The 288,358-nt window shown below is 39.4% G+C and overlaps 3 protein-coding genes and 1 long non-coding RNA gene across 12 annotated transcripts; 2 read left to right on the top strand and 2 right to left on the bottom strand.

Annotated features, from left to right (window-relative positions):
* Positions 1-25,263: 25,263 nt before the first annotated feature.
* LOC149748704 (uncharacterized) lies at positions 25,264-75,074 on the bottom strand. 3 transcript variants are annotated; one of them, XR_016393800.1, is made up of 4 exons: positions 74,639-75,061; positions 69,257-71,395; positions 56,449-61,264; positions 25,264-56,118 (listed from the first exon to the last, which is right to left on the bottom strand). It is a non-coding gene; the product is annotated as an uncharacterized LOC149748704 (long non-coding RNA). The 3 variants fall into 3 exon arrangements; XR_016393802.1 differs by lacking the exon at positions 25,264-56,118 and having other exon boundaries at positions 56,317-61,264; positions 69,257-69,351; positions 70,882-71,395; positions 74,639-75,074; XR_016393801.1 differs by lacking the exon at positions 25,264-56,118 and having other exon boundaries at positions 56,317-61,264; positions 69,257-69,730; positions 70,882-71,395; positions 74,639-75,072.
* A 37,630-nt stretch (positions 75,075-112,704) lies between these two features.
* On the top strand, positions 112,705-171,152 carry LOC149748703 (uncharacterized). Of its 5 annotated transcripts, XM_089914935.1 has the most exons (5): positions 112,705-113,585; positions 132,932-133,112; positions 137,799-137,987; positions 139,007-139,125; positions 139,856-171,144. In XM_089914935.1, exons 1-5 carry the CDS (start codon positions 113,553-113,555, stop codon positions 139,859-139,861), a joined length of 528 nt encoding a protein of 175 aa, XP_089771061.1. In that variant the 5' UTR covers positions 112,705-113,552; the 3' UTR covers positions 139,862-171,144. The 5 variants fall into 5 exon arrangements, 4 of the variants coding, with proteins under 4 accessions (XP_089771061.1, XP_089771063.1, XP_089771062.1 ...); XM_089914937.1 differs by lacking the exons at positions 137,799-137,987; positions 139,856-171,144 and having other exon boundaries at positions 112,706-113,585; positions 139,007-139,591; XM_089914936.1 differs by lacking the exons at positions 137,799-137,987; positions 139,856-171,144 and having other exon boundaries at positions 112,707-113,585; positions 132,932-133,151; positions 139,007-139,591.
* Positions 158,748-178,586, bottom strand: APIP (APAF1 interacting protein). The gene is made up of 7 exons (XM_022583653.2): positions 178,069-178,586; positions 170,960-171,060; positions 166,240-166,288; positions 164,937-165,054; positions 163,354-163,489; positions 160,038-160,205; positions 158,748-159,428 (listed from the first exon to the last, which is right to left on the bottom strand). Exons 1-7 carry the CDS (start codon positions 178,123-178,125, stop codon positions 159,329-159,331), a joined length of 729 nt encoding a protein of 242 aa, XP_022439361.1. The 5' UTR covers positions 178,126-178,586; the 3' UTR covers positions 158,748-159,328.
* On the top strand, positions 178,444-265,173 carry PDHX (pyruvate dehydrogenase complex component X). 3 transcript variants are annotated; one of them, XM_022583652.3, is made up of 13 exons: positions 178,444-178,648; positions 192,316-192,396; positions 215,568-215,668; positions 223,124-223,168; positions 223,345-223,544; positions 226,461-226,559; positions 233,482-233,656; positions 235,273-235,420; positions 245,064-245,122; positions 248,307-248,465; positions 250,872-250,936; positions 253,387-253,508; positions 255,512-265,173. In XM_022583652.3, exons 1-13 carry the CDS (start codon positions 178,495-178,497, stop codon positions 255,601-255,603), a joined length of 1,500 nt encoding a protein of 499 aa, XP_022439360.1. In that variant the 5' UTR covers positions 178,444-178,494; the 3' UTR covers positions 255,604-265,173. The 3 variants fall into 3 exon arrangements, with proteins under 3 accessions (XP_022439360.1, XP_022439358.1, XP_022439359.1); XM_022583650.3 differs by lacking the exon at positions 255,512-265,173 and having other exon boundaries at positions 253,387-254,400; XM_022583651.3 differs by lacking the exons at positions 223,124-223,168; positions 255,512-265,173 and having other exon boundaries at positions 178,445-178,648; positions 253,387-254,400.
* The last annotated feature ends 23,185 nt before the right edge of the window (positions 265,174-288,358 follow it).

Genomic DNA, 288,358 nt, shown 5'->3' with positions numbered 1-288,358 from the left:
TAAAGACATTAACCCTATAATCTTTTGGTAAAAGAAAATGAGGGTGTTGCGGTTGAAAGGCCCCTCTTTCCAAATCCCCTTTTCCCAAAATTGACCACCTAAAGTTCCACCTGGATTTTTTTTTTTTTGTCTTTAGCCTAAACTTTTGATCTACTGATCAAATATGTTAATAGTTAACATATAAATATCCCGGGGAGGAATAATACATGAGACCAAAGATAGGCTTTACCTGTTGTGCTATTTCAATTGGAAGGAAAGAGCTGGACTATTATATTAAGGATTGTAAATATCAGGTAGGATTCAGGGCCAGAATCACAGGAGGCTGTGACTAATTAGCAATGTCTCTCTCGGGCTAGAATGAGAAGTGATAGGATGGATTCTTTGTAGCCACATTTGAGGGTGCATTTGTTTACTCATTCAATGGTGGTACCCAAGTGTGAAAAAAACATCTAGGAGTAAATCATAAAAGCAATCAAATACTTTTTTCCACTAAATTAATATTACAGAGAAGTTAGGAAGTCAGAAAAATACGAAAAGAAAAACAATAATCTATAGTTTTAGCTTCCAAATGTATGTTATATGTGTTAACACATATGTGAACATTTTGGTATATTTCTTTGCAGTGTTTTTCCTATGCATTACTTTTGAAATATAATTGAGATTAAATTATAGTAATTTTGATTTGCATTTCTCTAATGATTAGTGATGTTGAGCATCCTTTCATGTGTTTGTTGGCAATCTGTATATCTTCTTTGGAGAAATGTCTATTTAGGTCTTCCGCCCATTCTTGGATTGGGTTGTTTGTTTTTTTGATATTGCGCTGCATGAGCTGCTTGTATATTTTGGAGATTAATCCTTTGTCAGTTGCTTCATTTGCAAATATTTTCTCCCATTCTGAGGGCTGTCTTTTCATCTTGTTTATGGTTTCCTTTGCTGTTCAAAAGCTTTTAAGTTTCACTAGGTCTCATTTGTTTTTATTTCCATTTCTCTAGGAGGTGGGTCAAAAAGGATCTTTCTGTGATTTATGTCATAGAGTGTTCTGCCTATGTTTTCCTCTAAGAGTTTTAGAGTGTCTGGCCTTACATTTAGGTCTTTAATCCATTTTGAGTTTATTTCTGTGTATGGTGTTAGGGAGTGTTCTAATTTCATTCTTTTACATGTAGCTGTCCAGTTTTCCCAGCACCACTTATTGAAGAGGCTGTCTTTTCTGCATTGTATATTCATGCCTCCTTTATCAAAGATAAGGTGACCATATGTGCGTGGGTTTATCTCTGGGCTTTCTATCTTGTTCCACTGATCTCTATTTCTGTTTTTGTGCCGGTACCATACTGTCTTGATTACTGTAAATAGATAGCTAGTGGGAAGCAGCCACATAGCACAGGGAGATCAGCTTGGTGCTTTGCAACCACTTAGAGGGGTGGGATAGGGAGGGTGGGAGGGAGTCGCAAGAGGGAGGGGATATGGGGATATATGTATATGTATAGCTGATTCACTTTGTTATACAGCAGCAACTAATAAAACAATGCAAAGCAAGTATATTCCAATAAAGATGTTAAAAAAATTATAGTAATTTGCGTCTTGCTTTTTCATTGCCATTATACTATGAGCACATTCCACATTATTACAAACTTTGCATTCATCCTAAAATTGCTTATATATTTTAAATATCAACCTCCAGTATGTGCTAGACAGCATGCTAAACATTGTGTTTCCTTCTCATTTAATCTCTACACAGACCCTACTTAGTGGGTCCTATTACTGTTTTCTTATTACAAATGCTGACACTGAGGCTTGGAGAGGTTAGTTCATGTGTTCACAGCCACACAGCTAGAAGTGGAAGGGTTGGTACATACACTCCAGCTTGCCAGGCTGCTGAACATGTAGTATTGTTTTTTTAAGGACACCATTTTGTCATAGTTAAATTGACAATGTTTTTCTTACTTAATGATTCATAAAATAATGGAGTATCTTACAATCAATGAACATAGGTGAAATTTAGTAGTATTATGTCAGGATTACTCATGATACCTCTACAAATTTCTATGGCCTCACTCAATCAATGTTGAAAAAATATTTTATTATATATATTTTTTCATGTGTGACCTGCCATTGTCAGCAGCAACCATTCTGAATGCCCAAAGGATTGGTAGAGGTGTGGAATTTGTTAAATTAAACCCTGCTTACAATGCAGATGAGACAAATCACCAGGGATTCCAGCCAGAAAGACTCAAGGGGAGAAACTGATCTCTGCTTGGGAATCTGTGTTTCTAGCCAAGAGGCATCATCTCCTCCTTAGTGCTCATTCTGCCTCTTCTTCTTAACATAATTTTCATGAGTCTATGATATTTTATCAAGTGGGAGACACCATTGGCTTGACTGTTCCCCTATTTTGGGGCATTTCTGTTATTTCAAAGTTTTTACCATATAAATAAGGTAGGAACAAGTATTAAAAGATGATGGGGGAGAAATTCTAGAGATGGGAGAGAAAAAGGTACAAGGGAAGTGTTCACTTTTTTGCGTGGTACTTTCTTTTTCTACAAGGTCATGGTAAAAATCTAAAAACATAGACAAATACACGTAATAAATGGTTTATTGACATTACATAAGATAGATAGGATCACATTTCTGTCCCTCATTATCCAAAGTGTTGATGCAAATTGCAGTGAACACAATGCATTTCTATCAATTCCCACACATGCATCTGTGATGCATTGCCTAAGACAATTTGTGCTTAGATTTTCATTGAATAAACGGTTCCATTAATATACCCCCAGAAGAAGAAACCTAGGACCTTTAGTCTGTAAAAAAAAATACATGTTGGTCACTCTATATTATGTTGTAATATATCCTATATGATGGCTTTTATTACAGTCTGCCTGGCCTAAATAGCATCTGTATGATGAATATCTCCTCTTTGCCTTAATACAATACATTCCTTAATACAATAAAATTTGACCACCTGAATTCCTTAATACAATACAATTTCTTTGACATTTTTAGTATCTTTTTCTCTATGAGAGTATGAGCACTTACAGGGCAGGGATATCTTCAGTTGCAGAGCTAATTACACTCTGCAGTTTATGGGGCATAATTATTACTGTGGCCGCTGAAGAGTTTCTTTTTTATTTGATTTATTAATTTATTGTCTTTTATTTTCATACCCACTTCTATGGACAACCATTCTATTCTATTTAATTTGTTTGTTATTGTAGTTCCTGTTTAGGTCTTTTTAAGAGTATGTGTTCTTCAAATATATATTTTTTATGTGCATTATTTCAATTTTATGTAAATTATATTTGATTTTATATCTCATTCTACTTTTTATTTTTTTACACTAGGTATAGCATTTTTCAAAAGTGTCTCCATACTACTATATTTACATCTAATCCCTTGCTTCTCATTGCTACATAATGCTCCAAGATAAGTGTCTCTCACAGTTTATCTCTCTCCTTTTCCACTGGCAAATATGCCAGTTGTCTTCAATGCTCAGCCACCACAGCAATAACCACAATAATAATAATAGTGAAATTTTTAGTACTTGATCTCTTATGGGACTGGGTAAAGAATTCACTTGTGATATACACCCAGGAGTGAAATTACTGGTTCTAAACTCCCACCCATAGTGCATGAAGGTTCTCATGGCTCTGTTCTCACCAAGACTTCCATTAGCCAGCTTTGGGAGTCTTGTTGGTATGGTAGGTATAAAGCGATATCTTGCTTTAAACTGCTTTCCTCTGGTTATTGATAATTTTGAGAGTCTTTTATATACTAAACCTTTTGTGTTTCTTTTTCTGTAGATTGCCTTTTTACTCCCTCTACCCATTTTTCTATTAAGGCTACTGTCTTTTATTGAATTTCCTTGAAAATTGTAGACATTGGTTTTAGAGGTCGCAAATATCTTCTCCTATTCTGCCACTCATCTATTACTTTTGTTCATGGCGTTCTTCAATGAACAAATATCCTTAATTTTATTATAGTCAAATCCATCTCTTTTATTGTCATAGCATTTGTTCTCTGGAAGTTTTATTAACCCCTCACTTTTCCAACTTCTAGGTCACAAAAATATTCTACAGTTTATTAATTTTAGAGTTTTACTGCTCACATTTAGGTCTTTAATCCATCTGAAATCTACCCTTGTTTATGGAGTTAGATAGGAATCTAGCTTCAATTTTCTTCCTATAATAGTTTTCTAGTTTTCCAACGTTATTTATTAAACAAGTGTCTCAATAAATCTTTGGGACTATCTATCTATCTATCTATCATCTATCATCTATCTATCATCTGTTTTGTTTTGTTTTGTTTGTTTGTTTTGTTTTGTTTTGTTTTGACTGTGCCTCACAGCTTGTGGGATCTTAGTTCCCTGACCAGGGATTGAACCCAGGCCCTAGGCAGTGAGAGCGTCTTAACCACTGGACTGCCAGGGAACTTCCCGTCAATCTGTCTTTATATGATACTAATTTCTTGTCTTCCATTGATTGATTTGCCTGTTTCTGAATGAATACCATACTGTTTTTATTATTGGTCTTCTAATACATCTTAAAATTAATGATGTCTTGATTAGTCATGAACCAATATAAGTGTTAGTTGATCAAGTTCCTGAAAAATAATCTAACTGGAATTTTATTGGGATTGCATTACTTTTACAGGTCTTCACCTGAAGACCAAGAGATTTTTTCAGCTGTTGGTGATCTTGTGACCGTGGGCAATGGGCCAGATGTGGTGCTAGGTATTAGGGGAAGGGTTGGTGATGGTAGCACATCTGGTGAAGCCGGCACTTCAAGGCACTCCTCAGGCTCCTGGAAATCCTCACCGAAAGGGATGACTCATGGTTTTATGAAAAGCTGCTGATCTCATTAGTTTGAGAAACGATTGCATGGCTGGACAGGGCCAGATAGATGCAATACTGACTGGGTGTCCCCAGAGCAACACCTCTCACTTCTCCTGAGATGCTGAAATAGCCAGAAACTGGTTTCCATCCAAACCCTGGAAACCATCATGGGTGGGGCCATTCCACACATGCCACAACCTTTGTGAGGTTATTAACTGCATGGTCCAGAAAAATCAGTTTTCCACCAAAACTTCTAGATAATTGATGGAGAAAAAAATTTCTCCAATTGTGTTGTCATTGTTACTATTAAAGAAATATGTGCTGTATCACCCATATGTACATGTATATACACATCCAAAATATCCAGATGGGAGAAAAGCCTAATTATTTTATATTCAGTTAAAAAAAAAAAGAAAAAAGAAAGAATTTCCTTCTCTGCACAACAAAAAAGGTGGAAAAAAAAGGGAAATCCTAAAACAACAACAAAATAAATTCACACACCGAGAGATGATCACTGTCAAATCCTTGATTTTGCTTTTCCTTCTGGATTTTTAAATAATTGTGAAATATTTCAAACATAAAGAAATGTATAGGGTTTTTTTTTTTCTTTTTGAGAAACAAAGGATTACAATGACAGATACAGATGGAATTCCCTGGGTTCCTAACCCCAGTTCCATTATTTTCTGTCTCTCTATGTATGCATCCCTAAGCTGTAAGTAGCAAGGTTTTGCACATTTATAAACTTTATATAGATGGCTTTACGCTGTCTTTATAATTCTGTAATCGATGTTTTATCAATATTGATACTTGCTACTCTCTCAGTTTCATTTTAAGTGCTGGATGGCATTCCATGATATAAATGTATCACAATTTATCCATCCTTCTACTGATAGATATTTAAAACATTTCCAAGTTTTCAATCCCATGAAAAAGCTTCAATAAACATTCTTGCGCATGTTTTCTTGCACTCATGTGTTAAAATTTCTCTAGAATGTTGTACTGGAGAGTATGTGTGTCTTCTGTGTTCCTAAAGGATGCTAAAATGTTTTCTAAAGCAGTGGTATCAATTTACCCTCCCACCAGCAGGCATGAGTGTTACCATTGTTCCATGTTCTCACCAACACTTGGCATTGCCATAATTTTGAATTTTCATGAATGTGAAGGATGTGAAACTGTATCTCATTATTGTTATGATTTGCATTCCACAAATGTTAATGAGGTTGAGCACGTTTTCATGTACTTATTATCGTTCAAGTTTTCTTTCCTGTGAATTCCCAGTTCGTTTACTTGACACATATTTCATTGCATTGATTATTTTTCTTATTGATTTGTAAGCTTTTAAAATATACTTTGAATAGGAACCATTTGGGCTATATACTTTGAAAGTATCTATAATCAGTACATGGTTTGCTTTTTGTAAAAAGACAATATTTTTAGAGCAGTTTTAGGTGCACAGCAAAATTGAGAGGGCAGTACAGAGATTTCCCATATACTTCCTGCCCCTACACGTGTATAGCCTCCCCCATTATTAACAACCCCCCCCCCACAGAGTGGTACACTTGTTACACTTGTTGAGCCTACACTGACACATCATAATCACTCAAAGTCCACCGTTTACCTTCAGGTTCATTCTTGGTGCTGTACATTCTGTGGGTTTGGACAAATGTATAATAACATATATCCATCATTATAATATCATAGAGTATTTTCACTGGCCTAAAAATCTCTTGTGCTCCTATTCATTCTGTTCCCTCACGCTAATCTTGGCCAACTATTGATCTTTTTATTGCCTCCATAGTTTTTCCTTTTCCAGAGTGTCATATAACTGAAATCATCCAGTATGTTGCCTTTTCAGATTGACTTCTATCACTCAGTAATATGCACTGAATGTTTTTCCATGTATTTTCATGGCTCGATAGCTCAGTTCTTTTTAGTTCTGGATGATATTCCATTCTCTGGATATGTCACAGTTTATTTATCCATTCACCTACTGAAGGACATTTTGGTTGCTTCCAAGTTTTGACAATTATGAATAAAGCTGTTATAAACATCCATGTGCATGTTTTGTGTGCACATCAGCTTTCAAACTCTTTGAGTAAATGCCAAGGTGTGTGATTGCTGGATCATATGCTAAGAGTATGTTTAGTTTGGTAAGAAATCGCCAAACTGTCTTCCAAAGTGACTGTAACATTGAAAATTCCCATCAACAAATTCCTGCTGCTCTACAGCCTCATCAGCATTTGGTGTTGTCAGTGTTCTGGATTTGGCCATTCCAGCAGGTGTGTAGTGGTATCTCGTTGTTTTCATTTGCATTTCCCTAATGTCATATTATGGAGAGCATCTTTTCTTATGTTTAGTTGCCATTTGTATATCTTCTTTGGTGAGGTGTTTGTTAAGGTCTTTGGCTCATTTTAAAATCAGGTTATTTGTTCTCTTATTGTTGTTTTAAGAGTTCTTTGTATATTTTGGATAACAGTCCTTTATCAGAAGTATCTTCTGCAAATATTTTCTCCCAGTGTGTGGCTTGTCTTTGCATTCTTCTGACATTGTTTATTTGTGGAGCAGAAGTTTTAAATTTTAATGATGTCCAACTTATCAGTTATTTCTTTCACAAATCATGTCTTTGATCTTGGGACTAAAAAGTCATTGCCATACCCAAGGTTGTCTAGGTTTTCCCCTATGTTATCTTCAAGGAGTTTTATAGTTTTGTGTTTACGTTTAGTTCTGCGATACACTTTGAGATAATTTTTGAGAAGGGTATTTATGTCAGTTAAATTTGAATTTCACATAACAATGAGTAATTTTTTAGTGTAAGCCTGTCACAGATATTGCATGGAACATATACTTAAAATTGTTTGTTGTTTGTTGTTTATCTGAAAATCAAATTTAACGGGATATCCTGCAATTTATCTGGCAATGCCAGTTTGAAAGCAGAAGGGAGGTCATGGAGTACACACTGGTTCTGAAAACTTCCACTTGGAAGTAATGTATATTATTTCCAAATATATTTCAATGACCAAAGAAGTCAAATGACCAAGCCTAATGTCAATAGTTCAGAGAGGTATTATTATTTTAAGGGAGGGCAGCCTCACAAGAAGCAAAAACTACGTTGAATAGAATTACAACTTGCCATATATACACAACCATAAATTTTTTCTAACAAAGTCCAAAGTTAATCAGTGCACTATATATGTGTCTACTTTTTCATACACAAGACTCAGAACTTAGCACATCTTAAATTAATCCACTGTATATTCCTCATCTTGTCTGTGTTGTCTGAAGTTTTATTTTTACCTTCTAAAATAAACAAAATACAATTTTAAAATAAAAGTTATCAGTTAATTAAATTTATTGGCATAGTTTATATAGTTTTGTGTTCGTCAATGCTCTCACATCTTCTTTATATGTGTTTACTTTTTGTCTTAATGAAACATATCCTTTAATAGTTCTTGGAGTCTGTGAGGTAGTTTCTTCTGGTACTTTTATGTCTAAAAATGCCTTAATTTTGCTTTCACTCTTAAATAATTGCTTAACTATTTATAAAATTTTAAAGTAACAGGTATTCTTCCTCATTAGTTTGAAGAGATTACCCTACTGTTTCTGGAAATCAATATTGCTAGCGAGAGTATTGCTGTAGACTGTTTTTTTTTTTTCAGTAGCTTCTAATATTTTTAGTTACCTTTAATGTTATGAAATTTTACCACATTTTGCCTGAGTAGATTTATCTTTATTTATCCTGCTTGATATTCACATTTCAAATGTGAATATTCAGTTTCTTCTCCAATTATAGAAAATTCTTAGCTTTAATTTTTTTCAAATATGGCTTCTCTATCATTACCTCTTTCTCTCTCCTTCTGGAATTCCTATTAGATGATCTTTGGCTTGACAATCCATCTTTCATGTCTTTTAGCTGCTCTCTTAATTTTTCAAATCTTTGCCTCTCTGTGCTCTGTTTTGGATGAGTTCCCCAGCACGTTATAATGAACTAGTATTCTCTTTGTGTTAGTTTAGAGCTGATTCTGTCTTTTGTATTTCTTTCCTTTATGACTGTATTTTTTATATTCAATATTTCTAACTACAGTTGATCCTGAACAGCTCAGGTGTTAGGAGTGCCAATCCCCTGCACAGTAGAAAATCCACTTTAACTTTACAGTTGACTCTCCTGTATCCTCAGATTCAACCAACCGTGAATCATGCAGTAGTGTGGTACATATCTATTGAAAAAAACCTGAGCATAAGTGGACCCGTGTTCAAACCTATGTTGTTCAAGGGTCAACCTTACTCCTTTTCATCCTTTTACATTTCTTGTTTCATTTCTTTTATTTGTTGTATAATTTTTTACTCTTCCTTGGAAGTTATCTTTTTATTTAATTATTTGAGGATCTTAAGAAGACATTTGAAAGTCTTTGTCAGATTACTGCATAATGTTAATTTCACTCGGAGTAAATCTGTGTCTTGATTTTGTTTGCTGTTTTAGCATTTGATTTCTTTTTGGTGGTGGAATTTTAGCATGAAGTCTCATTTTGTGTGAGTACTTTATTTTCATTTGTTCCCCAATACCCCAACCTCTGTGTTCACACTGTTTTGTGGTTGCTTCCACCTGGCTCTCCTGAGCCTCTCCATTCAGAGTCAAGTTCTATGTGGCATTTTGAAGCTCTTGCCCCTGCTGCAATTCAGGATCTCACAGATAGAATCACCTACTCTAGCAGATGCTGGGGTGCTCCACCCAGCTGTTCTGGGTATCGATGCTAACGGATAACACTTGCATCCTTCTCTGGCTGATTGCCTTAACTAACAGGAGCTCCATTTCTGAATGATTCACAGCTTCACTTTGGGAGTTGGCATGTGGCCATTGACTGATTGAAGCAGGAGTATAAGAGTTTATCTCTCTTCCTTCTGGGCAGGACAACCTTTGTGAGACTATTTACACTCTAGAGCTCCATGTGGGATCAGACTGAGACTAGGAGTTCTCTGAATGATAATCTGTGCCTCTCTTCTTCTTTTACACTACAGTGCTTTCCTCATGTCATTATAGGTTTCTCCTGAGAGAACTCTCTCAGTACGTCAATCAGCCCATCTAAGACTTTGTTTCTGGAGACCCCAACCCAAGATAACCCCAAGGTGGCTTGGTTTACCTCCAGATCACAAGTTTATGTCTGTTTTATTCCTGGGCCCACAGCTGCCTTAAACCATTGCCTCAAATGGTTAGCAGGAATTTTCTGCAGCCTCTTCTCATGGAGAGAGAAGTTTCTAGCCAGGCAATGATGCTGGCAATCCTATCTTACATGAAACATTTTTACTCTCTTTACCTCCCAGGAGCAGACTGTCAGCTGTTACCATGTGCTTCAGGACCCAGAGCCCAGTGTATCTTTGACCTTAACCACACTCATAACTACATTTGTTGTGTTTCCAGTACATCTTGCTCTTGAGCTCACCAAAGTCTTTCCAATTGTTACTTTTACACAAAGTCATTGTTCTGGTTTGGGATCAGATGGTTCCATCAAACTTATGGAAGTCACTGAGATCCTTTTTTATTTGCACACATTTATATATTTTCCCTTTAAAGAGATGCTCTTTGTGACCTGATATTTCCCCCCAATTTTTATTGCAAATGTATTTCTATGTCAATAGATGCATTTTCTGCAACATCATTTCTTTTCTGGAATAAATTGCATATAGTCATAACATACTATCCTCTTTATATATTGCTGAATTTAATCTGCTAGAATTTTGTTGAGGATTTTTGCATCTGTATTCAGGAGAAATATTCATCTGTTGCTTTTGCTTTCTTTTCCTTTTTGAAATATCTGTTTTTGGAATCAGGGTAATGCTGGCCTCATAAAATGAATTGAGAAGTAGTTTCTCCTCATTTGTTTACTGAAAGAGTGTTTATGGTTGATATAATTTCTTACTTAAATGTTAAAATATATCATTGAAACCATCTGGGCCTGGATCTTTTCTGTGGGTACAATTTTAAATTATAAATTAAATTTCTTTGATAGATAAAGGACTATAAAGATTTTAAAATTTCTTCTTGAGGTATTTTTGGTATTTTTTAATTTGTGTTAAAATTTATCATTATAAGTTGGTTATTATATGAACTTGTTATAATTTTAATGTCTGTAGGACTTGCAGTGATGCCCATCTTGCATGCCTGATATTGGTAATCTGAACCTTTTCTCTTTTGCCTTGATCAGTCCAGATTTGTCAAGTTTATTAATCTTTTCAAAGACTCAGATTTTACTTTAGTGATTTTCTCTATTGTTTATCATTTTTCTGTTTCATTGATTTCTGTCTTATCTGTATTATTTCCTTCTTTCATGTTATTTTGGGTTTAATTTACTCTTATTCTCTAGCTTCTTAATGTGAAAGCTTAGATAAATAGTTTTGGACCTTTCTCCTTTTTATATAAGCATTTAATAAATAAACTTCATTTTAAGCATTACTTTAACTGTATCCTATAAGTCTTAAAACATTGTGTTGTCATTCTTACTCAGTTAAATATTTTCTAATTGCTTTATGATATCTTATTTGACCCATGAATTATTTAGAAATATATTTTTAAATTTCCAAATGTTTTATTTATAAACTTGGCATTATCCATATATTTTTGTTATGATTTCCAGTTGAATTCCCTTTTGTTCAAAAAACAACCTCTGTATGATTTCAATGCTTTTAAATAACTGAGGCAGATTTCTGTCCAGGAATATGGTCTATCTTAGTGAATGTTTCATGAACAATAGAACAGAAAGTATATACTGCTGTTGTTTTGGGTAGTGTTCTGTAAATGTCAATTAGGTTAGTCTTGCTTGATAGCATTATTTAGGTCTTCTGTATCTTTACAGGTTTATCTAATTCTACTTTCACTGAGAGTATGCTAGTGCTTCCAGCTGTAACTGTGGATTTGTCTATTTCTTTTTATTTTTATTTATTTATTTATTTATTTATTTTTGCGGTATGCGGGCCTCTCACTGTTGTGGCCTCTCCCGTTGCGGAGCACAGTCTCCGGACGTGCAGGCTCAGTGGCCATGGCTCACGGGCCCAGCCGCTCCGCGGCATGTGGGATCTTCCCAGATCGGGGCACGAACCCGCATCCCCTGCATCGGCAGGCGGACTCCCAACCACTGTGCCACCAGGGAAGCCTCTGTCATTTCTTTTTAAAAAAATTTTATTCCAAATACCAGTGTTGTGTCCTATATTTGAAACTCTATTATTGGGTGCATACTCCAAAATTAGGATTGTTATATCCTTCTGACGAATTGATCTCCTTTATAAAATAATCCCTATTTTTGCCTGGTAATATTCCTTATTGTAAGTTCTCTTTCATTTGATAAAAATATAGCCATTCCAGATATCTTTTGCTTAGTGTTTTGTGATATACCTTTTTCTGTCCTTTTACTTTTAATTTACCTGTGTCCTTTTATTTAAACTAGGTTTCTTTAGACATTATATAGTTGTGTCTTACCTTCTTATCTATTTGGAAAGTCTCTGCCTTTTAAGGCAGGTGGTTAGACCAGTTACATTTATCTATTTGATATGTTTAAGTCTATTATCTTGTGATTTATTTTATATTTATACCATGTGTTCTTTGTTCTTTTTTTCTCTTTCTTTTTTTGTTCTTTTTTTCTCTTTTCTCTTGTCTTGCTTTATTTTGGGTTAAATGAATTTATTTTAGGATTTAACTTTATCATTAATATTGTCTTACTATTTTTACCTCTTTGTTTTATTTTTATTTTCCAGTTCTCTTCATTCCTTAATATAGCTCCAAGTTTTTTTCTAGTTTCAATGTCCTTCTACTTGGTGAAATTCCTGCATCAATTCTTATAGGACAGATGTGACGGCAATACATTTTCTCAGCTTTGGTTTGCATAGAGATGATATTGAAATTCATAAAACTGGACGAGATCATGTGAGGTATGAATGCAAATGTAGAAGATATTTTAAGATATACTGGTCATGGCTTTATTACCTTGAAGTGTTGGAAGCTGCCTTCCTCTTTGTTACCACGGTTTAGTACCTGGACCACAGTCACTTTCCATGGTACTGTCCTTAGATGCAAGTAAGAGGGGCTCCTGACCCAGGCCCCACCCTTTAGAAGACTCCACTCTGGCTTTTCTCTGGCTAGGACACCTGGTCCATGGGACCAAAGGAAGGAGCTCACCTGAAGCCCATACCCTTCCTTCAAGAGCATGCTTCTAGACCCAATAATTCCCTGTTTGAATGGTCTTGAACTTGCTTCTGGGGCTTGCCTACATTTCTTCCTCAGAACGGACTGTCCCTGAGGATGAACTGTGCCTCTGGGAGAGTTAGCCAATGGGCACCACTTTGTGAGGGGTATGGTGCCGCTTGGATGTGTGGGCTAGGATTTCTACATAGATATGTATGTAAGACACTCTTGGTACAGGATGGAGTCAAGGGTGGGAAGAGAAGGAGGAGATTTCCTGGAAAATGGCAGGGACTGGTTTTTCCTGAGCACCATGTTGCAAAGTGCTGGAGGATTCCAAACCGGAACCCAGTCTTCTATGTTGCTCTCAGGGTTTATTTGTCAAGGTAGGAGGATAGAACATATTTTAGTTAACTGTCTAGGATGTAATTTACAAATTTTAAATATTTAAAAATATGGTATGTGGGTCTTCGTTATAACTCTTGTCTTGAGTTCACCTGAGTGTCCTCCCACTCAAGATAACTTGTCCTCCAACCCAGCATGGTTTGAGGCAGATAACACTTGGAATCCATTCCTTGTGGAAGGAGCAGGGAAGAGGTTAACCATTCCACACTGACTCCTGCCTGCAGAGCTGGATACTTGGTGTTATCCAACATGGCCCTATCAAGTTATATACTTCAGGGCTTTTTATTTCATGCCAGATCAGTGGGTTAATTAGTGCTAAGGAAGCTTGAAAAGGTCCTGGTCTTGGCTACCTGTCCAAAACCCTGTGAACTTGTGGTTTGGCATGGTTGATTTTTCGAAAACTCTTCTCTTGGCAAACCAGTTTGAAGTTCTTTTCTGACGTTATTGCGGTTTCTCGTCTGGCACAATCTGGTTGTAACCTTGTCACAGAAGTAAACTGTGGCCAAATTGAGATTTTACAAAGCACAAACCTACCAAGCTGAATAAAACATATTGCTTGCCCTCATGTAGTTTGCATACATAGACAACTGAATTATAAGATAAATACCATAATTAGAGATACCAAGTGGGAACAAAGAGCAATAAAATCATTTCCAGACCAAGGGAGACTGCATGGACAAAACCTTTGGGAAAGGAGTGGATTCCTGATATGTTGATAGACAGAGGAGGAGGGGGATAAGTGAGTGATAAGGACAGATCAGACAGAAGGAACAAATTGAGCCCAGGTATCATTGTGGAGCTCTTCAGGGAACAATGATTGGTACTTTGCTGTTGAAAAGCGAATGAGAGGAAGGAGTGGGTACATTCACAAGGCTCTTTCTTGTTTCAGAGCCTTCCTATGAGCTATTCCATTTACCTGGGATGCTCTTCCCACATGCACATCACAACATTTTGCTGAGTATCTTGTAGGGCTTCTATCTCTCCTTCATAACACTCATCACAATGTAATTAAGTAATTATGTAATTACTTGTTAATATTTGCTCCCATTTGCTAACATACTCCACGAAGACAGAGATCATGGAGATATTCCCACTACTGTGCATGGAGTTTTGCACATAATAGGCACTCAAAAAATGAATAAATGTATGAATGAATGAGTTAATAGAGAACTGATACATTAATTAATAAAGTATTAACTGAATAATAAGGCTGGAAGCATGAGTTGCAGTTACATTGTGGAGGTAACTGAATGACATGCTAATGAGTTTGGACTTCATTTGGTAAATAATGATGTTTTATTTATTTCTTTATTCAAACTCAAATATCCATTTAAGTGTTTATTTTGTGTCTGGCACTGTGTTAAATACTGAATATAAAATGATAATTAAAACACTCTGCCAGGATCTTGCAGAACAGTAGGAGGAAGCAGATAAGCAAATCACTATAATAAAAAATGTGGGGGATCTTTAGAGGAGGTATGTTCCAAGTATTTGAGAACACAGACAATGGACTCGTTTATTTTGCTTTTGGAGCGGGAGAGAGTGGGACAGTGAATGTTCCCCAGAAGAGATGACATCTCAGTGAGAAATTTAAGGATAAACAAGGGCTTTCCAGGTGGGAAGGAAGGGGGAGAATGTTATGGGGATTTCTGTTTCCAGCAACATAGAGGACTGGATAGTGTAAAATCCTTCTGAAAAAAAAAAAAAAAGAAAGAAAGAAAAGAAAAGAAAAGGAAGGAGGGGAAAAATTAGAAATACTGGATAAAAGATAAAGTAAAAATCTTTTAAGCAACCTAGCTGAGTTTGCAAGAAAAGAACCCCTCAGAGGCTAAATCCAAAATTGGAATACAGTCCCAGAGAGAGGATTAAGCACTAAATCTGGCAGCTTCTCCAACAATTTGTAAGCTAAAGTGTTTTGCTTTGTTTTGTTTGTTTTTGACAGCTACACCTGTAACAAATGAAGATAGGGACAGGACTTGAGAATGCTCAAGGTAGGAGTCAGAACAGAGATTCCTATATAAAATTAGGACCCCAAGAGGGCTGGGGGTTCTCCCTCAGAGAAACAATGTCTAGGAAAACAAGATCCACCCAATAAACAGGTTGGCAAGGAAGGAGGTGTGTTTCAGCTTTGGCTCTGAGCAGAGGGAAAAGTTGCTTCCTCCAAGAGTTCCTATCCATAAGTAAGTTCTCATATGAACTTGGATTCAAATTCATACTACCTGTGTGGTATAAAACACTTCAAACCAAATATCAAAAGTAGTTCCTGAGTTAGTTCTCTCAAGTAACTGGCAGGAGCAAATACTAATCTTCTCTGGTGGATTGCCATTTAACCCAATAACAAAGAATGCCCATAGGTAATGTCTTATTAGGACGTAAATAAAACTTCCAATATACATGAGAAAATAAGCCACAATAAATGAGAAATAGACCCATAAAGAATGAAGATACTTGACTCGTACCAAATAAATATTAAAAACATGATGACTGGTACAGATGAACTTATTTGCAAAGCAGAAATAGAGTCACAGATATAGAAAACAAATTTATGGTTACCAAGACAAGAGTGCCCACCATCACCACTTCTACAAACCTTTTACTGGAGGTTCTTACAAGCACAGTAGGTCAGAAAAAACAAATAAAAAATATAAGTACTGAAAGACAGAAACACAAATATTATTATTAGTCAATGACGTGATTGTCCAGCAGAAAACCCAAAAGCATCTACTAATAAATTATTAAAATTAATGAGAACGTTCAAAAACATTGCTGTATTTAAGTACTTAAAAAATTTAAAGATAATATAGAAAAATATTATATAATTTCAGAGTAGCAGAGAATTTCTTCAATAAGACACAAAAAGCAAAACCCTTTATAATTGATTAATTCCATATATTAAAAATAAAATATGTTCACTAAAGGGCACTATAAAGTGAAAGTCCAGCCACAAAGCAAGAAAAAATATATGCTATACATATAATCCACAGAGAATTGGTATATAGAATATCTCATATATAAAGAACTTCCACGAATCAAGAAAAAAGATGATCCAACAGAAAAGTCAGAAGCTATGAATAGGTGTCTCACTGAAGAGGCAACACGAATGGCCAATAACCCATGAAAAGGTGCTCAATCTTATCAGTCATCATGAGAATACAGATTAAAACCACAGTGAGATACCATTTCACACTACTAGACTGGAAAAAAATTAAAACTTTCACAATGCTAAGTTTTGACTAAAAAGTAGAGTAAGCAATATTTCTCTCATTTTTCTCATACTCTCTCAGGTAGCTGTCTCAGTTGGTACTTTACCTAGTAAAGATGAAAATGTCGTTCACTAGAGGAAACAGAAATTCTGCTTCTAGATGTATAACAGAGAAACCCTTGCTCATAGGGCCCACTAAAACATGAATACAAGTATTTATGAGTAAAGGTGGATTCTAAGGGTTTAGCTTTCATATAAATGGGAATTTGAGAATAGCTAGTTTAAAAAAAAAGGGGGGGAAGATACCACTTGATAGCTTTTGTGTATTGATGACAATGCCTCTGAATATAGGCTTTAAAGACTGGCAGGCACCTAAATGACCTTCAGTAAGCTGTTTATACTCTGTAAGCCTTGGTCTTTGCCTCTATAGACTGAGGATATGAGACCTGTCTTAAAGATTGTTGTGAGAATTAGATATAAACATGCAAAACACCCAGTGCATAGTAATGTTCCATGGATGTCAACTATTATTATTCCTCCATTGAACAGATTGGACATGACCTACTAAGAAGGGAAAGGAGAAGAAAGGAGCCAGCTACTCACTGAGCATCCCCAACAACTCAGTCACTCTCTAAGAGAAGGAAAGATAAAATCTTTAGGGCTGGGCAAATTGAAATTAGAAAAGAGTATTCCCTCCAGTGTAAAATGTGAAGTGCAGGTATGAGGGTGCGGTGGAAAAGCACAGTCTTAGAGACTCAGGACCCGCATCTGAGTCCTGCCTCTACCACATGTTGGATCTGTACCTTTAGGTATGTCATGTAAGCTTCTAGGTTTCAGTTTATTCTATGTAAAAAGGAAATAATAACGCGCCAGGTTGCTGTGAGGATTAGGAGATAGAGTATGCACAAAAGCTCCAATCTAAAGGGTTATACAAAAGTCTTAAGAGCGTTAGTAATAATATGTTTCTGTTTTGCACTCTTGACAGAATTCCCCTCTCTGCACATTTTGGACACCCAACATTCTATTGTGGTTCTAAGGCTGCTGTTTCCTTGAGCTCTTCTTATTCACTAAAAGTTACCCACCCCAAGTCCCATATGTCAGGGTCATGGTGAAGAGCTGACTGATCTGATGAACCAATTTGTATTCATCTATCAGTAGATAATCATGGATTCTCCCATTTCTCTCCCATCTTGTCATGTTGGCTATTAAGTAGACATTTTAAAGATAGGCCTTCAGAAGGGGGAATCCTTTAATGAAAATACTGACAAGTGCTCAAAATTTTAAGTTCTCATGGCAGACAGTTGGGTGAGATTTACTGGATCAAGTGAGGCTTCTTCACACGACATCCCCGAGACGTCTTCTTCCCCATTCATTCATTGTGTCAATGAATTCTCGATCCCCAAGTAAAGTTTGAAAAAGATTCTGGGAGAAATATAATAGATACAGTTTCAGACCTTGATACTGAAGATGAGTTATAGAGATAGTATCCTGCAGGATACCATTTTATGCTGCAGGAAGAACTTTCATATCTGTTGTCTCATTTGGTTTTTACATCAATCCTTGGAGAAGGAAAGTGAGATAGGGTTTGTGACCCCATTTTGTAGATGAAGAAAATGAGGCCCAGAAGTTTAAGGAAATAATTTGCACAAGGTCACACACCTCTTTATTGGCTGAGTTTAACCACACCTTTCTTGGGCTCAACCTCCCTACCTGGTCTCTGGAGCACTTGGTCACACCTACCACCTGGGCCATCAAAAAAAGGATGGTAGGTGTGAGTTGCTACAAACCAGTTCCTCTTGCTAGTGCTTGGTATTCCCAATTCCTTGGTATTCCCAAGCTAATTGCCAGGGAGGATCATGGTGAAAAGACCAACAGCCAAGCCGGAAGACCAGAAAACCCATTGCAGACTGCTGGTCCTCACACATCCTAATACATACCAACATGGCACCATGGGCTGGTTACTCTAGAGGCAGAAAGACCAATTTTCCAGCACAGGCTGAGAGCAAGTGGTGAGAGCTACACCTGTATCCCTTCCACCTTCCCCATCCCATAGCCCTCTCAAAGTCCCCCCCGCCCCACCCCGTGGAGAGCAACAGGTGGTTGCCCCTTCCACCAGCAACTTTTGAAATAATAATTAGCCAGTCCTCCTAATGACTTAATAATCATGCCTTGCATGTCAAAGAACCTGGTGTTTTCAGGCCTCTTCACAGTCATTAATTAATTCTTCACTCAGCTGCTTGGAGCTATAGGTCACCTCAAACGCCTTCAGGGTGTAGCTGAGTCATGAAGCCAGACCAGGGATCCTGCCGAAGGTCACCCAGCAGTGTCTGCAGCTCAGTCAACCCACCAGCTAGTGGAAATCAAGGGTACAAAGTCAGCCCTCCTCTCACACCTTCCTCCCCAGGGTCCAATGCTCTCCTACCACCTACCTCCCCACTTCAGTTATCTTGGTAAAGCCTCTCGTCCAAACTTATGTGTCCTGGTTCCCTGAGGGCCATGTTAAATAATGAGGTCAACCAATTCAATAATTTACATGAATGCATTACTGGTTAATAAGCCTTAGTTTATTCCCCTACAGGTATGTGCATCTTAACAGATGGTCTTCTGGAGCTCCAAAGCTTTCATCCACAGGGATGAGGTTCTAATGGTAGAATTCCAGGCACTTGTCACCATCAGTAGACAAGCCACTTTAGCAATGGGGCTCTTTGGGCAGAAGTTCCTCACACAGCCCTGTAGGCGATGTGAACTTGAGGATCATGCTGGTGCGGCCCCAAGCCCCTTGTCTTGCTTGGACTTGGTCTTGGTCTATGAGAGGAGAACACACTTGGATGTGGGTGCAACACTTTAATTAAGAGCTGGAAACCAGTCCTCCCTTAATTAATTCCACCTGAATCTACAGCCCTCAGACAGCCAAGCTGTGTGCCAAGCCAGCGTTTACCCTGGTGAGATCTGGCCGGCCCCAGATTTCAGGATACTCAGACATGTGACTCACAGTGGCTCAGTGTGTGCATTTGAGCCTTTGGGTACGTGCATGTACCCGTGTGTGAGGCAGAGCAGCAAGGTGACCACCTACCCAAGCCATTCTAGCCGGTAGGCCTATGGGAACAAAATGAATGAATTCCAATAAAGTGCAGATGGATGACAATGATAGTTGAACTTCATTTAAGTTGGTTCTCAATTATGCGTTCTAACGAGGGGCTCAGGAAGCACAAGGGTGCAGTCGCTAATCCCAAAGCATTTACAAGGAGTTTAGGAGGAACCGACTGGTTGCTGGAAGATTTCTCATTTGTGCTTAAGCCATTATTATTAAAAAGGAATTGACCGTAATTGGAAATCAAGAGAACCAGGCAAAAACTGGAGGTGACTACAGTTTGGAAAAGCCATCTTGAATAGTTGTGGTTTTCTTGCAAATCCTTCTCTGAACAGAAGATTTGGAGCAATTAATCCGGGTGGAAACAGTTAGCTGCAAATCAGTTCGGCTGATGCACTGAGAAGATTCTGAAGCAAACTGTCTTATCCTAGGCTAACAAGTCTCCTGTGGAGTATTTGCTTTCTCTTCTTGCTCATCTTTTGGGGAAGCACTGAGACTGGGTTTTGAATCTAATAAATCTGAGTTTTTATAAGTTCACCCCTTACAAGTTACATAGGTTGATTACATGACAATTCTCTGAACCTCCATTTCTTCATCTGTAATAATTTGACAGTTTCTGTAATGACTAAGCAAGACAATAATAACTATGATTCTTGCTTATGTTCAATGTTAACATGTATTGACTCTGTTTACATTTATAGTACCAGTTTACAAATATCGTGTGAGATACAGAGCAGGAAACTAGGGTTCAGGGAGGTGACATACAGGTGCTTAATAAATAGTCATGTTCTCAAGATGGCATATGCAAAGTTGTTCCATTTTTGTTAAATTGAAAAGTATTTGTGTGGACATAAAAGGGAAAGGACGTTGTAAAATATTAATTGCGGTTTATCTAGGAGGTGGGTCAGCACGCAAATCTTTGTTTTTCTTATTTAGTAACCTGTATCTTCTGAAATGATTGCTTGTTAGGGTGAAAACAGTCACGGCTGGGGTGGAGGGTGTGGGTGGTGAGGATTAAAGGCATCGCTCCCACCTGCCGTCTGCCTCATCTGGGGCGGTTAGGGCTTGAAGTCCTGTCTGTTCATTTAGCAGGGCTTTTATGAGCTCTATAGCCCTGCAGAGAAAATTCAGAATTGGGCACTTACTGTTAATTCTGTGACATGTGTTTTCCCTCTTTTATTCGATTTCTAGCTTAGAATTACAAAGCATATCAAAATCAGTAATTCTGCAAAGCATATTTACTTTCTTTATGTACAGTTACACATATGTATACCTGTTTATGTCCTTCCCCACTTCTCTGAAGATGCGCTCTGAACATTTGACTGCAATTCAATTATCTGTGACATCCACGTCTGTGTTTAGGGCCCAGAATTTGTAGCCTGAGAAAGGAAGATCCGGACACACCAAGCTTGCTGTCTTGGATCATAGAAGAATGTGTTGGTAAAAGCATCTGGGGATTGAAGTGGTACCCAGCCCCCTTTGAGGACATGGGGACAGGATTTTGTTTGAGGACTGGTCTTGGTATCATCCCTTTGTCCATCATGGTTAACCACAGTGCCAGGGCAAGTTCAGGGTGGACAGAGGGAGAGCTTTTGTAGATGAAAGCAGGTGTCAAGGTACAAGGTGTCTGGTGTGTGGGAAACTCATCCACACAATCCATGGGGTTGGCATTGGAGATAGGAGAGGAGGCTAGGCAGAATTCTCCCACAGCCCACTTGTCTGGTTCTCCCAGACTCTGTCCCCTCAGTGCAGGTGACACAACCACAGCCCAGGAAGGACATGGCTGGTAATACTAACAACGGCACCCGTCATTAAATTTTAAACAGTTTAAATATTATCATAATCAAGGCTCCAAACAACCCTATAAAATAGGCACTATTGTTAGCAGCTTCGTTTCACAGTTCAGGAGTTGCGTGAGGTTCACAGAGGTTAAGTCACTTGCTCATCATCACACAGTGGCAGAGCTGAGTCTCAAACCCAGGTTTGTCTGATGTCACAGCCCCTATGCGCTCGTCTCCGGCAACTCAGCCTGTCAAGCCTGCCTCACCTTCCTGTCCTGCCTCATGTCTCCCACGGCTCCTCTCCCCTACAGCAGGCACCCACTTTCGGTTCCCTGAGCACAAAAGGCACAGACTCCCTGTGCTCTTTATGTGTGCTCGACCCTCAGCCTGGAATCCCTACCACTGCCTGTTTGAGTTAACTTCTTTGGGCCCAGCTTAAGTCTTCCCTTGTCTTTCTGTTTGGAATTAATCTTTCCCTCCTTGGCTTAATCACAATGAAAATTATATATAATTAAATATATATACAAGTATATATAGCATACACATGGATATATATACAATGTATATTTATGTACATATAGTTTTTAAAACTCCCTGTAGGAATGGATGGTCCCCCAAAAATATCCATTCCCTGGAACCTGGGAATAAGTTTCCTTACATAGCAAAAGGGACTTTGCAGATCTGGTTAAGATTAACGACTTTGAGATGGGCAGATTGTCCTGAGTTATCTGGGTGGTCTCCATCTGATCATTGTGTCTTTAAAAGTAGAAGAGAAAGTCAGGAAAGTAGATCAGAGAGATGTGAAATGAGAACTTTGAAGTTGGAGGAAGGGGGTTATGAGCCAAGGAACGTTGTAGCCTTTAGAAACTGGAAAGAGTCCTCAACTGACAACCAACAAAAGATGGGACTGCAGTCCTACAACCCCAAGAAACTGAATTCTGCCAACAAACTGACTAAGCAGGAAATGAAGAGCCTCCAGAAAGGAATGCATCCTGCCAACACCTTGGTTTTAGTTTAGCAAGACCTGTAGTAGAACTCTGACCTACAGAACTGTAAACTAATACACTGCTATTTTATGCTGCTAAATGTGTTGTTATTTTTTATAGCACCCATGGAAAATGAATACACTTTCATAGGGTGTTATAATTTTATTAGAGCATTTGTGTCACCATCCCCACTGTAATTGCTTAAGCATGTATATTTTCTCTCATTAACCTTTTATTTAAATGGGTTAAGTCTTCGACTCATTTTTATATTTTTTCCAGAGCCTGAATTCTATTGCATTGCATTGTCATCTGTATTACCTGAGTAACCACAATGTGCCCAGCATCATCCCAGGTGCAGAGACAGCTGAGTACTTCACCGATATCTGTACTTCAGCTCCTTTCAGACACACGGGAAGACTGCACTTCTCTTCCCACTTGAAGTTCAGTGTGGCCATGTGACTTGCTTTGGCCAAGGGCTACGAGCAAACACTTTGTCCCTCTCTCTTTTCCCTTCCACATGCTGCCTGGTGATGTTCGAGATGGTGGTGGTCTGGCAGCTTGCATCCCTTAGTGACTTTGGTATGTGGAGCCTACCGGACCCACAATGGACATGTAGCACAAAGGAGAAATAACCTCACTGTTTAAGCATCTGAGATTTTGAGATGGTTACCACTGCATAATTTAGCATCCTTATGGGGACAGTCAGTTTCTGCCTTTCAGATTCTTCCAATCTGGGGGAAGGGAAATAAAATATATGCACAAATAACTACTATACAGAATAGTCATGGTGGGATTAACTGTATGTGTTAGTAGTTTACCGTGTGTTCTTCCAGATTTTACACATACATTCACGCACAAAACACCCACAAATATGTAAGTCTACAAAGGAAATGCTTGTTTTATGAGAGTGTGTCCCCACTGTATCTGCTGCCTGGACTGTCTACATATTATTTTGTAATTTGACTCATTGGGATTTGTGAGAAAGGTCACTTCGCTCTCGTAACAACTTAGAAGGTGGGCATTGTCCCTTTTTAACAGATTAAGAAACAGCCTGAGAGGTTAAGCCAACTTTTTCAGGTCACTCTGCTGGCAAGTGATGGAATTGAAACTTGAACCCAGGTCTCTCTGGCTCCAAAGTCACTGAATAGCACAATACATTCCCTCCCTTCACAAAGCAGGACACACAAAATGCCTTATACGTAGGAGACGGCACTTGCTAAGTGACAAACCAGAACCATGACTGCACGTGTTCTAAGTGTTTTGAGTGAAGAGCTGGCTCTGATGCCCAGGGCAATGGAGAAAAGGCTTCACAGAGATGGTGGGGCTGGAGCGTGACCTCCGAGGAAGGGCAGGACTTAACTAGATGAAGGGGAGGGCATTCATTCACCCATTCATGAGGCATTCACTTACCCAATGACTATTTATATCTCCTCAGTGTCAGGTAGTCCAGGCAGCAGACATGGTGGGGACACAGCCTAAGACATGGGAATGTTCAGGAACAAAAGACAGCCCTGGCTAACTGGGCTTGAGGACTGAGGTGGAGAAACATGGGTGATAAAGCAGAGCAGGTGGGTTAGGAAACAGCCAGAGGATATCTTGGTGCCCTCCACCACCGCTGCCTAAGAATAACCTCAAGCATTGAAAGAATGTTGAATATTGCCATAGGCATTTAGGAACACAGCTCCTATTCCAAGATCAATAAGAGATGATGGGGCAGAGAGTGGAGGGACGTGGAAGATGGGAGAAGAGTTAAGATTTCACTAAACATGGTTTCACTAGCCCTGAACTTCAATTTCACTCATCCACAATGGTCTAGTACATTGCTGGGCACTCCGTGGGACCCAAAGGAAGGGAGACACAACTCCTGACACAGCTAAAAACAATAGGGTCCACCACAAGGCAGTATATTGTTGCTGCTAGTATGGGGGCTCCCCACATTCCACCCCTCAGAAAGGCAGAGGGGTGGAAAAGTAGCCCTATGGATGAGGAGTCCACAGACCTGGTTCAAATCCCGGCTCTGCTCCTTCATGGGAGGTGCCCAGCAAATCACTGAGTTCAGCTTTTTCCTTTGATAAACAGAAATAATAACATCTGACATGCAGAATAGTAAGAATTGGGAAATATTGTATATAGAAAGGCTAGCATGGGGTCTGGTGCAACAGCTGGCATTGATGATCAAGATCTTGTTCTGAGAATGAGCAGTTAGCTTTGGGCAGACAGTGCCATGTGCAAGGACATGAGCACAGCTGCACCTAAGCTATAAGCTAACTGGAAGGCAGATGAAATGCAGTTCAGAACCATGGGGTGGTTTCCAGAATCTGTCCTAAGGAAAGGCTTTGTCTACCAGATCAGCACCTTTTTAACGGCTTCTGATGGGAGATGACCCCTCTGTGACTTCTAGGCTTGATACTTAGATGCTCCTTGCAACGGCACAAAGCAAGCCCTGACTCACCAACCTTACATGGGTGGCTGGGACTCTTGTGGCCACAGCCAACACTTAATCTCTGAGCTACCTGCAGCCAGGTGTGCTCAAGCCTGCGCTACAGAAACCATAGGCTTCAGGAGTGAAGGGTGCAAAGAGGAGCGCTGGGAAATTTTGCCTCTGGGGGAGCCTCTTTCAAGATTTGTCCTTGGCTTACTGAAGCCCTTTCTCTCTTCTTTATCCCAGGCTTTCAAAATATCTTTTGGTGTTGCTTTTTTTTTTTTTAGTCCAAAGCAAAGTATTGTGGGAAATGGACATAAGCAACAAAAATTTTAAAAAAAGAAGAGAGAGAGAAAGAAAAAAGAAAAAAGCCAATCAATCCCTATTCCACCAACCTAGAGATAACCACCCTTAACTCTTGATATTTTCTTTATCAATCTTTTTTTGTATATTACACATACGTGTACATATACATATACATATACATGTACAAAAATAGTATATATTATAAATATCTTTCCACATCAAGGGACACATTTCTCTTACATAATTTTTAATGGCTAAATGGTATTCCACTGAATGAGGGTACTGCCCCAATTTTTAATCAGGGAGATAGGCTATTTTGATCAGTAGTAATTTTATAGCAGTATTTCAGTAAATATTGTTAAGATTCTATCGTTTCTCACATCTTTCATTATTATCATAATTTCTAGCAGTAATATTTCATATCATTCATTATTTCCTTGGGATAAATTCTAGAGTCATTTTGCTGGGTCAGAAAGGGAATACATTTTATAACAACCATAGCCCTTACTTTTGGTTGGATCATTTTCTTGTAATTTTACTTACTGATAATGAAAAACATCTCTGGGAACCAAAGCAGAAGTGAGTGTTATATCTTAATGTGACTGAGTCCCTAGCACAGGGCTAGCGTTCCATATAGCCACATGAAAGTGGTATTTCCCTTCTGGCTTCAATAACAAAATAATAACAACAAAAACTATCATTGTTGTTGTCATTGTTGCTATTGCTACCATCTTCTGTATGGTTTTCCTGCTCTGAGGCCCTCCAGTTGGGCTCATGAGAGAGGAATGGGCCATTTTCTGGGAGCTCCACTGACCTCTCTTGGAGCATAGCACAGAGGTTCTGGTACACTCTTTGTATGAGCAGGTGAGATAAACTTTTCCTGAGCCCTCAGAGTCCCTCAACTCTAGACAATAGGTCTTCTCTACTGTTTGCCCAGTGACACCTGCAAGAGTCTGGTGTTCACTGTTGTGCACTTCTCTTGGTAGGCTCATCTACTGAGTTTGGCTTCTGCTGACTAAAGTAAGGGAAGCTGACTGAGTTGAGGAGAGTAGCTTGAAAGAATAATCTTAGTGTTGTTATATGGCCTGAGGGCTCCATGTGAACCTGTCAAAATACATACACATGAATTAATCATCCCAAACCAAAACAAGTCCCAGCATTGAGCACAGTACATGGAATACAGTACAGGCACTTTTTCACAAGTGTTTGCTAAGTGAAAATAGATGAAGGACGGGGTTAATTATCTCTTGCCTTCTCTTGTAATAGATGGCATGTCATGCACCCAGAGTCAGATATTTATGTCTCCAGGAGTCTTTTCACAAGAGAGGTGGAAGATTATGCCTCATATGTGGCACATATTCTTCTTCAACTCCAGGGCAAAGAGCAAGATACATGGACCTAACAAGTACCATTAAGTTTATGTAAAGAAAATTATTGACCTGTCAACTATAAATTGTGTGAGCATATAATCAAAATATTTTCAGATACACATGGTCTCAAAGTCACTTCTCAAGCAGATTTTTGGGAAGTTACAGGAGGATGCGTTTCACTGAAAATGGATGAGTAAATCAAGACATGGAATCTGGGATCCAGGCATCCAGTCCAGGGGAGAGGCTCAGGGAATTCTTAGGATGGTGATGAAAGAAAGACCATAATACTATCACACAGCAGACTGACAATGCAACCAGCCTAGAAGGGAGGAGGACCAAGGGTCTCCAGAAGGGATGTATTCCCCACAAAAGAAGATCTTTTGACTACACGATGGGTTTGACTTTACTGGGAGAAGTTTTATAGCTCTATGTGAGAATTTGGGAGATGAATTAATGCTAGGTACACAAAACCACAAAGGAAAAATAAGGCAATTGTTAACTATAGGAAGAAATAATTGAAAAAAAAAGAAATACTTGAGAGAAAATGTAACCTTGGTATATTATGTGGCTCACCTGTGAACAATATTTTTTATAGATGTTATAGGTAAATAGTTAATATTAGATTAACAAAAAAATTGGTGTAGTTATATGTGAACGAATAGCAGAGGTGAAGTGTGTGTGCTGTGGAGGGACAAGGAAAAGAAAAGTGGTGTAAAGAGCTGAATTCTTATCCTTCATCACAGAAAGTCAAAAGATAAATGTCTAAGATTGAAAAATCAAGAACTAGCTGTATAAGCATGTCCTTTCAAGATAAAGAGGTAAATTCCAAAGAAATGGCTAAAAAGGTTGAAAGTTATTGCCTTTTGGGAGAACAACTCAAGGGTAAGAAGAATTAGAGTGGGAACTGCTGTTTTTCACTTTAAGACTGACTTTTAAAAAACTAGGTACATATATTATTTTTAAAAATTAAATTAATAAAAGTGCCAGATATGAGTAACTGAGGGAATTGATGCATACTTCTTCTCTTGGGGGCTTTTGACAGCTAAGCCTGTGGTTTTTGTTTTTTTTTTTAATCTATTTATTTATTTATTTATTTTTGGCTGTGTTGGGTCTTCATTTCTGTGCGAGGGCTTTCTCTAGTTGCGGCAAGCGGGGGCCACTCTTCATCGCGGTGCGCAGGCCTCTCACTGTCGCGGCCTCTCTTGTTGCGGAGCACAGACTCCAGACGTTGACTGAGCCAGGCAGGCTCAGTAGTTGTGGCACACAGGCCTAGTTGCTCTGCGGCATGTGGGATTCTCCCAGACCAGGGCTCGAAGCCGCGTCCCCTGCATTGGCAGGTAGATTCTCAACCACTGCACCACCAGGGAAGCCCTGTATTTTTTCTTTTTTTTTTTTTTAATTTTAAATCATATTCCCTACAGTTGCTTCAGGGACAGGCATGGAGAGAAAAGAGGGCGCTGAGAAGGTACAGCTCTTCAACACTTTTATTGGTTTAATGTATTGGTGTTTGTGGTGAGATTTCACTTGAATTAAAAGGTCAATTGCTTTAAAAAAAACATTTTTTTTTGAAGTTTGAAAGCACAGACCTAGACACAACTTTCCAGAGACTAGATTTCTCTTGATAGCCCCATGGGTCCATGTGCCAAGCCCAGGGACTCCCTGACAAGGTGCAGGAGGAGAACCCCTCTCTCACCATTAGAAAGATATAAACTTCCAAGACTGAACCAGGAAGAAACAGAAAATATAAACAAACCAATCATATGTAATGAAACTGAAACTGTGATTAAAAATCTTCCAACAAACGAAGTCCAGGACTAGATGGCTTCACAGGCGAATTCTTTCTTTTTTAATTAATCAATCAATTAATTAATTAATTTTTGGGGCTGCATTGGATTTTTGTTGCTGCACACAGGCTTTCTCTAGTTGCAGCGAGCAAGGGCTACTCTTTGTTGCGATGCACGGGCTTCTCATTGTGGTGGCTTCTCTTGTTGCAGAGCATGGGCTCTAGGCACGTGGGCTTCAGTAGTTGCAGCACGCAGGCTCAGTAGTTGTGGCTTGCAGGCTCTAGAGCACAGACTCAGTAGTTGTGGTGCACGGGCTTAGTTGCTCTGTAGCATCTTGCCGGACCAGGGATCGAACCTATGCCCCTGCATTAGCAGGCGGATTCTCAACGACTGCACCACCAGGGAGGTCCCTTCACAGGCGAATTCTATCAAACATTTAGAGAAGAGCTAACACCCATCCTTCTCAAACTCTTCCAAAATATTGCAGAGGAAGAAACACTCCTAAGCTCATTCTATGAGGCTGCTGTCACCCTGATACCAAAACTAGACAAAGATATCACAAGAAAAGAAAATTACTGACCAATATCACTGATGAATATAGACGCAAAAATCCTCAACAAAATACTAGCAAACAGAATCCAACAACCCATTGAAAAGATCATACACCATGATCAAGTGGGATTTATCCAGGGCTGCAAGGATTTTTCAATATATGCAAATCAATCAATGTGATACACCATATTAACAAACGTGAAGAATAAAAACCATATGATCAACTCAATAGATGCCAAAAAAGCTTTTGAAAAAATTCAACACATATCTATGGTAAAAACTCTCCAGAAAGTGGGCATAGAGGGAACCTATCTCAGTGTAATAAAGGCCATATATGACAAACCTACAGCAAACATCATTCCCAATGGTGAAAAACTAAAAGCATTTCCTCTAAGATCAGGAACAAGACAATGATGTCCACTCTCACCGCTATCATCCAATATAGTTTTGGAAGTCCTAGCCATGGCAATCAGAGAAGAAAAAGAAAGAAAAGGAATACAAATTGGAAAAGAAGAAGTAAAACTGTCACTGTCTGCAGATGACATGATAATATGATACATAACACAATACATAGATAATCCTTAAGGTGCCACCAGGAAACTACTAGAGCTAATCAATGAATTTGGTAAAGTTGCAGGATATAAAATTAATGCACAGAAATCTCTTGCATGCCTATACACTAACAACAAAAGATCAGAAAGAAAAATTAAGGAAACAATCCTACTCACCATTGCAACAAAAAGAATCAAATACCTAGGAATAAACCTACCTAAGGAGGTAAAAGACCTGTGCTCAGAAAACTACAAGACATTGATGAAAGAAATCAAAGATAACACAAACAGATGGAGAGATACACCATGCACTTGGATTGGAAGAATCAATATTGTGAAATGACTACACTACCCAAAGCAATCTACAGATTCAATGCAATCCCTATCAAATTACCACTGGCTTTTTTCACAGAACTAGAACAAAAAATCTAAAGATTTGTATGGAGACACAAAAGACCCCAAATAGCCAAAGGGATCTTGAGAAAGAAAAACAGAACTGGAGGAATCAGGCTCCCTGATTTCAGACTATACGACAAAGCTACATTAATCAAGACAGTATGGTACTGGCACAAAAACAGAAATACAGATCAATGGAACAGGATAGAAAGCCCAGAGATAAACCCATGAACCTATGGTCAACTAATCTATGACAAAAGAGGCAAGAATATACAATGGAGCAAAGACAGTCTCTTCAATAAGTGGTGCTGGGAGAACTGGACAGCTACATGTAGAAAAATGAAACTAGAACAGTCCCTAACACCATACACAAAAATAATCTCAAAATGGATTAAAGACCTAAATGTAAGACCAGACACTATAAAACTCTTAGAGGAAAACATAGGAAGAACATTCTTTGACATATATCACAGCAAGCTCTTTTTTGACACACCTCCTAGAGTAATGAAAATAAAAACAAACAAATGGGACCTAATGAATCTTAAAAGCTTTTGTACATCAAAGGAAACCTTAAACAAGATGAAAGGACAACCCTCCGGGGCTTCCCTGGTGGCACAGTGGTTGAGAGTCCGCCTGCCGATGCAGGGGGCACGGGTTCGTGCCCCGGTCCAGGAAGATCCCACATGCCGCGGAGCAGCTGGGCCCGTGAGCCATGGCTGCTGAGCCTGCGTGTCCGGAGCCTGTGCTCCGCAACGGGAGAGGCCACAACAGTGAGAGGCCCGTGTACAGCAAAAAAAAAAAAAAGACAACCCTCAGAATGGGAGGAAATATTTGCAAATGAAGCAATGGACAAGGGATTAATCTCCAAAATATACAAACAGCTCATGCAGCTTAATATCAAAAAAACAAGCAACCCAATCCAAAAATGGGGAAAAGACCTAAATAGACATTTCTCCAAAGAAGACATACAGATGGCCAAGAGGCACATGAAAAGATTCTGAACATCATTAATTATTAGAGAAATGCCAATCAAAACTACAATGAGGTATCACCTCACACTAGTCAGAATGGCCATCATCAAAAAATCTACAAACAATAACTGCTGGTGAGGGTGTGGAGAAAAGGGAACACTCTTACACTGTTGGTGGGAATGTAAATTGATACAGCCACTGTGGAGCACAGTATGAAAGTTCCTTAAAAAACTAAAAATAGAGTTACCATATGATCCAGCAAGCCCACTCCTGGGCATATATCCAAAAAAGATGAAAACTCTAATTCGAAAAGATATATGCATCCCATGTTCATAGCTGCACTATTTACAATATCCAGGTCATGGAAGCAACCTAAATGTCCATTGACAGATGAATGGATAAAGAAGATGTGTTACATATATACAGTGGAATATTACTCAGCCATACAAAGGAACGAAATTGGGTCATTTGTAGAGACGTGGATGGACCTAGAGACTGTCGTACAGAGTGAAGTAAGTCAGAAAGAGAAAAACAAATATCATATATTAATGCATATATGTGGAATCTAGAAAAATGGTACAGATGAACCTGTTTGCAAGGCAGAAATAGAGACACAGACATAGAGAACAAATGTATGGACACAAAGTGGGGAAGGGGATGAATTGGGAGATTGGGACTGACATATATACACTAATATGTATAAAGTAGATAACTAATGAGAACCTGCTGTATAGCACAGGGAACTCTACTTAATGCTCTGTGGTGACCTAAATGGGAAGGAAATCCAAAAAAGAAGGGATACATGTGTACATACAGCTGATTCACTTTGCTGTACAGTGAAAACTAACACAACATTGTAAAGCAAATATACCCCAATAAAGAAAAAAGAATTACCATATGATCCGACAAACAAACAAACAAAAATTTAAAATCATGTTCCCTGCAGTTGCTTCAGGGACAGTCATGGGGAGAAAAGGGGGAACTGAGAAGGTACAGCTCTTCAACACTTTTACTGGTTTAATGTGTTGGTGTGCCTGGTGAGAGTTCACTTGAATTAAAAGGTCAGTTGCTTTAAAAAACACTTCTTTTTTTCTTTTGAAGTTTGAAAGCACAGACCTAGACACAGTTTTCCAGGGACTAGATTTCTCTTGATAGCCTGGTGGGTCTGTGTGCCAAGCCCAGGGATACCCTGACAAGGTGCAGGAGAAGGATCCCTCTCTCACCACTAAGACCTTGAGCTTTTCTGTCCAGAGGAGAAATGGATTCATGATGCCCTGTCTGCATCTTTGTATTTATTCCCTTCAGGGACCAAAGACCTGTGTCTGTGAGATGCATGATTTGGGATTGAGAGTGTGGTATGATTCTATAAAGAGACTGTCAGACAGACACGAGACCCTGAGCTCACGGTCAGCCTCGATGTCCCACTGCTGTACCCAGCCGAGCCAAGCCACTGGGAGCTCAAACCCGGGAGTATACGAGTGATGCTCCTATGGCAATAAAGCAAGCAGTCATTGCCTCTTTGTACCTTGCTAGGCACTGCTCTGAGCACTTCACATTACTGACCCCTTTAATCATCACAACCACACTACTGTTGCTCTTCACATTTTACAGATGAGGAAACTGAGGCCTAATGATGATAAGTAGCAAGGGCCAGGGACAGGATTTGAACCCAGAGCTCATGCTGTCAGCAGCTTCACTCTCCTGTTCCTCTAATCCACACACTTTAATATTCCTTCTCCTTCCATGTACCCATATACCCTTTCATGGAGACTTTCAATGAGGACTTTTAATTCTCTCAATCTTCTGGTTTGTTTTTAGTTAAACTGGAGTTTCTGCAAACATCAGACTCACTTAAAACCAAAGCCGGCAGAGAAATCCTTCATTGACAAAAATGCCTGGCACTCACACACAGACCATCTGAAAGCAGCAGCAGCAATCGGATACCCGTGTTGTAATGGTTTGGAATTAAGAGTTTAAGTCTCACACCCAAGGGCTGACACCCAGAGAAATCACTCACTAATCTCTGTGCCTGGTGCTGGGGCAGGGAGGTGAGGGGCTGGTTTTCTCTTGGGGAAGCCATGTGGAGCTTTCAAAAGACCCCTCCTCACAGCAGAAATCACTCTCCAACCCAGCCCCAGATACACTTGAACTGGGTGGACCCAGGTACTGAGTAAGGGATAGGGCACTGTGGACGGGCCTGGTGGCTGGGGGGCAGGAAGGAGGCTGGAGGTGGGCCCTACCTCCATGACGTCTTGGCACACCTCCATGCCCCTGTCACTCATCCCAGCCTCAGCGAGACTTCCTTGTATTCCTCCAACCTGCCAGGCCTGTACCTGCCTCTGAGCCTCTGCTCTCCGTATTCCCTATGTTCCTCCCCTGCCTTTTTCTCCCCACATGGGTCTCATCTCAATGTTACCTCTTCAGAGAAGCCAACCCGTCTGCCTAAATTTAAAGTAGCCACATATTTCCCATGCTTGTTTATTTCCCATATACTCTTTTTAAGGGAAAAAAAAGACTTCATAGCACTTATCGCTGGCTGAATTTATGTTTTTATTTTACTTTACTTATATATTTATTTATCTTATGCCTTTTCTGCTGCCGTGAAAGCAGGGACTTTGTGTTGTGTAAATTTCATTACCCCCAGAGCCTTAGAACGCCGCTAATATACAGTAGAAATCTAATGACTATTTCTGGAATAAATGGATGAATGAATGAGTGAGTGAATGAATGAATGGGGTCCACAAGCTAGATGGGGGGAAGGTTGTCTTGAGGCTGTGTTGAAGATCTTGCTTCCATGCTCAGGGAGAGAGCATGAAACCTTCCTGTTGGGAACTCTATGACTCTTCTGGGGGATTTAGGCCAGGATTGCTTCAAGGCAAAAGGAAGTCTGAGTCCTTTTTAGCCTTATTGTTGAGAAGCATTTGGTAGGGGGTCAGTGGGGGGGAATGGGCATCCTTCATGGATGCCTCCCTAATCTCAGGCCTGTGACACATCTAACACCATGATAACCTGGCCTCTATCATTGATCTTGGGCTGTCCAGCCAGTGCCTTCCCAATGCCTGTTCCTCTCCTCGGAGGTCTTTGGCTAAGGGCACCTCTAAGCCGATGAGCAGTGCCAGGCATCTCTTGAACTAGGAGCTGTAACTTACTCATATCTGTAGATGTTCCTCTCCCTTTCTTTGTTCTGAGCCCCACAATGAGAATACTCATCCCTAAGACCTTCCTGTCTTGCCAGCATTACGGGGACCACCATAGTAGGGGAGTAAAACGCAGCTTCAGTGGGGCTTTCAGCTTAAGCCTTTTCACTCCCTCCCCTCAAGCCCCACCCCAGTGTGGTACAACCTTGTCCTAATGGGTCACCAGACTGGTGACACCTGAATAGCTGGAGGCCAAAAGCAGCACTTGATGACAAGAGGGTAGGGAGGAGAGAGAGTGAAGGGGGATCGGGGGCTTCCGAGGGGGGCCTGGGAGAGGCACTGGGACTATTTATTTTCAAATGGAGATGGATTTTATATTTCAACTTCATTGTTTTTATCATAGTGAAATCTTATGAGGTTGATGTGAACGGAGCCCTGTATGCATTGTTATGCTATTTGGTTTTGATAAAAAGTGGCATTGTACAAGATGTTCCCTGGCCACGTAAAACCTCGCTGCATAGGTAATGGTGGCACACAGCCATACCGCAAGTTGTGCAATGCCGTGGCAGCGAAAACAGAGCTGCTTCTCAGGGATTAAGGCTGGTATTTCAATTTGAACTTAAGAAAGAGACTGATGATACAGGAGCAACAGCAAGAAATAAAAAGAAAAGGAGAGAAAAAGAGGAATGAAGGGCAGGAATAATGGAAGACAAGAAAAAAGGAATCTAGGAAGGAGTGAAAGAACGAAGGCAAGAAAAAGAAAATGATACCATTTAATGGGGGAAGAAATTTTTTGTAAAATGGGAGAGAGCTGATAGGTTCTGAAAGAGATGAAATTTCTTTGCCCTTCTTGCTACTTTCCTTCCCGTCTACCTTTGTTCCAGAGCATTGCTGTAGCTGTAAGTATATTCTTTTCTCTCCTTCTTTCCACGAGAGAGTAGGAGTCAAAATGTCTGAGGTGCTTCTCTCAGTTCTGCAGGTTTAGAATAGTCCAGCAATGCTCTTTCATTAGCTCCAAGGCGCAGATGTTTTTCTTCACTTAAATCTCAGCCTGGGGCTGTGGGTGTCTCTCAGTGGCCTCATTGAGACGTAAGGAGAGGAGACCACTTTCTTCTCATCACTTTCCTTTTATTTTGGCTCCTTAGAAATCAAATGCTAAGACCTACCCAAGGCTCTTTGAGAAGATACTTTAGAGGCAAGGTGGTAGAGTGGGATGAGCATGACTTTTGGAGTTAGATGAATATCACACAGAGTGCTGACAAACTCAGAAAGCACTTAGCACATACTAGGTGTTTGATGACTTGGTTTCCTTATTGACAACTCATCTCATCTCACTAGAACATGGTGGGTCATTGTCTTGTAAGAAAACAAATCTATTTCTTAATCTGTAACTCCTAACCTTCCACTTGAGCAAGGAACTTGAAGACAGTAAAAAACCTGATCCCATTTCTAAGAAAAACTCCACCACAGGGTTGGAATTCAAACGAATGGCTTCCACCCGGTACTGGTTCTAATGACGATGACCTGATTTAGAAAGAAATCAATCCAGTTGGGGTTGAGTGCCTGGAAAACCCTGCAGAACCACATCCAGACTCATCACACACAACAGAGCTATGACCTGTCAAGGTCAGTGGTTGGCAGTTGAGTTGGGACATGGCTGAGTTCCTCTTCTGTTGTCACCAATTGTGTAGCATCTGATGTCCTCCCTTCCCCAACAGATCTGCATTTGCTTAAAGAAAACATGTCTAGGACTTCCAGCTCCTTCTCTCACTGGGTCTACCACACAGTACTCTCCAGTCCTACCACCCTAACCTCGGTGCAGTTTCTAGATTATGCAGGACTACTGCATGTACCTGGGCCTTTGCACGTGTGGCTCCTTCTGCAGGCAGTTCCCTTCTTTACCACTTCTATCTGGTGAACACCTACTCATCTTTTATGATTCGAGTCCACCCTCGACTTCTCTGTGCAAACTTCCTGACTCCCTCCCGCCCTACCCTGGAAGAACCTACACATCCTTCTGTGGACCTCTGATGTACCCTGAACAGACTTCTCTCATAGCCCCTGTGTCTCCTTCCATTTACCTGGAAGATTTTTGAGCTTAATGAAAATGTCTGATTCATTTCTGTATCCCTAATACCTAGCACTGTACCTGGCACATAGAGGGGATCAAAATTTGATCATTGAATGAATAAATGAAAGAGTGAAGTAAATGATAGGGATAAAGAAATCTTCAGACAATCTATTGAGATATCTAAAAAAGCAAGAGGTCGGTTTTAGCATTCTGAGCTATTTTACCTTTGTTATAATTGCAAATTTATTTAAACTTTCAAGTGCTCTAATGAATAACCAGATCTTTCACAGGGCAACAGTACTTGGCATGTGACATGACAAGTACACACGTTCAAGACCTTTCTGAATAAATGGAAAAGAATGTGAGTTTTTAAGATTCTATGGAAATCTATTATGCTAATGGAGAGGAAGGGAAAAAGAAAGCATAGAAGAAGAGAGGAAATAAGATTAAATCACTGGACCAGAAACTGTTAGATGCTTTTACACACATAATTTCATTTGCTCTTCACAAAGAGCCTGTGGAAGTGGGTATTATTATCCCATTTTATGCATAAGAAATTCTGGCCCAGAGAAATTTTATACCTGGTAGACATTGAAAGTTGACCAAAACATGTCTGCCTCCCCATTCCAGGGGTTGTAGAATTCTGAAGTTGGAGTGTGCAAAATTTAACAGATCATGTAGTCTTACTCCTTGAATTTACAGATGAGAAAACAAGCTCAGGGACATAGGAGTCTTGCCTCACGTCAGCAGTTGTTGGCAGAGGTGGGATTCAACCTCAGGACCCAAAAGCTCAACCTCTTGAGGCTATAGGACAATGGTTCAAGAACAGGGGAACACGGTCCAAGCCCATCCCACTATAGTGTCTGGGTCAGGTTTATGTGCCTGGAGTAGCTAATAACATCAGAGCTTTCAGATAAAAACAATTTCAGAAATTTCAGAAATCAAGCAACTTTAGGCTGACTCTGGGAAAAGGGAGACAGTAGCCTGCATATTTGACTGGCCTAAGTGTTTTTTTTCTCACCCTCTTAAAATAAATATTTACTTATGCACAGCCAGAAGATACTATAGATTAATTGCCATTACCCATCTCTATTTTTCACTTTGGTGATATGAGCTGGTCTTTTCATGGTGCATTAGAAGATTTGCAATTATTTCAGTGAATTTAATATTTCCTTTGTCATCTTCCATTAAATGATAATTATCAAAACTTAAGAATACATGAAGAAATTTTCAATTTTTTTTCATCCAACATTTTTCAGAATCCTTGTTGGCTTTTGGAGATGTACATGCTTGAATAAGCTGACTTGGTAAGAAGAGGAAATGCACACCTGGCTGACTGTCTCGTAGGTGCTGCTCCAAGTACCTTATAGGTATTATTTAATTTAATGGTGATAAGGACCCATAAGCTATTTACTTTTCTTAAGTCAGTTTTATAGAAATATAACTTAAATACAGTAGAATTCATACTTTTAGGAGCATAATTTGGTGAATTTCAACAAATACATAGACATAGCTACACCACAACCAAAATATCAAATATGTCCATTACTCCAAAGAGCATGCTTATGTCCCTTTGTAGTCAATCCTGTCCCCTCCCCCAAGGCATCCACTCATGTGTTTGTTTTATTTTTTGTTGTTTTTTTTTTTGCGGTTCGCGGGCCTCCCACTGTTGTGGCCTCTCCTGTTGCGGAGCACAGGCTCCGGACGCGCAGGCTCAGCGGCCATGGCTCACGGGCCCAGCCGCTCCGCGGCAAGTGGGATCTTCCCGGACCGGGGCATGAACCCGTGTCCCCTGCATCGGCAGGCAGACTCTCAACCACTGCGCCACCAGGGAAGCCCCACTCATCTGTTTTATGTCCTTTTCCAAAATGTCATATAAAAGGAAGCATACAATATGTAGCTTTTTGTTCTGGCTTCTTTTACTTATCATAATGCTTGTGAGATTCATCCATATTGTGAATTACTTACCTTTATTATCCCACCTTACATATGCGGAAACTAAATCCCAAGCTGATTTAATGATTCACTCAGGTTTATAAGTGGAGGCAGGACTCAAACACAGCCAGCCTGGTTCTAGTGCCTGTGCTCTTACTCACCTCTCTATACCTCTGCACCTAGGGTCAGGGCCCCTGGCCTTAGTCATAACACACAGAGTGGTCTTGGCTAAATGCTTCACTTGTTTGAGTTTTCCTCCACTGTATAATCCTAATGCTAGCTTTACACATGGACCCCCAGATGTTGTGCAAAGAACATGAGCTGCTGCTTCTTTTTTTTTTTTCTTTTTCATTTTTAGGCTTGAGCAGAAAATGTTCCCGTATAAAGCTACAGCAAAATACCTTGGTCAAGAAAAATGCACTGTTCACGTGCTCCCTAAGGAGGTGTCTTTGGTCCCTGCCCTCTGAATCTCTGAATCCCAGTTCTTAGCTCTGGCTGCCACACAGTTGGTATTGAATGAGTATTTACTGAGTGGTGAACACTATGCCTATTCCATCACTAGCTAGTTCAGCCACTTGCTAGCTGGGTGACCTTGTGCAAGTAACAGCCTCTTGGAGCCTCAGTCTCCTTACCTGTAATATGGGGCTCAAAGGCTGTGTTGAGTGTTAAGTGAAATCATGCTCATAAAACACAGTGTCAAAAGTCTGGCAATATCTCCATCAGCATTAGGCTCTTCTTATTTTCCTTCTGTCACAATTATCTCTAGAATTGAATTAAAGTTCAGGTGTGATAAAATGTGTAAAGAACTATGAAAATATAAGATTTAATAAATTCACTCAACAAACATTTATCAACCACATACAACGTGCTTGGCCCTGGACTAGGCTGGGGATACAGCAGTGAACAGACAGACTCATCCTAACAAGGGAGAAGATTATACTACTATCTTGAGTTACTCATGCCCCCAAAAGACGCCCAGCATATTAATTTTGTCAAGTATATGTCAATAATGAGGATCATAATTGCTAACATTTATCAAGTCCTTTCTGGGGGCCAAGTATGTTGTGAAAGCTTGTTACATATACGTTACTTTATTTAATCCTCCCAATGATCCTCAGAGGCGCCAAGATTCCTGTTTTCCAAGTGAGGATAAAGAAGCTCAAAGCGCTGAATGACGTTGCAGGTAAATGACTGAGCTGCATTTGAAACCAAAGCCTAAGTTTTAAATCGTTATATTCAATAGTTTTTAATTATCTCTTATTCACTAGAAATTGAACCGCAAGAGCTGCCAGCAGGGCTGCCATGATGCACAACACCCAGGACATACCATCGCCTTCACTGTCTGTGTGACTCATGTCTCCGGAGTGGTGCAGAGCATAGCGTGAACAGCCTATGGGACAGTCCCGGCTGCCAAGAGGAAGGCAAGGACTATCCTTGGCAAACTAGACTTCAGAAAGGATGTGCTTGACACCTGGTAGGTCCCTAATGAATAGCTGTTGAATTTTAAAAAATGAGCTTGGCTTTCTGCTGGTTCAAGTACTCACCGAAGAGTTCACAGTCTGAAATAAAGATATCTATGCTAGAGAGATGGAGAAGCACACAAGCATTGTAAGAGTGGAGGTCACCAGTACAACCTGAGCTCACCGGCTATCGCTCCTCCCCAGGCACAGAGCTCTTGTTCCCGAGCTTGAGAAAATAAGGAGGAAGATACAAAAGGATGAGACTTCCTCTTAGTCATGGGAGACTTCATGGAGGAGGTGTACTTCTCAGAGAACTGTGAGAATGGGAAAAGGGAGGCACCAATGAAGCTTGAAAACTTTTTAAACACAGAAACTTCAGCATAAGTTCGTGGTCACATAAACACACCGGCAAGTAATGTGACGGTTGTGATCTGGCATTTATAAAAAGGAAAATCTTCCAGGATTCCTTTGTAAAGAGGAGGACTCTCCTTTTTAAGAGGAAGAATAAAAGAGAATTCCTCTACCCTTCTTCAAATGACCTTCTCATTCCACTCTGCACAAGTAAGCCTACCTTTTTAATCATTTATTTCTCAAACAAGAGGTTCCCAAACTTTCCCAGTAAAGGTACCCTTAGAGTCTCAGTAAACTTCACAGTGTCTGAAGCCAAAAGAGAGAATTTGCAGTTATAATATTGATTAGGTCCGTACAACCTAATAAGCATTTGTCTGCTAACAACTTAGTAGCTGTTAGAAAGAATAATGCACATACATTGAAAGAAAAAAAATGTTTAATTCTTAAACAACCATAATTACTTACTAATGGGATGTATGTGCCTTTTAGGCACTACACAACTCCTCAAACTTTGGAATCGGCTTGGGTATTGCCACCCTAATTTTCTATTCCACAATGATTTTCACAAAACTGAGAGTATTACGCAATCTGAGGTCTTCCATGTGGAGGCGAAACCACAGAGATGGGGGAAAATAGGCTTGACCCAACATCCAGAGGACGGTGGTTGCCGGCATTGGTTCAGAATTTCAGTCATATCAAGACTGTCAAGGTGATTCTCTTGACCTTTTCCTCTTGTTTGCAACGTGGCTGCTACAAGTCCAAATATCAAGTGAAGGAAGCAGGAAGAAAGGAGGAAAAGGTGGCGCCAACCTCGTCTGATCCCTTTTAACAAGGAACCAAAAGCTACTTCAGAGATTTCCTCGCAGCCTAGAAGATGTTCTCTAGCAGATCTCATGGGCCAGAAACTGTGTCGTATGCCCATCACTGGCTGCAAGGAAAGCTGAGAAAGTCAGCATTTAGCTGGATACAAAGTGCTCCAAGTCAGGGCTTAGTAGCAAGAAAGGAGGGTGTGGATTTTGGGTGAACGAACAGCAGTATCTACTACAGAGCCACCTTTACTCATACAAAGATCAGCAGGACAAGGATTAATTCCTGCTTTCAGTAACCTCAGGTCTAACCTGGAAGCAAACAGACCTTCCCCCCAAATTCTGACTACTATAAAAAATGATAACTAGGTACCTATTGCTGTAGGAAGGTACTTAATTTGTCTAGGAGGGTCAGAGAAAGCTCTAGGAGGGAGCTGACCGCACTGTAACAGAAAGGCATTCAGAAAGAGGAACAGCAAGCACAGAGGCCCAGAGATATGAAGAAAAGAGTATTACATGATTTGAGTAGTACATGATCCAGTGTCTAGAGCACAGGATGGATGGCAGGAGGGTGGGGCTGGCAGGAGAAGACACATCAGGTCATGGAATCAGCTCTGGGAAGAATCGTGTAAGAAGGGCAGTCTATCACTTCTTTTTTCCTTTGGCCCGCATGACTTCCTTTGCGGAAATGTTCTTTTCATATTCTACGGGTCTGCCAGTTATGTAGGCTAACCTTCCGTTTTCTGCACGTGGTCCCCTGACCCAAACAGATCCAGAGTCCTTACAGGAATTGATATGGATGTTGAATGAGGGACTCCATCCTAAGGAAGACATAAACCTGGGGCTGCCGGTAGCCATATTTTCCTCCTTCAGAGAGAATGGGGGCGGGTAGGGGGTGGAGGGAGTGGGGAGAAGCTAAGGGGGAAATGGGGAGAGAGGGGCTGATGAAATAATTCTAACATCCTGGATCCAACTTAATTATATCCATCCAGAGTTTACTTCAGCTAATAACATTTCTGTTTTTACTCAAGCCAGTTTAAGCTAGTTTTTATTAAGCTGGTTTGAGTTGGGTTCCTATCATTTGTAGTTGGAAGGGTCTTGACAAACGGACTACAACCTGGAAGCAGGAAAACCCATCAGGAGGCTCTCACCACATTCTCTTCTCCTATCTGGCTACAGGCTGGGCCTTCATGGGCTTCAAGACGACCTGCCCTGGCTGCTGGGGAGAAAAGCATAACTTTTCTGGAGATTTCCATCGTCCCCACCTTAATCTCCAGGTGCAGTCTGAGAGAGACATTGATTCTCACCCAGCTGGCTGGATGGCACCCACTTCCTGTCCTGCGAATGTCAGCTGTCTTCCCGGGCTGTTATCCGACTCCACTATCAGCCAGTGGCATCCAGGAACACATTGGACTTCTAGGAAAAGTGATGTTCTACAAGAGCAAACACATGCGGCCAGACCTGACGGTAACTCTAGCAGCTGTGCGCACATTGAAGCCCTGGACATTGTTCATGGCCTCTGGCATTCAGGAGCCTGGCACCAGCTCCGCGTTCAGGAGCTGGCAAGATAAATAGCCCATTGACAGGCATTTCTGAGCTGGTAATGCAAATCCTTGGAGGCTGTAGGGCTGAGATAGGACTTATCATTGCTTCCAAGGAGTTTCACCTGCAGATTTTAGCGCATCTTACATTCAAAACCAGACATCTACTAGCTGGGTGAGCCTAAGGAAGTTACTTCACCTCTCTGAGTGTCTGCTTCCTCAATTTTAAGTAGGCATGATAACAGTATGTGCTAACGTGTACTGAGCGCCTACTATGTACCAGGCCTGCTAAGCACTGTACATGTAGTCACCTCCCTCTGCAGGGGCTGACACATTTTGAGATTTTAATCTGGGTTTGTCATTGCTATTATTATCTGTGGTACCATAAGAACCGTCAGTTTCAATTCGATTTTTTTTTTTTTTTTTTTTTTTTTGGGTACGCGGGCCTCTCACTGTTGTGGCCTCTCCTGCTGTGGAGCACAGGCTCCAGACGCGCAGGCTCAGCGGCCATGGCTCATGGACCCAGCCGCTCCGCGGCATGCGGGATCTTCCCGGACCGGGGCACAAACCCGTGTCCCCTGCATCGGCAGGCGGACACTCAACCACTGCGCCACCAGGGAAGCCCTCAACTCGATCTTTTAATGAATAAGAAAAGTGGCACCAGGAAGCAGTGAATGGATTGCCTAAATTCATATAGCATAATCAGTGACAGAGCAAAATCTAGAACCGAAGTCTCATCCAAATTAAGTTACCTGACCCAAAGCAACAAACATTATAGGGTATCTATAAATTAACCTAGAATATATATGACTTCTATGGAAAAAAAATTTAAATCCTAATGAAAAACATAAAACCTGATCTGAATAAGCAGCAGTTAGAGATATTCTATGCTCTTGAATGGGCATTTTCAGATTATAATGGTAACAATTATTCCCAGAATAATCCATGCATTAAATGTGATCAGATACCAGTTGGGCTTTTTGAGGACATTGGAAAATGGTTTTTAAAATGTCTTTGGAGGAAAAGAGATCCATCTAAGTCAACTTTAGAAAAGCAGAAGAGGAGAAAATTGCCTTACCAGTCATTGAGATGATCAAAAGGTTACGGTAGTTAAAAAATAGTTTGGTATTGTTGCAAGAACAGACAAACAGACCTATGAAACATCCAGAGAGGTGAGAGTCAGACCCATGTGTATATGGAGCCTAACATATGGTAAAGGAGGGCATCGCAGTTCTGTGAGGGAAAGGCCAGATTGCTTAGTAGATGGAGTACAGGAAACTGCTTCACTATTTGGAGAAAAATAAAACAGGATCCCTACCTAAGGAGGTTCCAGATGAATAAAACAGCTAAATGTGAAAGATAAAATATCAAATGTTAGGAAAAAAAAGTGAAACATCTTTGTGATCTAGGGGTAGGAAAAGATTTCATGAGCAATATAAGGATTTCTTTTCAGCAAAGGACATTATGGACAAAGTTACTCAACAAATGACAGGAAAGATAGATAAAAATTTTCTGATATCTAAAGTTGAAATGGTATTTATATATGGCTCAGAGATATTGCGGGTTTGGTTCCAGATCCCTGCAATAAAGTGAATATCCCAATAAAGCAAATCACATGAATTTTTTGCTTTTCTCAGAGCATGTAAAATTTTGTTTATACTGTACTGTAGTGTAGTAAGTGTGCAGTAGCATTATGTCTAAAAAAACAATATGTACCTTAATTAAAAAATACTTTATTGCTAAAAAATACTAACCATCATCTGACAACACCACAGAGTTGCCACAAACTTTCAATTTGTAATAAAAAAACCAATATCTACAAAGTGCAATAAAATGAAGAATAATACAACAAGGTATGCCTGTGTAGCATATGTGATATCTTCCTACTCAACCAGAAGAGAACAATCCTTGTGGGAAAATGGGAAAAGAGTGCCTTATGGATAATTACAGAAGAAGAAATCTTAAAAGTTAATAGATAAATGAAGAAATGCTCAATATCATTAATAGTCAATAAAATAAAAATTAAAGCAATAAGGCAGCTTTAAACCTATTAGATCGAAAAATTAGAAAGCTGTATAATGCAAGTGTTGGTTGGGTTTAGGGATAAAGAAACCCAGACTCACGAATCTACACTGATGAGACTGGATCTAGGTTATTTAATCTGGGTTATTTAGTGAAATTGTATGCACCCCCAATGGCCTAGCAATCCCACTCCTAGGCATAAATCCCAAAGAAATTCTTGCCAAGCTCTAAAAGGGATAGATTGTATTATTGTCCTCAATTATTTGCTCCCCTTTCCCAAGGAAAGGACTACACACCTCCATGTGATTTTCAGTGCCTGACTGTAGGAGACTGTCTTCTCTGCCCCAGTGTCAGTCTTAACCACGTGACTTGCTTTGGCCAATGAAACAGGAGTGGAAGTGATGTATGCCAACTGGAACAGAAGCTCCAAATGCTATTGCATGTTCTCTCCAGCCCTCTTGCTCTTTTTCTTCTGCCAGCAGTAGGGCTTGTTCCAAATAAGGGCTGTTCCTTCAGCCTGGATCCTGGAATGAAGACACACAGCACAGGGGGGAGCCTGTTGCCACCAGCTACAACATGTGGCGTGAACAAGAAAGGAAACTTTGTGGCTGTAAGCCACTGAGGTGTCCTCTTTGTCTTGTTTATTATAGCAGCAAACTAACCAATACAGGACACATAAAATAATTGTTCGTTGGAGTATTATTCATGATAGCAGGTAGTTGTGGGCAGCCTTAGTGTCCGTCACTGATAAAACATGGCACACACCGTAGGGTATTAAGAAATCACAATATACAAAAGATTACATGTTCGCATGAAAACGTGGATGAACCTCAAGAACAGTGTTTAGTGAAAATATTAAGAAATAAAATCATATATATAACCAATTAACACAAAACTACAACTATCTATTTTGCAATAGTATGTACCTATAAAAAGATTAAAACATTGGCATGATTGTCTAGGGAATGAGAGAAGAATGGGAGTGAGATATGGAGATAAATGAATTTTTAAATGTCCAGCCATTTAAAAATTTAAAGAGTAATTTGAAAAAAATGAAAGGAAAAGGGAGCTACAGCTCCTGATAACCTGTTTGGTGCTTTTTCTTCCATACCCCATTGATTCTTGTATTAGTCATACTCCCAGAATAATGATAATGCCTTATATCATAAATTGCCTCATATGTATTAACTACAATATTTCCTCTGATCACCAGAAGAACCTTGTAAAATAAGGAGGACAGATGTCATAATTCTCATTTAACACATTTTTAAATAGGGCTGTGGTGTCCACTGGTTTTGCTGGTAAGAGATTAATAGTTGCTTACCTTGACATAGTATGTAATATGTGACAGGCCCTATTCTGAGTATTTTATAGGTTTAACGCATTGAAATTTCTCAGTCCCAAGGGTAGGTCCTATTATTGTCATCTTCTCCATTTTACAGCAGAGGAAAGTGAGGCACGATGGAGTGACTTGCCATGAAAATAGTATGTAGTGGGTCTAGGATTTGAGTCTAGACATTCTGACTCTAGAGTTAGGGTGACCACATATTTTAAAGCCCCAATTGGGACAGTTTTAAGAATAAAAAGGGGTGCTAATAAGAATTAGTCTGGGGCTACATCCATAAACTAAGACGTCCTGGGAAAAACGGGACATGTGGCACGAGGTCAAATCCAAGCTTCCAGACGCTCTGTTGTGCTGCCTCTCAGAAGGAAGCCCAGGCCCCTGAGTCCATACGTCAGTGTTCTTTTCATCACAGCAGGACTTAAACAGTCCCAACTTAAAATTGGATCTTGCCAATTCCCTGCAAAAATAACAACAGAAATTGGCTCCATGAGTATTTAGAAAATGGAAATGGGAAAAGTGAGCTGGTTTCAGAGCTGAAAAGCAGCTGAGTTGGGCCCTCGGGGCCTTGGGTGGGGGCTTTCATTAGCAGGAGGATAAAGCCCCAGTCAAGTTTTGGCTCCACATCAAAGAAAAAAGGATAAAGAACCTGGAGACGTGAGCTCTCACTCCTGATCTGGGGCTAAATTGGCTGGTCGACAGAAATCATGTTCCTCTAACACAGGGCACTCCACCCCTGTAAAATGGAGATACTTCTGCTCCTTTCCCACCCAACCACCTCAGGAAGAATGAATGATTACACTGTAATAGCTATGCTAAACTGATGCTTACAAAGTGGCAGCATTCACTCACTGGCTTATATCCATGATCTCATTTATCACAATAACCTTGGAAGCAAGTATTATTATTTTGTTGCTGTTATTATGATATCCATTTTGCAGATGAGGAAACTGAGGCTAAAAGATGTTCAGTTGCTTGCTGAAGCTTACACATTTTGTAATAAATCCAGGTCTATCGGCCTTAGAGCCCATGCTGTAGAACATATATTTGCTCCCTATGAGAATTTAGTTTAGCAATTCTCCCCCATTGCTTGGAATAATGTCTGGTAGACAAAATGGGGACAACATTCTTCACTCTAACTCATCCATGGATAGAGATTAGTGGTGGTTCCAAAGATTAGCTTCATTTCCCCCTCAGTTTTAGGAGAATCTATATACTCCAGACTTGAAAAGAAATGTGTGTTGATTTGGAATGGAAACAAATATCAAGAGAACCTCTTGGACTAATTTTTTAATACAGAAAGAATTGGGGATGAATAAAGTTACAGAAAAGGAAAGTCTCCTCTTAGAAGGGAAGAAAAGCAGGTACCATGATGTAGAGAAATTGAGTCACCATAACTGGCATAACATCTATGCTCCATGCTGGTGTGAAAACTTTCCCTGCACAACACTTGAAGCTATTGACTCCAGCATCTCAGAGCCCCTTGGGCATGCTCATCTAATCATCCAAATTAAGAACAGCTTCTCATTAGCAGGCCCAAGGACCCCCACACAACTCCAGCTGATCTCTGAAGCTCAACAGTCTTTATTAACCTGCTTTAGCTTTCGAAGAAGGATAAAAATTAAAGGACTTGGTGTTGGTGCTTAAAGCACCTCAGGACAAATTATCCTAAAATTTATGTGGAACCACAAAAGACTCTGAATTGCCAAAGCAATCTTGAGAAAAAAGAACAAAGCTGGAAATATAACCCTCCCAGACTTCAGACTATACTACAAAGCTACAGTCATCAAAAGAGCATGGTACTGGCACAAAAACAGACACATAGATCAATAGAACACAATAGAGAGCCCAGAAATAAGCCCACACACCTATGGTCAATTAATCTATGACAAAGAAGGCAAGAATATACAATGGAGAAAAGACAGTCTCTTCAATAAGTGGTGCTGGGACAACTGGATACCTATGTGTAAAAAAATGGGGTTAGGACTTTTCCTCACACCATGTATAACAATAAACTCAAAATGGATTAAAGACTTAAATGTAAGACCTGAATCCTTAAAACTCCTAGAAGAGAACATAGGCAGAATGCTCTCTGACATAAATTGTAGTAATATTTTTTGGATCAGTCTCTGAAGGCAAATGAAATTAAAGCAAAAATAAACAATAGGACCTAATTAAAAGCTTTTGCATAGCAGAGGAAACCACTGACAATATGAAAAGACAGCCTACAGAATGGGAGAAAATATCTGCAAATGATGTGACAGATAAGGGGTTAACATCCAAAATATACAAAGAGCTCATACAACTCAATAACAAAAAAACATACAACCCAATCAAAAAATGGGCAGAAGACCTGATTAGACATTTTTCTAAAGAAGATATACAGATGGCCAACAGGCACATGAAAAGATGCTTCACATTGCTAATTATTAGAGAAATGCAAATCAAAACAATGAGATATCACCTCACACCTGTCAGACTGGCTATCATCAAAAAGTTTAAAAACCAGACAAAGATGTCACACGAAAAACTACAGGCCAATATCACTAATGACCATAGATGCAAAAATCCTCAACAAAATACTAGCAAACAGAATCCAACAGCACATTAAAAGGATCATACACCATGATCAACTGGGGTTTATCCCAGGAATGTAAGGATTCTTCAATATATGCAAATTAATCAATGTGATACAGCATATTAACAAATTGAAGGAGAAAAACCATCTGATCATCTCAATAGACGCAGAAAAAGCTGTCAACAAAATTCAACACCCATTTATTATAAAAACTCTCCAGAAGGTAGGCACAGAGGGAACCTACCTCAACATAATAAAGGCTATATATGACAAACCGACAGCCAACATCATTCTCAATGGTGAAAAACTGAAACCATTTTCTCTAAGATCAGGAACAAGACAAGGTTGCCCACTCTCACTACTATTATTCAACATAGTTTTGGAAGTTTTAGCCACAGCAATCAGAGAAGAAAAAGAAATAAAAGGAATCCAAATAGAAAAAGAAGAAGTAAAGTTGTCACTGTTTGCAGATGACATGATATTATACATAGAGAATCCTAAAGATGCTACCAGAAAACTACAAGAGCTAATCAATGAATCTGGTAAAGTAGAAGGACACAAAATTAATGCACAGAAATCTCTTGCATTCCTATACACTAATGATGAAAAGTCTGAAAGAGAAATTAAGGAAACACTCCCATTTACCATTGCAACAAAAGAATAAAATGTCTAGGAATAAACCTACCTAAGGAGCCAAAAAACCTGTATGCAGAAAATTATAAGACACTGATGAAAGAAATTAAAGATGATACAAACAGATGGAGATGGATTGGAAGAATCAACATTGTGGAAATGACAAAAATAAACAAATGGGACCTAATGAAACTTAAAACCTTTTGTACAGCGAAGGAAACCATAAACAAGACGAAAATACAACACTCAGAATGGGAGAAAATATCTGCAAATGAAGCAACTGACAAAGGAGTAACCTCCAAAATATACAAGCAGCTCATGCAGCTCAATATCAAAAACACAAACAACCCAATCCAAAAATGTGCAGAAGACATAAATAGACATTTCTCCAAAGAAGATATACAGATTGCCAATAAACACATGAAAGGATGCTCAACATCATTAATCATTAGAGAAATGCAAATCAAAACTACAATGAGGTATCACCTCATACCTGTCAGAATGGACATCATCAAAAAATCTGCAAACAATAAATGCTGGAGAGGGTGTGGAGAAAAGGGAACCCTCTTGCACTGTTGGTGGGAATGTAAATTGATACAGCCACTATGGAGAACAGTATGGAGGTTCCTTACAAAACTAAAAATAGAATTACCATATGACTCAGCAATCCCATTACTGGGCAAATACCCTGAGGAAACAATAATTAAAAAAGAGACAGGGCTTCCTTGGTGGCGCAGTGGTTGAGAGTCCGCCTGCCGATGCAGGGGACACAGGTTCGTGCCCCAGTCCGGGAAGATCCCACATGCCACGGAGCGGCTAGGCCCGTGAGCCATAGCCGCTGAGCCTGCACGTCCGGAGCCTGTGCTCCACAATGGGAGAGTCCACAACAGTGAGAGGCCCGTGTACCGCAAAAAAAAAAGAAAGAGTCATGTACCACTATGTTCACTGCAGCACTATTTACAATAGCCAGGACATGGAAGCAACCTAAGTGTCCATCGACAGATGAATGGATAAAGAAGATGTGGCACATATATACAATGGAATATTAGCCACAAAAAGAAATGAAACTGAGCTATTTGTAGTGAGGTGGATGGATCTAGAGAGAGAGCGAATTAAGTCAGAGAGAGAAAAACAAATACCGTATGCTAACACATATATATGGAATCTAAAAAAAAAAATGTGGTTCTGATGAACCAGGGGCAGGACAGGAATAAAGACACAGAAGTAGAGAATGGACTTGAGGACACAGGGAGCGGGAAGGGTAAGCTGGGACTAAGTGAGAGAGTGGCATGGACATATATACACTGCCAAATGTAAAATAGATAGCTAGTGGGAAGCAGCCGCATAGCACCGGGAGATCAGCTCGGTGCTTTGTGACCACCTAGAGGGGTGGGATAGGGAGGGTGGGAGGGAGACGCAAGAGGGAGGGGATATGGGAATGTATGTATACATATAGCTGAGTCACTTTGTTATACAGCAGAAACTAACACAACATTGTAAAACCATTATACTCCAATAAAGATGTTTAAAAAAGAAAAAGTCTACAAATAACAAATGTTGGAGAGGATGTGGAGAAACATGTACCCTTGTGCACTCTTGGTGGGAATGTAAATTGGTTCAGCTATTATGAAAAACAGTATGGAGGTTCCTTAAAAAACTAATAATAGAACTACCATATGATCCAGAAATTCCACTCTTGGATATATATATGGAAAAAACAAAAACACTAATTCAAAAAGATGCATTAGCCCTGCTGTTCAGAGCAGCACTATTTATAATAGCCAAGTAGACAAGACATGGAAGCAACCCACATGCTCATCAACAGACAATATGATTAAGATGTACATATATATGTACATATCTTCTTAATCATGAAGATATATGATATATATGAAGATATATATGACATATATGTCATAGAATATTACTCAGCTATAAAAAAGAATGAAATTCTGCCACTTGCAGCAATATGGATGAACCTGCTTAGTATCATCATGCTTAGTGAAATCACTTAGACAGAGGAAGACAAATATCTATGATATCACTTTTATGTGGAATCTGAAAAATAAAAAAAAAAACACCACCACCAAATGAATGTATACACAAAGCAGAAACAGACTCACGGATATGGAAAACAAACTCGTGATTACCAAATGGAAGAGGTAAGGGCGAGAGGAACAAATTAGGGGTATGGGATTAACAGATACATACTCCTATGTATCAAATAGGTAAGCAACAAGGATATACTATAAAGCACAGGGAATTATAGCCATTATCTTGTAATAACCTATAATGGAGTATAATTTGCACAAATACTGAATCACTATGTTGTATACCTGAAACTAGTATAAATTGTAAATCAACTCTACGTCAATTAAAAAAATTTAAAAATTTTAAAAGCACCTTAGGGGTAATTTTTCCAGTGTCAGGCAGTGATGGTCTCCTTCGTTCATCCAGGCTGCATCTAGGGTAATGCAAAGGGACCCTGTGCTCCCTCGCCTGTATATGACATATGGCAGCATCAGAAAATAACATTTACTCCTGTATGCTTTGCAGCTGAGATAGACCTCCCAATCTCAACTCTTCATTTACCTCATTATTTTTTTTTAACTTAAATTCAGGTCTTAAAGTCTGAGAGATGGAGAGAGCTACAGTGGATTCAGTTCTGTCCCCCTCATCAACTATAACTGAGTGATGTAACCTCTTTGGAATTTGTTTCCTTGTCTTGCTTCATAGGAGAAGGAAAAAAGAAAATTTTTTTTTAATTAAAAAAAATTCAGAGAAAATCACTTTGAGAATACTTTAGCTGCTTTGGGGTAAAAAAGATTAGCTTCCTAATAGCAATTTTTGGCACAGTTCCTCAGCCAACTTAACTAAACTGAATAAATAGCTCAATGATGTGGTAACGTGGGGATAAAGTCATGGTGGCTAGGAAAACTATTCGGCAGCTGCCAAGAAAAACACACAAATTTATAAAGGCAGTATTGACCCTAAACCTTATAGGTAGAGCAAAATTATTATTCCTTTTCATGCAGTTTAACTTCCATAACACCCTTCAATGTTGGGAGATTAGCTTGGCAAATGTCCAAGAGAACAGAAGAACAGAGCTAGCTTTTAAGACATTAATATTCCCAAAAGGCAGAGCAAACAAAGGATTAGATCCCAGGGGCAGAAATACCCCAGCAGAAATACTGCATCACTGATGCATTTACACCAAGACAAGAGAGTTTCTTCTCTCTGAATCACCTACTTAATGCCATCCTTCTGAAGAAACCGCTCGAAAGCAATTGGGATTCAATTGGCTAGGACTTTACTGACTGGAGGAACTTCCCTCAAGGCACAAGCATCCTATCTTCTATTTTCTTCCCCATTTGAATATTAATAAATCCAAAGCACGAGGGGTAAGAGGACTCTAAAAATCAAGTCTCAAATTCTATGGATGTAGCAAGATGATATTTTAAAATATACTGTGATATCTTATTTCTACTTGCTCAAGCAAAAGTCATCCACTGTCTGAAGAGGATTGGCCAAAAATGGCAGAAAGGGCAACAACTTATATTTACTGAGTCTTTCTTCACGGCCTGGCATTATTCTGACCACTTTATACCTACTATCTCATTTAATCTCCCCAGTAACCTTATGAGAAGAGCACTATTATCTCCATTTTACTGATGAGGGAACTGAGGTACACAAAGTTTTAATAAGTTATCCAAGATCAAAGAGCTAGGAAATTCAACGTTCAGCTTTTGCCTTCCAAACTAGGATTTTTATAGAGAACATGCTTATGAGAACAAAAACTTTTGATTTGCAAGTGCTTGGCTTAAGAAAAACAAAAAAACAAAAAAACCTTTGTTGCATTATAACATTCATATATACTAAAAAGTGTGCAAATCAATGAAGTTTCACAAAGTGAACAGTCTCGTTGTAATCAGTACCCAGATCAAGAAACAACATTGCCAGCACTCACAAAATCCTCCTTAAGCTTTCTTTCTATTTCTACCATGACTTCAAGAGTATTTTGACTTTTAAAAACAATTGATTTATTTTTGCACGTTTTTGAACTTCTTATATTTGGAATCATAACCTATGTACTTCTTGTGTGTGTTGGCTTCTTTCATTCGAATTTTAATTGTGAGATTTACTCATATTGTTGTGTTGTCTCAAAGATGTGTGCTAATCTATATGCATATACCAAAATGTGTTTATCCATTTTACTCTTGATTGACACTTGGATTGTTTCCAGTTTGGGTCTATGATGCATATAGTGTCACTATGACTATTCTTGGATATATCTTTTGTTGAACATAAACAAACATTTTGGGGGGTACATATCTAGGAATGGAAGTGCTGGGTTATATATTATACCTGTGTTCATTTTTTTAAAATTTAAAAAAAAATTTTAACATCTTTATTGGAGTATAATTGCTTTACAATGGTGTGTTAGTTTCTGCTTTATAACAAAGTGAATCAGTTATACATATACATGTGTTCCCATATCTCTTCCCTCTTGCGTCTCCCTCCCTCCCACCCTCCCTATCCCACCCCTCTAGGTGGTCACAAACCACTTAGCTGATCTCCCTGTGCTATGCGGCTGCTTCCCACTAGCTATCTATTCTACGTTTGGTAGTGTATATATGTCCATGCCACTCCCTCACTTTGTCACAGCTTACCCTTCCCCCTCCCCATATCCTCAAGTCCATGCTCTAGCAGGTCTGTGTCTTTATTTCCATCTTATCCCTAGGTTCTTCATGACCTCTTTTTTTTTTCTCTTAGATTCCATATATATGTGTTAGCATACGGTATTTGTTTTTCTCTTTCTGACTTACTTCACTCTGTATGACAGACACTAGGTCCATCCACCTCACTACAAAGTATAACTCAATTTCGTTTCCTTTTATGGCTGAGTAATATTCCATTGTATATATGTGCCACATCTTCTTTATCCATTCATCTGTCGATGGACACTTAGGTTGCTTCCATGTCCTGGGTATTGTAAATAGAGCTGCAATGAACATTTTGGTACATGACTCTTTTTGAATTATGGTTTTCTCAGAGTATATGCCCAGTAGTGGGATTGCTGGGTCGTATGGTAGTTCTATTTGTAGTTTTTTAAGGAACCTCCATACTGTTCTCCATAGTGGCTGTATCAATTTACGTTCCCACCAAGAGTGCAAGAGGGTTCCTTTTCTCCACACCCTCTCCAGCATTTATTGTTTCTAGATTTTTTGATGATGGCCATTCTGACTGGTGTGAGATGATATCTCATCGTAGTTTTGAGTTGCATTTCTCTAATGATTAGTGATGTTGAGCATTCTTTCATGTGTTTGTTGGCAGTCTGTATATCTTCTTTGGAGAAATGTCTATTTAGGTCTTCTGCCCATTTTTGGATTGGGTTGTTTGTTTTATTGTTATTGAGCTGCATGAGCTGCTTGTGAATTTTGGTGATTAATCCTTTGTCAGTTGCTTCATTTGCAAATATTTTTTCCCATTCTGAGAGTTGTCTTTTGGTCTTGTTTATGGTTTCCTTTGCTGTGCAAAAGCTTTGAAGTTTCATTAGGTCCCATTTGTTTATTTTTGTTTTTATTTCCATTTCTCTAGGAGGTGGGTCAAAAAGGATCTTGCTGTGATTTATGTCTGCATTCACTTTTATAGATATTGCTCAACTGTTTTCCAAAGTCGTTGAAGCACTTTATACACCTATTAGGAGTATATGAGCTTTCTAGTTACTCTACATTCTCCCCAACATTTTCTGTTGTCTGTCTCCATTTTAGCCATTAGAGAGGGCAAGACTGGCTATATAATTTGTAGAAACCAGTGAGAAATGGAAACGTGGAGCTCCTTATTTAAAATTATTAAGAATTTCAAGACAGTGACAGCAAAGCTTTAAGCCAAGTGCAAGATCCTTTCAAGAGTGAGCCCTGTGTGACTGCATGTCCACATGCTCATGAAGCCATCCCCAGAGGTGAGGATGTAGTCTTGTCACACTGTGATTTTCGTTACGTTTCTTTAATAAAATTGAATATAGTTTTGTGTTTATTAGCCATCTTGATATCTTCTTTTAAAAAATAACCTATTGGGGCTTCCCTGGTGGCGCAGTGGTTGAGAGTCCGCCTGCCGATGCAGGGGACACAGGTTCGTGCCCCGGTCTGGGAAGATCCCACATGCCGCGGAGCGGCTGGGCCCGTGAGCCATGGCCGCTGGGCCTGCGCGTCCGTAGCCTGTGCTCCGCAACGGGAGAGGCCACAACGGTGAGAGGCCTGCGTACCGCAAAAAAAACCCAAAAACCGATTCACTTACCTATTTGATTTTTAAAAATTTGCCTTTTGAAAATTAATTTGTAGAAATCTATCTTATTTCTGGATATCAGGTCTTCATTAGACCCAGGTATAAGGACTTGGCTATTTCCCAGATATGAGATCTTGTTGTATACATAAACATATGTATTTGTGTATGTGTGTGTATTAAATCCCTTCTCCCACTCTGCGGCTCCCAGTCTCTCCGTGGTGTCTTTTGTTGAACAAGTTATTAGTTTTAAGATATTTTAACTTGTGAAATTTTTATGATTAGCAGTTTTGTATATTACTTGAGAAATCTTCGCTTACCCCCAAACCATGAAAATATTATCTTCTGTTTTCTTCTGAAAGCTTTATTGTTTTACCTTTACACATTTTGATCTAAAAATTCATCTGGAACTGATTCTTGTGTATGGTTGAGGAAGGAGGATCAAGATTTATTTTTATCCATATACCTGGCGTCTAATTGACCCAGGACAATATTTTTTTAAAAGACCATCTTTTCCCTCTCTGCAGAGTAGTATCACCTCTGTCGTATTTGGGCACTGAGTGGGCAATAAGTGGGTCTATTTCTAGAGTCTCTACTCTCTTGCCTTGGTCTCTTTGCTATCCTACTAATGTTAATCTATCTTAACAGCAGTTCTTAATATTTGGTAGGGTAAATCTTCCATCTTTATTCTGCTTTAAGACTGCCTTGTCTATTCTTGGCTCATTGTATTTCTACATAAATTTCAGAAGCAGTTTGGTGTTTGATTTGGAATTATATTCAATCTATAGATCAATTTGAGAACTGACATCTCTATAATATTGCCTTTTCAGTTCATGAATAAGTTGTATCCCTTCATTTATTTATATTTTCTGTGATTTCTCTCAATAATGTTTTATAAGTTTTAGTGTAGAAGTCTTAGTACATCTGTCATTTGATTTACTTGAAGGTACTTAATTTTTTATGCTATTGTAAGTGGTAATTTTATTTTTTTCTTCCAGTGTTATTGAGATGTAATTGACATACAGCTCTGTATGAATTTAAGGTGTTCAGGGAACTCCCTGGTGGTCCAGTGGCTAGGACTTGGTGCTTTCACTGCTGGGGCCCAGTTTGATTCCTGGTGGGGGAGCTAAGATCCCACAGGCCTCCTGGCACTGCCAAAAAAATAAAATAAAAGTTTAAGGTGTACAGCAAAATTATTTGACTTACATACATCATGAAACAATCACCAACATAAGTTTAGTGAACACCTGTCATTTCATATAGATACAAAATAAAAGAAAAATTTTTTCTTGTGATGACAACCCTTAGGATTTACTCTTAACAATTTTCATATATAACATAAAGCAGTGTTAATTATATTCATCATGTTGTACCTTGCAGCCCTTGTACTTATTTATCTTTTTTTTTTTATTTATCTTATAATTGGTAGTTTGTACCTTTTGTCCATCTTCATCCAATTCCCCCGCCCCCTCTACCCCTACCTTGTAGGGGAGATGTCCTATGTTGCTCAGAAGTCCAATCCCTCCAGGCCACCACAGCCAGGTGTTCAAGGAGTGTCTCCTGTGTGGGCTGCGTGAGCCCTTTTTTGTAGAGGGTCCACTGGCTACAGCTGTCCTGCTCTGGTGGGCGGGGCTAGCCCCCAGGCTGCTTCTCAGTGGCTGCTGCATAATGCTGGTGGGCAGCCTTGTCGCTTAGAAGGCTGAGGCTCAGGGGAGGTGCTGGAGTGCGCAGGGCTTTCAGCAGGGCATGCGCACCGGTGCTAACCTGTGGAGAATTCCAAAATGGCACCTGCTATCCCGTGTCTTATGAAGGCAGCCTGAGTCTGCAAAAATGGCTCCTGCCATTTGGAATTGACACTGACTGTGTCAGTCCGCCCAGCGTCCCAGCTGGTCCCCGTCTCTCTGGCAGATGCTTCGAGATTAGTAAATGGATCCCCTTCACCTATGGTCCAGGCACTTTTTTCAATCTGCTGTTTTGAGCCAGATTTGGTGGCAAGTGAGTCTGCGCACAAGCACTGTAAAAGTGGGGTTTCCACTCCCTGCAGTTCTATAATTTTCCTCGGGTGTATTCCTTGTTCGTTTTCAAAGGCAGGTGTATGGGGGACTTGTCTCTCCTGTACAGGATCTAGGGGTTGAAGTGCCTGATAGGGAGCTTAAATTCCTCACTCCTTAGGGAAAAGATCCATACCTTTGTGGTAACTCCTGGTTGTGGATCACTGCAGCTGGGTGTGTTCTTTTTCTTTGGTGAAATTATATCTCTGCCTCTCCTACCCATCTCGATGCTGTCCTTTTACCCTTTGTTGTGGAGGTTCTATTTATCCAGTTTTCAGGTCCCTTTCCAAGGGAATTATTCCATATGTAGGTGTAGATTTGTTGTATCCATGGGAGAGGGTGAGTTCAGGATCTTCCGAAGTTGTAATCTTGAACCAAGTCTAAGAAAAAAATATTTTAAAATATCATATCCACAACAATACTATGAGGGAGTTACTATTAGTATCCCTATTTTATAGAGGAGGAAATGTGGCTCAGAGTTTAAGTGGTCTGCCCAAGTTCGCACAGCTGGTAAGTGAAGGAACTGGGTTTGGCGTCTGGGTTCAAACCCCGCTCCACCACTTACTAAGTGTCTTTGGGTTCTCCCAGAAGCAGACACTGAGACATGAATTTGAATTCAAGTAGTTCATTTAGGAAATGCGGGGAACATGGGTAGAGAGAGGGGGTGGTGATAAAGGGAAGGGTCAGTAGCCAACACAGGGCTATTCAGGTGATATGCAAACATATTCTATTCCTTTTGGATTTTCCCACAACGATTAACATGCTGCTTTGCACTCATATGGAGTCCAGGAAATGGGCAGACAGACATTAGTGCAAGGGAAGTTTCTGACACCGCAAGAATGTCAGTTGATCTATTGATAACAAACAAGTGAGTTCCCTATGGCTCTCTACTTTCTAACATCCATTTTGTTGGCTTGTTTGTTTTTTCTAACTTCTCTTAGATGTTCTTTTTTCTGTAATTTTCCTCCTTGTGGGTGAGGTTTATCATGGCTCTTATCTGTTGAAATATTTGCCCTACCTAGGAAAATAGCCAGATAAATAGCAGTGATCAGCAGTAATAAGACAGAAGAGGGCTTCCCTGGTGATGCAGTGGTTAAGAATCCGCCTGCCAATGCAGGAGACACGGGTTTGAGCCGTGGTCTGGGAAGATTCCCACATGCCGTGGAGCAACTGAGCCCGTGCGCCACAACTTCTTACCTTCTTGATGTATAAAATTCCACTCATAGAGTTAGAAATAAATCTTAAAATACAATTATCTTTAAGGGAAAGGGGAGCCTTCGATATTACACCTTCCAAAGCTGACTTGGCTTGGGCAGGGCAGTGAGGTGGTTTTGGAGGGGTGGGTAGCTGAGAGGCTTGGGGAAGGCATCTGGAAGAACTTGGAAAACAACAGCCTAGGTTTAAGCTGGACAGAATGGTAGAAGCAAAGTCATGAGTGGGTCACAGATTCAGGGGCTGAGACTCCCCAGAATCCTTGGAAGGCCTGGTCCATTTGTTCTTTTTTCACACACGGAGGGTCTGAGTATTAGCATCCAGCTCAATTCTGTCAATAAGAAATTCCATTACTGGGGAATCGGGCAATGAAAAAAAAAGAGAAAGGACTTCCCTGGTGGTTCAGTGGTTAAGAATCTGCCTGCCAGTGCAGGGGACACAGGTTCAAGCCCTGGTCCAGGAAGATCCCACATGCCGCAGAGCAACTAAGCCCGTGCACCACAACTACTGAGCCTGCGCTCTAGAGCCCGTGAGCCGCAACTACTGAGCCTGTGTGCCACAGCTACTGAAGCCCTCTCACCTAGAGCCCATGCTCCGCAACAAGAGAAGACACCACAATGAGAAGCCTGCACACTGCAATGAAAAGTAGCCCCTGCTTGCCACAACTAGAAAAAGCTTGCCCGCAACAACGAAGACCCAATGCAGCCAAATAAATAAATACATTTATTGAAAAAAAAAAAAGGAAAAGCATATTATGATCCATCTGGGGAAGAATGGTCTAGAGAAGACCCCTCCAGATGCCCATGATACCAACGTGTTCTCAGAAGCACACCTCTAGTTCCTCCAAGTAACATGGAAAATCAACAGCACTCAGATCCACCACAAAATGAGACCAGGGCCTATGTAGGTGACTGCATGCTTGGCTCGCTTGGTACCTGACCTTGGCTCAGTCATTTACAAAATGTAGAGTTTCATACAGATTTACTGGGGGCTTAGAGTGTTGGTCCAAGGTTTAGTAAACAAACAAACAAACAAAAAACCCAACAGCAACACTGTTAAATGTGAGATTATTAAATCTGAGATTTCCTTCCAGTCTTTGGCCAAATGACAGCTTCTCAGTGAGGCATTCACTAAATGCCTGATTGAAAATTGCAGTACCCCATACCCAACTCTCTCTACCCCTCTGCCTAGCTTTATTTTTTTCAGTAGCAGTGATTTCTGCCTTGTATCATACTATATAATCTGCATATTTATTTGCGTATTGACTTCCCCAGGGAGTGTAAGGTCCATGAAGGCATGGATTTTTGAAGGCTTTGTTTGTTGATATATGCCCAGAACCTAGAACAGTGCCTGGCCCCTAATCCATGGTCAAGAAGTATTTAATGAGTGAATGAAATTAATTTATTCATATAACGGATTTAGAAAACTATCCAGCACACAGTCAGCATTCAAGAATGTTAGCTTTTACTATTTTCTTTATAATGTTTAAATTTCAACAAAGTAGAAATATTTGTTATAAGTCCCTAATGTTAAAATAACAGAAAATGGGGAGTCTTTTTCATGATTAAAAAAAATAGGGTCAATGCTCTGTCCCTCATGTTCTCTGATGCTTATATCTTTAGTTCTTCTGGGTCCAGATCACTTTAATATTACATTGCCTTGATCTCTGCTGTATATTGTCATCAGGGAAGGAATGTTTCTATGTATGTAACTGAACAAAGAAATTCCATAAAGGCAATAATTTTTTTTTTGGTTATGAGGATTAAGGGCGTCAATCAATGAAGCAATAATGGATTTCAATAAGGGGAATGGCTTCAGATTTTGTTTGAAGCAAGCCCTGAGATGCTTGCTAACCTTAGGCATATTAGGAACCAGTTATTAAAATGGAACCATGAACTCTATGTTAAATGAACTTGACCCCTTCCTGCTTCTAAGCTTTCTCTTCACTCAGTGTCTTCCTGGTTGCTTAGTGGTTCTCAGGCTCCATGTGAATCCTGCTTCATATACCAAGGGGCTCTTTAGAGGCTTAAAGTGATGCTTTCTTTCACTGTGAACTCCTCCCTCAAAAGCAAACACAGTGAGAAATCAGGTTGTCAAAGCTTCGCCCTCACCCACCCCTTTTAAGAGTTAGCAAACTGATTCACAGATGTGGTCTTTGCCAGGTCGCTCAGAAGTAGGTGGGGACAGGAGGTGAGGTACTTAGGGAGGAGTCCAAAGGCTTTTAACATTGATGGAAAGAAGTTGCCTAACAGGCAATGGGACTATCTGGGAGAGGTTCCTAGTGTGGAGGAAGTGCCCAAGACTCAGGAATGGGGTGGAGAGTGTTTTGGCAGGTGACAGCCATTAAGAAGAAAGAACTACTTATCTGAAGCAGAACTGGGGAAGATGGTCCAGAATGGAGCTGGTGAACAGCATCATGGGTCTCCTTGGGACAGGAACCTTGCTGCCTCCCCACATGATCATTTCATATCAGGCTAATAGGAGTCTCAAGGGTGGAAATGAGGTCAGCCTCTATTTGTCTTGCACTTATTTGTCCTGTTTGGACCCCTGTCAATTTCCTGTAGGCATAGAAGACCTCCTCTGTGGAAACTAAGGCTTGGTCCAGGAATAAGAAGAGACTGTTTTCATCCTAGTGAGGATTACTTTGTAGAGCCAGTGTCCCATTGTGGAGGTAAGGAAGGTGAGAGAAGATGACTCAATTACTCATTCATTTATTTGCATATATTTGCAGGGCACTGGGCTAAGTGCTGGAGATAACAACAATAACAAAATAATGAGTATATGTGCTAGGACTATATAAAGTGCCTTCCTTGATTCGTTATTTAATTGTCACAACAATCCTACAAGGTAGGCACATTGTTCATATTACACAATAGAGAAAATTGAAGTTAGGAGAGGTAAAGTAACTAGCCCAAAGACACATGTCTAGTGAAGGTAGAAATAGGATTGAAATCCAAGTCTGTCTGACTTCAGATGCTCTGCTTTAACCACCATAAGGACTTGGGTGGATCTCAACACTCATGTGGTTCACAGCCTAGGGAGAAAGACAGACAAACATGTGAGAGATGTGGTAACTGCTGAAGTGTTAATTTCAGCCACAGTGCAGTAATTCCCATAGCACAGAAATTACTATCTGAAGCTCTGCATTATAACTAAATACCCTTTATGCCCTCTATAACAGAGGTTCTAAACCTCAGCACTATTGACATTTTGGGCCGGATAATTCTTTGTTGTAGGGGAGTGTCCTGTACACTGTAAGGTGTTTAGCAGAATCCCTGGCTTCTACCCACTAGATGCCAGTAGCACATGCCCCCAGCTGTGACAACCAAAAATGTCTCCAAACATTGCCAAATGTCCCTGGGGGATAAAATTGCCCAAAGCTGAGAATGACTGCTCAGCCAGATTTAAACTTTTAGAGGGCAATATTATGTCTTATTCATCCTTTTATTCCACCCCAACATGTACACATTTATAGAACACTCCACCCAATAGCAGTGGAGTACACATCCTTTTTAAGCACCCATGGGACATTCTGTAGGATAGACCATATTCTAAACTATTAAAAGAAGTCTCAGTAAATGTAAAAAAATTGAAATAACTACATGTATGTTTTCTGACCACAATGGAACTAAATTAAAAATCAACAACAGAAAGAAATATTGGAAATTTTCAACTATCTGAAGATTAACACATTCATAAATATCCCATGGTACAAGAAGAAATCACAAAGGAAATTAGGAAATTTCTTGAACTGAAAGAAAATGTAAACAACATATCAAAATTTGTAGTATGCAGCTAAAGCAGTGCTGAAAGGAAAGTTTGTAAACTTAAATGCTTATATTCTAAAGAAAAAAAATTAAAAATCAATAACCTGAGCTTCTATCCCAAGAAACAAAGGAAGGAGAGTAAATAAAATTTACAATAAATAGAAGGAAGAAAAAATAGAGATCAGATTGGAAATCAAAACAAAAAACAAAAGAATTTAATCACACTAAAAGTTAATAATTTGTAAAGATCAACAAAATTAATAAACCTTAAGCTAGGTTAATCAAGAAAAAAGGGACAACAGAAAGGAATAAAATCACGAATAAAATCACTATACTACAATCACTATTAAACCTACAGAAATTAAAATATTATAAGGAAGATTATGAAGAACTTTATGCCAATAAATTGAATAACTTAGAAGAAGTGGACAAATTCTTAGACATATATTATCAAAACTGACTCAAGAAGCAATACTAAAGCGAAATACTAGCAATGAACAATCCAGAAATAAGATTAAGAAAATAATTCAATACATAATAGCTTCAAAAAGGGGTAAAATACTTAGGAATAATTTAACATAAGCAGTGAAAGATACTCAAGCCAAAAAATATTTCTGAGAGAAATTAGAGATCTAAATAAACGAAAAGCCATACACTTTTCATACATTGGAGGATTCAGTATTGTTAGAATAGTAATTCTTCTCAAATTAATTTATTGATTCAAAACAAATCCTACAAATTCCCAGCAAGCTTGTATGTATAAATTGAGAAACACATCCAAAATTAATATGAAAATGTAAAGAACATAGAATAGCCAAAAGAGTTTTGAAAAAAAAGGACTACGTTAGGGGATTTATATTACTTGACTTGAAGACTTACTATAAACCTACAACAACCAAGACATTGCAGTATTGGCATAAGAGCAGACATATAAAACAGTGGAACAGAATAGAGAATCTAGAAATAAATTCATATATTTTTGTTCCATTGATTCTCAACAAAGATTCCAAAGTAATTCAATGGGGGAAAATATAGTCTTTTCAAAAAAAATGAAGTTGAAAAAATTGGATATCCATATGAAAAAAATGAACTTAGATTCTGCCTCACTTTACACATAAAATATTAATTAAAAATAGATCGTAGACCTAAACTTTAGAGCTCAAAGCATAAAATTTCTAGAAGAAAACATAGGAAAATATCTTTCTGACCTTGGGTTAGGCAAATAGTTCTTGGATGTGACGTCAAAACCACAATCTATAAAAAGTAAAAACATTTACTAACTGAACTACATCAAAATAAAAAAACTTTTGCATTTCAGAAGTCACCATTAAGAAAATAAAAAGACAATCCACAGACTGGAATAAAATTTTGCAAGTGATGTATCTTATAATGCAGATATGATCAAAATATATAAAGAACTTTTACACTCAATAATAAGATGACAAACAACCCAATTAAAAATGGCTGATATATTTGAAAGAGACACTTCATCGAAGAAGATATATGGACTACAATAAGCACAGGAAAAGGTGCTGAACATCATATATCATTAGGGAAAAACAATATCACAAGAAGATATTATTACTTATAGACTGGAATGATAAAAAATTTAAAAGACCAACAATACCAAGACCTGATGAGGAAATGGATCAACTGAAACTCTCATACATCACTGGTGACAATGCAAAATGATGTAGTCACTTTGGAAAGCAGTTTAACAATTTCTTAAAAAATTAAACATACGACCCAGCAATTACACTCCTAGGAATTGACCCAAGAGAAATGAAAAAAGAATGTTCACACAATGACTTGCACACAGATGTTTATAGCAGTATTTTTCTTTTCTTAACAAAAATTGTATATATTTAAGGTGTGCAACATGATGATTTGATAGACGTGCATAGTGAAACGTTTACTACAGTCAAGCTAATTAATGTATCATCTCCTCAGAGTTAATCTTTTTGCACAGTTAATCCTCATGTGTGTGTGATGAGAGAGCTTGAAATCTACTCTCTTATAAAATTTCCAGTATTTAAACAGTATTTTTAACTGTAGTCATCGTGTGCGTTAGATGTCTAGAGTTATTCATTCAGCACAACTGCAATTTTGTACCCTTTGACCACATCTCCCCACCTCCCCCACTTCTCCACTCCCGGTAACCACTGCTCTACTCTCTGCTTCTATGTTTTTGGCTTTTTTAGATTCCACATATAAGTGAGATCAAGCAGCATTTTATTGTAAGAGCAAAAAACTGGAAACATTTCAGTGCTCATCAACTGGTGCATTGATAAACAAATTGTGTTGTCTTCATACAGTGGAATTCTAAAAGCGTGATACATGCAACAACATGGATGTATCTCAAAAATATTAGCTAAGTGGAAGAAGCCAGATACAAAGACTACATATTATGAGTCCATTAATAGGAAATTTCTAGAAAAGGAAAAGTTATAGAGACAGGAAGTCAGTGGTTGCCTGGAGCTGGGGTTGGGAGCAGGGATTAAATGCAAATAAGTACAAGAGAACTTTTGGTCAATTGAAATATTTTAAACTGGATGTTGGTAGACAATTCTATAAATTTACTAAAATTCATTGGAACATCCACTTACAAAAAATACATTTTACAGTATGTAAATTCTATCTCGGTAAAGGTGTAAAAAAGGTTCAAATAAGTTCTAAATTAAACAAATTATAATATTTGAGTTTGGGGTTATTATTTTCTCTTTGCCCCCCTTCTGAAAATAAATGTTTTCCCTATTACACTAATTCTATGAGAGAACAGATAGGTCAGAGAACAAGTCTTTGTCATGTGTGTTCATGATTTCTGGCTCACCTTTTTACTGCTTATCATTAAGTGGCAAAAACTAAGGGACGTTTCCTTGAAGTTCAATAACTTGTGTTCTGAGTTTACTTTTAAATCATAAACATGGAAAAACTAATTAAATGATGATACGCTAACCAAATTATACATAATATAGATGATGTTCCAAGACTACCGAAGTGGCTTTGGACCTGTAAAAAAGTGTTTAAAATGTAACCTCCAATGCAAACAGACTCTGGTGCGAGGTTGCAGGGACCTGCCACTGAGTAGGTATGAGGCTTGAACAAAGGCCTTCATCTCTAGGTTGGTCTATTTCTAGGTGTATTTCAAAGTGTGATCCCTGGACCACCTGCATCAGAGTCACCTAAAGACCAACTCCAGTCTTTAAATCTGTCAATACAATACAGATTCCAGAGCTTCATGCCAGAAGTCATGAGTCAGCTATTAACTGATTTGTCATCTCTGTTAGGGGTTTAGGAGTAATATCCAGTATCTGCATTTGTAACAAGCTCCTTGGGTATTTTTAATGAACGTTAAATTTTAACAACTCTTGACCTAGGTCTTACTTTCATCATTTGTGAAATGAGGGAATTAAACTAGAATTATTTCTGAAATTGTTTTTAACTCTATGAATTTGCATCTTTTCCTTTTACCCATATATTTTACCTGTTTTTTTTCTTAAGCTCCTAATTTTCCTCTAATCAGATTTTTAAAGTTTCATACATTTACTTGTAAAGGACTATGAGTTCCTCACAATGCATTCATCCTTTATTCTGAGAAGCCCATTTTCTAATCATTGTCAATGCATCAGTCAATCAGTATGTGCTTTCAGCCTTTCTAGATGTCTCTCCTCTTATCCACCATTTGGGCAGAAGGATGAGCTTTGTGCTTAGCAATCGGTACTTCACCATCCAGCTCCCTCAGCCACCACTTGATGGCAATTCAAGGGGGCCCAGTGTAGGGGTAAAGACTGGCTGCTAGGGTGCCGAGCCCGGGTTCAAATCCTGGCTCCCCAAGTACTGGCTCAGACAAGCTCCTTGACTTTTCTATTGATGTTCCTCATCTCAGAAATGGAGATAAGAGTATCCTTACCTCATAGGATTGGATTAATACTTGTAAAACACTTAGAATTGTACCTGGCATACAGGAAGGACTATGTAATTGTTTGTTAAATAAACGTGCTAGTTTGAATTGGTTTCAGACATAAATTTCCCATGGGACAGTTCTGAGGTGTCAGGGCAGTGCTCTGGCACATGTGTCAGGTACAGGTATTTGCTTTGGGGTTTCAGTATTTGGGGGCCTTAACCCAGCCAAATAGGAGTCTCAAAGATACGTTCCAAGGAGATCCAGAATTCCATAGTGTGTGTACACGTGTGTGTGTATGTGTGTGTTTGGATGGGGAGGACAGATAGTAAACATGTAAGGTGCAATGAACAACACCTCTCAGACAGTGGTGTTAAGAAGCAAACAACACGGAGTAATATGATGACCAGGATAATTCTGGTCCTGCTGAGTTGTTCCCTTGTGACTGCCGCTGTCCCATCCTTCCCTGGTCCTACCTTACCCCAGCCTCCTACCCCACCCGTCCCAAGTTTGGACAGCCAGGGCCAAACAACTGACACGTGGAGTCCACATCAGCACACTGGATTTAGTCTACTCCTAAGGGTCAAATGGGCCAATTTCCCACATCCTGTGCTTCTCTTTATTTAAAAGCCCAAAATGACCATACCAGTGACAACCTTGTGAAAAATTTTCCATGAACTTTGGGCTAAAACCTTCCTTTATTTAATTTCACCTTAATTGCATCAGTTAGGCTGCTTTCATGTTTGCTCAACAAACTCTTTTGTTTATTTCACTCAGCTCTGAGCAACAGCTGCCAGATGGAGCCTTTGTTCCGAGGCCCTTTTCTAATAGTTTTCACACCAATCCTATTTGTTTTCCTCAGTGGCAGCTCCTACCCAGCCTGAAAAATGTGTGGCCATTAAACCTCTAAGGGCAAGCTCAGTTGCCAGCTGCCATTTACGCCCCATTCAGTTCCTGGAATGGAAAACTATGTCTTTCTTCTCTCATTTTGAAGGGAGCTATTTTTAGTTGTGTGGGGAAGGGTGTCAGAAGCCCTCAGATAACTTGAATTTTCGTCATAGTCTCACTGTATGACACCCATGCCCAACACCCAGCCTTTAGCCCTCCCACCTCCGAATCACTTTTGCTCTTTTTTTTTTTTTTTTTTTTTGGCGGTACGCGGACCTCTCACCGCTGTGGCCTCTCCCGTTGCGGAGCACAGGCTCCGGACGCGCAGGCTCAGCGGCCGTGGCTCACGGGCCTAGCTGCTCCGCGGCATGTGGGATCTTCCCGGACCGGGGCACGAACCCGTGTCCCCTGCATCGGCAGGCGGACTCTCAACCACTGCGCCACCAGGGAAGCCCAAAGATGCCATCTTGGAGGTGGACCGTCAGCCCCAGATGCCCCAGCTGATGCCAAATGAACAAGAGATGAACCATCCAGCCAAGCCCTTCCACATCCCTTACTGACAAAATTACAGTGGAAACAAAATGATTGGCTTATGCCACTAAGTTTGGGGGTAATTTGTTATATAGCAATGGACAACCAGAAAATTACTTCTTCAGACATCTCATTCAGACCTTTGTGAAGTCCATGCCAGGCTTTGATTCATATTCCTATTCACTGTCCTTGAACCTGCTATTTTCTCTATCTGAAATACCCTTCCCTCTCCTCTCTGCATGGCTCACTCTTGCTTTTTCCTTGAAAACCTAAGTAGCACTTTCTTTGACTAGACTTTTTTTAAACCTTCCTAGTCTGTGTAAAATTATTTCCCTCTAAGACCATTCAACAAGTGTTTATTAAGCTCCTCCTATGTGCCAGACACTGAGGATTCAATAGTGAAGCAGGATGTCAGGATGCTCTGTGCTTCCCTCTTATGTCAAGAACTCCGCGTTCTGTTTGAAATGGCTTCTACCTTTGTCTGACAATGAGCTCCCTCCAGGCAGAGGCACTATGTTTCTCTCTCCACATTCTGAGGATCTAGCACAGAGCCGGTATATAGCAGGTGCTCAATAGATCCCAACCAAACGAGCAAATGAATTGTGATCTTTAGTTGGCATTTGTATGAGCTTGACTTTAGGTTCGGCTGAGTCAGTTCAAGCTGATTTTTGCCAAGTCCAGCTTCCTCGAGTGGAAACATTATCAAAACGCTGAAATGACAGTGGTGGGAATAAAGCCTAGTAACAAATTTATCAAAACGCTGAAATGACAGTGGTGGGAATAAAGCCTAGTAGCGAATTTCCTGATATGGGTATCCTTCAAATGCAAGCCACAAATGCAACAACATTAAGAGCCCAATGATAGAAACTCTATAGAATGAGCTTTGAGAAATACTTGCCCAGAAATGCACAAGGAAATCTTCTATCCTGAAGGTGAGAGAGGGAAGATTCGGAAGACTAGTACCATTCCTGTCACTCTGCTTGGGAGGTATATCACCGAACCTCTGAACCCAGCCCCTCTGTCTCCTCTGCCCTAGGGTAACAAACAAATAGGAGGATGGGAAGAGCCTAAACTGAAAGGTTTTCTGTTTTGTTTGCTCTTGAATACACCAAGCAGCTGAGCAGGAGAACTAGCTCTGAAAGTCAAAGTCATGTGCTCTTGCCTGAGGGTGGATTCAAAGGAAGTATTTATCAGGATTGAAAAACAAGATCTGCTGTTACCTGGTTCTGTCTTTTTGTGCTGGTCACTGTTGTGTGCTAAAGAGCCTCCCAGATAGGGTGGGAGCTGTTTGTTAATACGGTGCAGAGGAAAGACAAGCAGTTTGCCCATTATCTCAACCAGGGGTGATTTTACCTTCTTCACCCCAGGACGTTTGGCAAGGACTGGAGACGTTTTTGGTTGTCCCATTGGATGAGGATGGGGGCTACTGGAATCTAGTGGTTGGAGGCCAGGGATGCTGCTAAACATCCTACCATGTACTGGACAGCCCCCTCTATAAAATCATCGAGCCCTAATTGTCAACAGTGCTGAGGCTGAGAAATGCTAGCACTAGCTTCACACTTTAGTGTACACCAGAATCACCCAGAAAGCTTGTTAAAATACAGGTTGCTGATTTGGTAGCTCTGAAGTAGGGCCTGAGAATTTCCATTTCTAACGAATTCCTAGGGGAGACTGATGCTGCTTTTGGGACCACACTTTAAGAATCATTGGCCCAAAACTTCTCTTCCCTGTGTGGCAGGAGCTCAGAGGGGGTGCACAATGGGAAAATCCAAGAAAGAAGCCTCCATGCGGGGGACCTCTCTGACCTCACCTTGGATTAGTGAGCTCCCTTCTAGCTCAGTCCAAACACCTACTTTGGGTTGGAACTGAACAAACAATACCTAACACAGCAAAAATAAACAAACAACAACAACAACATTCCTGAAAGAAAAAGAGCTACCTGAACAGAGGAAGGAGATCAGCCACAACTCGGGTCAAGTTTTTGGCACATTCTGCGGAAGGACTCGAGGAGCAGATAACAATAGCTCCAGTTCTCTGGAAGGGCAGCCAGACCAAAAAACGTTCAATTAGTAAGCCTTGGCAAATAAAGACAACAAACAGTTTGGCAATAATAAATTAAGGCCATGCTTGGCGGACACCCAGGCTCAATACTGTGTGCCTGCCAGGCTTTGGGAAAGGGTGGCTTTGAAGGCTTCTGAAAAGGGTCCATTTCTCAAACAATTCCAGCTTTTGTTTGTGGCCACCCTGTTCTTCTCTTCGCTCCTTTCTTCACTTATCGTGAAGGGCACAAACATGAGAGGTAGGCTTCTGCCCTCCCAAGAGTTTGCCAGTTCACTTCCTTTCTTCCCGAGATGGTGCCAGGAGTCCACTGCTCACCACTGCTGTCACCATGGAAGACACCCATGGATGGGACCTAAGGGATAGGAGACTCAAAGAAATGAGCTTTCTAGTTTAAAAACACCACTTCCAAGAAAACAGAAAACGAAGGCTGCTCTCACTTAGAAACACTGTTTCCGTTTTGAATCTGTGTTTAAAGGTGAGGAAATGAAATCATTTAGTGAACTTGGTAAACACCTTAAAGCCTTGAAGAATGTAGTGTGGGGTCCACATCCCTTAAGGTTATCTGCATCCTGTAAGATGCTGTTAATGACATTAATGATGATAATGACATTATCTAATATTTATTGAGCTTTTGTTGTGTGCCAGACATAATTCTAAGTGTTCTATATCTGTTTCATTTATTTTTTGAAAAACCTTTGAGATAGACATTTTATTATTCCCATTTTACAGATGAGCAAATAGAGACAAAGAAAAATTAAGTCATAGAGCTAGAAAGTGATTAGTGTCTCTGAGATGGGGATAAAGATTTTATTTCCCTTGTGGAAAACTGAAGTCTGACTCTTGCCGGTTTTGTAACTACGTGTGCTGGGTGGATATTCTATGCTCCTTGGAGGGCCCCGTAGCAACAGTGCACTCTCAAGCAGATATCTCTGCTCCAGGCAAATATGTTGCTGGACACCAACTCCTAGCACCATCAGGTGATGTCTTGCTGGCAGGACCTAGGTGTTCCAACTGTGCTCTGGCTGCTGGCATTGATTCTTTAGGGCAAGGAGTAAATTGATTGTTTAGGGCAAGGAGTTGGGTTGTACTTAGGGTGCAATGAATGCACAGGGAAGAGAACACAAAAGGGCAAAAGGGCCTGCCAACCAAAAAGAAACAGCAGACCTAGTTTACTAGTTAAAATCAAACCTAGTGACTTTAGGTTTGATTTTAGTGATCAACAAGGTCACCCCTCACCCCTCATCCCAGTGTCTCCAAAGGGGCAACAGAGGCTCAGGTGATGAACCTACCCAAGAATACACAGTGAATGGTAGAAGGAAGACTAGAACTTGGGACAACTGACTCTGATTCCTGAGCTCCTTCCATTATACCACTCAGCCCCCTACCATTGGTAGATCAGTGGGATGAACCATGTGGAATTTCTGGACCCAGTGGGTTTGGTAAAATTCACAGAGTCACAGAATCTTAGCATCCGGAGAAATTTCACCTGGTTTAATCTCTTACCTTCTATGAAGCTAGAGAGAAAGCAGTAGTGACATCGTAGGCATGTTCTTGGGTCTGTGGTTAGAGGTATGAGCGCCACACAAGGCAGCATTGACTAACCCATCCAGCAAGTGTGTTCCCGTCCACTGAGAGCCAGGATTGCCGTAGGTTAAGTAAGATGGTGCTGTCTAGGCAACCATCCTACAGGAACCTAAGATCAAGGCGGCTAGGTTGTCAGCTCCCAGAGAGCATCAGGAAGACACAGGAAATAAATATTGGGAAAGAAATTTGAGACTGAGTTGTGGGGAGTCTTGAATGCCTGGCGAGGCAGGCTTGACGTCACTCTGAAAACAATGGGGGACCACTGGAGCTTCCTGGGTAGATTTTTGACGTGGAGAGAGTTCTGCTTTAGGAAAAGGCATATATGGCTTAATGCCTGAATTTGAGAGCTGACAGCAGGTGGCAGGCATGGAAGCAAGGAGACGTTTGCAGCCATCCAGACAAAATCTAATGTAGAGACTCAGAAATTTTACACCTAGGATGTATCAGATAGAAATGAAAACATAGGTCCATTAAAAAACTGTACAGAAACATTCATAGTAATTTTATTCACAATGGCCCAAAATAGAAATAACCCAAATAAATGTCCACAACAGTAGAATGGATAAACAAACTTATTCATCCAATGGACATCAATATTTTAAAATGAAAAAAAAATGAACAAAACAACATGCAGGAATCTCACAGACGTTATCTTCAGTGGAAAAAAGCCAGACACAAATGAGGATAGAGTGTATGATTCCATTTTTAAGAATTTCTAGAACAGCCAAACTAATCTAAGATCAGAAAATCAGAACTGTGGTTGCTTTGGGGGAGGGGAGAGATTGGGCAGGGACACACAGAAACTGGGGGGTAGAAAATGTTCTACATCATAATGGAAGCCTGGGTTAAATGGATGTCTCCACTTGACAAATTTGTACAGCGAAGATTTGTGCTGTGTAAATTTTGCTTTAGAAAAAAAATTTTGCTTAAAACTAATTGTAGCATAATAATAATAATTGATTAGGGGATGGAAGATGGCATAATATTGGTAATTGTAGGAGCTGAGTGACAGTTACATAGATATTCATTACATTATCCTGTTTATTTTGTAGGCGTTTGAGATTTTCCATAATAAAGTGTTAAAAGTAAATAATGGGCAAAGATCAAGGCAGTGGAAAGAGAGAAGCCAGGAGGATGAGAGACATTGTAGGGGTGGACTCAAAGCATCTTGGAAACTACTTGGATGCAGGGGGCAGTTTTCAAAGGCGAATGTTGAAAATGATATTTCAGTGGCAGTACCTTTAATGAAGTGAGGAACAGGTTTCAGAGGGAGAGTGGTAGGTAGGTTCAGTGTGAGATGTAGTGATTCTGAAATGCTGGTGGGATGAGCAGATGAAGATGTAAAACGGAAAGGAAGGAAGGTGGTGTCCTGCCTTGAGTGTCCTGGTTATTATGTAAAAAGAGTGGTAATTTACTATACACATTAAAAAAAATAATGCGAAGGAGGGGAAAATAACTTACAACTAGGAGATTATAGAACAGTCCGTTCAATTTTACAGATAAGGAAAGCAAGTTTCAGAGAACTTGTGTCACCTGTTCAAGATTGCACAGCTCTTCAACAATTTCAATTGATTTCTTAGAATTCTGAGCTATTTGATCCCAACTCAGGTGTCATGAGCTGTGCTTCTTTATCTCTAGTTCAGTGCTATTTCTGTGGCAGCTCTCCAACTCTTCCATATTTACTGTGGATGGAAACACTTGCTTGTCCCCTGTGCCTGCTTATCCACCCACATCCATGTAATGAACTCTGGCTACAAGGTACTCAGAGTGGACAGAGGCCACGGCTCCCCTGAATGTGAGCCCAATGCAATACACTATGAAATTCAGCCTTGGAAAGATGGCACAAGTGACTTGCTCCTATTGGAAGCCAATCTTGACATTAATTAGACCCTTTACATTATCTCTGATTCGTGATTACACACATTTCAAAAACACAATTAGTTATGGGCCAGAGCTATGGAAGCCTTTGATTCATAATTGGCCGATTGTTTCCAGAAAATTAAACAAGGGAACAATAATACTGAGTTGGCTCTACAAGCCCCATCGAAAACACACACCCTAATTCCTGCAGCTGCCCAGGGTTAAAGGGCTTTTTTGTTGAGTGGCCCCCTACTCACCTCTCCAACCCTCAGTTTTTCAATATGTATATGGAGTTATGTCACTCCCTGGCTCAAAACCTCTCAGAAGTTCCCCCACTGTACTTGGGACAACGTCCCAACTCCTTGACATGACCATGAAGCTCTTCATGCTCTGGCCTCTGTCTCCAGCCTCACTGTTCCCTGGCAACCCTGGCCTTTCAGATTATTCTTATTCATTCATCTATTCTTTTGCTCATTCATTAGTTCATTCTGTGAATATTTCACATGACTTTATTAGGTGTCAGCCCCAGTGCTAGGTACTGGGGATTAAACGATGAACCGGGAAGTCAAGGAGCTTTCATTCTCGGAGGAAGACGTTAATCAAATCATCACACATCTACATGATGACGAATTGTGGACACACAAAGAGTCAGAGAAAGGACATTCCAGGCAAAGGGGCAGAGGAGGAGAAGAGCTTGGCAGGAAATGACAACGGCATCACAGTGAAGGAGGAGGAGGTTGGAGAAATAGCAAAGGGCCAAGTCATGCAGTGCCTTGTAATCCAAGGTAAGGAGTTTGAATTTTCTAAAGAAGGTAGGATTTTAAGTAGAAAGGATGACACAGTAACACATGATGTCAAGGGCTTTCTGTGGGCTACTGGGTGGAGAGAGAATTAAAGACAAGCACACAGGGGAAGTGGGAGACCTGTTAGGAGACTACTAGAGAAGACCAGGTCAGTTGAGAAGTCAAACATCCTGGTTTGCCTGCAACTGAGGGATTCCCTGGGGGTGGAACTTGCAGCACTAAAACCTGAAAAGTCTCAGACAAACCAGGAAAATTTAAGTCACCCTCCAGGTAAGACATGACGATGTCTTGAATTACAGGATGACACTAAGTGGAAGGATGTGAATGGTCTAGAAGTAGAGGACTTTTATTGATGAACAGGACAAAAGGGATAGAAAACAGAAGGACTCATGTTCTGGCTTTTGCAACCAGTTGGTAGAGCCTCCTATTGAGAAAGAAAAGACTATTTCCCATTTCTCTGTCTACCTCAGGGCTTTTTGAGCAGAAAGCAAGTTTACCTAGAAGAATAGCATGAAAGAAGCCACCTCCTCATTGTGTAGTAATTTCCAAAACTTCAGGCAAATAAATGATGTCTTGCACTAGGGTCAAAGCCATGGTCAGCTAGGAGCTTACTTTGTGTCTTGTTTTCAAAGAGGTCAAAGCAGTTTACAAACTTTTATGACAATCTTCATAAAATCCCATGCGGCACCAAATAAAATATAGGCAAGGAGACAAACAGAGGGAGATCAAACTATCATCATTATCGCTGGTAAAGCCAGCGTCTCGCTATGCTCACTGGATAACTGAAAGCAGTTGAAAATGCATCTTCTTGCAGAGAGCTGCTTCCTCCCTAAAGAGGGCTGTGTGGTGCAATGAGCACAAAATTTGGGCTCCAATCCTCCCTCAGTCACTTACCAGCTGTGTGACCTTGGGCAAGTTCCCTGACCCCGTGAGCCTCTATTTTCTTGCCTATAAAAGGAGAATAATTACCTACCTTGCAGGGTTATGACGAAAATTAGAGATAAGGTACGTACCTGCTGTGTAATAGGCTTTCCATAATGGCACCTTTCATCACCTCTGTGCCTCACTCCCCTCATCTGTAAAAGAAGGATGATCTCTCTTATATCTACTTTATAGGATTTTTATGAGCATTAAATGAGATTATCCACATTGAGTGCTTAACATGGCTCCTGGTACGCAGAGGGAACTAAGTATTATCAATGACTTGCTATTATTAATAGTGGGAAGAGTTGCTACTGGCCTCCTCACCCTCCATTCACTTCTACTCATGACCAATAGCATGCTGTGTGGAGCAAGGGCAGCCTCACCTTGCACAGAAGTCAGGTTCCAAAGGTAGTATGTAAGGTGAGACTCACAGGTATTCAAAATTCCCCTTGAAAATACTTTCGGGTCTCCCCAAAGTACTGTGTACTTGGTTTTGTGCTTACAACTCTATATCTTAATATGTATGTATAAATGTATAATGCATTCAGCAACTTACAGTACATAATAAAAATTATGTATGCAAAATTTGCCTTTACAATGTCACACAGTATTTTAATATTTTTGCCAAGCATCAGTAGTTGAATGCCTATGGGTTAAGTCATGTGTGATGTGATTCCACTGTGATCATCAAGAATAGGAGTTTTTGCAAAGCTAGTGCTTTTCTCTCCAAAACTAGAGACAATAGCTGTAGTATTTCCTAATGCTACCATAGTCACAATTAAAAATGTAAATAAGCACGTAATTCATTCAGCTAACTAAGTATGATAAAAAGCTATATCCATCAGTGTTTATTCAGCAACATTTATCGATATATAATAAATCAGCACGTAATACGTGCCAGACACTGTGCTAAATCCTTTACCTGTATTTGTGAGAAGCAGCATAGCCCTATGGTTGATGCTCTTGAATTAGTTACTTGGGTTCCAATCCTGGCTCCACTATTTACTAGCTGCGTGTGAGCAGGTGCTTATCCGATCTGAACCTCAATTTTCTAATCTGCAGTATGGAGATAATAAGGTATCTGATTCATCAGATTGTTTATAATGGATTAATAATTAGTGCAAAATGCCTTGAATAATGTTTAGTCTATAGGAAGCACTCAAATATTAGCTTCTGTTATCAGTACTTCATCTGTACCTTAAAACTATGAGGTAGGAACTATCCCTTTCACTATTTTATATGCAAGGCTGCTAAGACAGAAAGTTTATATAATAATGTTTAGTTAGTATTTACTACAAACCCAAGACATTCTTAGTGGTTTATATAGGTTCCCTCACTTACAGCAACCCCAGGATGTAGGTGCTGTATCAATCTCACTTTTCAGATGAAGATACCAAGGCTCAGAGGGATCATCAATGAAATCTAAGGAATGATTTGGAGAAATGCCCACTTGAATTTCTAAACGAGGAGCTAGAACCAGTGCTTATTCCATAAGTAGCCATTTTCAGTATATCTTCATTCTGGATCAAAATCGTTCTGTCCCCTCACCTCTTTTGTTCTTTGCCTGACTGTTATATGTGTATACTGTGGTGAAATCAGTGGTTTATTCACTCCTTCAACAAGTTTATTGCAAGCCTGCTATGTCAGCTGCTAGGGACACTGCCACCAAAGATCTGCTCCCCGTCTACACTTGCACCAGCACATTAGGAGACTGAGAGAGAACAATAATTTCCCACAAAGCATTTATCCACACATAATCTCTTGAGATGCCTGCTGGGAGAGGTTTCCGTGGTATTCATTACCCAGCCCCTAAGACGCTGACCACATGAGCTCCTCCTAACAGCTAACTGCTCAATGGGCTCTGATTAGCTCTCCAGCCAAGAGAGGCCTGTCTTAGATGATAGAACATTTCAACAAGGGAAAACACAGATAAGCATGATGTGTTAGAACTTGTGGTGGAGGCTTAATCATTTGATTTTTCTCTACTTCTGCAGAATGATTTTTTAATGTCTTCAGGTTAAACTGGTTCACCTGACATGCCCTGATCTGCATCTATGCTTCCAGTTTATTGACTAACAAACAAGTCAGGGCAGCAGTACAGGGTTCTGGTCAACCTGGAAGTGTCAGAAAAATATGAGTTTTTACATAAATGGTATTAGTATTTTCCCCAAAATTATACGTTGTGGTTACTAGAGCACCAAACCAGAAGTGTGGAGAGTTCAGCTGAAGTCTTGGTTTGCCTTAAAAAAATCACGTGGCCTTAAGTGGGCCATTGACCTCCAGCAGCCTCAGTTTGGTTTCTTCCCATTAGAGTTAACCAGCTGCTGGGTCCCTCTCGAGACTAATATTCTATGATTCTTGGATTTGATTTCTAAGAATGTCCTAGTCCCCTGGAAACCCCCACTATGGGGCTTAACTTCATATATTACTGACAGAATTAGACTTCTGTGCTCCAGTAGCTAGGAAGAGAAATATGGAAAGTACTCTAAAGCTAGGAAAACTACACATAAACTTCTCATTCGTTGGTAAGAAAGGAGATTTTGTTTTTTTCCTATACTGGTTACAATGGTGACTATTTTTATTTTCCTCATCATAAGATGTTCTGGGAATACCCTTGAGTCCAAACAACTAGAAAGGTGAAGGCATTTTTTAACACTGGCAACCCAACATACCACTGGGTGCCAGAGAACGCGGGCACTTTCTCTGACCGAGAGGTGTGAGACTAGCCAGGTAGCCAAGGCTACTCCCGCCAGGTTCTTCTTCCTCCCCTGCTTCACTCTTCCAAACGTAATCAGTGACCACAAGAACATGGCAAAGGTGTTAAGTAGGTATTTGGAGCCCAGGATTCTAAGAACTGTACCAAGCTTCTACCAGGATTGTTTTCAGAGCCAAACCAACAGGAAATGACTTTTTCTGTTCCCACTCCACCAGAAAAAAAGAAAAGAAAAATGGCTAAACCTGGTTTGGCATGTGACCACAGTAATGCCAAAGAAAAGAGGTGTGGCTGAAAGGAGAAGGCAATGAAACTGAAGCCACTACCCATAACCCTACCCCTACAATACACACACACACACACACACACACACACACACACACACAAACACTGCTGCTCCATTTCTTTCCCCAGTTTGCCCAATGGACAGTTATATCAGTATTAAGCTCAGCAAAGTAAAACTTTGAGAACTCAGAATTTCCCTCAGATGAGGACCTAAAGCTTAGGAAATAATTCCATTCATTGCCATTGAACTCTGGAAAAGGACTCTCTTAATTTCCGCCAAAGAAAACAACAAATCTCTTCTCTGCAACTCTCTTAATCTGCCAAATAAAACAGTCACTCTTTTTCCCAAACTCTAAACTCCAGTGTCAAACGTGTTTGTGAAGATGAGGTTAACAGTGTGTAAATTTGAATTTCAAGTGGGTTATTCATGAATCAATAGAAACAGAACTTGATAAATTGATTGTTCTGCTCTTAGATGACATTGAGTACCTTGGTCCTTGGGGGGGATCTTAGGATCTAAACAATACAGGGAATATTCATTAAGTGAAATTCAGATTATAACCATTTATTTTCCATTGTGTTTTTTCCCCCACAGATTATATATTTTTAAAATTAAAACAGCAATTATTGGCTCTAAATAAATGTCAACAGAAAAATCATTAAAAATTATCCTTGTGATGCCAACCTTTTTATAAGAAATATTAACTTGGGGATAGGAGGCAGTGCTAAATGGCTAAAAGACCAGAATATTCAAAATCTCAGTACAGAGCCAGCTCTGCAAAAATCAATTGTGTAACTTCAGCTAAAATATAACTTGTTTGGGCTTTCTTTGACCTTTATTCATCTGTAAATAAAATTTTTGGGCTGGATAGTTTCTAAGTTTATTTTAAAAATCTAAGTTTCAATGACTATTTCAATTATAATTGGTGTTTTTCTTGCTGCCTTTTACCATCAGTAACTGTCACTTAGGCTAATCCTGACCTTATACCAGACATTGATTAAAATTCTTTTTGCTAACACATCTTTTGGTATGTAATAACAATGAGATAAAGCTTTGGGACTTAGGCCAGCTTAGTATCAAAAGCCCTTCTCAATGATATCCCCTCAAGATCTGACAGTTTCTAACAGCTTCTGGGTAGGGTACTTTTATTTAAGCAGTCAGCCCTGTATCTGCTCTCCCACATGGGCTGTTACTGAAATGTGTGCAGAGGAGTTTCAGGTCCTTCGTGGCTCCTCCTTACCTCCAACTGCACAGCTGCAAGAGAGGCAGAGAGAGAGAGAGAGAAACAGGGACAGAGACAGAAAGAGAGACAGAGACAGAGAGACTGTCAACCGTACACGGGTACAGAGAAAGCAATAGACACATAGGAGGGATTGTTCTGCACTGCAAAACTCTGTGACAACATTTTCCAATCACAAGTGATAACTTGCTACTCCTTTTTAATAAATAATTACTGTCAGCTTTTCAATATGCCTTAAACTAGGAGCTGTTGGTCAGGTATTAAATGAAACAAATATATTAGGTGTCTCTTACACACCCAGTATATTTAATCTACCAGTTTTAAAAACTTTATGAGTAAGAGACTATTTCTCAGAAGCTACTCCTAGAAGGAAATTGCCCTTTCTGTGACAATACATTTAAATATAGTAAACAATTTCTTTTCTAATGTTAAAAGTAATTCGTGCTCATTATAGAAAATTCAAAAAATACAGAAAAGTCTGAATAAGGAAAACTAAAGCTACATGTACCCAGTATGGGATTAGTAGATACCCACCACTATATATACAATAGATAAACAATAAGGATTTACTGTATAGAACAGGGAACTATATTCAATATATTATAATGGCCTATAATGGAAAAGAATCTGAAAAAGAATATATTCTTTTTATATATATATATATATATATATATATATATGAATTACATGTGGCAGAATTCTGGGGTTTTTTTCCTTAACAATTTGGTGTGAATGCATGCAAATACCTGTATAGGTTATGTATGTTATATATTTACCTGTATTTTCATAGTTGAGATCATGCTGGGGCTATAGTTCTCAGTGATTCAATGATGACACATCCATCCATTTCCTTCAGAATGTCACATAAAGCAAGGCTTGCTGCTGACACATTAAGGCTGAGAGAGTGAGGGGCATTGTCCGGAGCTGGCTGTCCCTGGAGAATTTCCTTGTACCAGGTGCTTTGGTAATCTCACAGATTCCATTGATTATAGTTACCACATATCACAATTTTCCATGCTTCCAGGACAGGTATGATGTTACCCAGACCGCTTCAAAGAAACGTTCCTAAACAAAGACTACATTTATATCTGTTTAATACAACACGACTTTGCAAATGCTTTCAAATCTTCTCTGAAATAAATTCTTGATAACTTTGCAGGTACGATAGTATTAGAACGCCTCATGTTTAGCCAGCCAAAAAGATCTTTCCAATCCTTTTACTCAGTGTACATTCAAAATTATATAGGAATCTATATCACATGAAATAGTGATTAATTCCAACTTTGATGCAGCAGGTGGGGGAAGGTCTGTGTCTTCATTGAATTGAATTCCGTGTTTCCTTTCTGTGTCTTCATTGAGTTGAATTCCATGTTTCCTTATCACAAACTGTTAAAGGGCATGCACAGAGCCTGCCTGGTGATGGCATTCTCCTTAGCACCCAGCTCTATTCTTCAGAAAGGATAGTTGAATTGATTTCAATATGCTCACCAAGGAGAGAACTGTTAATGCTATCACCAGATATCCTACAGCCACTGTTTGATTCCGCCTTGGGAAACAGCCTCAAGGCAGGTGGAAGTACCAACACAGCATGAGATGGGTGAAGAAACCTGGAGCAGAAAGGACTTGCCTTAGAATCACAGCAGGAGGCTTAGAGTTCGAATTCAGAATTTGGAGTCAGTACTTGATCTCACCTAGTCACCATGTCCCTTGCTCTATTGAACTTTTTGGAACCATCCTGAAGAGTTCTGTTCGTTTTTCCATTTTGTTTATGAAACTTTTGAACTTGGTTATTCCATTAATGTCAGAAACATTTATTGAGGACCTAATATGTGCACAGTATATGAAAAGTAGTTCATATAGTCTGTAGCTTGACATATATACAATATAAGTTGGGCAGAACTGAATTCAAACCTCAGCTCTACTTTTTACTAATTTATTACTTTAGGCAAGAGAATTGGTCTCTCTGTGCCTCAGTTTCCTCATATGTAAAATGAGAATAGTAGCAGTCTATCTTCCTCAGCATTGTTACAAGAGTCTGTTGTTATTATCATTATTTTTTGTATCATAGTTTGTGCTAGACATCATGAATGGTACCAAAATATTCAGCTATCAATCCCAGAAGAGTAGACCCCTTATGAACTGAAAGAAATTAAAAACCAAATGGGGTGGTGTGTGCGGTATGGATTCAGAGAAAGGAGCATAAGTAAGGGCTCAGGTAATCAAAATAAGGTTTCATGGAGAAGAAGAAACTTCAGTTGTATTATAGAAAAGAAAGTATGTGATTTGGTTGAGAAAGTGAGCTCGGATGATGTAAGAGTGGCTATAGCAAGGAATAAGTTTGAAGCCAGAATGGGGAACGATTGACTACCCAACTAATGATTTTAGTTTTCCATTCATTCATTCACTTATTTGTTGCCTTGGTGATACAATTGTAAGCAAGGCATTGTCCATTTCTCTTTATAGTCTTATGGAAATAAACAAAGATCAAATGAAAAAAGTAAAGGCTATTTATCCTGAGCTTGCTAGAGCAAGGGAGTCAACTGCATTTTGGCAGAAACTCAAAGGCTGGTAGGGAAGTGGGAAAGCTTTCGAGTGGAAAGAAAGGAGGACTTCATGTATGGCCTGATTGGAGGCTGTTAGCATGGGGAAGCTATAGGCACACAAACCAGAAGCAGGGCATCCTATATAATTGGTTAGGGGTGCATATTTGGCTTCCTTTGATTAGTCCTATGTTAGAAGGGACTTAAAAATTAGAGAAGCTGGGGCTTCTCTGGTGGCACAGTGGTTAAGAATCTGCCTGCCAATGCAGGAGACACAGGTTCAAGCCCTGGTCCTGGAAGATCCCACATGTTGCAGAGCAGCTAAGGCTGTGCGCCACGCTAATGAGCCTGCACTCTAGAGCCTGCGAGCCACAGCTACAGAGCCCGTGTGCTGCAGCTACTGAAGCCCACGCTCCTAGCGCCTGTGCTCCGCAACAAGAGAAGCCACCACAATAAGAAGCCCGCACTCTGCAACGAAGAGTAGCCCCCGCTCGCCGCAACTAGAGAAAGCCTGCGTGCAGCAACGAAGACCCAATACAGCCAAAAAAAAAAAAAAAAAAATTAGAGAAGCTGTCAGTTATTAATCAATCAGCATTTGGGGCCCATTGTCACAGAAATATTGTTTAGCTCCCTGGATTGTCATTGGAAGTAGCAATCTGGCTTCCTGCAAGTCTGACTTAAAGCAGGCTGGTTTCCTGGGTTGTTTATTGTAGATAAGGGGGCTGGTTTACTGGGCAGGTTGCTGCAGCCTGTGAGTCAAAGTTCTATTTTTATGATGGTGTGGCTATTGTCCATTTGTATATTCAGTCTAGTGGAGAAATAAACTAAAAAAATTGTAGGAACAGGAGCAAAACACAAGAGATTAGACTATTATAAACACAATGAGAATTGGGTTAGGGAATGCCCTTTAAATAAAGTAGCCAGGGAAGACGTTTCTGTGGAGGTGGCAGCTATGCAGGGATCTTAAAAGATGAGAAAGAGCCAGCCATTTAAGGAGCAGATGGAGAAGCATTCCACACAAAGGGCCAGAGAAAATACTCGGAGCCAGAAAGAGCAGAAAGTGTGTGTGATGTTCAAAGAAATGAAAGGAGATCAGTGCAGCCAGACAAGAGTAAGCAAGGGGAGAGTGTATGACATGAGGTTTGAGAAATAGGCAAGATTCAGGTCAGATAGAATTTTGTATGCTATGATGAATAATAGATTCCATGCATGCAGGGAGCTTAAGCAGAGAGATAATTACGGAAGACATTGCAGTAATCCAAGTAAAAGATGGTGGTCATGGTCTTGATTAAGGTAATGGGAAATAGAGATGAGAAGGAGTCAGTCCCCTGAGATGTCTTGAAGAAAGGACAAAGAGGACTTCCTGATAGCCTGAAGATGGAAGCAACAGGGGGTGGAGATAAAGGGAGGAAACAGAAAATTCCAATGATTGTGGCACTTACTGAGGTGGGGATACTGGATAAAGAGAAAAAACAGGTTTTTAGGGGAGAGGGAAATCAAGTTTAATTTAGATGTTGAGGTACTGAGAAAGGCATTAGTGTAATAATTGCCGTCTAGAGAGACAGGATGCAGGATACGTAGGTTCAAAAGCCATGGGCTGAACTTCTGTTGATAATCCATGCCTCATTTTTGGTTTGTTTTTTTTTTTTGCGGTACGCGGGCCTCTCACTGTTGTGGCCTCTCCCGTTGCGGAGCACAGGCTCCGGACGCGCAGGCCTAGCGGCCATGGCTCACGGGCCCAGCTGCTCCACGGCATGTGGGATCTTCCCGGACCGGGGCACGAACCCGCGTCCCCTGCATCGGCAGGCGGACTCTCAACCACTGCGCCACCAGGGAAGCCCCATGCCTCATTTAGTTGAACAAATGATACCCAAATAAAGAACAGGGAAGAAAGAAAGACAAGAGATACAAAATTGAAGCTGGAGATAAACTCCAGCTGGAAATATCTGGCCCCAAAGTTTCTGGTCAGTTCAGTTAAAAAACTGAACAACAGAAAAGTGGAATTGCTTGGCATTGTGTGGTCCAATTACCTGGTCTGTTGGCTGCACTTGGAGTGTCATTTGGTGATACAGTCAAATGCAAGACATGGTCCATTCCTGCTTGTGGCCTAGTCAAGATGAGGAGAAGTAGCTGGGTTCAGGTGAGCTAGTAGTCATTAAGAGTGAAAAATCTCTCAGCTGATGACCTTGCTTTCTACTTCATGGAGAACACAAAAGCAATCAGAAGAAAATGTCCAGATGCCCACCACAGCATCTGCCAGCTGCTGGCATCTAGACCCGTATATTGTGCCCTCCCTCCTGTTATAAAGAATATCATCCATGCTCCATTCTGAAGCCAGTACCTCCAACTGTGTGCACAAATTCAGGGACACTGTTCCATTAATTCCTTTTCCTCATTATTGGACTATTCTCATCAATGAACAAACTCACTGCTCTTGCTTCCATCATCCAAAAATAGTTGCAAAGGGCTTCCCTGGTGGCGCAGTGGTTGAGAGTCCGCCTGCCGATGCAGGGGACACGGGTTCGTGCCCCGGTCCGGGAAGATCCCACATGCCGCGGAACGGCTAGGCCCGTGAGCCATGGCCGCTGAGCCTGCGCGTCCGGAGCCTGTGCTCCGCAACGGGAGAGGCCACAACAGTGAGAGGCTCGCGTACCGCAAAAAAAAAAAAAAAAAAAAAAATGTTGTAAGATAAAATTTAAAAGCTTCACTTCACTGTGATTTTACTTCCCCTGCCAGCAAATGTCCCATTTCATGCTCTCATTTTCAGCAAAACTCCTTGAGAGACTTGTCTCTTTTTCTGATGTCTACAATTCCTCTCTTACCATTCTCTTTATTTTTCCTTTGCTCAGGTATACTGAAATATAATTTACATACTGTAAAATTCACCCTTTAAAGTACACATTTCCATGAGTTTTGACAAATGTAAATAGTCACGTAGCCACCATCACAATCTAAAATACATAACATATCCATTACTTCAAAAGGTCTTTTGTGTCCCTTCACATTCAACCCCTTTTCCCCATCCTCAGCCTTAGTGACCACTGTTCTGATATTTGTCCCTATATTTTTGCCTTTTCCAGAATGTCATATAAATGGATTCCTACAGTCCTACAACCTTATGTGTACAGTGTTTCTCTTTGCACAATGCTTTTGAGATTTATCTGTTTTGCTGCATGTATCATTAGCTTGTTTCTTTACATTGCTGAGTAGGGTTTAAGTGTGCAGATGTACCAAAATTTGTTTATCCATTAACCAGTAAATGGACATTTGGATTGTTTCCTGTTTGGGGCAATTATGAAGAAAGCCTACACAAACATTTACATTTGCAGGTCTTTGCAAATATTCCTTCCAGTCGATGGCTTGCATTTTTATTAGCATTCTCTTTCAAAGAGAAAAACTTTTAATTTTTTCTTTTTATACATTTATTTATTTTATTTATTTATTTTTGGCTGCGTTGGGTCTTCGTTGCTGTACGCGGGCTTTCTCTAGTTGCAGTGAGCAGGGATTACTCTTCGTTGTGGTGCATGGGCTTCTCATTTCAGTGGCTTCCCTTGTTCCGGAGCACAGGCTCTAGATGCATGTGCTCAGTAGTTGTGGCTCGGGGTTCTAGAGTTCAGGCTCAGTAGTTGTGGCACACGGGCTTTGTTGCTCTGTGACATGTGGGATCTCCCCGGACCAGGGCTCGAACCCATGTCCCTTGCATTGGCAGGTGGATTCTTAACCACTGCACCACCAGGTAAGCCCGAAGCTTTTAATTTTGATTATAAAAAATTTATCAATTTTTTTATAATTTTTGTTTTTTGTGTCATATCTAAGAAATCTTTGTGTAACTCAGCATCACAAAAATATCTTACATTTTCTTCTAAAATTTTTATTATTATAACTCTGATATTTATGTCTCTGATCCACTCAAAATTAATTTTTTTGTAAATGATAAAATAAGAGTAGAAATTCAATGATTTTGCATATGGAGGTCCAATCGTTTCTGCACCATTGACTGAAAAGGCTATTCTTTCCTTACAAATTACTTTGGCATCTTTGTCAAAAATTAATTTTCCATACATATATGTCTATTTCTGTTCTTTTTTTCATGTTTATCTTTATGCCCAGAAGAAATTATTTTAATTACTATAGCTTAATAGTAAGTCTTGAAATTAGGTAATGTGAGTCCTCCAATTTGGTTCTTTATTCTAAAATTGTTTCAATAATTCTAGATCCTTTACTACTTATACAATTTAGAATCAGATTGTCATTTTGTATAAAAAATAGCCTCCTGGGATTCTGATTGGGATTACATTGAATCTATAGGTCAAATTAAAAGGAACTGATATTGTAATAATAATAAATCTTCTGATCCATGAACATGGTACAGCTCTGCCTTTATTTGAGATTGTGTTTAATTTTTCTCAGAAATGTTTTGTAATTTGCAGCATACAAATTTTGCATGTATTTTGTTTGATATATCTCTAAATATTTCATGCTCTTTGATGTTACCATAAATTGTATCATGCTTTAATTTCAATTTTCATTTGTTTTTGCTAGTACATAAAAATAAAATTGATTTTTAAATGTTGACCTTGCATCTTATGACCTTGTTAAACTCAGTTGTTAGCCTTACTGGCTTTTTTGTGGATTCTTTGGGATTTTTTACACACATAATTATGTTGTCTGCAAATAAAGATAGCTTTCTTTCTTTCCAATCTGCATATCATTTATATCTTTTTCACTGTTTTGGACCTCCAGTAAAATGTTAGCTAGAAGAGGTGAGAGTAAATATTTTTGCCATATTCCTATATCTATTAAATTTTTTGAAATAATTATTAAAAATCTTTCTACACACACAAAAACCCTCCATGCTTACTTGGTTTTGCTGTTGAAATTTACCTAACATTTAAGGAAGAAATGAAACCAATTTTACAGAAACTCTTAGTCATTCAAAATTAAGTTGTCTGAGAGTATTTAGTAGATACCTTTCATCAAACTGAGGAAATTTCCTTCTGTTAGTTTGCTGAGCTTTTTAAAATAATTTTATTAAATCATTTTTCTGTGTCTATTGGTATGATCACATGGTTTTTCATTTTCAGGTTATTAATTGATTGAGTCATTGATTTTTAAAAAAGAATGTTGAGCCAACCTTACATACCTGGGATAAACCCAATTTGATCATAATATATTATCTTTTTATATATTCTGGATTTGATTTGCTAAAATTTTCCTGAGGATTTTGTGTTGCCTTGGTCTGTAATATTCTTATAATATTTTTCTGGTTTTGGCTATCAGGGTAATTCTGACCTTAATAAATGACTTCAGACATGATCATTTCTCTTCTATTTTTTGAAGGTGTTTATGAATAATTGGTTTTATTTCTTCCTTAGGAGTTTAGGAGATTTTACCAATAAAACCATCTGATCTTAGAGTTTCTTTGGGAAAGGTTTTTAACAATGAATTTTGATTCCTTAATAGATATACCCCCTATACAGATTATATATTTCTTCTTAAGTAATCTATGGAAGTTTGTATCTTTTGAGTAATTTATGCATTTCATCTAACTTATCAAATTTATTGGCATCAAGGTCATAATATTATTATCCTCTTAATGTTTATAGGATATGTTGTGATAGCCTCTCTTTCAACCTTAATATGTTCTCTCTCAGTCAGACTGCAGGGTTATTTATTTTACTGATATTTTGAAAGAACAAGTTTTTGGTTTCTTTGATTTTCCCTATTGTTTTCCTGTTTTCTATTTCATTGATTTATGCTTTTATCTTTATTCTTTCTTTCCTTCTACATGCTTTGGGTTGATTTACTCTTTTTCTAGTTACTTAATGTATAGCCTGGAATATTGTTTTGAAACCTTTTTTTCCCCCTAGGAAGAGCATTTGATGCTATAAATTTCCCACTGAAATTTGCACTGATAGCTGCATATCGCAGATTTTGATATATTATTTAAAAATTTTTGTTCCATTCAAAATATATTCTGATTTCTCTTATGATTATTTTAATTTAACCCATGAGTTTTTAAAGAAGTATGTAATTTAATTTCTAAATATTAGGGTATTTTCCAAATATCATGTTATTTATTTCTAATATAATTCTCTATGGTGGAGAACATATTTTATTAATTTCAATCCCTTTACATTTGCTGAGATTTGTTTTATAATCTAGAATATGGACTGTCTTGGTGAATATCCTAGGTACACTTGAAAAATATGTATATTCTGCTACTATTTGGAGGAATGTTCTAGAAATGTTCATCATGTCAATTTGTTGTCCAACTCTTCAATATCTTTGCCGGTTCTTGTCTACTTATTCAACTAATTGCTATGAGAGGGTGTTAAAGTCCCCAAATATGATTGTATATTTGTCTATTTATCCTCTTAATTCTATCATTTTTTTTCTGTATATATTTGAAACTCTACTACTGAATTATATTAAGATTCTAATTTTAATTCTCAGGGCAACCACTAAGAAAATAACTGAAAAAATATATGTAGTAAAAAAATAACAAGGGGAGCTTCCCTGGTGGCGCAGTGGTTGAGAGTCCGCCTGCTGATGCAGGGGACGCGGGTTCGTGCCCCGGTCCGGGAAGATCCCACATACCGCGGAACGGCTAGGCCCGTGAGCCATGGCTGCTGAGCCTGCACGTCCGGAGCCTGTGCTCCACAATGGGAGAGGCCACAACAGTGAGAGGCCCACGTACTGCAAAAATAAAACATAAAAAACCAAGGGAAGGGGGGGACCTTGAAGATGGCGGAAGAGTAAGACGCGGAGATCGCCTTCCTCCCCACGGATACACCAGAAATACATCTACACGTGGAACAACTCCTACAGAACACCTACTGAAGGCTGGCAGAAGACCTCAGACCTCCCAAAAGGCAAGAAACTCCCCACGTACCTGGGTAGGGCAAAAGAAAAAACAGAGACAAAAGAATAAGGACGGCACCTGCGCCAGTGGCAGGGAGCTGTGAAGGAGGAAAAGTTTCCACACACTAGGAAGCCCCTCCGCGGGCGGAGACTGCGGGAGGCGGAGGGGGGGGGGGCTTCGGGACCGAGGAGTAGTGCACAGCGACGGGTGCGGAGGGCAAAGCGGGGAGATTCCCGCACAGAGGATCGGTGCCGACCGGCACTCACCAGCCCGAGAGGCTTGTCTGCTCACCCGCCGGGGCGGGCGGGGCTGCGAGCTGAAGCTCGGGTTTCGGTTTTGGACGGAGCGCAGGGAGAGGACTGGGGTTGGCGGCTTGAACATAGCCTGAAGGGGTTAGTGCACCACGACTAGCCGGGAGGGAGTTCGGGGAAAAGCCTGCACCTGCCGAAGAGGCAAGAGACTTTTTCTTCCCTCTTTGTTTCCTGGTGCGCGAGGAGAGGGGTTTAAGAGCGCTGCTTAAAGGAACTCCAGAGACGGGCGCGAGCCGCGGCTAAAAGCGCGAATCCCAGAGACGGGCGCGAGCCGCGGTTAAAAGCGCGAACCCCAGAGACGGGCGCGAGCCGCGGCTAAAAGCGCGGACCCCAGAGACGGGCGGGAGACGCTAAGGCTGCTGCTGCCGCCACCAAGGGGCCTGTGTGCGAGCACAGGTCACTCTCCACACCCCTCTTCTGCGGAGCCTGTGCAGCCCGCCACTGCCAGGTTCCCGGGAACCAGGGACAACTTCCCCGGGAGAACGCACGGCGGGCCTCAGGCTGGTGCAACGTCACGCCGGCCTCTGCCGCAACGTCACGCCGCCTCTGACGCCGCAGGCCCGCCCCGCACGCAGTGCCCCTCCTTCCCCCCCCTCACCCCCGGCCTGAGTGAGCCTGAGCCCCCGAATCAGCGGCCCCTTTAACCCTTTCCTGTCTGAGCAAAAAACAGACGCCCTCCAGCGACCTACACGCAGAGGCAGGGCCAAATCCAAAGCTGAGCTCCTGTGACCTGTGAGAACAAAGAAGAGAAAGGGAAATCTTTCCCAGCAGCCTCAGAAGCAGCGGATTAAAGCTCCACAATCAACTTGATATACCCTGCATCTGTGGAATACCTGAATAGACAAGGAATGATCCCAAATTGAAGAGGTGGAATTTAGGAGCGAGATCTATGATTTTTTTTCCCTTTTCCTCTTTTTGTGAATGTGTACGTGTATGCTTATGTGTGAGATCTTGTCTGTATACTCTTGCTTCCACCATTTGTCCTAGGGCTCTATCCGTCCATGGTTTTTAAAAAAAAATTTTTTTTCTCAATAATTAATTTTAATTGTAATAACTTTATTATACTTTACCGTCATTCCTTCTTTCTTTCTTTCTTTCTTTCCGTCCTTCCCTCCTTTAGACAACGAATCACCCCAAATTGAGGAGGTGGTCTCTGAGAGCAAGATTTATGATTTTTCCCCCTTTACCTCTTTTTGTGAAGGTGTATGTGTATGCTTCTGTATAAGATTTTCTCTGTATAGCTTTGCTTCCAACATTTGTCCTAAGGTTCTATCCGTCCCTCTTTTTTTTTTTTTTTTTTTCTAAATATTTTTTAATTCAATAACTATATTATACTTTATTTTATTTTTACTGTATCTTCTTTCTTTCTGTCTTTTTTCCTTCTTTCCCTCCTTCCTTCCTTCCTTCCTTCCTCCCTCCCTCCTTTCTTTCCTTCTTTGCTTCTTTCTTCCTTCCTTCCTTTCCTCCTTTCCTTCTTTCTTTCCTCATACTTCTACTAATTCTCTCTACTTTTTCTCCCTTTTATTCTGAGCCGTGTGGATGAAAGGCTCTTGGTGCTCCAGCCAGGAGTCAGGGCTCTGCCTCTGAGGTAGGAGAGCCAACTTCAGGACACTGGTCAACAAGAGACCTCCCAGCTCCACATAATATTAAACGGTGGAAATCTCCCAGTGACCTCCATCTTAACACCAGCACCCAGCTTCACTCAACGACCAGCAAGCCACAGTGCTAGACAACCTATGCCAAACAACTAGCAAAACAGGAACACAACCCCACCCATTAGCAGAGAGGCTGCCTAAAATCATAATAAGGCCACAGACACCCCAAAACACACCACCAGACGTGAACCTGCCCACTAGAGAGACAAGATCCAGCCTCATCCACCACAACACAGGCACTAGTCCCCTCCACCAGGAAGCCTACACAACCCACTGAAACAACCTTAGCCACTGGAGACAGACATCAAAAACAACGGGAACTACGAACGTGCAGCCTGCAAAAAGGAGACCCCCAAACACAGTAAGATAAGCAAAATGAGAAGGCAGAAAAACACACAGCAGATGAAGGAGCAAGATAAAAATGCACCAGACCTAACAAATGAAGAGGAAATAGGCAGTCTACCTGAAAAAGAATTCAGAATAATGATAGTAAGGACGATCCGAAATCTTGGAAGTAGAATGGACAAAATGCAAGAAGCAGTTAACAAGGACCTAGAAGAAATAAAGATGAAACAAGCAATGATGAACAACGCAATAAATGAAATTAAAAGTACTCTAGATGGGATCAATAACAGAATAACTGAGGCAGAAGAACGGATAAGTGACCTGGAAGATAAAATAGTGGAAATAACTACAGCAGAGCAGAATAAAGAAAAAAGAATGAAAAGAACTGAGGACAGTCTCAGAGACCTCTGGGACAACATTAAACGCACCAACATTCGAATTATAGGGGTTCCAGAAGAAGAAGAGAAAAAGAAAGGGACTGAGAAAATATTTGAAGAGATTATAGTTGAAAACTTCCCTAATATGGGAAAGGAAATAGTTAATCAAGTCCAGGAAGCACAGAGAGTCCCATACAGGATAAATACAAGGAGAAATACGCCAAGACACATATTAATCAAACTGTCAAAAATTAAATACAAAGAAAGCATATTAAAAGCAGCAAGGGAAAAACAGCAAATAACACACAAGGGAATCCCCATAAGGTTAACAGCTGACCTCTCAGCAGAAACCCTACAAGCCAGAAGGGAGTGGCAGGACATACTGAAAGTGATGACGGAGAAAAACCTGCAACCAAGGCTACTCTACCCAGCAAGGATCTCATTCAGATTTGATGGAGAAATTAAAACCTTTACAGACAAGCAAAAGCTGAGAGAGTTTAGCACCACCAAACCAGCTTTACAGCAAATGCTAAAGGAACTTCTCTAGACAAGGAACACAAGAGAAGGAAAAGACCTATAATAACGAACCCAAAACAATATAGAAAATGGGAATAGGAACATACATATCGATAATTACCTTAAATGTAAATGGACTAAATGCTCCCACCAAAAGACACAGATTGGCTGAATGGATACAAAAACAAGACCCTTATATATGCTGTCTACAAGAGACCCACTTCAGACCTAGAGACACATACAGACTGAAAATAAGGGGATGGAAAAAGATATTCCATGCAAATGGAAACCAAAAGAAAGCTGGAGTAGCAATTCTCATATCAGACAAAATAGACTTTAAAATAAAGACTAATACAAGAGACAAAGAAGGACACTACATAATGATCAAGGGATCAATCCAAGAAGAAGATATAACAATTGTAAATATTTATGCACCCAACATAGGAGCACCTCAATACATAAGGCAAATACTAACAGCCATAAAACAGGAGATTGACAGTAACACATTCATAGTAGGGGACTTTAACACCCCACTTTCACCCATGGACAGATCATCCAAAATGAAAATAAATAAGGAAACACAAGCTTTAAATGATACATTAAACAAGATGGACTTAATTGATATTTATAGGACACTCCATCCAAAAACAACAGAATACACATTTTTCTCAAGTGCTCATGGAACATTCTCCAGGATAGATCATATCTTGGGTCACAAATCAAGCCTTGGTAAATTTAAGAAAATTGAAATTGTATCAAGTATCTTTTCTGACCACAACGCCATGAGACTAGATATCAATTACAGGAAAAGATCTGTAAAAAATACAAACACATGGAAGCTAAACAATACACTACTTAATAATGAAGTGATCACTGAAGAAATCAAAGAGGAAATAAAAAAATACCTAGAAACAAATGACAATGGAGACACAACGACCCAAAACCTATGGGATGCAGCAAAAGCAGTTCTAAGGGGGAAGTTTATAGCAATACAAGCCCACCTTAAGAAGCAGGAAACATCTCGAATAAACAACCTAACCTTGCACCTCAAGCAATTAGAGAAAGAAGAACAAAAAAACCCCAAAGCTAGCAGAAGGAAAGAAATCATAAAAATCAGATCAGAAATAAATGAAAAAGAAATGAAGGAAACGATAGCAAAGATCAATAAAACTAAAAGCTGGTTCTTTGAGAAGATAAACAAAATAGATAAACCACTAGCCAGACTCATCAAGAAAAAAAGGGAGAAGACTCAAATCAATAGAATTAGAAATGAAAAAGGAGAAGTAACAACTGACACTGCAGAAATAAAAAAAATCATAAGAGATTACTACAAGCAACTCTATGCCAATAAAATGGACAATCTGGAAGAAATGGACAAATTCTTAGAAATGCACAACCTGCCAAGACTGAATCAGGAAGAAATAGAAAATATGAACAGACCAATCACAAGCACTGAAATTGAAACTGTCATTAAAAATCTTCCAACAAACAAAAGCCCAGGACCAGATGGCTTCACAGGTGAATTCTATCAAACGTTTAGAGAAGAGCTAACACCTATCCTTCTCAAACTCTTCCAAAATATAGCAGAGGGAGGAACACTCCCAAATTCCTTCTACGAGGCCACCATCACCTTGATACCAAAACCAGACAAGGATGTCACAAAGAAAGAAAACTACAGGCCAATATCACTGATGAACATAGATGCAAAAATCCTCAACAAAATACTAGCAAACAGAATCCAACAGCACATTAAAAGGATCATACACCATGATCAAGTGGGGTTTATTCCAGGAATGCAAGGATTCTTCAATATACGCAAATCTATCAATGTGATAAACCATATTAACAAATTGAAGGAGAAAAACCATATGATTATCTCAATAGATGCAGAGAAAGCTTTCGACAAAATTCAACACCCATTTATGCTAAAAACCCTGCAGAAAATAGGCCTAGAGGGAACTTTCCTCAACATAATAAAGGCCATATATGACAAGCCCACAGCAAACATCATCCTCAATGGTGAAAAACTGAAAGCATTTCCACTAAGATCAGGAACAAGACAAGGTTGCCCACTCTCACCACTCTTATTCAACATAGTTTTGGAAGTTTTAGCCACAGCAATCAGAGAAGAAAAGGAAATAAAAGGAATCCAAATCGGAAAAGAAGAAGTAAAGCTGTCACTGTTTGCAGATGACATGATACTATACATAGAGAATCCTAAAGATGCTACCAGAAAACTACTAGAGCTAATCAATGAATTTGGTAAAGTAGCAGGATACAAAGTTAATGCACAGAAATCTCTGGCATTCCTATATACTAATGATGAAAAATCTGAAAGTGAAATCAAGAAAACACTCCCATTTACCATTGCAACAAAAAGAATAAAATATCTAGGAATAAACCTACCTAAGGAGACGAAAGACCTGTATGCAGAAAATTATAAGACACTGATGAAAGAAATTAAAGATGATACAAATAGATGGAGAGATATACCATGTTCTTGGATGGGAAGAATCAACATTGTGAAAATGACTCTACTACCCAAAGCAATCTACAGATTCAATGCAATCCCTATCAAACTACCACTGGCATTTTTCACAGAACTAGAACAAAAACTTTCACAATTTGTATGGAAACACAAAAGACCCCGAATAGCCAAAGCAATCTTGAGAACGAAAAAAGGAGCTGGAGGAATCAGGCTCCCTGACTTCAGACTATACTACAAAGCTACAGTAATCAAGACAGTATGGTACTGGCACAAAAACAGAAATATAGATCAATGGAACAGGATAGAAAGCCCAGCGATAAACCCACGCACATATGGACACCTTATCTTTGATAAAGGTGGCAGGAATCTACAGTGGAGAAAGGACAGCCTCTTCAATAAATGGTGCTGGGAAAACTGGACAGGTACATGTAAAAGTATGAGATTAGATCACTCCCTAACACCATACACAAAAATAAGCTCAAAATGGATTAAAGAGCTAAATGTAAGGCCAGAAACTATCAAACTCTTAGAGGAAAACATAGGCAGAACACTCTATGACATAAATCACAGCAAGATCCTTTCTGACCCACCTCCTAGAGTAATGGAAATAAAAACAAAAATAAACAAATGGGACCTAATGAAACTTCAAAGCTTTTGCACAGCAAAGGAAACCATAATCAAGACCAAAAGACAACCCTCAGAATGGGAAAAAATATTTGCAAATGAAGCAACTGACAAAGGATTAATCTCCAAAATTTACAAGCAGCTCATGCAGCTCAATAACAAAAAAACAAACAACCCAATCCAAAAATGGGCAGAAGACCTAAATAGACATTTCTCCAAAGAAGATATACAGAATGCCAACAAACACATGAAAGAATGCTCAACATCATTAATCATTAGAGAAATGCAAATCAAAACTACAATGAGATATCATCTCACACCAGTCAGAATGGCCATCATCAAAAAATCTAGAAACAATAAATGCTGGAGAGGGTGTGGAGAAAAGGGAACACTCTTGCACTGCTGGTGGGAATGTGAATTGGTTCAGCCACTATGGAGAACAGTATGGAGGTTCCTTAAAAAACTACAAATAGAATTACCATATGACCCAGCAATCCCACTACTGGGCATATACCCTGAGAAAACCAAAATTCAAAAAGAGTCATGTACCAAAATGTTCATTGCAGCTCTATTTACAATTGCCCGGAGATGGAAACAACCTAAGCGCCCATCATCGGATGAATGGATAAAGAAGATGTGGCACATATATACAATGGAATATTACTCAGCCTTAAAAAGAAATGAAATTGAGCTATTTGTAATGAGATGGATAGACCTAGAGTCTGTCATACAGAGTGAAGTAAGTCAGAAAGAAAAAGACAAATACCGTATGCTAACGCATATATATGGAATTTAAGGGGAAAAAAAATGTCATGAAGAACCTAGGGGTAAGACAGGAATAAAGACGCAGACCTACTGGAGAACGGACTTGAGGATATGGGGAGGGGGAAGGGTGAGCTTTGACAGGGCGAGAGAGAGCCATGGACATATACACACTAACAAACGTAGTAAGGTAGATAGCTAGGGGGAAGCAGCCGCAAGGCACAGGGATATTAGCTCGGTGCTTTGTGACAGCCTGGAGGGGTGGGATAGGGAGAGTGGGAGGGGGGCAGACGCAAGAGGGAAGACATATGGGAACATATGTATATGTATAACTGATTCACTTTGTTATAAAGCAGAAACTAACACACAATTGTAAAGCAATTATACCCCAATAAAGATGTTTAAAAAAATAAAAAAAAAAAAAACCAAGGGAATTAAAATAATACACTAGTAAAAATTTATTTAACACAAAAAAAGGTGGTAATTGAGAACAGAAGAACAAAAAGGCATATGAAATATTAAAAAAATAGCAAAATGGCACAAATGACACAAAAATAGCAAAATTGCACTAAATGTAAATGGATTAAACACTCCAATCAATAGGCAGATATTGCAGAATACATTTAAAATGATATGACTGTATGCTGTCTGTAAAAGATCCACTTCAGATACAAAAACACAAATAGATTAAAAGTAAAAAGATTAAAGGGCTTCCTTGGTGGCACATTCATTGAGAGTCCGCCTGCCGATGCATGGGACACGGGTTTGTGCCCTGGTCTGGGAAGATCCCACATGCCACAGAGTGGCTAGGCCCATGAGCCATGGTCACTGAGCCTGCACGTCCAGAGCCTGTGCTCCACAATGGGAGAGGCCACAAAAGTGAGAGGCCCACATACCGCAAAAAAAAAAAAAGATTAAAAAGATGCACCATGCAAACAGTAAACAAAAGAGAGCTGGAGTGGCTATACTAATATCAGACAAAATGGACATTAAGACAAGAATTGCTACTAGAGGGGAGAAAAAGGACATCTTATAATGATAAAATTGTCAATAATAATAAAATTGTCAGTCTATCAAGAAGATAGATTGTGTTATGTAAGAATCTATTGTAATCATGTGTGTACCTAACAACAGAGTCCCAAAATACAGGAAGCAAAACCAGACAAAACTGAAAGGAGAAATAAACAATTCAACAATAACAGTTGAAAAAAATCTAATGCCCCACTTCAGTAACAGAACAAGTAGACAGAAGATCAATGAAGAAATAGAAGAGTTGAAAAACAATAAAACCAACTAGTTCTAACAGACATATATAGAATACTTCATCCAATGACAGCAGAAAACACATACTCCTCAAGTGTACATGAAGCATTCTCCAGGATAGACCATGTCTGAGACCATAAAACAAGTCTCAATAACTTCAAAAGAATTAAAATTATACAATGTATGTCCTCTATCCACACTGCAATGACTTTAGAAATAAACAACCAGAGGGAATTTGGGAAATTCACAAATATGTGGCCGTAAAGCAGCATTCTCTTAAATAAACAATAGATCAAAGAAAACTTACAAAGAAAATTAGAACGTACTTTGAGAGGAACGGAAATGAAACACATCATAAAACTCATGGGATTCAACTAAAGAAACACTTAGAGGGAAATGTATAGTTGCAAATGTCAATATTAAAAAGAAAAAGAAAAATCTCAAACCAATAAACTCTACCTGAAAGAAACTAGGAAAAGAAGAGAAAACTAAATTTAAACAAACAGAAGAAAAGAAACAATAAAGATTAAAGTGTAAGCAAATAAAATGGAGAATAGAAAAGCGATAGAGAAATCAACAAAACCAAAAGTTGTTTCTTTGAAAAGATCAACAAAATTGATAAACCTCTAACTTCACTGACCAGGAAAAAGAATGAGATAAGACTCAAATTATTAAAATCAGGAATGAAAGAGGAGATACTACTACTGAACTTATAGGGGGAAAAAGGATTATAAGAGGATACCGTAAGCAACCATATGTCAACCAATTAGATCACTTAGGTAAAATGGAAAAAAATCCTAGAAAGACATAAGCTATTGAAACTGAGTGGAGAAGAAATAGAAAATTTGAATAAGCCTGTTCACTTTGCTTCATAAGTGAATTCTACCAAACATTTAAACTCTTTCAAAAAATAGAAGAGGAGGGAACACTTTCCAACATTCCATGAGGACAGTATCACCCTGATAACAAAACCAGACAAAACTTCAAAAGGAAAAAAACCAAAAAACTTGGCACAAAAATCCCCAGGTTAATATTAGAACTGAACCCAGCAACATATAAAACCATGCTCAAATGGCATTTATCTCAGGACCACAGGTTTGTTTAACATCCAAATGTCAATGTATTAATAGAATAAAGGACAAAAATACCTACCATTTCAATAAATTCAGAAAAAGCATTTGACAAGATCCAACACTGCTTCATGATTAAAAACACTCAACAAACTAGGAATTTTCCTCAACTAGACAAAGAATACCTATGAAAAACCCACAGCTAACATCATACTTAATAGAAAATGACTGATGCTTTCTCCCTAAGATCAAGAACAAGACAAGGATATCTGCTCTTGTGACTTCTATTCAACATTGTACTGGAGGTTCTAGCCAAGGCAGTTAGTCAAGAAAAAGAAATTAAAGGTACCCGTATTGGAAAGGAAGAAGTAAAAATATTTCTATTTGCAGATTACATGATCCAGTACATAGAAAATCCTCAAGAATCCACTAAAAACTATTAGAATTAATAAACAGATTTAACAATGTGGCAGGATATACAAGCTCAATATACAAAATTCATTTGCATTGTTATACACTAGCAATGAACAATCCAAAAGTGAAATTAATAATCCCATTTACAACTGCAACTCTGAATCATCAGGCCTTTGACAGTCTATGCACATGTATTTCATTTAAAAAAAGTAGAAGGAAAAGAAATTCCATTTACAATAGCATCAAAAAGAAGAAAATACCTAGAAATAAATTTAACAAAAGTAGTTCAAGACTTTATTCTGAAAACTATAAAACATTGTGGAAAGAAATTTTTTAAAATGAAAAGACATTCTGTATTGATGAACTTTAAAATTTAATATGCTACAGATTCAATGCAATCCCTATCAAAATTTCAGCTGTCTTCTTTGCAGGAATAGACAAGCTAGTCTTAGAATCCGTATGGAAGCACAAGAGATCCAGGATAGCTAGGACAATCTTCAAAAAGAAGAACAGATTTGGGACTTCCCTGGTGGTCCAGTGGTTAAGACTCTGCACTTCCATTGCAGGGGGCATGGGTTCGATCCCTCGTCAGGGAAGTAAGATTCCACTTGCCACACAGTGTGGCAAAACAAAACAAAACAAAAAAACAAAAAAACAAAACCAAAAAAAGCCAAAAAAGAACAACGTTGAAGAACTCACACTGTCCAATTTCCAAACGTACTACAAAGCTACAGTAGTCAAGATAACGTGGTACTGGCATAAAGATAGACATAGAAATCAATGGAATACAACTTAGAGTCGAGAGATAGACTCACATTTATGGTCAATTGATTTTCAACAAGGGCAAAAAAATCAATGAAGAAAGAATAGGCTTTTCAACAAATAGTCCTAGAACAACTGGATATCCACCTGCAAAAGATAGAAAATTGAATGGTCCAAATGGATTCCTACTTTCCACCATACACAAAAATCAACTCAAAATGGATGATAGACCTAAATATAAGAGGTGTAAACTATACACCTTTAAAACTATAAAACTAGATAAAATATAAGAGTAAATCTTCATGACCTTGGGTTAGATGATAGTTTCGTAGAAATACCACCAAAAGTACAAGCAACAAAAGAAAAAAACAGATAAATTGGACTTCATCAGAATAAAAACGTTTGTACTTCAAAGGACACTGCCAAGAAAATGAAAAGACAACCTGTAGGGCTTCCCTGGTGGCTCAGTGGTTGAGAGTCCGCCTGCTGATGCAGGGGACATGGGTTCGTGTCCCGGTCTGGGGGGATCCAACATGCCACGGAGCGGCTGGGCCCGTGAGCCATGGCTGCTGGGCCTGAGCGTCCAGAGCCTGTGCTCCGCAACGGGAGAGGCCACAACAGTGAGAGGCCCGCATACCGCAAAAAAAAAAAAAAGACAACCTGTAGATGGAGAGAAAATATTTACAAAACATAAAGCTACCAAGGGACATGCATCTGAATATATAAATAACTCTTACAACTCAACAATAAAAAGACAACCCAATTAAGAAATGAACAGAGTGTGAATAGACATTTTTCCAAAGAAGACACACAAACGCCAATAAGCACACGAAAAGAGTTTCAACATGATTAGTCATTAGGGAAATTCAAATAAAAACTGCAATGAGATGTGGCTCACATCCACAGGATAGCTATAATTGTAACAAGTGTTGGTGAGGATGCAGAGAAATTGGAACCTTCATACGTTGCTGGTGGGAATGTAAAGTGTTGCAACCACTTTGGAAAACCGCCCAGTGGTTCCTCAATAGGTTAAACATAGAGTTTCCATATGAGGCTACCATATGAAACTCCTAGATATATACCCAGGAGAATCAAAAACATATGTTCGTACAAAAACTTGTGCACAAATGCTCATATCAGCATTTTTCATAGCCATAAATGAAAACAACCTGAAAGTCGATCAACTGATGAATGGATATGCAATATATGGCATATCCATACAATAAAATATGATTTGACAATAAAAAGGAATGAAGTACTGATACATGCTACAACTTGGGTGACCCTGGAAAACATTATGCTAAGTGAAAGAAGCCATTCACAAAAACCACATTTTGTATGATTCTGTTCATATGAAATATCTAGAATAGGCAAACGATAGAGGCATTAAAAAACAAACAAACAAAAAAAATTGGTTGCCAGGATCTGGAAGGATGAGGGTTCGGCAGGAACAGGGGATGACTACTAATGCGTTCAGGGTTTCTCTTTGATGGAAATGTTCGAAAATTAGATTGTGGTGGTGGTTGCACAGCTCTTGAAATATGCTAACAAGCACTGAACTTTACACTACAGATGGGTAAATTATTTAGCGTAGTATGTAAATTATATCTTACTAAAGCAGTTAAAACATATTTTGAGTCATTCTTGATTCCTCTTTTTCTTTCACACTCCATTATAAGGAGTCCCATTATAAGGAAATCCTGTTGGCTACTGTACCTTCAAAATATAGCCTGAATCCAACTACCTCTTGACTCTTTCACCTCTCTCATGATGGTTTAAACCACATCATGTCTCATGAACTTCTGCAGTAGCTTCCAAGAGTTCTCGTTGCTTTTATCCTTGTCCTCCTACAATCTCAAACAATAGGCAGTGTGATCCTTACAAAATTTAAGTCAGATCATGTCACTTCTCTGCTCAAAGTCACGTAATGATTAATAAAATCCAGCACAAGAAAAACTGTAGGTCAAACTGACCAAGTACGTCAACAGACAAACCATAAGGGAAATAAAGGGATGGAGGAGACTTGCGGGTTAACAGAGACTTAAAGGAAGTATTAAGATTAAACTATTAGTGACTAGAGATAAGATGCAAACTTGGGTGATAAAACACAGAGAAACCAAATGAGTGATTAAAAGAAAAGTCAGGAGGTGGTTACATTTGGACAGAGGCAGGGGACTCTGATTGGGACACAGCCCATGAAAGGGCTTCTGAGGAGACTGACATATTTCCTCGTTGACTTGGAAGGTGGTTAAAAGTGTATAGGTCTCATAATAATTTGTAATAATAAGGTGTACATTTGTTTTCTGTATCTTTTATTTTACAACAGATAGGTTAAAAACACAAACTCTGCAATGGTTCCCCATATCCCTTGACGAAAAGCCAAGTCTTAAAACAGGATTTTTGATTAACACCCTTGACCCTTCCAAGTCTTTGCTCACATCTAATGTTCTCAATTAGGGGTACCTTGTTGACGATTCAATATGGCTATCTCCCTCCCTACCTTAAAATGCTGATCCCTTTAAACTTTTACTTTTTTCTGCTTTCCATAATCTACATCATCTTCTACTGTATAATATAGAGTTCACTTAATTATTGTGCCTGTTCACTTAATTTGTGGTCTGTCACCCCAATAGAATGTAAACTTCATGAGAGCAGGAACTTTATCTGTCTTATTCACAACTTTATCTGTCTTATTACAAGATAAGGCAAGGCTAAGGCCAAAACCTGAGTGACCTGACTGGTAAAGCTACAATGAGCCTCTTTTCGATTTAGACAGTGCATACATGCTGCAAAGAAGAACAGTGCAAAGGTGCCAGCTCCCCGTGATCCTTGTCCCACACTCCAAAATGGATAACCCTGAAAATAAAGGGGCTTGATGGATACAGTGTGAGTTGTGGGGTACCCTGTCCCTGAGAAGCTGATTCTAGACTGTAGCCAAGCAGTTTTATATTCTGCAGCTCTAGTCTGAGGAGGGCATGGCAGAAAGCCCCATACCTCATCAGAACCCAGGAAGTGATGATAAATGGTCTCACGATAGCCTCCCATGGGAGACAGAAAGGTGAAGGGAGATGGCCTCGGAGCAGCTCTTCCCAACCTTCATATGCTCTTGTGGTCCGGGAGCAGCTGGATAAGCTTGGGCATGCAGGTGTTATATAAGTGAATGTTATGAATCTTATTTTCATATTTTATATTTGAATATAAGATTTTACATTTGCAAAGATTCCTTGGTACATTTGCCTTCTGTCCATCCCCACCTCCTACCCCAATGCTCATGGTGGTTTCTCATATCCCTTGATGAAAATGCTTGGTTTTGCATTGCACTGGAGATTTGACTGTTATTACGCTTGGTAAGTTATAGAGATAATAGAACCACCTCATGGAGAATGGAGAAAAGAAAAGGAAAATCACGCTTACCTAACAAGCTCAGCATAGTTGCTGTGAGCATTTTAACATAATTCCTTCTAGTCTTCCCTCCACCTCTCTATATATACATTAAATAATATATATATATATAAATAATATTCCTTGATGGCCTAATACATGACATATATTAACTCATTAATCCTTAAGATAACCCTTTCAGATAAGTACTATCATTACCTCCATTTAAAAAATGAGGAAACAGAAGTACAGAGAGGTTTAGTAGTTTGACCAAGATCACATACCAAGTCAGAGCTGGAATTTGAACCTATGTAGTCAGCTCCCAGTACGTGTTGTGCATTTAACCACTTCTATACCAAATGAACAATTTTACATTCTAGCATGAAGGCTGTCTTAGTCAGTTCAGGCTGTTATAACAAAATGCCACAGACTGGAAGGCTTATAATCAGCAGAAATTTATTGCTCACAGTTCTGGTGGCTACAAGTCCAAGATCAAGGTGCCAGCATGGCTGGGTTCTGGTGAGGACCCTCTTCTGGTTGTAGACTGCCAACTTCTCATTGTATCCTCACATGGCAGAAGAAGACGAGTTAGGTTTCTGGAGTCTCTTTTATAAGGGCACTAATTCCATTCCTGAGGATTCCACCCTCATGACCTAAGCACCTCCCCAAGTCCCCACCTCCTAATACCATCACCATGGGGGTAAGGATTGTTACATACAAACTTGGAGAGGGGACACTCTTGAAGGAGGTCATCTAGAGGACGTGACTGCTAGTTGACCTGGGCAATAAGAAGCTCCTCATCTCTTCCCTGTCCTTGGAATGTACATTTTGCCCACTGTTCCTACACTAAGAGCTGTTTTCAAGGACACATTCTTGAGAGAGCAATGTGGTGCTGAGACCTTCTGGAGGGTATGGTGACTGAACCCCATTAAGGCCTCCATATAAACTTTTAAGATTCTGACAGGTGGGTATGAAGATTCACTGCCTTGCAACCACCCAAGCCAAGCTGTGTATGTAAGTCCCCTTGCTTATTAAACCTGCCACCTACCCATCTGAAGTGGTCTGCCTCTTTCTTCCATCTCTTCTTGCCCTTCATTTATGGAGGCCAGTTTCAAATTTCACTCAAGAAACTCCTGAGGTTGTGACCAACAATCACAAATAGACTATAGCAAAGTCAAAACACTTTTCATGTAGAAACATATTCATAAGTATTCATTTTAATGTCCATCAAGTGACCATATCATAGTTTCCTTAATCATTTTTCCTACTTTGGAAGATTTATGTTGTTTTTAAATTTGCACATTTATAAGCAAGGTGAGATAAATATCTTTGTACACAAAGTCTTTCTGCAGTTAGGATTATTTCCCAGAAGTGTAGATAAAGGTCAAAGGTAATAAGAACATGTACTTGGTTTTGGATCCCATTACCCAGTGGTTTTCCAAACTGGTCCACTTTATGTCAGTAGCCAGAAACTTCCTGACTCAGCCCTGGATGTTCTAATCCACTGTGAGCTGGATGGTTCCCAGGAATCTCTATCTTTACCAACCGCCTGGTGATTCTGATGTTGTTCAATTTTGGAAATGTTTGACTTATCCAAGTGTCTTCCTTTTCCATGCGAACCTTCTAGGATTTTGGATGAGTTAACTCTTTGCCACCACCTTCAGGAACAAATCCATGATAGTACCTCCAATTAAATAGAAGTGGTTGCAAACATTAATTCATTCAACAAATTCAATGAACATATATGGATGTTGATTGAGGTGCCCAGACATATAGTAATATACAAAACAAAGTTCTCACTTTCCTGGGGATTACGTTAGAGTATGATTTGGCAGACGGTATATAAGAAAAACAAACAAGTTTAAAAAAAAATAAAAGACGATTTTAGAGAGTGATTTATGTTGTGAAAGTACCGAAGTGGAATCCTGTGATAGGGAGTGCTGTAGAGGTGCAGGAGGGGTCACTTTACACAGGATGGTCAGAGGTGACACTGTGAAAAGAAGGATGAGTAAGTAGATCTGCCGGAAAGTATTCCAAGCAGAAGAAACTGCAAACTTGGAATGTTTGAGCAGCAGAAGAAAGAAGCCAGCAGGGGTGGAACGTGGCTGGTGAGAGGAAGAGTGGAGAGGAGAGGAGAGAGGCAAGGACCAGATGACGCAGGGCTGGGAGGCCTTGGTAAGGAATGACTGTGGTTACATTTGGGACATCACTGGGGGGGTTGAAGCAGGGGAATGACGTGCTGTGATGCACACGCTTAAAAAAAAATCACTCCAGTTCCTGTGTGTAGAGGGAGTGGAGAGGGCCAGGGGAGCAACTGAGAGACTTGTTAGGAAGCTCCTGCAATTCCCGGCAAGAGATGATGGCAGGTTGGCCTAGAGTAATGGTACTAGAGATGGAGAGAAGTGAACAGATGACAGCTGTATTTGGAGGTGGAGGGATGGGAACACCCCACAAAAGAGCTTAGTTAAGAGCAAACAGTAAAGGTAACCCCTCAAGGAACGAACTGAAGTAGAGGGTCTTGGGTTCTATTCTAGCACTCTCATCAGCCCACCTTGTGACCTTGAACTAGTCACTTTATCGCTCCTAGCCTCCCTTTCCAGGGTGGAAATAAACATGTGAGATCATTTCTGGTCCCAACATATTCTTACCGATTTTTTGATGTAATATCCTCTACCTACTTTACTCAACAAATATTTAGTAAATGCTTACTAAGTGCCAGCCCTATACAGGCATACCTTGTTTTATCGTGCTTCACTTATTGCACTTCACAGATATTGTGCTTTTTTACCAACTGAAGGTTTGTGGCAACTCTGTCAAGTAAGTCTATCAGCACCATTTTTTTAACAGCATTTGCTCACTTTGTGTCCCTGTGTCACATTTTGGTAATTCTCACAGTGTTTCAAACTTTTAAATTATTATCATACTTGTTATGGTGATCTGTGATCAGTGATTTTTAACGTTACTATTACAACTTGCTGGAGGCTCAGATGATGGTTAGCATTTTTTGGCAATGAAGTATTTTTAAATTAAGGTATGTACATTGCTTTTCTTAGACATAATGTTATAATGCACACTTAACAGACCGCAGTATAGTATAAACAGAACTTTTCCATGCACTGGGAAACCAAATATTTCATGTAGCTCACTTTATTGTGATACTTGCTTTATTGCGGTGGTCTGGACCTCAACTTGCAATATCCCTGAGTATTCCTATACTGTGTATTGATGGATCCCTCAGACACTCATCTCCTCCGTGGAGCTGACAGCTTCGGAGAAGTGATTGATATTAAATATATAATTGCACAAGGGATTATTTAAATAGCTACTGTGATAAGAGCTACTATGGAGAATCACAGGGGATATAGGCCTGACTGGAGGTTATGGAAAAGCTTCCCTGAAGAAGGGGTGTTTCGGCTGTGGTGCCTGGTGAGGACATGGTCTGTTTAAGACAAATCAAAACCCTCATAGGCTGTGTTTTGTGAACTTTGACCCTGCAAGCCCAGCCACCTTTAGAGTCAGCTACTTGTGAGACCGAAGTGACTCCAGCCCAGGCCTGCTGCAAGGGGACCACGTGGTCCTGGGCACATTCTCTCCTGAGGTCAGCCAGTTCTAGTTTGATAAAGCCAAACATTTTTCCTAGAATTGAATGTCATCGGGAGGCATATTCTGTGACCTGATGTCATGATACCCCTGAGCGAAGGAGGCATTTGGCAACACACCGGGTACCTCGGTCTCTTTCTCTGCCTCCACAGAGGGCTCTGGGACAGAACGCCAATTGCTGAGCCTCTTGGGGCCAGATTTGGCCTGTCCATTTGGAAAACAGGCACACTCCCCATTTTCAATTTTGAGGATCATATCAAGAATGAGTTTCTCCAGTACAAGATAGAGAAAAGTGTTTCATGTTGCTCTGGTCTTTCTGAGAGTGTCTGCTTACTCTAGTGCCCCATCCAAGCCCTTCTCCCCACCCAACCATCACACGAAGACACTGCAACAGAACATTCCCTGGGCAAGAGTTTCCAGGATCTTGGGGCTGATCCTTTAGCAGCAGGAGCCAGAGAATGATTACGCTGTTTTCTTCCTCTTTGGAGAATTCTAGGCAAACTCTCACTCTGCGTGAGATCACCCACTGGCCGGCTCCAGGGTATTAGCAAGCCTGGCGACACTGCAGCTGGAGAAGAAACCCTTTTACAGAGGCTGGAGAGCCTAAGGGGAGGACATCTGTGGCTCTGTCTCCAGGGCCCTGTCCCAGTGTACCAAGAATAGCCCACAGCCCATAAAGAGGGTGCCCTGTTCACCAACTGGTTTTCTAATCAGGAATGCTGAGAGCACTTTAAAAATCCATCTTTATGGAATATTTCCGTAACTCTGACTAAGAGCCCATAGCAAGGCAATGCGGTACAATGACTAGGTGAAAAGATTCTGCGGCCAGGTTGCTTGGGTTCAAATTTTAAACCTTGTGACTTCAGACAAATCATCCTCTAAGCTTTACTTTCCATATGTCTATATGGAACTTGTAAAAGTACACCTATCATAGGTTGTTGGTTTTTTAATTGAGATAAAATTGACTTCTTATATTAGTTTCAAGTATACCTATCACAGGTTTTTAATTTGAAGAAATAAATGAACCGATGTAGGTAATGTATATGCACAGGGTCTGAGTTCCATCACTAATGTCATGTTTCCTGTCATTGCTGTCAGCCGCTGGGGGATGGTCTAGTTGCTAGCTACTGAGCACAGGTGGCCACATAGTCATTGGAAAGGTTTACAGATGGGAAGCAGGAGATCTGTCACCAATTCTCCCGCTGACCTTGGCCAAGACACCACATCTGAAGAGGAAAAGAATGAGAGAAAAAGGACTCAAAGATTCTAATTAGCACTTTGTCATTCTTCCTTTTTTTTTTTTTTTTTTTTTGCGGTACGCGGGCCTCTCACTGTTGTGGCCTCTCCGTTGCGGAGCACAGGCTCCGGACGTGCAGGCTCAGCGGCCATGGCTCACGGGCCCAGCCGCTCCGTGGCATGTGGGATCTTCCCGCACCGGGGCACGAACCCGTGTCCCTTGTATCGGCAGGCGGACTCTCAACCACTGCGCCACCAGGGAAGCCCAGCACTTTGTCATTCTTTAAGAGGGCTCACATCGGTCAATAGGAAGAAGGTAAAAGTTCCAAATTAGTGGCGTGATTATTTTCGGGCTTCCTTTTCCCTTTCAGCATCTTTATCCCACAGGACATTCCCACTTCCCCATGCTTCCCCAGGTGCTCCTGGTAGGAGGAGCCCACCTACCCGTGGCAGAATGTTCTCTGCTGAACATTAGTGCTACGGGTGGCTCTGGAGACCATCTGTCCTGGCTTTCTCTTCGCAGGTGAGGAAACCGAGGTCCAAAGCCATGAAGGGATGGACCCACCATCATACAACTACGGGGCCCAGAGCCCGGACTGGAACCCGCTCTACATTTGCCACTCCCCCTGCTTCTCATCTTCCACCCAAGTGCGTAACAGGGCCACGAGGAAGGAGTGACGCCTGGCCTCTCGTGTGAGGAGCCTTGCCGGGAATGCAATAACCTCCGAAGAGGCCAAAGCACAAGAATCGGGAGGCCTGTCTTGCCTCGAACTGGATGGGCCAAGCTGGATGTGTGTTTTGAGTCAACTACCTAATTCTTCTGCGTCTTTTTGCTCATGTCAACTCCAGTTGCTCGTCAAGCATGGCTTTCCCCTACCTAGCCAATCATTATACGAAAAGGCCCTAAGGGGATCGAACTTGTTTCAGATATGAAGTTGCTCAAAGGGGTTATTCAGCCCCTGACCCCTGAGGGTATCCATTCGAAGCTTTAAGCCCCATTCCCAGGATATCGTGCTCAGTGTTTCTTACCAGGTGAATGACTGAAGTTGATGGCTCTCAGGCCCCAACCAGCTTTGGAGCTTTCTCTTCCAGTGAGTGAACAAAGCTCATTCAGAAACCCAAACCTACCCCCTGCCAGCCCTTGGGGTCCAGGCCCAGCTCCTGGATTTGTGCAGCCGGGAGAGGAAAGCACCTGCAGCCGGCTTGAATGGGCCCATTACGCACAGCTAATTCCACAGCAGAACACTGTGTCTCTGAGGGCCTGGCAGCAACTGGTCCTACCTGTTTAGAGTCAGTACATTCTGTTTGCTGGAGGGATGAAGGGAGCACAGCACATACCACCTCTCACCATCATAAATGCCATTTCGGGTTAAAGATTAGCACGTACAGTAGTACTGTAGTCAGACTCCACACACAGCGAGCGCCCTTCCCAGGGAGGCCAGCGGGCAGTGCATAAAGGGGGTCACTGTGTGCGCCGGGCGAGGGAGGGAGAGGCATCCACCCGTGCCAAGTATGGTCTCATAGCTCATACACTCGGGAGGGGGAGGTTGGAACACTGTGAATGTATGTTCTCATTTTATAAGACAATCTATTTACATTCACTGTTGACACTGGGGTGCTCTTACTGAAGCAGGAATTTGTGTCATTCAGTAAAATACCCTATCAGACTAACCCGACAGTACAGTACCTCAACGAGATGTCACACACACACACAAAGTTCCCATCTTTGGCCAGAACTGGCTTTTTTGTAGCCAGAGCCATCCTTCGCCCGCTGGGGGGCCGTGTGGTCCTGCCTGTAGACTGACAGCTGGGGGGTGTTTCTTACCAGCTGAATGACTGAAGTTGATGGCTCTCAGGCCCCAACCAGCCTCTGCTGTCTGCCAGAGAGAAAGCAAGAATGTTCCCCTCCTGAGGTCTCAATTTACAGGCTTTTCACTCTGACAATTAGGCAAGGTTTGCCACCTGCACTCCTAGTTCAAGGTCCCTCCCAAGAGAGTCCTGACATCACCTTGAGTCAGCCCAGCTATGACTCCACCTGTTTCCACCGCCGCCTCCAGAAAGAGGGGATTGCTCTGGGGCTGGAAGGCTGTAACCTTGGCCAACTTTGTAGGTCAGCAAAACCAGATGGATGATTTGGCAAGACCAAGGAGATGCTCCTCTCCCAGGAAAAAAAAACAATTCCCCAGTGCCTAAAATTCCATCTTCAGTGCACAGTTACTTTGTGTCAAACATTGTTCTCTGTTGCAATTCTCACCTCAAATCCAAGGCCCTCTGGGAGAATAGGAATAGAAATGTTTAGCATTGAAGTACATTTGTCAGGCTGGGAAAGGTAGTGTGAAAATCTTGGGTGTTGGAGGAGGTGGGAGCTGTGCTGAAAACACAGGAAGGGAATCCAAGGAGCTTTGAAACAGGTCGAGTGCTAAGGAGGAATTGAGGCATATAAGGCACAATGAGAATATTTCCTGAGTGGTCAGAGTTATAGATTCTTGTTTCTCCTTCCCCCTTAAAAACCTGAAACAAAAACAAAAACATAGGCTTTCATGCATATGAATTTCTAGTGACCGTAGGGGACACTGTTGTTTGCCCATTCAACAAACAACATTCCCCTTTCTTTTGGGAACCTTTCCTTCTGTACTTTAAGTCCATGTGGTTCAGGTGAAGCTGATTTCACCACCAGGCTATAAGCACCATCTAGGCCTGGCCCATCAGATCACTGCATCCCACAGGCCCACTGGCCACAGTCACTGTTACAGGCATAGGCAGGCATGTAGCCTGAGCTAAGCCAGTGAAGCTCAAATGCAGGGCTTTGGATGAAACTATTGGAAAAGGGGACCTGCCTTTTTGCTGGTGGGGCTAAGCTGATCTAATGTGGGCCTAGACCAGCTAGTGGTCTTCTGATCATGGCACGTAAAGAGCCTGCCTGGGAGTGAAACCAATTCAGAGGAGCACAGAAGTAAAACTTTCAGAGAGCCATATTCTTTAAGACAGCATTCAAATTCTTAGATCCAACTACACTTGCAGCCAGCATAGCCTCAGACTTTTTACTTACATGAGCCAAAAAATGTTCCCCTCTTCCTTAAGCCAGTTTGAGTCTCTGATACAACAGAACAAGTTCTCAGTATTATACTGACTCTATAATACAGTTCACAATGGCGCATGTCACCAGCAGCTGGCAGCCTTCTTCTCTACCTGATTCTGCCACATTCCAGGGAACTTGGCTCAAACTGGGCCTCAGTGTACCCATCGGCTAACTGGGGATAATGATGGGGCCGATAGAAAGGAGGAAAATAGAATCACTGATATGGAAGAACTTTGCTCTCCTTGGAAGTAATATACTATAGAAATCCAAAGTCTTATGTTGACAAAGGTAGACCTCACATTTTGGCCGTAGAAGTCTGGAGCTTTGCCACTCAAAGTGAGGGCCCTGGACCAGCAGCGGGCATCACCTGGAACTTGTTAGAACTGCAGAACCTCATCTTTATTCCAGACCTACACATCAGCATCCGCATTTTTATAAGGGCCTCAAGTGATCTGTGTACACACGAGAGATAGGGAAACACTGTTCACAAGACCCCAGGAGGATGGGGCCCCAGGAACACTTCTATTTTATACGCTGGGGTACCATGCATGACCTCAGTTCAAAGTAGGTTCCCTTGGGCTTCCCTGGTGGCGCAGTGGTTGAGAGTCCCCCTACTGATGCAGGGGACACGGGTTCGTGCCCCGGTCTGGGAAGATCCCACATGCCGCGGAGCGGCTGGGCCCGTGAGCCGTGGCCGCTGAGCCTGCGCGTCCGGAGCCTGTGCTCCGCAACGGGAGAGGCCGCAACAGTGAGAGGCCCGCGTACCGCAAAAAAAAAAAAAAAAAAAAGTAGGTTCCCTTGCTGTCGAGTAGCTTGAAAATACTTATCACTTCAATCTCCACATTTCACAGGGGGGTAAACTAAGGCTGAGAAAGGATGAATGACCTATCCAGGATGAGAATCAGCTGCTCAGTCAGGATGAAAAGTAGGTATTCTGAACTTTGTGACCTTAGGTAAAGGTTTCTTAGATATGATACCAAAAGCATGATCCATTAAAATGTTTTAATAAATTGGACTATGTCCAAATTTAAAACTTCTGCTCTTCAAAAGATACTGTTAAGAAAATAAAAAGACAAGCCATAGTCTGGTAGAAAATGTTTGCAAAACACGTATTTGATAAAGGACTTTTATCCTCTCAAACTCAAAAATAAAAAAACAAACAACCCAATTAAAAATGGGGAAAATATTTGCAGACAGTTCACAAAGAAGTTACACAGATGGCAAATGACCACACAAAAAGATGTTCAGCGTCTTTAGCTACTAGGAAAATGTAAATAAAAGCACAATGAGATACCTGTACATAGTTACTATTGGCAAAAACAAAACACAGACCAAGTGCAGTGAGCAGGATGTGAAACATCTAAAATGTTCATATATTTCTGGCAAGAACACAAAAATGGAACAGTCACTTTGGAAACAATTTGGTGGTTTCATACAAATGTAAACATCTATTTACCATGTGACCCAGGAACCCCACCCTTCGGCATTTACCCAAGAGAAATGCAAAAAGTGTTATATGTGAATATTTATGGAGGCTTTAGTCACAATACCTAAAACCTGGAAATAACCTAAATATTCTTCCACTGGTGAATGGATAAATAAAATTGTGGTACATCCATAAAACAAATCCTCCTCGGCAATAAAAAAAAGAATAAAAAAAAAAGGAATGTGGATGAATCTCAAAAGCACTGTACTGAGTGAAGCTCGACTCAAAAGGGTACATACTGTATGATCTCACATGACATTCTGAAAAAAAGCAAAACTATAGGCACAAAAATGGGATCAGTACCTGCCAGGGGCTGAGGTAGGGGGAGGTAGTGACCATAAAGGGGCTGTATTAGTTTGCTAGGGCTACTCTAATAAAGGGCCACAAATTGGGTGGCTTAAACGATAGAAATTTATTATCTTACGGTTCTCAGATTCTGAAATCAAAGTGTTGGCAGTGTTGGTTCCTGCTGAGGGCTGTGAGGGAAGGATCTGCTCCAGGCCCCTCTCCTTGACTTGTAGGTGGCCACCTTCATGTTCACATTCTGTCCTGTGTGTGTGTGTGTCCAAATTTCCCCTTTTTACGAGGACACCAGTAATATTGGATTAGGGCCCACTCTAATGGACCTCATTTTGATTTGATCTCCTCTGTAAAGACTCTATCTCCAAATAAGGCCATATTCTGAGGTACTGAGGGTTAGGAGTTCACCACAGGAATTTTGGAGGCACACAATTCAACCCAAAAAAGGGGGCACAAGGAAACTTCTTGGGGCTACAGAACTGTTCTACACCTTAACTGTGGTGGTAGGCCCATGTATGTATGCATTTGTCAAAACTCAGAAAACTATACACTAAGAAGGGTGCATTTTACCGCACGTAACATAATTTAAACACTAAAAAATATAGCACATCTCCTAAATTTTTCATCAAGAGGTCATTAATCTTCCCAATCTACTGTGCTGTCCTGACTATACCGTGTGTTCCAGCCATCTGTGAAGGTAAAGGATTGTTTCTCAGAACCCCAAGTAGCTCACAGTTTCACAGACAAAGCTATTTTTCCACTGTGTGAATTAATCTAAAGTAACATTCCACCAAAGCATGAAGATTCCATCTCATCAAATGGCACGTTTAATGAATTGCCCTTCTTGAGGGGGATGAAGTAATGCAAACGGAGTGCCAGCTGGGACAATCTGGTCTGGGTCCTGCCGAGGTTAGCTGGAGCTGGGCTCCACTCCCAACAGGTAGAAGTTCCACATTTTGCCACAAGCCTCTGGTGTCTCACCTGAGGCCACTCAGAGGCCACTCAGAGGGAGACAGGAGATCAAAGAGCCTGCCAGCTACACTCAGATGCACAGGAAAGAACTCAGGAGGTGACCTCATCTTCACAGGAGGGGAATGGGTGCGTGGACCTGCTCACACACTTCATTTGAGCTGGGGCGGGCAGGCGGGTTAGATATGTACAGACGTTGCTTCACAACAGAGGAAAAATGTTCAAAGGGGCCAGAGATAGCAAAACTTGGAGCCCTCCCCCCCAGTCCCTGGCAACTTCTCCTGTCCCTCTGTTTTCTTATCTGTCTTATTCTGCCACCATCTGACTTTGAGCCATCCTGCAGGTCACTGACCATACCTGCTCAGGCCAAATGGAATTGCTTGACCAGTAGTGGAAGCAGGAAGTCTTTGTTCCTTCCTCTTTTTCCCTGTGTGTGTGTGTGTGTGTGTGTGTGTGTGTGTGTGCGTATAACCTAAGTCAAGGTATACAGGGATGACTGGAGAAGAGGAACCATGTTTCTGGAAGGATCCAGAATGTGCTACAGCATATGCTGATTCCCCAGCCCCCAGCTTTCAGGAAAGGTGCTTTCTTTGTAGACAGTACCTTCTGAACATTCCCTCTTCATCCGTCTGCAGGGGAGGGTGTGGCAGAGGCCAACTGCAGCCAACAAGGAGCCAAAGGGAAAAAAGGGAGCTCAGAGCAAATCTTCTCCAGGGGCTTGATGGGAGCATCCCCCAGACACGGCTCAGTGCAGGTAAGGAGCGTGGAGCCTCATGCAGTGCATGGGGAGGTGGGGGTCACGCGGAGCTGCTGTTGGCATGTTGGCAGCTGCCGGGCCAGCCTCTGAGGAGTATGACAACACGGCTTGTTCTTTCCAGTTACCTGTCAGAAGTGAGCTCACTGTTTTGTTAACCTTCTCAGCCTTCACATTTTTGTGGACACTCTGTCTAGCTTCTATCTAGTCTGGCCCTGCTGTTTCATCTCTTTGTGTTTTTATTGCAGGTACTTTCTTTCAATCTCCTAAATTTTATTTTTCCTAATTTTATTTCCTAAACTGAAACCAAAAAGCCTTCCTTTTCCATGGCCTTAGTTTTCCTGTCTGTAAAATGGGGCTAGAGGAAGGGTCCTTCTGAAGGGTCAGTTCTGTGTCCAAAGAGCAGGAAATTTGGACTCAGTAGGTCTGGATTTCCAAGGTTTTATCTCCCACACATTTATAAAGACTACAAGAAACTAACACAACATTGTAAAGCAATTATACTCCAATAAAGATGTTAAAAAAACAGGAAAGAGGGCTTCCCTGGTGGCGCAGTGGTTGAGAGTTCGTGCCCCAGTCCGGGAGGATCCCACATGCCACGGAGCGGCTGGGCCTGTGAGCCATGGCCGCTGAGCCTGCATGTCCAGAGCCTGTGCTCCGCAACGGGAGAGGCCACAACAGCGAGAGGCTCGCGTACCACAAAAAAAAAAAAAAAAAAAAAACAGGAAAGAAAGAAAGGAAATCAGCTGAAAAAACGTCTCTTTGGCAAAGGATTACCTTGAGCTGGTTAGTTTTAAGAAATTGCAGACACAGGAGAAGCTCTGAAAACCAAATAGAAGTTACCCTTTTGTAAAAGACATTTCCAAGTGAACTCTCCGTTTGTAAGGGTGTATCAATCCCTCTCTGCACCAGGAAGAGGAAGATGACTCTAAATCCCTAGAAACTCTTATCATTGGAGAAGGCAACGACTTTAAGAACTCTGAATAACAACCTTACCCTTGTTTACTTTGCTTTTCCTGGTTACCTCCTGTAATTGACTCCGCCGCCCCAAACATCTTCGTTTGTCTTTAGCTGAAGATGGTATTTAAGGTGATGGCTTTGGCCATTCGGGAGAGTTACTCAGTTTTCCTGGGTACCTCTTACATATACAGAAGGTATACATGTTATTGTACTTGTGCTTGTTTTTCTCCTGTTAATCTTTTTATTACAGGGGTGTCTCAGCCAAGAACCTAGAAGGGTAAAGAGAAAATTATTTTTTTCCCCCTACATTTTGCTTCCCCCATCTTTTTAATCTCACAACCACCCCGGGAGGCAGGTGCTACAATTATCCCCATTTCACAGGTGAAGCTGAGGCACAAATAGGTTGAGTAACTTGCCCAATTTCCCATGACCAGTTAGTGGTGGAGCCAGTACTCAAAAGAGGTCTGTCTGGTCCATCTTATTTCCCAACTATGCTGTAGCACCAAAAAAAAGCACTAGGGTGAGGACAGGGGGAAATTGTGTGGCTGATATTAGAGGCATCTTGTAAACTTTACCCACAGCAAAAGCAAGAATCTAAGGTAGGGGAACATTCTCAATTTTTTTTTTTTTTTTTTTTTTTTTTGCGGTACGCGGGCCTCTCACTGTTGTGGCCTCTCCCGTTGTGGAGCACAGGCTCCGGACGCGCAGGCTCAGCGGCCATGGCTCACAGGCCCAGCCGCTCCGCGGCATGTGGGATCTTCCCGGACTGGGGCACGAACCCGTGTCCCCTGCATCGGCAGGCGGACTCTCAACCACTGCGCCACCGGGGAAGCCCAATTTTTTTTTTTTTAAATAATCAACTTTCTCTTCTTTTTTCTGAGTATTTATGCTATTAGTCAATAAGTGCAATTCTCTAAATATGCAGATACAAGACAAGTAACTCTTACGTGAACTTTTGTATACGCACACCCAAGTATGTAAAAATATGGAGAATAAAATAAGCTAGTTGATCGCTCATAACCGGTGGTCTATTTTTGAGTAAAAAATAAGTTTGAAAATACTGCCCCTGCTGTGTTTAGCTCTTCACTTTCAAACCCTGATTTAGCACTTTGCATTGCCCCGGGTAAAGAGAAACTCCTTAATAACTTGGTGGCAGAGTTTCTTCCAGCCTCTTTCCCAACCACCACCAAGGACCTGAGTTACCCACATTCTGGAAAGGAATGAGGCAGAGCCAGCAGAGAGGCCCAAGTTAGCAACGTGCTGGGCTCTGCTGGGCTCACAGATCCATGACGCCAGGGAGCCCTGGGGTGGTGGGTGGGAGATCTGTTACATAACTGAGCAGTAAGAATCAGGGCCTATCACAGGCAGGGCCCAGCCCAAGGTACAAGATGGATAAATCTAGCATCACAGCCTGGCCAGCCTTTCCTTGGAGGTGCCTGTCCATCTCCCTACCAGGCACTCTTCTCACCCCCAGGCACTTTTACTAACTAGCCCGTAAGGCCATCCTCCCTATCAACTAATTTCTGCTAAGATGTTTATCTGTGAATTGGTTCAGTTGAACTAGCTCCCTGACAGCATTTGAATTTTAATAGAGGATTTCTGCAGACCCGAAAGAATTAATCACCGAATTACAGCCTCTAAGAGGGGAAGGGATTGAGCCATCAGCTGATCCAGGGCTACAGATTCTCAGGCCTCCAGGGGCAGGCAGCAAATGCAGATGTCGGAAGCAGGCACAGAACAGTAGGGAGTGGTGGCGGATTGTGGCAGAATGGAGAACCATGTCCTATCTAAGGGCTTTCAAATTCCAGCTCTTAAAAACATTCTTCAGGCAAAGTACAGAAATACAAACAAAGCAAAACAAAAACAGCTACACACTAAATGCAACGTGGTATTCTTGCTTAGATCCTGGGACAGCTAGTGGAAAAACCAGTTACATGCAAATAAAGTCTGTAGTTTAGATAATAATGTATCAATGTTAATTTCTTAAATGTACCATGATTGTGTAAGATGTTAATGTTAGAGGGAGGGAGTTGTATACACGGGAATTCTCTGTATTATCTTTGCAACATTTTTATAAACCTAAAATTATTCCAAAGTGATAAGTTTATTAAAAACAAATAGCTACATCCATAGGGTGAGATTTTTGATAACAGAAGGTATAAGGGTTACTATGTCTATGAGCTTTATATATACTAATCCACTTAATCCTCATGACCATTCTATCAGGTAAATAGAAGTGCTTGCCTCCTTTTCTCAATGGGGAAACTAAGGCACAGACAAGTTAAGTATCTTGCCCAAGGTCACACAGTTAGAAACCAGGCTTCTAATCCAAATGCACAGTATTTATTCCTACACCAGCCCACTTGTGGGATGTAACACATGTTTATCAGGAAGCCAACTTGTAACTAGGAGGCAGGGTGGGGACTGCAGTGAGATGAGTGAGACACCTCCTTGGGCACAAAATTTAAGAGGCACTACCACCTCACATCATTAGGATGGGTGCTATCAAGAGAAAAGGAAGGGAAAGGAAGGCAAGGCAAGGGAAGGGAAGGGAAAAATCGTTGGCAAGGATGAGGAGAAGTTTGAACCCTTGTGCACTGTTGATGGGAAGGGAAAATGGTGCAGCCGCTGAAAGGTGGAAGCAACCCAAGTGTCCATGGATGGATGAATGGATAAGCAAAATGTGGTACATACATGCAATGGAATATTGCTCAGTCTTAAAAAGGATGGAAATTCTTATACATGCTACAATATGGATGAAGCTTGAGGACATTATGTTAAGTGAAATAATCCAGTCACAAAAAGGCAAGTGATTCCACTTATATGAAGCACCTAGAGTTGCAAATGTATAGAGATGGAAAGTAGAATGGTGGTTGCCAGGGGCTGGGGGAGGAGGGAAGGGGGAGTTACTGTTTAATGGCTATAGTGTTTCAGTTTGGGAAGATGAATGGTGGTGATAGTTCCACAACAATGTGAATGTACTTAATACCACTGTACTGCACACTTAAAAATAGTTAGGATGGTAAATTTTATGTTAGGTGTGTTTCACCACAATTAAATATAAAATAAATTAAAATAAAATAAAAATTTAAGGGGCCCTAAAATTTTCAGTCATCAAGATAAATAATATTCTAATGCAATATTTTTTAAAAATCCAAATTAATGGGAAAAAAATCCACAAGGAAAAAAATACCAAAATTTTAAATACAGACAGGATCAGGGACAGTGTCGTATCAAATTATATTGGAGTCCGAGGCAAGAGGAAAAATGGCAACACTGATCCTGAAGGACACACCCCCTTGAGAGCATATGGGAATTTTAGGGCTGATGGGGCATGGGGTATATATTGAAAAAGCTCCCCACATGATTCTGATATTCAGTATTCCCTGCCACCCCCCTCCACCCCCCACCCCCTGCCGCCACAGGAAAAAAGAAAGAAAAATTTCAGCATGGACTGGAAGAAACAGAGATCCAAAGTGGTTAACTTTCACTTACTGGAGGTCCTCTCTGGTTAGCAAATGAACTCATGGTGGAATGTCTGGGAGCTCAGTAGCCCGAGAAGGAGGCATCTGGGGGCTGGATGCCCTGGTGCCCCATTCCAGCACAGCTCTGCCTTGGGGACCCTGTGACCCAGGCTTTGAGGTGCTCGTTAGGACAGCAAACCTACACATGTGTGGCCAGATCTTTTGGACATGTCATTATCCACCAGCTCCAGGCTGATTTTAAAATGTGTTTCAGACCTCACCACCCAGCACCCTGCTACCCTTTGCCAACTCCCTTGGGAGTTACAGATGGGGAGGCAGCAGCAGGACAAGTTTCTGCAGCAACACCTGGGGTTTAGGTACCGCCATTAGCAATGCAAATGCAGGGGAGTGTCAGCTGATTTATTAAATGGAGCCCTTGGCGCGTCCTCTTGCCCCACTTGGGTTCATCTGTCATCCCCTCATCAGCCCTGGGAGCCGGGTGCACGCGCTACATGTGCTAACCCAGCTCAATTAATATTGTCTCAGTGCTCCGGATTTCTGGAGGCTTATTTCTTTTCTTTTTTTAAAATTTATTTATTTATTTTTGGCAGCGTTGGGTCTTTGTTGCTGCGCGTGGGCTTTCTCCAGTTGCGGCGAGCGGGGGCTACTCTTCGTTGCGGTGCGCAGGCTTCTCTTTGCGGTGGCTTCTCTTGTTGCGGAGCACAGGCTCTGGGTCCACGGGCTTCAGTAGTTGTGGTGTGTGGGCTCAGTGGTTGTGGCACACGGGCTTAGTTGCTCCGCGGCACGTGGGATCTTCCCGGACCAGGGCTTGAATCCGAGTCCCCTGCATTGGCAGGCGGATTCTTAACCACTGAGCCACCAGGGAAGCCCGAGGCTTATTTGGATCCTGGTGATTAGTCATGAGATCCTGTCAGTAGCCTTGTAGGCCCGCACCCTCTCTCTCTGTGTGTGATTTTCTGTTTTCTTTACCAGGGAGCAGACAACTCATTTCTTTCTTTCTCAGCCTGCAGGGCCTGGCCCTGTCGGCCAGCACCTCCAGCCACACTGCTTTCTCACCCTGGGGTCCCTGCAGATGTGACTCCTCCCATACCTTTCCCCTTCCTGCCCTTCTCCCTTCCCCGAACACCTCAACTATTCCTGTTGTTCAGCGGTTCTCAACTGGGAGCCATCTTGCCTTCCCAGGGACATCTGGCAACGTCCAGAGACACTGCGACTGTCATAGATGGGGCGTTGGGGGCGGTGCTACTAACGTCTGGTGAGTAGAGGTCTAGGCTGCTGCTAAAGGTTGTACAGTTCCCAGGACACCCCCGCCCCCCAGCAAGAATTATCTGGCCCCCAATATCAATAGTCCCGAGGTCAAGAAACACTGGCCCAACTAACCAGATCCGTCAATCGCAGCTCAAGCATCACCTCCTCTGACAGGGAAGCCATGTCTGAGCAGACTTCCCTGCCATCCTCAACCCACCCCCGCCCCAAATGCACAGCAGACTCGGCCATTTTCAGGGCATGCCCCTACTTCCCTTTAGAGTACTTACCATAATTTGTCGATATATTTTTGTGCTTTTGTTTGATTAATGTCTACTCCCAGGCTCAGGCTGCACAAGCTCAGGGCCCTTGTCTATGTTCACATACCTCTGCATCCCCAGAGCACAGCAGGTTACTTGATACATGGTAGGTTCTATGGGATTTACTGGATGAACCAATGGATACATACTCCTTCTGTATTCCCCGTGAAGGACCCTCCAGGTTCAAGGCAGTCCTTAGGACCCGCTGGACTGAAATAGCTGGGAAAGGGCTCAGCCTCTGTGTAACACTGGTTGCTGACAATGAGGGGTGAACAGATCCTGATTAAGCGTCTCCCCCTTCCTGACCCTTCCATCCTCTCCTTCTCCCTCTTCTTCCTCTCCCACTTTCCCTCCCAATAGGCAAATATTTATTGAGCATCTCCTGAATATCAGGAACTATTAGGTATTAAGTATACAACGATGAACAAGACAGACACAGAACTTGACTTCATTGATCGCTAGGCTTTTGAGAAGACAGTCGTTAAACAAGTTTACACAAGTGTGATGAATGTCCCAGAGGAGAAGGAAATAGGGCCGTGAGTGTCCATGCCAGGAGAATCTGAACTGGGTGGGAAGGATCAGGCAAGGACTCCCTTTTTTTCTTCCTCCTCCTCCCAGACCTCTGTTTCTATCCCTGGGCTGGGATTAATGTGAATAATGTGGTAAATTATAAGCCTCAGGAATCATCTCTAAAGCTTGTAGGCACAGCCCAAGGGTGCACAAGACAACTGCTGGGTGTAAATAGAAAATGTTACAGCTTTTTATATTTATTTTCACCTCACCCTTGTTTGAGTTTTAATTTGGAGGTCTATTTGATTGGGTCTCTGGAAACAGACTCTGAAATGTAAAGCTGCGTGAAGGTGAGTGGGAGTGGTCTCAGGTGATACACCTGTGATGACGTGAGGACGGCAGGATTGGGCAGTGGGGGAAGCTGACCTGAATGCACGTGTGACAGAGGCCTCAGCCATCGTACAGAGAGCTCTGGAGCTGGGATGGCCCTCAGAGCAGTCCTGAATTAAGGCAAAGGAGTTGGGCTTTTGCACCCCCATCAATCACTGGCTGCAGGCCACACCCTGGGAGATCATGACCTTGGATGAGCAGTTTCCTTCAGCGGAGGGCGGTTTCCAGTGAGGACTGCAGCTGTGAGGCTTTAGCAACTGACCTTCCTACTTCTAGGAGATGGAGGCATCAACTCTAAAGAGGGGATCTGGACAGATCACCACAGTACCCACCACGAGAATCTAATCACAGAGCCATACATGTGAATTTCACACAGACAGACACACACACAGAGACACACACATACACTCATGCTTTGGGGATTGTGTGCCCCCAAATTGTGTGTTATGCTGATAGGTTCATGCCACTCAGAAAGTTTGAAGACCACCAGTTTAGAGTAGGGGGTACCCAATTGATAAAATGCCCCCTTTTTATCCGTTTACCCCTGCACTTCCATTTCTATCATGGGTCCTATGTTTCAGAAAATCTCCTCCCAAACTGCTGTGCTAAGTAATGCGTTTACTTCTCCATTTTGAAATTAATGATAAACGGAAACAACGCTGGGTGATAGAAACCAAGAGAAGCAACACCAAAAGCAACCTGATTTGGACTCTGATATGATTAACTTTTAGCTGCTACAGTGGTTAAGAGTCTGGGTTTGGAGCCTGGCTATCTGGGTTCACATACCAGTTCTACTACTTACCCTGTGGACTTGAGTGAGTTAAATTGCCTCATTCCTGCTTCTTTATCTACAAAACAAGAATAACATAACAACTTGCCTCATGGGATTATTGTGAGGAGTACATGAACTAATGCATTCAAAGTGCTTAAGACAAAGTCTGAGACATAGTAAACCCTCAACAGATGTTAATATCATGAACCTGCAGTTGTTTTTTTTTTTTCCCCAGGGAAGTGGAGGCTTTTGCCTTTTGAAACTATTGAGGAGGCCCTTGTATCAGTTAAGATCAGGCTCGACAGTGAGTGACAAAGAACGCAAAGTAAGAGGTAGAAGTTTATTTCCCTTTCATGGTATGCATTGCCACCTAGTATGGCAACTCCATGGTTTTCAGAGACCAAGAATTTTTCTAGCTTGTTGCTCCTTTACCTTCAGCCTGAAGATCCTACCTCATAGTCTGGTATAGCTGCTCAAGCCCCAACCATCACGTCTACATTCCAAGCCAATTGGAAGGAGGAGGGCACATCCCCTACCTTTAAGAACATTTCATGGAAGTTGCACACTGGCTTCTGCACCTATCCTGTGGGCCAGAGCTTAGTCTCACGGCCAGCCTTAGATGCAAGGGAGGCTGGGAAATGTAGTCTTTGTTCTGGGTAGCTGCATGCTCAGGTAAAATGTGGAGAGTGGTCTTCTGCTTAGGAAGAAGGAAAGAATGGATATCAGAGAACAACTAGCAGTCTCTGCCAAATGTCCCGACTTTGCTCTTAACATTGGAAGGGCAGGAAGGCACAGCCCATTACCCGCAATATTTCACTGATGACTAACAGTGAATCCAGGACACATAGAGCTGTTCTTTCCTTTGGTCTGAAGCTGACAGCTGTGCTCCCTCAGAGCCCAGGAATGGATTCTGCCTGAGCCACCAGTTGAAGGGCGCCTCCTCTCCTTGCCCTGCAGGGAAACTCACTCTTTTGGGGACCTCTCTAGTCACATATCACACCCCACCCAAGGGCCCTGGACCCCTAAATACGTCTGCTCTCTTCCTCATCCCACGTCTTCCCTTCTTTGGCCTGTAAGCTGGTTTTCAGTGTTGTGGTGGTTCTCCCAGGCTGGGGCTGGAGAGGCCTTAGGACAGGGATGAGGCAAACCTGACCATGGGGGCTGTGTCTCCTACAGCCCCTCCTGTGGTCATTCAGGGTGGTCTCAGTCTCTCCTCTACCTTGAGGTCCTTTTGACAAAAGTCCCCTCTCGTTGGCGTGCCTTGATGTGCACCTGCCCCAGGAGGAGGTGGTGGGCTGTTCCCAGCTGTGTCCTGGAACAAGTTCCCCACACCCCCTTTCAGGGACGACTGAGGACTCCAGCTGAGAGCTGAGCATATGGCACTAGTGTGGCCCAAGTCACCCAAGAAACCCCCAGAGGGCAGTAAACTTTATTCCTTATCAAGGCCCAGGCAAGTCCCTGGTCCTGCCAACCTTCGCATGACCTTTTCCAATAATTTATTACTACAGGGAACCAATTGTTACTTGGTATCCACTATGTGCTAGGAACTGTGCCAGGGTCTTAAATCAGTTCATTGAATCCTTACGACAGTTTTTTGAGATGGAGGGTTTTAACTCCACTCACAAACGAGGAAACCAAAGCTCAGAGAGGTTGAGTAACACACCTAAGGCTATATATAGGTCTCGAAAGTGGTGGGGTCAGGACTAGAGCTCTGGTCTGATTCCAGACTATGTTCTCCAGTCCAGTAAGAGTTGCCTGTTACTTAAATGCATTTGATTAGTCAGTGGTGTGGGGGGTGGAGAATCAACTAAATTAATGCAACTTATATTTACTGAGCTACTCCTAAGTGTCAGGCATTGGGGAGACAAAGAAGAATAAGACACACCGGGAATTCCCTGGCAGTTCAGTGGTTAGGACTCCGCGCTTTCACTGCCGAAGGCCTGGGTTCGATCCCTGGTCTGGGAACTAAGACGTGGCACGGCCAAGAAAAAAAAAAAAAAGATACAGCCCCTCAAGGAATGTCAGCTTAGCCAGGGAGACAGTCATAGATACAGATTATTTGGAGTCAGTTTATTAAGGGTAAAACTATAGCACAGGATATTATGGATACCTCACAGCATAATCCACACCTGGCTGGGTATTTAAGGCGTAGGGAGTGGTAGGAATCATGGAAGGCTGCCTGGAGGGCAGCTCTCTGATTTGCCTTTAAGACTCAACTCTCTGAGTTGAGACACCTCAACTCAACTCTCTGAGTTGAGTCTTAAAGGATGAATTTGATGTAGCCAGGTTAAGAGTGGAAAGGTCAGGCAGAGGGCACAACACATGCAAAGGTCAGGAGGTAGGGCCAACATAACATTCCAGGCACATGCCCGATAGGTATTGGCTCCTGTGTAGCATTCTACCACACACTCAGTAAACATTGTTCACGAAATAAATCCATTTTCCTCCTACAGCGCCTGAAGAAAACCTTTCCAATCACTCAGTTGATTTGTCGGTCACATTCTTCTTGAATTTTTCACCTGTTGGCCAGGCTCCTACTTCCACCTCCTCCCCCTACTCCCTAGTTCCTTATGGAAAGTGTTCTTTTTCACCAGCAGACATTTTTTGTCTGGTTCCTGGGACTCCGTCTTGCTTGCGTTCACTGGAAGCTGAATAGATAGTGTACTGCTTGGGGTTCTGTCGAGATGTTGGGTGAATGAAAGCTTCCACCTTGGGTGAGCAAGTTTTTCACAGGGACTTTGACTGACTTAAGAAAGACAGAGCCCATCTGCTTCCTCCATCCTTCTCAAACGTGGTTTCCAGGGAGCTCTGGTGTCCGCTCACCTCCTTAAGAGAGCTTTGCCTTCTATTGGTTCCCAGATTTCAGTTGCCAGGACACCTGAGGGAGAGATGGTTGTCTGGGTCTTCAGTTCCTCCAGCTTCATGTTGCTATGGATTCTCCGCACCTCCATGGTGGGTCCTAACCTCTCTACATCCCCTTCTCAACTTACTCCAGATTCCTTCTTACCTCTTCACACTTGTGCCATCCCCACACACGTGGTAACCTATATTCAGAAAATTATATCTTACAGGCTTCAGTCAGAAGCAGGAATTTCCAAGGGTGGGATTTTACTGCCAGAGTTCTGGGTGATCTTTCCAGGCATTTTCTGGGCTGGTGGCCTCTTCAGACACCCCTGAAATCATAGAAGCCTGTCAAGAAGGTATATAAAGTCAGGAACACAGGCTCTGCCCTGCACAAACCTGAGTTCAAACCTGTGCTCTGCTGTTTCATAGCTGGGTATCCTCGAGCAAGTGGCTAAGCTTCTGTATTCTTGTCTGGAAAGTGGGGGTGATAAGAGTTCCACTTCAGTGACTTACAGGTGGATGAGGTGAGACCATGTATGTAAAGCACTTGACATGGAAACTATTATTATAGCACCTCTTGCCAGCTTGTAGACGGCTCGCACTCATATATTGATTCATTTAGCAAATGCTGAATGCCTGCTGTGCATCAGGTGCTATACTAGGCCCTGAGAGCATAGGCGTGAACACGGTAAAATGACCATTGATTGTGACCATATGATCACAGTGGATGAAGACACTGGGAACAGGCTTCTGTGCCTCTGTGGCTAAATTGCTTTTAAGAGTGAATGCCCCTACTCTGTGCATAAGCACATGAGAGAAATTCTGCCCATCAGTGACTCTCCCAGTCTGACCTGGCTTCCTCCTGAGAGTTTCTATAGCCTTTTCTTTAATAGATTCTTGGATACATGAAAAGCATCCTAAGTAAGTTCAATTACATAGAACCATTGGTTCCTGTGTTCTTAGATGTCTCACAAAACTGAGAAACACACTCCTCGGAGCTCAGGAAAATGAAGGACTGTCATTTAGGTAGAAGAATCTCTGATCTAACTGAATGCGTGTTCACCTGGCATAATTATAATAAATACATTTAAATATTATTCTTACATTTTGTGATTATAAAACCATACATGCTCATGGTAGAATGGTTGAAAAATACAGAATACAAAAAAATGTATAAATGATTTGTACTAACAGTTAGTGGTTTAGTGCAATATTCTCAAAGTGTGGTCCAAAGACCCTCTGGGGGCCCCTGAGATTCTTTTAGGAGGTCCACAGAGGCAGAATTCTTTTAATAATAATAACACCAAACCATTATTTGTTTGTTTTACTCTTATTCTCTCTTGAGTGTACAGTGGAACTTTCCCGAAACTATAGGACATGTCATGACATCATCACTCTAAAAGCTTATGTGCTGGTGCATACCTACGTTTTTAAATTTTCTAATTTTAACTTTGAATATAATAACCATCCGTAGATATAATTCACAAAAACAAAAGTTCTTTGTGATAATTTTCAAGAGAATAAAGGGATCCTGAGAGCAAAATGTTTGTGGTTTAGTGATTTTTTTTCCAGTCTTTGGCCTATGAATGTCTAATCAAAAAAAATTGGCATCATATTATATGTACTTTGTATCCTGCTTTTTCACTTAGCTAATATATTATAGATTTACATAAGACATTAATATACCTTTATGTTGTATCTCCTAAACAATAATAATAACACTTCTGTGAGCTGGGCACTGTTCTAAGTTCTTTACATAGCAACCCTCTGAGATAGGAACAGTTATAATCTCCATTTTAAGAAAAATAACTAATGTTAATTAACTCTCCCAGGGTTATAGAGCTAGGGAAAGACAACATTGGAATTCAAACTTAGGCCATCCTCATGTACAGTCGTTCATTATCCGAATGTTGCAGAATTTATGTACTCATTCCGTAATTTTTGGACATTTAAGTTTTCAACTGTTTTCAATTTTTCACTAACATAAAATAATACCATGTGAATATCCTTGAACATATAGCTTTTCTGGGCTCACTGATTATTCCCTTGTGATCAGTTCTTAGAAGTAGAATTATTGGGTCGGGGGAGGGATGTGTATCAGTATTTTCAAAATTTTGATACATATTGCCAAATTATCTTCCAAAAAGTCTGTGCTCATTCACACTTGCACCCTAGATACCTGAAGAGCCTTCATCTCACTTCATCCTCACTGATATTTTTGCAAACATGATAGGCAAAGGAAAGATAGCTCCTTGGTTTACTAGACGTCTCTTTCCCCTCTAGGGAAGCCGAATGGCATTTAAAATCTTTTTTTGGCCATGTGTATTTCTTCTAGTGTAAATTATCCATATTATGATCTATCTTTAATGACAGTAACCTGATTTTCATTCACACATTCTTGTGTTTATGGCTCAAAGTAAGTGTTACCAACATCAGAGCGATCACATAGACTCTTAGTCTAACGGTAATATCACTTGATAAAAAGTATTTGGGACTCCTTTATGGGATTTGCATGCAGAGTAGTTTATAAGCCACAAAGGAAAAGAGGAAATTCTTTGTATAGAGCATTATTATCACCTTTAAAAATGTTGTTTGCATTTTTAAAAAACCCCACAATACTATATTGTTCACTAAGCTAATTTACCAGGTTGGATCCAAATAACTTTTTGGCTGTCTGCTAATATCAGCTCTTCTCCCACGGGAGTAGGAGTGATTACAGAAGTTATCTGGAGTGGACACGGTCAGTGCCCTGCCTATTTCCCCTTCACCTGGCCAGTGCGCCCACTCCACAGGTTCTGTGGGTAAAGCTGCCCCTTCTTCAGAGCATTCTCTGCTGACAAAGAGCGGCCAGCCCCATAGGTTAGACAGCCCCTTCACACCCTGAGGACAGCCAGTAGCCAATGACAAACGTAGAGATATAAAAGGCTGACTTCCTTGCCTCAAGGGAAACTCAATTATGGGGTGAAATGCCTGCTCCAGAGCTTTCTGAGGGGCCAGACTGATGCTAGTCTTCAGCTAAGACCATATCCTTACTTCGCTTTTTTCTCTTGCCCTATTCTGTTTCCCTCACTTCTCTTCTCCTGAGAGCACTTTTTCAATAGAGAATCCCCACCTTAGGCTCTGCTTTTAGGGAATCCTACCTAAGACAGTTGGTAGCAACAGTGACCGTGGTCTCTGGCTTGCTATAGCAGTGCAATGGCTAAGAATTCCACCTTCGGTGAGCATGAAGATGCAGGAGAAAATGTCCCTGGCATCTGAGAGGCACGGAGCAAAACCAAAGACTGTGAAATTGGGAGGCTGCTGCTAAGTGCTGTTGATTCACTGAAGAGAGAAAAGCAAGGCTCCGATGTGTTAGTCAGCAACTTAAAGCTGAGGGCCTCTTTGGTGGCACTTAGAGACAGTCCTCTTCTGCAACCAGAGGGCAGACAGAGCTGAAGGGCAAGCACAGAACCTAGTTACAAGGATAAGCAGGACTTCCACGTGGGCTGAATTCTCAGCTTAGGAAAACATCCTATGCCAAAGACCGGACCCTGGTAGGAAAAGAACCCTAAAAAGAACTCTAAGGCTTGAAATACAGACACCTGGTGAGATGCACTTGAGGACCTTGAACCCTCAGATTTTGGATTTCCCTGAACCCCCTGGGCATGCATAAATGGCCCACTCCCCATTGTTAGAAGATGGAGTCCCCCTCCCTCTTCTTGAAGATACTACTGAGTCTTAAATGAGGCTGGTGCCTTAAGAGAGAGCGCTTGCTCTTTTCAGGATCAGCTACCATCTTCTTCCTCCAGGTCACCATACCTATCATTAAGGTCAAATCTCAGCATAACACCACTGGGGAAGTAACAAGCCTGCAAAGGGAGGAGAGGAATTACATGTTAAAGAAGGTACAGAAACTGGTTAATATGTGCCATTAGGAACTGGGCGAATATGCTTAGGAGGGGGTCATGAGGATGCTGGATGAAGGTGGGAGGTTAAGGGAACACTCATCAATACAGGGTGAAGGGCCTCAGGGGACATGTTTAATATACTGCTGTGGTAGTTGTTCATATCTTAGAAAAAGTGATAGGTTGAATTAATGAGATAGAGATGCCAGACTGCCTGGTAACTGCGGGGAAGGGATCAAAAGTCTCAGAGAGGGGCTTCCCTGGTGGCGCAGTTGTTGGGAGTCCGCCTGTCGATGCAGGGGACACGGGTTCGTGCCCCGGTCCGGGGAGATCCCACATGCCGTGGAGAGACCGGGCCCGTGAGCCATGGCCGCTGAGCCTGCGCGTCTGGAGCCTGTGCTCCACAACGGGAGAGGCCACAACAGTGAGAGGCCCACGTACCGCAAAAAAAAAAAGTCTCAGAGAACTGAACTTGCTAGAATGGGTCAACTACATAAGACTGCAAAACCAGAAGCTGACTCTGTTCCTCCATTTACTGAGGTGAAAAGGAATGCACTGGGAGGGGCTGTACCGGAATCACCGAGAAGCTCTAGAGAGGCTGTTTTCTTTAGGCTGCAGCCGATAATAGAAGATGCTATTCCAGAACTAGACTCCCTAGTATTGATGAGAATAATAGGGTCGCAGAAGAGCAGAGGCCAGGTGGTAACTCTTAACCATCAGAGGCAAGGTGGATGTAATTACCGAAATGAGCCATGTTATTGGAATGTCACCCAGGGAGGTCTGACCTGAAGCTACCTATGAAGGTAGCTAATAGGTCATGTTGTTTCTAGGGCCAAGATAGACTGTAGTCAATAAGAATATTTGCTTAACACATAAAATCAAAAGAGATCAAGAATGGATGAAAAGAAGGCTGAGGTCAGCCATCCTGGTAGAAAATCAGGATTTCCTGCCCAGTTTCCAGACATGAGTCAATTCTCAGATCCAGAACCCATTGACAGCAAAAGGGGCTGGGTTCCCATGTGAGAAGAAGTATGTATACTCTAGAGATTCCTCAAGACGTATGGCTATTTACCCAGGTAACTACATATGGGGAAAGGGAAATACCCAGTTCTTTCAAGTGCTATTGGATATAAGGTCAGAGGTGATCTTAATACTGAGAATCCAAAGTGCCATCATGACCCCTTTTAAAATAGGGGCATATGTAAGTCAGGTAATAAGTTGAATCCTGACCCAGGCTTGTCTCACCATTAGTAAACTGAGACCATGGATCAACCCAGCGATCACTCCCCCAACTCCCAAATGTATAAATAGAATGGACATTCTTAGCAATTTGCAGAATAATTACATTGGATCTTTGACCTGTAGAATAAAAGTAATTATAGTACAAAAGGCCTCCAGACCTCCATGTTCTCATATGTCAAATATGTGTAAGTCCCCTAAACTGCACCATTTGTTCAAGATAGTATATCAAAGCCCTGTGCATTCCCTAGGGGGAATGGCAGACTGGTGCCGACTTAGAAGACATAAAAGATGTAGGGGGGTGGCCCCCATCGTATGCTTATTTAATTTATCAGTCTGGCCCCTGAAGAAGTGGGTCATTGGGAGGACAGTGCACTGCTGCAAACTTAGCCAAGTAACACCCCCCAACTGCAGCTATTTCTCACTATAGTAGATTAATACATCTTCATGTGTATGGTATTCAGTCATTACCCGGCAAATACGTGGTTTTAAATACCCATCAGAAAGAAGGATCAGAAGCAGCTGACATGTATATGCATTGAAAAATAATATACATTCACAGTTTGTGCCTCTGTCACAGTGTAGTCCAATGGGACCTAAACCATCTGCCAATTATGCAGAATTATATTGACGACATCGTGTAATCAATGCTGAGAGGTGGCAAATTCTCCGGATGCCTTGGCAACATTCATGTGCTTCAAGGAGTAGGAGATAAAAACTATAAAGATTCAGCAACTTACCACAATGGTGAAGTTTTCAGGGGTCCAGTGATCTGGGCATGCTGGGTTATCCTATCTAAAATCAAGGTCAAGTTTTTGCACTCTGTAACTTATACAGTTAAAAATAGGCCTTTTTGGGTTTAGGAGAAAGCATATTCCACCCAAAAACTGATCTGCTTATTGGGCGACACAGAAGGATCCTCCAATGTGTGGGGTTTATGACACTCTTCCAATAAACCTCTTATACTAGAATTCCCATCTCAGGCTCTGCATCCAGGGAACGTGACCTGAGACAGGTGCTTCAAATGAGGCCAAGTTGTTCAGAGCCAGAAAACGGGGCACTTGGGTCTTAGTTCTACTGAGTTTTCTTCTGGCCAAGTGATCCAGGCATGTTATTTTGCCCCTCCAGGCCTCCATGTTCTCATATGTAAAATATGGTATTAGTGTTGGTTCAGCATTTCTTAACCTTATTTCATCAGATAACAGACATGACAGAAAAGATTTACATGTATGACATACTCCCAAGGGTGTGCCCCTCAGCACGCATAAGAGAAGCTGCAAGTTATGTGCAATTCCCAGCAGGCTGGCTGTAACTCCGTCCCTCCCTCCCTCCCTCCCACTCAAGAATCCATATTGGAATGCAGTAGGGTAGATACGGGATAATGTGGTAAGGGGTAAGCTTGATGTTGTTCTAATTGGGGTTTTTTGGTTTGTTTTTGTTTTTTGTTTTTTGTGGTACGTGGGCCTCTCACTGTTGTGGCCTCTCCCGTTGCGGAGCACAGGCTCCGGACGCGCAGGCTCAGCGCCCATGGCTCACAGGCCCAGCTGCTCCGCGGCATGTGGGATCTTCCTGGACCGGGGCATGAACTCGTGTCCCCTGCATCGTCAGGCGGACTCTCAACCACTGCGCCACCAGGGAAGCCCTGTTCTAATTGGTTTTTAAAAACATTATTCACAATCTATAGTACTTTAATGTGTTTTTAAAAATATTTTCAACGAATTTCACAATGTCTTGACAACATGGTTCAGAACTGGTGGTTAAAAATACTCTTTAAGATTACTTTCCACCTCCAAGCTTTTAGATTCTGAAAATGAGTCCCAAAAAGCAGAGTTCCAAAACTATGTTTCTATGTCAGTGCCTCTCTGATACTTGAAGCAAGAGCACTCATTTGTATATAAAAATTTGAATATAAGTTGAATGGACATTTAATGGGAGCTTCACCTATTGTGACCCTTATATGGAGTCATTCACCCCATATTTACTAATTGCTTACTCTTGTGCTATTTCTAGACTGTAGAAGTCTACATTGTGATGAGTTGATTAAAATTTAGTGTCTTTATAGTAACATTGCAAGAAGTACAATGTTAAGTGTTAAAAAGTGCAAATTAATAAGTGTTAAGAGAGAAAACGGTTCTATGATCAGAGAATATTGGGTCAATTAGGGATAATAAGATTCCTTTACTGCAGAACTTCTCAAGTCCTTTCACCTAATTTGTTAATATGTCTTGTGAATCTCCAGGAGAGAAATTTAGTTTACAGTGTTTCCCAAAGATTTTGAACATGGAACTTCATAGAACAGATGTTTCCAGGAACACACTTTGGAAAAGTCTGTTCTACAGCCATACCAGGTTTCAACGGCTCCCAAGTAGTCTGAGATACTTCTGCAGTGATACCATCTGCGCTGGCTTACCCACCGCCAAAAAAAATGATGCTCCTGAGTGATATACAGTGCTGTCTACTAAATGTGCTTCACTGCCCTTCCCGTTACTTCCTTCCACATGTGTAGTCCGGATTCCATGAAAGCAAATAGTGGATCCACTCTAGAAAGTGTATTGCTACCCCTCTGACAGATATTTGTGGGGTAATGTACCAGAGGTCAAAATACCCAGTTCTGGACCTAGCTCTGGCACCCAGTAGAAAGGTGACCAGGGGTTAGAGACTAAGAATGAATGAGATACAATAATTAAAATAACAGTGGTTTTGTTTGTGAAATGAGTTGATTTTTTGTGTGTGTCATTTAATAGATGTATTTTTAAAAAATAAAACAAAGCACCTACTGCATTTTCAGGCATATAACGTAAGAGCATCTCGAAGATGAGAACCTGGAAAGTAATATTATTAATGATTCCATTTATGGAACACTCTATGCTTCTATGCTTGAACTATGCTAAATATTTTACAATCAAGTCTTCGCTCATAGGCCATCTCCTCAAAGAAGTCTTTCCTTACTATCCTATATCAAATTGTTTCCCTGTCGCTCTCCATACCCTAATCAGGCTTTATGCTTTATAGAATGTATCTCTCCCCAACACTGTATTATTTTTCTGCTTATTGTTTATTTCCCCAGCTAGAATTTAAGCTCCATGAGGACAAAGGTTTTGGTATTTTGTTCTGTTCTGTATCCCTAACATTAGAACAGTCCCTCAATAAAATATTTAAACAAGAAAGATATAAATGAATGATCTCGTGGAATTCCAACCACAGCCCTGTGAACTAAGTCCTATTATTATCTCCATTTAGTAATTGAGGAGACTGGGCCACAAAGACATTAAGCCACTTGCTTAAGGACACAGTAAGTGGTAGAGCCTGTATTCAGATCTAGGTGTGACTCATGGCTTCAGCCACCAGGCTATACAGCCTTTTAATGAATACAATGTTGCTTCTCAGAAGGTGGTATCTGGCCTCCTGGTGACTCATTAAAATGTAGATAATTGGGGTTCACTCTGATACATTGAAACAGAATGAGTGAGGGAGGGCTGGAGGAGAATAAAAGGTAAGAAAAGGGAGGAGGCGGAGAGAAAAAAAAGCACATCTGTCTCAGATATCAGTTCCGGAATGGGCCAGTCTGACCCCTTGGGACTCTGGTCTGAACCCTCCCCGAGAGCTGAAAGAAGGAGCTGTTTTCACAGGGGCTCAGTGACACCTGGGATGCTTTGTTGCCCAGATAAAAAGGTACTAACCATTTGGCCCCTTTCAGGTCAGCAGCTCTGACAGCACCATGAGACAAAGCCTTGGCCCAGACGTCAAGATTGCATGGAGCCCATGGAGGGAATCTTGGGAACTGGACATCATCAACACAGAGACTGGATGGAAAACAATAGAACTGTATGCAGATGCCTATGGAACATCCCCTGGGGGCTCCCAGAGAAACTTGGAAGGTGGGCAGCATTTGCTAGGGTCTGAGGTCCCATGTTCAAGTAAGTGTGGGCAAGTGCTAGCTACCTACGATTGAATTATTATGTTAGTGATTCCATCAGCACCTACAAATACTATTCTTCCTCTTCTAAGGTCCCTGTTTTCCTTTGTCTGGCTGGACCTCGGGGGTTCTACTCCCTCAGGTCATGCTGGCCTACTGGGCTTTCACCCTGATGTGAACCAGAGGGCACGACAAAAGTTCATCATTGATCTCGCCCTCTCTGGAACTATCTGTAATGCGTAATGCTCTGGTGCTTTTAAACAGGAAAAAAGAGGTGTGGGGAATAGAAATGACATGGGAGGATTCAGAATCAGCTCTGGAGCGCACCTCCTGTCGTCCCATAGCTATGGACATGAGTGAGCTCCAGAGAGAGAAACGAGCCCTTTGTCCTCCACTTGGTCTGGGCCCAGTGACCTTGCTGAGCCTGATTCCACAGTGTCACAGGATTTGAGTGAAGCTGTCCTTGGTTTCTAGTAGCTGAGCTTTCTTGAGAGGTCCCTCCAGAAATGAGCTGTTAACTCACCACTCCTTTATTTACATATTAGTTAGATGAAGTACACCCACTCAGATTGTGAAACACCATTCATTGTTTTTGGCGAGCTGCTCTTGTCAAGAAGTCTTATTCTGAGGGATTCAAAAGTGTTTCACAGCAATGTCAACTCTGTAGTTATGGCCCTAAGTAAAAACCTTGACCCGAGAAATGAGAAAAACTCCCGACAGGTGAGGTAAGTAATTAAGCAAGGGACTGCATTTTATTGTGTAAATTATAGTACATTTACTGTAAAGCTAAACTTGCAATAACCCTTATAAAGCCCTCACAGGTAATGACTTAACCATGAATAGTGAGCTCCAGGGCTGCAGAACAGAGCACGTTTGTCCTTTAAATGCTATTGGGAAAGAGAAACTAGATTAAAATTGAAAAGAGCAGTTTTCCCAGGTTCCAGTCATTGAAGGTTTGGCTTGGGTTCAGGGGTGGAATCATGGTTTTCCCCCCAAACCTCCCTAGTACTGTATGCAAATCTTAGGTGTAGCAAGAGTTGGGCATGAAATCAATTGCAGTGTTGGAATGTTCCTAACGTACACGCGACTTGGTAGAATATTCTCTCTTCTCCTGCACCATTTTGTTCCTCATTTCCCCGGAAATGAAAGGCCTGTGACCCATTGCTTTCAGACCCACAAGGTTGCCCAACTCCAGGGGGCACTGTGACCTTATGTGAATGTTGCCCCCTAGAGTTGTGCAAAATGCCAACCCCAATTCCTTTGTAATGGAGCCATTCATACTACCACCTGCAAACATGGTGTTCATTCCTGCTGGATATTCCATTCCACTCTTCTTTTCTCATGGCCTGGTTCAGGTTAAATGATGTCTTTAGGGCTTCCCTGGTGGCGCAGTGGTTGGGAGTCCACCTGCCGATGCAGGGGACGTGGGTTCGTGCCCCGGTCCGGGAAGATCCCACATGCCACGGAGCGGCTGGGCCCGTGAGCCATGGCCGCTGAGCCTGCACGTCCGGAGCCTGTGCTCCGCAATGGGGGAGGCCACAGCAGTGAGAGGCCCGCATACAGCAAAAAAAAAAAAAAAGGTGTCTTCAACCTCAGTCCGTTTTTTTTTCCTGTGCGTCATTCAAAGATGGGACCTTTCCTCCATACCAAGGGATGCGATACACAACATCTAGCACAAGGAAAGTTGAGGGGTGAAAAAGAGAAAAGGTTCTAAGTTGCTCCAAAGAACCTGGAAAAGTTATGAGAATTTGTTCTCGAAAAGGTGTAAGAATTGGCTCTGTGATAGAAACTAATATCTTAGATGCTGCATCTGGTACCGAGTGTTCACAGACTTTGACATGAAATGTGGGCATGGTGTTCCTGGCAGGTGACGAGAAAAGCACTGTGTCCTCCTCACCCACACCTCCCAACGGAAATAGGTTTTTTGTTATTTTTGCAACAGGACTTTACTTACAAAGGCAGTTGGTTCCCTTAGGAAGTATGCATCCAACTAATCCTCCACATAAATACTTGGCTTCAACAGAGAAAATAAGTTTGTCATATTCAGCATAAAGCTTGACTGCACTTGCCTCCAGGCCTTTGAACAAGCCAGGCTGTTTTGCCCATAGGCACCAGAGGCATAGTGCCTAGGCTGGGGCCCAAGAACATTTCAAGAGCTGATTAAAATACCTGAGACCAGGGGGAAAAAACAGAAAAGAAAGAAAGAAATGTTTTGCTTCCAAAATATGGCAACTGTGAAATCAGAATTTTAAAATGTTTAGTGACATTACTGCAAATTACAGCATATGTCAACTTTGGTAATTAAATTCAGTGTTCGTAAGCATCTCATTACAATTAAAACTTACTTGTGGATTAGATTTTATTACTTAAAATTTCTCATGGTTACCCAATGATGGCTGAGAAATCATAATCAAGTGTGAATCAAAGGAGTTACTCATAGAAAAGAATTTCAAAAGCCAAAGTAGAAAATATCTTTCAAATTTATTTTGCCCCCAAATTAGGGTAGACGTGAGTCTCTTTGAAGGTTTGATAAGATGTATGTGGAGCTGCCTAGGACTTAAGAGGATCCTCAAGCGGCCCCGTATGTGGGTCATTTTCCCTGCCTGGGATACTCTTCCACCGTCTCTACAATCCTTGTTCTTTCTCTGATTTAAATCTTTAAAGGAAATTCCCTCAAGAACTTTTCTTTGTTCGGCTCCACTGGTCTCCTTGACTATTTCTTCAACAATCACAGATAGAAGGACTTTGTACTTGCTTGTGTTACAGACAACTTATATTTCTTTATTTTTATTTTGAGGGCTTTCTTAAATTTATTTTATGTATTGATGCTGTATTTCAACTAAAATGAGAGCCTTGGAACGGAAAGCATTTATTCATTCATTTACTCATTCAAAGAAGCCACCAGGGCTTCCCTGGTGGCGCAGTGGTTGAGAGTCCGCCTGCCGATGCAGGGGACATGGGTTTGTGCCCCGGTCCGGGAAGATCCCACATGCCGCGGAGCAGCTGGGCCCGTGAGCCATGGCCGCTGAGCCTGCACGTCCGGAGCCTGTGCTCCGCAACGGGAGAGGCCACAGCAGTGAGAGGCCCGCGTACCGCAAAAAAAAAAAAAAAAAAAGAAGCCACCATGTGTTGGGTGCTTGGGAGACAAAATTGAATGAAGCGCAGTATCTGGCCCCTTCCTTCTCCGCACTCACAGTCTAGGAAAGAAGATAGGAAAGGAGATAAATGATAGCACGGCTCCCTCCTGGTGTTTTTTCTCTGTTGCTGAGACTGGAACTGGGTTCAATATGTTTTTATTTATATAATAAACATTTTCTGTGTGTCAGGTACTGTTCTCAACACAGGTACTGTTAACCCTTTTTCAACTATTAACCTATTTAATTCTTAAGGCAATCCTATGAGGCATTATTATTATCCCCACTTTACAGATGAGGACATTAAAGCACAGAGAAGTGAAGTAATTTGCTGAAGGTCAGTTGCACAGCAAATAAGCAGCCGAGCCAGGATGTGAACCCAGACAGCCTGGCTCCAGAGCCCACGCTACTGTCTAGGGTATGAACTGAACCACATGAGATCAGTACCAGAGGGGTTCGTAGAAAATGCTACATAACTAATCATGCACAGGAAGGATGAAACAGGCAGGGAATTCTTCACAAAGGAGATGATATTTGGATCGCTTTGTATGAAACAGGAATTTGCCCATCAGATAAATTTGGAGTACGGGATTGAGAAATGTTTTCCAAGTAGAAAGAAGAGCCTATTCATCATCTATATGTATAAAAAAAAAACCCAAACAGATCTGAAGACTTGTTTTGGGAAATGCAAATAGCTTATTTGGCTGGAACTTTATGCGCTTGGAGAGGGTTTACAGAGATGGAGTTTTAAAAGGAAGCAAGGGAAACACAGACTTGGTTATTTTGAGGAGCTTGGCTTTTGTTCAGTTTTGCCTTTGGTCAGTTAAATGTTGATGGCCTCTCCCTGCTACCACCCATTCAAAACCATGAAAGAAAAACTTGGTAAATTCGATATGCAGAAGAAATGTTTTTAATATGCTTGGAAAAAAATGACACAAAGTCAAACAACAAACTAGGATAAAATATTTGCACTGCACAGAACGATTTTTCTAACATACTAAGTGTGTTTACGAATCAGCAAGAGAACTACGTGTGGTGATGGATGTTAACTAGATTTATTGTGGTGATTATTCCACAATATATACAAATATCGAGTCATTATCTTGTACACCTGAAGCTGATATAACGTGATGTGTCAGTTATACCCCGATGGAAAAAAAAAATAAGGAAAAAAAAAAACGACCAACACATCAAGACAAAGACCCGAACAGACGGTTTAAAGAAAAGGTATCTAAACATTTGTAAAGGTGCTCTGCCTACTTACAATAAGAAAAAATCAAATGAAATCAAGACTAAGATATAATTGTCATTGTTGGTTTGGCAAAAATCAAAAAGTTTGGCAAACACTGGCCCTGCCAGGGTTTGGGGAAGCAGCCCCTCTCATACACTGCTGGTAGGAGGGTAAACTGGCACAGCTTCTATGAGGATAATTAGGCAATATGTATCCAAATTACACAAGTGCGTTTTTTTTTTTTAAGTGCGTTTTTTTTCTGTTTTGTTTTTTTTTGCGGTAGGCGGGCCTCTCACTGTCGTGGCCTCTCCCGTTGCGGAGCACAGGCTCCAGACGCGCAGGCTCAGCGGCTATGGCTCACGGGCCCAGCCGCTCTGCGGCACGTGGGATCTTCCCGGACTGGGGCATGAACCTGCGTCCCCCACATCGGCAGGCGGACTCTCAACCACAGCGCCACCAGGGAAACCCCTAAGTGCGTATTTTTTAACCTAACAAGTCCACTCTGAGAAATTTATTCTGCAGGTATATTCACACATGGATATGATGTTGTACATACAAGGACACATATATTACAACATTTTTTGTAATGGCAAAAGGTTGTTAGAAAAAACCTAAGTGTCCTTCACTAAGGAACTGGTTAAGTCCATTATGACGCATCCATACCATAGAATTCTTTGATGTTCTTAAAAAGAGCAAGTCTGTCCTGTATGTATTGATGTGGCAGAATCTTTAACATATAGTGAAAAAAGCAAGGTACAGAGCAGTGGGTTAGATTTATTACCACTTGTATGTACATGTGTGTTGAAGGAAATATATGTGCACGTAGGCTTGAATGTGCATTAAACACTTCTAGAGGAATCAAAAGAAATTTATAACACCAGTTGCCTCTAGGGAAGGAAAATAGGTAGCTGGGGAGAGAGGAAAGAAGGAAGGAAAAAAGAAAAAAAAAGATCTACTTTTTTTGTACAATTGTGGTGTCTTTGGCATTTTTTTGCAGTGTGTTTCTTTTTTTTTTTTAATTTTTACTGGAGTATAGTTGCTTTACAATGTTGGGTTAGTTTCTACTGTACAGGAAAGTGAATCAGCTATACGTATACATATATCGTCTCTTTTTTGGATTTCCTTCTCATTTAGGTCACCACAGAGCAGTGAGTAGAGTTCCCTGTGTTATACAGTAGGCTCTCATTAGTTATCTATTTTATACATAGTATCAATAGTGTATATATGTCAGTCCCAATCTCCCAATTCCTCCCACTCCCGCTTCCCCCTCCATATCCATATGTTTGTTCTCTATGTCTGTGTTTCTTATTTTTAGGGTTTTTTTTTTTGCATATCTTATCTGATTTTTAATAGTGAAGTTTTAAAATTTTGGTTGACCGACTCCCACCCTTCACCATTACATTGTTTTGCATTTGGTAGGACGATCAATTGAGATATATGTTTCATAGTTTAATTTTCCATAAAACTCCAAGCTAAGTTATCTCCTTGCAGGAGGGAGCAGAGGGAAGAGCTTGGCCTCAGTAAGCTGGAGCTGCAGGCTGAAGATGGCTCGGGGAGTTGGCTGCTTCTGTCCACTTGGTGTGAGGCCAGATCCTCGGCCTCCCTTGCAGGTGGGGCAAGTGAGAAAGATCATGTGTGGGGCGTTGGGGGGAGGGGAAGGTGTGCACCAGAGTTCACTGGGAGTCTTTGGTTTAAACACTTTTCCAAACCCTGGCTTTCTGGTTACTTAAACCCAGAGACAAAGACTGTGAATCTCCTGTCTGGCTTCGGTTTTGGTTACAACCCTGGGTATGTGTTCACTGACACATTCCGGCATGGACATACTCTTCACTAACCTTAATTGGAGCAAAGCTCAATTTTGCTGAAAGGAATGAATTTATATATCTATTTTTTAGTGAAGTATCTGGTATCAATCTGCTTTGCTTTCATATGCTTGCGTCACCTCACCAAAGGACTGATTTCCTCTGCAAATAAGAACGAGTGCGGAAGACCCAAGTGCCCAGAGACTGTGTTTAGACCTCTCAAGGTATAATTAATAAAGAGAATAAAGGATCAAAGTTGATTTTCAACTGACAAGGCCAGGCCCTTCTAATTAGTGAAAACTGCCCAACTGCCTTGCAATATTTTCTTTGCCAGGAGACAACTCCTCTCCTAAATGTTTAAGCGACTTCTTGTTGATCTGGTTTCGGAGGATTAAGTTCAGTGTAATTTCATCTTTCCCAGGTGTGAGACACTTGTGTGTGCAGTAATATGATTCTGTACTGTCAGGGAAAACGGTGTGTCTTTGTCAGCACTGTTTGACAGAGTCAAACCCCTGAATCACAACCTCACTCTCGACAGGCCTGAATTCTATGTGGTTACCACTTGCCCCTCTGCTGAGCGCTGCGAGGCTTCGGCTGACTGGCTTGCGGTCACACAGGTCAACGGGGCAGAGATGGTGTGTGCCGGCAGCCGGGCTGGACTTCAGAAAGCATTTCCTTTCTGATTCCTTTGGATTCAGCGTCTAAGGGCTGAGCGATACTACCTCTATTTTCATCAAGGGTTAAAAAAAAATGTTCAGTAATTAATTTGTGCTTGTGTTAGCTAGTAGTGAAGTCAAGTATTTTTCTGATTCTTTGGGTAATGCTCTCAATGATGATTTCCTGATGAATGTTTGCATTTTTGATATGTAATATGCACCCTGATATAAAAAGTATTAGCTACCGTTTATTAACAATAATAGCTAAATTTTATTGAGTTCTAAGAGTCACGTACTGTTCTATGTGCGTACATGGATTATTGCTTTGATGCCCACCACTGTAATTATCATGTCTACTTTACAGATTGGAAAGTGAAATACAGGGAAAGTTAAGTAACCTGACCAAGAGTTCAGGGCTGGTAAGTGCTGGATGTGGAATTCGAACCCAAGAGTCTGCGTTTAGCATTTTAGCACATCACCGCAAAGCTATCTACCATCATTTATTATATGCCAGGCACATGACAACCCTGAGAGGTGTTGATTGTCATGCCCATTTTACAAGTGGGCAGATAGAGTCTCAGAAAGCTTAAATAAGTTACCCAGGTCACACAGGTAGTAAATGGTTAATGCTACCTAGCTGAGATCCAGATCTGAGCTCTTAACTCACAAATCATGTGACCAAGAAAGGTGAATCTATTCTTGTCTTGGTCCACGTGGAACCTAGCACTTGCTATGGACAGACAGAAATGGGCCGTATGGCTATTTGTCTGTACCTGTCCACACAGAGGGGGAATTGGAAATGGGAGACAATTGTATTCTGAGCTGGGGATTACAGAAATTAATTTTAAGTCTTGCTGTCTTACAGGAGCAAGCAGAATCTTAAGGGACGGAACCTTAAATATCATAATTCAAACCCCACAGTTTCACAGATGAGGAACTAATGCTTCAGAGACAGAAAGCAACTTATACAAAGTCACAGAGGAAATGTTAGTGGCCTTGCTGGGCTTAAAGCCAAAGTCTCCTGACACCCAGCATAGGGGGTCTTTCTTTTACACTTCCACAGAGTTTTCCTGACTCTTGTCCTACAAAGATACTGTGTGGGCCTGGTTCCTCACTGTATGGTTTAAGGTCAGTGTGTTCCTCAACATTGCACATTACAGCTCCTTACCTGAAGTCTCTATATAGGCAGCCCAGTCCACATGAATTTGCTGCTTTTATGATTCAAAAAGATTGAATTCAGTCAGCTTGTTAAGATTCTACTTGATGGGTTTTCATTGAGAAAATAGCAACTAGCCTCGTCTGCCTTGAACTTAGCACATCAAGAAATCATATTCTCTTATTGAATTACTTCTTTGTCCAAAGGTTGGTTTTGTTCATTCTGCACCTCTAGCACTTAGCACAGTGCGCAGCACATAGTAGGTGCTCAACAAATACATGTTGAACGAATGAATAAACAAAAATAAAACCATAATACTTTGTTTTATTCCTGTCCTCATCATCCAGCAACCTAATGTTAGAATGTTTTATTTAAATTTAAATCCAACAGTGGAAATCTATAGGAAGATCCCATCTTAATACTTTGAGAGGCTCACCTGTCCCATGCCAGCCAATGACCTATACCAGATATCAATGTATGCAGAAGGCAGCCCTGGGAAAGACACCCCTTGAAATTTCTTTGTATGGCCATGAAGGCTGTATGTAGATTTAACTTAAAATTTGGATCTCAATCTTCAGAGGGCTTTAAAACCCATCAGCTAGACATCACCACAAATATTTGGTCATGATGCCTTCTCACCATTGGGGAGAATATTCGGGCAACTTCCCTCACCACCCTGACTGGCACATATGCACACACAGCAGGTAAAAGGCAGACCCTGTGGTAAATCCAGCTATGTAGACACGGGCTGGTAGAGCCACTCCAGCAAACAAGGGCAGGGGTTGGAAGTGAGAGGAGGAGAAATGGAAGGTCCAGTCTCCCCCAGTGGAGTTAGACCAACTGGGGCACAGTGGAAGATGCTCTGGAATAGATTTGGGACGGGACCCCATTACTGTCTAGCCTTTCTTTGAGAAAATGATCTTACCCTAGAGTTAATCCAAAGCATGTCAGTGATTTAGAAGGCCAAATCCGCACAAATAACCTAGATGTTGCCATACCTGCATTCCAGAGTAGGACCTGACGTGAATCCTGGTGTCACTGCAGAGACTTTTAGTGATCGTTTATTTGCCTAAGCTAAGGCATAGAAAGAATGATCTTTCCCCAGCTGGAACGAGGACAGTGTGACCTTGCACCATAACTACTCTTAACCACCTTGTAATCTTCTACTTACGATCAGTATCTGCGGGCTGGGCATACTAGATGTCTTTCCACTGACATCTCATCAGGGCTTATGACCCGCTCTGCTTCTGGAACATGAGAAAGCCAGGCCCTGAAAAACAGAGACAGATTGCTTGCTTGAGAAGCCAACTCATCAAACAGGACTTGGTTTAAGTAATTGGTCTAAGTTTAGGTTGAATTTGACAACAGCACAGCCAGAATTCTCTGTCTCTGTCTTCTTACTACTGAACTTCTCCAATTAGTGGTCTGCACCTGCTTCTCAAGGCCTTCTCCTTGACCCTCTGACCTTAGCCTTCTATTTTTCAGTCTTCCCCAGGTTTGGCCATCTCCTCATTTGGATCCAGGTTTGTTGGTTCTTTCTACACTTGCCCCTGCTGTTTCTCTTAATGGTTCCCTGCTACTATCCCTGCCTCCAAAGTCTAAGTAAGGGCAAGAGAAAAATATTTTGTAGCCTTCTAAATTGAGGTGAGTCTGATGCTTGATTTATTTGTATGCTGCCCTGGTTATGAGAGACAGAGTCCCATTCAGCCCCAAGTTCTGAGTTGTGAGGGCTACTTTGCTTAAATTCCCAGCACTGCAACTGAGCACATCCCCAAAGTTAGAAGGCTGAGGTATTTGGGCACTGAATGGGGGACCTAAATTATTATTACAAATGTCACTTTTATTGCCCTTCTTCCTACATCTTACCAGACAGGTGCATAGTGGGAGATTCTCACTCTGAAGTACATAGACACTGGAAGGGAAGAACATATTGAATTTTGAAGCTTAAGGACTTTAGTCAAATTTCCTAGAATGCGCCAATTCTCCTTTTTGCCAAATTCAAAAGTGCCCCCAAAAAGCAAAATAAAAAATGAAACTACTATTTATTAAGCAGTATACTTTACACTTGGCATACGTGATCTCATTTATGCAGTCCTTAAAGGAGGCATTTCCATCCCCACCAAAGGCACATCACCAATAAATGGTGGAGGTAAGACTCAGAGTTATGTATCTCTGAGGCTAGAGTTCATGTTTTTAATAATATTACCTACACTTTTTTTAGCAGCAGGTATTTTATCTTTTCTCTCCCTTTGAAACTCTCACATCTTAAACTAAATGTTATGCTCTTCTGGTTTTCTACTTACTTCCTCTTTTTCTATTTCCTTTGCTGGTTTCTCTTCTCTCTTTTACACTCTAGAATGTGCCCCGAAGTTTAGTGTTTCTCCACACCCTTGGAAAGATCATCTATACTCATGGCTTCAATGAACACTTCCATGATACCATCAGAGTCTAAATACCAGGATAACAGAGACAAGATCTGTCTTATTCACTGGAAAATCTCGAGGATCCTGCAGAGTGCTTGACACACGGTAGATGTTCAATAAGTATTGTTGAATAAATGAATGGATGAATGGATGGAAGAATCACTGATCTGCTGAAAATTCTCCCATATTCTTTTTCCCAATGTCTAGACCCATATCTCCGGCTACCTACTGGATATTTTCACCATAGTTTCCTGCCATTGCTATGAAATGGCAGTACGAGTTTGGTGGAGCCGTTGAGGGTTTAAACAATTTTCTGGGGCAGCCACACCAATTGGACTCTCTCATGGTTTACTATTGGAGGCAGCTGTATTACCGTAGTGGGTTATACACTTTCTACAGGGGAGAATAGAAGCTTGGTTCCTGCCAGTGATGTGGGTTTGGGCTCCTTTGGGAAGGCCCCAGTGCAGCTGCTGGGTGGAGTCCTTGCTAAGTAGACATGGATGGAGAAAGATTGCTGTATCTGAAGCCACTTGTAGCTCATTTAAGGGTGACAATATCACCACACTCATTGGGTAAATGCATCTTTGTGTTCAGTGCCCAGGGAGACTTAATGCCAGGTCAAGTCTAGGCATGGAAGAACAATGAGCTTATAGCCATGAAGAGTCATGATCCTATCAGGGCCTTCAGATCTGACTCTTGGTTCCTCTTCCTGCTACAAGTCCTCAAATATTCCTGTAAAACTTGGCTATGAGTGCCAAAGTTGGTGGCTGTCCTTAGTTATTACGGGTGCAATCAACTGAAGATTTGTTTAGTGTGAAATAATTAATCAAATGACTTGTGGGAGGTGCTATCAGAGAAGCACATAGAAGCTGGATGACATCTACTGCCTGAGTCGTCTTGTCCACTTAATTGTCTCATACCTGTTCTACAGTACATGCCCTGTGGTTGGCATTAACATGTGATTCAAAAATCTTTACACTTCATGCTGCTGTCATAGGTCTCTCCTTATGCTTCTACCTCAGATCAATTTGATCCCAGTTTTTCAGTCTTTCTGCTTCAGGCACCTGAGCAGCCAGCCAGGCCATTTGCCACTGCCAGTGAGTCTGTATATATTTTAACCTTGAGCCACTTCTTTTGTCCAAGCAAAGTGGGTGACCACATTCATCACCTGACACTCTCCCCAGGGGAAGAATCTTTACCTCACCACTATTTTTCTAGGTTACCCCTGGGTGAGGATACAGTGCAGTCTATGGCTAATTTTGACTTGTACGCACATGCTAACTTAACCATACATAAGTCAAGCCCAGGCTTTTTCCTCCTCTGTCAGCTGGTTATGTAACTCACCACGTGACCATAGGTATGAGATAAGGGAGAAGTGCCTGTGCAACAACAAATGTATAAAAGCCTGAGCTCTCTGCTATTGCAACTGCCTCGTGACCTCTAGCCCAACTCATGCTTGACTCCAGGGGTACCACTGCCACCTTATGAACTGTGGATGTGCCTAAGCGACGACTTGGTGGGTCTGATGAAACCCAGCTCATGATGATAATGGGTGTTCTGGATTCATGGTCACCTGATGTATCAGTCAGGGTTCTCTAGAGAAAGAGAACCAATAGAATGTGTGTATGTGTGTGTGTGTGTGTGTGTATATATATATATATACACACACCCACACATACATACACACACATATATGTATATACACATATATATGTATATACACATTATACATATACACACACACATATGGACATGGAGAGAGAGATTCATTTTAAGGAAGTGGCTCACACAATTGTGGGGCTGTCATGTCCAAAATCTGCAATGCAGGCCAGCCAGCTGCAGACACCTGCTAAAGCCAGTGTTGCAATCTTGAGGCCAAAGGTCTCTGGAGGCAGAATTTCTCTTTAAAGCACTTCAGTCTTTTCCCTTAAAGCCTTCAACTGATTGGACGAGGCCCACCCTTATGTGGAGGGTCATCTGCTTTACTCAAAGTCTACTGATTTAAATGTTCATCACATCTAAAAATTACCTTCAGAGCAACATTTAGACTGGTGTTTTCCCAGCCCTCTGAGCACCATACCCTAACCAAGTTGACACATAAAATTAACCATCATCCTTGGTGTCTCCATGAGACACACCCAGGAGCACACTGTGGTTTTTCAAAAGGCAAATAATCCTCCATTGCAGAAGCCCGGGACCTGCATAGTGATTCTCCCACTGGGACTTGCCATAAACTACACATGATAACTTTTTCCACCATGAATTCTCAAATATCATAGGGTCCTGTGGGTCCTATGGCCCAAGTAGCAGGGCTGCTTCCACCACAAGCTGGAGCTGCTGCAGAATTCTTTCCTACTCTGGGTGTCACTCAAAGCCTTCTAAGACAACCAGTGTATGTGCTGGAGCAGTATTCCCAAGTGTGGAATACGTTGCCTCCAGAACCCAAAGAGATCTATGAGGCATTGTGCTTCCTTCTTCCTAGTGGGAGGTATAAGATGCAAAAAATTGTCTTTTACTTTGGATGGAATATGCTAGCATGCCTCTGACCATTGGACCTTTAGCATTGTTCCTCATGTGGTAAGCTCCTGAATCTTCATAAGATTTACCTTGCACTGGAGCAGATGCCAGTTAACTAGTTCTTGCTCACCTGGCTCATTTAGCATAATGTCATCAATGTAGTGGGTCAACACGATGTTCTGTGAGATATACAGAAAGTCCAGGGCTTCCCTGGTGGCGCAGTGGTTGGGAGTCCGCCTGCCGATGCAGGGGACACGGGTTCGTGCCCTGGTCCGGGAAGATCCCATATGCCACGGGGCGGCTGGGCCCGTGAGCCATGGCCGCTGAGCCTGCGCGTCCGGAGCCTGTGCTCTGCAACGGGAGAGGCCACAACAGTGAGAGGCCCGCGTACCGCGAAAAAAAAAAAAAAAAAAAAGAAGTCCAACTCTCTTTGGACTATATATTGAGAGTGAGCGCTACCACAGCCCTGGGTTTGTGATCCTCTTTTCTGATATAGAAATTGATGGCTCCATAACATGTATCTGAGGCCACGTTCATCCTCTTTAGCAAAGATGCCATATCTGTCATGGCAGCTGCAGTTGGGTTTGTGGTAGTCTATTGTCATCCTCCAGGACATATGACTGATTTCTGTAGGGGTCCCAATGGATGAATTAGGTGGAGTTGAAATGGGGATCTCTACCATCTCCTTTAGATCCTTAAGGGTGGCATTAATTTCTGTCATCCCTCTGAGGATACGAATTTGTTTTTTATTTAATACCTTGGCCGGGAGCAGGATGGGAGTACGTAGCAGTTTCAAAGGCTTCTACTTGGTCTCCTCTACTCTGATAGATGGTTTTTACCCCACAGGCCAAGGATCCAATGTGAGGGTTGTATCATCTCCCAACTATGTCTGTTCCAACTGTGCATCTGGAATATACGATGGGCCCACAGTCAGCCAGAGCCTGATCAACAGTCTGTTTGTAACCGGCTCTTCTGAACCCACTGTAATAGAGAGGCCATGATACTTTGGGTCTCTAGCTACCAGTGTTACCTCAGACCCTGTGTCCAACAGTGGTTAAGTGCTTGAGTATTCCCCCTTCTCCTACAAAATAAACCAACTCTCCCATAACCAGTCTTACATCCCAGCTTTCTTTGTCAAGCACCCTTGGAATTCATTCCCACAAAACTCCGCTGGCTCCTGCTAGTCTCTGTAGCTCTGTGTTGCAACTCCTTGGGCATCCATTTCCTGTCTAACCTGACCTAGCAAAAACCCTGGCTGGGTTATTCTGTGACTTAACCCTACTTATGCGCTTCGTGGCCAGGAGGAGAGGTAGGGACAGATCCTGGGGGATGCTGTCTTGAGGGGGGAGAGGCAAGGGAGGAGTGCCAGCTCCTAAAAGGGAGGAGAGTTCACTTCTTCAGGATCAGAACGTTCCGGGTATCTGGGAATTAAAGATTTTCAGGGACATCACTACTGATTTCTCCACTGAATGTGTCGAGGTCCCATTCTTCCCTAACAAAAGCCTTGACCTTGTTATGGCAGACTGGCCTTAACTGCGAGTTGAATATTCTTTGAATCTGAGATACTCTGATAATTAAAACCTGGACCTGTTCTTCAGCTTGCTTTGTTTTGCTACTGCAGGAGATGAGAGTCTTCTGGCTACCGAAGAAACCCTCTGGCTTTCACCATTGGCTTTCAGTTGCCTATTAATCACTGTCAGCCTTTTGTTATCTTTCACTGAAGCAATAATCACAGTAGCCACCCAGTCCCATTGTTATGGTGACTATTTCCTCCATAATTTTCAAATGTCTGATATACCGTGTGTGCTAGTGTTTTCTCTTCCTTGGTATGCAATCCTACTTTACCATTGGTGAAAGTTCACAATTGGACTGTCCCCTTGTGTCAGGGGCTATTTGCTCCAATTATCACTCGATGGGGTCAGCAATGCCAACGTGGTGGTAAGAGATTCAGCTCTAAAACTCTATCTTATACCTACTTTCTCAGATCACCCTTGCTACTAACTGTCACAGGCTGAGTATCGTGGGAAGCAGACTCTGAGACTGGGTTTGGTGTACAGGATATTTATTAGGTGGTGTCTTCAGGATCAACACATGTGGTTAGGGTAACAAATTCATCCTGGTTTTCCTGGGACATTTTTTATTTTAGCACTGAAAATCCAGCATCCTGAGAACTCCCTCAGTCCTTGGAAAACCAGGACTGTTGGTAACCCTACCTGTGGTAGAGAGGGGGCAGAAGCAGGGTTGAATGAAGGGAGAAGCCAAGCTGTAATCCAGGCCTGATGGCCTCAGCTAACCCCATAGACAAAGAATTCTGGAATTAAATTTTCCCTTCAGACATGTCCAGCATCAGGCTAAAATGGCCAAGCATTTATACTCCTGTTGCCTCAGACATTGAATGTGGGCTGCCCTGGGAAGGGCATGGCCTTGGGTGGGCAGTCTCTGAATGGGGCTGACAGCTAAAGGCTATCTGCTGACAGCACTTCTAGGAGTCCGGGCCACAAACCCTTCCATGAAAAGGGATCTGTGTGTTGCATCCCTGTGTCTAATACAGATGTATGTAGATATATTCTTATATTTGCATAGAATATCTGTGGAAGAATGCACAGGAAATTGGTATCAGTTGTTACCTCCAAAGAGGGGATATAGGTGACCAGGAGAGCAGAGTGGAAAGAGGAAATGCTCTAAGGAGATAGTCCCTTGTACAGTTTGAATTTTTCTATCATGTTAAATGTATACGTACATTGCAAACATGAACTTGAGTTGAAATATCAGTAAATAAATAAAAATTAAAATAAATTAGGAAATAATTCAGAACCTAAGGAAATAAAATGTTTTGTTTTTAAAATACTTTCATTTGACAGATGTTTATGGAATACCTATTACATGCCAGGATCCTGGAGACCCCAAAGTGAGATATAGACAAAACCCCTGTTCTTATGGATCGAAAAATATACCACATCCCTACTTAACCAAATGGGTACAAATATTTAATTCTACCAAGTTTATATTCTTATTTTTCAATCCAAACCAACATATCCATTTGGGTTGTATGAGATGAATAGTAATATTAATAAACTGGTTTGTTATGGAACTGCCACCTGATTTTACACAAAATCCGAAGAGTATGTCCACAACACAGTGTTTTACAACATTCATTTTGTTTTAGCTTTAACATTAACCTTTGATGTTAATGCCTGTGTTTCTATTTCTTCCTTTCCCTCCCTGTTCCCCCAAATCATCTTATTATGTAAATTTTATATGGTCCTGAATCTTTTTCAGAATGAGTGTGGGTATATATAAATGAAATATAAATGCTCTAACACCGTATTTATGGTCCATGCTGTGCTGAATATAATAAGGCATATGGGATCAACAAGGTTGAAGCAGAACACTAAAAATTTATGGTACCCTGTAACCAGAACACCAGTAAAAGCAATACTACTACTAATAAAAATGCTAGCAGTTAGCTTTCTTCCAGTATTTGCACCAAGCCTCACTCTTAATCATTTACTTCCTTACAATTCCATGGGGTTTAAGACGTAGGCCTTAGAGAGCATTTGCTTCTGAAAGACCCTGTTTTCAACAAATTTAGAAATCTGATCCAGTCTGAAGCCTTCACACTTATTTGTAAGTTTGGTGAGTCAGAATCACTGTAATTGCTAAATGGTAATTCTTATGAAGCTACCTGGGGGAAAAGTATTATCCCTCACATAACACAGCAAGGTTTTAATAGGAATTCTTGGCTGGGAAGGGACACCACTGGAAGTAAGAATTCAATTTTGCTTTCTGGATAAAAAGAAGTAAAGGAGAAAATTACAATAGGTTCTGAAATTTAGGAAAATGGAGGAAAGAAGTTTTTTTCAGAGACTTTCTATAAAAAGCACATGTGATTGCTGATATGACATTGATGAATATAGATTGAAATGAGTTTATTCACTCCATTTTGTGATGAGATCACTCACTAGTTAGAGATGCCATGCAATTAAATTAAATACAAACTTGCTAAAAACAAGGGAATTGAAAGGGCAGAATTCTACCTGACATCCTGTAACATGAATGGCTTTGAAAGTGTCATTGGAAAGTGTCACTTAGGTGCAAATCCTTAGAGGTTGGAATTTAAAAGAGAATGAACACATTTCTAGGTTACATGAGACCGAGGTTATCAGGATCCTCATACCCATGGAGAACTATTAGAAGAAAATAGAAAGGGAAGAAATATACAGGTTCATCAACTTGTATAAGTTCATTCTTAAATGACAATAGTAAATAACTATTCAATTAAAAAAAGGTTAAAAAACAAAGAAAACAGATAAGTCAATCTGAAAATGTCCCTATGTACATTATCTTGAACAATTAAAAAATTTAGGAATCAAATGCATATATCTACATTTGCTGAGAGATATTTGTTCATCCAGGTTGGGCAAATGTCACAGAATTTAGAGTCAAAGGCCTAGGACAAATTCCCACCTCTACCACTCACAGGGCTTGGACAAGTTAACTGTTTGGGACTTATGTTTTCATTTGTAATGGGGGAATTCTTCAAGAAACAAGCATTTTTGTAGATAGCTAGGGGGAAGCAGCCGCAAGGCACAGGGATATTAGCTCGGTGCTTTGTGACAGCCTGGAGGGGTGGGATAGGGAGAGTGGGAGGGAGGGAGACGCAAGAGGGAAGACATATGGGAACATATGTATATGTATAACTGATTCACTTTGTTATAAAGCAGAAACTAACACACAATTGTAAAGCAATTATACCCCAATAAAGATGTTTAAAAAAAAAAAAAAAGAAACAAGCATTTTTGATCGCCTTACTACGTGTGGGCTCAAGGATATGGAAATCCACAAGACACGACGTTGGTTTGCCAGAAGCTCGTATTCTTTGGCAGATGGTGATAACACTGAAATCACAGGATTGTCAAGATGACTAGAAGAGTGAAAGTGTTTGCTAAACTATAGGATTTTATGCAATTGTTATTAAGAATAAAGTGATTCATAGTTTGCTAATGGGAAGACATAAAAATTAGGCATTTAATAAAGAAATGTTAGATAAACTTTATTGCCTCACAACATTTTATAATCCTGTTCTTCCCAACCCCTTCCTTTACAATGTAATATAATACTGATTTGTTTATTTATAACTCTCCCTTTCAATTCTGTTCCAAACAGGGGTTTAAGACTTTCCCAGTCCTACTCCGTTAACCACCATGACCAACTATGTCCATAATATAAAAGCTAACATGACATTCATTCTTCCCAGGCTCAATTCTTTCTCTGTGGGATTGGGAGGAGGAGGTGAGGCAGACATTTCATCTTACTCCTAATTCCCATCTGCTTTAATATTGCTGGGAGGCGCAGAGTCATTCATTCGATATCTCTTCAAATCTACTTACTATCCTAGGTTTGCAGCAATATCATTTGAGGGGTAACGATTTCCCATTTGGGCAGGAACATTCAGTGCCCTGGGGATGTGTATTCCATTCTCTTGTCCATGGTATATTCTTGTGGTGTCTTTTAGATCATTTATATCAAACTTATAAGCTCACTGATGGTCATCAGTGCTTCGACTGGGAACCTTACATTTGACACCAAAACAGCTGCCTGCTTCAAGAGAGTATTTGCTACCCTAATATGTTGTTATTTCCTTGGGATATGGTATTTTGGTTTTCACCTAGTTTTTTATAAAATAATATAAGCCTAAATGAGCATAAGATTTTTGTATTTAGAGCATGGGAAAGAAAAGTTTATTAATTGGAAAGCATGCATAAGGGAAGAGGACGGATCTTAGCTAGCCAGTGAGTTCCAATTACAGTGGTATTGAATCATGTTAAAGTTGACTTAAAGGGGTCATACACCAGGGCAATCCCCCCTTTTCCTTACTTATAATAAAAATGATGGACACAGTGAAATCAAGAATGAACATTTGTGAAACCAGTGGGAACATTTGTGGGTAGTTTTAAGACACAGTGTTCAAGTAGTAGATAAATGTTTGGTGATGGCTTGATCAATATCCTTAAGAAAGGAAACAAGTAGGATTGAGGGCCATCGATAAACACGTACTATTGAAAGAATGAAAGAAACTAGGTTAAATTCACAAATTACACGTATAAGACTATATGGGTGATTTAAAGGATTTTTAAAGGTAATTTTGACTATTGGAGATTTTCACTTTACTTATTAACCTTCAAACCTAAGTAAAGCTCCGCTGTATACCAATACAAACAAAACAAACCAATTTCTTGGTTTCGTTTTCAAAGATGTGGCTCTAATTGCAATAAAAAACAATATCAAGCATGAAAATAAAAGGTACTTAGTAAAATTATAAGTAAAATAATAGAAGGAAGAGAATATTTTATATTTTAAAGAGTAAAAGTTAATCATACAGTTGAATAATAAATGGAAACCCAATGCATGATTAATAAATGGTCCCCAGGCTTCCCTGGTGGCACAGTGGTTGAGAGTCCGCCTGCTGATGCAGGGGACACGGGTTCGTGCCCCAGTCCGGGAAGATCCCACATGACGCGGAGCGGCTGGGCCGGTGAGCCATGGCCGCTGAGCCTGCGCGTCCGGAGCCTGTGCTCTGCAACGGGAGAGGCCACAACAGTGAGAGGCCCGCGTACCGAAAAAAAAATAATAATAATAATTTAAAAAAATGGTCCCCAAAGACATTTTGGGAACTATTAGGTCAGTAAAGCCAGAGAAGCTTCTTTTCCTAAGTCCCTAATGCCTATCTCAGAAGCTACATATGCTTAAAGAGGAAAACTCTCTTTACACCCATAAGAGCAATTAGTATCGTATTGATGAGATAAAACTGAGTTGATGTGGGAAAGTGCAGAGGGCTTTCTGGGTGGTCTTGGTAAATTTTTTACTTGGGTAGTTTAACCTCTGAATTTAATTTATCTCATCTATTAAATGGGGGTAATAATACCTTGAAGGGTTATTATAAGAATTGGGTGTAATGTATTTAAAGGTCCTTACCATAGTGCTTGGGCTCCTAAAAAATAGAGACTGCTATGATTATTACATTAACACCTGGACTGGGCTTCCCTGGTGGCGCAGTGGTTGAGAGTCCTCCTGCCGATGCAGGGGACATGGGTTCGTGCCCCGGTCCGGGAAGATCCCACATGCCGCGGAACGGCTGGGCCCGTGAGCCTGGCCGCTGGGCTTGCGCATCCGGAGCCTGTGCTCCGCAATGGGAGAGGCCACAACAGTGAGAGGCCCGCGTACCGCTAAAAAAACAAAAAAAAAAAACAAAAAAAAACAAAAAAAAAAACACACCTGGCCTGGGCTGGGCACCATTATGATGACTTGAAGAAATTCATTCACAACCTTTACTTCTAAATCAGAAAGTTTCAAGAACAATCATAGAGGAGATTGATACAATATTAATTAATGCAATATTTAATCGTCTTGCTTATTCTCTGGTTTCTAAAGTTCCAATAATAAAAAATTATAGAATTTTAAACAAGAAGAAAATAAATGGAGGAAAACTATATGTTTTTCTTTAGTCAGGTTTATTTAATTTTCAGAAAATATACTTTCAAACAATAAAATTACACGATTAGCGACAACTATGACAAAGAGATGAACGCAGCTTATAACTTATAACCACAAAAGAAGAATACTTAGTTCAGTGGTTATCATCTGAAACGTGATGACTCAGTGATTATATATTATAGGGCAATGAAATAAAAACCAAATTCGGTTTGTCTTGTAGTCCTATTTTAAAGAACTTTGGTGGGAGAATTCTTATTGCTTCTTGAAAAGTGATATCGATGTTATAAGTCCCATATCTGACTACCTTGACTGGAATTGCTGATGAGATATGGCAGTTTTCTTCATCAAAAGGGAAGTATTTGAGCCAGTTGAAATATAAGATGAAACTCTCCTTAAGGTTATGACTTTACCGTTCTGATTGTTTGGGACATTCTTTGGGGAACTATAGTATTTTGAGTTGCTTCTCACAAAAGAGAGCTGGGTTGGACCAGAAGGCTATAAAATCATTTGAGAAACAAATAATATACTCTTGACTAAAATGTTAATTCCTTATTCAGTCTGGGAGTGAATGGAATGTCCTGCACTTAATGAAATAAAAGTGTTTGATTTAGATCTCTTACCAGTTTAATCTTTCATTCATAACCCACCTTTCCCCTCCTTATTTAAAGAAGTGGGGATAATTGAGAGAAAAACAGTCATAAGGGCATGCAAAGAATGTCTGTTGCTCCCTTCCACAAATATTCACTGAACACGCATGTGCCAGACGCTGAGAATAAGCCCTCCCTGAGCGGTATGTGTATCACCTTTGGACCTCAGCTTCTAACAATCACATTATAGGGATCATATTCTTCTTTAACAACAACAAAAACAACAACAACTAACTAGGAGATACAGACTTCCACCAGCTACCTGTCCCCCCACCTCTAAATCAGGTTTTGCTCATCTTTTTGGTGTGTATAGTAGTAAAAAAAAAAACAATACAGTCGGAGACAGGCTGTACTACAGCACAGCTTAAATGACTTACCTGCATTACAATTACCACGAGGGTAGCTAAGTGAGGGGTGTTTAGGAAAGGAACTTTATAGTTTGAATGCACTTCTAGTATATGATAGGCACTGTGGTAAGAAGTTTACATCCTTTCTCTTAAATTCTACATATTTATTATTCCTATCTGAGCTTAACTTCCTCATCTAAAACAATGGGATAATACTTCGAAACCCTCTCAGGAGGATTAAATGGGACTTATAGAAAGGAAGGTAATTAATATTTATTGAATAACTACTATGGGTCAAGCCCTGCGGTTTGTTCCTTCACATACTTTATCTCTTTCATTAGCTCCATCTTAAGAATGAGGAAAATGAGGTTAAGCAGAAGTGACCAAAGCTATTTTTCCCCAGTAGACGAACCTTCACCAAGAACCCAGAAAACACATATTTACGAAGTGCTTACAATGTGTCAGGCATTTTTCTTGGTTGTAGTGAACAAGACAGAGGTCTGTCTCAAAGAGGTTTGGCATACTCATTCAGAAAATGTTTGGGGGTGAGAGGGGGCAGATAATGGCTCACACAGAAGAAAAATCAGTGGCACTGTTTTGGGCCAAGGTACGTTTCAGATGCCTATTAGACATCCAACGGGTGAGGCTAGGAGGTGGAGAGATACGTCTGGAATGTAAGGGAGACATCTGGGCTAGAGATAAAACACTGTGAGTCATCAGCACATAGATAATGTTTAAAGCTATGATGCTGAATGAGATTTCCTGGGAAAAAAGTGTAGGTGGAGAACACCGTTGAGGGCAGAGAGTCCCGAGGCCCTCCGACAATTAGTCATCTGACAGACGAAAAGTATTCAAGAACCACAGAAGTGACCAATGACGTAAGTAGAAAATCGCATGAGTTCAGGGTCATGGAAGCCTAGAGAAAAGTTTCAAGGAGGGAGTCATCACCAGTGAAGCTACCGTAAAGGCGCATAAAATACAGAGAACTTGCCATTCATTTTGCCTTTCACTGAACAGGTATTTATTGAGTACCAACTCCGTACTAGATACTGCTCAAGGGACTAGATACTGCTCAAGGGACTAGATACTGCTCAAGGGACTAGAGATACACCTGTGAACAAAACAGAGGAAAATCCCTGTCCTCATGGGTTTCACATTCTAGTGAGGGGGAAAAAGATAAACAATTAAATTATAGTATGCTAGTTCATTCTGAGCCCTTTACAGGAAACGCAAGCAGAGGCGAGCGCTCTGGGTACGGAGAGTGAGGCTGCAATGTCAAATAAGCACAGTCAGGCCCTGGACCGGGAGCTGGCACCTGTCTGTTGTTACATCAAGGAAGTAAGCTTCCCTTTGCTTCTGAACGGCACTCGGTCTCCTTCAATTGACTTGAAGGACACCGGGGTTGGGGGGAGCGGGCGGCGTGTGTGGAGTGGGGAAGGACCCTTACTGGGGCCCTACTTGAAGGATTCAAACTTAGCAAATGGATTCTTGCCTAGAGTGCTGGGAGGGCAAGCCCTCCTCGTTGTGTCGCTGGCAGTCAGAGGAGGATCTAATTCACACAAGGAAGACCTTTAGAAGATAACCGTGGAGCCACACATGGGAAGAGCATCCCAGGGAGAGGGCCCAGCAAGGGCAAAGACTCCGAAGTTACGGAGCATTTAAAAAAATTAAAAATAAAAAAATAAAATAAAATAATCAGGGAAGACAGCACAGAAGTGATCTGTGAAGTCCTGAACGAGCAGAGGGAATGAGCAAGGCAGGTGTCTGGAGGAAGAGGTTTAAAGAGGGAAGAGCACGTGTGAAAGTGCCTGGAAACTTGTAAAGACTCGGGAGGATGCCAGAGCAGCTGCGGCAGAGTAGGTGAGGAGGAGGGTGACTGAATGAGGCGAGAGGGGATCGGAGCCTTCATCGTGAGACAGGAAGCCTGGGTTTTGAGCAGAGGAGTGCCATGCAGGCTACTGTGTTGAGCAGACACTGTTGGGACCAGGGATGAGAGTGGGGAGCAAAGGCCGAAGCAGGGAAATTAGTTTAGAGGCAATTGCTATAATTTAGGTGAGAAATGGTGGGCCTTGGGCCAGGTGGTAAGTGAATGCAGTGAGAAGTTTAGAGCAGGGGTCCCCAACCCAGGTTCCAGTCCGCAGCCTGTTAGCAACTGGGCCACGCAGCAGGCGGTGAGCGGTGGGCGAGCGATGGAAGCGTCATCTGCCGCGCCCCATCGCTCGCATTACAGCCGCCTGAACCATCTCCCACACCCCGACCTCCTGCCGCCCCCGTCCGTGGAAAAATTGTCTTCCACAAAACCGGTCCTGGTGCCAAAACTGTTGGGGACCACTGGCTTAGAGACTAGTCTCAATGTTAAAGCTGATGGGATTTGCTGATTAGCTGGATGTAGCCTGTGAAAGAAACCGCCAAGCAGGATGCTAAGATTATCTGCCTGGGCGACTGGGAGGATGGAGTTAAGGTGGGGAAGACACCAGGAAACTGGGAATTGTTTTTGGAATTGGGAGATCTACTGCTTAAGGGGAGAGGCTGGCCTCAGTGGGAGTCATGGACAGTTCTTCACGAGAGTATATGCAGGCAGAAGAGGAAGCAAGTTCTTTCTTGGTGGTTTCTATTTTTTTCAGTGACATAGCAGTCAAGGTCATCAGCCAAGAGGGAGTATGCAGGGAGGTGTCTGAAGTTTGAAGAGAGACACAGTTGTCCAGGGGAGGAGGGGAATGAAGAAACCAGTGTAACAAAGTAAAATTCACCAGCAGCATTAGAGGCCCACTTGACCTTGACGTGGTTGTTTCCCTTCAGCCATATTAAGGTGCACAGGTATGGGTTTGGAGTCAGAAGAGAGCTGGAATCATCTGTGACTGACGGTTTGCTGAGTACAATGGAACAAGGAGGAGGGGAAAGACATTTAGTGTCCAAGGAATTCACTCACCTCACTGCCAGGGGTAAGAGAGGAAGTGAAAACAACCACCACTGACAGCTTCAGGGGAAACTGAATTCCCAGGGGAGAGACAGGTTTCACTCAGAGCAGAGAAAGCAAAGGAAGCATTCAAAAGGATAAGGGTGCGGGGGATTTCTTATTCTTGGTAAAGCAGTTTCAGTGGCCGTGATGCCACTGGATCGGAGTGGGTCAAGGAGCAAGGGAGAGAACAGAAGTTGACAGAAAAGCAGATAACTATTTCAAAAAGCTTTGCTCTAAAGGCGCTGGAGTTAGCTGAAGGGTGGCTGAAGGCAAGGTTTCTGTGTGTATTTTAACGTGAAAGGTATTACAGCATGTTTTTATACCAGTGGAAGAGGGTAAAAAATTAACAATGCAAGAAAGAAATGGGATAAATGTGGGGATCTTTGCAGAAAGCAAAGCCCTTGAGAAGGTCGGCGGACATTGGATCCAAGGCATAAGTGGAAGAATGAACCTAGAATTCGGCAGAAGGAAAAAGGCAAAGAAAGCTGAAGGCAGGAAGGTTGATGGAAACGTGAAATGGGAAGATTTGTTAGTTCTTGGGAATGAATCTACTTATTTCTGAAAGTATGAGGAGGTTACCATCTGAGAAGTGATGGGAGGAGGAAGATTGGGTATTTGATGTCAGATAAAGAAAGCTGTGGGGAGAAATGGTCACCAGGCAGGGAAAACGAACTTACTAGGGAAGTGTAGTAGGTTTGTTTGACAGCATGGAGTGCCCACCTGAGAGGTGTGGTCATAAATCTGAAGTGAGATCAGTCAACACAGTTGTGTACTTTTTCCCATCAGGCCTGGCTGCTTTGGTACAGGTGCCAAGTAACTGGCTCACAAGGACTGTGGGTTTTGCCAGGTGAGTATGATGGGGAGGGGGGTAAGATACAAGGGGGTTAGGATGTTTCCAATAAAGTGGTGAAAATGCTGGGCTTTTCATGCTGCTTCCTTCATAAGGAAGGAAGCAAGGATATGAAAGGAGTCATGGACAATGACAAATGGTAAGATCAAGGGACTAGAAGTCTGGATGAGGTTAAAGACTTGCTGGAGTGAAAGAACTGGGGTAAATGAACTCAAATGGTTCAAGACGATAAACCGAGAGGCGGGTGTATGAGGTTATAATTTAGAAGATGGTGTATTAGTTTCTCTCCCAATTAAATAAAAGCATTAACCAAATAAAACCTTAAGATCAAGATGGTGTTGCTTTCGGCTACATTAAAAAAAAAAACACTTTCAGATTACATCTCTGGGTTGGTCACAGTTTATTTGGCTAGGAGGGTTTGAGTTAATATCACTTGATTTGAATTTTACAACAGATCCCAATATAAGATGAGTGCCCTGTGTTACAATATAGGCAAGCACTACAGCGTATAGGGGAAATCTATAAAATTGTTTTGACATCAACATTGAGGGATATATATGTCTTTGACTTTTCATGTAAATTTATGATACCAATATTAAAATAAGAAAATGCTCATTCTGTAATTAAGTAGACATTTTCCAATGAATTCTATTATCCTAACAACTTTAAAGAGTAATAGGAATTCTCTGGGAGTATATATAAAAAATTAAAGGAAAATATTTTGCTGTTAAGGGGTTTAGAAATAAACACAAAAAACATTCACTATAAAATTATTCCATCGTATTGCCATTTAAAATACAAGAATATAAGCAAATATCATCCAGTTGTCAGAAGATCTGCAGCATTTAGTGACAAATCAATAGCTTCATGGAAATTTTCAATTCATTAAAAAACATACCTGAGTCATTTAAGTAATAATTAAGATGAGCTTTGTCTCTACGTATAATAAACTTCCACTTGGCTTATACAATTCCATTTTCTCCAACGGGAAGCTGTGTAGGATCCAGTCCTACCTTCTTCATTGATACGGCAACATCAAATAAATAGTCATAACACTCACACCTGTTAAAAGCAAAAAGCACTAAAAGTGTTCAGTGAAAAGAGAGTTCTCCAATCCTAACAATCACATTTTTCCTCTGCATCAAGTTAACCCTGTTCCTAGCAGATTTTTTTTTCTTTCCTCAATTCTAGGCAAAGTTTCTCTTAGTTTGTCTCCAACATTATTAAAACACGGAATCATACTGAATCATGCCACCATACTATGCACTTCTCAGGAAATAAAAGGGAGTTTAAAATATGCTACTTATGTAAATTTAAAATTTTTATTATGTGCCATTTTTTGAAATAAATACAGCAAATCTTAATGCAACTTGGGTTAGCTTTATTCTAGCCCTCAACTCAGAGAACAAGATCTGTATCTCCTTCTTTGTATCAAAGAGCATAGTGCCTTGCCAAATAACAGCTCATCTGAAAAATATTTCTTAACAAAAGAATATATAATACAAATAAAATATCTAGAAATAATTAATGAAAAACTATTTAAATTTAAACCAATTTGACCAGTAACACACAAAAAAACCATACTCCGTTTTCAATCATAAAACACATTTCATTCTCTTTTAGAGTGTGGTGACTTGCCCCAGACGTTCTTTGGTTTCGGTGTACACTTACATGCTTTTAGCCTTCTCCCACGTCTCTCCCCAGACGTAGACTCCATGCCGTCTGACTAGTACTGCACAGGAGTCTGGGTAATCATTCATTGCTCGGGCCATTCGCTCTTCGAGGTCTTTCTCCTCAGGTGTATTCTCAATAATGGGTACTACTAACATATCATCATATCTATTAAGACAAAACAAGCCATTTGCTTTCCTTTTTAAAACAAATAAAGGCATTCATATATAAAATTTATATTTTTTTCAAATAACAAGTTAGACGTTCTCTTTATATCTGAAAAGCCACTCCAAATTAGGAACAAGATTTTGCATGTTATTCTGTGTATCTTGTATAAACAACGGTATCAAGAGACGCCTTGGGAATTTGGCAGGCCTTGTTCCAATCCTAAGTATAAGTGGCAGAAATTTGTACAGGATACCAAAACCTAACAAAGAAATTATCAAGATCATACAAGTATTTCCCTGAAGGATAGAGAATCACAGTAGTTTTAACAGGAGATGAGAAATGATAAATTTCAGAATTAGAAGCATAGGAAGGATTAACAATTGAACTACTTATTAAAGCAGGAATTTCCCAACGATACAAAATCATTCTGTTCTATCTCTGCAGGACCCAAAAGTGTCTTGGATAGACAAATAAATAAATGCAGGTGTGGTTTATGGCCCTGGGATAGCAAAAACCTTTTGGAGCTAACTATTAAAGGTATGACAATATTTTCAGAACGTTCTCAAATCTGTGACATTAGAACTTCTTTACCTTATTTTTAGTAAGTACATGTGATGAAATCAGAATATGCATTTTTCATTTTTGTTTCTGCAGTAATATTTAAGCAAATAGCTTGTTACCGGTAAAACTATGTCTATTTGTGAGGTCATTTACAACCAATCAAAACTCAGACATGTTTTCCTTTTAACATGAATTTCTCTTGCCTTGTTAATGTTACATCTGCTTTTCAACTACCTCTGTGATGGCTAAACTTAACCAAAATAAGTTCTATCCATATATTATCAGAAGTTACTACTTCAGGGAAGGTACAGACTGAGTAGCTGTCATGTGATAAAGAACCTGGCCAACCATGATCAGGAACAGTACGAGGTTGCCCATTACTTCACTTAAGTAAAATAGAGGTAATTATAAAATATCCTTAAATGTGGAAGGAATAAATTGCTAGTCCCAAATCTTTCCTAGTATTGGCCAGGAGAACCACAAACTTATATTTTCCTCTACCATATACCGAACAGTCAGAAATATCTCCAGGTGCAAAATAATTCACAGCAAAATAAGACCTGAGGAACAGAGCCAGGGTAGTCCTTTGACCATCAAACAGTATTCTTTTCACTCTACCATAGGCATGTTGCATCCAAAAGGTACAACAATTATAGTTAACATGGTAACCTCCCCCGATAAGAATTAGGCATTTGAAAGTTATTATAATTTTTTTTAAGATGGACTTAAAAATTTAAGAAGTAGAATAGAAAATGTAAAAACTCCATTCTTTCTTACTCATCCACCTTTTATTGCCCCTTCTTTTGACTGGACACTTAGGATTCTCCCCAAATACTGATGAAGTATCACTGCCCCTGAGCTGTGATAATGACCCTGTTACTGATTTCCCAGCCAGGTTCAAACAGAATTGCAAAAGCATGTCAAAAAACTTTGTACTCTTTAAATTCTGAGACATTCAAAATAATATATAAAGTGTATACGTTGTGATGCATAACAAATGACATCTTTTCATTCATGGCATTTGTTTTTCCACAAAATTCCAAAGGCTCTCTATTGTGCTCCGCTCCTCTACCCACCGTCTCACACGTTCTTCTGACCTTTTTTTTAATTTTTTTTTGTGGTACTTAGGCCTCTCACTGTTGTGGCCTCTCCCGTTGCGGAGCACAGGCTCCGGACGCGCAGGCTCAGCGGCCATGGCTCAGGGGCCCAGCCGCTCCGCGGCATGCGGGATCTTCCAGAACCGGGACACAAACCTGTGTCCCCTGCATCGGCAGGCAGACTCTCAACCACTGCGCCACCAGGGAAGCCCCTTCTGACCTATTTTTATTTCTTCACCGAAGCAATCAAATGCCGATGAAACTGATAGCACACATAATGCCTCTCCTTCAAGACCCAGATATGGAAAAAGGCAATATGCGGCTATGCTTTTTCTAGTATGTACACTTTCATAATTTAAATATTTAACTTTTGTAAATAGGTGTTTCCCAGTGCTGAGGAATGCTTTAGGCACACAATAAATATTAACTAAAATCAAGTCCAATTAACTTCTCAGCACACTAGTTTAAACACATACAGTCTATTATGTGCAGTAACAGTAAGATATTGCTGTAAGAACACTTTAGAAAAACTGGCACCCTTTTCCTCTAAACAAGGCAAAGTGGATTCAGCCCCTTTAGGAAATTGGGAAGGGTGAAGGCTCAGGAACAAGAATGCCTGTACATTCAAACAAAATGCCGAGCCTGTCCCTGAGCCCTGGGAACGTGTTTCTTCATGTCACTACTCTAGATTGACGAATAATTGCTACATTTTTGTGGGCTGGTGGGTTTAGCTGATTTTATCCAGAAGGCCTCTATTCTATACTATCTATGCCAGTTTCCACACTGAAAAATTATAAACGTATAGAGATCTACTTAATTAAAATAATTATAAAACTTTTTTAAAAATGAAAATATTCCAGAAATACTACATGAGATCAAAATGAAGCATAAGATTTAGTCAGAGCTGAAACTTCCTGAAGACAAAGTGAAGGTGAGGAGAGCTTGCTCTTGGGGTTCTTCAATAAAGGAACACACTCTTTCCAGCTCTGTAGATATCTCAGCCAGGATTTCTGCATTTTACTCTGACAAACATTTAATTATTCATGTTGGCAATAATTTACCAAGGCTGGGTTGGGGACGGGGAAAAGCAGGGGAGGCATCTGATCTGTGTCACTGAGAATGGATCTGGAAGTATAATATTAAGGGGGGTACTATCTAACACAGATCTACAACATCTCATTAAATACATAAAAAGATCAGTATCCTGTTTATTACAAGAAGGAGAAATACTGTTCAAATTATTCTTTTTTTTTTTTTTTTTGCGGTACACGGGCTTCTCACTGTTGTGGCCTCTCCCGTTGTGCAGCACAGGCTCCGGACGCGCAGGCTCAGCAGCCATGGCTCATGGGCCCAGCCGCTCCACGGCATGTGGGATCTTTCCAGACTGGGGCACGAACCCGTGCCCCCTGCATCGGCAGGTGGACTCTCAACCACTGCGCCACCAGGGAAGCCCTGTTCAAATAATTTAAGCAAAAAATAGGGGAAAATACCTGTAATACCCTCCCGAGATACATTTCTTTATTCCTTTGATCATCTCTTGATGTGTAATTTTAAACTCCCTTCCTGGGAAAAGAAGGGTGGCCATGACAGCAGCTTTAGAGTGGGTATGAATCACAGCACCTGCTCCTGGAGGGGGAAGAATACAGTTACATGCTCAGTGAAAACTAAATTGCACCTTTTAAAGAAAAAAATATATACACATAAACACACACACTTATTTGTATATGGCTTTGGACTCGTTTTTCTTGGCATGGAATAATAAGTTGGCAGCGGGTAGGAGGAGAGAAAGGAAGAGAGGAAAGAGAACTACTGATAGAGAAGTCAGAAAGCACAAGGAAAAAAATTAAGCTTTATCCAGCATCAGGACAACGCACGATACTTTATACAAGCTCAAGAAATATCCTTTACATGGTCTGAAGTACAACTATAATGACTGTGGAGACCATAATCATAATGCTACTACCACTCCATTAGGGATTCCTACGTGCCAGGCACTGGGCAAATCCCCTTTATAGATGTTATCGCTTCGTATCATCACAACAACCATCTCCCCCATTTAATGGTCAAGGACATGAGGCTCAGAGATGTTAAATAATTTGTCCATGGTTATTTAACTACGTTGTCCAACTAGACAGTAGTTGAAGAACTTGGATTTGAACCCAGTTTAGTCTGTCCCTTAATCATCAAGATACGCTTCATAGTGTAGGCCATATCTTAGTAACATAAGGGGATGGTAGGAATTTTAAGATATAGATGCAAGGGATTTACCTAAAAAAGAATTTGTATGCTATAAAACTCAGTAATGGCTACTTTTGCAATGGGAAGTTTCTTTAGCTTTTTGCTAGGAAAGATTCTTCATGCTGTTAGAATCTGTTGCTGAAGTTTCATCCTTTCAGTAGTAGCTGATAATGTCTGGGAACAGCACATGGCATGATTACTAACTCTATATTGATTTTATTCAGGGGCTATGCTAAAGCATGGTCCTAATGACTTCATTGCTAAGGCTGAGCCAGTACTTCAGTTATACTTTCCTATTTTTACATTGTCCTCTAGGTTCAACCTTTCCAGGTTGGTTTTCTACCACAATTTCTGGGAATTAAAGTAAGAGTCCTATTTTTATCATAAAGTAAATTTTTCAAAAAAGAGGATCACTCCTACTGAAGTGAAGAAAAGGGCATGATTTTCCCTCATTTGTATTTTGATTAACTTCTACTACAAGTTCCCAGAGATATAACTCTGAACTAAGAGTAGGAATTGGATTGTAAATATAATATTTCGTTGGCTAACTTGACAATCTAGTGGAATCATATTGATCTAGGTTGGAATTCTGGCCCCAATACTCACTGGCTGTTTATTTTGGGAAAATCTTCCCAGAGCCTCTGTCCTCTCATATATAAAATGAGGTAATAATGGACCTCCCACAGAGGCTGATGTGAGGACTGAATGAGTTAACATATTTAAAGTCCTTGCACATAGCAGGTATTCAAGAACTGTGAACTACAACAACAATTGCCATTATTTATAGGACCCTACTCTGCAAATATTCTTTACGTTGAATACATTTTCTGCCTACCTCTCATTGTGTAAGCATTCATGAAAAGAGGAGTACACTGGCTTTTTTTAAGATTCTTATATGGTGGAGGTCCACTTATGTCCTGTTCATTGATGTCACAAACAAACATGTCTTCAGGCTATTTAGAGGGGGAAAAAGAAAAAAAGAAGGCTTATACAATATCAATTAGAAATGTCCCCTTTCTTGTGTGTGTGTGTGTGTATATATATATATACACACATATACACAATTCCATTTATATATAGTATATATAAACAGTGCTAATATATATACATATTTAACTCATATTTTAAATATTTATATAATTATAGTTTCTCTCTCAAAATTTTTTAGCCATTTTGAAAAATAAAAAAATGTTTTCTACTAATAAAAATCATCTCAAGAAAGTTAAAAAAATCGACCTTTAGAATTTGAAGAAAAAAGTGATATGGAAAATTTAATAGGCATGTAATGATGTTGATGTCATTTCATCAACTTAGTTTCTCAGCTTTGCCATGTAATTTCACAACTATATTTCAGAGAGACGATATATAATCATCATTTTAGAATGGGTGTTATAATTTTTTTCACATTTCATAATATAAGAGGAAAAATACAGAGTAAAATTTTCTTATCCCTTGAGAAACTTAACTGGTACTCAGAAATGTTAATCTCGATGACGTACTCTATTTTTAAAGTTCTAAGGAATTATGTAGATCCACAGGTTTTTCCTAGTAATACATGCATATCTCTGACTTGTAACTTTCGTTTACCAGGGTTTACTACAAACTACAATATAAATGTTTTATTAATGAAGCACTATGCCTTAGACAGAATTCAGTATTATGTGCTTGTTTTAACTCTATTCTGGGTTTATTCTAGCATTAATACAGAATGGGTCTTCTCAAAATGTTGATACAAAGTTTTATAACTTTAAATTGAAAGAGCTTTGCCATTATTAAATATGAATCAGTTTGGTCCATTTGAGACCACCAATCTGATTACCCTATTAGCCTGATAAAGATGGTGTTATAATGCTGCAAAGTTAGAATCATTTTTTATTATGACTTAAGATTGCACTATTCACTTTTGCCCTCTAGAGGCTGAATGAGAATTCAAAACACCTGATTGCAAGCAGGATACTTACCACCTTAAAAAATTTAATAGTTACTTAACAAATGTTTGTTGATTAGTTATTTAAATCATCACAATATAACCTCCCTTCAAAACTAAGATTTCTTTTAATATTAATTACATTTCACAAAACAATAATCAAGTAGAGAAGAACAGACATTTGGGTTTAAGAAGTATCCCTTTACCATACCTGAATGCGTTCCTTTTGCACTCCTGAAGGAGCAATGTAGATTTCATTGCTGGTAACACAAAATACAGAAATTGGTATTTATTTAACTCTAACGTTCTGCTTTTGCAAAAAGAAAAGTGTACCCTTGCAGTCCAATCATTAATGATCTTTATAAATCAAGTCATACAAATAGCTGCTTTATTTAATTAATGGTGTAGGCTGTATAGAAAGAATACCAAATTAATTTCTTTATAATGCTGGTGACACAGTAAAATGTTGATAGTTGCTTTTGTTACATTTTCATATATATTTCTTTATTTCCTTTTATGGTGCAAAATCAATGGTAACCAGGTTTTTATCTGGTTAGGGGAAATACAAATCTGAAAACATAAGTCTTTAGCATCTTTAAGCATGAATAAGCAGAGTTTATCTTACTATACATGGAACACAGTTATTCTAAAGTCCAATCAGGGGAAATATGCTCACTTGGAGTAGATCTCTGCTCCAAGAAATCAGGGTTAATTTTATTGTTTGAAATGCTCTTATTATAAAACATGACGCTCAGAGACCTCTGCTGGATGGTTTGTTAAATTACAGCATTAACACTGGGCTACTTTTTGGGTGGAACAGTATATGCTTCCTAATTGAAAAACACTTCTATCTTGTGAAAATATTTGGTAACAAAGCCAGAACAATTGCAGAAAGTTAGAAATATAAAAGGCATGGCTACATCTGGAGATCTCTGTGTTACACAGCACATTGTGCTAAGGGAGATGCTATAACACTACCACTTACCACAAGGTGCTTTCAAACTTGCTCCGGAAATTAATCTAAAATCTTCTCTAAATTCTCTCCACCCTCAACAAAGGTCCTTTGGCTCATGTATCAGTTTCAGTTGCTGACAGAGGGCGTTAAAGAACTGCCACATAATGCAAATGAAGGAAATACCAGCACCTGCACGCTCCAGCTTCTGCCACTGAGGCATGGACGTAGGGACACGAATAAATATTGACTGCTTCCCAGTGAAAATGAGGATGACTGCCTATATTGAATTGAGCTGTCAAAGTTGGGGTTACTAATAAACCTATAGACTTGGAACTGAAAAAAATTTAAGAAAGTTCCTTTAAGGATCTACTGGTAAATTAAGGTCTAGAAAATAAATGCCTGATAATGGGAGTGAAATCCAAAGCAGAGTAAGCTTTGTTCAAGCATTCATTTTCACAAAGTACCTATTGCTTTAGAACTTTGTTGCATAAGAAAACCATAAAGTGGCACTCCTCTGGAACCAGTGGTAATGCATAGGGATCATTACTGTTAAAACGGCCCCTTATAAATACCAGGGATCCAAATCTTTCGTCCTCATGTAACATGAAAGAGACTCTAGAATCATGTGTGGTACCTAGTCCAGTCACCTCCGCTGGTAAGTGGACTTGTAGGTCTTCTTGTGTGCGGAGATATTTATGCAGTCCTGGGAACAGACTCAAATAAAGTTCGAAACAGTCTGCTGGTAAATAAACTCCACCTACGAAGTGGGAAAACCCAGGGATTTTATTCAGTTTGTTCAAATAATTTGGTATGCTAAATGTCTTTTCTTTTTTTTTTTTTGGCCATGCCGCATGGCTTGTGTGATCTTAGCTCCCCGACCAGGGATTGAACCTGTGCCCTCAGCAGTGAAATTGTGGAGTCCTAACCATTGGACCGCTAGGAAATTCCCTGGTATGCTAAACCTATTTTTATTACTGCTTTTAAAAAATGGAAATCAGTTTAGACTTTGATCAACTTTGAGTAATTAAAAGATTAGCTAAATAGGTTTTAGAAAAAAGTATACCTACAAAGAAGGAGATACGTGGATAAAAATATTAATACAAAGATGACAGAGCCTTTATTTTAGGAGGGAAACATGCCAAAGACTAAAAGTGAAGTATTTACTTGGTACTGTAAGCCACAAACAAAAGCATTTTGAGTTTCAAGGTATTAAGTTTTAGAATTTATTTTCTCCATACTCCCTGCTCTTTCACAATGTGGTGAGCAGATGAACAAAACACAAGAGTTTATAATACATGTTCTATTTTTATTTACTTAAAAAAAATCCTTTAACCCTTACTATGATTCAATTATCTTGTCTACAATATAGGTTTATTAATTTTAATTCTAACAGCACACAACAGGATTAGTGTCTCTGACACATAAAAATATAATGCTGTGAAAGACAGGAAACCAGCCTAAGTACAATGGCTGCTTAGTATCCTGGAATTGCCTTGATTACTGTTATTTTCTTGGTCCTCCGTTTCTTCCTTCTGATTTAACTGTTATATGTGTCTTAAGCTATCTTTTTTTTTTTTTTTTTGCGGTACGCAGGCCTCTCACTGCTGTGGCCCCTCCCGCTGCGGAGCACAGGCTCCAGACGCACAGGCTCAGCGGCCATGGCTCACGGGCCCAGACGCTCCGCGGCACGCGGGACCCTCCCGGACCGGGGCACGAACCCGCATCCCCCGCATCGGCAGGCGGACTCCCAACCACTGCGCCACCAGGGAAGCCCAAGCTATCTTTTATTATATACATTTTTGGCACCATACACCAGTAGCATAAGCTAAACTGATAGTAGCCAAACCTTGGAATCAGTAAATAATTTCATATTCCCCAAAGGGCTTATTGCTAGAATTAATTCTGGAAACACAATCTATTGGGTTTGTGCTTCATTCCAAATTTATTCGCTCTAAGCATCAGATAAAGAAAACCAAACTTTCACTAACATGAGAATAATATTGCTGATAAAATTATTGATATGGGTCTATGAAGTCATTTAAATATTAGGGAGAAAATTCAACATGTTACTACAAATTACCCATTCTACTCTGTAAAGCAAAAATTTAGTAAGATTCCAAATACAGTGCCATAAAACTGTGGCTGTTTTCACCTGTGACCTCCAGGAGGCTCCTCACCAATTAAGAAGCTGAGGAAAAAGCATTTTACAAACACAATGCAACTTCCCTATAAATTGACTGTAGTGCCATAAAGCCAATTAATTTTAAGAGGTGCCAGTGAGTGTTTTAGGGTGACCACACATAATTTTAGTGCATGGTTCTACAAAGGATTTTAGTTTTACTAAGAACATAGTCTTTTATGTCTTTATGATCAAAAATATTCCCTCTTGAGATCTGCAATGGTCCCTTACCTGCATTCTATTTTTAACTTAGCTTTTTTTTGAGCCAGTTGGAAAAGTTATTTTAACTCAGTTTGGTAGAAAGCTCTCTTTTGTACATATACAAACTATTTCTGCAAATGCAAAAAAAAAGCAGTTAACTAAAGGCAATGTTTAGAATATAATTTATTATAAGTAATACAGGTGAGAAACCAAATTACTAGGACTCAACTCCTAAATGAATAAATGAAACAACAACAAGTGTTGTTATTATAGGACTTTGCTGTGAACAGATCAACTTGAAAGTTTTGGCAAAATAACTTGAAAACCTGCAAAATGCTGATTGACGCATTAGCACTGGGTTGATGGTAAGAGATGACGCACATGACGGATGTCCCATGTGTTGATACCACGTGGAACAGAACGTTTCCAGACTGAGAGCCTCCCTACACATGAACTGTGACATTCGTTGACTAAGGGCTCTCCTGTCATTTCCCACAGTTTAATTAATATTTCATGAATTCCTTGGTAATTTGAAGCAGACGAAATTTCAATGGCATCATCTTGTGGTATGCCATAAAATCCCCTTTGTTCAAAATGTTCTGATTACATTTTACATTCCGTTCTTTTCTAAACAATTCAACATTACATAAATATTGTAGTAATCCAATTTTGTTAAAGAAAGTGAATTAGGATAAAGAAATAAATCAAGTTACTCAGTTTTTTTTTTTTTTTTTTGCCATGGCTCACAGGCCCAGCCGCTCCGCGGCATGTGGGATCCTCCCAGACCGGGGCACGAACCTGTGTCCCCTGCATCGGCAGGCGGACTCTCAACCACTGTGCCACCAGGGAAGCCTCAAGTTACTCAGTTTTAACATTCAGCCTCCAGACAATATTATTCCCAAAATATTTCAGGAGCAAATACATTAATCCTGTTCCAGAAACACTTAAGAGAGTGAGATTCCACAACCTCTATTTTCATTGTTAGTAGGTTACTTATTTCTTCACCCTCTTAAAGGAAAGACCGTGAGTAAGTCTAAAGAACAATTAACTACTATTCATTCCTTCTGTTTCAAGGCCAGTACCTCTTGTTTTGTCCTGTGAACAACATGGACCTGCAGGTGCTATGTCCATTAATAATGATACATGCATTTAGAAAGGCATATTGCCTTTTTTTGGACTCAAAAAAATGTAATTTTTAGAATTTTAGGTGGTTAGTAATCTATATTTAAGTGACTTTAAGATATGTATCTGAACCTTTGAAACAAATCCTGTCTATCCAGAGGGGACCCTTGGTAGTTCCAGACATATGAACATACCCAGCAACATGTTATTTAACTTTGGTACTCCATGGACTGGGGACCAAATTATTCTGATTAGGAATTATGGTTCTTAAATCCTTAGGTATTTATTATATCTGCAACATCTGCACACTTATTCCATTCAGTTATGCAAATACCTATTTCTCTATTTAGAAACTAAATACCTTCAGTATCATAAAACCGATCATTGGTTGTTCCTTGTACATAATACATGTTAGGCTCTCTGTGGTCTACTTATATGGAGAATTCTCAGAAATGAAATCAGCCAGAAACTTACCCGTGCTTCAAGCTGATTCCTCCTCCAGTCCCAGTGACCCAGCCCAAATGGTAAAACTGTTTGCAGAGCTCTGGGATCAAGTATTTTGGATGTTCCTTGTCCTTAAAAAGAAGATAATGATTTCTAAAATAGACATTATTTTATCAAATGACTATTCTAGATGATATCTCTATTAAGAAACCAATTTAAGGAAGTTTAAGAAAATCTACCATAGAGAGGTACGGTGAGGGAGAAAATTATTACAAAATATATTTTGTTTTTAATGTTTGGAATGTGGATCTACTATATTATTTTGCAACCAGGAATTATTCAGTCTAATATTATGGAACAGGTTGCAAGAACAAGGTGGAGAAATGCCCAGATTATATTACAAAGTATCTACTGAAATGGCTGAAATAAAATAGGATCTAGTGCTGAAAGGGACATGCTTCAGTCTGTCCAGAAAATTTCTTTACACATAACATCTTATTCAATTAAGGCATGATATACATGATATACTATGATAGTTATTTGTTTATTATCTGTGTTGGTTCAATTTTATTTTTATTCTAAAAATGTCCTTTGTTTCATAGCAATTGTATTGTTTTCTCTTATTACAAAAGCAATATATACTTATTATGGAATTATAAAGTCAAGAAAATAATATAAAAAGCACTCAGAAACAATCATAATTAATATTTTCTAGGCCCAATCCTATGAAGATATATGTTGGGATAAACACTGAGCCTTATTTATTTATTTATTTATTTATACTGAGGTATAATTGACATAGAACATTATATTAGTTTCAGGTGTACGATATAATGATTCCATATTTGTATAAATGGTGAAATGATCAGTACGATAAATCTAGTTGAAATAAAAGCCTTACTTTTAAATGTCTAATGATTACTTCTTTAGAAAACAAAACAAGGCGTTTCCTCCTCTTTTTTAAAGCTAAAATTAATGAAAACAAAAACTGTAATAAAGAAATACAATGAATTCCATTTTGGCAGTATAATATACAACCTTACCTTGAAAACAAGTAAAACTGCTGAATAAGTCATTCAAACAATATTTCAAAATATACTGCTGAGCTGGCAAGAAAATAAGGTTTCACAGCCATAAAAGAAACAAGAGTGAGTCTACCTGGGAGGGAAGTGAGATCCAAAGCCCTAATTTCCCTGAAGGTATTTGCAAATCTCTGGTGACCTCTTCAATTTTGATAGCTATGCATGTCACTAGAAACACAAGATAAAACCTTGGGTGTGCTCAGAATAGGGCATCTAATAGAAAATCCCTACATACACATGGGACCCCAAGGGGCTATACCCTCCAGGTGAAAGTGAACAAGAAGTAGTCACACTGCAGAGAAGCACAGCTAGCAAACCTGCATATATAAATCTTGGCACTGGGTAAAGGGGAAAAAAACATCTTTGAGTCCAAAGAGGGATTATTATTGAACAGACTAAATTTTCAGCTATTTAATTGGATTTCTGAAATTATGATATTTTCCCAAATTCACTGTTGATATTTTACATACACATTTTATTTTAGATAAATACTACGAATGATCATTTGATGGAGTAGACTTAAATATATAAAATTAAAAACATGGGAATGTTGACATTTTTTAAAAGTTCTGATTGAACACAGGCTTAGGAGTTAATGGACACAAAGGCAAATCTATTTTACACCATTTATTGCTTACGTGACCTTGGGCCTCAGTTTACTCATCCATTAAATAAGAACATTATGAGGATTAAAATGAGATATAATGGATACAAAGCATGAAGCACAATGTGTGACACAGTCAACATTCGTTTCCTTCCCATTTTAACGAGTTAAAAATTCCTGAATTAAAATTAAAGTTATATTGGTCTTTCTTACATCTTTCCTTATGAAATCTAGCCAAAATTACCCATGCCCTGTATAATTTGCTATTTCCTTTTTTAGGGATATAAGTGATATTTTAATTACGTATTAAATTACAGCTAATGAGAAGACTCCTGCAGTTTTCCAATCCTTAACCATCAACTTGCAGGGCACGTTGCAAACATTATAGAAAACAGTCTGTTATTAAGGGCCTCCCCTTTCCCTTTTGTCTTTCCAGTACTGAGGTATTAGAACAATTAGCCTGCTTCATGCTACAGGAATAACAATGGTAAGGCAGCTGTTGTTAATAAAGTTTCATTCAATCGCTCAAACCCACAAAATTACAATTTCAAGAAAAATAATCACTTAGCAGCAGGAACCAACAGAGATATATTTAGTAAAAATGCAGTCATTTAAGTTATCCAGAATAATAAGAAAAGTAAAAATTAAAATATGTATTTTAATAAGAATTCACAAGAAAGAAAAGGTTTAGTTAGTATTTAGCTCTTCCCTGAATGTCAATATTACTTGTCTGTTACTGTTAGGTCGGTTAGAATAAGAATTTTGAAAGACATATCTAAAGATGGATTACAATCAACTTCTTACAGTAGAGGTTCCATACAGTGAGGAAGAAACATTTAACAGTATTTTGTATATACTTTCAAAACACTAAAGCCTAAACAGTTTTTGAATCAATACTTCATTTCCCCAATTTTTCAATCTAGTTATTTTAAGGAAATCAGCCTCCAATGTCACTGAGATACCTTCTCACAGCCAACAATGGCTCTAATCCCTTCCCCCACCTTTTCTTTCAATTCAAGCATAATAGAGGCATTATTCCTCAGAGGTTTTCCCAAGGGACTCTTACAAACATTAAAATGAACACGTGTCAAATGTATTTAGCCCATCAATTAAATGAGGGAACCAAAAAGATGACACAACGGTGTCCAAAGAGAATTCAAAACACACACACATAAAAAAAATCAGGAATTCTGGATTTACAAATAAATGATATAGAAAAACTGGACAATACCCGCTGCAGCAATAAGGTGAATCTCTATAAGACGACTTGCCTTTCTATGAAAAATAATCACCTGCATTACTGTCAGCATTCTACAATCCACAGACCTGTAAAATAGCGTGAAGATAGCCCCAAGACACCTAGTAGTCTTTTTTGATCATTTCAGTCTCGCAGAATTTTTTCTCGCACTGGCCTAAGAATGGACTGTATACAGGCACAGTCAAAGTGTCAGCATTTTCTCTGTCTCGGGTCTTTGTTTCCTTCTGCACTTCTGATTCATTCTCCTCGTTGCATACTGGTTTTCTCTGCAACTTCACCTCCACTCAAAGCCCTATTTCTCCCTCCTACCTTCACTACACTTAAAAACTCTTCTTACGGGGCCTCCCTGGTGGCGCAGTGGTTGAGAGTCAGCCTGCCGATGCAGGGGATAAGGGTTCGTGCCCCGGTCCGGGAAGATCCCACATGCCTTGGAATAGCTAGGCCTGTGAGCCATGGCCGCTGAGCCTGCGCGTCCGGAGCCTGTGCTCCGCGACGGGAGTAGGCCACAACAGGGAGAGGCCCGCGTACCGCAAAAAACACAAAAAACAAAAACTCTTCTTACCAGTTAAGCGCTGACTAGAAATCAGAAGACAAGGAGGCTGGCTTTAGCTTTGACCCCCACTACAGCGAGTCTGTGACCCTTTCTGGCTATCAGTGTCCTTATTTTAATAATCTGGATCAGTGATTCTTAGACTTCTGAACTTCAAGACCGGTAGTTTTTGTTGCTGCTTTTAAAATTTTAGGGACTGACATAAGGTTACCAGTTAATGACACTGGTTATAGTTAATCATCCATTATCACATTTTTCAAAAAGGAAAGTGCATTTTTAACATAAAAAAAGTAGGAAGGATAATGTTGGAATGAAACATAGTCCTTTAAATGAATGCAATGAATTTTGTGAAATTCACTTTACCATTGTCCTTATTTTTCTTATTTTGCAAGAATTGAGTAAAAGCTCTCACGGACACATATTTGGGGAGGATTAAAGTTACCTTTTCCTATTTGGTCTCCTTGCCTACAATATCTCCTTTTTCTTCTTCTCCGGCTTACCCTTCACTCTATTATTAGTACTAAAATAATAACACTACTTTGATCACTGAACTCCCTTCCTCAAATCATTTAATGTTCAAATATCACCCCCTGGGTCTCTTATTTAAGTCCATCTGCTTTCTTGCTCCAATTTAACTTTTCACATATTTTCTTTCACTTTTTTACTTACATCTCTCAGTTCTAGTCAACCTAGTTGTGGTAATCAACCTCCAGGATGGCTCTCCCTGCTTTCTGGTATTCACATCTTCATGTAGAGTTCCATCCCACATTGTACCGGGCTGGTCTGTGTGAAGACAGACTAAGATGTGACAGTATGTCACTTCTGATGGCAGGTTACTAAAGCCTACAGCTTCTGTCTTGGTTGCTCTCTCTTGGATCACCTGCTCTGGGGGAATCCAGCTGCCATGCTGTAAGGGTACTCAGCCTATGCAGAAGGCCATAGAGTGAAGAACTGAGGCCTCCAGCCAATAAAATGTGAGGATCAGAGGCCTGCCAATAACTTTGTGAGCTTGGAAGCAGATCCCAGCCGCAGTCAAGCTTCGAGATACCTGAAGCTCCAGCTGACAGCTTGACTGCCAACTCATGAGAAACCTTGAGCCAGAACCCTGAGCTAAACTCTCCTGGATTCCTAAATCATCAGAAACTGTGTGAGACAATGATTGTGCATTAAGCCTAAGTTTTGGGATACTAGCTGTGCAGCAACAGATGACTAAGACACATTTTCTTGCCAGCCAAGAATACATCTTTTTCTCTTTGCACTGTTATTGCTCATGCTGGATCTCCAATTATCCCACCTCTAGCTGTCAAACTCTTGCTTGTCAGCCTTTACACCAGGCTTCCTACCCACTTCCCCTATGATTCCTTCTCTCATCTTCTCCGCAGGAAGTGATACTTCCTCAAACTCTGTGCCATGGCATTTGCACTGTGTACCTTTTTTTGGTGTCTATTATACAGCCCTGTCATTCATTCATTCAACAAACCTTTACTGAAGGCCCTGAATAAATAAATACGAATAAGAGAAAATCCTTACCCTTGAGGGCTCAAACTCTAGTAAAGAAGTTAACAGCTGTGAAACGACAAAGCAATATTAAAACAAGATGGTCCAGGGCATTATGGGAACAGAAGCTACTGGTGGGAGGGGGCAGGAGTTGGGAAAAGCTTCATAGAGGAAGGGATGCTGAGCTAAGTTTTAATGAAGGATGGCCAAGTATGCAGGTAGGTGAAGAGGAGAAAGGGCATTTCAGTCAGAGAGAACTCTGAGTAGTTGGAACCGGAATTAGGTTCTATGGGATGGAGGGGGGAGGGAAAAAGACTGTAAGGACCTTTCATCTAAGGACCAACCATCTATGCTATAGATGGCTGATAACTGCTGAGTATTTTTAAGTAGAAGATGATAGGATCACACTTAGTTTTTGAAACGTGTCTACAGTGGCAATAAAGAGAAGAGGCTGAAGCATGACAACCAAGGAAGGAAAAGACCAGACCAGAAGAAGGATGTGGAAATAATTTCAAAATGAAATTGTAAGGTGGTGATGGTGGAGATGGATTTGGAAGATAATTAAGAAGTTAAAAAGAAAGGGTGGGCTTTGGGTGAGAAGACTGAAAAAAAGGAAGGCTTAGAGGAACTCTAAGTTTCAGTTGGCTGAGTAGCTAAGTGGGTAGTGATACCAGTCATAAGTATTCCTTGAGTGTCTATGTACCAAGCACTTCCTGGGAATTCAGCCATGAACAAGACAAAGTCTCTGCACTAAAGGAGCTTATACTCTAGGGGGTAGTTTAAAAGAAAACGATGTCGACTGAAAAAAAATGCACAATGTGACAGTTAAGTTTAATTGGGGGCAAAATAACCCGGGAGGGAGCCTCTCAGCCCAGAGGAACTGCTCCAAAGCGGTGGGGTGTGGGGGGAGGTCAGTAGAGACGTGATTTTAGTGAAGGGGGGTTACATGGAATCAAGCACACATTTTGGCAGATGGATGCTGTTACTCACAAGAAGTCTGCCGCTGGTCACGAGGAGATGTCTCCATTAATCCTTTTAGTGCTTTTCTAGATATAAGATGCAAGAAATTGGGCTCATAATATGTTCTCTTAAAAATAACTATCTGAAGTCCTGTTCTTCCTCGAATATCTCGTTCCTACCATCTCTCTGAACTCCTTTCAGGGTGTGTTGAAGGTCAACCACTCCAGTAGATAGTGACCTAAACCTTGTAGAGGCAGGCAGTGTATGACAATTTTAGCTGGCAGTGAAAAGAGGAAAAAATAAATAAGCTGTAATAAGTGGGAAAAAGGAAACAAACAAGGGACTTTGCTAATCTGTGTTAAGCCACTTATTTGCACAAGATAGTGGTTGACAAGTATTTCCCAATAAAATACATCATGTTACTACTTTTTAATTGGGGCGTTCAGCCCCGAAGAAGAATAACAGGAGGAATAAGGACTTTCCCTGTCTCTTAAGCAAGGCTTCTCACATTGTAATTGTTTATTCGTCTAGCTCTCCTCCAGACCCCAGGCCATTGTCTTAATCACCACCCTGAGCACGTGGGTGTTCCACAAAATTCTTAGTGCGCAGAAGTGAATGAAAAGTTATGTGCAGCCTGAGGGTGGATTTTCCTTTGACTTCTGCTTAAGAAAAAATCCTTTTTACGATCATCCCATAATCAATCTAAACCGAGACAGGCAAAGAGCAACTGTGCAGATGAAAAGTGCCGGCTACAGTCCGCAGATCTGGCTCGGAGTACGTTTCCGAGTATCTACTGGGCGGCAAACGTCGGGCTGGTCGCCAGGGCGCAGAAAAGAAGCTCGAGAGCACAGTCTTAGCTTCATTTCCACTCCAGAGCTTCACGTTTCCCAGCTTGGTCTGTCTTCATGTTAAGTTGTTTTGAAACACACACGAAAGACGCCCGACGCTCTCCTCCGTTATTTTTCCCTTTTGAACGTTTGGTGCCCAACCCCCGCCATCAAAGAATCCCAGCGCTGGAAGCAGGCCCGCCTCGGGGCCCGGGGTCTCAGGTCTGCACGAGGAACGGGAGCGGCGGCGCGCGGGGGTCGCGTCCGGACCGGCCTGAAGCCCTACCCGACCTGCACCCAGCTTCCGCCGCCGCGCCGCGCCGTTGCCTCGCCTCCTCAGAATACAGTGCCCCGCCCCTACCTGCGCGCGACACTGCAGTGAGCAACAGTCTCCCTCCGGAGCGTGACAGCTAGACATGGCCCGGACGAGGGGTACCTGCGCCCTCCAACTCTCTCACAGCTTTGCTTCTGGCGCTCCGCCTGGGTTGACGCGGCAAGGGCCGAACTGCAATCAGGCGGCCCTGAGGGCACCCCGGGGGCGGGGCGGACAAGGCGAAAGGCGGGTCTGGGAGGGCCTCGCTGCCTGGAGACCCAACCGCGGAGCCGCCTGACCGGGAGGCGGGGCCAAGCTGTTGGAGGCGGGGCTAGAAGAGCTTGATTCCAAGGCTCAGAGGGGCGGCTGGCGTCCAGGGGGCGTGTCCAACACGGTGGGAGGCGGGTCCTGAGAGGGCCTTGATGACTGGGCGATCAGGCTGTGCAGAGGGCAGCCCGGGAGAAGGCCGGGAAGATGGCGGCCTCCTGGAGGCTAGGCTGTGATCAGCGGTTGCTGCGTTGTCTCTTGGGCTTCTGCGGAAGCCCAGGGCTGGTTAAGGGGGCTGCTGGGTGGTCTACCGGCCGTGGAGCTAGTTGGAGATGGTTTCACAGCACGCAGTGGCTGCGAGGTGAGTGGCTGGGGCTCGCTCAGCTTCTGTGTATCTGAGCAATGGGCCTGGGGCTGGAGCTTTTTGATTGAAGGCCTGCATCTCGGTGTGAGTTGCCAGGGGCTCACTGTTCCCTTGGCTTTTTCTCGGGGAGGAGTCTGCTGACTTGGCCTACTGCATGCCGCAAAGGGCTTTTGGGCAAACTAGGAGAACTTGATTACGTCCCTGGCCGCCTGGGTGATATGGCTTCTCCGTGACCTTGCCTTGGAATTTGGGTTGTGAGGCATCTCTCGGGCCTTTTCCCAGTCACATTTCAGGTTTCTTTAGAGTTGTTAGGTTGACCAAGTTTGTTGAGATTTAAACGTCACCGGTAGCCGTTTTTATTCATTCTCCTGACCTGTCTCTATTGGGAGACCTTCGAGGCCACTTGGGTTGCTCCACGCGACGACTGTGGTAAAGGACCCAATTTGTAAATGTCCAGCCATTAGACATAGGTCGGGAAGAATGTTTAACCAAAACATGAGCCTGAAAGAGTGAAAATTTAGGAGGGGAATCTTACCAAGAAGTTGTCGACTTAAAGACATACAACATAAGAGTTGTGAGTTTAAGTTTTATTCAGCGGCTTACTGACGATTATAGCACGGGAGACAGCCACTCAGCTCCGAGGAACTGCTCTGCAGAGGTAGGGGGGAAGCCAGATTGTATATGAATTTTTTTGTCTAGGAAATACATACAGTCAAGCATATATCTTGGTAAAAGATTACTGCTAATCACAAAGAACAGATACCTCATGTTAATGGTTTTAGTATATTTCTACGAATAGGAAGATGTAAGAATCCAGGGTCATTGAAATTCTTCCCGAGAGATGCTTCGAACTATCTAAGGGCCTGTTTATCCAAAGCAGAGTGCTTCATCCTGAATTACTCTCAGGTCGCACTGTGGCTGGGCAACTTGAGTGGATTATGAATTAACCCTTGTAGAACTGGATAGTCATTGAAATTCTTCTTTGTTCACAAAATTTATTATAGAAAGTTGTCATTAAAGAGTGGTATTGACACAATTAACATAATTCTTACAGTGTTTAATACTATGTAATATAGTGTGCCCGGCATTATTTTTCTTCACATGGGTGGTGGGCAGGTACTGAGTGTATTATTACCTGCGCATCATTCAGTCACTCCACAGGATGAATTGTAATATAAAAAATTAGGTGCAGTAGGCATTGCCTACATATTCTGAGCTACTTGAGGCTCAGAAAAAAATGTTACATGAAGTTAATGTTAAGATGATTTCACTGAGATTTTAAGATCCAGTGATGAGACTTTTTTTTTTAATAAGTGATATATTCTGGTAATATCTACATTGTGAAATGGTATTTCAGCAACCGTCATGATAGCATTATTTTAAATAAGGTACTAAAATTCCAGACTGTGTATAAAGGATGGTAAGACCATTTAAGAGTTAAAGTATATGTCACTGACCTCGCTGTAAGTTTCTAAGATGATATACTCTTAAATACACGTTATTGTTGTCTTGAGCATCATTTGCCTTTACGAAAAAATGTGTAAATCCCCAAACTCTTATGCATGTGTTCATTCTTTTTCTACACTCTTGAGTGGTGATTTCTTTTTGCCCTTGTTCCAAGATTGCAGAATAAACTGGGATTCATGTAGAATTTAAATTTTATAGTTTAATACCAAGAAGACCGATATAGCAAGCTGAAATCTCTTCTGAAGTGTTTGGTTTATTTCATCCAGAGAAAATAGTTCTGCAGCCATTCTGACATACCTTACAATTCCAGCAGGGTCTTTATAAATGTATCATTCAGTGCTAAGTGTATGAAGGAATCAACAGATTCTGTAAACAAAATGGAGTGTATGGTGACTCTTTATTTTTTGTACTTGGTAAGCAATACATTTACTATAGCTGGTGATCTACTGGATACTTTTCTTCAATCGAGGCCTTTCTTGTGTTAATGAAACATTTCTAGGGCAGAATTAAGGTTGGTAAGTTTAAATTCAGGCGAGTTTCTTTGGGAATCTACTAGCACTGATTTTTAGAGAGGCGTAAACCTATTTGAAAACTGATAAAAGCTATACCACTTCTTCAGAAAAATGCATACATGCAAAATTTTGTATGTGATTCTAGGGAACTTGTAGATCTCCCTGTAATTTATCTATAAATGCTACCTAGTCTCCAGGCTATTACCATGAACATTTTGGTCATTTCCTACAGAAAATAATTGTGCTACTTTGCAAGGGTATTTGCCATATCTGAGAACAAGAAAGGTGCATTTTAATATAGGGGTTCGAACTAAAAACAAATGACTCTTGGATACATTTACGCAAGTGACTACAACAAAGGCAGTTATCTGGAAATTTTGATTCATATCTGGGTTTGGGTTAAGTTTGTGCATTTAGCCTCATCCGATCATTCACCTTTACCTAAACATCTGTACTTCTCTTTCCTTTCTTTGCTCATATTGTTCCTTCAAATGGAGTGACCTTCCTTGTGGTTTGAAATTTTTCTTATTACTTCAATGCCACCCTCTTAAATCTTTTTACAGGCTCCTGGCAAGGGAATCGATGACACTCTAGAAATGGGTAATTTGAGGAGAGTTTTATAAGTGACTATTTTTGTGAATTTAGGGTGTAGAGATGGTGCTGTACTAATGGGCTGTTTTTTTGTATTTTTTTTTTTTTTCGGTACGCGGGCCTCTCACTGTTGTGGCCTCTCCCATTGCGGAGCACAGGCTCCGGACGCGCAGGCTCAGCGGCCATGGCTCACGGGCCCATACCCTCCGCAGCATGTGGGATCCTCCCGGACCGGGGCACGAACCCGTGTCCCCTGCATCGGCAGGCGGACTCCCAACCACTGTGCCACCAGGGAAGCCCTAATGGGCTGTTTTGAGTAAGGTGCTGTGACCACCCCTTAGCTTGAAGAGGCATGGGAAGCGAGCGCTTCCTGGAACTGGGGAGGAGGGAGCCTGTGGGAGGACCTCTAATGGAGCTGTGCCCTTCAGTTAAAGGATCCAGCCAGGCCAGGCAACCCTTCAAGGAGGGGGCTGGCGAAAAAAATGTCCTGACCTCACTCTTCTCTCTCCTTTCAGTCTCCTGTGTATTCTGCTCATTGGCAGAACCCAACTGGAGGCCAAAGCAAGGAGGCCTGTTGATGTAGCCCATATAGTAGTATGGGGGAGGGTTGATGAATAGATCTGGAAGGGCAGATGGGAGATGCCTCCCCAACCCACCTGACTTACCCATCAGTCATTACACTTTATATTGATGCCTCAGCTTTAGCACTGATACGATCAAGTCCTGGCTTGTGTGTGTCTGTATGGTAGGTCTCATGCTAAGAGAGGGGAAGAGAGCAATTGTAGTTTCTACACTTGGAAGAATCAAATGTAGTTTCCTTGGGTTGTTTCCCTAGGCCAGTGCTTTGCACAAGAGTAAGCACAGGCTCTTTATAACTGACCTGATTTTTAATGGGATTTTTCTGTCTACATTTGAATAGCTGAATAGGAATCAAGTCTATGTAGGCTTCTGGGACACTTTTTTTTTTTTTTTTTCTGGTGCGCGGGCCTCTCACTGTTGTGGCCTCTCCCATTGCGGAGCACAGGCTCCGGACACACAGGCTCAGCGGCCATGGCTCACGGGCCAAGCCGCTCTGCGGCACGTGGGATCTTCCCGGACCGGGGCACGAACCCGTGTCCCCTGCATCGGCAGGCGGACTCTCAACCACTGCGCCACCAGGGAAGCCCCTGGGGCACTTTTTATAGAAAGAAAAATGTTCCTTTTGGAGCTATGGCATCTAATTTGGATTTTGGGGTTTTTTTACTTGTACTCCTAACTTGAGTCATCCTTGACTCCTGACTTTCATATGCCACATCCAAACTCAGAAATTCTTGTTGACTCTACCTTTTAAATGTAATCTGACCACTCCTCACCACTTCTGCTACCAACTAGACTGGTGCAAGCTACCACCACCTCTAATCTAGATTATTGCAGGAGTGTCCCAATAGATGTCTCTACCACCACCCTTGGCCCAGTACCGGCCATTCTCCATGCAGCTTTCAGAGTGCTGCTTTTAAATTATAAATCAGATCATGTTACTCCTCTGCTGAAAACCCTCCAAGAGCTCCTCATTAAACTCAGAATGAAATCTGAAGTCCTTAACTGTGGTTTACAAAGCACAATATGATATGAATCCTCCACCTCTCTGAGTTCAGCTTTGACCATGCCTCACCTCACACTCACTCCACTCCAGCACACAGGCTCCCTTGGTGAGTTCTGAACATACCAAGCATGCTCCCTGCACATTCTTTTTTTTTTTTTAACTTAAAAAAATTATTTTTAATTTATTTTTCTTATGTGGGTAAACATACAATTTATTTTTTCTATGTTCTTTTTTAATATTTTTAATTTATTTATTTTTGGCTGCATTGGGTCTTCGTTGCTGCACGTGGGCTTTCTCTAGTTGCGGCAAGCAGGAGCTACCTCTTCGTTGCAGTGTGCAGGCTTCTCATTGCGGTGGCTTCTCTTGTTGTGGAGCATGGGCTCTAGGTGCGTGGGCTTCAGTAGTTGTAGCACGTGGGCTCAGTAATTGTGGCTTGTGGGCTCTAGATTTCGGGCTCAGTAGTTGTGGCGCACGGGCTTAGCAGCTCTGCGGCATGTGGGATCATCCCGGACCAGGGCTCAAACCTGAGTCCCCTGCATTGGCAGGCGGATTCTCAACTACTGCACCACCAGGGAAGCCCTCTGCTCATTCTTGTGCTTGCTGTTTCCTCGGTTTCGAAGGCTCTCCATCAGAGATTTGCATGGCTTCCTCCATTCAGCTCTACTCACTTTGTCAGAGGACGCCTTCTCTGATCAAACAATAAAATAGTTCCTCTACTGCAACTGGGTCCCCTTACTTTCCTTTCTTTTCTTAGAAGGATCTGGTCCTTAACGTGCCTTTTCAGTCTCTCAGGACAAGTGTTCTAAGTCAGTAAAGGAGAACAGGTAACATGTTCATGGGTATCTTCACTTTGTATTTAAAATCCCATTATTTTAGCTTTTCTGCAGGGTTTATAGTTGTGACTGTCTCAAAGCATGTGCAGTTTTTCTTCTTTTCTTTTTTGTAAATTATAGCCTTGTGAACATAGCCATGTCTGTGGAACTGTAAACAAGTTCAATTTTTTTATTGTGGTTATTTATTTTACTCACTCGAAATTTTTTTCATGTCTTTCCATTGCTATTTAAATAATGTCAAACCCATTAACTAGGTATTAGAGTGTACTAGAAGGTACTATGGCTATCTACCATAAGTCAGTAGTCCCAACATACTTTTTTTAACTTACATGGCCTACTTTTCATTTTCATTACATTCTACTCTTTAGCCAAACTAAACTGTAATTCCCACCTCTTTATTAGCATATGATGTTTCCCTCACCTGGAATATCTCTGCTGGTCCCTCACCTTGTTTTATTTGCTCAGCAGATTTTTTAAATTAAAAGTTACTTTTTATTGTAAAATATATATAAAATCTACCATTTTAACTATTTTTAAGTGTTTAGTTCTAGGGCATTAAGAGTGCTCACATTGTGTGTAGCTATTACCACTGTCTCCAGAACTTTTTCATAATCCCAAACTGAAACTCTGTACCCATTAAACAACAACTCCCCATTCTCCCCTCTCCCTAGCCCCTGGTAACCACTCTTCTACTTTCCCTGTGAATTTGCCTCTTCTAGGTACCTCATAAAAGCAGAATCATAAAATATTTGTCTTTTTGTGTCTGGCTTATTTCACTTAGCATAATGTCTTCAAGTTTCATCCATGTTGTTGCAGATATCTGAATCTCATCCCTTTTTAAGGCCGAATCACATTTTATTGGATGTATATACCACAATATTTTGTCTATGCATTCATCTATCCATGGACACTTGGTCTGTTTTCACCTTTTGGCCATTGTGAATAATGCTGCTGTGAACATGGCTGTGCAAACACCTGTTCGAGTTCCCGCTTTCAGTTATTTTGGGTGTATACCCAGAAGTGAGGTTGCCTGATCAAATAAATGGTCATTCAATGTTTAATTTTTTGAGGAACCATTGGGTTGTTTTTCACAGAAGCTGCATTGTTTTACTTTTCCACCAACAGTGCACAAGGGCTCTAATTTCTCCACGTCTTGCCAACACCTTGTTTTCTGGTTATTTTTTGATAATAGCCATTCTAATGAGTATAAAGTGGTACTAGCACACAAATGAAGATTTCCATTTTTGAACAGCTAGAATCTCGACTCTCAGCTCTTTGGCATTCTCACAGCACGTTTATATGCTACCCTCTAGTACTTGTGTATTTGTCTTGACTTCCCATTTAAACTATAATCCTTTGAGGTCAAGATTCTGGTCTTATGTGGGTCCAAGGCTAGGATAGCAGGAGCTCAGAAAGCATTTGTTGAATGCCTAGTTTTACCCTTTAGCTTTGGTAGTCAATATGACAGTACCACAGAAAGTAAAACATTTGCCAGTGACATTAATGAGAGTTTGGTTTTCAAATGTGCAATACAGTTAAAAGAGAGTTCAAGAGTTAGTGTACTTTAGCAATGAGGACAAGGCTGGATAAGGTAAAGAGTAGAAAGGAAACCTTCACGTTTAGATTGTGAAGGTGAAAGGAACCTGTGAATCCATGGCTCATTACTGAGGAAGAAATTGTAAAGTAGGATATTGTGATACATCTAGCCAACTGTCTGGCTGCCTTCAGAGTCTACTCTTAACCATTTCTATGCTGCCTATTAATAATAAACAGCTAACAGTTTTGAGACTTACTTTTTGCCAGACTCCATCGTAATGACTTGGCATGTGTAACCTTATTTAGACCTTACCAAACTCTTTATTTTACAGAAGAGGCAATCAGAGCACAGAATGACTAGGTAACTTGTAGGTGCTGGATTGATAATTTGAACCTAGGCAGTTTGGCTCCAGTGCCTGTTCTAAATCACAGTGGTGTGCTGCTGCTTAAGTTAAAAAAAAAAAAAAAAAGTCATTTTATTAAATAATAAAATATTTTAACACAGTCGTGCATGCATATAGTTTAAATAGTCAAATGGTACTAAAAGGCTTATAACAATACGGTGGGTCTCTGACCCATCTCTCCCTGCTCCCCCAGTCATCTTCCTCCTTAGAAGCAACAAGTTTTGTCTCTTGTTGCTTCTAAGTGTCCTCTGGCATTTGTTCATCTCTCTATTTTATGTTATATATTATATATGTTATATATTATCTGTGTATGACTTCTGATCAGTCATCCCCCTGTTTTCCTTCCACCATTCACCCAATGTAGTTATTTTGCAATTCTTAATTAAATCTATATTCAGTGCTTACAGCAAACAAATAATGCTTAACTGAGAATTGTCCTATATCGTCCCATATTATGATTGTTACCTTTCTTACTTTTTGCTTTTTTTCAAGTTGTTGCCTTTAAAATTTTTTCTTCAGTTTTCTCTGTAACTATTACTAATTCATCCCACACCATCTAATAGCTTTTTAGCACAATTTCTGTTATTGTCAGTCACTTCAGCTGATCTCTCAGTTAACTTACTTTTGCAATTTCTATATACAGTATCTCCAGGTGTGTAGGTTCAACCTCTGTTCCGAAGGTCTTCTCTTTTACCTCTGCAGAGGAAACAACGTCCAGTCTTCGGTTGAATGAGGGTGGTGTTACCCAGCACTTAAATAGCATTTACCCAAACCTCCCACCCCACCGCCCCCAGTGTTTCCAGAGGTCCTCAGTACTGCCAGTTCTTGGGCCTTTGGGAAATTCTTGTATAAACCAGGTTGATTATCTCAGCTTTCTCCACTTCTAGTTTAGCATTCAGCTTTCTAGTCAATTATTACTATCTACATTATTTACTTTCCTGCTTCCAAAATTGTGTTCTATTGTTCCTTCTTTTCTCCCTGTTCTTGTGGGTTTTTGTTTAAAAGTAACAAGAAACAAAGAAATAAAAAGCAGGTATAATAAAACCATCAATTAGAGATAGGTACTATTGTCATTTTGGAGTATATCCTTTCAGTCTTTGTGTACATACAAGCTAAGCAGGTAGAAATTGGATTATGCCATATATACTGTTTGTGGGCGTCTTTCATTACATTTATTACTCTAAATGATATTTTCTCACAGACTATTACGCATACATTTTCTATTGTTGTTCATTGACATTTTCAATGTATTCTTATACCAAAATAAGTATTTGTGACATTTTCAATCTATTCTTATACCAAAGTAAGTATTTGTGACATTTTCAATCTATTCTTATGCCAAAATAAGTATTTGAACAAAGAAGACCCATATGACAAGCACTTGTCTTTTAAAAAATTGCTTTACCTTTATTCAAAACTGCAGTATTAATATTATTCTATGCCCTGGTATTGATTTTGAAATTACCTTTACGTCTTATGGCTTTATTTCATCCAGCCTGCAGATGGCAGAATTGTTTTATTTAAGCAGAAATTTTAAAGGTCAATTTTATTTAATGAAATAAATACTCTTTTTGCATTGGAAAAGAGAGGTGATTAAATGAGCAGCATCTCTTCCTATTAAAAAAGAAGCAAATTAATATAAGGAACAGAGAGCTGCACTAAAAAAGTACAGGGTAATTTATTTCTTCAATTTATCTGTCTTCATTTCATGATTTTTGTGTTTGGATTATAGTCGTATAAATGGACTAGAGCATGACGTCCAAGCAGTACCATAAGTAAATTGTGGAATTTCCTTAATTACTTCAGTCAGAGTAATGGGGCTTAGATCTGCTTCATTATTAGCCACAAAGCTGTTTGTTCTGCATTTGTATTTTCAGAGTTTGCTTATATTAATCTTTTTTTTTTAATCTGGAAACCTTTTAGAATTGATGTATAGATCATCAGTTTAAAGCTTTTATAGGTTTTGCTGAAGTACGAGTGTTTTGAGATAAAAGAAATCCTCTAGAGAACAAGAAATTAGATTAGTGTAGTTTGCTGTAAGATTCAGTGATTGATCATTTGCTCATGTGCCTGAGAAGGAAGGTAAAGCAGCAATATACTGAGTGAAAATTTTCAACTTATTGTGTCATTATATTGAGGCAATAAAAAAAGAGATTAAGACAGTTGTGACGGATTTGTGAGACTCTGCTGTTAAAATCAGTATATTTAAATATAAACTGGAACAACGTACATTACGGTAGTTACCTTAAAAGTTTTTAAATATGTTTTTTAACTGCTATAGAAGGGCAGACTTTATAAGCCGTTAGGTATACTTTGTTAGCTTGATGAAAAGAAATAGAACACTAAAATGACTACAAAAGGGTTAAAGTCTAACAAAATTTGGGGTATTTTTTGAGTACTAATTGAAATAACCTGTATGACCAGTGGAGTAAAAAACTGCATTTCCTTTATTCTTATAGTTGTGTCCAGTTATGAGTGGGAACTGTAATTGGTGCCCATTTCAAGGCCTCCTCAGTTTGACAGGAAAAAGGTAGAATGTACTGCTTATTGGAATGAGAAGGGAAACTCCGTATAATTCCTAATGAAATTAAACAACATTATGTGTAGGTTAAAATTCCAAGGAGTCTAGAAAAGCCCACACTATGTTCAGTAGAATTGATGGCAGCCATAAAGGCCAGATATTAGTTATATGCAGCCCTGTCATTCAAAACTGATATTATGATTATATAATTACTTTCCCACTGGAAAAAATATATTTGGAAAAGATGTATATAATGTTCAGGTTGAAAGAGGATATACTAGAATGAAATATGCATTATTATTAGTAAATTAATGCTTCCTTTTAAAAATAATTTTCTAGCATGAGCATCTGAGGATAGGTTAGTTAGATTTAGCAGAAAATACATTGCACATTGTACTCTCCATGTAAGTCAGTATAAGCAATCAAGAGATAGTACCGAAAAATGGAAATGTCCAAAATGTCTTTCTTTGGTTTTTGTCACCTTCCTTTCAGAGTAAGGATAATGATCTATTACAGAATTTTTATATTTTATTGTCATTCAGAGAAGCAGTTTCAACTCATCTATGAAGGGTGGCTGTATGAGGAGTGATTATGTTCTTTTTATTTTTTAAATATGAAAAATTTTAAGATTCTTGATGTGGTAATTCATAAAACGCAAAAAGTTTCATAATGAAGTACTTAATGTCAGGAAAAATGTGAAGGTCTCGTAGGTGAGAGATTGTAATAGGAGAGAGAATCATAAAATAAATATTAATTGTATCATGGCAACTAGAACCAAGGTATAAAAATATTGAAGAGAGACTTTGTTTTGAGAGAACTGAGTTGATATTTGTCATAAATTGGAATCTGGGCATAGAATCATAGAAGTTCATTTATTTTGCCTCTTTGTAGTGGAACTCTATTTGATGTATAAATTTACTGTGTATGTGATTTTGAAGTATTGCGTCTCGTAGCGCCAGGCTTGAACTTTTTGATAGAGAGGGATTATTAGGCTGCTTGATTGGACACGTGAAGAATGCTCACATGGATTTGATATGTCTGGTTCTGTTTGAATTTCTGGATGAATAGGCTATAAATAACCAATGATTAATTAGGTGATAATCCATATTGGTAAGGATAATCAATTAACGATGAGCAGTAGTACAGTGTAGGAGAGGACAGCCTTGAGAGTTAGGCAGAATTCAAATCCCTTAATCAGTGGATTGTAGTTTTCTCATTGATGAAGTGGGCGTGTTGACTTAGAATTTGGTTCAGGCTCTATCATTGTTGGGGTATTGAGAGTGATGATTCTACATTTCTATCCTTGTAGATTGGTACCAATTGAGAAGGCAAAAACCAGACAGATGGAGATCAAAGTAACAGTTTTAATGTTGATGGTTTTGTTGTATTGGAAAATGTGCCTTATATCTGTGGCCTTCTGCAGTTGGACTCCTCAGTACAACCCCTGTTTAGACTTTGGGCTTTTGTTTGAGAGAGACAGTTTGTGTATACAAAGCAAACACACATCCTGAATTGCTTCCCAGCACCCACTGGGCCCTGATGGCAGGAATAGAGAGAGGTGGGCTTACTATCTGCCTTTGAAAGGCAGGTCCATTTATGCCTAGTGCATAGAAGAACTGAAAGGAAAATACAGGTTCCCTATAGGCAGACAGGTCTTAAAATGAGGAAAAGGCTGAGGCAGTTGTATTTGCCTGGATCCTTTTCCCAGTCCTTTAGAGGGGAGTGAATGAACAGTGACGGGAGGATAAAAGCTTCCTTCCAAATGCTTCAGAAATGGCACTTCTTTACCATGAAGCCATAGGAACTCTCCATTTGAAATTACAATAACATTAGTTCAGTTCCCCAAAGGAAATATTTAACTACATTTAACATTAGCATTCAATTCCCTTATTATTATTTTTTTTAAAGAAGATGTTGGGGGTAGGAGTTTATTAATTAATTTGTTTTTTTATTTTTGCTGTATTGGGTCTTCGTTTCTGTGCGAGGGTCTTCTCTAGTTGTGGCAAGCGGGGGCCACTCTTCATCGCGGTGCGCGGGCCTCTCACTATCGCAGCCTCTCTTGTTGCGGAGCACAGGCTCCAGACGCGCAGGCTCAGTAGTTGTGGCTCACGGGCCTAGTTGCTCCACGGCATGTGGAATCCTCCCAGACCAGGGCTCGAACCCGTGTCCCCTGCATTAGCAGGCAGACTCTCAACCACTGCGCCACCAGGGAAGCCCCCCTTATTTTTTTTTAACACATATTTGTTGGAGTATAATTGCTTTACAGTTGTGTTAGTTTCTGCTATATAACAAAGTGAATCAGCTGTATGTATACATATATCCCCATATCTCCTCCCTCTTGAGCCTCCCTCCCACTCTGCCAATCCCACCCTTCTAGGTGGTCACAAAGCACCGATCTGATCTCCCTGTGTTATGGGGCTGCTTCCCACAAGCTATCTATTTTATATATATGTCAGTGCTGATGTCTCACTTCCTCCCAGCTTACCCTGCCCCCCACCCCCATGTCCTCAAGTCCATTCTCTACGTCTGCGTCTTTATTCCTGTCCTGCCCCTAGGTTCATCAGAACCTTTTTTTTTTTTAGATTCCATATATATGTTAGCATACGGTTTTTGTTTTTCTCTTTCTGACTTACTTCACTCTGTATGACAGTCTCTAGGTCCATCCACCTCACTACAAATAACTCAATTTTGTTTCTTTTTATGGCTGAGTAATATTCCATTGTATATATGTGCCACATCTTCTTTATCCATTCATCTGTTGATGGACACTTAGGTTGCTTCCATGTCCTGGCTATTTGTAAATAGTGCTGCATTGAACATTGTGGTATATGTCTCTTTTTGAACTATGGTTTTCTCAGGGTATATGCCCAGTAGTGGGATTACTGGGTCATATGGTAGTTCTATTTTTAGTTTTTTAAGGAACCTCCATACTGTTCTGCATAGTGGCTGCATCAATTTACATTCCCACCAACAGTGCAAGAGGGTTCCCTTTTCTCCATACCCTCTCCAATATTTATTGTTTGTAGATATTTTGATGATGGCCATTCTGACCAGTGTGAGGTGATACCTCACTGGGTTTTGATTTGCATTTCTCTAATGATTAGTGATGTTCAGCATCTTTTCATGTGTTTGTTGGCAATCTGTATATCTTCTTTGGAGAAATGTCTATTTAAGTCTTCTGCCCATTTTTTGATTGGGTTGTTTGTTTTTTTGATATCAATTCCCTTATTTTTAACCCTAAAACATCAATGGGGAAAAAAAGCCCTATTCTACCCTTTTCCACATTTGAATTATGTCAGATGTGGTGTATTTTGCTTTTTTGGGTCAGAGAGTTGAATAATCTGAGGAGAGAATAGGTTTTGTGGAAGATTTCAGGCAGTGTAATTTGTTACTATGGCTACTGCTAAATAAGAACTGGAGCACTCTGTGAACTATTTTATTAGTATAAACTTTATGTAAATTGTAATCTAACAGCTGTGCGCTCTTTAAGTATGGTCCTGGACAGTGGAATTATCGGGAAGCACATCTGGCCAAATATATAGTGTGTCTCCTTTTTTGATATCTAAGGAAAAAGTGGCTATGCTTTATTGAGAGGTCACCCTGGTTTGAGTCTGTCTTTTTGGATCCCTAGCTGAACTGTGGTATGAAACACAATCTGAGATTAATTTAACTACTTAAGTTCACTTACCCTATCATTCTTAACAAAGCAAACCTCTGCTTTTCACACTTAGCAAGAACCTTTGATTTCTGAATAGTGTAATATTAGATTAAAGTAAAAACACAACCAGTTTCTAAAGTTTAATCTTGATTATTCTGTTGTAAGTCTAATAATTCTTCTGTTGTAGGTTATCAGAACTTTAGGTTTTTTTTTTTTTTTTTTGTCTTTTCCTTTGGTCATTCTACTTGTAAATATTTTTTTGCAGCAACAAAAGGGGAAGGAGAAGAAGATGAAACATAAATCAGCTTTTCTTTTCTTTTTTTTAATCTTGTAAGCACCTGGCTTGAAAATATGCATAGAGGGCTTGGGGAACTATGAAAAAGGAGTTGAAAACCCAGAAAAGATTACTGAACACTTAGTTTGACCAGTTTTGTGTCTTTCAGACTGTGGAATATTTTTTTTCTCAAATTGAATTAGATATTAATTTACTTGAACTTGTTGTTGCTGCCTCATGAGGTGCATTATTTTTTGTGTTTAATCTTTCCTTTTTTCAATTTCAGCTGATCCTATTACGATACTAATGCCATCACTGTCTCCTACAATGGAAGAAGGGAACATTGTGAAATGGCTGAAAAAGGAAGGTGAGCAATGCATTTCTAATACCTGTTTTATTTGATCATTTTGGTGTTTTCCTAATCAGGTGGTTTACACAATACATGATATACATGAAATGATTGGTTCCTTTGCTTATTAATCTTAATTGTTTAAATAAAAATTTCTCATGGTAATGTAGCAAAGGTTTTCTGGGTTCAGCCTGTATCTTTTCACAAGCAGAGAATGGTAAACTATTTTAATGCTTTTTTCCAAGTTTTAGTTCTTATTCTTAGCTTTTAGTTTCAACATCATAAATTTGTCAATCCCCTAAAGTTAATTTGTGACTTTATAATGATTCTTTGTGTGTGCTTCCTGTAGCTAGGCAAGCTGATTATAAATTTCATTGGAAAGGATAGATAAGTAAGAATAATAAGAAAAACTCTCATTAAAGAAGAGCAGCAGAGGAGAGCTGTAGACCTACTAGATATTGAAACATGTTATTAAGCCTTTATAATAAAAACTGTGGTATTGGTGCTTAAAAAGACAGACTAACAGAACTGAATGGAAAATGAGGAAATAGACATGAATATTTAGTGTTTAAATAATGAAGGAAGACGATATTAGATTTAGTCTTTGTACTATCCCAATGATAAATTACAAGTGAATCAGTCACTTAATATACAAAAATGAAACCAGACAAGTACTAGGAAAAAGGCTGGTGAATTCCTCTGAACCTGGAAGTGGATAAACACCCTAACAACAACTCAAAATCCAGATGCAATAAGGGAAATATAGATAAATTTTATGGTAAAAATAATAACTTTATTATAGCTGAAAACATAATAAATAAAGTAAAAAAGATGACAAATTGGAGAAGGGTATTTGCAGTTTTTAATCACAAAGGGTTAGTATTTCTAAAAAATAGAGAATAAGAAAACTATCAACTCAGCAAGAAAATGGGCAAGATATAAGAACAGATGGTTTGCAGAAAAAGAACGGCAAATTGCCTCTAACGTATGAAAAGCTATTTAATATTTGTACTAATAAGTATGCAGATTAATACTACACTGATACATCATTTCTTACCAATCTTATTGACAGAAATTAAAAAGTTTGACAAGTTATTCTGTTGACGAGACTGTGGAGGGAATGGGGGGAAGCAGGCACTCTCAAACATTGCTGTAGGAAATGCAAAACGGTATAAGACCTAGGGGAGAGAACTTGTCAATACCTAGAAAACTTACATTTATATTTACCCTTTCGCCAGGCAGTTCTATTTCTAGGGATCCTATCTCAAGGCAAAAATAAGAAAAGTTGCACATATGAGGCTATTTATTGCAGCAGTGTTTGTAATAGCAAAAGTTAGAAACAATCCATCTGTTGGTCAGTACACAATTTGATGAATAACATATACTATATCCACAACTATAGAAAGGAATGAAGAGTGTCTCTTTATACTATTGTAGAGTGACTTTCAGGGGAAAAAAGCAGGGTGGTGACTAATAGATATAGTGTGTATCATTCATTGAAGAAAGGGATGAGAATACTAATATTTGGAAATTTTTTTTAAAAAAGGATAAAACAAAAACTTAACAACAAAAAAATGGTTATTTGTAGTGTGATGGAGGAAACAGTGTGGTGGGTGGAGAGAGGAGCAGAAGCTAGACTTCTCTGAATACATCTTGTTTTGTCTCCTTAACTTGGAACCATATACATATTTTGCATAATTTTAACACAGAATTTAATTTTAAAAGATCCCTAAAAATGGAAACCAATTGAAATAGGAGAACCTAATTATATATTGAGTTGCTGATATAACAACCATGCAGGGAGGGGCTATTTCAGATGTCAACAAACTTGACTATCTGTTGCTACTAGATTGTAATTAAAGGACAATGACATCTCTAAAAATATCTTAAACTGTTTAGAGTAATAGTATTATAGTGGTTATGTTGGTATTGTTATTCTAAGGTTTTTTAAAATTATGGGATAAAGCAAATGAGTGATTAAGATGATATTATTGGGAATCCAGCATTTGAGTGTGGTTTAAAGGAAAAACAGATGAAAGATAGCTAAGGTTAAGGAAAGATCCTGTGATGGTAAATTTTCTAGCTCTTTTTCATGGCAGGGCCTGGAAAAATGACAAACCCACTAGCAATGAGCACCCCTAACAATGAGACTATAGTATCTAATGTCATTTCCTACTAAAGTAAACCAAAGCTCCTTGGAAAATAGCTACTTCCAGGTCTGGGGCAGGAAATGTACAAGATGAGCTTGGAACATCTTGTCAATTTAGAAAGGAAAACAGTTATCAAAAACTCCTGAGGGCGTCTTAAAGGACTCAGGAGCCAAAAATGGGACAATTTGAGGATCAGTAAGAATAATATCTACAATGTATTGAAACACATTAAATATATTTAAATTTGAAGCTCACAATAATACTAAAGAAAAATACTAATAGTTGGTCTGCTTTGGGGGATGCTAGTAAATTAACTCATTTTGAAAACTGGTAATAAGTGGAAAGACTCAAGTATTTTTCCCTGCGTTTCCTATATGAACTGTAGCTTAGAGTAACCAAGTAGTTGGTGATGATAAGTTTCTAATTATTGGCATATCCCAACTCTTAAAAGATGGAGGAATGATAGAATGTCACTGTATCACAATTTTGCAGTCTCTAATGAATTAAGGGATATAGCCAGTGACCATCAGTGGTTGCTAATATCACAGAAAGAGAGAAAACCAGATAGTACCACCAGCTATAAGGTTGTCTTGCCAGAAAATTGAGCTGAATTGATCAAGCCTGTAGTTCTTGCTACCAATTTCCAGGAAATATAGGGGAAAAAGGCACCCTAATGACACCATGAGGAGTATATCAGCATAACCCAGACTGTGGGGATTTCTACAGGCCAATTTCGTCAACAAATAAATGTCAAGGGATGGGAAGATGGGGAAAGGAAGGAGGTAGAGGAACCTATAGCTTCAAGGAGATTTAAGAGACCGGTTCCAATGTAGGGAACTTATTTTGTTGATGATTCAAGCAAATAAAACATTTGGGGAATTTGAAAATTATATGTTTAATTAGATTAAGGAATTAATCATTTTAGAGGTTTAATGATACTATGCTAATAATTTTTAAAATCTTATCTATAAGAGATATGAGTTGAAATATTTATGTATGAAATGATAGTACGTCTGGCCTTAACTTCACAATACCTCTGGTGGGAGGATAAGAGTATAAGTATTCATGAGTCAGTTGACAGTTGTAATAGTTGTAAAAGTTGGTTCATTAACTTTCCTTATAACTTCTGTATGTGTTTGAACTTTCTGTACTAATATATATTTTCTAAAGTTGTCCAGTCAGTAGTCTTTGGGATATAACTTGGAGTAAGAAACTACTCTTTCCTCAGCTTTTTATAAGCTCCAAGTGAATTTGAATCTTGCTGTTACTAAGAAAATACTTGCTACAATACTACCTACAAAGCTATATTAATCTATTGTTTATAGCAACCATTTTGCCAGATTTTTTTAAATTTATTTTTTTACTGAGGTAACATTGGTTTATACCATTGTCTGTTTCACGTGTACAACGTTATATTTCTACTTCTGTATATGCTACAGCATGCTCACCACCAAAAACTTAGTTTCCGTCTGTCACCATACAGTTGATCTTCTTTGCCCATTTTGGCCTCCCCTCCTTCCCCTGGCCCTTCCGCTCTGGTAACCACTACCGTGTTCTCTGTAGCTACGTGTTTGTTCCTGTTTGGTTTGCTTTGTTCATTTCTTTTGTTTTGTTTTGTTTTTTATATTCTACATATCATGAAATTCTACAGTATTTGTCTTTCTTTGACTTATTTCATCTAGCATAATACCCTCAAGGTCCATCCATGTTGTTGCAAATAGCGAAATTTTCATCTTTTTTATGGCTGAGTAGTATTCCATTATATATATATGCATATATCTCACATCTTTTTTTTTTTTTTTTTTTTTTGGTGGTGCACGGGCCTCTCACTGTTGTGGCCTCTCCCGTTGCGGAGCACAGGCCCCGGACGCACAGGCTCAGCAGCCATGGCTCACGGGCCTAGCCGTTCCGTGGCATGTGGGATCTTCCCGGACCAGGGCACGAAACCATGTCCCCTGCATTGGCAGGCAGACTCTCAACCACTGCACCACCAGGGAAGCCCTATATCTCACATCTTTATCCATTTATCCATTGATGGGCACGTAGGTTGTTTCCATACCTTGGCTATTGTAAATAATTATTTTGCCAGATTTTAATACTTAGTATGGTGCTTAAAAAATAAGACTAAGCATATGAAGGCCAAAGAGATAAGGATGCTACAGCGCTCATGGTACAGAAGGAGGACAGAGGAAAAGTTACTGTGAAGGAAGCTGGAGAAGGAGACTTTTTATTTTTCTGGCAGCTGCTTTCTTTTCCTTTTTCCTTCCTCTGGTCATTGCCATATGTGCCTGTAGAGTAACCAGGTACTGACTGTGGGATGGATTCTTTTAGCCATCTCTCTATGCTTTACTCATTCTGCAACATGTTAAACTTTTGGGGAGATGAATCTCCAGTCCCTTATTAGGGCTCGTTGGACAGATGCACAGAGAAATTGACCAGGTGAGTTCCCCATAGCCATTATTATGCTTCAACGTGAGAAATGGTCTGGGAAGATTTGACTGATTCCAGAGACCAGCCCTGGCAAGGACTTCTGGGGTCTCTATATGTGATTCAGTGGGCATGGGAGGTCATCCAGGCAAATGTTGGTATTGAGTGGTCCAGGCTAGCGCTCATAAAATTGTATAGGTTAAAAGCTTTTGCACAGTAAAGGAAACCATAAACAAGATGAAAAGACAACCCTCAGAATGGGAGAAAATATTTGCAAACGAAGCAACTGACAAAGGATTAATCTCCAAAATACACAAGCAGCTCACACGGCTCAATATCAAAAAAACAAACAACCCAATCCCCAAATGGGCAGAAGACCTAAATAGACATCTCTCCAAAGAAGATACAGATTGCCAACAAACACATGAAAGGATGTTCAACATCACTAATCATTAGAGAAATGCAAATCAAAACTACAGTGAGGTATCATCTCACACCAGTCAGAATGGCCATCATCAAAAAATCTACAAACAATAAATGCTGGAGAGGGTGTGGAGAAAAGGGAACCCTCTTGCACTGTTGGTGGGAATGTAAATTGATACAGCCACTATGGAGAACAATATGGAGGTTCCTTAAAAAACTTAAAATAGAACTACCGTATGACCCAATAACCCCACTGCTGGGCATATACCCTGAGAAAACTATAGTTCAAAAAGAGACATGGGGCTTCCCTGGTGGCGCAGTGGTTGAGAGTCTGCCTGCTAGTGCGGGGGACATGGGTTCGAGCCCTGGTCTGGGGGGCTGGGCCCGTGAGCCACAGCTGCTGAGCCTGTGCGTCTGGAGCCTGTGCTCCGCAACGAGAGAGGCCACAACAGTGAGAGGCTCGCGCACCGCGATGAAGAGTGGCCCCCGCTTGCCGCAACTGGAGGAAGCCCTCGCACAGAAACTAAGACCCAACGCAGCAAAAATAAATAAATTAATTAGTAAACTTCTACCCCCAACATCTTCTTAAAAAAAAAAAAAAGAGACATGCACCACAATGTTCATTGCAGCACTATTTACAATAGCCAGGACATAGAAGCAACTTAAGTGTCCATTGGCAGATGAATGGATAAAGAAGTTGTGGCACATATATACAATGGAATATTACTCAGCCATGAAAAGAAACAAAATTGAGTTATTTGTAGTGAGGTGGATGGACCTAGAGACTGTCATACAGAGTGAAGTAAGTCAAAAAGAGAAAAACAAAAACCATATGCTAACACATATATATAGAATCTAAAAAACAAAAAAAAAGTGGTTCTGATGAACCTAGGGGGAGGACAGGAATAAAAACGCAGACATAGAGAATGGAACTGAGGACACGGGGAGGGGGAAGGGTAAGCTGGGACGAAGTGAGAGAGTAGCATTGACATATATACACTACCAAATGTAAAATAGATAGCTAGTGGGCAGCAACTGCATAGCACAGGGAGATCAGCTCAGTGCTTTGCGACCACCTAGAGGGGTGGGATAGGGAGAGTGGGAGGGAGACGCAAGAGGGAGGGGATATGGGGATATATGTATGCATATAGCTGATTCACTTTGTTATATAGCAGAAACTAACACAACGTTGTAAAGCAATTATACTCCAATAAAGATGTTAAAAAAAGTTGTATAGAGAGAACTTAGGCAGTGAGTAAGAGTTCAGAGTCTAACAGAGTTATGCTGTGATTCTAGGAGATGAGCCGTTCATGGCAGTGAGGACAAATGTTGGGCGTTGGGAAAAAGGCTGCAAGTATTTAGTAGCTTGGGAGTTTGAGAGAAGGTCTCAGTTCTTGCACGTGGGGTGGGCAGGGCTGGGGCGCTAGGAAACTCAACAAGAGAAATTACAGAATGGGCCTCACAGCAGGAGTTTGGGACTGTGGAATGGGCCAATATAGAGGATAGGAGGTATGGCACAATGAGGCTATCCAGGTGACCATGACTGGTCCTTGATGTGCTATGTACCACCTCTGATTGGAAGCACAACTTAATTCTGTTCCTTAGTGGTGAACATGTCTGAGTTTTGATGTTTCCTTTTGTGGTTATGACTAGCATATTAATAATCAATAGAACAGACCCAGCAGCACTGTAAATGGCTGATCAGTAAATATATTGGCAGAGGGAAGAGTAAGGCAAGAGCAGGAGATGTGACAGGCATCAAGAAGGCTTTACAGATGAGGTACTATTTGAGTTGGTCCTTATATAATACGTGGGCTTTTTTTTTAAAAAAAGAGAAGGACATTATAAGTAATGTAAACAATTTGTCAAAATCTTGGAAGTGAGATGTCATGACATGTGTTTTGGCAACCGTAGGTAGTTCTGGCTGCATTAAGGGCATGGTGGATGTGAAATAAGATAGGTTGTAGGAAGGATCTTGAATATCAAGCTGCAGTTTATCAGTCTGTGAGTGTCCTTATCCTAAAGCCAAGAGGTAACGACACTCATGGTTAATTTGTAGGAAGTGGTCTTTACGTGCTTTCTTGAGCCCTGACAGTAGCCTTGCACTGAATGGAACAGGCCCTAGGAGTGCTCTGGTATCAAGAGCTAACTGTAGGCAATTTAAGTAGTTCCCTTTACAGGCTCACATTGGAAAGGCCAGTCCTGAGGACTTCTAGTCAGTATGACCATCTAAACAGATGCGGTCAGGGTTCTGCTCACTTCGGGGTAGAAAATTATAAGACAGATTTTTTAAATGTAAGTTGAGCTTAAACACAGGAAAGAGGAATCACCAAATCCAGCAATATCCAGAACGGTGAGCAGGAGTTGACTACATGCCCTGCTGGGCCTGAGCTGGAAGGGTGGAATAACTGAGATTAGGAAACAGTGGTGTTTTTTTGTGGGCAAGTGGGGAAATTGAAAATTAGGTTCAGGAGGAAACTTGCAAAAGCCTCTTAGCCTCATTCACCAGAGGGCAGACAGCAGAAGAAAGAAGAACTCAAATTCTGCAGCCTGTGGAACAAAAACCACATTCACAGAAAGAGAGACAAGGTGAAAAGGCAGAGGGCTATGTACCAGATGAAGGAACAAGATAAAACCCCAGAAAAACAACTAAATGAAGTGGAGATAGGCAACCTTCCAGAAAAAGAATTCAGAATAATGATAGTGAAGATGATCCAGGACCTCAGAAAAAGAATGGAGGCAAAGATCGAGAAGATGCAAGAAATGTTTAACAAAGACCTAGAAGAAATAAAGAACAAACAGAGAGGAACAGTACAATAACTGAAATGAAAAATACACTAGAAGGAATCAATAGCAGAATCACTGAGGCAGAAGAACGGATAAATGACCTGGAAGACAGAATGGTGGAATTCACTGCTGTGGAACAGAATAAAGAAAAAAGAATGGAAAGTAATGAAGACAGCCTAAAAGACTTCTGGGACAACATTAAATGCAACAACATTCGCATTATAGGGGTCCCAGAAGGAGAAGAGAGAGAGAAAGGACCCAAGAAATTATTTCAAGAGATTATAGTCAAAAACTTCCCTAACATGGGAAAGGAAATAGCCACCCAAGTCCAGGAAGCACAGAGAGTCCCATACAGGATAAACCCAAGGAGAAACACACTGAGACACATAGTAATCAAATTGGCAAAAATTAAAGACAAAGAAAAATTATTGAAAGCAGCAAGGGAAAAACAACAAATACAAGGGAACTACCATATGGTTAACAGCTGATTTCTCAGCAGAAACTCTACAAGCCAGAAGGGAGTGGCATGATATACTTAAAGTGATGAAAGGGAAGAACCTACAACCAAGATTACTCTACCCGGCAAGGATCTCATTCATATTCGATGGAGAAATCAAAAGCTTTACAGACAAGCAAAAGCTAAGAGAATTCAGCATCACCAAAGCAGCTCTACAACAAATGCTAAAGGAATTTCTCTAAGTGGGAAACACAAGAGAAGAAAAGGACCTACAAAATAAACCCAAAACAATTAAGAAAATTGTCATAGGAACATACATATCGATAATTACCTTAAACATGAATGGATTAAATGCTCCAACCAAAAGACAGAGGTTCGCTGAATGGATACAAAAACAAGACCCATATTTATACTGTCTACAAGAGACCCACTTCAGACCTAGGGACACATTCAGACTGGAAGTGAGGGGATGGAAAAAGATATTCCATGCAAATGGAAATCAAAAGAAAACTGGAGTAGCAAAACTTATATCAGATAAAATAAACTTTAAAATAAAGAATGTTATAAGAGACAAGGAAGGACACTACATAATGATCAAGGGATCAATCCAAGAAGAAGATATAACAATTATAAATATATATGCACCCAACATAGGAGCACCTCAATACATAAGGCAACTGCTAAGATCTATAAAAGAGGAAAACGACTTTAACACCTCACTTACATCATTGGACAGATCATCCAAACAGAAAATAAGAAACATAAGCTTTAAATGACACAATAGACCAGATAGATTTAATTGATATTTATAGGACATTCCATCCAAGAACAGCAAATTACACTTTCTTCTCAAGTGCTCACAGAACATTCTCCAGGATAGATCACCTCCTGGGTCACAAATCAAACCTCAGTAAATTTAAGAAAATTGAAATCGTATCAAACATCTTTTCTGACCGCAATGATATGAGATTAGAAATCAGTTACGAGGTAAAAAATGTAAAAAACACAAACACGTGGAGGCTAAACAATATGTTACTAAATAAGAGATCACTGAAGAAATCAAAGAGGAAATCAAATACCTAGAGACAAACGATAATGAAAACATGATGACACAAAACCTGTGGGATGCAGCAAAAGAAGTTCTAAGAGGGAAGTTTATAGCTGTACAAGCCTACCTCAAGAAACAAGAAAAATCTCAAACAATCTAACCTAACACCTAAAGGAACTAGAGAAAGAAGAACAAACAAAACCCAAAATTAGCAGAAGGAAAGAAATCATAAAGATCAGAGCAGAAATAAATGAAATAGAAACAAAGAAAACAGTAGCAAAGATCAGTTAAACTAAAAGCAGGTTCTTTGAGAAGATAAACAAAATTGATAAACTATTAGCCAGACTCATCAAGAAAAGAGGGAGAGGACTCAAATCATTAAAACTAGAAATGAAAAAGGAGAAGTTACAACAGACACCGCAGAAATACAAAGCATCTTAAGAGACTACTACAAGCAACTATGCCAATAAAATGGACAACCTGGAAGAAATGGACAAATTCTTAGAAAGGTATAACCTTCCAAGACTGAACCAGGAAGAAACAGAAAATATGAACAGACTAATCACAAGTAATGAAATTGAAGCTGTGACTAAAAACCTTCCAACAAACAAACGTCCAGGACCAGATGGCTTCACAGATGAATTCTATCAAACATTTAGAGAAGACCTAACACCCATCCTTCTCAAACTCTTCCAAAAAATTGCAGAGGAAGGAACACACCCAAACTCATTCTATGAGGCCACCATCACCTGATACCAAAACCAAAGATACTACAAAAAAGAAAGTTACTTGCCAATATCACTGATGAATGTAGATGCAAGAATCCTCAACAAAATACTAGCAAACAGAATCCAACAACACATTAAAAGGATCATACACCATGATCAATTGGGATTTATCTCAGGGATGCAAACATTCTTCAATATATGCAAATCAATCAATGTGATACACCATATTAACAAATTGAAGAATGAAAACCATATGATCATCTCAATAGATGCAGAAAAACGTTTTGACAAAATTTAACACCCATTTATGAAAAAAAAAAAAAGACTCTCCAGAAAGTGGGCATAGAGGGAACCTACCTCAACATACTAAAGGCCATATACGAAAAACCCACAGCAACCATCATTCTCAATGGTGAAAAGCTGAAAGCATTTCCTCTAAGATCAGGAACGAGACAAGGACGTCCACTCTCGCCACTGTTATTCAACATAGTTTTGGAAGTCCTAGCCATGGCAATCAGAGAAGGAAAATAAATAAAAGGAATACAAATTGGAAAAGAAGAAGTAAAACTGTCACTGTTTGCAGATGACATGATACTATATATAGAGAATCCTAAAGATGCCACCAGAAAACTACTAGAGCTAATCAATGAATTTGGTAAAGTTGCAGGATACAAAATTGATGCACAGAACTCTCTTGCATTCCTATACACTAATAATGAAAAATCTGAAAGGGAAATTAAGGAAACACTCCCATTTACCATTGCAACAAAAAGAATAAAATACCTAGGAATCAACCTACCTGAGGAGACAAAAGACCTGTATTCAGAAAACTATAAGACACTGTTGAAAGAAATTAAAGATGATATCAACAGATAGAGAGATATACCATGTTCTTGGATTGGAAGAATCAATATTGTGAAAATGACTATACTACCCAAAGGAATCTACAGATTCAATGCAATCCCTATCAAATTACCAATGGCATTTTTTACAGAACTAGAACAAAAAATCTTAAAATTTGTATGGAGACACAAAAGACCCCGAGTATCCAAAGCAGTCTTGAGGGAAAAAAACAGAGCTGGAGGAATCAGACTCCCTGACTTCAGACTACACTACAAAGCTACGGTAATCAAGACAATATGGTAGTGGCACAAAAACAGAAATATAAATCAATGGAACAGGATAGAAAGCCCAGGGATAAACCCATGCACCTATGGTCATTCAATCTATGACAAAGGACGCAAGGATATACAATGGAGAAAAGAGAGTAAGTGTTGCTGGGAAAACTGGACAGCTACATGTAAAAGAATGAAATGAGAACACTCCCTAACACCATACACAAAAATAAACTCAAAATTGATTAGAGACCTAAACGTAAGACCGGACACTCTAAAGCTCTTAGAGGAAAACGTAGGAAGAACACTCTTTGACATAAATCACAGCAAGATCTTTTGATCCACCTCCTAGAGTAATGGAAATAAAAACAAAAATAAACAAATGGGATGTAATGAAACTTAAAAGCTTTTGCAAAGCAAAGGAAACTACAAACAAGACGAAAAGACACCCTTCAGAATGGGAAAAAATATTTGCAAATGAATCAACGGACAAAGGGTTAATCTCCAAAATATATAAACAGCTCATGTGGCTTAATATTCAGAAAACAAACAACCCAATCAAAAAATGGGCAGAAGACCTAAATAGACATTTCTCCAAAGAGGACATACAGATAGTCAAGAAGTACATTAAATGCTGCTCAACATCACTAATTATTAGAGAAATGCAAATCAAAAGTACAATGAGGGGGCTTCCCTGGTGGCGCAGTGGTTGAGAGTCCGCCTGCCGATGCAGGGGACACGGGTTCGTGCCCCGGTTTGGGAGGATCCCGCATGCCGCGGAGCGGCTTGGCCCGTGGGCCATGGCCGCTGGGCCTGTGTGTCCGGAGCCTGTGCTCCGCGGTGGGAGAGGCCACGACAGTGAGAGGTCCGCTTACCGCAAAAAAAAAAAAAAAAACTACAATGAGGTATCACCTCACACCAGTTAGAATGGCCATCATCAGAAAATCTGCAAATGCTGGAGAGGGTGTGGAGAAAAGGGAACCCTCTTGCACTGTTGGTGAGAATGTAAATTCATACAGCCACTATGGAGAACAGTATGGAGGTTCCTTAAAGAACTAAAAATCGAATTACCATATGACCCAGCAATCCCACTACTGGGCATATACCCAGAGAAGACCATAATTCAGAAAGACACATGCACCCCAGTGTTCATTGCAGCACTATTTACAATAGCCAGGTCATGGAAGCAACCTAAATGCCCATCGACAGATGAATGGATAAAGAAGATGTGGTACATATGTACAATGGAATATTACTCATCCTTAAAAAGGAACGAAATTGGGTCATTTGTAGAGACGTGGATGAATCTAGAGACTGTCATACAGAGTGAAGTGAGTCAGAAAGAGAAAAACAAATATTGCATATTAATGCATATATGTGGAACCTAGGAAAATGGTACAGATGAACCGATTTGCACCGATGGACACCAAGAGGGGAAAGCGGCGGGGGGGGGGTGGTGGTGGTGGCATGATTTGGGCAATTAGGATTGACATGTATACACTGATGTGTATAAAATGGATGACTAATAAGAACTTGCTGTATATATAAAAAAAAAAGCTGGAGAAAAAATAATTAGGTTCAGGTTTGGATGTGGTAAAGTTTGAGTTCCTTATTAGATATTCAAGGGAATGTGTTCAATAGACAGTTGGTTATAGGAGTTAAAGTTTAGGAGTGAAGTCTGACTTGATAGACATTTTAGAGTCACCACCCTATAGATGGAATTTAATGCCATAAAATGGCTAACAGACAAATATATTTATTTGTCTTGGAATAAAAATGCTTACCTTGTTGAAAATGTTCTCTCATCGGCATTTCTTCATGAGGCTTTGGGGTTCAGATTTGTGGTATTTGCATTTTCTGGGAACCCATACGTAGAGGTAAAGTGGTCCTGGGCTGATAATCTTCCTTGGTTACTTGGCAGAAGCCATTATTCTGGAAGAACATAGTCTCTAATCCAACTCACACAAGATTCCCAGATAAAGTCCCACTTAACCACAGATTCACAGTTCCAAATTTAATAATTGACATGGAAGCTGCCCTTTAGGGGCAAACGTTATTAGGCATAACAAGCAACAGGATTAGACCTCCAGGAACTTCAGCTAATTGGAATTACTAGATACATAAAAACGTATGTTTGAAACGACAAAACGTGTAAGAGAAGGAATTGAAAATATGAAAAAAGACAAACACTATCCAAAAAGTCCAGACAGGTTTGAAAAGAACAAATAGAACTTCTAGGAATGAAAAATGTTGTCTCTAAAATTAGAAAATGAAAAACTCAAGTTTGGGTTAAGGTGTGATTAGACGTGTCTTACCAAAGGATTCGTGAAGTCCAACCTGTTAGCCTGCATGCAGTAGCAATAGATAAAGCAGTAGAGAATATAAAAGAGAAGCTAAGACACGAAGAATAAAATGAGAATCCTCTACTAACCCAATAGGAAGAATTCCAGAAGGAGAAAAAAGAGAGAATGAGGAAGAGGTTATATTCAACAAAAAAATGGCAGTTTTCTAGAATTTGAGAAAGACATATGTCATATAAATGAAAGAGACAGTGCTTCATTAGGAAGCATTTTGAGCAATCGGCTCTGCATGGCTGCTGCCATCTTCTAAAATAATTATCAGTATCTAAGAAAGTTTCACCTTTATAAATAATGCAGTCAGCTGGAATCTATTTTTAAGTTTTTTTCCTGATGAATTACAGAGCTTTGGCTATTTCCATATCCAGTATGACAGTGTTGGTGTCGTTAAAGAATGATTCAGACACAGACCAGCCTTTTAGGATTATTATAAAATGATTAAATTTCTTCACACTTTGAGACCTTGATAGGCAAGTAGATAGGAGGATTCTTTGGACCACATTTATCTCTCAGACTTCTAGCTCGCTGGCAGTCTGATAAGTTATTCACACCCATTAGAATATGGTGAGTATAATGCAGAGCCAGGAGACAAATGGTTTCATCATTCTGTTCTTTTGCCTTTTGATTACTTGTGCTATTTTCATGCAGGACAAGCCAGGGTGTACTTTAAGCCCCTGGAGCCTGTTTCCTTGAAGGTTGCTTTTAAAATTCTGTGTTCTGCCAACTCAGGAGAAATGTTGTTTACCAGTACACATAAGTAATTGAGAGCAATCTAAATCGTTGGTTCTCTGTAATTCACTGGCTTCGTTTTTTTTTTTTTTTTTTTTTTAAACATCTTTATTGGGGTATAATTGCTTTACAATTGTGTGTTAGTTTCTGCTTTATAATAAAGTGAATCAGTTATACATATACATATGTTCCCATATGTCTTCCCTCTAACTGGCTTCGTTTTTAGTTCATCACCTTTGTGATTTTTTTGAGCATAATTTAGTTCTTTTTTTAAGACTTTTTAAAAAATATTTATTTATTTATTTATTTATTTGGCTGCGCTAGGTCTTAGTGCACCACACGGCATCTTTGTAGTGGCGTGTGGGATCTTTAGTCGCGGCATGTGGGAATCTTTTAGTTGCAGCATGCAGGCTCTTAGTTGCAGGATGTAGTTCCCTGACCAGGGATCGAACCTGGGCCCCCTGCATTGGGAGTCTTAACTACTGGACCACCAGGGAAGTCCCTCGTAATTTAGTTGTTTAACATTTATGTATTGTTACACATGGGTATGACTATATATGTCTAAGTATGTTTGGTGCTTGGTACATAACTTGGTTCAGTCGTTATGTATTAAAAACCTTTATATTCTACAAGAAAATTTTTTTTTCTTTTTTTTTTTTGAGGTATGTGGGCCTCTCACTGTGTGGCCTCTCCCGTTGCGGAGCACAGGCTCCAGACGCACAGGCTCAGCGGCCACGGCTCATGGGCCCAGCCGCGCCGCGGCATGTGGGATCTTCCCAGACTGGGGCACGAACCCATGTCCCCTGCATCGGCAGGCGGACTCTCAACCACTGCGCCACCAGGGAAGCCCCCTAAGAAAGCTTTTTATATACCTTTTTTTCTTATTAGCTATGTTTTTAAAAATTTTTATCTTGAGATCTTTATTGTATGGTCACTGTTATTTAAAACTGAGTTTAGACCTTCAAACATCAAGGGGATTGAATTTTTTTCATGAAAATGAGTAGTGTTGTATCTAATTTTAAATCTAGTTTATTTTTAAGCTAATGCTAATGATCTGATAACCTTTAGTAGATGGCAGTTCGGTCTTACAAACCTTTACGGTTTCTTGAAAATCTGAGACTCTGTAATTCACAACTGTTACTAATGTATGTGTGTGTGTGTGTGTGTGTGTGTGTGTGTCTGTTTTAAGCCAAGGCAATAAGGGTGCAGTGAAAAGAACTCTAGTCTAGGTTTGTCCTTTGGGGTTCCCACTCTGTCATGAAATATCTGGGAGTGAGTTGAATTAGATGATTTCTAAGATATATCCTTGACTTTAGAATTCTGTGATAACTCAGTTTCCTTTTCTTTTTTGAAGTCATAGCGTTGTATCACAACCTCCTCAGGAGCTTCCTGGGTGTAATCTGAAATCGGCCTCATACATGGAGGGTAGGGAGCGATGGAAGAAAGAGGCTCCAGGTTGGTAGGTGGCAGGTTTAATTAAGCAAAGGGACTTTCATGGGAGGAGGCCTTAACTGGGCTTGATCACGTATACTGTCCAGGTGGTCTCAGCACCACAGTACTATCTCAAGGCTATGTCCTTGGGCAGCTTCCAGCACTGGGAAGGCGAGCGGAGCACACATTTCACGGATGGGGAGGGGGTGAGGGACCTCCAGTTACTCTTGCCCAGCTAAGTGGTCACGTCCTCTTGATAACCTGTCTCATCACATGGAAACATGCAATAATATAGCATGTAAATTATTCCCATCTTCGTTGATCTAATGAATGTTAGAAAAGTAGTTTTGTAATGAATATTAGAATACTTAATTTCAGTCTGAGAGGATTAAGTAAAGAATATGAATTATTAACTTAGTAGAGAAAACAGTTCAAAAGTGCCAGGTAACATGTACAGTTTCAAAACCTGAAAGGTGAATTGAGCCACATTCCACATTTTTATTACAAGCTTGTTATTTGGTGGGGGAAGTTTGTGTCAGATTATTTTTAGTTTAATTAAAGTGTATATAGATTGTTTTTTCACCAGTTGTAAGGTCATATCTGTTAAAATAACAAAAAGGAAGAAAATATTCTTGTTCCACCCTTTTGTGAGAGAATATTTGAGGGTATGAAAAACATTGTTTTCTTCCTTGAGATATTTAAGAGCTTATCCTGAAACACTGGAACAAAATTAGACTGAGATAGTTACATGAGGTACTTGGCCACACATTGTCTGGAACAGGCGTAGAACTTGCTTCATTAGCCATGTTACTGCTGCTGCCCTTGGTGTTTGTTATCCTTCAGAGACTGTCATTTTATGTGGGCTTTCCTTTTTTCATGTGACTGGGAATCTTGAATATTTAAAACAATTTTTGTGTAAATCTTAGATTGTATAATTAATACAGTGTGTAAAATTCAGAAGTAAAACTGTCTTAAAGGTGTTGTTCACTACTTGAATTGTTATCACCAGGTGCTACTAGAGAGTTAAATGGGCCTCTGGCTTCTATTGTAGATGAGGCTTTGGTTTCTGTTATTTCTGGGGATTTGTATACATGTTCGGATGCTAAAATGGAAAACTTCTGAAGTGTGCATTTCACAAATAACTTCAGTGTTTTTTCAGTACACTACTATTTTAACAGCTTTTGAGGTATAATTTACACACTATTAACAGTCACCTATTTTAAGTGCTCAATTCATTGATTTTTTAGTGAATATATAGAGTTCTTCAGCCATCACCAAAATACAACTTTAGAACGTTTATATCACCCCCAAAACTCCCTAGTGCTTGATTGCAGTCACTTCTTTCTCTTATCCCTATCTTGATCTGCATTCTATCTCTAAAAATTTGCCCTTTCTGGGCATTTAATGTAAATAGAATCATGTATTATGAAGTCTTTTGTGACTGGCTTCTTTGATTTAGCATGATTTTGCAGTTCATCCATGTTGTAGCATGTATCAACAGTTCATTCCTTTAGTGCTGAATAGCATTCCGTCATTATGCTTTTTTACGTTTATTGTTAATATTTCTATTATGTCATAATTATAGAATTGGTGAGTGGAATTGGTGAGATTACAGTATTATTCAATAGAGCTTCCTGTAGTGATGGAAATGTTCCATGTCTGCACTGTCCAGTTTAGTAACCATGAGCCACATGTGTGTTGGGCACTTGAAATGGGTAATGCAGTGAAATTTAAGAGCCAGAAGGATGTAAGGGAGGTTAACTTTGCCTAGCAGTTTCCTTCTCAAACAACTACTCCTGCCTTGAGCCCTCAGAGCAGGATGCCCTAGGAGCCGGGTTGCCTGGGGTCTTGGGCCATGCAAGTAATATCTTTTCGTGTGTGATGAAGAGTTGGCAAACACTGACTAGGGCCCCCTTCTCTATCCTCCCGCGCTGCCGTAGGCACTGACTGGATGAGATTGGCATTGCCTGCTTGTTTGTACTCTTCCTCAGTCAGACTCTGTCTTATTTTATCATTATTTTTGCCATAGGGTCTTGCACAGTGTCATGCACATAGGGGCAGCCAGTAAATATTTGTTGATATACGATTGAATTATCTTTGTCTCTAATCATAGGTGTCATTATGGTTTACCTTAGCACTGAGAAGAGGTTTCTTTCTTTGATGTTCATGTAGCTGTGACTTGGCCTCCCACCATTACCACCACACACACCTTTTAAATAAAGACTTTTATTCTTAACTTTCGGCAGAACGAGATTATTTTGTGAAAGTCATAGGATGTGTTTAGTTGATGAACATCACCATTAACTGTGTTTGATCAAGGCTACACTTCTTGCCCAGAATTTACAAGAGAAAGGGAAGCCTCTGTGTGCTCCAGCCCTCAGCTCTGGCAGCTGCCCACCTGGACAAAGGCACAGGACGATGATGCTGGCTTCGGTGCTGGGGAGCGGCCCCCGGGCGGGCCTCTGCTCTGGCCCCTCCTGGGGCCCGCACTCTCGCTCCGGGCCCGCTCCACCTCGGCTGCTGACACGCACCACGAGGAGATGGCACAGGGACACGCAGGAACACGGCAAGGCTGCCATCTCCTTCTACAACCAGTCAGCCCTCAACGTGGCAGCTGAGGAGCCGTCTGTCACCTCACACCAGCCATGATGCTCTGTGCTAGCTTCTAAGTCTTCTCCTCTAGACTCTGAACTTGTTGTGAACAGAACCCTATCTTATTGTTTTGTTTATACCCAGTGCTTACTTATAAATGCCTTATATACTAATGTATGTTGAATGATCTGTCTGAAATGATGGCGTATGGAGTAGGGAGCTAGAATGAGTCTTGGTTCTTAATGGTTATTAACAACATACATAACTTTTTAATCTAAAGATGTTGTGAAGTGTTATTTGAAGAGGTTTGTGAAAAGTTAACATTTGCAGTTCCATGATTTTTTTTATAATAGCTGCACATTCAAACTTTCCTTAGAGTCAGAGAGATTAAGTAACTTGGTCAGGATTACCAGTAAGTGTCAGAGCTTGGAATAAACCTGTGTCTGAGTTGGAAGAGCTCCTTGTAACTACTGTGCCTTGCACGTTTTCCAAGTTACAGCACTAAATTGTTGACCAGGGCTGAAACTTGAGTATATTTGGAATCTTCATGGCTCGTTATTTGTCTCAAAATTTTTCTTTGGCATTCACATTATGTTTGATTATTGACAGATAGAGCCCTAGTTTTGTGATATGAGGGGTAATGTGCCTTACATAATAGCACAATGTTTTAAACCTTGCTGTGGTTCCTGGGGAAGGGTCACCACACAATAGATGCTTTTCTCTATGTTTCTTTACATTTTATCTCTCTCTCAGGATTCTCATATAGCTAATATATATATATATGTTTTGTGAATAGGTGTACCTTTAATTAAAACAAAATAAAAAGGAAACAGGATACCTAAGTTTTTAAATGTCAGAAACATGCTACAAATCAAATGTTAGAACTGAAAGAAACATAAAAGACAGTTTGATGTATACCTTATGAGGAAATGAGGACTTGTGATATTATTGCAATTTTTTTCTGAAGTGTTTTAATCTCAAACTCATTATGTATGAGGCAATAGCTGGAGTCCCAGGGAATGAGGTAGAATGTAAAACACTTAAACTGTGTCCTGTTCCTATTATGAAGAAGCTCATAGTTTGGTAAATAGAAGAAAACCAATTTTTAAAAAAGTAATTAATAGAAGTTAACATAACATTTCATACTACAATTTGTGATTCATTTCAAATTAATTACAATTACTATAGGAATTCAGGAATAGGAACAAAATCATCTAGGTTGATCTATGGCTGAGGTCGAATTTGTGAATCGTTCTCAAAGGGTGTTTGGAATTTGAAATAGGCAAGCACAAGTGATAAAACATTATTTTATTGTTTTCCTATGGGCAGAATTTCTTTTCTAGGTGTCTAAAAGAAGTATTTAATTGCTAGGTTGCCTGGTTCAATTGTTTTTTCCATGGTTACAGCAGAAACATATTAGGGTGTGATTCCTTTCCTTTTGAAATATAATCTGTCTTAACTGCCCTAGGACATCTGTCATATAAAGAAGTGATGTGAGATTGTATAATCTGGCACCGTAGCTTTCTCTGTATGACAGACAAGTTTCCTTTTGGGGTGGGATTCCTGCTTACCTCACCAGCCTAATCTCTCATCACTTCTCTCAGGTAGTATTAGCCAGATCCTCCGAAGTTTCCTGTTTTCTTTCTCCTTGAGAGCTTTGGGTGTGTTGTGCCTTCTGCCTGGATCACTTGCCCCTTTACTTGATTGTCTCCTCCTCATCTTTTCAGGCTCAGACTAGATGTCTTTTTTTTTTTTTTTTTTTTTTAAGGAAGGCTGCTCTCACCTTTCAAAAACTGAATTAGATACCCCTGCTGAGTGTTCCCATACCATCCTGACTTCACCTAATTCCACTGTTATTTCCAATTAATTTATCACAAGATAGTGAGGATGCTTCTTGAGGTCAGAAATCTTAACCACTTTTTTCCTCCCACTGCTGTATCCTCAGTGCTCTAATACATTTTCAATAAATATTGGTTGAGTAGGAAAATCTCTTTGGGGTTAGACTGAGCACCTTTCAGGTGTTTGATAAATATCTAACAGATAAGTTTATTTCATTAAAATAGTTTGTATTGGTGGTTCTGAACTATTTTAACTGAGATATAGTATAACCATCTGTGTGAAAATCTTGATATACAGTGAAGGAGTTTCAGTACAGTGAACTTTTAGAGCATATTTGTTAGGTCAGCGCTTTAGATTTTCCTTCATGTTCTTTTATTGAGTGTGCCTATTCATATTGCTGTACCAGCTGTTTTTGGTGTGTATGTGAGGGGGTGTATTTGTATGCTTCACATTTTTCTATATCTTACTTTTTATTCTGTTTTTGTTTATGTCTGTCTCTTATAAGCAACATTTAACTAGATTTTATTTTTTTATTCATTTTGATATCTCTTTTAGTCGGTGGTTTTAATCCATTTATGTTAATTGTAATTACTGATGTGTTTGGACTTCTACCATTTTTGTGTTTTCTGTTTTTATCCTTTGCTTTTTTCTTTTCATGCATCTGCCTTCAATAGGATAATAGGTTTTGTTATTTTCTATATTTCCTGCTTTTATGAATGTTGTAGGTTATGTTTCCATTTTTATATTTTTTGGTATACACCATTAAGTTTTTAGGATACATATTTAATTATATTTTGCCAGTGCAGTCTAGAGTTATCCAGTATTTTCTCCTCCTATCTGTGTCCAAGTTCTTAGCATGTTTTATCACCTAAAAATACCCTTATCCGTCTTATTGTTTTTTTTAATGTTTGAGTTGTAAACATTTTTAACCCCTCAGAAATTACCTTTTAAATGATTAAATGTTAACACTTTATCAGTTTCTATGGTAACTTGTTTTGTGTAGCCCATGGGTCCCCTCTGTGTCTACCTTTCTTTTTGATAAACTGCATTTTGTAAGAGCTCATCAGTAAGTGGTAAATTTTCTTAGCTTTTATGTCTGAACTTTTCCTTCGTTCTTGAATGATGGTTTGGCTGCATATAAAATTCTAGACAGTTATTTTTCCTCAGCTTTTTGAAGATACTACTCCGTTGTCTTCTGACCTCTATTGCAGCTGCTGAGAAGTGTGCTCTCAGTCTGTCATTCCATTGAGGTAATCTATTTTTTTCCCTCTGATAGCTTTTAAGATTGTGTTTCAATTGTTGAAAGTATGTAATTTCTATACAGTGTATGACGTGGAGTCATGTTTATACAATGTAATACTCTTTTTTTCTGTTTAATTCTTTTTATCAAGGTATTACCTGCACAAAGTGTAAGCTCAATTAATTTTTACATACACATATAGCCAGGTTACTAATACCTAGTGAAGATACAGAATATTTCCAGCAAGTTCCAAGGCTCCCTGTGCCCCCTCCTAGTCAATACACTGTAGATAACCACACTCTAAACTCTTTCAGTGCTCTTTCATTTTGAGGATATATATCTCTTTTTAACTCTGGGAAATTCTCAGCAATTATCTCTTCAAGTATTGCTTGTCCACTATTCTCTCCCATCTCTTCCCTTGGAACCCCATTGGACAAACACTGCAGCCTCAATTTATGTCCCTTAACTGCTCTTTTCTACTTGTCCTTTTGTCTGCCCATATTAAGTTCCGGGTAGTTCACTGAAGCTATCTTTAATTTACTAAATCATTCTTCCACTATGTCGACTGTAGAATATATCCCATTGATTGTTTCTTGTTATTTCATTAATTGTATCTTTCATTTCCAAGATTTCTAATTAGTTTTTTTTCTTTCAACCTGATGGTGCTTTATGTCTGTACATTATTTTTCTTTTTTATCTCTTGTTCTTGTGATGGATCTTATACCTTCATTTCTATTTCTGAACATACTTAAGATACTTATTTTAAAATCTTTGGTGGGTTGCACTAAATGGATTGCATCTGAAATGAATTTCTGTTCCAATTACTGATTTTTGTGGTTTTCTTTCTTAGCATTAAATTTCTTCATGTTTTGGAACTTTGTTTTGCAATTTACTTTTGAGTGGAATGTTTCTGTTTTAGTTTCGATGTCTTCCCACCTGTCCCCTGAGTCTCCCTTTCCCCGCCCCTCAATCCAGGGATTTTGCTATTGATATTTGGGATATTGGCAGATAAAGTAATGGAACCAGAGGGTGGCTTGACTCTGTTCTGGTATTGAGGTAGTGTTTTTGTCCCCTACCTTCTTAGACCCTCATTTCTGATATAAAGCCATAGTTCTAGTCAAAGGTTTTGGTTGCAGCCAGCCCTAGCTTTAAGCAGAGAATCGATTTGAGTCCCCTGCTTCAGCAGGCCACTTTTAGTTCCCTTTGCTCCAAGGGAAACTACTGTACTTCACCCTTCCTCCCCACAACCTGCTTTTAGCTCCAGAAACCAGCAAGTCAGGTCCTGCTCAGCATTTTTGAATATCTATACTGTTTCTGTTGCACAGAGGTGTTTCTTATTTGACCTTAGCTATGTCTTTGATTTTCTCTCTTTATGCTTAATATGTTTTTATTCATTTGTGCTCTGTGGTGCAGACAGGGTTTCTGAACTCGCGTACAGTGTTAACCCGGAGGTGTTATTAATTGTAAAACTGTCTTCTTAAGGAATAATAATCAAAATATATTGAAAAGGAAGAAATATGGGGTCTGGAATTGATTTGTTTGGAGGAAGATACGCATCCCTTTCTATTCTCTATAAAATGCGATTTCATTTTTAATGTTTGCTTAATAATCTCTATAATCACTTTTTTATTATAACAGATATAATTTAGGTCCATTATTGAGCTTTTGGAAAATGCAACAAAGCATACACATATACACCACAGAAACACACACGCAATATGAGAATTACTTGTAATGCCACAGCCCAGAAATAGCTATTGAGTGTTTTGGTACTTATTATCATGTTTTACACACTTTACACACACCATCTCACATAACTAATATTCATATTTTAAAAAACAAAACAAACCCAGTCTTGTTTTGTAGGTGAAGCTGTGAGTACTGGAGATGCCTTATGTGAAATAGAGACTGACAAAGCTGTGGTTACCTTAGATGCAAGTGATGATGGCATCTTGGCCAAAATAGTGGTAAGTTTTTATTTTGATTGTCTTCAACAGGATGAAGATTTCTTAAATGTTAAAGTTCCTTGAAATTGAGTTACTGTTTATTTTTACCTCTTTGTTTATAGTGTTATAGTATACATAATACATTTTAAATTCAGATGTTTAAAATATTTTAGTGTTAAGGTCTAATAGTAGCCAGTAATGATCAAACAACATAGAACTATTTCAACCATGATAAAGATACTCAGTGTTTTGGGTTCCCTAGTGGAAAATGAGAAGCATTCTGGCCTGAGGGATGAGAGAAGTCTATTTGAGGTGGAATTTGAAGACAAAGCAATAGGTTAAAGCTTAGAGCTAGTAATTTCCAAGTTTATAGTTGGTAAAATTTTTAAAAAGAAATGTTTTACTCTAATCTCATGAAAGCAAGAAACCCTGTCTTCATCTATCCCCAGGACTCCGAAACCTAGAAAGTGTATAAAGTGACTGTCTGCTCAGCTCCTTTCTCTAGATGAGACTATTTGAAGTCGTCCTATGCATAGTCTTGCTTGTGGGTTTCATAGCCACACTCAGTGTCCTGGTCTACTTCTTACTCTTTCTTACAGTTTTATTCATCCTTTACATTTTTATAATTATTTAAAACTACAGTTATATAAAAAGATATGTGTATGGAATATTTCATATACTTGAATGTAGTTGACAATCTTTTGATAGCATATTTTCTGTTTCATGAGCAAAAGGAGATATACTTGTGGGGCTAGCAAAACCAAAGTCATTTCCTTTTAGATCTAAATTTTAATATATTGCAGTAATTTTCAAGGCTCTTCTCTGAACAAACTTTGCTTTATAACTAATTAAAAATATGAAGCTGTAACTTGGATACTTTGGTGGCATTATTACAAGCTGAAGTTAGTACAACCCTTCAACCAAAATGTGTAGCAATACAAGAGAGGTTACTTAATTAATGGAAGGAAATACGGAATATCATATAGCCAATGAAAAATTGTTTCTAGGAAAAAAATGTGATTTCTTTATAAGTTAACAAAAATTCAAAAAAATTTTGGAAAAATGCTTTTACAATTGTGTGTGGACAGTGATTACAATCTTGTAGAACTTTAAAAACATAAATACAGAAAAGATTAGAAAGAAGTGTTATAAAAATTTGAGTATGTGTCTTTGGGTAGTGGAACTAAGTGATTCTCCTGCTCTGCTTTTTTCTGTTTTTCTCTATATTCTAAATTTTCTATAATAGGCATGTTATTGTTATAAGGGAATATTAGAATTTATGTGAAAAGTAAAGTAAAATGAAATGCTTAAAGCCTGTTTAAGGTTACATGGTATACTCACTGATGGAGCATGTTTGTTTCTTAACATGTAGGACATTTAATAGACAGCATGGTATAGCAGCTAAGATTGTAAGCTCTGGAGTCACACTGCTGCCTGATTCATATAGCTAATAAGTTCTGCGGGTTACTAGTTATGTCATGATTGGCAAATTCTTTAACCTTCATAATAAAGTGGAGATAACTATAATACCTAGGTCATGGGGTAGTAGTAGAGATTGAGTGAGGTAATGCATATACACTCATCACAAGACCTATCACCCACCAGGTGTCAATAAATATCACTGTTCCCATTATTATTACAGTTATTCATTCAGTCTTGGTGACCATAAGCCCCCATTTCAGTCTGTATATTTGTCTAATAATTTGTGTTGGTTGTGACTAGACACTAAGCATCCATTTGTGCCTCTGTAGTTTGATTTGTACAGATAAACTGCACGTCTATTAGTAGTCCATTGTTGATGTGGTTTTAATTCTGGGCATATAATGCATATAATGCCTTCCTTCATACATTCTATTCAAAGACCATACCTTGGGATGTCATACTTGATATTTTATTTTTTACATTCTAATTTGTCAAACTTCCTTGTCATCTTCAATATTAATAGCCATGTTAAAACACATTGTTGAACATACTTCCTAGGAGGAAATGTGAGTGGAAGGCTAAAATTTCTGTACCTTTATAACTAGGAAAAAATAAATGTTCATACCAAAAGTAGTTTCTTTCACTAATTTATGCAGCATTTTGAAATGGAAAAAGGTTGTTTGAATTACCATATGTAATAAACGCAACTACATTTTATTGTGTGTGCTTTTGGCAAGCTGTGTTTTTGGCCCTAGTTCTGGATTGTTTGGCTGTGAAAGTTTTCCAGAATTGACAGCATTTTCCACTCAGGTACTTAGTAATGCATTTCAGATTACTAATGATGTCATAGGTCAGTAGTGACTGTTCATCTGGCCCCAGAGCTCTGAAGCGGTGTGGGGGGTGTGATTGACAGCAGCTTTAGCGGCACAGATAGCTATTTCCTTGCCAAAGACTGTATGTAGTTTAGGGCTTTGTGCTTTATTATTATTCCACATGCATTTTGGATAATAGGAATAGGAGTATATTCATGTCACAATGTGTGCAATTTTATGGGGAAAAAATGGAGAAAAAAATGACGGTGGTTTTACTGATAGTGTTTTGTTTTTGTCTTTTTTTTTTAGCCTTTCACCCCACTCCATTCTCAACCACCCCACTAGCAAGTTACAACTTTGTCTTTCAATGTGAAATAATCCTCATATCTTAGCACACATAATAAATGATTTTTAAAGGGATACGTATAAGAGATTTTTACTTTCAGCATCAAGGAGTTGGATAATTGAGCTTGTTAAAAGGCAAGTGATGATATAAAACTCTAGTTTTTAGTTTGCCCACATTTTGAAAGATTAGGAATTATAACCTATTTTGCTATTCATAGGGATTTATTTCCATAGTCTGTGAGAGGTTTTTATACTCTCCTTCTCCTCCCAATCTTATTCTTTTCTTTGTACTCATAATTTTTACCTCTGAATTCCATTTTAAATGTAAAATAATATTATTACATTTCAATTAGAGCCAGAAAAAAAGCTTAGAAGCTCTTAATAATATTAATAAAGAATAATTGGTATCAGTGTAATTTTATGATTTATTTCCAATTAAGTTAATTGGAGAGTTGTTAAATTCTCATTTAATCACTAGTAAGTTGTCATGCAAAAACCTTACATTATTACACATATATCAGTTCCTAAGTTTAGTCTTAAATTTATTCAGCAAATTGGATAGCAGGTGTTTTACATGGTAATATAATAGAATATTAGGATGACATTTTTGGAGAGTTTATTAGAGATTGTGTAGTTTGGCTTCAAATGTATTTAGGGTTACTATATAATTTGTCATACAAGTCAGGATACTTTTGAGGGTGAGGAGGGCGTAGGATGTTAGGATTATTTAAACTTATATAATTAAAAAACTATTTAAACTTACATAATTTTAGAAAATTTTAGTTTATTGACTGGCAATGCATTCATTGATAGAGTTTTATTTTATTGGTAGGCCGTTACTCTTCAAAACAATTTTCAAAAACAGAATTCTTTCTAAAACCTACCAGCCATGGATATTAAAACAGATTTTTAAAAAACTATTGATCATCTGAATATTACAAAAACAACAGATCATAATTATTTTTGGTATTGTTCGTCAAATTCAATCCATTTCTTGATTGTTTCTCACGCCAGTACTGTGTCACTGATGTTTTCGAAAGAATGGATTTTTTCAATAAGGTTTTATTTTTTTGTTAGATTCCCTCCTCCCCTCCATTATTTTTTATTAAATTGCCTGCAGTCTCCTTCAGCATTATTGCATTTTGTAGTTTGAAAGTTAATGGTTGAAATTTGAAATTGTAAGACCTTCAGTTGATTCTACTCTGTAGACTGTAATATTTTTAACTGAGAAAATACCCTCTCAAAGCTCAGAGCAAATTCTACTAATTGGGAGATACTCTCAGTTCTAATTTTTTTAATACTGAAATGGGTAAATGACATTGAAGTAGCAAATGAGTCTATGTTCCCCATGAATTAAAAGCTAAATCATTTATAATCTACTCTTCCTTTCTAAGCTTCTTTGTAAAAATAGTAGCAGTGTCTTGAGGTGCTGTGTGATCGTTTTGATTGAGCGAATATAATTTACAGATTGGGTACTGATCATATTGAATGTTGTCTCTAGTGTCACACTGCATTGACTCCTTGCTAACTAGCCCTGTGACCTTGAGCAAGTTATTTAACCTTTCTCTGCCTCAGTTTCCTTATATGTAAATGGGAATAATAATAGCACTTCATAAGGTTTTTAAGAGAATTAAATGAGTTAATACTGTGCGAGAACAGTGCCCGGCACTTGAGTACCAGGCAAACTGGTATTCAAGGACTTAGTGGATGTCTCTCCTCCCCTCTGCATTTTAGCTTGTCATTGATTTGTTTTCTGCTTCATTGTTTCTATGTGTCTTCCTTTTAAACCAAAGTTCATAGTGTATATAAGTTAAATATATATATTAAAGAATAAAAACAAGTTAAAACTGTATAATGGTTCAAACTATGATGGAAAATCTGTACTGTTTGCAAACCAACTAAGCCAGTCATGTGACTCAGCTTATCTCCACTAACCATTGTGCATGTTCCTTCAGTACTCACTTAGCAGCTCTCAAACTGTTCTGTTTTAAAGAAGAAAAATATTTAAATAATTTCTTAACTTACTGATTATTTTTTAATGCCAGAATCAAAGCAGACAGTATTTACCAGCACCTTTAATGGAATGAACCCTCTCAAACAATTTCTCTGTTGTGAAATACTGCTGTAGATATTTTGTGTCTTTAGCATCTCATATCCTTGGGTACACTGGAGCTTATTAAGGGGGCTGTATTTAGCACATTTGCAGATAATACATTTCAGCTTTGGGGGATGTCTCTGGTAAAGAGGACTCATACCAGGGGTCTGGACCTAGGGATAGAATTCAGACTCTATAGGTATATGTATATTGAGAAATAGTTTGTCACAGAAATAGTTTGTCTCAATGTCTCACATGTCGCTGTTTACCCAGCCTCATGCTGGGCCTTTCGATATGAATTTCCAGCCCTTCCCAATGGGGACAGTCCTCTGTAGTTCAGTCTTGATCCATGTTGAGTATATTTTTGTTTTAAAAATAACTTGGAGGAAAACACCACCGCAATCATAATAATAGCATCTTTCCAATTTATGTGGTACTCACTAGATGTCTGGTACTATTCTGAGTGTCTTGTATATAACTCATTTATTTCTTATGATAACTCTGTGAAGTAGTTACTATTATTATTTCCATTTTACAGATGAAGAAACAGGCATGGTGAGATAAAGAAACCTCACCAAGGTCACATAACTAGTAAGTAGCAGAGCCAGCATTGAAGCCCAGGGAGCCTATAGAAAACTGCGAGGGAAGGCTAATAGTTTAAATGACAGACTCCAGATCGAATATTTGAGCATTAATGGGCTGTTTTAGCAGAACTAAGTGTAAAAATCTTGCATTTAATATTAAATCAGTGACACAGGAGTAAGGGAGAATTTTGATCAAGTAAGTCAAATGCCTGGGAAAAGACCTGGGCCTCTGAGGTGTCACAAAGCTCCAGATGTTGTAGTGGAGCAGAGCGCATCCGCAGTGCTAACTTAGAGGGAGCAGTAACAAAGGCTCATTTGGTTTCTCAGCACAGTTTTGAAAAGAGCATATTCTTCTGTTACTGAGTCTACACAAATTTTAAATATTTGCTGACCACAACATAAGCAGATATCTACAGGAAACTAGCACGCCTCTAAAAGATCTCTTATTGCACTAAGGGAATAGAAAAAGAGAAGTGATTTTAAATTTGTATAGTGATTTTAATGACTTTAAATGGAATTATAATAGGCATTATTTTCTTATAACTTCTATTAATATGTTCAAGTTGTGTGGTAGTATATCATTGTTCGTGGTATTTGGTTTTCATGTTTCGTCGTGTCATTTTTTAATGGAAAAATATGAGTAGTTAAAAATAAAATTTACTTGATATTTAGATATGGTAAAAATGGAAATGATACTAAATGCTCATTATTGCCCACTTGTGAAGGTGTCAATAAGTAGGGTATATACGGAATCATTTATATGATTTATTGTAGTAAATGAAACAAGGTGAGGTTTCAGATTCAGTTTCTGATTCTACATAGTATCTGATTCAGGTTTTAGAAACCTATTGATATTTTTAAAATAAAACTTTCCTTTTTTTAAAGAATGCTTTTTATTTGAGTGAGGTTCTTTGAACTTGGATATTGATCCTATTTCTGGTTCAGTTTTGATAGGAATTAACATCAAGTGTACTTCATATCACTTAATGCTTTCTTCTATCAATTTTTTAAGAAAATTGATCATTTTACTTTGTGATTTTGAGTTAGCAGTTCATAAGCAGGTAAATAGACATTTTCAGAAGAAGAAAAAGTATTAACCCATTAGTAATCTTAACTCATCTTTTTGACATAGTAAAGAAAAATGAGCGGTCCACAGAAGTGAAACTTTTTAGTATGTGATGAACAACTAAACAAATTGTTCTTGGGTTGTTTAGCATTTTTCTTTCCTCAGCCACAATTCATTAAACATCCTTATTTAGTTTTACATACCCATTTATTTTATATATTTACTGTTCTTCATCAGTAGTTAGTAAACTTAGAAAGCTTCCTAACTCTCAGAATTTACGCCTTATTATTTTAATAGTGCACATATTAATAACCATGAAAATTACTGTTACTTAGAAAATGTCAAGCCCATTCTGAGAGTTATGCTTTTACTTACAATTACTATACTAGTGACTGTCCTGCAGTCTGTCATTCTATTATTCATTAGATTACATCTCTAATGAACCTTATTTAAAGTAATTGAAAGGGAACAATAGAAAACTTTGAAGGAATGACATTTTCTTCCAGTACTGAACTTATATTATCATCTGAAGGTTCTCTAGGGACTTCTTTTAATAAGTAAATAAGAATCAACTCTTCCTTTATAAATTAATGCTGCCAAAATGCTTAAAATATATTTGAGTTTAAAAAAATCATCTTCGATCTTATTTATGTTTTTAGTTGGCAATATCTATGAAAAAGTGGTCAGCTGAGACACCACCATGTTTCTTATGTACTTACAGAAAATTCATGAAGTTTTTATTTTATTTCTTAGGTCTTGCAAATATACATACAGGGAAGAAATTAAATATAGAGAAATGTGGAAACTATATTTAACATTATTAACCACAGTAGTTAACCAATTCTGTCTATACAATGGGACGTCCTTTTTTCCAGAGACTAAGTTTACTGAAAAGATCTTACTTTAAATTAATTTTCATAAATATGACTTATTTGAAGGAATTAATCCCTTATGAAATCTTGGAATTCTCTAAGCCATTGTGGGAACTGTCTGGGAAAGACCAATAGTTAAGATATGTTACTACAACTCCTGTTTTGGATTTGTACTGAATGACATCAAGAGGAAGATGGTAATGGTAGCTCTTATATATTTGAAGCCTGTCGGAAAGAGAAGAGATTCTAGATTTTTGGTTTTTTTTTTTTTTTTTTTCAGGAGGTAGAATCAGTAACTGGAAGGAGGAGAGTAGTGAAGAAAGGGGTAAGTACGGGAAGGTAGGCAAGGCACATGAAAGGCGGAGGCAGGCTAGCTCAGGTGTAGATTTTAGCTCACGTTAAGAGAGATTTCTAACTGGTACAGAATTATCCAAGGAATAAACTACTTCATGAAGTCATGAGTCTTTCCATCTCTGCAATTATTTTCTTTTTAAAATATAGGTTGCAGAAGGATCTAAAAATATACGGCTAGGTTCACTAATTGGTTTGCTAGTTGAAGAAGGAGAAGATTGGAAACATGTTGAAATTCCCAAAGATATAGGTCCTTCGTCACCAGCTTCAAAACCATCAGTGCCTTGCCCTTCACCAGAACCACAGATTTCTACCCCTGTCAAAAAGGAACACACGCCGGGAAAACTACAGTGAGTATGTTTATTTGAATGATGTTATTTAAAAAAAAAAAAAAAGTTACAGCAACTTTTGAGTATTTTAATCATTATCCTTTTTAAAACTCCTTTGTACATTAAGTAGGAAGTTGCTGCTCTTCCCTTTTTTTCTCTTAGGAAACTGAGGTCTAGGAATGATTATTTTACCATCATTGTTTATTCCACAGACAAATAGTATTGAATACCTACTATATTCCAGGTACTGTGAAGGCCCTGTACACCTTGTGGAGAAAAAGACAAACAGCCTGTGTCCCCACTGAGCTTGAGTTAGGTTTTAGGATTCCAGAATGGAATTCAGTGTACCAAACTTCATATTGTGTTCTCATTCGTGGAATCCTAATTACTGTAATGTGAATTACAGTTTCAAATGTATAGCTGATATAAAATGAAATTAGCATTTTAACATGCCTTCCTTTTCTAACTACCCTGCATTTGAGTTTCTGACATGTATTAGAGCTCGATTTTGTCCAGTTGTTCTGTAACAACACAGATACTTAGTAAACATCGTTTCACTTTAGCTTTCCATAACTTTAATCGATGGACTCTGAAAATTATGTTTTATTTATTTATTTTAATATTCTCTATAATTATATGAAATTCCTTTTTTTTTGTAAAAAAAAGTTCTTTTTAGAAAAATGGTCCTATTAAGAATGCTTTTGAGTGTAAATAAAAATGCAGACGCTTTCATTTTTATATTTTTTTCCAGTCGTTTACCATTGTCAGTTCTCGTTAGAAGAAGTTGCCAGTGTGTTTGAAGTACTGAGTTTTAACTTTCCGTTATCATACACAGTATTTCTGACTCCATTGCCTTGACTCCTCTTTATTTTCCATGAAAATCACAAGGTAGGCTCATGGATGCTTGGTACTTAATGCTCTTTTCCCTTTTGCAAAGGTAGTATACTTTGTGATTTTGTTAATATCCAGCGTTAGAAGTTTACATGGGTCTGAAACCCCATGGTGTAGTTTAAAAACAGCTGACCTGTGAACCTGCAGAGTGTTGGCCCATGTAGTGATTTAAAAAATTTTTTTCAGTTGGTTTGTTACTAGCTAATCTTACATTAAAACCTAAAATTTCAGGGCTTCCCTGGTGACGCAGTGGTTGAGAGTCCTCCTGCCGATGCAGGGGACACGGGTTCGTGCCCTGGTCTGGGAAGATCCCACATGCCGCGGAGCGGCTGGGCCCGTGAGCCGTGGCCGCTGAGCCTGCGCATCCGGAGCCTGTGCTCCGCAATGGGAGAGGCCACAACAGTGAGAGGCCCGCGTACCGCAAAAAAAAAAAAAAAAAATCTAAAATTTCAGTTTCTCTTGAAAAATCTGAAGATTTGGTACCATTGAGCCCATATCAACTAGAGCTGTTTCCCAGAAATGCAGAAAATGCCACATTTGTTTCTCTCCTTTTCGGAGTTATAAACTTCTGGATCTAGCCCGTTTTACTCATTTTTAAAAATATGACTGTGTAGTTATTTGTGTTTGCTATTAGGCTTAAAGGTCTTATTTGAAGAGTAGACACTTATTCATGTGACCTATTGGTGTGTGTCTCAGTTTCCTTGTCTATAGAATCAACATAATTGTGTTTGCCTCTCTTCTTTATATATGAAGTAAAAATGCTTGCATGTAAATACTAAGGACTTGAAAAAATATGTTAAGATGTAATTCAACAACAACAACAAAACAACCCAATTTAAGTGGGCAGAGGACTCAAGTGTGCATTTCTTCCAAAGAAGATGTACATATGGTCAGTAAACACATAAAAAGATGTTAGGGAACTGCAAATCAAAACCACAATGAGATATCACTTTGCACTAATTAAAGTGGCTGTTATCTAAAAACAAGAAAAAAAAAAAACCCAAAACAGAAAATAACAAGTGTTGCTGAGGATATAGAGAAATTAGTATTTCTGTGCACTGTTGGTGGGAATGTAAAATGGTGCAGTCACTCTGGAAAACAGAATTGCAGTTCCTCAAAATATTAAAAATAGAATTACCATATTATCCAGCTTCCTTTTAAAAATAGAATTACCATATTATCCAGCTTCCTTCCTATCCATACTTCCTTTTCTGGATATACTCAAAAGAATTAAAAGCAGGGTCTTGAAGAGATATTTATATACCCATGCTCATAGCAGCAGCATTCACAATTGCCAAAAGATGGAAACATCCCGTATGTCTAAAATGTGCTATATATATACAATGGAATGTTAGTCTTAAAAAGGAAGGAAATGCTGACACATACTGTAACATGGACGAACCTTGAAGATATGCTAGGTAAAATAAACCAATCACAAAAGGACAAATGATGAATGATTTCATTTATATGAGTTACCTAGAGTAGTCAAATTAGTAAGGATAGAGAGTAGAATGGTGGTTGCCAGGGGCTGGGAGGGATGGGGAGTTACTGTTTAACTGGTACAGAGCTTCATTTTGGGAGAATGATAAAGTTCTGGAGATGGGTGGTGGTGATGGTTGTACAACATTGTAATTGTACTTAATCCCACTCAATTGTAACACCTTAAAATGGTAAATTTTACATACATTTTACTATAATAAAAAAAAACCATGAAGGAGCAACATAGTTTCTTATTGATGTATGTTATGTGGTGAGGAGCCATGTGAAAAGTGATTAGTCAAAATAGAAGCTTTCTCCCTATGAATATTTATTCTTATTAAAAGTGTTTTGAAATAATAACTAGTTAAATTTGTGTGAAAATGTTTTCATAGTAAAATAAACCAGGTTAGTACAGATTAATTTATTTGACTGTCACTATCTATGGGAGTCATTTTAGCTTTATTATGTTTTAATTTTTCTAATTCTCAGCAAAACTGTGGACATTTAGATATATTTGAATCAAATATAAGTGTTCATTGGTTCCATTAAATTTCATGTTTTCTTTAGGTTCCGTTTAAGTCCAGCTGCCCGCAATATTCTGGAAAAACACGCACTGGATGCTAACCAGGGCACAGCCACTGGCCCTCGGGGGATATTCACTAAAGAGTATGTGTGTGCTTTTTGTAATAACCAGTTCCATTATTTATCATGATCATCTTCTTCTGAAAGTATTTAAAGAAGGGCTAATTTAGTGTTAAGATTTAAAAGGAAATACACTGTTCTCTTGTACTTTTAATTGCTTTTGTCAGCATAAAATGTATTTTATGCAAGGGTTGTTTTTTGAATAATTGCAGCGTTACTGAAAAATAGTTCTAATTTGATAACTAAGCCAGAACCTTAGAAATGATGATAAATAGAGAAAATTAGAGTGCAAAATGGTGAATCTTTATATTGTTTTTAAGTTTGTATGAAATAATCATGCAATCACATTTAAATTTCTGAAGTATAGTTTAAGAAAAAAATTCATTCTTAACCCATTTGGATTTTGCTCACATGTACGATCAAAGCAATTTCCATAGGCAATTGGGTCTCATTTTGGATTTTCTTTTCTATTCTGTTTCTCAGTCTGTCCGTGAATTAGTACCTCACTTTTTTAGGACCACACTCCTAATTAGAAATATTTTATAGTAAGCTTTAAAATCTGATAGAGCTATCCTTTCTCTTCTTTTTCAGTAAACCAGTTTTCTTGGTTTATTTTTATTTTACTATTCTTCCAAATGAATTTTAAACAATTTGTCTAGCCCTACTGGTGGGGTTGGGCAGGAAGACTATGTTCTTTTTATTGGGATTGTAGCACATTTTAAATTAACTTTGGGAGAAGTGAAATCTTTATGATGTTGAGTCTTCCTGTTAAGAACACTATGTGTTTCTATTTGTTTAACTTTTGTGTCTTTCAAGAATATGTTAAAACAGATGACCCCTGCTCTATTGAAAATTAGTCTGGTGAGGAAGACAGAGGTTAGTCAAATAGGCATATGAGCTAATGTGAAATTGCTATAGTGGTGTCTGCCACATTTCTACTAGAGTAATATTAGATTTTCATATTGAGTTAATCTTTTAAAGCAATATGCTTATTCCCTGTTTATCTACTGTTGATAAAAGTGATCAGTAGTATTGGGCAGAAATTTTTACAAGGTGAGGTAGAGCAAAGTTATGAAATTATTAAGTGGCAGACCAGGTGACTTTTCTTTCTTTTCATTGGATTATTTTACTCTTCATTAAAGCATTGGTTTATTGTTGGATATTTCTTTTAATGAAAGCAATACACTTTAATTCTTAGATATCCTCATTTATCTGTACTTCAGCCTTACTGATTTGTTAATCAGACAGATGTGTGTGGTTTTCTTAAGCATATAGTGTGAAGTTTATGCCAACATACTCACATGAGTTGGAAATCAGCTGTTCTGACCCCTGGCTGAAAGGCAACATCCTGGACTGTGGATTTTTAATTAAAAGACTTAAAAGTTTCACTTAGCCATAAAAAATTAAAATAAAGAATCCTGATAGGTAGTTAAGCCTAGTTTTTTCCCCACATTAATCCTTATTTAGTATATACTACTTGTATCTTAATTTTGTTAATCTTCTACCAGTCCATACCTTATGAAAAAGTCTCTGTCTGTAAAAATGGGAGAAAACAACTTTCTTTATAACATGGTAGACTTATCCATATATATCTGAGGGATAAGATAGAGGGTCTATATTTAATTCATTAATTGTTGAAGATTTGGTGAAATGTAAAATAATCATAGATGTAACTTAGAAAGATCAATTTTGCAAATTTGTGAAAGATAAATTGGAGCAGAAAAAGACTTGAGGTAAGGAGATAAATTAACAGGCTCATAAAGTAGTCTAGCTAAGAGAGAATGAATACTCAAATGTGGGTAGGAACCTAAAAGAGAGATCACTGATGGATACAGCATTATAAGGAGAAAATCCAGAAGCCTGTAAAGGATAGAATGTAGAGCACAGACCAGGATAGCAATGAGTCAAGGGAAGAACTTGGGATTCTGTTCCAGGTGATGACATTTTGGCCCCATAAATAGAAATAAGGGATTTGCAGAAGTATTTGTCTTGGTGGAATAACTAATGTGTTTGGTTTGAAGCTTATTGTCAGTGCTGACAAACCAGATTCCAGATATTAGAGTCAGTGAGGTGAAGATGCATCTTGGGAGATAGTTTGGTACTAGAGAGGTAGGTTTGATAGATAATAAAGTGATAGTTACAGTTGAGATCATCAGTAGGTAAACATTTTAGAAGGCAAAAATTTCTGTGTTGGAGGATATCTAGGAGATGGATATAAGTCAAGGAGGAAGGGCTCTGAGAAAAGGCTCTTGAAGTTGGTGATTAGTGACCGTTTAGAGGGCAAATCAGTGGTGTGACGGCAGTGGGGTAAAGAAGTAGAGTTTTTTCTTTCCCTTCTCTTTCCGTATGTGCTTAATACATATACGATGAACAAGTATCTTTTTTAAACCCAAGTTGAAAGTTATCATAGTAGTCTGACATCTCCTAAGGAGGACAGAATGGTGTTATCTTGTTGGATACCCTAAGGAAGCACTATTACAGAGTTATGATTTTGATATCTTTGCTATCTTTGTCTGCCTATTACCCAGTCCTTTCCCTGCCCTTTAACTCCCTACTATAAGAGGGTCACCCTTCGGTCTTTAAAATATGACATATTACAAAAGATTTCATGAGGAAAATGGATCCTTAAAGCATGCATTATTGAGAATATTTACTGTATACTACTAAAGATACCTTGTTTTAAGTTAAACACTGAGGTGAGCTTTGGAAAAAAAAATTTGTCCTCATGTCATCTACAGAAATGTCATCTTCTGGTAAGACTGACAAATTGCAGCCTTCAGCATAAGCTGTGCCCCAAATACCTTAGCACACATTCTTGAAATAATGAGAGACATCCTTCCTTCTTACCTTGTCAACTAAAAGTGCAAGTAGAAGAGAAAAGTCAGTTGCAAGAGCTGAGGAGGTGTCTCTGACCCATTGTATTTATGAAGAAAACCATAAGTGTCATGGTTGCTATTTTAATGTTGCATGAAAGCAAGCATATTGCTCAGAGTATATGTTGTGCAAAAGCATGTAGACTGTGCTTTGCCTGTACATGTAACTGTTTTAGGAAAACAAGTGCCAGGGACGCTGTTGGAGGTTCTTGGCCTATAGCCTAACTTCTTTGGCATATCTACGTCTTAAGTCATACTTGTAGCTAATGTTTGTGTTCGTATCACAGCATCACAAATATAGTAGGCATGACAGTCATGTCTAGTATGTTTTCAGTGATACTTCTTTTTAAAACTAATTCGTAGCACACCCAAATGACTTAAGGGATCTGGTAGAGAAGGTTCTGCCTTAAGTGAATGCCCAAAGCAGAAGTGAATGGTGTATCAGTTTTTCTCTAATTTTTATAGCTTTTAATATCTACCTGATTCTTCAAGCTTAGACTGATTAATTACTTAATGGACAGAAATCATTAAAAATCTTTCTCTGCATTACAGAAACTAAATTATTGGCTGTTATTAAACAATAATTAACATTCATACTTTATGAGGTTTATAAGTGTAAAATCAGCAATAAAAGTTTACTGTGAGCCCATGGCCAGAATTGCTTTTCTGCTTGTTTATGATTGATGACTCCTACTTACTTTTAGGGATGAACCTAAACTGCCTTTTCTTGATAAAAATAGTAAGTAATAGTAATGCTGATAGTGAAATAAGAATATGTCTATTTAGTGTGACCAACCTTTTTTAAAGTAGAATGTATTCAGGCATTATTTTAGATTTTTTTAGTCTCCTCAAATGTTCATTGTTTTCTGTTGTTGTTTGTTGGTTTGTTTGTTTTTAACCGATTACTGCGGGTACACTAGTGATCCCTGTATAAAGAAATCAATGTGTTTTGTATATGCCATTCTGATGCTAAACTTTAAAACCCAGATTAATAATAGATTTTGTTAGAGAGGTGTATTTAGTTACCTTATATGATGAAAGGGGACTAGTAATGTTAGACTGTGGCTTGTAACAGCTCTTAAACGCGAAATATCTTTTGTTAAAGGCATTTTTCTAAAACAAAAGGCCTTATCTTATATCAATGCTCACACTTTTATCTATGTGGCCAAGGTTTTGACTCATGACATAAATCCCCAGGAATTGTAGGGCAGTCATTTACTTCACATGTAAATGTTATAACAATTAACTGGAAAAATGGTGCTTTGGGTTATAAATATCATAAGTAAATTTAAAATTAACTTCCAAATAGGAGTAAGCTTGCTGTTAAAAAGCCTTAAGAGCACATAAGCTCATTCCCCAGGACACTCAGTCTTTCTGCCGTTACCTTCAGGTTTGTGCCTCACCCTTGGAGAACCAGGCTTGCCTCTAGTTATGTTGCTGTTACTTTTTGTGTGGTAGGTGAAGGGCCTTTGTCTGGAGGTCCTACTTTTAGCTACTTCAGACTGGGTAGATAACTATTCTTCATTCAATCACAGAGTTGCTGTTAATCTGAGATATGCCCATTTAATTCTTTCTATTCTAGCCTTTTCTTCTGAGAAAAAATTGTTCCGACTCTGCCTAGTTTAATTGGCATACTCTGCACAGGTATTAGAAAAGTAGTAGGAAATACACAGGCTTTGGAGTTGGCCATACCCAGGTTTGGTCCCAGCCCTGGCAGCTCCTAGCTGCCTACCTCTTCAGCTTCACCTTTAAACCCCCTCCACTTTGTTCACTGCCCTCCTTCTACGCTGGGCTTCCTTCTGTTCTTAGAAGCCCTAATTTCCCTGCCTTTACACTTGCTGTTCTCTGCCTAGAAACATGCTTTTCCCAGCTGTTCTTGAGACTTGCTCCTTCATGTCCGTCCACAGAAATAGTATTTCTTCAGTCCTTCCCTGACCGCCCTGTTTTAAAGTAACACCTCCTCTCACTCATGACTCTCAATCTCATTACTCTGCTTTATTTTCTTCACTATCTATTCATTTGTTTACTTGCTTAATGTATGACTCTCCTATAGAATAACACTCCTTGTTGGGAAGTGTTTTAACATTATATTTTCAACACCTAGAGTAGAGTAGGTGCTTGAGAACTACTGACTTAGAAATGGAATTTAACCTCTTTGAACCTACTTACTCATTTATAAAGTGGGAGTAATAATACCTCCCTCACATGGCTGGTGTAAGATTACATTAACATAACCACAGTACATACACAAGAGTCTCACTTTTCCACTTCTATTCCCTCTTTCAGTACTTAAAGATCAAGGATGATACAACCTTTAAGATTTCTTTGTCAGTCTGACCTCTTATCTTAAATGTCAGCTCTTTAATTTTGAAACAAGTAACCTACTTGCACTTAATGTTAAGTTCATGTATCCCTTTCTGGACCTGATATAAAAATCATAGACTCTCCTTCCTTAAAAATGTACCAGTACACATTGGGAGATCCCTCCCATGATGCCTCCCCAAGCTAGAGCATTCCTGCCTGTGTCCATTTTCTATTGCTGCATGACAAATTGCAACAAACTTAGTAGCTTAAAACAACACCCACTTATTATCTAACAGTGCTGTGGGTCAGAAGTCCTGGTCCAGCATGACTGGGTTTCCAGCTCATGGTCTCACAAGGCTGAAATCAAGGTGTCAGCCAGGGCTAGGGTCTCATCTGAAGGTTGGAGCCCTCTTCCAGGTTCACATGGTTGTTGGCAGAATTCAGTTCCTTGGGGTAGTAGGAGTCTGAGCCCTGTTTTCTTGCTTGCTGTCATCCAAGGATTGCTGTCACCTCCTGGAGGCCTCCTTCAGGTCTTTGCCACGAGGTCACCTCCATAGACAGTTCATAAATGCCTGTTTGCTTCTCCAGTGCAAGCAGGAGAATCGCCATTCAAATTTCTTCTTTTAGGAATTCCCTGTTCCTTTTAAAGAACTTACCTGATATGTCTGACCCTTTCAGGATAGTTTGCCTTTTGATTAACTCAGTGTCAGCTGCTTTGGGACCTTAATTATGTCTACAAAATCCATCACCTTTGTCATGTAATGTAACCTAATCATGGCAGTGACATCTGTCATATTCACAGGCCCACCCACACTCAAGAGAGATTATATGGGGTATGTACACCAGGAACAGGAATATTGGGGCCATCTCAGAGTTCTGCCTAGTATGTGATAATATCAAATCATTAACTGTGTTTAAGAAATTTTAAAAATATAATTTGCCTTTAGATTTGTGTTACCCTGAAGTTGTTTTTAGACTATGTAAAACCTTTTTCATTTAAAAAAATTTTTAGATTTAAAACATTTTTAAGTACTTTAGAATTGTCAGATTAAAATTTTTGAAAAAGCTGTTTTGTTTAAGGAAGTACATGACTTTATACCACTGTAACTTCGAATGGATTGAGAGTTTGAATAGTAGTCTAATTATATCCTTTTAATAAACAAAGACACCTTTGTTTTGCAGAGTAATACAAAGGCAAGACTGTTACTTGTTTAGTTATTTTTCATTCTAAATGCTGCTATGGCTTAGGTTTATTACATTAGATTGTGCTGATAGCATTTGAGGTATGATTTCCTGGCCATAAACAAGCTTAATTTGCACCAGGATAAACAATGCTTTAGTAAATATTCTAATGAAAGTCATAGGTACAGTAAGCTTGACACTTTCTGAATGCTATATGAACATTATTTCACAAATACCATGAATGAGGGTATAGCTTAATTTATGAATTGCTCATCTACCAAAAGACACTGCCCCCAGAAAAAAAGACTGATTTTCCTTTAAAAAATAACTGTCTACACCCAATACTTTGATAAAATCTGTTTGTTGTTTTATTTTTAAAATGTGCAAATATTGTAGCCATTGGACAAATATGAATCAGTAGAACAGGTAAGAGACAAGATTTTCTTGTCTAGCTCAAATCGTTTTGCATTATAGCCTTGACATCAGTATATTTCTTTATTTTCCCTTCACATCTGGCCTCCATTTTCTGAACGTTCTTATATTCCTGGTTGCTAATCATGGTTATCTAACTCCCTTCTTATCTCCAGGGATGCTCTCAAACTGGTCCAGTTGAAACAGATGGGCAAGATCACTGAATCCAGACCCACCCCAGCCCTGCCAACCATTCCCACAGCGTCTTTACCCCCACAGGCCACAGCCAGGCCATCTTATCCCCGGCCAATGATCCCTCCAGTATCAACTCCTGGACAGCCTAATGTAGCGGTAATGTCATCTGAGTAGATTTTTATTTTTCAGATTTAAGCGAGAGAGAAAATAAGAACCATTACTCTTATGTTTCATGAGTTCTTTTACCAGTCCATTATAGTAGTAGCTCAAAGTGATGAAGACAAAAATTCTCTAAATGTTTTGTTTTGCACATTTCCATAAACCAGATTTGTTTGTACAGTGCTAATAACTTCCAAATAGAATTATGATTCAATTTAAATTTGCCACAAGTTCCACAATGTCAGTGCCATGTATATGCTCTATAATCGTGATACTTTTCATGTCTTTTTTTTCTTGGGTGTTATACTAATAATTGGTAGCTGATACCAGCTCCCTTTTGTGCATACGTTTTATTTTTTGACTAAGGGAGTTGATAGTCTTACTGTGAAGAACTATAGAGATTGTATAGCTAATCATTCTTTACTTCTTGGATACATGTAATAGCCCTTTTTTGTTTTCAAATTACTCCATTTTGCCTCTCTGTCTCCCTTTCTTAGTACCTTTTATGTCATTTGCTTCCCATCAGAAGAAATGCAAGATAATCAGGTTTTTTAAAGCTGAATGGGCACTGAAAAAAATAAATAAATAAACCTACACTGCTTTTTCTGATGGAGAAATATATTCCAATATAGTATTTTAAAAGAATTAAAAACAGTACAAGTTTCATGAGAAACAGATTTTTTAAATGTACATTAATGATTCGTGACTACATACACAAAAGTTTATGAGTAATAAAATCTTATTTCTTTAAAAAGTAAGTTATTCAAATTTGAAAGATAAACCTTTAAAATTCTTACAGTATGTAGACAGCATTTATTTTATTTGATCAAGTATTTTGCTAACATAAGATGTTTAATTCCCACAGAAAGCATTTATAAAAAAAGAAGTCAGCCGTACTTGTGGCTGATTTGTATTATCCTAAGTGATTGTAATCCAGTCCCAGAATGGAGTGAAGGACAAAGAAGGAATTAGACATAATTTAAGGTCCATCATGTTTTTGTTAAGAGGTTCAAGGAACAGAATGGAAAAGCTACAGTAAAGTTACAGGAAGATTTTATTATCCCATTCATACTTTATGAGTTTCTTGGAAATAAGATGCTCATGTGATTTTTTAATTACAAACCAAAATAGAAATAATTTGGCAGATTATCTAGTATTTTGAATTACCTTTTTCTCATGTGTGCCATTTTTATAAGTAAAAATTGCCTGTAGTTGTTGATTTATTGATTGCTTTGAGTTTTATTAAGAAGTGATGTTTGTAACAGAAGCTACTTACAGGCTTGTAGGTGATATCTCAATAAGCACACCCATGGGGGGGTTTATTCATGATTTGGTACATTTCTTTTTAATCATCTTAAACATGGTAACATAGATGTTCCATTCACAACTGAAACATGAATTTTTCTGCTTTTTTTCTACAGTCATATACTATAAAGTTAAAATTACTCAGATTTCTTATATTTCTTCTTATACTAAGAATTTTTCATAACAGTTTTACTGTATTAATTTTTATTTTCATAAGTTAGGTCATTGAGACTGGATTTCAGTTACAGTTTGTTTGCTTGTTTTTTCCAATTCTATTTATGGTTTAATGAACATGTTATTCTTTGCAGGGCACGTTCACTGAAATCCCTACTAGCAACATTAGAAGAGTTATTGCCAAGAGGTTAACTGAATCTAAACGTACTGTACCTCATGCATATGCTACTACTGACTGTGACCTTGGAGCTGTTTTAAAAGTTAGGCAAAATCTGGTCAGAGGTTAGTAAAGTTGAGTTTATGTAAGGTAATACACATGCTAAACTAACTGTTATGAGATCTTTTATTTATGAAATGCACATTGTGTAGCTTTTTCCATCAGTTTCATCATCTGGGCATATTTTAGCCCTAGAAGAGAATTGGTTCTCTTTTCCTATAATAAATTGGTTACATAGTATTAAATACGTCATACTTTTTGGTACGATATCTGAAGAAGCAGTTCTTAACATTTTAGAAAGTATAAAATCCAAAATTGATTTAAGAATGTTTTAGGTTGTAAATATATCTTAGATATCACTCTTTATACATTTTAACTTTTAGTACCTCTTCAAAATGTACTTTCATGTTATTAAATTTGTAATGTTCCTTCTCCAAATCTATTAAAACTAAGGTTGCTGAGAGACATATAAATTTTTAGAATGATCTGATGTTTTATTTTTTTCTTTCCAATCTGTATGGCTTTATTTCATTTTCTTGCCTTATTGCACTGTCTAGGACCTCTGTTACAGTGATCAGTATGTGACAAAAGCAAACATTCCTGCCTTGTTCTTGATCTTGGGGGAAAGCATTCAGTCTTTAATGTTAGTTGTTGATTTTTTTGGAAGATTCCCTTCTTCATGTTGAAGAAATTTGTATTCCTAATTTGCCAAGAATTTTAAGCATGAATGGATGTTAAGTTTTTTCAAATACTTTTTGTGTATCTTTTGAAGTAATCTTTTCTTTCCTTGTTAATATGATGAATTACATTGGTTGATTTCAAATGTTGAATCACCTTTGTTTACATGAGTGATTCCTCATTAGTGAGTGTGATTAAAATTCATTTAATCATTAAAACGTTTCTCATATATTGCTTGATCCCATTTTCTAAAATTTAGCTAAGAATCTTTACACCTGTGCACATGAGAAATACTAGTCTGTCGTTTTTCTTTTGAGTTTTTTTTTTACTGGGTTTGTTATCACAGAATAAGTTGGGAAATGTTTCTTACTCCTTTATTTTCTGGAAGAGTTTGAGTAGAATTGGTTTTACTTGTTTTTTAATTGTTCGGTAGAATTTACCAATGAAGCTTTTTAGGACTGCCATTTTCTTTATGGGGATTTTTAACTACAAATTCAACTTTTAAAATAGATTAAGAGTTATTTTTTCCTGAATGACCTTTGGTAGTTTGCGTTTTTCAAGGAATTTGTTTATGTCTTCTAAGTTATCAAATTTATTGGCCTTAAGTTGATCATATTACCTTATTATACTTTTAACATCTGTGTATACAGTTGGCCGTTCATATTCACAGCTTCTGCATCTGTGAATTAAACCAACCATATTTTTTTAAAATTCCTGAAAGCTCCAAAAAGCAGAACTTGAATTTGCCATGCACTGGTAACTATTTACATAGCATTTACATCATATTAACTATTACTAGTATTCTAGAGATTTAAAGTTTACGGGAGGATGCATGTAGGTTATATGCAAATACTACACCATTTCATGCAAGGGACTTGAACATTCTCGGATTTTGGTATCCAAGGGGTGTCCTGAAACCAGTTCCCCTCGGATACGGAGGGATGACTGTAAAGGAGATGAGATTACCATTTTTTATATTAGTAATTTGTCTTCTAACTTTCTTGGTCAGTCTGGCTAGAGATCAATTTTATTGATCTCTTTAAAGAATCAGTTATTTGATTTTACTAACTTTTTCTATTTCTATAATTTTGTTTTTATTGATTTTTACTCTCATCTTTATTATTTCATTTTTTCTATTTGCTTTGGGTTTAATTTGCCCTTTTTTTCCCTAGTTTCTTAAGGTGAAAATCGATGTCAGTATAATATAATAAACTTTATTTCTAACGTAAGCATATGATACTTTTAATTTTAAGTTCCCTTTAAGCAGTGCTTCAGCTGTATCCCATAAATTTTGGCATGTTTTATTTTCCTTCCTACTCAGTTCAAGATGTTTTCGAATTTCCCTTGTGATTTCTTTTTTGATTAATCAGTTATTTAGAAGTATAAGTTTAATTTCCAAATATTTAGGGACTTTTCAGCTTTCTTTTATGATTTCTAGTTTAACTCCACTGTGTTTAGAGAAGACACTTTGTATGATTTAAATCTTTTTAAGTTTGTTGAGATTTATTTTATAGTCATAATGTGACCTGGTCCAAGCTCATACTGCTCACTGCACAACAGGCCAATAAATTGAGAGACGAGATGTTAGGGCAAGTAATAGCACTTTATTCAGAAAGTCAGCAGACCAAGAAGATGGCAGACTGTGTCCCAAAGAACCATCTTACCCGAGTTAGAATTCAGGCTTCTTTTATACTAAAAGGGTAGGGGATGTGACTGGTTGATGCAGTCTTTTTGGTGCTGGAATCCTTTGTTCTTACAGTGCCAGGGTGGGTCTGGTCACAATGTTCCTGTAAACCTCCAACAAGGCGATTGCTTTCCGCTCTGCAACTTTTTATCTCTATGTGAATGGAAAAGTGTTACACCTTTAAAGTTCAAGCCTCTGCCTGCAGAGCATTGAGAAAGGGCTATTATGTATATTTCAGGCTATAGGCAATATTCTTTTACAAAGGTGCAGAGCCAGCACAACTAAGCACAGGCAGTGGCGCACAAAGGTTAGTGTCCTTGAAAAGAATGTGTGTCCTACTTTTGAGGAGTGTTTTATGAATGTTGGTTAGGTGAAGTTGGTTGATACTATTGTTCTTACCTTCTGTAAACTTACTGATTTCCTGTCTCTTTGTTTTATTAATTCTTGAAAGACAAGCGTTAAAATCCTTAATTATAATTGTAAATTTCTCTGTTTCCCCTCTTAGTTTTTATCAGTTTTTGCTTCATGTATTTTGAAGGTCTGTTATTAGGCATATACACATTTAGGATTTTTATGTTTTCTTGGTGAATAGACCCACCATGTTATGTCCTGTCTGTTCCTGGTATAATATTCCTTATCCTCAAACCTCCTTTGCCTGATATTTGTATAGGCATTCCAGATTTCTCTGATTAGTGTTTTTATATTATGTCTTTTTAGATCTTTTTACTCTGAATGTATGTGTATCTTTATGCCTCACAGATATCATGAGTTCAGTTCCAGACCACCACAATAAAGCAAATATTTCAATAAAGCAAGTCACACTTTTTTGGGGGGGGTTTTCCCGTGCATATAAAAGTAATGTTACACTATACTATAGTCTGTTAAGTGTGCAGTAGCATTATGTCTAACAATACTTTATTGCTAAAAATGCTAACCACCATCTGAGCCTTCAGCTGGTGGAGGGTCTTGCCTTGATGTTGAGTGCTGTGGACTGATCAGGGTGGGAGTTGCTGAAGGGTGGGGTGGCTGTGGGCATTTTTAAAAGAATAAGACAGCAGTGAAGTTTGCTACATTGACTGACTGACTCTCCTCTCACAAACGACTCTATTTAGCAGCGATGCTGTTTGATAGCATTTTGTCCACAGTGGAGCTTCTTTCAAAAGCGGAGTCAATCTTCTCAAACCCTGCTGCTGCTTATCAACTAAGTTTATGTAATATTCTGAATCCTTTGTTGTCATTTCTACAGTCTTCACAGCATCTTCACCAGTAGATTCCATCTCAAGAAACCACTTTCCTTCCTTATCAGTAAGAAGCAACTCCTCATCTGTTCAAGTTTTATCATGAAATTGCAGCAATTCAGTCATATCTTCAGGTTCTACTTCTAATTCTAGTTTTCTTGCTGTTTCTTCCACATCTGCAGTTATTTCCTCCACGGAAGTCTTGAACCCCTCAAAGTCATTCATGAGGGTTGGAATCAACTTCCAAACTCCTGCTAATGTTGATATTTTGACCTCTTCCCATGAATTACAAATGTTCTTAATGGCAGCTAGAATAGTGAATCCTTTCCAAAGTTTTTCAACCTACTTTGCCCAAGTCCATCAGAGGAGTCACTATATATGGCAGCTGTAGCCTTATGAAATGTTTCTTACAAGGACTTGAAAGTCGAAATTATGTTTGATCCGCGGGCTGCATAATGGATTGTTAGCAGGCATGAAAACAACATTAATCTTGTTGTACATCTCCGTCAGAGCTCTTGGGTGACGTGGTGCATTGTCAGCGAGCAATCATATTTTAAGATGAATCTTTTTTTCTGAGCAGTAAGTCTCCACCGGGAGCTTAAAATATTCAGTAAACTGTTTTGTAAACAGTATGTAAACTGTATGCTGTCATACAGGCTTTTTTGTTCCATTTATATATAGAGCACAGACAGAGTAGATTTAGCATAATTCTTAAGGGCCCTAGGATTTTCGGAATGGTGAATGAGCCCTGGCTTCAACTTAAAGTCACCAGCTGCCTAACTGGAGAGTCAGCCTATCCTTTGAAGTTTTGAGGCTAGCACTGACTTTCTCTAGCTATGAAGTCCTAGATGACATCTTTCAATAGAAGGCTGTTTCATCTACACTGAAAATCTGTGGTTTAATGTAGCCATCTTCCTTAATGTTCTTAGCTAGATCCTCTGGATAACTTGCTACAGCTTCTTTATCAGCACTTACTGCTTCACCCTGCACTTTTATGTTATAGAGATGGCTCTTTCCTTAAACCTCATGAACCAACCTCTGCTGGCTTCAAACTTTCCTCTGCAGCTTCCTCACCTCTCTCAGCCTTCACAGAATTGAAGAGTTAGGGCCTCGCTCTCGATCGGGCTTTGGCTTAAGGGAATGTTGTGGCTGGTTTGATGTTCTATCCAGACTACTCAGACTTTCTTCCTATCAGCAGTAAGGCTGTTTTGCTTTGTTATCATTTATGTGTTCTCTGGAGCAGCACTTTTAATTTCCTTCAAGAACTTTTCCTTTGCATTCATTTGCAACTTGGCTAATTGTTCAGCACTAGAGGCCTAGCTTTCGGCCTACCTTGTCTTTCAACATGCCTTCCTCACGAAGCTTGATCACTTTTTGCTCTTGATTTAAAGTGAGAGATGTGTGACTCTTCCTTTCACTTGAACACTTAGAGGCCATTGTATGGTTATTAATTGGCCTAATTTCAACATTGTGAATCTCAGGGAATAAAGAGACCTGAGGAAAGGGAGAGAGACAGGGGAACAGCCAGTCAATGGAGCAGTCAGAACACACGCAAATATTTATCGATTAAGTTCACCTTCTATGTGTGTGGTTCGTGGCACCCCAAAACAATTACAATAGTAACATCAAAGATCACTGATCTCAGGTCACCATAACAAATATAGTAATAATGAAAAAGTTGGAAATTTTGAGAGAATCACCAAAATATGACAGAGACATGAAGCGAGCAAATGCTGTTGGGAAAATGGCACCAGTAGACTTCCTTGAAGCAGCGTTGCCACAAACCTTCAATTTGTTAAAAAGAACAAAAACAAAAAAACCCCATTACAATATCTGCAAAGGGCAGTGAAGCAGAGCACGATGAAACGGGGTGTGCCTGTGTTTAGATGGCTCCTTGCAGACAGCACGTAGTTGGTTCTCACTTTTTTAATCCAATCCTGTGGTTTCTTTTTATTAAGATTTAAACTATTCACATTTAATGATTTGTTCTTTGTTTTTCCTTTGTAAAATTTTCTTTTGTACCGTTTATTGTCCTTTGTTTTTGTCCCATCATTCTTCCTGTTTCTTATCTCATTTTGGATTATTTATGATTCCATTTTATTTCTTTTTACTCTCTCTCCTCTCATTATTTATTTATTCATGTTTGTTTATTTTTGTGGTTCCTTTAGGGTTTACAGTATAATTCTTTATCACATCTACCTTCATATTTTTATTGCACCACCTCATGTATAATGTAAGCACCTTACAGTATACCTGTATTCCCTCCTTCATCCTTTATGCTGTTATTCGTATGCTCTACTTCTACATATGATGTCAGCAGAATATATGTATAATTTTTTTTTACTTTAGCAAATCAACTATATTTTAAAGTTTTAAAAATGAGGGGAAAAAATGTCTTTTTATACTTGTATGTATTTTTACCAGTTTCGTCATTCTTCATTTCTTTGTACAGAACCAGAGTGCTAGCAATCTGCTATCACACTTCTGCCTGAAGAACTTTCTTAATGTTTCTTGTGGTACAGGTTGGCTGGCAAAAAATTCTTTCAGTTTTTGTCTGGAAAAGTCTATTTCTCCTTCATTTTTTTCCATCCCTTGAATTATGAATTCCGGTGAAATATACATAACATAAAATTTACCATCTTAACCATTTTTATGTATACAGTTCTGTGGTATTAAGTACATTCATACTGTTGTGCAGCCATTGCCACCATGCATGTTCACAAAACTCTTCATTGTGTAAAACTGAAGACTACACCTGTTAAACAGTAACTCCCTGTTCCCCTTTCCCCTCAGCCTCTAGCAGCCACTATTTTACTCTCTGTCTGTGTGAATTTGACCACTCTGTATCTCATTTGAGTGGACTCATACAGTACTTGTCCTTTTGTGACAGGCTTATTTCACTTAGCATATTGTTCTCAAGGTTCATTCACAATGAGCATATGTTAGAATTTTCATCCATTTTAAGACTGAATGATATTCCATTTTATGTATATACCACATTCTATGTATTCATTTGTCTGTCAATGGACAGTTGGTTGCTTCCATCTTTTGATTTTTATGAATATGCTTCTGTGAACATGGATATACAGATATCTCTTTGCGTCTCTACTTTCAGATCTTGTGGTTGTATCCCCAGAAGTGTTACTGCTGAATCGTATGGTAATTCTAACTCTAACTTTTTGAGGAACTCACATACTGTTTTCTGTTGTGGCTGCATCATTTTACATTCTTACCATCAGTGCAAATCAGGGTCCCAGTTGCTCTGTATCCTCACTAACACTTGTTATTTCTGTGATTTTGATAGTAGTCATTCTAATGGGTGTGTCTTCTTCATTTTTGGAAGATACTTTTGCTGGGTATAGAATTTTGAGTAAATAGGTTTTTTTCCCCCAGTATTTTTACTTAAAGATACCATTCCATTATCTTCTGACTTGCAGAATATCTGCTGCCATTCTTAATCTGTGTTTCCCTGTATATAATGTTTTCTTTCTCTCTGGTTGCCTTCGAGATTTTCTCCAATAGCAGCTTGACTATTATATGCCTAACATTTTTTGTTTTTTCCCTATTGCATTTATCCTGTCTGGGTTTCTCTCAGCTTCTTGGATTTGTGGTTTGTTGTCTTTCATTAATTTTGGAAAACTCCCAGATACAGTTATTTTTAACTATATCTTCTGCTTCATGTGTTTTCTCCTTGGAACTCTAATTATAAATGTTAGACATAATTGTAAAGCTTAGATGTAACCTCAGCTCCCTAATAAGCTCAAGAAAGTTATGATTTTGTAGTTTGTGTTACTTTTCCTCCCACCCTATTTGGATGGGCACAACTTTCTCTTGTGGCTTTCTACATCCTAAGTGAAAGCAGAACTGAAAAATCAGTATAGGTACAGGCTTTCAAACCTGACAGATTTTAATAGTCCAAGGAACTAAATGGAAAGCTATTTTAGACAGAGTGATCAATGTTCAAAAAGTTAACCCTGAAAGCTCCCCTTACAGGTTTCAAATCATACTTGCTAGTTATGATATAGAGGTTATTGTGGGAATAATTTTCCTGATTCCTTCCTCTCATGAGGCAGGAAACAGTACTATTTCATTGGAGGTATGGATTAGTGTAGTATCTTTGCATGGACCAGGTTTGGTATGTCCTTTCAATTAGGGATTTTTTGATGAGTCTTCAAAGGGCCCACGTTAAAGGTTATAGTATATAACATTCTATAAGTATGTTCCGCACTTTGTTTTGTAACAGTATGCAAAGGAGAATATTTGATATTCCCTCACAATGTATTTCCTACTCTCTTCTTAATAAATGTTACCAATGGTCTTTCTGTATGTTTGAAAATGTCCACAAAAAAAAAAAAGCAAAAAAAACTTTTCTGTATGTTTTAAATTTTATTTTAAAATAAAGGAACTTGAAAAAAATCTCCTTTGCCCATATTAGATTTGAGATGCCTATCAGACACGTAAGTAGAAAATGTCATGTGAGAAAGAGGGTGTATGAGTCTGAAGCTCCAGATACACCAGGATTCAAGATAGAATTTGGAGGAATCATTATCATATAAATGGTATCAAACTGAAAGTTCTCACCTGGGGAGATGTCAACATTGAGAGAAAGGGACTGAAAGTAAGTAAGCAGAGAGTGGAATAAAACCAGGAGAGTCTGTGACACAGAAGTCAGAAACAGAACATGTTTCAAGATGAAGAAAGTGGTCAAATGTAGGAGTATGATGAGGGCAGGGAATTTTAAGTGAGGACTATGGACTTGGGCAGTAGATTTGGAAACCATCAGCTGGTGAATGGTTTGGGAAGTCTTCACTGTGGACACCTACGGATAGTAGGTAAAGTGAGAAGGAGGCAGAGGGAGGCATGAGAGGTAAGCACAGTGTGTTCATAAAATATTCTGTCTGCATATTTGAATTTATGCAGACCAAATTTTCTGTATGTGGGTATCATTAAGTCTCTAAGCACTGGAAATCCGTTTGTTTTTCTGCTCCCAAAAGAGTTTTAAACAAACAAAAATGTTTTGTGTTTCTGGAAATCTGAATCGTAAGAGCTGTGTATTAGAAGAGCAGCTGACAGTTACCATGACAGTTTGACAGTATATAGGTTTATGGTAATACATCTAATCCCTTTCTGAAATCTTAGCATGCCTTTGGAATGAGATATCATTCATGTAAAATTCCACCATAGTAGAGTAACAGGATTTGTGTATCCTACCACATACCATCAACTGACTAGATACCATCTTAAAGTCTTTTTATAGAAGCCGTTGCAATAAAGAATCAAATGTAGTTTACATTTTCAACACTTTCATACTCACTGGGAAAAGCAGAGGTATAAACCAAATGCTTTCATTAAGATCAGCTCTTTGGGAAGGGAGGGAACCCCAGCTTTATCGTAAAACATTATACTGGAAGGAAATTGATTTAAATGGATTCACCGTAAAACTAGACAGAGAACCTCATTTTATTCATTGCATTAAGACCCACGCCAGCATTGCTTCATCTTTGGCATTTGCTATATCCTGTTTTGTTAAGTTAAAAAGCAGCTCTTATTTAATGCAGTGATCTTAAATTTTTTCGTTGTACACTTTGTTAGTAAAAAGGAATTTCTGAACATCCCCACTCTGAACGCTATTTAAAATTTGTTTCTTTAAAGGGACTACAGCTACCACTGTTCTAATATAATCCATGTATTATAAAGAATACACAGAATACGGACGTTTGAAAAGGATGTGGAAAAAAAATGAATCATCTTGTAAACTTCCTGACTATATATGCCATGGACAGACCATTTGTCTTTTTCGAGACATGGGACTTGGATCTTTTCTCTCTGATTATGGTTGTCATGTGTCTTAAGTTCTTGTGTATGCTATCTGAGCAGTTTAAATCAGGATCAGGAGAAAACTTTTATATTCATGGTTAATATTAATCCAGGACCTCATATAATGCAAGTTTTTCTACTCAGAGGAACCATGACTAAGCGAACAAAACCTGTAATATTTTTTATCGTTGTTTGTCAGTGCAGTCCATAATTTAAAAGTTTGAAATCATAATGGTTAATTTAAAAGTTTTATTATGAACATTAATTTTAATACACTTGTTTTTCTTTCAGATGACATCAAAGTATCAGTAAACGATTTTATCATCAAGGCAGCAGCTGTTACCCTTAAAGTAAGCAGCAAACCCCAAATAATTTTGGCTTCCAAAGTAGTCTCACATCTTGGGATTTTATATAATAAATAGAACTCTTATTTTTAAGTGACAAAAATTTTACAATTTTAATGCTAAAAATATTCTGTTATTTAATCTCACTCAGTTTTGCAGATGGAGAAACTGAGAATCACAAAGGCTTACGACTAATTACAGCAGAATAAAGACCATTTATTCCACAAATACTAATTGATCCCCTAGCATGTGCTAAATACTAGAGATATAGTAGTGAGCAAAAGCCTACATATTTTCTGCTCTCATGAGGCTTATATTCTAGTTGGGAGAGGCAAACAAATATATATGTCAGATAGTGAAAGTGCTGAGGAGAAAAAGAAAGCAGGTTAAGGGAACAGAAGAACTAGAGGTGTTATTTTCAAAAGTTAGCCAAGGAAGGCTTCTCTGGCAGGATGATAATTGAGACAAGGCCTGTGGAAAGAGAGGGAGAAAACCATTTAGAGATGTGGTAGAAGATGCTCCAGGCAGAGGGAACAGCAAACACAGAGGCTGTGAGGAGTGGATCGTGTCACCCAGAGACATGGTGCTGGGGATGAAGTGTGCCTGGAGTGGAATTAGTGAGAGTAGGAGGGTAAGAGATGAGATTAAACATAAAAGAAGAGGGAGAGGGGCTAAGGGGGTCCCGAAGTACACGAGGCCTTGGTGACCATGGGAAGGAGGAGGAATTTTATTACAAATGAGAAGGAAGCCTTTGTAGGGTTTTGAGCGAAGGATTAACATGATCTGACTTAAAACTTTAAAAAGAAAAAGGAGAGCCTGCTGTGGCGGTTGTGTGGAACACAGCTTGCGGAGAGGCAAGGGTGGAAGTGGTTACGTTTCAAAGGCAGAACCACCAGGGTTTGCTGGTGGATTGGATGTGGAACGTGAGAGAAAGAAGGACAAGGGTTTTGGTCCAAGCAGTGGGAGGAATGGAATTTCCCCTGTGCTAAGACTGGGAGAGGAGCAGGTTTGAGGCAGGGAATTTAGACTTCAGTTTTGGACAAATTAATTTCAGGAAACCTCATAGTGTCCCAGTGGGGTGGCAGGAAGGCAGGTGAACGTCAGAGCCTGCAGTTCAGCGAGGTGTCCGACTGGAGATGTAAATCCAAAGCCCAGGCTTCCTGAATCCCTGCTCAGCACCATTTGCTGTCATGCATTCTTTCTATAACTACGCTATTTTCTGCATCACTGCTTACTAAGTGCTGTATTTAAAGTATTTTTATAAGGAGTTTATTTTTAGTTCTTGGAGAGTACAACTATAGAGAATTTTAAAGGCATGCCTTTTCAGTCGTTTGGTATCTCAGTGTTCGTATGTTTTTTCTCTTTTGACCAAATAATATTTTGATTTATATTAACGATCTTCTAATTATGAATCATTCTTGCCTTCTTCAAGTGAGTCTCTAGTGGTCCATTAACTATTTGTTAAGATTTCATTTTATAATTTTGTATCAGAAACCATAAGTAATTGTAATTTAAATTGTGTGCTCGCTTTTTCAGACTTTTCTTTTTTCTAAATCATTTGCTTCATAAAATGAATTTGGTTGTGTTTTTCCCTTTCCTTTCTCTGTGCTTGTTTCAGTATTACAAAGATTTGTATTCCTTGAAGTTTTATAGAATTCACCAGTAAAAATATCAGAGCCTAGTTCTATTTTGAGGAAGGGGCCTTGGCAGCTTTCCCATTTTTTCCCCCTATAATTATCAAGCTGTTTGGTTTTCAGCTTTTTCTTGAATCAGTTTTAGAAATTTACATATTCCCAGGAAATCATTCATCTCACCTGGATTTCCAAACTTATTAGCCTAGAGTTATTTGAATTTGTTTCTTATAATTATTTTAATGTCCTCAATGCCTGGGTTTATTCTGAACTCTGTCTCACTTGCATATTTGCTTTATCACTCCTTTTATATTGTTTCATTATGTGTTCCCTCCTTCTTTTCCCTAGGTTTATTTTGGTTAGAAATATCTTGTTAGAAAACTTGAATGTGTAATTCATTATAATTATTTTTTATTAATAAGAAAGTTTAAGATGAATTTTCCTTTGAATACAACTTAGGCTTTATCCTAGAGGTTTTTGTTACATAACTTTCTAATTAAATTTATTTGCCAGACGTTCTTCATTTGTGAGGGTTTGTTTGTTTTGTTTTGTTTTTTTCTTTTACTTCATTGTCCATGAAGAATTTAAAATCTTCTGGGAGATGGGGACTTTATTATTTTGACACAGTGGCATTGTTGAATGAAAGAGTTGAGCCTTGAAAGAAGAAGTGAAAATTGCAGTTGAACAGTGGTGAAATAGAAATGATTGTAGCATAAGAATGAGAAGCCTGAGTAAAGTGGAAATTCATCTTAGGGGAGTGGTCAGGAGTAAAATTAGATTGGATGGAATCAAATTGTGGATTGCCATGCTTAAATGACATGCTGGGAGGCTTGGGTCTTACTCTGCAGAAAGCAATGAATTTTTGAGAAGAGAAATTAGTTTCTGATATCTGTTTTTCAGCATCATTTTCTCCAGTGATGTCTGGCAACATTATCGATACACACTGTTTCCAGGCATTTAGTCATCTCCCGGTTTTTTTCATCCTCAGTGTAGTCGTATGTATATTAAATATATACATGCTCATATATAGTATATAGCATATGTTTATGAAGCCTAGGAAATCTCTCTTAAATAGGGAAGTCATTTATTAAGAGCCTGCTCATATTTCCCAGGGCTGCACTAGAAAGTCAGGCTTCCTCATGCCATAGAAGTAATGTGGTTGGATGTCAGTACCCCTCTGCCCTCCCCTCTTCTCCTCAAGATCATGTCGGTCATCATATGAGACAGGAAGGTTAACAAACGTTAAATACTTCCTAGCAATTAGGTTTAACAAAGGAAGCCCTTTTCTTAACCATGATATAAAGAGATCAAAACATGTGTACATCATCAGAATTTCCTCAGGCTTGCTTCAAAAAGGATGGTATGTTTAATTATTCTTCCCAAACATAAAAGATATTTAGAGGTCCAAACCACTTTTTTCAAATCGAAGTTTTATTTATTTCCTTCAGTCTAGCTATATTCCCTTTCAAAACTACATAATAATGTTAGTTATTTTTCCATAACAACCTTGGTCTAAAGCTACTTCTTTAGCAACATTTTTCTCTACTTCTGCTTTCTAGCAAATGCCGAGTGTTAATGTAAGCTGGGATGGAGAGAGCCCAAAGCAACTGCCCTTTATTGACATTTCAGTGGCTGTGGCCACAGATAAAGGGTTAATTACACCAGTCATCAAAGATGCTGCTGCTAAGGGTCTGCCAGAGATTGCTGACTCTGTGAAGGTAGGTTAGCATACTCTGCCATGCTGTGAGATAGGTGTGTGTGCATGCACGTAATGTATATTTTTGGTATTTCCAAGTGCTTATCAATTACGTATGTAGACTTTTAAGCTTTTATCCAGGTACAACCCATTTTAAGAACATTTAACATTTAAAAATTCAGAAATAACATGCATACAAGTTAAGGCCAGCTGTGTTCAAGTTGGCTGCTTTGTTTCCCAGAGTCTATAATGCAACTCTAGAGATGGTATTTTAGATAAATTTTAAGATTAAAGCTGAAACTATATCTCTATCAAAGTGGTAATGGACAGACCTCACTTTTCACAGCATTTTATTCTTAAAAGTTTATTCATTTCCTCTCTACAATCGAGACCACTAGAAGTACTTGGTATTCCAGAAGCGAAAACGCTTTCTTTTTCCTGGGGTCCAATATGGAAGCGTCAGCTCTCACCAAAAACATCACATTGAATAGGCGGAGCGCAGGCAGTAGGCCAGCTTCAACAGTTTTAAGAGGCAGAGGCAAAGTTTAGCTCCTTAGTACCCAGTACATTTGTTGAATAAATTAGTAAGGCATGTGATATATTTTAGAAGTATTTGCTAGTCAGCTTGTATTATGTCTTGTCAACTGGATGGTTCAGGAAACATGAGCTTTGATTTTTACGTTCACACTCCCAGGAAATACCAGTGAGAATTAGTTACTTTCAAAACCAATGATCCTCATCAGAATCTATTCTTATTCCACACTCTTAGGAATTCGTTGACAGGAATATCCTGCTGATGTTTTGGGTCTATAGAGATTTTCTTAAAGTGTATTTATTACGTGTGCTTATCATCTATTTTTTTTTTAATGAATATGTTTTTTATTTGTTGTAGCCTGGTAACTCATCAGGATGTGTTATGATCCTCTGCCCTTAGAGAAATGCGTTTTAAAGTTCATGTGATATGTGCTTGTTCAGATCATGTGAAGTTATTATATTGCTTAAGGCAGGAGAAATGCATTTGTAGATTGTCCTCTCTACTTCTAATATTCCAAGGACTATACAAGTCTAAATTCATCTCTTATTTTTTTCATTCTGGATCTAAATAGTTTTGTAAGTAACTATATCCAAATAATATAAATCTGTAATTGATTCATTTGGCAGTAAGTCACAGTGATATGTTGAGATCGATTTTTTGATTTTTAAAGAATGTTTTATTTTTCAAAAATTAAATCAGCTATGGTTCAAAATTAAGTAGTTTTCAGTGGGGATTGTAATTGTACCTTTTGTTAGCTATACAGTATAGAATATTAAGTAAACCCCAGATTTATATCACCTACCCAATGACAGTAGCTTATCTCTATTGTCCCCCTCATAAAGTAATTCTTCATTAATTTTTCGTATGTAAAGACTCAGTCTCTGTCCCCTTGCTTTTGAAGCATTGAAAAATAAAAATTAAGATGTGTGGTTAATTGCAAGTAGAGGGAAATTCAACTACTTTTCCTCATATAGCTCTCAGAGTGTTGTCTGTCTTTCCCTCTAAGTTTCTAGACATCAGTTTTGTCAAGGGTGTAATGAAATTACTACATTTTTACATTCCTTGTAGCAGGGTAGACTAGCTCACAGGAAATGTTTTAGCTATAGGATCAAGAACCAAAAAAAAAAGTTCATTTTCTAGGGCTTTGTAATTCCATTTCTGAGAATTTATATGAAGGAATTCAAAAGAAACAAATGAACCAAATTACAACACTAGGAAAATGACTAAATTGTGGCAGGTGCAGTATTTAGAATGTTAAACAGGCATTTAAAAATCAGTTGCAAAGACTAACAATACAGAAGATGCATATAATACTGAAAAGTAACTATAAAATTCTCTGTTTTTTTTAACAACTGTTTGAAGTTATATATATGTTATGGGTGAAAAAGAAGCAAACACTGAAATGAAAATCGATGTGTTGGTTGTGAGATTGTTGCCGTTGAATAATTTATTTAAAAGCTACTAGAGTAACAAGAAAGGCTCTTCTAATACCTTGTCTTACAAGAAAAAATTTTATAGGCAAAATGGAAAATTTCACTGTACATATAAAAACCACTGAAACATTCTGCATAGTGTACAAGGTAATTCCAATATTTGAAGAATTTTTAAAGGGAAATGATTTTTCTAGAGTTCTGATTCACATGTGTATAGCTTCTTGGATTATCTGTGCTCTAACTTACTCATTTTTTTAAGTGTGTTAGAGAACATTTTATATATATAATTTTAAAAATATATATATATATATATATACACATACGTATGTATATATAGTCTCTTATAAAGTCAGGTCAAGGCATATCAAAGATGAGAGTGTACCCTATAAACATTTTTAAGTGACAAAATCAGCCATATAATGTAGTGTTGGTTGTCATGCTCTGTTTGTATTTTTCTCAGGCTCTATCAAAGAAAGCTAGAGATGGAAAATTGTTACCTGAAGAATACCAAGGAGGATCTTTTAGGTAAAGTTTAAACTTAATTATTTGTAGCATCAGACATAAGACTTATGAAGTCCTTGTTAACCTGTTTTCATTTCTGAAGGATTTCTTTAAAAATTTAAGCTAAATATCATACTTTATTTAGACAAGAGAATATGTGAAAATGTTGTTCAGACAGTTAGTCTTTGATATGAATCAAAGCTAGTAGGAAGCCATTAGGGTTAGCTAGTTAACCCATTTAGATGTTCATAGAATGACATTCAGGGTCTGACATACAATAGATTTACAACAACTATTTTTTTTCTACTTGTGATTTATTTTAAGGTCCTTTGGGGTAAAATATTAACACATAGACTCTTGAGTTATTATCAGCTCTATTTTTGTTTATAACTTACAGTACAGTACACAGAGTGTAGCTGCAATGTTTTATAAAGTGAAGGAAGCTGTGTAACCAACCAAAGCAAGATAATAAACATTATCTGCATCCCATAAGCCTCCCTTTACCCTTCCTAATTCTCACCCCCTTGAGGGTAACCATGATTCTGAAAATTATCACCGAAGTTCTTGTTTTGCCAACTTTGATCTTTACATAAATACATATTTTTCAGTGTCTGACTTCTTTCGCTCAACATTAATGTCTGTGAGGTGAACCATGCATGTTGTTGTGTGAAACAGTCATTTATTTGTTACTGCGTTATAGTATTCTGTAGTATGCTGTATATATGCTAGTGTCCATTTCACTGTTGGGCATTTGTGTTGTTTACAGTTTGGTGCTCGTGAACATTTTTGTTAGTGTCTTATGGTGACTATATGTACATATTTTTGTTGTATAGACCTGAAAGTAGAATTGCTGGGTTTATAGCTTTGGTAGATCCTGCCAGATAGTTTTCCAAAATGGTTCTACCATTTTTTTCTTCCATCAACAGTGTATGAAGAATTCCCGTTGCTTCATATTCTTGTTAACTCTTAATATTATTAGGTTTTAAATTTTAATGAATCTTGGTGTGTGTAGTGGTACTCTTTGTGGTCAGAGAAATGCAAATTAATGATGTTGAATACTGTTTTCATTTATCTGTCAGCCATTTGGGTATCTGGTAACTCATCGGATAAAATACCTGTTGAAGTCTTGTGTCTATTTTTAAAAATGTTTTATAGTAGTTCCTCTTTCCTGATACACAGACTTTTATAGGATATATATTATTTGAAATACCTTTCCCACTTTGTACCTTGCCTTTGAAACTTTCTTGATGGTGTTTTTTAATGAACAGAAGTTCTGAATTTTAATAAAATCCTATTTATTGGTATTTTTCTTTATAGTTAGTACTCTTTGTTTTCTGCTAGGAATTATTGTCTATCCCAGAGTCATGAAGTTATTCTTCTGTGTTATCTTCAGAAGCTTTGTAACTTCTCACATGTAGGTTGCAATTCATCTGAAATTAGATTTTTGTCTTTGATATGGAAGTAAAGGTCACGATTCTCTTTTTTTCCCCTTTGTGGATAATTAGTGGACTAAGCCTCAATTATTGAAAAGATTACTACTTCTCTGTAGCATTGAGAAGGTAACCAAGTGTGTTTGGTCCTTTTCTGTATTCTCTCTCCTTTTCAATTGACCTGTTTGTCCTTCCCTTGCTTAATACCAGCAAACTATCACTTTTGATATATGATAATGAAAGTCTTCCAAATTTGTTCACCATCAAGATTGTCTTTCCTGGCTTTGTACTTCCTAATAAATTTTAGAATCAACTTGTCATTTTTCATACACACACACACACACACACACACACACACACACACTAATCTTGCTCAGATTTTTATTGGGATTGCATTGAATTGTTTGATCAATTTAAGTTTAAGGAGAATTGACATCCTTATAGCGTTGAGTCTTCAGTGAATGAGCGTGGTATAAACCATCGTTTACTTGTTCTTTGATTTCTTTCAGTTGTGTTTTATAATTTTTTGTTTGGAGGTCTTATATATGTTTCATTAGATTTAGTCCTAGATATTTTGTATACTATTATAAGTGGTATTATTTTCTAATGAAAGCAACTTGTATATAGATATAAATTTTTATATTGACTTATTATCTAGTGACTACGCTAAATTCATTTATTAATCTTACTAGTTTATCTATAGAGGCTTACATTTTCTTTGTACACAATCAGTTCATCTGTGAATAATAAAGTTTTATTTCTTTTTTCTAGTCTTCATACCTTCTATTTCTTTTCCTTGCCATATTCCTCTGCCTAGGACTTCGAGTTCAATGCTGAATAAATGTTTACATTAGATACAGTATTTGTGTGTAGATACTTGTTTTTTTGATCCTACTGTAAATGGTATTCTTTGTCTTTGGTCTTTGAGTAACTTGGAATAAGGTTCTGTGGCACAGTTTTTTAATAAAGTAAAAATATATGACTCAGGGAAAGGGTTCTTTGATTAAGGACATGCCATCTTCAGAGCTTTTTGTTTTCCCCTAGTATTTCCAATTTGGGGATGTTTGGCATCGATGAATTTACTGCAGTGATCAACCCTCCTCAGGCCTGCATTTTGGCTGTTGGGAGATTCCGACCTGTGCTGAAGCTCACTCAGGATGAAGAGGGTAATGCCAAACTGCAGCAACACCAGCTCATAACGGTCACAATGTCCAGTGACAGCCGAGTGGTAGATGATGAACTGGCTACCAGGTTTCTGGAAAGTTTTAAAGCAAACCTGGAGAATCCTATCCGACTTGCCTAATCCTCAAAGATGAGAAGTTGGTCTTTGGCTTAGTTAATTGTGTCATTGTTACTGAGAAACATACACTATAGGAAAACAATTAGGTATTTAAGTGTAAAGTGAATGAAATGTTTATTTAGGGTGAAAGAGTTTGACCTGAGTTGTCTTCACTTTCAGTTTGGGTTCAGAGTTATATAAATAAATAACAAACTGTAACTAATGGAAGGAAGAGAACATTTGGTTAGTCAGATGCATTTTTAATTTAACCACTGGTGCTGTACAAAAGGGATGTTCAGCTAGATGTAAATTAAATTAGATATTTGGCTCATTGGAGCATTTTAGAATATTTGAGGATGTATGATAAGTTGTAAAAGCAAAAAATTTTAGAACTCTACCTTAATTGTGTTGAAATTAGAAGTGGTCTTCAAAGAGATGCCCATTAATGTAGCAGTGGGACGTCACTTTTATAAGCACTGCTCTAGATATACTTGAACAATTTAGCATGTACAGAGGTTTATTCTGGATACTAGCAGATAAATAAGAATCACTCTGTATTAGGGGTTGTGGCAACATTATTGAATTTTTTATGTATATAAAGCCATATGTTTTAGAGTGGTTTCTATCAGTCTTATTTTACACTTCTATGACACTGTGAACTAAAGAAGAAGAATTGAAAAGAATCAAAGGTGAAGAAAGAGACCAAAATATTTTGTTTGCTTTGATAATAAACTACAGTGAAAATATCTAAACCTTCAGAAATAAACTGCTCACCTTCATACTGAGTTGGGATATATTAAAGTAAGTTATGCTATTTCCTACCTAACATTTTAAGTTAGTGTTGATCTAAACACATGTTGTTACTTAGTGCATTTTAATCAAGTTTATACTGTGCAATAAAATATGAGAAAATATAAAAATTTCTATTGTATTTTAAATGTCATGACACAGAAGTTTAGTACCTGGACGTATATTAGTAATTTCCCTGGAATAACTTAAAAGGGATTCTACAGGAGGAGAGAAGGAATTTAAAATCACAGTCAACCCTTGTGAGGGTGAGGGGAGCTGATCCCAAGCAGTTGAAAATCTGCGTTTAGGTTTACAGTTGGTTCTCATATCCATGGTTCTGCATCTGGGGATTCAATCAACCGGGGATCAGGTAGTACTATACTCGGTATTTACTGAAAAAACTCCACGTGTAAGTGGACATGCACAGTTCAAACTCGTTGTTCAAGGGTCAACTGTAATATGACATTAGGAAAAAATGGATGTGAAATGTAAAACTTCAGAAAGAATAGAAGGCCTGTGAAGCAGGTGAGAACTATCCTTTTTATTCCATTGATAATATGAAAATTTGACTAATTGTTGTAAAGGTTAGAAGAGCTTATTTCTCTCTTTTAACAACTCTGCTACGACTGACAAGCTAACTGTAACTGGAATTGGATGATGATTTAATTAACTAGTCACAGAGCCGTGTTACTCTCTGCTGATGAGAATCACCAGAAGGAAGACTATGTGGTACAACTTGTATGCTATGACATGATGAACTACTTACGCTCTAACAAAAGAGCTTTCTAAAATAATTAGAGCCCCAGTATATCAATTGCTAAGAAGTTGCTTAATCCAATTAGTTTTGACAAGCTATTCTTTAAAAATAGTCTTCAAAACTTTTGTCATATTACTGAAAATTGTAACCAAATGCTGTTTTCAAAATAACTTTCATGAGTTACATTATTTTCAATCAGTTTTAACTGAAATTATTAATTTTTTTTTCTAATTTTTAAATCTGAGGAATAGAACGTGAGACAGCTGTAAATCACCCTTGGCTTGGAGTTCTGTTTTTCCAATGGACTGACACACTTAAACTGTAGTGCATCTGTTTCCCTGTAGGTGAAATGGGTGGTGATACCCGCCCCTGCCTGCCTTACAGAGCTGACATGGACCGCACAGGAGAAATGCTCTGTAAATTCAAGACATTTTAATTCTTCATGGACATCGCAGCCAGGCTTTTCATATAATCAGTTGCTTCTCATGGTTTGACTTCTCAGCTGTTGGTACAAGTGCCCGTTCATTCTGACCAAAAAATATTTTCTAGAATATTTCTATACTGCTTAGGTTTATGTAAGAAAATCGTCATTTCTAAAAATAGTTCTGTTGCAGCGTGAGGTCAGAGAATAACACTGATTTGAGAAAGGGGTATGGTGTCTTGACTGGGATCCTTAAACAGAGGATGAACGGTGTGCTGTATGAGCAGGCTGTCTTCCACGTTATAAATGTATACTTACTTGTAGTACTGATAGGGATCACACTGAGAGCATATGAAAATGAAATTTTATACCTTTTTTTTTTTTTTTCTTATTTAAACAAGGAAAATGACCAAAATGTTGGGAAGACTTCTAAGGAAAAGGCAACATACATTCTAGTTAACGCTTGGGCATGAAAATATCAATGAATATTAGAATTTATAAGTCAAAACGGCCCTGCTTCTCCCTGATTGCGACTTCGAGTTAACATCCTCAGGCACAGTTTGTTCACTGTCTATTTTGTGGCAGATTAAAATCTTCAGTATACTGCTGGCCAGACTCCTTTGTTTGAAACATTACTAAGAAATTGATACATACTGGTATAAGTGTTTTATATACATGTCAGATGGAACTTCTAATTTTCAGATTTTTTTTTTCCTTCCTGCATTTTAGACTTAATTTCACACTAAATTGTACAGGCCAGATATTTGGGCATTATGCTAAAAGTAAAACTAGTTTCCTAACCTTTTATTGAAAGATAGATGGTGCTGTGAGTTAATATATTGTAGTTAGAGTGTGGGAGAAAAATAAAACTGACAATTCTCAGTTTTCAAGGAAAATTTGTCCTTATTACTCATTGCATCATGGTGGACTTTTTCTCAGGTGAAGTGAGGAAATGAAAGAACCAAGTGTTTTGCTGGTAAGAATTAACCATTATTTTAAATGGTGACGTTATTAATGGGAAACTTTTGTTGACTTTTGAAAAAGGAAGTAACAGGGCAGAATTACTTTCAGGTTAATCTGGCCACAATATGCAAGGTAGGTCAAAATGGAGAGGACAGCCATCAGCAGGACCAGCTGGAAGCTTTTGCTATAATGAAAGTGTCCATTGGTTAGATTCTGTACCAAGTCAGGGGCTTTAAAGAAGGGAGAAACTTAAGAATATTCGACATGTTCATTTGCTGTGTATATTATGAATATGTGGGGTGGGTGTGTGCTATCGGATAATGCAGCAACAATGATGCAGTTTCCCAGTCCAAAACACCACCCTCCATGGCCCCCATCACCAGTGTACAAAAGGTTAAGATTCTGATAAGTTATGTACAGCAAGTGGTATATTTCAGGAAACATTTAAACTTTTTGTAAATGGGAAACACAACAGTTTTCTAATAAAATAATTTGAAATAGTTTTGTGGATTTTTAAAATTTATTTTCTAGTGTCTGTTGATTTCAAGAGATGGGGCCGGGGAGGACTGAAGGAAGGTGTAGTTTGTCTAGACTTGTAATATTGAAGACACCATTGAATTGAAATTGTAGGGTACAAAGATGTATTTTGAAAAACCATTTGCCTCTGTTAGTGGCAGTCTTTTATTTCTTTGACCATACAAAGTTTACTTTCACATTTACTTACTTATATTTTTTGCAACAAATCCAAGCAACCTTATTCTTCCTAGCAAAGTGACTACTTTTTAAACCTCTAATTTAACCTCTTCTATATATGATATATACAGTTAAGAGAAACTTGGGCTTTTATTAAAAGTTGAGAAATTATAGCAAAATCATTAATTAGTCATGATTTTCCTTTATTCACACCTAAAGTAATTTATTTTTTCTGAAATTTCTTAGTCTGTGAAATTACTACTATAACTAAAAAAATAGGTCTTTTAAAGATAAGGCTACTGTGGTCAGATTAAACTATATTAGTCATAGCACTTTATAAAGCATAAAGTATTATATGAATATGTTAAATTTTTAATCACATAAATTGCACTTGTTCTACACTTATGGCATTTATCAGGCAGCTATAATTTATTATTTACTTAATAAATTACTATCCTTATCGAATGGAGCTACTGGTCTTTAGTACATACTTCATTTCCCAAGTTTGCATGCTTAAGTCAAGAGTATTTTAAGCCTGGTTTCAACTTTATCTGTAAACTACTGTGCTTTTGGTGAAAACTTTATCTCTGTGCCTCAATATTCTCTCACCTATAAAATGAGGAAACAGGAGGGAAAATTAATCACACTAATGGTTGCTTACCTTGTTTAATCTTCTCAATTTTATAAGGTAGGTATATCTTACTTTATAACCATCATCACAAGACAGGATAAGGAAAGAAACTCAGGGATTATGTTATTTGGCCAAAGGCACACAGCTCAGAAACGCCACAACTGGGATTTGAACCTACGTCTTTGTAAGTGCCAAAATTCAAGCTCACCACACTGCAGTATATAACTTTCTAGGTTGTGTTATTGCTGCAGGTATAGTTCTGTACTAACAGATAGCATATTCTACTTGCAGTAATTGGAAGGTCCTGTTCTTCAATAATAAAATGTGTCTACTACATGGCCACTCTTTTTTTTTTTTTTTTTTTTTGCGGTCCGCGGGCCTCTCACTGCTGTGGCCTCTCCCGTTGCGGAGCACAGGCTCCGGACGCGCAGGCTCAGCGGCCATGGCTCACGGGGCCTAGCCGCTCCGCGGCATGTGGGATCTTCCCGGACCGGGGCACGAACCCGCGTCCCCTGCACTGGCAGGCGGACCCTCAACCACTGCGCCACCAGGGGAGCCCTCCCTACATGGCCACTCTTAATTCATATTTCTCTGTAGTGTAGTGGTTCGCTTTCTGCCTTTCTGGTGATTGATGCAGAAAGTGCTGAGGAATTTTTGTTTTCATTATGGACAACTATTAACCTGCAATGCTGAAGTTAAGGGTTGTAACTTCTATCTCCAAATAGAAGGCTTAGGAAAATAGAAGCTTAAAAAAAAATTAGGGGCTTAGTTTCTCTAAGGATAAAAAACATGATATAGGACATTTTACTTTAATAAATATCTTTGGTCTGAGTTCAGAGCCAAAGGTAATTAATTACCTCAGTTTTTATTTTGGAAGCTCCAGGCTTCTATATTGACAACTGTATCTCAGGGTCAAGCCTTCTATATTGACCACCTTATCAGTCAGCATCCAGTATTTGCAGCCCACTGGGTGTTGGAGAAGTTCATTGCATTGCCCAGGACAGATCTGTCTGCACTCGCCAGGGAACTATGAAGCCACCCTCCAGGGTGCGGGTCAGCCTCAGCTGAGAGGGTCACAGTGCCACTGCGGGTGGGAGGCCTGGAGTACCTGCTCTTTGTGTGGGAGAGCCATGTGGGAAGGTAGTCATCAGGCTGAGCTGGGGCTGCCATTCTGGGCACAAGGCAGGGGCAAAGCATCGCTGGGTGTTCTACGCCCACTGAGCATTCCGGCAGCAGCTAGAATTTGGCAGTGTCTCCCAGGCGCCTTCTGAGAAACTGTGCTTGCTGTAAAGGAGAAATGCTTAGAAGAATCATCGATTAGTGCAGAAGTTCAGAGCAGGCATTGAAGGGTACAGTTGAATCTGAGAAATTAATTAGTGGCTGGCACAACAACCCAATCAGATAGGCTGGGAAATAAAATGCGATCTTGTAATTTGGAATAACTCCAAATGATAAGACATCTTAGTAAGGGATAGCAGTCTATGTTAGATCTACTTTGTGGGTAGGAGTTATTTCAAATAAATTCCCCTGTTAGGTGAAACACTGATTAAAATGTGAAACAAAAGAAGATGTTGAGATATTATTCATTCAACAATGGTGAGCATCTACTGTGTGTCGGCACTGAGGATTCATAGTAATGGCCCTTACCCTCAAGCAGCTTAAACTACAGATAAATGAAATGCAATTCAGAGTTGCAGTAATCAGAGTCTGTGCATAGGACCTGGGCTGAGAGGCCAGTGTCACAGAGGAGGTAACATTTGAACCAGGTTTTTACATTACTGGTTATGACCAGCTCCTTACGGTTTCTGGTTTCTCTAATTTTAGTAACCAAATATTTAGCACTTGTTATACAAGCTCAGCAGTTCATTTTCCATGACCTTGACTCAGTACCTGTACCTATTACTATAATAACTTTAATCCCAGCAAAGCTTAGAAACTTAGTTGGGAGGAAAGCTACCTAGTGGCAAGTTGCATGGGCAGAGAGAGCTTTACACCCTACTGCTCGCAAAGAAAATATTCTTTGCCAGCTCATCATGCCTAAAGAAAGAGGCTGAGTTTGGAAGAAACGGTCACGCTTTGTATGATGGAAATGTGTTTCATGCCTCCACTCCTCCTACCTCTTCTCCAGGCCCGACTTTTTTGAAGGTGTCTTGTGTGTGCAAACGCATTTTATTAATAGAATAAGTCATCTGCCAGGACAGCCACTTCTTTAGGTAAATCTTCACGCCCATTGTTTTGCTTCTCAAGGGACCATCAGTCGAATTTATTTTCAGAGAATCAGGATCCTATCTTTTGAGTTCTCCAGCTGAGCAAAAACATAGGAGCAGGTAAAAATCAAGTTTTACTTTTACCATTCGGTATCTCTAATGCTAAATATCAAGCTAGTTTGTTCTTTAAATGTATTAGTTGAGAACGAATGCTTGTGAAGTGGAAGCCAACTTTACTCAGCAGTGAGCACATGTAGCTTTTGCCGTGCTACACAGCCACCACCGTTAACTAGGTTTCATTACTTAGTAAATAATTTGTGGGCATTCCATTTTGACGCCAAATCATCTATTAATTATTGATGAATTAATAAGAATGTATCATCTCAACCTGTTAATTAAATACTAATTAGAACATCATGATGAGTTTCCAGGTATTCTCTTTATACCTATGCTTTGATGCAACTTTAGAAGAATGGAAATAGATGCTAAGATATATAGATGTAAGTGTTCCTGAGAGCAAACTCTGTCCTTTTAAAATTTCAATCATTTTTCAGAGGATGCTTAAAGTCATTATTCCTTGCAGGTGAGAGTATATGAGCCTATGAATTAGGCAAAATTGGAAACTTAATATTCAGTGGGGTCACGGGGCTTTTGTATGTTTTGTTTCCTGAATGAGTCATCACAACTTTGGAAAATATTGGGAGGAATAGCTTCCTAAAAAGCCTTAAAAATGGAAAAACCGGTAAAATAAATTAATGTTTTAAAAGGATCATTTGAGACATTCTCTACAGTACTCTTATTTTCTAGGTAGATATTTCAATATAATTTTCTAGTTACCTAGTTAACTTCATTCCCACTAAGTAGATACAGACCTTTTCTTCAAACTGTACGTATGCTGACCATGAAAATATAATAATACAATAGTAATAGCTAACTTAGTGTGTTTCAGGCACTGTTCTCCATGTTTTATATATGTATTATTAACTCAGAAGTTTTCATCATAACCTTGTAAGATAGGTATTAGTATTATCAGCATTTCACAAAAGACATGTTAAGTAACTTGTCTAAGATTACACAGCTAACAAGCGGCAATGACAGGATTCAGACAAGCAGGTTGGTCCCAGAGCCTCACAAGAGATTCTTCTTTTAAAAACATCAATTTAAAAGGAAATCCTGGAGGTTAGCACATTAAAAAGACTTACGAGTTGGGGAAATGCCTCTCTATTAATGTAGTGAAAACACCTTGCTGAACTTCTCGGTAGCACCTGCTACAGGACTATAGAAATAAGAATATTACAGAAATAAGTCCGTAGCTAAAGCCTCAGAAATCTTAATGTCCTCTAGATTTTAATATTAATGAATGATATATTCCTTTAACCTTCCGATTCACAAAGAGGTGGTAACTGGTGTGGATTAATAATTAAGGGTCCAACAGGAAAACACCTCAGTGTTCTCACTTAGAGGGCAAGTTATTGGGTGATGACCAAAAAGTTCTTTAGTTTTGCTATGAGATAACGAGCTATGGAAAAAGAAATGTCTAATAAATTTTAATTTAATAAATGTCTCTGTGGTTGAAAGTACATGTTCTTTCTATACAGATACCAGAGCTTGGTAAGTAGAAATATCTCCTCGATTTTCCCCAGATTGTTTTGCAAGTGTCTTGAATATGTTTTTCTTTGAAGTGTATTGCTCCTCCACCCTCATCCTTACTACCACCAATGCAGTTATTAGTTTGTAAAATATAACACAAGGCTCATACCTTGTAGGATGCCAAGCTGATTGGGTTTCTCCCACTCTTCATCTGTCTCAGCTTCTAAATGTGTCAGTTTAACCTTCACCAAACACATTCCTTTTTTAAGGACCTGAGGAATCTTGTTGGAGCAGTTCTGTGCCTAGGTTTCAAGAACATACCGATTAAGTAGAAGTATTAGCATTTGTCAGGACTAGCCCATAACCTTGTGTTTTCTCTAAGATGTTCTGAGGCCAGTTTCCCTTTTATGGTGGGTAAATATGTGAACATTTTTATGACGGTAGCATTGACTCACCTTTTATTAAGAGGTTAGAGAAGTCTTTTTGTGCATTTATATTTGCAATACCATAAGACATTCAAAAGGAATTTACCGGAAGACTCCTTATCTGCATCAGTTGTATTTTTTCATAATTGAAAAATTACACTTTAATTGGAGGATGACTCTTTAGTAGAAGTTTCTACCACATGGTACTCAGATAAAAATAACAGATACTCGGTGGACTTCTGCTTCTTTTGTTTTTAAAGAAAAATTAAGAAGTTGGAGGGGGGATAAGACTGTGACAAATGTAAAAGTACTCATAATATTGGATAGATTCATGGACTAGGACACACCAGTAACATGGACAGTCAGAGATCTGATTTGATTAGGGACAAATTTTGTTAAAAGAAACCTTTAACGTTTCATTGCAATTTTTTTTTTCCAGCACTGAAGGAAACTCCTTAGTAGTTAGTGTTGGCTATTGGCAGTGGCCTAAAGTTTCAAACAACAAGATTACCACGCAACAGAATTTTTAAAATTTCTATACATCTTGGTTTGGTAATTGCATTTTATTTCACCTTTAGAAAGATATGTTTAAATCATAAGCAATGACAATATTCGTGTACACTTTGCTTGGTGAAAGGTGGAGATGCTCACTGACCCTTATGTACCCCAAACATGTTCCAAATTTGACAAAAGATCAAACTCCTTGTTCACTACTTTGACACCTCTACCCACCTCTCTGCTCCCAAGGAGCCACTGATGTGGATTCAAGGGGGAGGACATTTATTAGGCTATGGTGCCAAGACTGCCTGCCACCTGTTAGGATTCTCTTATTCTTTCCACATGGCATGTGTGGTCAGATCAGCCTAAAGCCGTCCCTACTTGGAAGGCAGCCTCCTTAGGAAAGGCTGGATTAGGCGGATTCACTTATCTGCTTTGCATCTTCAGGAAAATCTCTTTTCCTTTTGATTTGTGTTCTTGTACAATTCTTTGTGTTTTTCTTGACAGGGGAATGGTAAACTGAAGAGCTGAGATAAGGGCGTGGACCTATAGGATAGAAGGCATAGAAGCTGTTCAACCTGTTTTTGTTCTTGGGTTAGGCAGTGGTGTGCTGGTAAATGTTTTAACAACCAGCTCTCTGGAAAACAAATGTATATACATATATAATCAAATGTAAGTCTATTAGAAATTCTACTGATATACAAAAAATAATTTATACAATTTGCAAATTTAATGGAATATACAATACTATTAAACAGTATATTATAAATACAGTAAGAATTCAATAAAATATACAGTTCACACACAATAGAATGTACAATACTCTATTGTAAATTTTTTATAGCTCACCAATTCTCAAAGAATGCTTTCATTGATTTTATGGAAGCCTTGTATCTGCAGCCAAGCTATGATTGCAGTTGATGAGCAAGTCTGGTTCCTGACATGAATGCTGGTTGATGTTTTTCTTTACATGAAAGAGTGAGATGATAGTTAAAACAACAAAGATGTCATATTTTGGATTTTCGCTTGTTTGTTAATGAAGAGAGTAGCATCCTTTCTAAAATCAGACAGTTTTCAAGTATTTAAAGAACATTTCCTTAAATTTTGTGCTATTCACAATGTACCAGCTACAGGCATGACATATTTTAAAGTTTAATCTGCATTATTTATATTTTTCCATCACTTTAAGTCTATAGGCAACAATAAATCGAGCCCCAGTTTTTTAGCGTTTGCCGATTTCCAGGATATAAATGTTCTGATCTCAAGCTACCAATGTGTTGTCACTGAACATGGAGTTGGGAAGAGATGCATGGCCATGCACCATTATATAGCATTTCCCACCAGTGCATATACAACAGATGTAAACACCTCAAGAACATAGATAATAGTAAAATGTAGTTAAGTGATTAGGACATGATGAGCTTTGCATATTAGCTTTGTTTTTGATATAATTTATTTAATAGTAAGCTTATATAATTAACTTTTGATAAGGGTTTGCAAAATTCCTGAAAATTCCACAGTCAGCTTTTGTGAGCTGGTACAAGCCAGTTTCAGCACATTACTGGCCTTACACCTTCCAACTCAGATTAGTGGCCCCCTAATGCCAGTGGTGATGGGGCAGGAGAAGACATGCCAATACGCCATGCTGTTTAAAATACAGAATCCTGGCCCCCACCCCTGGAAATAAGTCTGAGATGAGACTTGAAACTGCAGTTCAGAACAAAACCAAACCTCCCCGGGTGACACTGATGTGCGACTACATTTAAGAACTGTCCCTCTGTCAAGAGTGCTTATAGTTCAAGCCAGCTTGCCAGGGGAGTCTTGAGTCAGGAGTCCCGTTAACAGTATGTCTTTCTTTGCCTGGCCTTGCTCTCTGCTCATGTATTGTTTCCCTTTGGAACCTCAGCGGGGAGAGAGGATAATGGGGTCTGAGGAGAGCGAGTTCTCTTTTTTGAGATTCTGGGGATCAGCCACTTTTTCTTCCCCTGTTAACATGGGGTATCTTGGCTAGCACCACTTCGGATCCTACAGAAGTAGAATCTAGCCCGCTTTCTCAGTTCCTGACCAGAAATTAGACTCTTAAAAGATACTCAAAAAGCAGAACTAGATATGAAAGGCTGTGGGCTCATTAGTTGGAACCATGAGATCTTTGGCTGGCTGCTGACTCATGGGGAAGTTCTGTCTCAGTAGCCCCCATTTTCATGTCTTTGTTTAGTAAAGCTTAACAGCAAAGCGTGATTGGCTCTTGTGCTGGCGTGGAGCCTGCTCAAACAAATGTAAAACAATCGTGGCCTCCATCACTTTTTTGAAATTAATTCATGAAAACCTGAAATAAGAACACATGAAGTAGGGAATGATGTCATTGTTTCAAAAGGGCTTTTGCTTTATGAAAAGGAGAAAGTCACCTAGAAAATACCCTTCAGATAATTTTAAACGGTGCTTACAAAATCCTCACTAATGTATATATTTGTGGAAATACTATAGCATTAAGCATACTGAACCTATGTTCATTGTACAGTATCCAGAACCTGTTTTCTTATAGCTGGGAAATAGAAAATATGGTCCAATTGGGGCGGGGTGGGGGTAAGGGGGAGAATAGGGGAATTACATACTAGCATAAGTGTATCTTTGGAGACAGTCACAACACCAAAACCTTCTTCTTTGCTAGGCTGAGAGTTATTCGCAGGCAATGAGACTGAGCCAGCAATTTTGAAACTGCTTTTGTCCCTGTAACACATCCTGGCCAATGAAATTACTAATGAAAATTAAGGAACCTTAGCTTGAGTGAAAGTTTTAAACTTTTCTTTTAAATTCTTGAAAAATCCATCATAAAACATATATATGAGGGAAAAGTTTATGGGTTGTGGAGCAGGGAGGCCAGTGCATGAAGTCAGATAAACCTAAAATTGCATGTACTCATATAATTCTGTTATTTATTAATTCACTTTACCCAGAACCTCTCATGGACAATTTAAAACGCCAGTGTCCAGGGGTGGGGGGCGTGATGTGTCCGGGACCATCAGGAATCCAATTGTCTTCCTCATCAGTTCCCAAGTCCTCTGGTGAGCCTTAAGTACATTAGTGCACATGAGCTATGCTACAGATAGAAGCGAAAATAGGAGATGATTAGGGCATTACATTTTTTTTAAGTAATGACATTTCTATCTAAAAGCTTCCTTAAGATCTGTGAATGCATAATTTCAAAGGGAGAATGTCTAACCTGACAATGACAGGCAGGCTGCTCTTGGGCATGGAGAACAGAGATTGGAAACAAAAGCAAGCAAACTATGTGATTGGTTTTACTGATTTGTTAGTGCCTCACATTTGTGCTGAGACCATTTACTCTATTTCCTTCTACTTTAGCTGCTCCAACTTGGAAATGTGTAATGTTCTGTGCAGCAGTGTGGTCGTGGGACAAAGGGAACCAAGAGATCTGATCCCTCTCACCACGTTTCCTACCTCTTTCCCTACCCCTCTGTATTTCACATGTCACACGTGGGGCTTGCTGACTTGTGTCTCTGCCTCTGTGCATCCCCTGTCTTCCCATCTACAACTGCTCTCTGCCACCTGGATCCCTCATTTCATGACCTTATACAAAGAGATCTTGTTCCAGGAAGGCTTCCAGGATAATCACTATCCTGTTATCCTCGGCAGACCAGACTACGGAACAAGCACAGCTCTCCCTGAGAGCCTGAGGAAGGTCATTGCTATAAGTCTCTTGGAGAGGTAGACTGATGCCATGAACTGGTGGTAAGTCCTGACTAGTCTCCACATGCTCTGTATGCTGTCCCTGGGGCCAAGAAGCAATGCCAGATGAAGCAAATGGGGACACAGAATCTTATCATGAACTTAGCAGGGACATTGTCCTTTCATGATACCATTGTGTATTACAATCCTGCTGTCCCTTTCCTTCCGTGGCTCCTTTTTAAGATAAAGTTAAAATTTCTTAGCCTAAGGGACAAAGCCCTTCATGATCTGGCCATGACTCTCCAGCTTCTCCCTTAATTATGTCCCTCTGCTGCATCCACATAGATCCATCCGTTTTTTGCATTCCCCCGAAATGACCACTACTTGCCTTTTTTTTTGCGGTACGCGGGCCTCTCACTGCTGTGGCCTCTCCCGTTGCGGAGCACAGGCTCCGGACGCGCAGGCTCAGCGGCCATGGCTCACGGGCCCAGCCACTCCGCGGCATGTGGGATCCTCCCGGACCGGGGCACGAACCCGTGTCCCCTGCACCGGCAGGCGGACTCCCAACCACTGTGCCACCAGGAAAGCCCCACTACTTGCCTTTTAAAGTAAAGTTCAGGCAAGCATCACTTCTTGGCTCTTGGATGTATTCTTCTGGGATCTTCCAGGTGGAGTCAAACAGTCCTCTGCACACCTATAAATGCCTTGTGGATCTTTCCTTAGAGCCCTTCTTGCTTTGTCTAATCATGACCTTTCTTATTCACCATATTGTGAGCTTCCTAAAAGCAGACCATGTTTTTTTTAACTATCTCCAGCACCCAGGCAGAAGTGCCAGACACGTGGTAATTCCTCAACTAGTGGCTGAATGAATAAATGTCCTGTTGCGTACCTGGAAATTAAAATTAATGAATATGAAGAGAGGAAAGAAAGAATAAAGATAAGAGATTATCTCTGAGCCCAACTCCTAAAAGACATCAGAATTTTAACACTGTTCAGTGAGCCGTGGGAGTGACCCCCGCCTGTGATTAACGAGTGCTGGCAATGTAACAACATGTGACTCAGGTACTCCTAGGAGTAGAAAGCCCTGAGAAAGGGCAAACACACTAGTCGGGAAGAGCTTGAAATAAAAATTATCATTAAACACTGAGGGAGAGCCGCCTTTGATAAGAAGTAATGCTCTAAGAATGCATCAGGATTCAGAACAAATAAATCTAGATTAAGAAGAGATTGTATCAAAAGGAACCTGTTTCCTTAGCTGGAAAGGGAAGAGTGATTCATAGCTCTCCTGGGTTGACAAAGTACAGGAGGTAAATCAATGACATGGTAGCAAAGAACCTACAGCTACTTATTACAGTGTACTTTTAGCTCAGGAGAAGAAAGGTATTTCACTCAGTATGATAGCATGTATGCCGCATGGCCATTTGGTTGATAAGGTCACAGAAAGTATCAATATATAGGACTTTTTCCAAGTTGGTGATAGTACCTATCAATGACCACTAGCAGCCTGAAGCTGCATAAAACAGCATAGTTGTGTTGGTTTCCCCCAAAAGGTAGTGTTTAACTTGTGGATGTGCTGGGTTGCATAAGGACAGCTGCAACCAGAGTTATATTGTGTTGTTCCCAGCCCAGCCCCACCCTGCTCCAAAAGGATTAATTATGGAAAAACCCCAAGGGCACAGAAATAAACAACACTCCATTTAAGGAAACTGTTCTATAGCAATTAAGCATTGAAAAGAGGCCCAATTCAGGATCTTGGGCCCTCACACTATGAGCTGAGAATCAAGATAGGATAAATCCTCATCACTACCTTTCTGCAGTGAATTGGCAAGAACTTTCCTGGTAGAGAGTCTTACTGGTAGAGAGTCTTACGGTTCTTAGCGGACCTACTTTAAAAATGATCAAGCATGTTGTCTTTTCCTCGGCAAAGATCTTGCTGGACTGGTGTTGGGCTCAGTGAAAGGCACTTGCCTTTGAGGAGGCTAAAGCTAGGAGTCCAGAATAGGGCAGTTAGGACCTCAGTGGCTTTGTTTGGAAGGCCCCTGGAGACAGCTCTTTTCTCTAAACTAGTCTGGAAAGTAGCTCTCTTTGCCTGGCCTCTTGTGTTCCCTCATCTAATCATTTGACTGTTTCCCCCAAACCAGGTCAATGCACTGATAGGTCAGTAGGTGGCAAAGAGATCCCAGGCTGATCAGTTTACTTTTTAATAATTTTAGGCTTCGCTGCCAGAATCACCCTAATTTACACCATTGCCACGAAGTGCTTGTGTTTGTCTATGGTAATGGGTGCGCTAAATAATGCAGGGGAATCCAGCAGGTGGTAGAGAGGGCACCGTCTACCTTTTGTCCTGGCTCTTTGTACATGCTGTTGAGGTGAACTGTGATTCTCACACTTCCCTTCTCACCTAAGCAAGCGAAGAAGAGGGAAGCTGAGTCCTCCAATCTGCTGGTTATCGTGTATCCATGGTTATAAGCACTTCCCTTAGAGCCAGACTGCCCGAGTTCCTACCCCCACTCCACCACTACTGTGTAACACAGGGCAAGCTGCTCAACCTCTCTGACTTTTACCCCATCTGAAAAATTGGGGTCATCATTATAATACCTTCCTCATAGGGTTCTAAAGAGGATTAAATGAGTTAATATATGTAAAGTACTTGAATGTTAGGTACTATTATTTTTAAGCCCTTCTGGCAGGCACAGATTCTCAGATCTTTAGCCTTGCCATTGCAAAACATAGAATTTATAGCTGAAAGAGATAGGGCTGATTGTCTAGACAGCTTCTCTTTTTTAATAAAGGAGAAAACTTAAATCCAAAGAAAAGACGGGCCTTTCCTAAAGTCAAATGGCTGTTAGGGATAGAGGGAGGACTGGCATTTGGGCTCTCTGACATCCGAGGCATCTTTTTAGTGGTCCATGGCACTTGGGCAGTGAGAGGATCAGACTTCCATAGAGTAAACTGGCTATTTCTCAGACTAGTCTTGTTTGCTTAGGCTTTCTGAATAGGCATAAAGGGGAGGACTTTATAGTTTAAGAATATAATGCCAGAGTCAAGGTGCAAACTCAGGAGACACAAAGATTTCAGAGGGCAAAATTACAAACAGCCAGTGGCCAGGACTCCCATACTTAGAGGGCCTTGGAACTCTGCTTTGGTAGGAACTGATGGCTGCATAGGGACCAAGGTGGGCTGCATAGGAGGAGCGGGAAGTGGATTTGCCAGCCGGGGCTTAAAATAAAAAGACCTGTGGTCCATATACATATTCAGTTTGGCATCCAGGCAGTAAACTCAGTGTCTTTATTTTATAGTCCTGTCTCACATATTACCTACACAAAATCCTCACCATCCATCTCCCAAGATCGTGACTATCCTTATCAATCAGACAACGTAGGCATTATGGCCCTCTTTACTGCCTCGTCTTCCCCCTTCCCCCGTTTGTGGCTTCTTGACCACCCTTAGTGTCCATTTCAGTGTGACTGAACCTCAATATAAAGAGCAGGATGAGGCACAGTGCGAACTGCCATGATAGGAAAAAAAGAATTAAAAATCCCCCTTTAAATAAAACTAGTCCACAGGCCCAAGTTGCAAGTGGTTACAAGGGTTATGCTTTTTTTGTGTGTGGGGAGCTGTCAACCTTGCTGGTCAAGTGGTCTCCCAGAGCCAGGGACAAGGGGTTACCCCCAAGGACAGGAGGAGAGTTCCTCTCCAAGACTGCAGAGCACAGCATTCCTTTATTTTTGTTGCATCAAGATAGTCTCTTCATCCACCTGCTGGGTGAGGATAACTTAGTTTATCTCTCGGGTTTTCAGGAGCTGGCAGTTACCAGATTTTGTCCGTTAATTTACTTAATTAATTCTTTATGCCTCTCTGAGCCCTGGCAGCTTGGGAAGTAAGTGTAGTGTTTTCTTCTGGAACTGAGCCTGCTGACCTTTTGAAATAGCCTAGGGCAGCCTTGGTGTTGGCTCCCAGGAAGAGGCATGTAGGGTTCCCTCTTTCCCTCTGAGGTTGGGGCAACCTCCAGTAGACCTTCTCCCCCTTTCCTTCAAACTAGGATGTTGCAGTTGAAGGTGAAGCTGGTATGAAAATGATTAGCCTGAGAAAGCCCAGCAGGATGTGAGTAAATTAAAGAATTGGGTTTTTTTCCTTTGGGTTTTTAGGCAGGGGGAACCTATCTACTATCAAAACTAAATAAAAAGTACCAACATGAATGAATGTAGGGGCAAGTCCAAAGCCAAGATACCATTTTTGCTCTAAGTAAATCCACAAAGGGAATTTCCTCCCTTTAAAAAAAAAAAAAAAAAAGAGCAAACTATTAGAAACTACTGCTTTCACCATTCTCTCTATGCCTAATTTTCCACTTTCTTCTGGGGTGGGGTGGGGGGGTAGGATGGGGGGGATCTTGGAAGCTAATCAAGGAGAATACTGTCATTGGGTTAGATGGTTGGGGAAACTAATGACCATATATTTGGAGCCTTTATTGAAGGGGAAAGCAACTTGCTGTAGTTGACATGGGCCAAGGTGCTTGAATACAAGGCCAAGGTGACAAAATAAGGATGAGGCTGCAGTGAGGGAGTATACCACTAGGTTACTAATGAGTCTGGCGGTCCCGATCTCTTAGAGGGAGAGGGCATCTAGATTTGGAGTCGCCTGCCTCAAGCACTAGAAAACATTTTACCTGCTGACTCTGTCCAGAGAGATAGAACTGGCTAAATATCTCAGTAGCCCAAATTCTAGGTCCCTGTTTGTTGAAAGAGGTCAGCCAGCATTCTGACCCTACTCAGGTTCCTAATTACTTTGAATTAGGTGGCCTGGAAAGCCCCAGAGATTTCACGTCTGATATCTGGAAGTCAGTTGAAAGAGAAACTTAGCAACAGGATCCCGAAAGAAAATATAAAAGTCAGCACCTTCTAGCAGTGGGTTCTTGGTCTCTGGAGTTTGTGTCTACACGTGGCCAGCGCCATGAGGAGTCATGCCTCTTAGTTTGGGGAAGGGCACATGGCATCGTCTCACACTGGACAGTATAACTTTTACTTAAAGATTTGCCTGCCTGAGAGAGATGTTGCTTCCTTTATTGTTGTTGCTTTGAAACACAGTTGTCTTTTATTTTGCTCTTGCCATGGAAACTGTAATAAATAAAGAGAAGGGTGATTTCTTAATGGTCTTCATCTTCAGATGCACTTTTCTGCCTGATTACATCAGAGCATGTAGCTCATGGGAATAAAGAAAGGGGAGAGGGAAGGTGAGTATTGGCAGGACTAGGTAATACATTCATGTCTGGAGAACAGTGTAGTCTTAGGCCAGTTTCTGACATTTGGTGTGGTTTTGTTTGCAAAAGGATGTGGTGCATGCATTGTACAATTTAAAAAAAATTTTTTTAATTGAGTTAAATCCAATTTTTTTTTGTATTTCGGCTATCCTTCACGTAACTTTCTTTAGGGGGGTGGTTTTCAATTACTTCAGCGTGGTGTCGCACAGACTCATTCCAGTGGAATCCAGTTAGATGGTCCAAATGCTTTTGTTCCAGAGGTAGACATGTGTTTTGATTTACACTGTGCTTGGATGGACCGTGTGTATGCTTCATTCCTATGGAAGACATAATTTGCAACAGAAGACTCAGAATAGCAGCATCCTGCTTGCAAAGCTATTGGAGGGAAAAAAAAGAAGAAGAACTTTCCGATTAATTTCAAAATCTAATACTGCTCTTCAGATAGGTACCATTTCAAGAAGTTAACCCAGTGTGATTCTCAATTCTGGGTCTACAACAACCTCACTTGAGTGCAACATTAATCCTGCCCACCCTTATTCTGCCCAACCCCATCACTCCCAGTTCCAGAGAGTCCCAGTCTGTCTTGGGTGGGGGCCTTGGGATAGATAGGTAGGTAGGTAGGTAGATAGATAGATAGATAGATAAATACATAGAGAGATAGATAGGCTGATTGATTGGTTTGTTTGTTTGTTTTGCGGTATGCAGGCCTCTCCTGTTGCAGAGCACAGGCTCCAGACGCACAGGCCCAGCGGCCATGGCTCACAGGCCCAGCCGCTTCGAGGCATGTGGGATCTTCCCGGACCGGGGCATGAACCCGTGTCCCCTGCATCAGCGGGCGGACTCTCAACCACTGCGCCACCGGGGAAGCCTGATTGATTTTATTAAACACAGGTGAGTTTGAGCCTCAGCCATGGTTGAGAAACTGAGTTTAAAAATGTGGGGGGTTTTTTAAAGGCAATTTGCTTTAATGACAAATAATAGATAAACCTAAGGATACAAAAAGAAGGAGATGCTTACAGAAATAAAGACAGCCAAATAATGTCTGTGGTCACAAGGCATCTTGCTTTTATAACCAACTGCTCCCTTATCTCGTGGGGTAATTTGACTTTACATAAAGGTAAGTGCTATAAAACTATAAAATTCCATTATGTTTTTGAAATCAAAAGCATGGGAAAAAGTCACCTCGAGCCATTAAAAAAAAAGACTGCCATTTCACTGGGCTAAATCTGGCCTCACATACCAAGGTGACATGTATTAGTCTCCAAATAAGGAGTGGTTAATTATCTGGATAGTGGTTGGCTGGTTCCTGGTAAATACAGTTTCAGTTGGATATGGACCCAAGCTTTATAAGGATTGTTCGATACATACAACAGATAACCTGATAACAGCTACTTACCGTGTGCTGGGTACTCTTCTAAGGCTTTAGTACATCACCTCCCAACATCTCTACAAAGTCGGCATTGTTATTCCTACTTTACAAATGAGAGACTAGGTACAGACACTTGTCCACATCCTCTCGGCTAGTTGGCAGGGATTGGAACTTGGATCTGTATGGCCCCAAAGCCGTGCTGCAACCACCAGACCACTTTGTCTCACCCCTGCCCTGTGGAGTGGACCACAGTGGAACAGTAAAGACCATGGAGCTGACAGCTATGCAACCACTTCAGAGAGATATGTCAGAGATTTACACCCAAAGATGTGTTCTTAAGACATGTTATAGCAAAAAACCAAATATTCTTGTAAATGTGGCAGTGATGACTGAAGGGTTTTATTAAAAATATATTAAGTATGTACGGTGGAGTGTTAACCTCTGTTAAATCCAGGTGGCTTTATTTACCTCTCTATTTTTCTGTATGTTTGAAATATTTCATGGCTAATCATTCTTGGGCAAAAGGAAATGGAAGAAAGCTGATAAGCTCTTCTGCATTGAGTTATTCAGGTAGTTTTGCATAAACTGGAGGGCAGGTAATTGCTGATATGACCTGAAGAGAGATAAGGAAGAGAAAGGAATGTTTGCTAATTAGCTACCAAGAAAAGAGAAATGTTAGAAATAATTAAATCACCTGGTTCTGTGTACTCCTCCAAAGTATTCTCCCTGTATGTCTCTTCTGACCTAATAACTAAGAGCAATCAGCCAACAATACACTCCGGGAGCAAAGAGATCTTGTTAAGCTTTGAGTATCATGCCAGTGATGCATGTATTTTTTTCACAAATTATATTTAGCGCTCATGAACTGGAATTGCTCCACTTTAAACACGCAAAATTATGAGACCAGCTGTCCCTAGTGGTTGCCTGGTGTTTGGAGTGAACCTCAAAGACGATCCTTGGCTAGGAAAGATTCTTCCAGATTCCAGCAGCTTTTGTTAAAAGCAAGGCATATCTTATTTATGCTCCCTTCCAAGTTCAATGTAACACGGATGGTTGTGCTTTGATTGTTTTCTTTTGGTTCGTGGAAGTTATAAATGAAGTTTAATTTTCTAATCTTGCCCTTCAGAGCAGCTGACACATCTCAGCCAATGTTTGTGGTACGTGCAAAATATAAAGAAGGAGTAGCCGCTTCTCAGTGTATTTGGCTGTGGGGCATTAATGTGCATGTCTTGTTAGTGGGAGCTGTTGATTTTAAGAAAGCTACTTAGATAAATAAGCTACGACAGAGGGAGTTCGTCCAAGTTTTAATGAGACATCTCAACTCTCCCTCTGCTAAATTAATACATCTACTTTGAGATTTTAATCTCTAGGAAAAGTGACAACAGAAAGAGCAGTTGGAGAAACACTTCTTGTACACATTCAAGATATTTTTACAAAATCAAAGCTTTACTATAATTCCACTTTGTCTAAAAAAAAAGTGTATAAATGCAATTAAGGCTAGAAGAATATACAAACCAGAATGTTCATAGTGACTCATTTTCTCTTGAAGGTGATATTTTAGATGATTTTTATTTGATTTAACTTTTCTGTGTTTTCAAATTTCCCTGTAACAAGCCTATATAACTAGTTTAAAAAGAGAAAAAATACAAGAAATGTTTAAGTGTCAAGAGAAAAAGAAATATAAATATGCCCCTACATGTGACAGCTAGACCGTTTCTAGTGCTGGAATGTCTCAGGCTTCATTGCTCCCTTTGCAAATGAAGAACACAGTGCACCTGTGACAATAGCTACTGTGATGGCCAAGAGTGACTTCTGGCTGTCCTGCAGCTTCTGCAATGGAAAGAGTCTAAACAAATCTTCTTCCCCAAGGAAGGCTTTGAGGAGTGGAAGCTTCAGGAGGAACAGGCAGAGAGATGTATATATATATATATATATATATATATATATGTGTGTGTGTGTGTGTGTTACACACACAGAGGTAACGAAAACTTGATTTACCATAAGATATTCATTTACAAAATGAAAAGATATCACAGGTTCTTATCTGCCCACACTGGTCCTGCCACTGTACTTGTAGTCACCGTAATATTACCTATAATTATACTGATGTCTACACATATTCAAAAACAGTATTAACAATGAGAATTGTTATCTGTGGGTACAGGTATGGTTAAACAGAAAAGAGTGGCCCTTTCTACCCTCTTGACCACTGCACACATGTAGGCTGTTTTCCCCTCATTTTGTTATGAACATTTTCAAACAAACAGTACAGTTGAAATAATTTCCTAGTGAACACTCTGTATCCACCACCTAGGTTCTACCATTAACCTTTTTTGTTAGGCTTAGTTTATCCCATGTATATCTATTCTTCTCTCCATCCATCAATCCATCTTATTTTGTAAATTACAAATGTCAATACATATCACCCTAAATATTACATCATGCATATTTTTAACTTGTTACTTTGAGGTAAAATTTATATACAATGAAATGCACAAATCTTATGTGGGCATTCACTGAGATTTGACAAATGCATACAGCTGTTTAATCCAAACCTACCAGGCTACAGTGTATATTACCATCACCCCAGGAAGTTTCCTCATGCCTCTTCCCCATCGCCCCTGTCCTCACTCCCCAGGGCAACAAATGCTGTCATCTTTTTTCTACCATAGGTTAGTTTTGCCTTTTGTAGAATTTTATGCAAGTGGGATCACGCTTCCACTCAGCATAACTAACACTCTTACTAATGAGCTCAGATAGAAGAGTGGAGGGACAATTTACTTCCTTCTGGTCTCCAGTGTGCTGAGACACTCATTTGCTGCCACTGCCACCCCGGCTGGACACTTGATGCAGCAGCTATAGTTGTGGGTCTTGCCACAGGCTGTGAAACTGATGATGGTGCCAGGCCACCATTCACTGGGATCAGAGGAAAATGGAAATCCTAAGTTAGGCATTTACGGAATGCGTGCAGGAAACAGACACTGCCCAATCCTACTGGAGAGTACATAGGGAGGAGTCAAAACGGTCTGGCGCAGTGGTTTTTGTCATTAATCAGGGAGTGCAAATCTGCAACTCTCTTATTGTTTGATAATACTTTTAGTTTGCAATAAATCTTCTGGGCAACAATGAGCCGATTTTTTTTTGAACATCTTTATTGGAGTATAATTGCTTTACAATGGTGTATAACAAAGTGTATCAGCTATACATACACATATGTTCCCATATCTCCTCCCTCTTGCATCTCCCTCCCACCCTCCCTATCCCGCCCCTCCAGGCGGTCACAAAGCACCGAGCTCATTTCCCTGTGCTATGCGGCTGCTTCCCACTAGCTATCTATAACTAAACTAAAAGTATACATTTAGTGAACAATTAAATACTAAGCTTCTGTATCTCAAGACAAATGATGATGGAAGAGTAACATGCACAAAATATGCTTGGCATTTAATATGAAATCCCTCACTACCAAGGGTAAGATCCCTTTTCATCAGGGTGTCATAGCCATATCACCAACCACCTGAAAACCAGAAGGCACAAATCTGCTGCAGAAGAAGCATCAACATCTGCTTAATGCTAAGTGGATATTTAAAGAATGTGCCCATAGGTATGACTGCAGCTACAGAATGTACGTTTACAAGTCACTTTACGAAGCACAGCATTGTCACTTAGATCAATGGAATATTTTCCTGAATTAATTTTACTTGTTTTCACTTTCAGGTTTCTTGTGCACATTTGAAAAGTAAAGTATTGGGCAACTGAGAAGGGAAAAAAATGGAGAACTTTGCAAACAGTTAAGTAATTCCAGTTTTACCACTGTCACTTGATACTTCAGATAGAAAATCAGTTCAGTTATTTTCTGATATTGGATTTCTTTTTAAAATCCAATTCATGGAGTCCAAGGAAAGCTTTGGAAGTTCATCCTGTCCAAAGGGAAACACTTGAGGATTTTTTGAATGTTACTGCAAATTCAATTAAAATGCTTAACAACGAGGATAAACTTATTTGCTTTTCCATTAATAATATAAAAGCAAATTTTGGTGAAGCATAGCCATATAGTAAAAACTGTTCTTACTGAATGAAAACAGCCTGTGGAGCCAAATTGAACTCAAAATTGGTTGAGTGAACACATAAGCCATAATTTTGTACAAACAAGTCACAGTATTTTACCAATTAAAAAAAAAGCTGTAATGGTCAAACTTTATGCACACACGTACACACCCACAACAGCTAAACTACCAAACGTTTTGTGACAAGGTTAATGTTGAAATTTTAAAAACTCCAACACGTTGGCACAGTAATATGAGCTTTATCCCCTTGCTGCTCGTAATCAATCAGATTTAAAACAGTTTTAAGTCTTTGAATTTTTATTTTATAAATCAGCCTGTGCCCTATAATGTATTGAATTTTTGTTTATTTAAAAATGACAGCTCTAAAATTTGATTGAACTCAATTTAAAATCAGTTGGAAATCTTTAAAGTATGCAATAAATGGAAAGCTCCCAAAGTGCAACTTTTGAAACTTTTGGAGAACTGCCATGAATAAAAGCAAAGCTTGCAAACAAGAAGATCCTGAAATATTTTCTTATTAAAGCAAAGATGGAACTAAACAAATAAACTAATGATCACTCAAACAGTATATGAGATTTGATTTGGAAAATTGGTAATTGAGTTTGGAATGTCTCAACATGTAGGAAGAATAATTTGATGGGGCTTCTATTTTTTTTATTAGATAAATTGGTATTCTGTGCCAGAATGAAGTAAAAGTTAAAAAAAACCTATGATTTTTCACCATTTAAATCTGATGAAGCATTAAAAATAATAATAAATACAGGCAATCTTTACAGTAAATTTTGTCTTTAAAAATAGTTGTCAAAGAAAGTTACTCCAAATGGAAGCTGAAAGATAGTATCTGAAATATTTAGGCTGAAATACTTAGTTCTTTCAATATAGAAAAATATTTTTGAGAATATCCTTCATCCAGCAAAAATCACCTTGCTCTTACCAGCATCTATAAGTTATTTTCTCAATTAAAAATATTTTTTTACTACAAATGACTCAGCTGAATATGTCAAGAATTTCAAACTAACCATAAATTACAATTTGAAGATCTCACAAATCTTATGAAAAAATCCGCGCAAAAATAGAAATATACTGAAGGGACTTCCCTGGTGGTCCAGTGGTTAAGAAGCCTCCTTCCAATGCAGGGGACACAGGTTCGATCCCTGGTCAGGGAACTAAAATCCCACATGCCGCAGGGCAACTACTGAGCTCGCGTACCACAACTAGAGAGCCCACGTGCCGCAACTACAGAGCCCATGCACTCTGGAGCCTGCACGCCACATCTAGGGAGAAGCCCGAGAAGCCCACGTACCACAAATCAATGAAGAGCCTGCACGCCGCAAGGGAATATCCTGCATGCCGCAACTAAGACCTGAAGCGGCCAAAAATAAATAAATAAATAAATAAATAAATATTTTAAAAAAGAAATATACTGAAAAAAATTCTTCGGAAAAATACCGGTGACACCGTTTTAGAGTTTAAAATGGCTAAGAATGAGTAAGCAGAGCACAGAATATTTTTAGGGCAGTGAAAATACTCTGCCTGATACTATGATGGTGGATACATGTCATTACACATTTGTCCAAACTCATTGAATGTATGCCTCCAAGAATGGACCCTAATATAAACTATAGACTCTGGGTGGTAACGATGTGTCAATGCAATAAATGTACCACTCTGGTGGGAGATGTTGATAATGGGAGATGTGTGCATGTGGCGGGGGGCAGGAGGTATAAGGGCAGTCTCTACACCTTCTGCTCAGTTTTTCTGTGAATATTACTCAGCCATAAAAAAGAACGAAATTTTGCCATCTGCAGCAACATGAATGGACCTGGAGGGTATTATGCTTAGTGAAATAAGCCAGACAGAGAGAGACAAATGCTCTGTATTTTCACTTATATGTGAAATCTAAAAAGTAAAACGAACGAATGAATATAACAAAACAGAAACACTCACAGATAGAGAACAAACTAGTGGTTACCAGAGGGGAGAGGAGTTGGGGGGAGAGGCAAGACAGAGGAAGGGGGTCAAGAGGTACAAACTTCTAGGTATAAAACATTAATAAAATACAAAGATAGGGGCTTCCCTGGTGGCGCAGTGGTTGAGAGTCTGCCTGCCGATGCAGGGGACACGGGTTCGTGCCCCGGTCCGGGAAGATCCCACATGCCGCGGAGTGGCTGGGCCCGTGAGCCATGGCCGCTGGGCCTGCGCGTCCGGAGCCTGTGCTCTGCAACGGGAGAGGCCACAACAGTGAGAGGCCCGCGTACCACAAAAAAAAAAAAAAAATACAAAGATATAATGTGCAGCACAGTGAATATAACCAATATTTTATAATAATTTTAATATTTTAAATGGAGTATAATCTATAAAAATATCAAATCACTATGTTATACTCCTGAGAATAATATAATATAAATCAACTGTACTTCAATAAAAAATATATATTTTAAAGGATAAATATCACTAAGAAACTGATTGAAGAACAAGGATATGTACCAAGAATAACTATTGTAATTATTATTTTTAATGGTCATATAATCAATATTTAGACATTTAAAGTTTTTGCATAAATATACATGGGTACATGTTACTTTCAGTTTATTAGAAATAATTTTTGAAAATATTTTTGAACAGGAGTTGTCATTCTACCAATATAACAAAACTTTTCTCAGTCAATAAATATTTCAAAAATATGTGTAACAAATTATTTTAACACTCCTTTCTCCTCTCTAAAGTGTGTTGTCATCCTACTTTTGAGGGCAGTTAAAAGAATACTATGCACCCTGAAAGCAGTCCTCAAAAGGGAGCAAAGGCAATGGGATAACCAGGGCACTTCTGAAGCAAGACACTTGATGAAGGACAGTAGTCATGTAGAACACCCAGCAGAAAAAAAGAAAAGGTTGGTTCCATTGACTCTGTTTTCTTGTCTGAAAAGAAAAGTTTGTCTTAAAGTAGATCCTACAAACCAGAGTGTGGGAATCACCTGGAATATTTTAAACAAACACTGATCCCAAATCTCCATGAGTGATGGAGAAAATGCAGAAAGCCGCATTTTCAAAGGCTCCCGGGAGATGCTGAACCAGCTGCCTACTCAATAGTATGCATATACATATGTATATGACATATGTGTGTGTGCATGCACACAGACGTGTGTGTGTGTGTATATATATTTAATGGATATACACCAAAATGTTAGCCATAGTTAAGTTACCTTTGGATGGCACTATGGGTAATTTTTTAATGTATTTTCTCATTTTTGTTTGCCCATATTTTTTGAATTTTCTACAAGGAACATCTATTTCCTGTGCCATGTTGTAAATTTTCAAAGATGTTCTTTATTAAATGCTTTTGAATAAAAGCAAACAAAATTTTTCCATATGTGTATAAATACTTTATTTTGACCTTTTAGTTTAATCTCTACTTCTTGAATTACTTTTCTGTGGAGAATACTTGGATAATTTTGCAAGTGATGGTAAAATACACATAGCATAAAATTTTCCGTTTTAACCATTTTTAAGCATACTGTTCCGTGGTATTAAGTACATTCTCATTGTTGTGCAACTATCACCACCATCCATCTTCAGAGCTCTTCATTGTGCAAAACTGAAACTCTGTACTGATTGAACAACTCCATATTCTCCCCTTCCTCCAGCCCTTTGCAACCACCATTCTGCTTTATGTCTCAATACATTCTGAGTACTCAAAGTATCTCATATAACTGGAATCATACAGTATTTGTTCTTTTATGACTGTATGATTATTTCACTTAGCATAATGTCCTCAAGGTTCATCCATGTTGTAGCCTGTGTCAGAATTTCCTTCCTTGTTAAGACTGAATAATATTCTATTGCATGTATATACCACATTTTCATTATCAATTCATTCATCCATAGACACATTGCTTCCATCTTTTGAATGTTGATAATAATGTTGCTATGAACATAGGTGTACAAATATCTCCTTGATTCTCTGCTTTCAATTGTTTTAGGTATATACCCAGAAGTGAAATTGCTAGATCATATGGTAATTCTGTTTTTAACTTTTTGAGGAACTGCCATGTCAGCTTCCATAGTGACTGCACCATTTTACATTCCCACCAAAAGCACACAGGGTTACAATGTCTCCACATCCTTGCCAACAGTTGCTCTTTTCTGTTTTGTTTTGTTTTTGTAGCAGCATCCTAATGGATATGAAGTGGTATCTCATTGTGGTTTTGATTTGCATTTCCCCAATGATTAGTGATTTTTTTTTTTGATTAGTGATTTTGAGCATCTTTTCATGTACTTGTTGGCAGTTTTTATATCTTCTTTAGAGAAATGTCTATTCAAGTCCTCTGCCTATTCTTTTAATTGGACTGTTTGTCTCTTTGTTATTGAATCATGGACGTTTTTTGTATATTCTGCATCTTAACACCTTATCAGATATATGACTTTCAAATATTGTCTCCCATTCAGTGGGTTGCCTTCTCTGCTGATTGTATCCTTTGATGCACAGAAGTTTTAAATTTGGATGTAGTCCAATTTATTTATGTTTTCCTTAGTTGTCTGTGCCTTTAATGTTATATCTAAGAAATCATGGCCAAATCCAATGTCAGGAAGCTTTTCTTTTATGTTTTGTTCTAAGAGTTTTACAGTTTGCTCTTATATTTAGGTCTTTGAGTTATTTTTTTGCAGGTGGTGTAAGATAAGGTCCAACTTCATTCTTTTGCATGTGGAAATCCAGTTTTCCCAGCACCATGGATTGAAACCACTGTCCTTCTCCCCCTATATGGTCTGGGCACCCTTGTCAAAAATCATTTGACCATATATGTGAGTGTTTCTGGGCTCTCTATTCTACTAAACTAGTCAAATGTCTGTCTGTATGCCTGAACCACACTATTGATCACTGAGTTTGAAATCAGGAATTGTGAGGCCTCCAGCATTGTTCTTCTTTTTCAAGTTTGTTTCGGCTCTCCAGGGTCCTTTGAGATTCCATATGAATTTTAAGGTGGATTTTTCTATTTCTGGAAAATACATCATTGGGATTTTGAGAGCGATTGCATTGCACCTATAGATCACTTTGGATAGTATTTATATCTTAACAATGTTAAGTCTTCTAATCTGTGAACGCTGAATGTCTTTCCACTTTTTGGTGTTTTTTTATTTCTTTCAGCAACATTTTGTAATTTTCAGTGTATAAATCTTTTGCCTCCTTGGTTAAGTTTATTCCTAAGTATTTTATTCTTTTAGATGCTATTGTAAATGGAATTGTTTTCATTTCCTTTGAAATTCCTTTTTAGTATATAGAAATGAAACTGATTTTTGTGAGTGATTTGGGGGTATTTTTCCCCTTTTTTTGGAGTTGGAAATGTTCTATATTTTGATATGAGTGGATTACACTGAAGTATACTTCACTGAAGTATAAAAATTCACCAATTTGGACAGCTAAGATTTTTGTTCTTTACTGCACATAAATTAATCCTCAAAAAAGTAAAAACTTATGAAATATTCCAAACAAAAAAAGTGTGAAGGATCATCCTTTTACAGAACACTTTAAAAATAACAACCGAGTCAATTGGAGTCTTAGGTATAGACAGGTTCTTTCCCACTCCATCCCATCCCAGGTAACCTCCAATCTGAAATTGCTGAGTGTTATTCTCTTCATGGTTATTTTAATGGTAAGTTCACATTATGGGTTCTCCACCCAAACCTAGAAGTCCTTATTACTTCTTCTATTTGAAATTTTAAAGTCAATTATTAAGTTCAGTGATGAAAGTTATCAGAAGAATACTTTTCCTGAAAATTATTTTTTCTTAGAAAAAAAAAAAGGAAAATCAAAACCCCTCTCAGTGTAGCCTCAAATGCTGTACAGTCAAGTCACCCTGCAGATGGGGATGGGCTGTTGGTCATTCTCTGGGTCAGCAGGATTGTTACTTGGACCATTCTCTCCTCAACCTCTTGCTCCAAGTCACCCTTATACTGGCACAAAGCCTCTCTGACCTCTATGTTTTGGCAGCATCTTCTGAAACGGGATCTCAGATGTGTCAAGATCATGATTTGTTTTAAGTCATTGTTTCCCACTTAATTTTTTCCTGCTTGTTGTTCTTCTTCCACTCATTTCTTTTGTTTGACATTTTTCTTGTTTCCTGAGCCAGGCTTGCATCACTATAAACTTCCCTTTTAGAACTTTTCTTGTGCCCCACAGATTTTGTATCATTGTGTTTTTATTTTCATTTGTCTCCAAGTATTTTTTTATTTTGTCTTTGATTTATTCAGTGACCCATTGATTGTTTAGTAGTAGCACTTTGTTTAGCTTCTATGTGTTTGTGTTTTTGAAGTTTTTTTCCTGTAGTTGATTTCTAGTCTCACAGTTTTGTGTTCAGAAAAGATGCTTGATATGATTTCAATTTTCTTAAATTTACTGAGGCTTGTTTTGTGTCCTAGCACGTGATCTATCCTGGAGAATGTTCCATGTGCACTTGAAAAGAATGTGTATTCTGCTGCTTTGGGATGGAATGTTCTATATGTATCTATTAAGTTCATCTGCTCTAATGTGTTGTTTAATTTTATGTCTGGATGATCTGTCCATTGATATAAGTGGGGCGTTAAAGTCCCTTATTATATTGTGTTACTGTCAGTTTCTCCTTTTATGTCTGTAAATATTTGCTTTATGTATTTAGAAGTTTCTATGTTGGGTGCATATATATTTACAATTGTTATTTCTTCTTCTTGGATTGATCCCTTGATAATTATGAAATGTCCTTCTTTGTCTCTTGTTACAGTCTTTGTTTTAAAGTCTACTTTGTCTGAGATAAGTATTGCTATCTCATCTTTATTTTTGTTGCCATTTGCATAGAATACCTTTTTCCATCCCCTTCCTCACTTTCAGTCTTTGTGTGTCTTTAGATCTGAAGTGACTCTCTTGCAGACAACATATAGATGGATCTTGGTTTTGTATCCATTCAGCCACTCTATGCCTTTTTATTGTAGCATTTAGTTCATTTACATTTAAAGTTATCTTGCCATTTTGTTATTTGTTTTGAGGTGGTTTTTGTAGTTCTTTTCTGTTTCTTCATCTTTTGCTCTCTTCCCTTTAGATTTGATTACTATCTTTAGCTTTATGTTTGGATTCCTTTCTCTTTTTTGTCTGTGTATCTATTATAGATTTTTGATTTGTGTTACCATGAGGGGTGTGTGTGTGTGTGTGTGTGTGTGTGTTTTAAGTTGTTGATTTCTTAAGTTTGAACACATTTTAACAACCTTGCATTTTCACTCCCCTCACCCCCACATGTAATGTTTTTGATATCATATTTTACATATTTTGTGTGTGTGTATCCCTTAACTACTTATTGTGGATATAGATGATTTTACTACTTTTGCCTTTTAACCTGCCTACTAGCTTTATAAGTGGTTTGTCTACTACCTTTACTGTATATTTGCCTTTACCAATGAGATTTTTCCTTTTGTAATTTTCATATATCTAGTTGTGGCTTTTTCTTTTCTTCTTAGAGAAATCCCTTTAACACTTCTTGTAAAGCTGATTTGGTGGTGCTGAACTCTTTTAAATTTTGCTTGTCTGTAAAACTTGATCTTTCCATAAAATCTGAATGATAGCCTTGCCGGGTAGAGTATTTTTAGTTGCAGGTTTTTTTTCCTTTCATCACTATAAATATATTGTGCCACTCCCTTCTGGCCTGCAGAGTTTCTGCTGAAAAGCCAGCTAGCTGATAGTGTTATGGGAGTTTCCTTATACATAACTAGTTACTTTTCCCTTGCTGCTTTTAAGATTCTCTCTTTCATTTTTCTCATTTTAATTACAATGCATCTTGGTGTGGTCCTCTTTGGGTTGATCCTGTTTGGGATTCTCTGTGCTCCCTGGACATGGATGTCTGTTTCCTTTCCCAGGTGAGGGAACTTTTCAACTATTATGTCTTCAAATTTGTTCTCTTCCCTTTTTCTCTCTTATCCTTCTGGAGACCCCTATAATGTGAATGTTAGTATGCTTGATGTTGTCCCAGAGGTCTCATAAACTGTTCAAATTTTTTAAAATTCTTTTTTCTTTTTGCTGTTCAGCTTGAGTGATTTCCACTACTCTCGCTTCCAGTTTTCTGATTTGTTCCTCTGTATTCTACTGTTGATTCCTTCTAGTGTATTTTTATTTGTTGCTGTATGCTTCAGCTCTGTTTTGTTCTTCTTTATATTTTCTTTTTGTTAAACTTGTCATTGGGTTCATCCATTCTTCTCCCAAGTTTGTAAAGCATCTTTATGGTTGTTACCTTGAACTCTATTGGGAAGATTGCTTATCTCCACTTCACTTAGTTCTCCTTCTGTGATTTTATCTTGTTCCTCGATTTGGAACATGTTCAGCTGTTGCCTCATTTTGCCTAATTCTCTGTTTTTATTTCTATGTATTTGGTAGGTTGGTTACATTTCATAATCTTGGAGAAGTGGCTTTATGTAGAAGATATTTTATGGGACCCATCCATGCGCTCCCCTTTGGTCACCAGAGCTATATGCACTAAGAATGCCCTCTAAGTGGACTGCATGACCCTTCTGTTGTGGTGGACTGACTACTGTGGGCATGCTGGTAGGTGTGACTGGCCCCTGGTCTGGCTGGTTGCTAGTCCCTGCCTAATGCAGAGGCTGCCTGCTTCTGATGGGTTGGGCCAAGTCCTGGCACAGCTGGCTGCATGGCCCTGGGAGTCCTGGTCCTGAGGCCGCTCATTGTTGGGCAGGTCTGTGGAGCACTAGGGGTCTTGGGGCTAGTTCTGGCCCGCTGATAGGCAGAGCCAGGTCCTGGGGTAGCTGGCTGCAAGTCTGGGGGTCCTGAAGCTAGTATCATCCTGCTGGTATGCGGGGCCAATTCCTGACATGCTGACTGTGGGGTCCTGAGCATCCTGGAGCTGGTGTCAGCCCACTGGTTGGTGAGGCCATGTCCCCGGGGTTGTTGGGGGCTCAGGGGTCCTATGGAAACTGGCCTGCTCATGGATGGGACTGTTTCCCTGCCTGGCTAGCTGCTTGGCCTGGGGTGTCTCAGGACTTGTGCCTACTGGCTGGTGGGCAAGGCCAGGTCCTAGTGCTAATAAGCTACAGGGAGGATTCCAAAATGGTGCTTACCAGTACTAGTGTTCTCACCAAAATGAACTCTCAAAAATGGCTGCTGCCAGCATCCATGTCCCCAGTGGGAGTCCCAGTTGCCTCCTACCCCTTCTTGAGGCTCCCCAAGATCAGCAGGTCAGTCTGACCAAGGCTCCTTTCAAATTACTTCTGCCCTTGGTTTCAGAGCATGTCAGATTTTGTGTGTGCCCTTTAACAGTGGAGTCTGTTTCCCACAGCCCTCTGGCTCTACTGAAAATAATTCCCACTGGCCTTCAAAGCCAAATGTTCTGGGATCTTATATTCCTGGTGCATGAGTCCTGGGCTGGGGAGTCCAACGTGGGACTCAGACCCCTCACTCCTTGAGGAGAACCTCTGCAATTGTAATTATCCTCTCATTTGTGGTTTGCCTACCTGAGGGTATGGGTCTTGACTGTATTGCATCTCTGCCCCTCCTACCCATCTCATTGTTGTTCCTTTTTATATTTTTAGTTGTGGAAGATCTTTTCTGCTAGTTTTTTTTCTGTAGGTCATTTTCATAGATAGCGCTCTATAAATAGTTGTAATTTTGGTGGGCCCATGGGAGTAGGTGAGCTCACTGTCTTCCTACTCTGCCATCTTGGTGACCAGAGATGTGTGTTGATTTTGTATCCTGCAACTTTGCTGAATTTGTTTGTTAGTTCTAACAGTTGTGTGTCTGTGTGTCTGTGTGTGTGTGATTTTCAGGGGTTTTACATAAAAGATCATGTCATCTGCAAATAGAGATAATTTTACTTCTTCCTTTCCAGTTTGGATGCCTTTTATTTCTTTTTCTTGTCCAATTGCTCTAGCCAGGACTTCTAGTATTATGTCAAATAAAAGTGGCAAAAGTGGGCATCCTTGTCTTGTTGCAGACCTTACAAGAAAAACTTTTAGTCTTTCACCATTTAGTATGTTGCTATCTGTGGGATTTTTATATATGGCCCTTATTGTGTTGAAGTAGTTTTTTTCTGTTCCTACTTCCTTGAGAATGTTTTCTTTATCATGAAAGTGTGCTGAATTTTGTCAAAGGTTTTCTATACATCATTTGAAATGATCATGTGGATTTTTTTCTTTATTCTGTTGGTGTGATGGATTACATTCATTGTTTTTCATGTGTTGAACCACCTTTACACTCCAAAAATAAATCCCACTGGTCCTAGTGTAAAATCCTTGTAACATGCTGTTGAATTCTGTTTCCTCATATTTTGTTGAGGCCTTTTATATCAGTATTCACTAGGGATATTGGTCTGTAGTTTTCTTTTCTTATAGTGATTTGTCTAGTTTTGATATCAGAATAATGCTGTCCACAAATGAGTTTGAAAGTGTTTCCTCCTTTTATGGTTTTTGGAAGCTAGTTTGAGAAAGATTAATGTTAATTCTTCTTTCAGTGTTTTGTAGAATTTACCAATGAAATCATCTGGTCCTGGACTTCTCTTTAAGAGGTTTTTTGTCACGAATTCAGTCTCCTTTCTAGTTATTATAAGTCTGTTCAGATTTTCTATTTCTTCATGATTCAGTCTTGGTAGGCTTTGTGTTTTAGGAATTTGCCCATTAAACAAAAATGTTAAAGGGGTAATCAGTGGTATAATCAGTGAGAAGTTTGCTCTCACTTTTATCCTCATCAATTCAGTTCCTACATTCCTCCACAGGTAACCAATTATATTTATTCCTTGGGTAGTGTTCCAGTGTTTTATATACCATTACTATGAATTGAAGTATATATTTACTTTTCCTCCTTCCTAACACAAAAGCACCTTTTGCTTTTGTTTATTTTCTATTTAAGAATGTATTATGAGGCTCTCTCCATTGTGAGCTTCCTTTGTGTGAATAAATCATACTTTATTGTTGAATGAAAACATATCTTGGTTTAGAATTTTTAAATGACAGAACTGTTGCCTCAGCACTTTAAAGATAATGATTTCATTGTTCTGTGGCATGCATTGTTGCTGATAAAAAGTATTGTCATTTTGATTGTTCATTACTTTTCAAGTAATCTTTTTTATTTCTGGTTGTTTTTCATTGTCTTTGGTGTTTTTCATTTTCCTCACAAATTGTTTAGGTGTGAATTTATTTTTATTTATACTATCCAGGACTCTTCTGTACTTGTTCTGTCTGAGAACTGAGAACTTGTGATTTTCTTCAATTTTGGAAATTTCTTATTTATTATCTTTTTCAAATTATCACTTTATCCTGTATTCTCTAGTCTTATCTTCTTGAATTCCTATCAAATAAAGGATGACATGTAAAAATTCAAGCAACACCATTTATGTTGGACACCTTGTGAAGAGTAACCTTTAGAA

Source organism: Delphinapterus leucas, chromosome 7 (assembly GCF_059928025.1).
Source record: "Delphinapterus leucas isolate spDelLeu-1000000601 "Yukka" chromosome 7, BTC_Dleu_Yukka2, whole genome shotgun sequence".
Lineage (NCBI taxonomy): Eukaryota > Metazoa > Chordata > Mammalia > Artiodactyla > Monodontidae > Delphinapterus > Delphinapterus leucas.
The sequence above is the reverse complement of the archived record's forward strand: the minus strand, read 5'-3'. Positions and strand labels throughout refer to the sequence as shown.

Bases quoted from the DNA above. Each gene is read 5' to 3' on its own strand.
- LOC149748703 (XM_089914935.1), top strand. From the start codon at position 113,553: ATGGGAGCATCCCCCAGACACGGCTCAGTGCAG. The intron at 113,586-132,931 runs GTAAGGAGCGTG...GGCCCCTTTCAG, and splicing joins CCAGACACGGCTCAGTGCAG to GTCAGCAGCTCTGACAGCAC. The intron at 133,113-137,798 runs GTGGGCAGCATT...TTTTTGCGGTAG, and splicing joins CTCCCAGAGAAACTTGGAAG to GCGGGCCTCTCACTGTCGTG.
- APIP (XM_022583653.2), bottom strand. From the start codon at position 178,125: ATGTCTAGCTGTCACGCTCCGGAGGGAGACTGTTGCTCACTGCAGTGT. The intron at 171,061-178,068 runs GTAGGGGCGGGG...CTTCTTTTTAAG, and splicing joins CACTGCAGTGTCGCGCGCAG to GACAAGGAACATCCAAAATA. The intron at 160,206-163,353 runs GTATTTTCCCCT...TTGTCTTAATAG, and splicing joins ATCTCGGGAGGGTATTACAG to ATATGATGATATGTTAGTAG.
- PDHX (XM_022583650.3), top strand. From the start codon at position 178,495: ATGGCGGCCTCCTGGAGGCTAGGCTGTGATCAGCGGTTGCTGCGTTGT. The intron at 223,169-223,344 runs GTAAGTACGGGA...TTTAAAATATAG, and splicing joins GGAGAGTAGTGAAGAAAGGG to GTTGCAGAAGGATCTAAAAA. The intron at 226,560-233,481 runs GTATGTGTGTGC...TCTTATCTCCAG, and splicing joins CGGGGGATATTCACTAAAGA to GGATGCTCTCAAACTGGTCC.